This window comes from Schistocerca cancellata, chromosome 1 (assembly GCF_023864275.1).
Source record: "Schistocerca cancellata isolate TAMUIC-IGC-003103 chromosome 1, iqSchCanc2.1, whole genome shotgun sequence".
Classification (NCBI taxonomy): domain Eukaryota; kingdom Metazoa; phylum Arthropoda; class Insecta; order Orthoptera; family Acrididae; genus Schistocerca; species Schistocerca cancellata.
Genome location: NC_064626.1, coordinates 567,673,846 through 567,917,638, shown reverse-complemented (window position 1 = coordinate 567,917,638; position 243,793 = coordinate 567,673,846). Strand labels below are relative to the sequence as shown.

At 43.0% G+C, this 243,793-nt stretch overlaps 1 protein-coding gene across 1 annotated transcript; it reads right to left on the bottom strand.

The window, feature by feature from the left end:
• Positions 1-1,578: 1,578 nt before the first annotated feature.
• On the bottom strand, positions 1,579-235,529 carry LOC126181433 (midnolin-like). Its single transcript, XM_049924770.1, has 7 exons — positions 234,995-235,529; positions 234,638-234,725; positions 124,664-124,720; positions 35,441-35,893; positions 13,509-13,593; positions 10,121-10,519; positions 1,579-4,963 (listed from the first exon to the last, which is right to left on the bottom strand). Exons 1-7 carry the CDS (start codon positions 235,276-235,278, stop codon positions 4,698-4,700), a joined length of 1,632 nt encoding a protein of 543 aa, XP_049780727.1. The 5' UTR covers positions 235,279-235,529; the 3' UTR covers positions 1,579-4,697.
• Positions 235,530-243,793: the final 8,264 nt, after the last annotated feature.

Sequence of the window (243,793 nt, the reverse complement as noted above, 5' to 3'; positions counted from 1 at the left end):
GCACACTACATGCTGTATAGTAAATGGCAGAATTCAACATACTGCTGAGCCATATTCATATTTCATAACTAATAGAGGACCGTTTCTATGGCCGTTTAATTTCATTTGATTGTCTATGCATTTTAAATGAAAATTATGTAATTACAAATGGTTGGGATTCTAAAATGTATAAACTGAAATTTTATTACTCCCAGATAATAAAAGAAACAACTGCAAGGTTTCTCTTATACTTAGTAATTTCCATTTCTCTTCTTTGAAGTGCAACTTATCATTGTTAAAGCCAAGTCTTCTGTATCATTGGTTTCATTCACATAGTCCATATGTCCATTTAAAATAATTTTAATTTAGATAAGTGAGGTATGTATGTGTACCACACAACCATGTTTGAAGGAGGTGTGTTCCTTCAGTTACAATTAATAAAGCACACTTTTTTGTTTAAGTTGATCTTGGAAAAGTGGCATACTGCACTATGTGTAGCGAAAGTGTTTCGCTGAAAACTAATGTATTCAGTGTCATTCTTACAACATGACAAATTATGAAGACTACAGTCAACTCTTACCTTCCAAATGCCATGCCATACCATAGATAAGATTACCTCTAGTACACATATCCAAACTGCAATAGTTAATAATCGCACTTTTGTTCCATGGCTCCTACCTACTGCTCCATAAAAAACCAAGTTAGTGTTTACTGACTACACCACAATTCTGTTATTTTACAGTCATGTCATGTGTCATCAACATTAATTACTGTCCATTATTCCTCAATAGTAACTAACAGTTCCTAAGCTATCGGACTGTATGGAGCAAACTTATGTTTTATTTGGGTTGATGCAGAATGACTGATTCAGTCTGGTAGATGTGAAGAAAGTTTTATCCGAGAAGTGAGTTTTCCATAAATCAAGAGGACAATTATTGAATGTGTCATGTTAATGGAAGTATGGAAAGCATTTGTGGCATGCACATCATTCTGTTGTGATGAAAGGACACAGTTACTCTACTAATTATTAAAAATTATGTTAACTGACTGTTGTGTTAGCTCATAGTAAAATATTTCATCATTTCAAATTAAAAACTCAGGACACTTTAGTAATATTCCACAACACAGTATTTATTATTTAATTGGTTTTCAGCTGCTAGCTAATAATAAAAATTTAATTTGAAATGATAAAATATTTTACCATGAGTTAACACAAGTCAGTTAAACAAATTTTATTAATAATTCAACAGTTGAGGTATTAGCAGAGTAACTGTGTCCTATTATCACCACAGAATGATGTGCATGTCACAAATGCTTTCCACATTGACATTAACACAACATATTCAGTAATGTGTCATCTTGATTTATGGAAAACACACTTCTCAGATAAAACTTTTTCTGTACGTCTACCAGATGGAATCAGTCATTCGGCATTAACCCAAATAAAACATTTTTCCTTCCAAAATAATGTAAATATTTCACATCTATGACAAATGTCTCTTTCCAAGGGCATTAGTCTAGAAATTTAGATTTATAGTTTTCCATATAAATTTCAGAAGAATTTTAAGGAAGAATTGGTAAGAAAATAAAATAGAGAAGAAACCAGGAAGAACAAAATTTATTTACTCTAATCGACGTAAAGTGAAGAACAATTGCCTTGCAGTGTAAGTTATCTCCATAATTTATTATCGTAAAAATATGCCTTACTTCTACATGACCTTTGAACACAACATTGTCCAGTTTCCACTTCGGCACATATATCCTTTAACTGCTAAATGGGATTATATGGTTGATTTATTCCAGACTAAAAGAAATCACAGCACAATTCTCACAATTTCTTTCATTTTAATATGTGAACTGGTCACTGAACTTCATTCACAAATAATAGTAGCTATAATAATGTATGACATGAAAACGGCCAGTATCTCTCACTTTAAGCAACTAAAGTGATTTGTCGCTTTAACTGATTTATTTACAAAATTAAAGAAAATTATTTCCAGGAACTAAATGCCAATAACCATTACACTATTTGTTACCCTACTTGAACAACCATTCTTAAAATGCGATTGTGTATGAATTTGATTCCATGACTACAATGCTCTACAGATGTTAGATGTATTTCACTACAAGCTAGAGAAACCCAAGTAACGAGTGAAGAAAGCTTCCACTCATCTACACCAGAATTATTCTGAATTCCATACTAATATATATATATTTTTTTCTTACTATGCAGCTGTGAAGCAGTACTTTCATGATACATGAAAGCACATGCAGTTTTAAATTTTTAAAGAAACTTAAATTTATGGTGAAATTCAACTTAACTTTATCTATGATTTGACAAATCTACTGATTTACCTCTCTTCCTGATATTTATTGAGTAAGTCTGGAGGTAGACAATTTGAGTAAGACCACAGACTTTCTATTTAAGTCTGAGCAATGTTTGCAACTTTCTCAGAGAATATAGCAGGGGTACTGGTGTTATACATGTGAGAGTGTTCTTTGATTAATAACCTCTCCAACCTTTCCAGTAACTGATATTCCATGCATTACTACTTTCTTAAATCTTAACCACATTACCAGTCAAATTAAAAACAATTTGCCAGTGTAGAAGAGTAGTGTATTATAAATATTTAGACAAAGGCAAGCGAATTACAATTTGAACAGATAAAGCTCTCCTTTATATTGTTTACATAAAGCTTAGAGTGTACTGGGCTCCTGGTTTATATGTTGTTATATATCACACTTTAATGTACCTCTGTCAAACAGTCTTAACAGAAAAGCTTTCAGATTAAATAAATCTTTGTTGGTTTAAAAGTTCACCTTCCATAAGTATTTTTATTGAATTTCATCACAAAAATCTAGTTTCTTTTGTCTTGGTTGTATTCAACAAAGTGTTAAATTATTTAAGTTAAAACAAAGCATTTAGGACTGATTTGTACATCACTATCTTCATCTTAAAATGAAATTACATAAAACTAAAACAAATTTAACAACATAATGAATATATGTATCTCTCTCATACTAACTGTTTTACAATGCACGAGAAATATGAATGCAAAGTTAAAACATACATACAATGCAAGATACGACTGTTTGATACTAAATATATGTAAACATTCTACAGACATCTTCATCTTCAGAAATGCAATTACAGTAATATAATACATTACACTATACAGTATAATACATTGTTAATATATCTTGCTCCACTTTCTAAAACAAATTCACTGTAGTGAGTCACTCCACAAGAACTTTTGAACTAATTGGGACACAAACTAGTATTGATATGGAAAGTCACAGAATGCGGCTTCCACTAAACTATCGATGGGCTTGACATTCACAGAAACGAATAAACCTCCATTTTCTGAATCACTTTCTTCCCTTCACAAGGAAAAAAAAAAAAAAAAATAAAGTACTTTACATGAACTCTTGTTACAGGTTTTACACACACACACACACACACACACACACACACACACACACACACACACACACTGCCTCAATGCTTGAGCTTTCCTCAAGTTTTTGAAACAATGCTTTTAAGAGGGGCGCTTCGATCATGCAAATGATGATTTAAACATGCTTTACTATCCTCATTTTCACCCTGAAATGATGCCAACATTTTTTTCTTATTTTTAAATCTAAGGGATCTATTAGTGCAGTAGCATGGTCGTATTTCCTCTCATTGCTATTTTTTCCTCCACAAGTAATTTTACAGGATGTGAAGTTAATGCAAATCTTTTAATGGATGCAGCTATACATGCACACAAAATCCAAGCATTACAAAACATTTAATAATGCTTCAGTTCCATCCAGTACAACTCCCTCATTGCTGCCACAGGAACTGCGTATTTTCTTAAATGATTGTTACTCAAAAGACAGCTGTATCTCAAAGCAGATAGATTACACTACAGAAATATAACAACATTGTCCAGGAGCTAGAGAATTTCATACTGAATAACAGTTTTTCAAGCACTCAAACAGAAATGGATTTAAGCTCCAGATGCATAAACACCCAAGAAAAATTTACATAAACATTCTTTTTTATCAGCATTTATTCATTTAGTCATTTTTTAACCTCCAGGAGTTTTCACCGGAAAGAGCAAATCTAACATAACTTTTATTACACTAAAATGCATGGCCCATATAAAGTTATCTGCAAATACATACAAAGACATCGGCAAATAAAGAGGAAACTTATTTTTAAACTGATGTGCTTATTAAGTAAATGAGTAACTTCGGTCCTTCAAACTTCAGCAGCCCAACTCTGAGCTTTTAATAACAGAGGTAGAAATCTAAGAACACATTTATTAGGAAACTATCAGTAGGAATAGCAAATAAATATACATAATTCATTCTTGCACAGTACATAAAGTGTAGCCTTCTTGGAATAAATGAGAGGAAAACAACCTCACAGCACAGTTTTCATGTAACACACATTACATTACAAATCGCATCTTCCTACAAGTGAATGGTGTTTAAGTCTTAACTCTGAACAACAGGCTATCGAGTACTTTAAAAGCTTGCACATTGACGAGTGTTTCATTAATATCTACCAAAGAAATTACCGGAATACATAAAATTCTGTGGTATTGGCTGCAGCACAAGAAACACCAGAGTGACTGACCTCCAACTTTTGCAAGCTGGAGAGACTTTAGCTCCTCAGGTAGGCACCAGTGCCTGTCCCATTACACAGGAACACCTACAGTTGCTGCAGGTCAGGCTACTACAGGCTCAGGTGGCCCCACGTCTGCAGTAGTGGTACTCGGGGCACTCTGCTCTGCAGAATTTGTTGTATCCATCGGCTCGACACCTGACTGTGGGGCCAGCTGCTCAGACTTGGCAGACCACTGAGTTGTGTAGGGTGCGGCCCTAGCTTCGCGTCTGGCACGTCTGCGTGCTCGCCGTTCTTCCATGATCAGGCGCAAGTGTTCCATCTTGCCACGAGTCGCCTGGTTCTCTCGAGAAAGGTTTGCAGATTCGTCTGTAACAGTTGGAACAACATTATGAAATCACTTGTTTACTTTAGATTTCTAACACAGAAAGTTACATAATTTAAAGAAGACAATAAAATTAAGAATTATGCATTTTCACACACACACACACACACACACACACACACACACACACACACACACACACACACACACACACACACACTAAAATGTAAAGTAGTAAACCATTTTGGTATTCTTGATACATAATTATGTGAGGCATAGTTATCTACAGGTGACCCATTGCCCGTCATCACCTTGTGGAATTTCCATTATCAGGATACAACTTTTACCAAATTGAAAATTCACTATTTACTTTAAACTGTGCTTTATTAGCTGTTCTGTCTACAAGTAATTTTACAGGCTCCCACTCTAACCGTGCTTTTAAGTATTCAAACAACCAACTGCTTTACAAACGTCTACAGAAATGCCTCCCTTTAATTTTTCATCATTTTAAGATACATCACTGCACACTGACTCCTAGGAGCAATACACAAATTGCTTACTGCCTGGATGGGAAGAAGAACATTTAATGTCACCTAACACCCGCCAAGAAATAGCCCTAATCCATATTGGTATTTTTAGTTCATTCTGTGTAGCATTTGCACAACAAATATAATGATGTGCAATGAATCACTTTTACAATCACATAAAATATACACGAGTAATTCCTACCCACCACTTTTTAAATGTTACAAAAATAGAAATTATTCTACAAAATGAAAGGACTTGTCAAGGAGAAACTTTTGTCACTGTTTTCAAATTTTACTTTGTTGTCTATCAGACATTCTACATTGTGCAGCCAGAAAATAAGTTCCAGTCATGTACAGAGATCACAAGATTAGTTCAGCAGGAATGTGCAAGCACAGGAGCAGGTTGTGATATGTGGGAATAATGCAGTGCAGTTTTAGTCTTCTGACAGCAATGGTTACCACATAGTGCTAGGATAAAAAGGCTGCTGCAATACTGTCTCCCACCAACTGTGAGGTTATCAGATTTTTTTTGCTGGCTATTTGCTAAAGGACAAATCAATATTACTGGCCAAGATTGTAGTTGCTGACCAGCCCTGCTGACACCAGAATTGATGGAAAGGGTGTGGCATGCATTTTTACAGATCCACTGCTTAATAATTTCAGAACTCTCGTCAGTTACCCCAGATGTCTGTCAAGATGTTGCAACAAAACTGTCTCTCGGTGGCTCGCTTTTCATAAAGCGTGTGCAGGATAGGTGTCAAGGCAACTGACAAATGAACATACAACCACACATCTGGCTACAGCATTGACATTCCTGCAGCAGCATACAGAGGAAGATGGCATATTTCTAGACCATGTTGTCACTAGGTATGAAGCAAGGCAAGACATGTGGGATGTTGACAAAACACATTACACTTGGGCATGATAATGCCAGACTATACAACCAACGCTACACGAAATGTGTGATCAGTTTTGATGGGAACTCTTTGACCGTCCATCCTACAGCAATTCCTTCCCTCAAGTCCCTCATTTCTTCCCTCTAATGAAGCTTTTGCTGGCAAGAAAATATTCCCACGACAATGCTGGAATGCAGATTGAAGTGACTTCGTGGCTCCTGAAGCTAGTGGCAGACTCCTATGACATGAGAGCACAACTGATGGTGCACTGTTACGATATATGCCTTAACATTTGTGGTGTGATGTTGACAAGTAGCCACGGAACCTATGTAAATATTCCAATAAATATTTCATACTTAATGATATTTGGTTTCTTTGTCTGTCATCAGCACTTACTTAAGAATGCACATTGCGTATCAGTGTACGTGAGCAAAAAATTTGGTTGCAGCATTGTGTACCTATTTTTGTGCTAAAGACAACCTTAATGTGGAGCAATGAATATCTTTTTCTGGTATTGTGATTATGTACATCATTGTTTCTTTTGAAGAGCAGTGGATTATTTACATCCAACTCCATGAGGTAATAAATATATCAAGAAGCAGTAGTCAAAATGCACAACTCAAACTGTTGTCTGCGGATGATCATAGGTGATCGTCACATAATATTCTTACAGCATATTTTTAGGCAATGAGGACTGACTGCCTTTCTTAAAATTGAGTTATCCCAGAACACAATTCCATATGACATTGAATGGCAATATCCTAAATATGTTAATTTACTGATTTGTGCCTCCAACATTTGTAACGATTTGAAGACCAAATGTGGCTGAAGTAAGTTGTTTTAGGACTTCTGGAATGTGCTTTCTCCAATTTAAAGTCTTATCAGTACCTAAGAATGTTTAAGTTTCCACATTTATTTATTATTTCCTCACCACGTTTTACACTTTTCTTTGTTGTCGTACCTCTACCTTTAGATGGGAACACGCAAATTTGTATCTACAATTTAGGGATACCATTCACAGAACACCAGTGTATTGTCCTGTTAACATTATTTACCTTTTATCTGTTGTATGTATGCTTTGATTGATTACAATACTAGTGACATCGCAAAAAGAACTAATTCTGCTTATTGTACATTGGATGGAAAAAATAATAATAGCCTACGTAATATTGAGTCTTTGGAGGGGGGGGGGGGGGGGGTGGCGAATTTCTGTTTAGACAAATCTCTCCTCATTACACTTTTTAAATGATTAAATACAACTTTCTGCATGCTTTTGGTTAGGTATGAAATTGTCCATTGGTTGACTGTACCATCAATATCATAAACCTCAGTTTATCTAACAGGATAGTATGGTTCACACTATCCAATGCCATAGGTAAGTCATAGCCAATACAATTGCTATTTTGTTACGCAATCCTTGTGAAATTTCTCAAATAAGTATAAATAACATTGTCAGTAGAAAAACTCTTCTGAAATCCGAACTGTGATTACTGAGAGTATTTTTGCTTGGGAGGGGCACTAGAATACGTCACCTTCTCAAAAAGTTTGGAAAAATTATGTCAGTAGTGAAATACATAATAATTAATGAGATATTTTCTATCACCTTGCTTACAGGCAGGTTTAACAATGACATTTTTCAATCTCTGGAAAAATTTGTAGAGTAAGTGATTCATTACATACTTCAGATGAGACAGTGCTTATCATATGGAAAAGATTCTTTAGTACTCTGTCGGAAACACCGTCAAAACCATGTTAGCTTTTATTTTTGAGAGAATATATAATTTCCATAATTTCAGAGGGAGAAGTTAGTAATACATTCATGGGATTGAATTTTACAGGAGTTGCTCTTTTAATATACTGCTGTGATTTTGCTTTAACTTTCTGTCCCTTTATTTTGTACTAAATCTTTTATTCACAGTCCCTACCTGTGAATCCTCATTTGTAGCCCTTCCATTCAAGTGAATATATGTTATATTCTTTGGTCAGTTGTCCTGTCATTTCACTACATTGAATATAGCTTTAACTAGTTAGAATTACTGTTTTTTGGCAGTGTACATGGTCCTTAATTTTTTGTAATTTAGGTTAGTTTTTGTAGTGGGCTGGTACTACAGGATCTTCATTTGTTCTTGTGAACACATGCAAATTCCTTTTCTTTTCACAAGGTATTTTAATCCCTCTAGTTATCCATGCGTTGGTTGTTTTTCTAGATGGCTGTTTAATGTCCTTTCTGATTAGCTTATGTGGAAAGTTATTTTCACTTAATGATAGAAGTTTATCTTGGAATAAATTAAATTTTGTGTCAGTATTTGGTTAATTATAAATCTCATCCCATGTCATCTCTCAAAGTGTTTTTAAAAACATTGGTTCCAGATTCAACTAATTTTCCAAGAGAGGTGTTAATTCTATAAAGCATTATTTTGTTTATACTACATAACTGTGCATGAAGCCGAGACAGACAATTTGTTACTGGACATTTAGTTTTGTCCTTGCTTTGAGCTTCATCACAGGAAACATTATCGGTTAGGGGCTACCTTCTTTATCTACCTGTGGCAAAAAGGTATTTGTTGAGACCAAATCTTAGGATCCGAGGTTTCTAGATCATATTTCTTATCAGAATCATTTGGAAAATGTACATTGACATAATCACCAGGTATTAACTGCCTTCTGCTGTCCGACAGCTAGCACAGTAAGGAATCTTAAATTTCTATTAACAGTTCAGTATTTCTCAATGGGGCCTATATATTGTTATGATTAGAGGAACCATTTTTTTTATATTAATCACAAGCACATGCTTCTATGTGCTGATCACTACAAACTATTTGCCTCAATGTTTTTGAATTTTGTTCCATCTTAATACATGTAACAACTGTTTTTCCCTTCTAGTTCCTTATGAGTAATATGCTACAGTGCAATCTTTTGTACTTTTCTCACCCTGTTATGTGATGCCCAGACACACATCCTATGTGTGTCTTTCCACAGCTCCCAAATTTTCTAAACCGACAAGAAGCTCTTCTACCTTGTTAGTTCTCTAATATTCTGATGAAATAACTTAACCTTATTTTTCTGAGCATTCTGTATGACTCAGTTCTAGCTCAAAAAGAAAGGTCACTGGTGATGTTCCAAGGGTGAAAAATGTTTATTTGACCATTGCAATTGCAAATCCAGGTACCTTTGTTTTCTTAATGTGATAAAAGGAATAAGCAGCAGTCAGTCACCATGGCACGCACACGCGCTAGAGCAAAAGTATTGTTATTGGTTCTGTAACCACCAAATTTTAGTCACTTTTTGAATTGCCTTTTGCTGAATTCCATCTACTTCATCCTTCGAACAGACAACATCTCACTTTTTATGCATGACGGAAATGAAAGTCACAGTAACTAGCTAAATGTATTTCCATAATTATTACACTTTCTTCACAAACTTATTTTACATGGACAATTACTGTTGCTCCAGTATTACAATTTTATTTATGCAGAGCAGACTACCACATGCACAAAACCATGAATATGCAGTGCAGTTATATGTTATAACTACAGAAGAAAAAGATACTCTGCATTTAAAGTTAAAAGTGTGAGGCCAGCAAAATGGTATGTTAAGCCTATGTATTAAGAAAATTCCCATTGAAAATAATGACTATTTTGTCCTGTATATACAGCTGTAACTTTGCTCTTTCACATATTCCATGTGTGGCAAACAAACACTGCAATAACAGTAATATACTTTTAGTCATTCCATAGCATACAATAACTGAAAAAGTTATGCCCATGTTTTTATATACCTGATAAAGACTGGATAGCTGCTACATGTGGAACCTTGTTGGCTGTTGTTATTAGCTTTCCAGGCACTGGAGAAGCTCCTGCTCCTGCTGCTGCTGCAGCCACAGCTGAAGAAGATGCAACAGCTGCTGAGGTACTGGCATGTGATCCTGCAGCATGCTGCTGGTGCTGTTGATGGTGGTGTTGCTGCTGCTGGTGGTGGTGGTGATGATGGTGGTGGTGTTGCTGCTGCTGTTGTGGCTGCTGCTGCTGTTGCTGCTGCTGCTGTTGTTGTTGTGTACGACTTGCGTGTCGGCGGTACTGGGGGGTGGCACACAGCAGGTCATTTAAAATGTGAATTATAGTGCTGATGTCACGTTTCGGCCGTCCGAATCTATCTTGAAGTGCTGGATTCAGGGTACCTGTAATGACATTCCATAAAAATTTTTTTGGTACTTACAAATCCAGTTAAATACAAGATACACAAACATATCCTGTAAAAAACAGGGTGGTACATTCTGATAAATAATTTCAACTTTCACTATACTAACTTCAAAGATCTTACTTGATATGCATAATTTCAAAACACCTGAAATGATATAATTAAGATGACATGAAACCTCTGCCAAGATTTGCACTCTTGTGAGAACAGTTGTTAAACACTCAGAAGGGAAGAGGAAGAAAAAATTCACACATCAAGAAAGTATGTGGCTATTTCAGTCATTGCAGTATCAAGTCACATTTTCAAAGAACTTGGCAGTACAAGCTGCCTTTTCATTACAAAGTTTCATCTTCTAATTCGGATGCACACAATGATTCAGTTGGGATGGATGTCCAAATCATTTAATCCCCTCCTGAGGCTAATTCACCCACCAAGATTTTAATTGTTCAATATCCTGCATAGTGGCACTGGGATGGAGTTTACATCAGATTTGGCTCCACATGTTCTACCACAGAAAGATCTAGGGATCTTGCTGGCTGTAGATACCTCAACATCACACATACAGTTAACAGACCCACGTGTCATGTGTTGTGTATTCTCCTGCTGAAAAATGCAATCACAATACTGTTGCGTGGGACATAATACGAGGAGGCCGGATGTTTTATGTCAGGGTTCTCTTAATCACTACCAGACGTGAACTGAAGTCTTACACCCCATTGCTCCCCACACCATCACACTAAGATTAACATTTTGCCTCTCCAGACCTCTTCCCAGGTCACAGCCATACTCACTAATGATTTTCATCTGAGGTAGTACTGAACCACAACTCAACTGCCCGTGCACACGCCACCATTCAATAGTCCATGCTTCCCTGCCATGGCAGCTGTTAACGTTGTGATGTAAACACCAGTCTACACATTGGATGGTAATGCCCTACTCTAGATGCTGATTGTCTGCAACAATTGTGCAGGATGATGACACTGCAATGAGTCAATTACTTGTTCTCAGATGGCAGAGGTGGATGTGAACGGGTACGATGTGCTTGCAGCACAATATTGCGATTCTACCTTGTGTGTCAGATTTCCATACAGTCCACAAATAGACCACTGTCACATCAAAATGCCCCCACATATCTGGATATTGCAAAATTCGACCTGACAACTATATGAAAACCTGACAATAAGGTCCCTTTCAAACCCGGGTCAGGTGTTTAACTGTCAGACACAGAATGTTTACTCATGTGATTCAGCGACCACTCTACTTCTGACTCTGTACAAACTCCAGGCCCAGTAACAACACTAAATACGAGAGCACTCTGGTGGCTGCTATCATATAACCACAGCTCTATAATCGATGGTGTGTGCATGTTCAATGATACATTGACATCCAACCACGTCTTCAGGGGGGCTTCACTTTTTAATGCACTGTACTAGCTAGGCACAATTTTAAATCATGTGGGACATATTTCAATGGGGAAGTTATTTTTGGCTAGAAACTTAGGAAGTTTTAACAACTTCTCCCCATGTAACAAAATACAAAAATATGGGCAAAAAAGTGCCAGACCCTTTATTGAAAACAGCAATAACGAAAATTTAAAGTCATCTGAGCTTAAGGCAAATGGACTGTCATTAGATGACAAGATTTAGAACAGGTAATTCAGTGTGTCTCAAAACTCCACACCATAAATTTAGTCCACTCAAACAGACACACTTTTGTACAAATTTATTTATGTCTTATCCTCAGTTCTTATTTAACAGACATATGAATATGAAATTAACAGAAGATTACAAGAGCTTAATGGAAGTACATAAATGTACTTAAGCATTTATCAACTTGTTTCTTAGACAAAGTGATGGAGTTCAAGACTTAATTATCTCCAATGGGCAACTTACTCCAATGATGAGTGACCTCACAGAAACTCATGAAATAAATGTTTTTCTATAATTAACATTTTAATACAATAATATTTCATAACCAGTCATTTCATTTCATTTCAAACAAAACTCTAGGGTAAAGAAGCAGTCTCAGTATAGTGAAGCCCACCATCAAGACAATTGAGTGTTGTCTGTGTCCAAATGATTCAGCACGTTCATATTTTGTATCTAATGGCACTGTCAAGTGAAGAACAGGAGAGATTGGAGCTACTGCCTGAAATATTAATGTCTGCTTTGCAGCTCACACTTCACATCTGAGAATGCTCAAAATTTTGAAAGGAAACATTACGTTATTCATCTAAATTAAGACTTTCACATTTGAACATTGTAAAATTTATAATGAGCTGCACTTTGGATTGCTTATAAAATGAAGGATGGGCCTATCATGCCTGGCATATCTTAAGCCAGTGACCCTACATACTTAATCATCATATACAATACCGAAGAATCTGAACATTTACCAAGTGTGATGGTGAATTCACATGAATGCAGCTAACGGTCTACACCAGGAATTTACAATTCATTGCAAGAAGCAATTTCTTTGATACTGAAAGCTATAAGAATCTATGTGCTTAATGTACAGCAGATAACACAACCTAAATTTGTAGGAGTAACAGGAATGAGAACAGAAATTTTCGGAAAAACAACTTCCTAATAAACTTAACAAAAAAGGCAAATTTAATTGCAGGAATTTTACGTACTATTTAAAGTGACCACGACAATAAAACAGTGATATTGCAGGCATAAACTGGAATTTCAATAAGTGCTTTTTTGCCACAATTAATAGCTAATCCTGAGATATGTAGAAAAAATGCCATTATTCAAAATACCTCTGTGTGAGACTTTACGCATGAATGTGCTGCATATGTTTCTTTCTTAGTTTTTGTATCATTTTATTAACAATTCTTCTTCCTCCCTCCCCAGATGGAAAAAAATAAAATTAAGTGCAACACTAACAGCTCTGATGTACATAAGCTCCTACTTGAAAAATATTTTAACCACAGAAATGTGCATCACAGTGATTGCATTACTCACCAGAAAATGTGCCCGAGTACACTCCCTTGCCATGATGGTGCATGGATTCTATTATAGCGCCTTGTCTTCGTGCTCTTGCATTGTCCTGAAAATAGGGTGTTATATGTAAATAACCTGAAATTTCCCGTTTTGTCAACATGCAAATAATTATATTTATAATTAGTGATCTGTAGGCCTAATTAGTTCATATAATTAACCTTACAATTTATTACACAAGAAACAGTTAATCGAAAATAATGTTACAGCAGAATTGTTTATGCTTTAAGCTTCGAGATGAAACTTCATATGGGACTAAGATTGGAATCTGGCTAGACCTCTACCTTTATGAGGCAATGGCAAAGCTACCTACACTTACCTCTAGACTCAATCTTGCTGTTTTAATTTTCTGTACACTTTTTTATTCACCCTAATCCACAGAGGGTCTCTTTTATACTCTCCTGAGTTAGCAGTTCTAGCACAAAGTATAACACAGACAATGGCTTAACCACAGCCTGTGTGTTTTTCCATACTGAAGTTTCAATTCTGCAGCAGTCAAACTTGCTGCTAGCTTTAACCCAGATGTGGGTCACACCTCATAATCAATCTGGAAGGGTCTTACTAATAAAAGGAAAACGTCTGCACTCATGTCCTCATTTTGTATAGTTTTTACTCCTCACAGCTTTGGAACAGAATATACTTCACTGACGAGTGAAAGATTTATTGTAGTTCAATTTGTTTATGATTAGAGCACTAAAATGACAGGTTGACTTTCAATGTACATCTGATATGACACCAAAAACCTGTACATACAACATTTGGTTGTCAAATATTTATCAGTGAATGCTCAAATGTTCTTAATTTTTCTTTGCATTGTTAAGGCCCACACCACACAGGAAGAAAATCAAACTAAAAAATTTCACATCACTGTTCATATGCTTTTCTGCTACATTCAACATCAAGAAGAATCAAGCCACTAAATATCTACAGTACCAAAAATTTTTACTGAATGCCCACATATGAAGGGCACACCGAGTGTCATGGGCAGCCTATTGTCAACAACATTAATGTTTATTTGGTACATAAACTTAGCACATCAATGAAACTTACTGATTTTTCTGTCACTTTTTAATCTACTTCAGGTGATTAAAGACCAAGCTTTTGTATGACCAACATCTTAGATGTTGATTCCACAACTATGTATACATGTGTATGATGTTTACAATTAAAAGTCTTCCAACTCTTATTCTGTCTGCGACTGCTAATCTCAGGAAACTAATGTAGGGATTTTGACATGGTTTTCACTAATATATTGAATGATTAACAAGAAAGGTTTTTGTATATAATTTTACATTAAAGTTGAGGGTCAATTGCCCTCCATACACCAAGCATCTATCTTTCTTAGGCATTTCTGCATTTTATTTTGTATGCAAACACTCACAAAATCTCTAGATTATAATATTAATGCACAGTAGTTTCTGTCTCCAGTATGACAAACTTAGTTTGTGCCTGAAGTTATCAACATCTTACAGGTTTGTTGCAACCAGCTGCTAGTGTCGTAGTGTCACCACACCCACTTTGCAGAAAATTTGGAGTTAATAACTGTGGTTAAACTCAGTGGGCCAAAGCCCTAAAAATTGGGACAAAGAAAGGATGCAAATTTTCAGTCAGTGTACACCTACATTACGAATAAAATTTATACACTCGTACAACATTTCAGTGAATGTTCTGTTCTAACTTTAGGCTGGTAATAATAATAATAATAATAATAATAATAATAATAGTTGGGTTATGCGTGCACACTGGATTTTCTCGCCGCCAATGTCACTTTGAATACCCGCACAACACCAACTATCTGCAGAAACTACTACGCGCGTACAAGAGGAAAGAAAACAGATTTTCGGCGCTGAGGCCGCAAAATAAGTCTGGCATTCATACTAGCGTTGTTATAGTCCGAATGGATCAGGTTATAAAGCTCCGGACCAATGAATGGGCAAATACAACAATGCAGCACCGTAAGTCATTTCGAGTCCTGCTTCGGGACTAAGGTTCCTAAAAACCTTGACACTCTGGGAAAATCGGGATATCTGGCGCGCGCACACACACACACACACACACACACACACACACGTGGCGGCGCCCAGTGAGAGTGAAAGCCAGCCAGCGGGCTCGTCCGCCCATGTGACGGCCTGGCCTCGCAACACCGCCTTGCGACACCGCGGCAATGTCAGTCCGCCACAGCCGCAGGCGTTTCACTTTAACCCATTTACCCGTTTCGGTACAGCGCGCCGGCTCGCGTGCCGACCTTGATTGATCGCTTGCCGCGACATTTTGTGCTTTGATCTCTGGCGACTTGACTGTTCCTAGAGCCATCTGGTGGATAATACTGCGGTATGGGCAACGATGAAACGACAGCAGTGTTTCAGAGTACACCAGGGTTTCATTTACTTGTTTCGTGTGTCATTTGTACCATTAATCTTTACGTTGTGGAACGAGCCATTTTACATTCACGGTACACATACGTTGGTAAATACGACTACATGCTGATCATTTATAATTTTTTAAAATGCTGATGTGTATTACGTAACCACTACATTTTCTGATTACTATGGAACAGGAGTTGTCAAGAAGAAACTTTCAGTTTCTTTTCAAATTTATCTTTGTTGTGTGACTTATCATTCAATAAGTGCTCAAAAACTGATGGCATCATTGTGTGCTCTTTTTGTGCTAAAGACAAACCTTAACGTGGAATAATGAATGTCATTTGTTGTTCTGTTAGTCTAGTTGTGAATATCATTGTCCCTTCTGTGCTTCATTGGATTATTTACAACAAACTTCACGAGGGAGAAAATATGCTGTGAAGCATTATTCAAAATGTCTGAACTCCTTAAAAATATGCCTCCAATTTCATTGTGGATGACCACCACACATTCGTACAGCACGTTTTTGAGCAATGGACACCATCTTACTTACCCAGAACACTATCCCATATGACAGAAAGAAAACACGCAAATCTACTTAGTGATTTGTCTCTCGCCAAGATTTATAATGGTGCGGAGTGCAAATGAGAATAGACATGCTTTTTTCAGTTTAAATTCTCATCTATATGGACACCAAACATTTTTGAAGCATTTATCTTCATTATTCCCTTTCCACGTGTTAAAACATGCCGTCGGTGTAGTAGCTACCTTTATACATGTAGAACTCTATACGTTGCTTTTTGAAACATTTGCAGAAAACCAGTCAACAATACTTTTAAGAACATTATTTGCCATTCCTTTTGTTATATTTACGTTTGGATTGATTACTATACTCTTGCGATCCACAAAACAATTAAGGTATGCTTGTTTATTAGTCAAGCGGTATTTACGTCTACAAGAAATATTGGACCTGAGATTGACCTTGTCGACCCCAGAAATGACTTCTCCACAATCATGAGAATCTGCCGTGCTTGACTGATTGAATTATTAAATATAACTTCTTGCATTCTTATGGTTAGATTTGTCCATTGGTTAATTATTCCATCACTTCAACAAAACATTTTATCTGGGAGAATATTTCAGTTCACGCAGTAAAATGCCTTTGAGTCACAGAAATTCTTAACAACTTATTTTACGATTGTAAAAGTTTGCGAGTTAATCTGTGAACGGCAGTTTTGTAATTTCCCTGAAATCCAAATTGTGATTTACTGAGGATATTATTGTTGCTCAGGTCGGATGCTATTCTAGAATACATCACCTGCTCAAAAATTTTGGGAAATAACAGGAGTGAAAGGCATAAGTAGTGATCATCTGACATTTCCCTTATTACCTTTCTTACAGAGGAGTTTAACAACAGCATACTTCAATCTTCCTGCAAAAAATACTCTGTTATGCATTACAAATTTAAGGAAAGAGAAAGCTATTATATGGGACCAAGTCTTTGATACTCTGTTGGGAACACCATCAAATCCAGATGAGACTATTTGTAAAAAATATATTATTTTCTTAATATCAGAGGGACAGGTTATATTCGTATGAGCCAATTTTTCAACATACTGGTTTGTTTCTCCTCTTTAAAACTGAGTTTTATTGTTTATCGGACATGAGCTGCTATGTGTGCAATAAGAACCCAGCCACTGTAAATTCAGTGGAGAGAGAGAGAGAGAGAGAGAGAGAGAGAGAGAGCTAACTGGCTAGTACATCGGAAACTGGCGAGGAGAAAAAAAAATCTGAAGGAAATTCAAGAAAACCTGGGCAAAAATTTCCACTTGTTGAATCAGCGGCAGTTGTCTGCAAGCTAAGGTAATACCTGTGGCACAGCAAAGGAACCCGCTAGTATATGATTACCGGAATAGTAGTAAACATCTTGGAACATGTCAGATGTTATAATTATTTACGGGTAATACCAGGAAGCGACAAGAAAGTTTGAGAACTCTACTCCGGTTAGTCTTCTCATATCTTTACAAAATCCTGACTAAAATTGTAATAAACAACTTCACAAAAGAACTGGATTTATATCAACCTGCTGATCAGAACTATGGATCACATACAGACTATTCGCCTTCCTCTTTAAGTAAGAACTGAATATAACTCAGGATTTAGCTGGCCTTTATGGGTAATCTAAAAGCTTTCGCCTCCAAGATGATTTGGGCAAACAAGAAGGCTCTTGGGAATGCCAGGATAAAATCAATGCATATAAAGCTCCTGAAATACGTCTATCAATAGGCGAAAGTTAGAGTGGATTACGACGGTATCAGTAAGATCCTAAACGGCAAGGGTGTTTGCTAAGGTGACATCTCTCCAAACCAGTTCACCCTTGCACAGGAAAGAGTATTCAAATCTCTAACTGGAATAATAGTGCAATAAAAATAAATGGTTCGCACGAAATCTCTGCTGTTCGGCTATCATGATGAGGATCGTAAGTGAAGATCTGGAAGAAAGAAAGATTTTTATCCAACTAAAACTTGACTCTGCAAAGACTGGAAATGAACACCAATAAAACAAAAATACGAAGCCCAACCACTTATAACCGGAAACCGATCTATAGAAGTAGTTTATGAATATATCTACCTTAGCCACAAAACTATACTAATGCAAAACAACAACAAAAAAACCAAATGTCTCAGGACTGAGCTGGGCAGCATTCCAGTATCCAAGATTTATGCTGACCAACAAGGATGTCAAAAATAACCTGCAGGCCAAGGTCTATATCTGCATACTATCAGCTACAACCTACAGAATGTTAACTGACTAAGGTAGGAGTGTGTCAACTAAAGCGCTCGCAACAAGTCATGGCGCGACAGATGCCAGGAGCCAGCCTTGTCCTACGTGAGCGACCGACTTCTGGATACGCGACACAACAGACACAAACATCCATCGGGCGATAAGCTGGGGTGTCCTGCGTGCGAGCGACCATGTCGCGCTACAAGATGGCTGCTTAGAGCCAACCAACTGTTTCTATAAAATAGCACCCCTAAACTGGAATACTGTAGCTGGAGAGTAACGCTGCAAAATTAGATTTACTTAAGAAAATAAAGCGAAAAGGAATGCTGTGCATGAACTTTATAAAGGGAGGAATCTCCAAGGAGAATTTCATAAATAATATCAATTACGAAGATCAGACAAATTCTTCGAATATGCGTAAATGAGCAGAGGAGCATTCGACTATCTCATCAATAAATTAAATACTAATTTTTTTTACATGAGCAAGAACTGTTAACAGCCAATAAAAGCGGAAGAATGACTGACTACCCTAAATATACAGATAAATTACACAGATTAATAACGAATGCAAATATGTAGAGGTGGTGTAGAGTTAGCGTTTTAGCTCGTGAGTGCGAGCATCGGAAACATCCTGGATTTGATTCCGGGTTCTTATTATATTTTAGCTGACCCAGTTACAATTCTATATACTAATTTTTATGTATACTGTTTGCACTGCATCGCTAAGTACATTTTTAAGTTCTTGACAAGGAACTATCTTTAAGTGTACACACACCTATCTCAGTTTATCACACGTTAAATTCCCAATAAATTGCAATGAACTATCAACTTTTACAGATATCTGAAGTTGTAAACATAATTCATCAGCAGTCAGTGTTATGGCCAAGCGTTTCAATTAATCTAAATCGTCTGTAAAAGTAAAGCATACAAAATTTTTGAGAAGAAAGTCTAACGTTTTGTTTAATTATTTGTCAAAGTATGAAATAAAAAATATTAGGGAAACGTTTGGTGCACCTCATTTTCTGTTATGTTTTCGAGCATCATTCAAAGGCACATAGAATGTTTCTCTGATGATCTTTTTTCTTTTATACAAATCATTTCGTAAAATATTTTATTTCTTTCATTTTTATTTTCAAGTTTTATTCAGAAAGCATGATCTTACTGACTCCTCGTTGGTCTTCCTAACGTACTTGATTCGAAGGAAGCCTGTTTGGCATTTAAATACCGCACAAATGATTTCTTTATATGCAAAGCAGCTAGGACTTTAACAGATGAAATTTTTGACACTTCATTTACGTAGCTTGGCAGCAGCTTTTCGTGAAATATTTCAATTCTTCCTCAACTCATTAAGTTTTCGTTAACTACCTTGATTACTTTGAAGCAATTAAATATTTTCATGAAAAATTAGACCTCACGCTGGTCACTTCGATACCCTGTTTACCTATTTCTCTCCCTTTGTTTGGCTATGAAAATTCGGACGAAACCTCATGGTGTAAAACGCAGGGAGTCTTTTTCGTCTGCTCACGCGTTTACAAAAACGTATTGATTGTCATTCATATGACTAAATAGCCCCTTCTACGTGCTGTCATTTCCAAAAAATTGTTTCAATATCTCTAACCGTTTCAGATACGACGAATTTACGGTCACTTGATTCCCGAAGCGCAGGAAGGTTCGGACGCGCCACGAGCGACCCGTCCGCGGATATAACAACCAATATCTCAACTTTAAATACAATTTAGATACATTGGTTACATTTCATACGCAATAATGTATGGCCTTAAATGAACTACACGGAAATTCTACGCAATGTGATTTTACCTCTGCAAACTCTTAAAAATTTCGTGCAGCACCGTTACTATGACGAATAACGAAAGACGTTCAGACCTTTATCGTTTGAAGATATCAAGCTATAAGATGCTGAAGAATCAAATTTTTTCACCGAATAGTTTTCTTAAAATCGGGTAAGTATCTCATAGCTGCCGTCGAGTCTACTTTGCCGAGAAGACACGTGGCTGTCGCTTTCTGTCGCGCGTACTGCAGCGACAAGATTCAAACACGTTTGAATTCAAACGTCGCCAGTTGCAGCGGGAGACAGGCAGCGACACCGATGTCGCTCACGTAGGACACTTCCTGATCTATAACTGCGGTTGTATTTTATCGCCTGAAGCTGTCTGCCGCTTCTGTCGCTTACAGGACGCGGGCTTAGGGATAGGAAATGATCAGAGGACATTAGAAAGAGAAGAAAGTTAACAGACGTTTAGAATTTCAGACTGAAGTGGCAATGGGTCGGACACGTAACTCGATAAGATTACAGCAGATAGACCCCTAACATCGTTCACTGGAGACCAAGGGTCCACATGAGGCATTGACAGGCCCCAAAAGATATGGCTTATAAAGCTGGTGGCTGGAATACTATGGTACCATAAACTAAACTCCGCCCGAACAGACCATGAAGTCCCAACGGTGCCGATCGGCCGCCGTGTCATCCTCAGCCCACAGGCGACCCCGGATGCGGATATGAATGGTATGTGGTCAGCACACCTCGCTCCCGACATGCGTTTTACGACCCCGGAGCCGCTGCTTCTCTATCAAGTTTCTCGTCAGTTTGCCTCACACGGGCTGAGAACACTCCGCTTGCCGACAGCGCTCGGCAGACCGGATGGTCACTCATCCAAGTGTTGGCTCAGCCCGACAGTGCTTAACTTCGGTGATCCGACGGGAACCGGTGTTACCATTCCGGCAAGGCCGTTGACAACACTATAGTACCAATGGCATGAAGTCGAGGACAATGGAAACACATGGGAAAAGCCTATATCCAGCAACGATTGAGCTGGACTGAAGACGACGAAGCGATATGAAACGGGATAATGTGAAATAAGTATTTATGATGGTGACTGGCAGGATTATTTTTGGTGGATTTTTTGAAAGTGCAGCGCATTATTCGAAGGAGATTGTGCGACATTTATGCTGCATATCTCGCGAAAGGGATAATAAATAAATGACGGCGTGTACAAAGGCACATAGTGCCCAAATATTGCGGACGTCTTTGTTGCCCAGATGAACAGTAACACACATGTAACGTTTCTAGAAGCTTGACTGCCGAACATGATTTCTCTAGTGCAGAGGCAGTTAAAGCAAACTTATCATAATGCTTCCAAGAACATGCCATGCTGCGTACTATAATACAGACAACGTATTACGTTACGTGAACATTCCAGAAAAGAATCTGATCACTGGAGACATTCACATTTATATTTCTTTTCGTTGTGCAAAGACGTCCACAACACAGTCTTGTTCCAAAAAGACGAAGTGCAAAAAAAACAGCGTTTTGTTTTGCTCTCTTTGGTCACATTTTTTAGCATTTCTCTGAAACTCCATCTCTGCTGATTTAGGTATTTACAAACTTCATGTTACAATGTACTTTACTCAACGTAACATAAGAATGAGCCTTCAGCATGCCGCAGCAGCCATGTTAGCTGGAAAAAATTGTGCGTGTGCGTGTTTTGCTGGTGGGGTGGGAGGGGGGTCTCTAAGCTTCATTCCAACAGGTGGACGGAAGTATCAACCTGTGCCGCAGCAGGTAGTCGGGGCTGATGGTCACACACAGCTAAACAAACCGCCGTAGCACACAGAAACGCTGCCAGGTAGCTGGGACGACCGTGGCCCCTGCCCCATACCTGCAGCAGCACAAAAGCGAGGTAGCAGCCTTCAGGACGCACAATGCCATTCACCTCGCGACACCTACTGTGCTGTACCGCCCTCATCAGATACCGACTGCCACGACGCGGTATTTACGGTGCCTGCAGCCCACTGCCGCAGCTGATACTAACGAGGATCTATTCAGCGCAATCGGACATTCCTACGTGCATATGCAAGAAATACTGTGAAGTCTAAATTCGCTGAAAACGAATTCCTCGGTTCCAGCAGTCTTAGGTATACATCTATTACGCAATAGTGGTATCAGAATTGGTGCTGAACCGGAACTCTAACCCTAATTTCCTGCTTATCTCCCTGGACCGACCCAAACTTCCACAGGTCCCACCGTCTACATCCTACCGTAATTAGCACAGTTGTGAATTGTCAGCAGTGTGTCTTAAGACATGTATGAAAGTTAATACTGAAGATAAATAACAGACTACGAGCTGGACGAATTTTGCTATCTACACAGGGAGATGAGTGAAGGAAGATCATGCAAAGAAGAAACCTCATGCAAAGTTGTCTTTGGGTCAAATTTTCATTAGTATCTCTAAACTACGTACCTCCTGCTGAAAGGAAACCCAGCACGGAATCCTAAAATAAACGACGTAACGATTATAAGGGCTCTAACAAGATAACTGAGTATTCTTGAACGTCGCGATTCTGGGTATCATGCCTGAGAAAGCAGGCAGAAAAGCTACAAACGTGATTCACAAAATTGTAACCATTACAAGTAGGTAACTGCGGCTTCCATAGAAAATAATCTAAACATACCACTAGTGTATACTAACCGCTGTCACGTATGGTTCGAGTATCTGTGCTCAGATTGCAGCTTAGTAAGTCAGTTTTATAAGTTGGAATATTTCAACGAAGAATGTTAAGATTACTAACAGTGGCATTAGTAGGTGGCCAACTGTATGGGTTTTATTGCAGTTTCGTAGAGGAAGGTGGTGGTGGTGGTAGTAGTAGTATTTTTATTTTTTAGTAAGTACCAGGAATAGTTAATACATACATTATTAACCACAAAAATTTAAGTTGTACAGCCCGATTAGCTTCCCAGTAATAGGCTGTAATTGTTAAGAATAAATGTAGCGCTAAAGTAGTAGTAATTGTACGAGGCAAACAGTCAAAAAGTATAGACCTTGAGAACAGGAATATATTCAATGAAAGCTACGTTTGCAGCACAGCTTTATATGGGTGTAGGAAATAGACAATGGCGAAGAAACGGTAGGACGCCTTCGAAAGAGCTACTTTTTCAAGGAATAAATGAATATTCCGCAATGAGTCATTGCGAAAAAGTATTAAACCTCAGAGGATAGCTGGGCACATGGTGGACGTAAAGAATCGCAGAGCAGGCATATATGAGAGAGAAGAGAGAGAGAGAGAGAGAGAGAGAGAGAGAGAGAGAGAGAGAGAGAGAGAACAAATCGTGCACGAAGGACAGAACAGTGCTCTTTCCTGGCAGAACTGTCGCTTTTCCACCAATTTTGAAGCAGTCCAGGTTTTGTTGTTCTGCAATGGAGAGCGTACAATATACACGTGGACGCAGAATCTTAATCTCTCCGCGTAGAAGCGACACTATTTCTTGCCTAACTACAACACGGTAGCCGCAATCAACATCTTTCGCCGGCACAGTGACAGCTGCAGTTCGACATCCATTTTAGGTAGAGACCACGCGTGAGACGGGCGGGTAGAACTGGCTCATGTCCCCACATTAGTCTGCGCACGGGAACGGAGTTTTCTCCTTCCACTGGCCACACCCCGCCCGCTCCACCACTCTCGCCAACACTCAATATCGAACATACATGACAGTATGCCAGTTTTAAAGCATGGCCTCGCACACACGCGCTGGAAACGCCAGTACGTTGTTTAGTCTCTTCCACGACGAGGCTCACTTGCCATGTTTACTGCTGCGCCCAGCGACAGCGCTGATTTCGGAAACAGCAGTAGGTGGGAAAGATGTTAGCTCTAACTTTAAAGCAAGTTTCGAAATTAAGTGGGTTGCCCTGACCCACTTGGCTGAAGATGCGCCACGCAGTTAAACACAGATGTGCGATGGCAACGCACGTGGTAAATGTATGGCTAGGAAGTTACCACTGTCAACTATCACGGGTGCGGAAGTACGGGCCATTTTACGTGAACGCACTGTCTTGAAACATTACCGAACATAAAGCAGGAGCCTACATGAAACGGTTCCTGAATAAGCGACCGCTACTTTGATGCACCAGCAAGCCTGGGTTAGTAATTTGAACCTTTTGTATGAATGCTTCACTTAACCATTTATGCCTCAGCGAGACGCAGAGAAATAGCTTCACAAATTGAGCAAATAATGCTTTGATCCACCTCTAGTCTTTGTGCAAGCAGTTCTTCGGCTTGGCACTGGTAAGAGTTGTTGGATGTCGTCCTAATGGATATCAAGCTAAATTATGTCCAATTGGAGAGTTACAGCGTCAAAATTCTTTGCTGGTCGGAGGGCCCCGACTACTATGGTCCAAACGTTTCCAACTGGAGAGAGATACGGCAACCTTTCTGGCCAAGGTAGGTTTTGGGAAGCACGGAGACAAACATTAGAAACACTCGTCGTGTGCGTGCGGTCATTATCTTGCTGAAATGTAACCCAGGACGGCTTGCCATGGAGGGCAACAAAACGGGTCGCGGAATAACGTCGACTTAACGCTGTGCCGTAATGGTGCCGCGAATGACAACCACAGGGATTTTTCTTCGAAATGAAATAGCATCCCCAGACTTCTGGCGGTCGGGCCGTATGGCGAGCGACTATCAGGTTGGTATCCCACCACTGTCCGCGATATCTCCAGACACGTCTTCGCTAGTCGTTGGGGCTCTATTCGAAGCAAGACTAATCACTGAAGACACTTCTGCTCCAATCAATGAGATTCCAAGCCAGTCTTTAGTTCGTTCAGGATTGGTGGCTACAATTGTTCCTTAAGGGAATCAGCGTCTGCACGTTCTACGAAGCAAACTTCCTGGAAAATGAGGGAAGCTACCTTTTGCGCATCAGCAGTGGTCCACCTTCGGGACTGCCACGAAAATTCATGTTTATTTTCCACGGATCCACCGTCATCAGTGCGGCTGCATGACTGTCAGTTAATGACGGAAGCCCCGTACACTTAACCGTTGCGAATATGTGGATTACAATTTCCAGTTTGTCAGCCGTTTGACAGTATTATTCTTTCGACAAAATTTCTAGATAATTTTAATCAGAAGGTAAGTAGGTATGTCATCGAAAAGTAACATCGATACGATGCTGTCACTATAGATAAACTTATATTTCATACGTGAAATCTTTACTATCAATTAGACATGGGTGTGGTTGCTTGCTAGTTTATTTCTAAAAAAATAAAGTTCAAATGGTTCTGAGCACTATGGGACTTAACTTCTGAGGTCATTAGTCCCCTAGAACTTAGAAGTACTTAAACCTAACTAACCTACGGAACTCACTCTCTCACACACACACACACACACACACACACACACACACACACACGCACGCACGCACGCACGCACGCACGCCGGAGGCAGGATTCGAACCTGCGACCGTAGCGGTCGCGCCTTTCCAGACTGAAGCGCGTACAACCGCTCGGCCACAAAGGCCGGCGTTTATTTCCTTTAACATGAAAAATTCATTGAGGTGGCTTAGTTGTTGGGATATCGGACCTACCTTAGGTTGGGATGGCGATTTTAATCCCCATCTGGGCCTCTTATGTTTAGGTTTACCAACGTTTTCTAAACTCGCTGAAGGAAAAAAAATGCTATTATCCTTCGAAAAGAACACTGACAATTTCTCTCACCAATCCAAGCTTGCGTTCCGCGCCCTACGACGTTGACTGCAGGCTAAAAAAATTCTTCCTTTTAAACAGCGAATGGACCTTCCCGTTTCCTAGTCAGTTACTCAGAACGTCTTATTAGGCCAATTAATGGTATTTTAATTTAGTCTTTCAATCTACTACAAAATACTTTATTTCTTTGTCATGTGTTTCGCTAGTGTCAGCGTTTTTGTCTCATTTCTTACACACTGAAGTGTCGTCGACTCGCACATTTTTCATGTTTTCCTGCGTTTGGCACTGACTATTTGACATAGTTTCAATTTGAGCTGGACAATACTAACACTTCACGTAAAGAGCGGCGAATATTCCACTTTTAACACTGCAGTTCTCTCTAAGAAAAAAGAAAGTTGTGTGTGTAATGTTGCCAGCTTTTTAGACGAAAATGCAGCCAATGATGAAGTTCTACACGAAAACGACGATAGGCGTATTGTTGATTCACTTATCAGACGGATTTGGAACAAGTTTAATAACTATATAATTTAATTTCGTGTCGCTTAATGGCCTGGTTCAAGTCTTTCAATTGGACACCACTTCGGCAACTTAAATGTTCCTAACTTACACCCTTAAACCCACAGTTCAACGTGGAAACGGAACCACGTGTTTCTGGCGAATCTTCACATACATCACAGAGGTGAAAACAGACTAAAGAAACTTCCGTGGTTTGATAACGATTCGATCCTGCAACATTTCTAATTCCACGCGCGTTAGTACTATATTGCCAGGCCCAATTTAATAACTGAAGCAACTGCTGACAGTCACAGAAATTAAGAGATGAACGTGCGTTTAGTACTAGTTTATTCGGGCGGGGAATGCTTTAAAGACTATGAAAATTATTGTGACTACGTTGTATTGTATATTAAAGCGACAATATTCTTGTCATGTCTGCAGCCGGATCACACAATCTTTACAATATTTCAGCCAGCCACCTGGCCGCTATCTTAAGGTTTGTTACATCTCGCCTTTCAGTCTTTCAGTCTCAGTGTTCTCACCTGAAGATGGTGGCCAGGTGGACTGCTCAGATAATTTGGTCACGATCATTGTATGGTCCGGCAGCAGACCCGACCAGAGTATCACGAATAGTAGTTACTGCCTTTTGCGAGTGTAGAAAAAGTATTTAGACAACATGCGTTTTAAGTTGCTATTATGATCACGATCTTTTGCTTCCTACTTCGTTCTAAATAATATTTCACACACAGGTGCTCTGTTTTTAAGTGACTGCACTTCACTGACACTGGAAACTTTTTTAGCTTTCATGTTGGGTAGACACACTTCCACCTTGTGTACTTTGTTGCAACGTTGCAAGTGCATCTGCACAAGAAAAGCGCGCGTCAGTGAAGCGAAATGTCATAAAATTTGAGCACCTACGTATGGAAGAACATTAGCAAAGAAGCACGAGGTAAAACTCGGCAGTAATAATTTTAATTTACTACTGTTTAATAGTAGTAACGTAAAACACGGGAATTGCTTACTATCTTGACAGACTGATTTGTGACTAAACCAAATTATTGCAGTGACCACTGAAGATGCTCTGGAACAAAACGAAACGTTTATGGTCCAAATAAGGTCTAAATAAAACTGATTACCGTCGCGGAAGGCAGTATATTGTACAAAATGTGTTACTTGGGTAACTGCAACTGCAGAAAAATGAGACGCAAAAACAGGACAGGATAAAAAATTAATGTATTGTTCACTGGGTAGTCATGTTATGATTTTTCTGAAAAACTGTTTCATGTTTTCCCGGGCTGAACCGATAAGGGATGCCGGAAGAGACAAAGGCCTACTGCATTCTCTGTAGAATTATTGTATGGTTCGTTAACAGCTGAGTCGACTGAATGGTGGAAGCTATGGTATCCGCCGCAGAGACAGGCCGTACTTTAGAAACCAGCGGACCTTTTTTTGGTGGAGTGTCTGCAGCGCGCCCCCGCTCTCCGCTTTCTCGGCAGGAGAAAGCCGACGAGGCTTACTCTGCGACGCAAGGAAACTAACACGCCAGTCGCGGAAGACATTCTTGCCACCAACGCCTGGCCAATCGTGGGTTTCGCAAACCGAACTCAAAGCACTGTGTTCCAAGCAGGAAAGGTAACCTGGTAATCTTAAGGCTACCACGGAACTATCGGACCTACGCATATTTAGTTATCCAGCTGACAAAAACCTGTAGCCATTGAAGATACCGCGAATTAATATCCATTTACGGAACACATAGGTGACCTAACATGATGAAAGGTTGGTGGTAGTTCTTAGATGATGATTAACGCCGCCAAACTACACCACTGGACTGCATGGCAGAGAGTACTTCGATTGTATTCTGTTGTGGAGTTTCTTCGCAGACCATTCCTGTACGGAACGGGGGAGGACACACTCGTTATACGCCTCTGTGCGCAATATAATTAGTGGAATCTTGTTCTTGCTGTCCTTACGAGAGCTGTAAATATTCCTACCTGCTCACGTAATACTAGTTCTTTAAACTTTAGCGACATACTTGGCATTTACCTTCTTGCTTCTGCCAGATAAGGTTTCTCAGTAACGCTGCGACGCTCTTCCATGAGAGAAACTCGCTCCCGTTTTATGTATACGTTCTGTATTCCCCTGTTAGTCCTATGTGGATAATTTTAAATTACGCCTGACAGCAGGCATAGACCGAATGCAGAAATGCGTTCCTAGGATCTTTATAGATCGGTATATCCCACACGAAACTAATATAAATGCTCGGGGAAATTAGAATGAAATCTTTTGAAGATGGAAGTTTGTCATGAAATTTTCGATTAACACAGGGCGAGTACTATGCTGCTGCTTTTTACTCCTATCTACATCCGCACTCCACCATATGGATCATCGCAGAAGGTCCCTGTACCCTTACGCGAGATTTGTTATTGCAGCAGTAGAATTTTTATCCAGTCAGCTTCAAATGCCGATTCTCGAATTTTTTTCTCTAAGTGTTTCAAGGAAAGACCGTATTCTCTCCAGGGATTCCCATCACGCATCATCTCCCTAATACCCGTCTATGGAACCTACAATCAATCAATCTTGCAACATGCCTCTGAATTCCTTCGATTTTTCCTTTTATCCGACTTTTTATGGAACCCAAACACTCGAGCAGTACCCAAGAACGCGCCTCCTCTATAGATGACCTACAATTTCCTAAAATTTTCTCTATAAACAGAAGTTGAACATCCGCTTTCCCTACAAACAACTTTATGTGCTCGTGGACATCAGAGACTAAGGTGACAGGCAGTACGTGTTCATTGGCATAAAATTACATCATTAACCTCAAAGTTGTTTCTTGCACCAGTGCTGTGTACTAGGCACTGTCCTATTTGAGGTGGTATGCTGTGGCATTTCTCCGTCCGTTGAAATGGTTGACCTACGCTGTTACAGGGAATCTACACTACAACGTCGGCAACAGAAGAGAAAATTGCTAGTATTGTACTCAGAACACTTGGTCAGGCACTGCAGAGTGGCTCGCGAAGTAAAGATAATGTAGGCTACAGCGTGTTGCCTGGCGAACAAAAGTCGGTTGCAGATGCGACTTATCGGTTCGTCTCATTTTGCCTGCACATAAGGAAACAGAGGTAAGACGGTGGCAAAGGAAGTAAGAGGCCCGACCCCTGCGCAACGACAGGGAAAGCAGCGGGCTAGCGCCAGCGCCTCCTAATACACTTTCGCCGCGCAGGGAGCGGCGCCTATCGGCGGGCGATTTCTCACCCGGTGATAAGTACAGCAGCGCAGTGCGGCTTTCCAGAGCGCAGGCGGGGCCGCCTCCCCTGGAAAGCGGGACCGCGGCGGCCGCAGCTGCACGTGACCCGCCGCAGCCAGCACGCGCTCAACGCAACCGAGGAACTTTGGCAGCTATTGGGATGGTGCGTAAGTTCGTAAATTCAATAAACGGATAGAAAACAACATAGTTCAGATACCAATAATATGTTGTCCTTCACTATCTTACAACAGTCTGCCAACGCTGGGGACGCTTTTCGATTCCGCGACTGTAGAAATCACGGGTTTTGGAGCGAAGAACTCGTCGAGCCGTATTCGGATCGCACTTTCATCCAGAAAATAAGTTCCTTGAAGGTTGTTTCGATAGAGAGCGGGAACGATGAAAATCGGAGGACGCAAGATCAGGTGAACAGTGAGTGTGCGGAACGACTTTCCAACCTAACTCTTGTATAGTGTTTTTTGTCAGTGTAGCAGAATCGTGGGGTAGCATCAGTTCACACAGTCTTCCTTGTCGCCGTTCTTTGACTGCATCTGCAAGACGTCTCGGTAGCTGACAAAGTATCAGCAGTGATTGTCACACTTCGGGAAAACAGTTCGTAGTACACCACAATTATTATTCCACCAGATGTATAACATCCCTAATGGATGCGCGCAGGTCTTTTATATGGGGGTTGATTTGGTCTCAGACATTTCTTTTTCTGGTTTTTGCATAAAGACACCATTCCTCGCCACCAGTAACGATAGAAGATAGGAATGGTCTGTTGTTCACGAGCCAGCTGCCGACGAGCAAGCCGAGAAGCACATACGGCATTCCGCTGATTTTTGTGATTTTGGCTTAGACCGTACGGTACTCATAAACGCGATTTTTGAACCTTCCCATTGAGTGCAAGTGTCTCACGATGCTGAAATGGTCATAGTATATCACTTCTGTCAGTTCTCAAGTACCCTGACGTGGATCCGCGTGAATTAATGCATTTAAAGGATCTTCTTCAAATCCCAAACTACTTCCTGGACGTGTGGAGTCACGTCAAATCGATCCTTTCTAAAACGAGAAAAACAATTTTCTTGCCATGCTCTGTCCAGTGGCATTATCCCCCCCATACACAATGCAAATGTTCCTGGCTACCTCCGCTGCTGCCACCTTTCTATTTAACTCTAACAGAACATTTCGGAAACACTATTTTTCCACTTGGCACACCATTTTTTTAGCGTCCACAGCTCCACTTTCTCAAAATGACACTAAAACAGCAACACTGCACTACAAATAAAAAGTTACAATCGATAAATAAACCCATAGCTACCGCAATACCAAACTGTAAAACGAAAGCGCTACGAACTTATGCACCACACAATACATCTACATACATACTGATACTCTGAATCACTCAAGCGGTTATCAGGCGGTAGCCGGCACTGTGCCGTAATTTATTGGTTCCATGTGTGAATATCCAAGTTTTTCCACCTCTAAATCTCTATTTGTGCACTGTTTTCTTACTTCACTATCGTAATTCACAAAATATGCATTTACTGGGGCAGTCAGCACTTGTCTACTCCTGCTGTGTGGGAGGGTACGTTGCGTACCATTGTTAAGGTGCGTTCACACCTGTGCGCCTTGCGGCTGTTGCTTGTCCCACACTGAAGTAGATGAGCCTACTGTGAACACAGGTGTAAATGGCATAAGTCGCACGCAGCTACAAGAGTGCCTCTACTTGCGCGTGAGGCAAGCAGTCGCACGGCGGCTAGGCGGAAGGCGTACACGTGTAAACGCACCTGTACTTTCCCTTCTCCGGTTGCAATCGCGAATGGTCCGCAGGAAGAACGCTAGCTGGTAAGCCTCTGTGGGAGTTCAAATATATCTAATTTTACTTTCATGGTCTTTAAGCAAGACATTCGCAAAGGCATCAATATATTTGTTCAGCCTTCTAGGCATGTCTGATCTGATTTTTATTTATAAACCACATCAAGTTGCAGAATGCCTCTGAGCGTCTGCCACTGCAGGTGGGAGTGTCCATGACGATTCCGGGCTTACTAAATTAACGTATTCACGAACTTTCTGCTCGGTTTGGGATCTTCTCTTTCTTTCTATTAATGCTGTCTGGTACGGATCCCAAGCTGACGAGTAATATTAAAGCATTGGTCGAATGAGAACTTTGTAAGCTACCTGTTTGGTTCGTTGGACTAAACTTCCTGAGGATTCTTCCTATGAATGAGTACTCGTTGCATTTGACATCGCCCCGTACGCATACTTCACAAAATACTTAGGGATGTGACTGCTTCCAGTAATTTTTCTGTCGTCATGTAATCATACAACCGGCCTTTGTCTATTTATGCTTGATAGATTGTTTATGCAGACGGTCAACTGCCACAAACTGCGTCAGGCGTCTATCTTCTGCGGGTATTCCTGCACTTCGCTATATTTTTCTAGCATTGCTATTTCTACGGATGCATCATCATCATCATCATCATCATCATCATCATCATCATCATCATCATCATCATCATCTGACGTTATACACTACATTTCTATACATAATATGAGAAGTAATAGCCCTGTAACACTCCATTGGGACCACGCCCTAGATTATTTCTATACATTTTTCTCCTTTGAGAATGACATGCTGTGTTCTGTTTGCTAGAAACTTTTTAATCCAGTCACACAGTTGATGGTGTAGACTGAGTGGAAATAAAGTAGCAGGAAGGGTTTAGCGTCAAAATTAGTTGTTCTGTGTAGATCCTGCAATAAATCTACCTCGAAAATGTCGAGGAACATTGTGCATAATTCATATGATGTGAATTTTAAGTTCGTGTATGCAATGCGTGCAATAGAAAACGGAGAAAGGCTGCTCAATCAGTGTTCTAAGAATTATGATTATTACAGTGGAGGTATGGAGTGTGATGGAGCTCTAAAAATATTTCAGAGGTCGGTGCCTGTTTATAATGTTAGATATAGAAAGTACCTAGGCGATGGGGACTCTCAAGCTTTCAATAAAATTAACGAGTTCAATGTTTATGGTGATACCTTGGTAACAAAACTGGAATGTTTTGGACATGTGCAAAAGAGGATGGGTGCTACATTGAGAAAGCTACGAAAAGAAATGAAACTTGCTATCTGATGGAAAATATCTGTCTGGTCGAGGCAGATTGATAGAAACTGAAATAGATCACTTTAAGAGTTATTATGGACAGGCTATTAGACGAACTGCACCTCTGAATGATGTTACACCAATGAGAAAAGCTGTATGGGTCACCTACTTTCACGAGTTGTCCACAGATGACCACCCCATTCATGGACTTTGCCCTAAAGAAGCAGATTCTTGGTGTGGTTACCAAAAGCAAAAGAAAGTGGTCAAATATGCTTATGATGGTATTCTCTTCCTGAGCCTGTTATGAATGAAATAATACCAATTTCTAGAGACTAGAGTGTCCCTGTTTTACTTAGTAAATGTCTTCATGGGGGCACTCAGAATACAAATGAAAGTTTCAGACATTGCATATGGGAAAGATTACCAAGACCATGTTTCAGGAATGTACTGAGGCACAGTGTAATTAGACTCTAATCTTCATTCGCAATTTTCCCCACAAGGTGCATTTTTCAGAATTCAGATATAAATACTTCCTAAAGTTTATAAAGCATTGCCGTAATTTTTTTCTGTAACTTTTAGTTCGTACTTATGCCGTAGACCTAAGCTTTGTTACAGAATCAGCTAAATTATAGAAAAGTAACATAATTATGAAAAATTACAAAAATTAAAATGTAAGATGTGATTTTGTATCCTCCTCATATACATAATAGGTGGAATTAAATAGGTCTAGTACCTCGGTCATCATGTCGTGCATATCTGGTAAAAATTTGGTCTCCTTCAAATGTGTAACATTGGATCAAATGGTACCTCAACTTGAGGAAGCATTTGGAAATTAAATTACATAAATTTCTCTAATTTTTAATAACCCTAAGCATGTTCAAAAACATTCAAAATACTTCCAAATTTGTTTACAAAGTGTGCTGCATTATCGGATATCAACAAAAGATCTGTGAAACATACACATTATAAACAGTGCCTGAAAGATATAAGTGTTTATTTTTACATGCTATCGAGGCGGAAAAGTACCCTGTATCCTTAAGATCAGAAGACTTCTTAATTTTAACGAATTAATAGGATCACTGACAGCCGAGTCCATAGCTGGGAAATACTGAAACACAGTCGCTGGTTGGAATCTAGCTAGCAGCAACTTTTTCTAATATTTAAGTCAGCTGTCAACATAGAATCACGATAATTTAAGTGACATTTTATTTTTAATTATTAATCACACGAAGATCTTAGAATTCACAATTAAAATTTGCAACAAAATGCGAAGAAAAAAAAATGGCTCTGAGCACTATGGGACTTAACATCTATGGTCATCAGTCCCCTAGAACTTAGAACTACTTAAACCTAACTAACCTAAGGACATCACACAACACCCAGTCATCATTAGGCAGATAAAATCCCTGAACCCACCGGGACTCTAACCCGGGAACCCGGGCGTGGGAAGCGAGAACGCTACCGCAAGACTACGAGCTGCGGACTAAAAATGCGAAGCATCAAGTAGAAAATAAAATGCTTTTTGCATAGAAACTGTTCTGTACTGTTGAATATACCTTTTCGTTTAACACTACGGCATTTTGCGCGTCTGATAACGTGGTTTCGTACGACTAGCAACTAAAAAACTTTATTAAAAATGATTTCAGTATTTCGAGGGAGGTCTCGACGTCAACCGCAAATGGACACAGAAATATTACAAAGGTGAAAGTTTAAATTTGTGCCGAACCAGAACATTAACCCAGATTTCCCTCTTTACGTCAGCAGTCGCCTTAATGAATTCTGCTATCCGAGCATGCTTTCGGTCAGACTCTGCTTACAGATATACCATACAGGTGTGTTCTGTTTGACATGTCCAACGGAACAAACACCACATATGTAGTATAAAAATGACTTAATATTTGTTTAACATCACTTCTACTTGTTAGTAAGAACGTAATTTAAATGTAAGAAACATGCTGCTAGTAGCGAGATTCGGAAACGCACTCAGCTACCGACGACGATGTTGATACTTGACGTAAGTTTCGAACTTAACAGGGCTCGGAAATTAATCTTAGAAGGGTTATTTTCGAATTATTTTGTGAATTGTGTTTCACTGCTTTAAGACTTACTCCAGACAACGTCCGCAGCTCGTGGTCTGGAGTCCGTTTCTCTCTGCCTCGAGATGACGGTGTTGTGTGTCCAGCATTTCATCATCATTGACTCGCTAGTCGCCGAAGTGGCTTCAACTTTGCAAGGACTTGCAATACGGCGGCTGAACTCCCCCGCATGGGGCCTCACGGCCAACAAAGCTATACGATTATTTCATTTTTTCCAGACAACGACCTTCGGATTTTTTAAGTAGGATCACAAAGTTGCGTCAGTCCCCTGCGATGTGATAAGTACGGCCTACAGACAGACATGGCCAGCAGGCGACTTACCTCTGAGGACAGCTGCTTGAGCGTCTGCGTCAGATTGCGCGACGCCTCGGCAAGGGCTCGGGTGTCGAGCGTGGGTCTGGCGGCGGCCGCGGCAGCGGAGGCGGGTCCGGAGGCGGACGACGAGCTGTCGCACCGGCAGATCTCGGGGGCGGCGGCGGCGGACGACGACGGCGAGGGCGACGGTTTGCTAGCGGCGGCGGTGGAGGAGGAAGTGGAGGGGGCGTGAGAGTGGGCGTGCCGGGAGGCGGCGGGCGCGGGGGCGGCGCTGGAGGTGCTGGCGGCGGGAGCCGCCACCCGCGACGTGCTGCTCGCCCCCGACGTGGACGGCGACGCGCCGGAGCGCCGCCCGCCGCTCGGCGTCACCGTCGACAGCTGCAGCTGGATCAGCATCATGTGGTCGCCCAGGCGCATTGTCAGGTTCAGTGGCGCCTTGCCGGACAGGAAGTCGTTCACCTGCCAACAGACACCGCCTCACTTTTACCTCTGGCTGATTCTCTGCTCACGTTTCCGGGCGCAGAAATACATAGATGGGTGGTCGTGAGTTAAAATAATTTAACTGGCACTTCAATTCCCACGTAGCGTACGCTGTAGGTTCAGTGAAGTATATACTACGCGACACACGTTTAAACATGTCGCTTACTTGTAGGCTTTCTGCCGGTCGCGAACCTGGCACCACCAATTGCTGTACGCGATCACGCATCGGGGATAAATACAAGTCTCCAGCTTACCACAGGATTTCCCCTTTTGCCATAGCATAGATGGGAAGTTTCTTCGGTATGTATAATGATGTGCAAAATTTAAGTTTTGCTTGGCGTATGTACCCACAGGGAATACAAACGTCTCAAAAATGAGATCGACAGGAAGTGCAAAATGGCTAAGCAGGGATGGCTACAGGGCAAACTTAAAGATGTAGAGGCTTATCTCACTAGGGGTAAGATAGATACTGCCTACAGGAAAATTAAAGAGACCATTGGAGATAATGGAAACACTTGTATGAACATCAAGGGCTCAGATGGAAACCCAGTTCTAAGCACAGAAGGGAACGCAGAAAGGTGGAAGGAGTATATAGAGGGTCTATACAAGGGCGATGTGCTTGAGGACAATATTATGGAAATGGAAGAGGATGTAGATGAAGATGAAATGGGAGATACGATACTGCGTGAAGAGTTTGACAGAGCACTGAAAGACCTGAGTCGAAACAAGGCCCCCGGAGTAGACAACATTCCATTAGAACTACTGACGGCCTTGGGAGAGCCAGTCGTGACAAAACTCTACCATCTGGTGAGCAAGATGTATGAGACAGGCGAAATACCCTCAACACTTCAAGAAGAATATAATAATTCCAATCCCAAAGAAAGCAGGTGTTGACAGATGTGAAAATTACCGAACAATCAGTTTAATAATCCACAGCTGCAAAATACTAACACGAATTCTTTACAGACGAAAGGAAAAACTGGTAGAAGCCGACCTCGGGGAAGATCAGTTTGGATTCCGTAGAAATACTGGAACACGTGAGGCAATACTGACCTTACGACTTATCTTAGAAAAAAAGATTAATCAAAGGCAAACCTACGTTTCTAGCATTTGTAGACTTAGAGAAATGCTTTTGACAACGTTGATTGGAATACTCTCTTTCAAATTCTAAAGGTGGCAGGGGTAAAATACAGGGAGCGAAAGGCTATTTACAATTTGTACAGAAACCAGATGGCAGTAATAAGAGTCGAAAGGGAAGCAGTGGTTGGGAAGGGAGTGAGACAGGGTTGTAGCCTCTCCCCGATGCTATTAAATCTGTATACTGAGCAAGCAGTAAAGGAAAAAAAAAATTCGGAGTAGGTATTAAAATCCATGGAGAAGAAATTAAAACTTTGAGGTTCGCCGATGGCATTGTAATTCTGTCAGAGACAGCAAAGGACTTTGAAAAGCAGTTGAACGGAATGGATGGTGTCTTGAAAGGAGGATATAAGATGAACATCAACAAAAGCAAAACGAGGATAATGGAATGTAGTCGAATTAAGTCGGGTGATGCTGAGGGAATTAGATTAGGAAATGAGACACTTAAAGTAGTAAAGGAGTTTTGCTATTTGGGGAGCAAAATAACTGATGATGGTCGAAGTAGAGACGATATAAAATGTAGACTGGCAATGGCAAGGAAAGTGTTCCTGAAGAAGAGAAATTTGTTAACATCGAGTATAGATTTAAGTGTCAGGAAGACATTTCTGAAAGTATTCGTATGGAGTGTAGCCACGTATGGAAGTGAAACACGGACGGTAAATAGTTTGGACAAGAAGAAAATAGAAGCTTTCGAAATGTGGTGCTACAGAAGAATGCTGAAAATTACATGGGTAGATCACATAACTAATGAGGAAGTATTGAATAGGATTGGGGAGAAGTTTGTGGCACAACTTGACCAGAAGAAGGGATCGGTTGGTAGGAGATGTTCTGAGGCAACAAGGGATCACCAATTTAGTATTGGAGGGCAGCGCGGAGGGTAAAAATCGTAGGGGGAGACCAAGAGATGAATACACTAAGCAGATTCAAAAGGATGTAGGTTGCAGTAGGTACTGGGAGATGATGAAGCTTGCACAGGATAGAGTAGCTTGGAGAGCTGCATCAAACCAGTCTCAGGACTGAAAACCATAACCACAACAACAACAACAACAACAACAACATGTACCCACAGCCGTCCACGAGGGACGGGAAGTAGGGCCCGATCTCTTGTATGACGCAAAACTAACTTGTCGCAGTCAACGGAGCGTGACTAACAACCACCGAAACAAATCTTTCCTATCTGGTTCCTTGCGACTACTGCTGTCTAATGGCGCAATAGTTCCTCTGCGAAGCGTCGTTGCTGGATCTACGCCATCTACGCCGGGGCGTGCTTTAATTCTTCACTGTGCCGGTTTCAACAGAAACCGATCTGAAGCTATTTTCCCATATATTTCCCAATGTATAGATAATATGGAGTTCATTGCGCACGAAAGCGTCTACTGCAATCCCAAGTACTTCAAGAAGATAAGCGACAGCAAATGGTGACAAAATATCATTCTAGATTGCATATAGTGCACTCTGCAGCGGAGTGTGCGCTGATATGGAATTTCCTGGCAAATTAAAACTTTGCCTTCCTTGGATTCTAACTTTAGTCCTGTATCATTCGCCGGCAAGTGCTGTACTAACTGAGCTGCCTAAGCATAGCACACGATGCGCCCTAAGCTTCACTTCCGCTAGTACTTTTATCTGCTACCTTCCAAACTCTGAGCACTTGGCCCGAGAGGCAAAAGTCCCGAGTTCGAATCTCCGTCCGGCCCACAGTTTTAATCTACCAGCAAGTTTAATATGCAATCTGTCTGCTAGACGGAAGGTGTGTATTCGGAATAGCAATGAACTGTTGTCTGGTCCTTAACATACTAAACATGCCAGGTGCCTACATGCAAAGCCGTTAAGTCCACACTACTTGCAACCTTAGCTATTTTAGCCAGACCGGCAGTTTAAAAACTATTAAACTCGTTGCCCTCAATATCGAACTCTTCTGCAGCACCTCTATATTCCAGTGAATGATTGCGTTATTCAAGGGCAAACCGTTGGCTAATCTAGAACAGTTTCCAGAATTTAACTGTGTAGAAGTTGCTTGGGAAGTATTGCCAAGAGAGAGCGCCAGTACCTGCTTATCTCTGAAGGTGAGTCCTCGCGATGCCTTTTTCTGTTCAACTTTGCGCATGCATATCCAAGAACGCAACTGCTCCTGCGCTTTTATGCATGCATAATTTTCTCTAAATGGAAGCCATACTTAGAAACACCTTGCTTCTCGGGTTGGGCGGTAGTCTCTTGCGCTGTTTAGCAGACTACAGGCAACGAAGTTCATGTGTGTTTCGTTATGTAGTGTATTATGTGATTCTTTAATGTGATTTATGCGCTGTAATGTCTTTACTACGAAGTAAGTACGCCGAAATTTATAATGATTACAGACAAAGAAGTCATATAGATTACCGCCTCAAGGTCAGGACAGTGTACTTAACAATATTACATCAGACTGTACATCATTTGCAGACTAATAATTATAGCTACAAGTAATCATTTAAAAAATAATTAAAGATGACAACCTGAGCGTCAAGTATTAGGCAAAAAGTTTGCGACGATATGACTGTAAAGATTAAGACAAGTTTAAGTAGAAAAACAGAAGCGCTCTACAAATTTATGAAACATGCTAATGAAAACTGGACAAGGGCAAAATCTGATGTATAGTAACTTAATAACAACAATTGAGGAGCCTGATATCTGAACGACAGACAGTGAGATAGCTGCAACTCCTCAACAAACTACTACAAATTGAAACGAAGGTCATCGATATCACCAAAAAGAAAAAAGAAAAAATAAAATGCAGAATTTGTGAAACACACACACACACACACACACACACACACACACACACACACACACACACACACACACTTTTGCAAATGTTTCATAAAACGACAAATGACGTACTGAAATTCAATTAACCTCCACAGAACTAAATATCTGCCGCAAGTATTTCTCAATTTCTGTAATAATCACTGAAACGCTTTTTTTTTTTTAAATACGAAATAGCTCGCACTGGTATAGAAGTAGCCCGTTGCCATGTAACTAAATTTTCTTGCCAGCCTGATGGCTGCAGTTTCCGGAAGACAAAATATTAAATCTCGCTATGGTCTCCACAAATTTGCAAACAAAGCACTGACACCACTGTCTTTCTCGAACCTCTGCTATTTAGATATTGTTTTACCCATAGCCGCCTTTTTTTTATAACGCATGTTCATTATAAACGCAGCACAAATCGCTGACCAAAGAAATGCTGAAATCACGAGACACCGTATCGACACAAGATAACGCACGCATACATATGTTCTTTCTACTAACTTCTGTGCACCGAAAGGTAATCTCTGCGGTTGAACTCTTGACTGTACAGATTAGGCAACGCTCAAATGCCGAAGTATTTATTTCCGGTTGCCCATTACGTTCCTTATAATGTGTGCTGCTTTCACATTCTTGAAATTACACAGCTGTTACATGTAAGAGTCTAACATGTGTGTCGATATGGGTGTAAAATATGTACGTTTATGTGAGACGGTTGTGTGGCACATGGAACAATTTGGAGGGAGGGGGGGGGGGGGCGCAAGCTTAGCTCTTTCGTAATGCAATTGGATAAATCTTCGATAGTGTAAAGCTGTTACTTCGTTTCGTACTTCACATATTTTACACGGTATGTGTCTTACGTACATCACAACTTCTGACAATCTCTAAATTTTTGTTTTCAATTTAATAACTAAACAAACATAAATAACGCTAAATGCTTAACTTAATACAGCCAAACGTCTGTTTCGTCATGAATCTTCTGTGATATCACGTATCACCATAATCGTCTTTACGTAAGTTCTATGACGCCACGTAGACTATTGATTTTGAGCACATGCGTCTCAAGAATGGTTAAAACATTCCAACTACTTTTGTCACGCTGCCAACCATAATCTCACTGAAATGGATAAAAAGTGCAAGTACTGCGTTTTTTGTTAAAGACGTACAGGAGAGTAAGGTTGCGTTCGCGCGCACCCCTGGGAAACCAGTGGCACCCACGCTTGGTGACGTCACGCCGTGGGAGGTCGGCAACCTGGCAGCGGGACGGCGCTATTTCCGCTGGCCGCTAGCAGGCCACCACTCGGCGGCCCGCCCACGCTGCCTAAATTCCGCGCCCGCACAGCTGAGTGTTGCAAAAACTGCCTCTGTGCATTGTTAGAGACTGCCGCGCAACCCACAGCGCCCAGTCTGGAGCGACGGACTGCGAGAACTATGGCAATAGTTTTCAGCCGCGGTCTTTTTGGAGGCCTCCATAAAATGACGTAGGTTAACTACAGAAACCTGATCTTGGAGGCTGGACTGAGAGTTAGAGCTTAGTTCCTTCTAAATACAAGACCACACATTCCAAGAGACAACGTTACAGAACGACTTTAATAGTGGAGAAGGGTGGGGAGGAGGAGATAGAATGCTATTACCTAGAGTGGTTTAGAAGGCACTACTGAATCTACACAAGCTGTAACCGAAGCTGCTGGCTCGTGTATATATTTTAGTCTATTTCATTACTCCAGTTTGTTTTCAGTGGTTCTATATCGCTAGAATCGCGTGTTTTCTGTAGTGCCTGTGATGGTCAGAGAGTAATCGATACTTCAACCACTCTTCCAGTCGACGTTATTTATATTAATTTATGCACACAGCACATACTCAAAATGATTACGTGCCGAAGGGGTAGATAGTTAAATTACAGTATCATACGGTGTCCACTGGACTGAGGAAAAAGGATGGATAGGTGCTCATCGAACACCCAATAACCACCATCATTCTGATGATCTATTTGCTGATTGCATGTAGTGCAGATAAACGTCAAGAAACACAAACTTTTTATTGCAAGTTTTAAAGGAGGAACGCAAATTATAGTAAGAATAAAGTAATGTATAACCAGCGCTTAGAATAGAAATCAGGAATAGAAATTCGTAATAATGACCTGAAATTCATAGATTTATGATTTACCAACAATTAAACCGTATGGGAGTATAATAATGTGGTAATTATTCAAGTACGGCAAGAGCAGTTGGGGGTGGGGGGGGGGGAGGGAGGTTGTCTTCGACGAAGGCAGCCGATGCCAGAGGGACATAATAGAAAACACGGGAAAGCAAAGAAATGCGTCAGGGGACAATGGTGCAGACGACGTAATTAAGATTATTGCAGTGAGAATAACATGGAAGTGGGCGGCACAATTATCAGACGAATGAGAGCTGAAGAGATTAAGACGTTCTTGGCTGCACCCAGGGGATAATGGAAGAGCGAGAAACCGCCCTAACTGATGGTGGATAGATGTCCAGAAACATGCAGGGCCGAGACAGATGCAGAAGTATAGGGCCATCTTCACACAAGAGTAGTTCTTTTGAGTTAACGAGCATTTCGCTCTCATTGAAGTATATGGCCGAAAGGGTCAGCCTTCAGTTACTGTGAAACGAACCCTATCGTCCGGGACCATTTTCCACAAAGAGTGCAGATTCACCACGAGATGGTGCTGAATGAGGCCTAAGTGCTGTAGTGTGCGAGTGAGTCAGACGAGGGCCCACGTCATATGGAAACACCATAAAAGGTGTTTGTGGCCAGTATACGTAGCAGTGTTAAATGTGGCGGACCTAAGATCCGCCATAAAGGGAAACATGATACTATTTAATTCTGTAGTAATTCACCGAATGAAGCCACAGTAATTTTGATCTACCATCCTTGATAAATTTTCTTGGTGATACAAATAAAACTAACATTGGTAATATTTTAGGATTTACTGTTGAAGTGAAATTAACAAGTTATGTATAAAATCAGAACGCTATGATCGATCTTAACGATCGACATTTCATATAGAAGCGCATCATTAAATTGTCAAACTTTGTAAATATCACCTTTAACTTTAACAGATAGTAAATTTAAATTGTCATTATTTTCAGTTAAACATAAGATCATTTCCTCTACGCAAAACACATTGAACGATGACAGCATGACACCTTATTGAATCATTAGGTAATAAGATATTTGTTGAAGTTTAGTGCATAATAGTTACTTTTGTTCTTTATTTGTTTATCAGGAAGCACATGTGTGCAAGGCTCTTGGCCGTGGCATTCACAGCTAAGAAGGAAATTTTATTGGTTTTATGTAAAAAAATTTAACTTTTATTATGTAATGGATATTATTGTTACTTTATTCAGAACGTGAAAGCGGTGAAGCTGTAATTACTTGAATATGTTAAATAATGTAGAATAAGCTGTAGCCAATCAGATGGAAAGGGAACTGGCGTGGATGTTCGGCGCGCGGGAAACGCGGCCAGGGACGGGCAGGGGAGCAGTGCTGGTGGAGACGCGAAAATGGACGGTCAATCTTTAGGTAAGCTAAAAAGTGAAACGATTTTGAAAATTTCGCGTTGTGTGGTGTCGCAGGACTGTCTTGAGCGGTGAGCAGCCGTGCGCCTGATGCGAACTAACTTTTCGCGTGGTTAATGAGATGGAGTACTGAACTTTTAATTCGCGATGAGATTGTGAATGATCAAACTGTGTCAAACGGATATGCGCTCTAGTGTAAGAGTAATTCTAAATACGACCACTTTCGCTATTAGTTTGCTTTCTGAATAAACATTATGCTAACCAAATCGCAACTGTGTGGCCTACATCATTTATGGGTCGTTAATTTAGCTCCCGGTATTATTACTACTGTTACATGTTACATTAACGTTTTAAGTTCCATACAATTTCGCGAACTTGCAATCAGCCAGACAATTTAACCAAAGTGTCACAAGTGTAATTTAGGGCGTGTAATGCAACACGATGGGTTCAACCCCTTGACGAATTTGAGCCAAGACATTTTGACGAAGAGCAACTGCATGTCAGCCCTTTGGGATATCAGCTCGCTGTGTCAATTGGATGCTGTTAACGTACTTAGACGATGTCATACAAATGAAATAAACAATGAAAATTCTAAACAACATCCACTCTTATATAAAAAGATGAACACCTGAGGAAGGCTACAATCTTTGAGAATAGAAATACTGCTGAGATTAAGAGGAACAATTACATCCGAGCAAAAAGATTTATTCGGGAGACTGTCACAGAAATCTTAACGATAACTCTGCATACTTTCGAGTTCACGTTATTAATTCAGTGATACGCAGAACCTCTTACGTAGCTCAGTGATGAGAACGTCAAGAATGACCGAGTCATTCGGAGAGAAAATTTTTTGTATATACGATGTCCAGAACTTATTTTTAAATGCTCCCGCAACACTAAATTTGCCATTTATTTTCTGCTGAGTTTTGTTGTAAATACACTACTGGCCATTAAAACTTCTACACCACGAAGATGACGTGCTACAGACGCGAAATTTAACAGACACGAAGAAGATGCTGTGATATGCAAATGATTAGCTTTTCAGAGCATTCACACAAGGTTGGCGCCGGTGGCGACACCTACAACGTGCGGACATGAGTAAAGTTTCCAACCGATTTCTCATACACAAACAGCAGTTGACCAGTGTTACCTGGTGAAATGTCGTTGTGATGCCTCGTGTGAGGAGAAGAAATGCGTACCATCACGTTTCCGATTTTGATAAAGGTCGGATTGTAGCCTATCGCGATTGCGGTTTATCGTATCGCGACATCGCTGCTCGAGTTGGTCGAGATCCAATGACTGTTAGCACATTATGGAATCGGTGGGTTCAGGAAGGTAATACGGAACGCCGTGCTGGATCCCAACGGCCTCTTATCACTAGCAGTCGAGATGACAGGCATCTTATCCGCATAGCTATAACGGATCGTGCAGCCACGTCTCGATCCCTGAGTCAACACATGGGGGCGTTTGCAAGACAACAACCATCTGCACGAACAGTTCGACGTCGTTTGCAGCAGCATGGACTATCAGCTCGGAGACCATGGCTGTTGTTACCCTTGACGCTGCATCACAGACAGGAGCGCTTGCGATGGTGTACTCAACGACGAACCTCAGCGCACGAATGGCAAAACGTCATTTTTTCGGATGAATCCAGGTTCTGTTTACAGCATCATGATGGACGCAGCAGAGTTTGGCGACATCGCGGTGAACGCACATTGGAAGCGTGTATTCGTCATGGCCATACCGGCGTATCACCCGGCGTGATGTTATGGGGTGCCACTGGTTACAAGTCTGTCACTTTGAACAGTGGAAGTTACATTTCCGATCTGTTACGACCCGTGGCTCTACCCTCCATTCGATCCCTGCGAAACCTTACATTTCAGCAGGGTAATGCACGACCGCATGTTGCAGGTCCTGTACGGGCCTTGCTGGGTACAAAAAATGTTTGACTGCTGCCCTGGCCAGCACATTCTCCAGATCTCTCACCAACTGAAAACGTCTGGTCGATGGTGGCCGAGCAACTGGCTCGTCACAATACCCCAGTCACTACTCTTGATGAACTGTGGTATCGTGTTGAAGCTGCATGGGCAGCTGTACCTGTACACGCCATCCAAGCTCTGTTTGACTCAATCCCCAGGCGTATTGAGGCCATTACTACGGCCAAAGGTGGTTGTTCTGGGTACTGATTTCTTAGGATCTGTGCACCCAAATTGCTTGAAAATGTAATCACATGTCAGTTCTAGTATAATATATTTGTCCAATGAATACCCGTTTATCATCTGCATTTCTTCTTGGTGTATCAATTTTAATGGCCAGTAGTGTATGTTAACAGTTACACAAGTCAGTCAGTCGTCCGCTGGATGACGTCAGCAAGACTATATTCAGGTACAAGTGTACAAAGTATTTTGATGTGTCTTCAAGCTGTAGTATTTCGCTGCCTAGATTGAAGACAATGGAATAATAGCCTCGTTGTATTTTGTTTTGCCAATGTCACTAATTGGTATCATATTTTGCCACTAACACAAATTTGTGACTCCAAAGGCAAGCTTACTTATATGGTTTTATTTTACGGCAGCCTGATGGAAACAACTGAATACCTTCGCCTGCAGAACTGGCAAGAACTGTAGGGGCTACTTTAGTTTATCAGCGATCTATTGCTCAGTGTTTTACCACAGCACGCAAATTAATTTCCAATACACCTTTTCACAGATGCATAATAACTTTCGTATAGACTAAGTAAATTAATAGATCTAGAAAGCGACCTCAGCAAATCTTGACCACCACCACCACCACCACCACCACCACCACCACCACCACCACCACCACCACCACCACCCTTGACGTTACGTTATCTCAAAGTTGGTACCGGCAATCTCAAGCTAACCAGCAGCTGCACCATTCATCGTCGCCGCTCCCTGTGAACAGCGTTCATTGGGGACGACGTGAAGCAGACAGCACAAAGGCTCCCTATATGTCTGTCTACCGTGGGAGCGGTGTTGAAGCTACACAAACGTGGAAGGAAATTTCATTCTACCGCGCTGCGCCCTACGGATGGGACGAGGATGACGTCTGGTAAAAATGCTCGCGAACAAATTGGGAGCTACTGTGCTCAATTTTGAGGCACCATTTGATGGAACGATTCAGCAAAATCTATTACGCTGCAAGCGTTGTAAATATCTAAAGGTAAAAGCACTAAAATGTTTACTCACAGGAAGCACACAATTCGCTTATTACCTACCTAAGGCAGAGTACACCTATGGGTTAAATTGTTACGCAAGTAATGACAGACCGTGCGGGAGTTACGGTGACATTACCGAGACATTTGAGTACACGAAAAACTAAGTGAAATCTGCAAACGCTGAGTCACCATCTCGGACAGGAGAAACAGCCATTTTGTTCTAAATAGCATCTGTATATGCGCCGCGAAACGCTTAACTGTCTCCACCATACGACTCTTCGCTTACAGATCTCTAGCGGTAACATTCTAGCTCTGAGTACTGCCATGCACTTCAGACCGTAGTCAGTCCAAAGACTAGTTCGATGCAGAAAATCGATCATGTTCCATCACTGCACGATTGCGTAATTACTTCATCCTACACCTATTTGAATTCTATCACTATACTGAAGCCCTCTTCCTCCTGTACACTATTTATCCCCACTCCTCCCATTGTTTCCATGGGAACTTTGATACAACATGGTGAGTGCGATCAACCGACCCCTTTTTGTAGCCAATTTGTTCCACAAAGCTCTTCATTTACCCTTCACCATTAAGCTTTCACGCACAATCTAATACCTCGATCGGTTCTATCTACCTATGAACCTTTCAGTACAATCGTGTAGGAAAGCATTTCAAGGGCCGCCAGTGTCTTCTTACATGTACCTTCCTTATCGTTCACCATGTAATGCTACAAAATGACTATTTCTAGAAGAATAAAATTACAATGAAATCCAGACCATTAGCTGCTTACAGGCCTTGTTAAATATCAACGGGTACAGTTGAAATTGTGCGCCCCGACTGGGACTCGAACCAGCGATCTCCTACTTGGCAGACGCTCTATCCGATTGAGCCATCGAGGACACGAGGATAGTGCGACTGCAGGAACTTCTCTGGCACGCGCTCCGTGAGGCTCATATTTCCAACTTACTGTCCATACACATAATTTGTAGTGCCCCTGGCCACTATACTCATTACTCGCGGCAGTCAATCTAGCGATTCCAATAGAGTTTGAGCAATGTGAGTGCAGAAGATCATTGGCCAGTATACCTTATCTATATGAAGACGGTATCTGTTCTTTCGGATATCTTCATATATTTCCAGAAGTAGTTCTTAATACAGCAGAGCGTTGATTATCCGAAGTAATTGGGGAACATGGGTGTTCGGAAAACTGGTTTGTTCGGATAATCGAACTGTACATGTTTATTTGCCAAAAAGAAGTACTGTACAGTAAATTTATTCATAAAAACAGGCATCTCTTTTAGTATTACAAAGTAACATACAAAGGCAACTTCAGTAGGAATGTGGCACAGTTTATTAAATAAAAATATATACATATTACATACGCATTTTGCATGAACAACACACAGTATACAAAATGAACCTTTAAAAAATCTTTTATTTTGGCCTGTCTAAGCAAGCCTACACGCTTACGAGCTTACGTTTAAGCATCTTGTATCGTCAAGTTCACTTCTTCACGCGGCACCACACAAGTGGTCGTAACAGAGAACAGAAGGTGACTGCACCGTGAGAAGCTGCTCTTGGGGGCGCGGAGCGGCACGCCTCAACTCTAAGCTGGCGCAGCTGTTGCTGTGAACAGCTTTGTTACTGCCGCTACTGCTACTGCCAGTGCAAAGCCGACAGAAGTGTGCTGATTGCTGAAACACAGCGACTGGCGGCTTGGCCGGTCAGCAGCGCCTTGTGAAGGCCCCATTAGAAGCAATGTTCAGCCAGCGGTGGCCCAGTGCGGCGACTACTGTGGGAAACTTGGTTTGGGAGTGAGGGGGGATGATGGACGGTAGGGTGGGAGAGTAACAGGTGCGAGCGAGTACACAGTTCGCTTAAGCGGTCGTTCGGTTGACCGACGTTCGGATAATCGACGCTCTACTGTACTTAAATTTGTATTAGACATTTTTTGATTCAGCCATAGCGATTTACTTTGCTCGTTATATAGCTAAACTGTTCTACTTTCAGTGTTTCAGTACCTAATAGAGCTTTCTCAGATTTACTGTATTAAATCGACCACGTTCTCTTCTTTACTTTCGTTTATGTTTGTCGCAAATCTAGCCGACTATCCGTATCGTTCAGGTCATATAGTTAGTCCTTTGCTGTTTGACAAAATCACATTGTCATCATCGAGAAATCTTACTTTTTATTTCTTACCATTTGACTTCAATTCCCCAATTTCTCCATAGTTTCCTTTACATGTACAACAACATGCTCACAGGTCAGAGCCTTGTTTCACGTTGTTCTCAATCGGTGACTACCAGTTCTTTGACTCCTTACTGAAGACTAGTTGTTGACGGCTTGGGAATGTGAGATGTTGAGCAACGCTCTTTTCTGCGTTCGGTACACGTGACTAAGCTATCGACCTGGGGACGTGCGCTTGCAGTACACGCAGCAGCAGCACCGCCGGCGGCGGCCGGGTGGGGTCAAGGACCCACGCGCACAGCCCGCCGCTCAGCTCGATGGTGGGGGGAAGCAAGCCGACACTGTGCGTCTCGCCGCAGCGGCGGCGCCGAACCGCGCCGACAGCGTCCGAAGTCGGCCGAGCGGGTGGGTGGGTGGCACGGGACGCGACGGCCAGGCGGGCGGAACCAGTTGCTGCTAGCCCAGGAGCCAGGCGGACAGACAGTGGCCCACCGGCCCGCCGCATATCAAGGTCAACGACTGCCCGCCAGCCGTCAGCCACACTTCGCGTCCGTTTCCTTTGTTCGCAAGGCGTTCTTTCCTTTTGTATTCAGTGATACGTCTGACTGCCGAGCATATTTCCATCCGCAGTCTCTGGACCACCTATGTGCCTAGGTAGAAACGCTGGTTTCAGGGCCGAAACACTGCTGTTACATGCCTCACTACCACTTTGATCTGAGGACTTACGCAGCTGTTAGTACAGCTCCGCATGACGACATAGTAATAATTTGGGAATCTAAACTGGGAAATCTGTTTAGGAAAGCGATTTGCATGAACTTCAGTCACTGCTAATGTCAACAGGGCAACACTAAAAAAAACAGCCGGACCTATCTTAGACAAAGGTTCGCGTAATATACAGGCGATTTGATTACTAGGATACAAAAACCACTAGTGAGTAATTAAATTGGGTTACTGAAAACCAAGCCATGGCTAGTTTCGACGCGACATTTCATATGTACACATTTTATTTAATATTTACACTGCGATGCTGAAATGTCTGTAGTTCCGTAGTACCAGAAAGTTTTTAATTGGATCTTTAAAAACCGCAGATATTGCTGCAGTTATTACGCCTGGTAAATAGTGATACTCTTACAGACTTGTAAAAAAAAAATGGCAATACCGAAGCAGCACCAGTTATATTCTGAACTAATGGAGTAATTAGTAGTAGCTGTTTCTACTTTCAGAAAGGAATTACACGCGTTTTCTTTCGTCTTCGTGTTACTCTTCGACAATGTAACATTCTGTACAAATGATGGAGGTACGTTTTTGTTCCGTAAGATACCCGTTTGTCACAGGCTTTTTAAACGTACTTGCAGACTTCTCATATCTCAGCAGCTCAAGCAACTCGCTTCTGAATCAGCGAATACTACGGAGGTGGATAAGTTAACGTCCAAAAGAAGCATGGGAGTGCAGTGTGACGGTGCTCTCCCAGCTGCTACGTCACGCGCGCCTCCTGTCTGCCCCGCGCAGCCGTCGCCTGCTAATCAGCTGGGTCACGTTACAGCGGGTATGGACACGTGCCGGCTCCCTGCCCTTACGTCATCACCCCGCCCGTCGCCGCAATCGATATCTTTTCCTGATGCACGGGAAGTGCTGCCCGTGGTTTTAAAACACGTTTTAGCAAAATGCCATCTCTAACGTGAGTCTAAAGTTCTGTTGCCGGCGGCAGAGCGCGGGTAGTCTATCGGAAATTCAGAATATCAACTGTCCGCCAATGGAATGGCTATCAGAATACATGAAATGCCCGATAACCGCGAACTGACTACCACTGCTTACCTTTCAAAATTCGCACACCGTGTAGTTTTTATACCCCCCTCCCCTCAATTTCCTACTAATTACTAACCCACTAACACGCGAACCACTGGCGACACTGTTCTGCGACTCTGTAAACCAAGTTGGAACTCATTTAACACGTGATTAAGAAAGCTGTTCCAATGCGCATATGCCATGTTGAAGTAAAAAGTTACCCACTGTACACGGTCGTTGTAATCAAACTTTCTCAACTTGAGGGGACCCACATGATAAAGGAATGATTGTAGAAACTTTTGTAAGGATATGCGGAAAAGAAACAATGAATTAACCGTTCAAACACATTTTAATTTTCACGTGAGACGGTAAAATTTGTTACGTTCCAGGTTACAAACGTTGTCTAGTATGACGACCATCTAAATCCTCCACAGCCTCGAATCGCACTAAACATTACTTTCATACGCAGCACTTCTCGAAGGAATGTTCAGCTATCAGGCCACAGTTTGTGCAGTGCTCCAGGATCGCACATTGCGTCCAGCATTCTCGGCCATGGCAACAGTAACCGCTTGAACAATCAGAGCCAATTGGCCGTCGGCTCCTCGGAGGGGCTAGTCCCAAAGCGCCAGTTAATTCGGACTTCCAAATCCTGTTCTCCAACCCCGTTGCGGCAAGTGGACCTCTTCGTATTCCTTTAACGTGCCGATACTCGTTAGAAGCGGTAGCACTATTGCTGTTTTGATGAAACAGCTTTACGAATAAATCACTGCTTATCTAGCTCAGACCCGTGTTAACCTTCTGTAACTGCAATGGACACTTGCTTCTTTTAGCCGTACGTAGCTGTAGTAGTAAAGGCGAGTAACAGCAAGCCATCACACTAACAGAACGCTGGTTCTACAACGCACCGTCTCAACATGGTTCCTATAAAGTTGAGCACCGATATGGTAAATAGTTTTCCAGCTACACTAGCTCAAATAACTTAAGTCTGATAACCACCCTGTAACTGTAATTAGCTTGCAGCACTTCATATCTTAAACACACTGATCTGTTTCCCTTTGAACCGTGGTAGGTCCGTTCCAAATACTAGCTTCTGTGCCTTTTCCACGAGACTGACGTACACAACGCACCACTGCTTCTTGAGCAAGAAACCAAACTATCAGTTCAAGTCACTCTTGCAACAAAAATGTACTTTTGTTATTAGATCTCACACCAGCACACGGAACGTTCTTTCTCGACCGGAAGACACATTTGCCAAAATTATGCGTCTTTGAGCTGCCTCTTTGAAAGAAATCCAAAATTAAGATAAACCATTTTTCCATCTAGGTTATTTCTAAGTGTATTTAATGTGCGAACTGTAAGATGGAAAGGGTTGTGTAATTACTGGAAGTCAATTATAGCCACTGACTTGTTGCAATACACAATCCTGCAAAAACTATGAATATGAATTTCCTACTTAAACTTCAAGAAGTTAAGCAAATGTACTGTGTTAATTACGCGAGGGAAAACAATCTGGCGTATAAACTAAAATAGAGCAACGCCCTTAGACTGTTTGGAGTTTTTGCCGTTCCTCAAAGAATCAATGCGCTACCCTAGTTAACATTATGAGTACCAAGGTAACAGCCGTGGTATGCGTTAGATAGCCTAATGCGGACGCTTGGTCGCCACTGTCAACTCTCTGCGAAAGAAATCGCATTTTGCGACTGTTTAACGTACCAGTTTAAGGCCCATCTCTTCGCAATTTATGCAGTGGCGTTCTTGACGGATAAGATTACTTCTAGACGCTGCTTACGGAGCACAGGGAGTGGTGCTTACGTGGGATGGGGAGACGCAGCTGCGAGGGCAGGTGGTGTTCCAGCAGCATCTGCCGGGAACACGGGAATGCGTCTCCACCACCGGCCGCAGCAATCTAGCACAGCTCGCGCTTCCTAAGGAGCCGCACCAACTTACACGTTCACTTCCTCGCTCACGAAACAGCTGATGCGTGTAAAACACGGCGAAGAGTGGTATAACATCACGTCTAGTTACTGTCAGGCAACGATAACACATTACAGCATGGCAATTATTAACAATCCTCTAAAGCCACAAATCCCCTCCTGCATCTGCGTAGCCACCCCACTACTGAAAATTCCTAAGTGACTATTTCTATTTAAATAGAGTCGTCCAGCTTTTGGGGGTAAGATGTCCGACTAAATATAATGGCAAGTCCGGCTTTTCTATTTTTAGAACTAGCAACACTATCGGATTAATCTTGTATGAAGAAGGTAATTTTACACACACACACACACACACACACACACACACACACACACACACACACACACACACACCACACAGAGAGAGAGAGAGAGAGAGAGAGAGAGAAAAAGAACTACTTCCACTTCCTCGTTTAATGCGTAGTATCTTATTATTCAACGAAGCCCGAAGTCCGAAAATTGGATGGAATGGCTTCTAACAAAGCGCGGTACTTGACAGTTTGCTAAATGCGACTAGAGAAACCTAAAATAAGTTCGTATGTTTTATCACTCAATGTTGTCCCCAGATGAAATAATGATTTCAACACTAAAGTACTACTGGAGAAAAGTTCCACCTTATCCAAGACTGAAGTACGTATTTTTCACACTTTATGGGCTATATATTAAGCTTATTATCACTGACTTTACAGTTTGCCACATTAACCAAACATTTTTGCCTCGTTTCACGAAACAGTTTTTATACGATGCACACAGTTCCTTCATAAACAGGTAATCAAAGCAATACCCACAATACATAACAATGTCCTATCATTTCATTTCAGGAACTATTCTCTGGGAAAAACGTATGAAGATAGCTTCCAGCGCTGTAAAATGGATAGGTAACAGAAAAGCCACCTAGCATAAAATAAAAAATTTCCCCGATGGTTTTGCAAGCAAATAAATAAATAAATATACAGGAACCACAATATCCCGAAGATGTTTCTACATCTTTACTCCGCAAGCCACTAAAGAATGGCAGAGTGCTTCGAACGAAATTTTACCGATTTTCTTTTTTCTCTTACTGCATTCACTCTGTTCCTGTTACGGTCCAAGCACGTGATATCTTGCCTTATTCTCGTGATCCCCCGCGAGGTATATGGCGGTGGTCGCGGCCTTCGGGTGCACGTTCTCTAAATTTCATCTACTATTCTTCGCATGCCGTTTCTCTTAATTTATCGGCCAGCATTTGAAGAGAACTACGTCGCCTACTTGGCAATATTCTCCTGTTACGATTTTGAGGAGGAGTAGTTAAACGTCCCGTCGACAACAAGGTCATTAGAGACTGAGCACAAACTCTGATCAGGGAAGGACGGGGAAGGAAAGCGGCCGTGCCCTTCTGAAGGAACCCTCCCCACATTTGACTTAAACGATTTAAGGAAATCACGCAAAACCTGAACCAAGTCGGCCGGACACGGTTTGAACTGTCATCCTAGCGAATGCGAGTCCATTGTGTTAACCATTGCGCTACCCCGCTCAGGTCCTGTGGCAGACTGGTTCATCCTTGGGACCAGTTCACTTGTGGGACCAGTTCACTTGTGATCGCTCTTTTTTTGGGAACCGTTCATTTTTACTCGTTCACCGTTCATTTGTGCATGGTACATGGTTCTTACTAAAAACTTAAAATTAGTACCACATGTGACTGTATGATGGAAGGTGCGAAGAGGGAGCACTTGCCTTCCCCCTGAAGTACTGTGTTTTCATTCATTACAGAATTCTCACATACTTTAAATAACTTCGTGATTCTGCAAAACCTCTCGTTTAGCCAACTGTAGCGTTATGTGACTGATCGCAGTGAAATAATACAAGGTGGCGCACGAAAAACCGGCTCCGGTACAGACTGCTCGCCAATTACGCACGGTTTGTTGACCGCTACGAGCAGAATAGGTAAGCATGTAATAATTAGGCAGCAAATACGTAACAAATAAGCAAATGCAAACAACAACTTCGAAACAATAGGTGACGATTGCTGGGCGACACTGAGCAGTCCAGTACTCGGGCCGATTTTTCGTGCGACACCCTGTACCACTGAAGTAATACTGTAGAAGTTATATTCTCTTTACAAAATTTTGAGCCGGTTTTAGGTCGGTCTGCCTTCCATAACAAAGAACATGCTGTTTTACCTTGGATCAGAAAGGACGGAAAATGGCCATTCGTGTGAGGCGTGCCGACTTCCTTTGTATAATACAGGAAAAACTTGCCTTTTTGTAACTCATTTGTTGTTTATCGAAATGATTAAGTAAGCTGATATGCCTTTTCTTATCTGAAAAGATGTAATTCACACAACGTAATTTTTATGTAATTTACGTAATTACAAAATACATTTTAATTACCAATCGTGGACGCTGAATAAAATACGTAAAGAATCAGAAGTCCAGAGTTCAAGAAAGGTTTGAAAAAGATCTAGAACGGGCGTGCGCAGCGAATGAAACTAACAAATCCGATACTGAACGACAGGAGCAGTCGAAGTGGAACTGCGACGAGTGGCCACGCGAAGAAGGAAGAGTCCGGCAGAAGGGAGACCGAAGACAGACTGATATGGAAACGCGCTCGAGGCTGTACGAGACCGACCGTTTCCCGTTCCCGGGAACTAAGTAGAAAGCCGCGACCGAAGTTAAATTTGAAACACCGTTTCTTAGAATTCGTTCCTCGCTCCTTCCGTTCATCTTGTTGAACCATTCCTTTGGACCCGTTAGTTCGCAAACGACCCATTTAGTTAAGATCTTAGCAGCACATCAACTCATTCAATGTCTGCTATGATGCCTAACTTTACAGGAATTCCATACGTTGGAGCAGTACTCGAAATTTGTTGCAATAGCGTCTTTTATGATATTGCATTCGCAGATGCGCAACGACTTGGCAGAAGGCGCGTCTTCCATTTATTTCGTTTAGAGATTTTTTCGTATTCGTTCCACATCGCCATTTAGTACTACACTTCAATAGCAATTATACGATGTAACGTGCGCAATATGTACACCATTACTCTTTTAATCAGATACCGTGCTTTCTCTTGTTATAAGCATTCTCGTTCATTTACAAACATTTAACGAACGCTGTCTCCATTATACCTGGTAGGAATGTGTGTCTGCGTGAATACTACTACATCTACAGCCATACTCCGACTTCTGAACCGAGTGTCACTCAGACGGTTGCACAGGAGCAATACAGTTTTAATGTTTTAGAAGATCTGTAAAGATAACAAAAATGGGTTTCTGTGTATCCCAAAAAACTGTCATGAAGCGCCTTCTCCTGCATTCAGAGCATACAGAAGTACAATCCTCCTCCCCCTGACGTCAGTGGGTAAACGCAACGCGTAATTGGACGCCCCCGCGTACAATTCGGATACTACAATATCGGTGACGTAAGCAGCGGTGCAGAGGGAGACGGGTCGCCGGCTTAGGGATGCGGGTTGCCTGGCAACAGGCCGGCGCGCAGCGGCAACGCCGCCGCCGGCCCAAAGTCGTGGGAGTGTGCGGAGCTGGCAGCGCGGCTGCGGCTTTTGTGTCCCGCGCGAGCAGGTACACGGCTCTGCTTTTCACGGGGCCCTGGATCACAGCTGGGAACGCTGCATTCCTCGGCAGCCCTGTACAGCTGCATCAAGTTACCACAGCTCAATGCCCGCGCCGCGCAGCCTCTTAAGCACAAATCGACTGTAACATTCCAATTTGACCACTTACGTAATTGTAATTATTCCGCTGCTATGCGTCACACCATGTTACCGACACAGTACCCAACGTCATATCTGTAAATTATATTTTGAGCCTTAAGTGACGCAAACAGAATAGGAGTGTTGCGAAGCGGGGAAAACCAAGCTCACTTACAGACTGACAGAGGTAACAGCTGTCGTAATGAAAACTGATTACTGTATAAAACAAATTTAACTAAAGTGGGGCACATGCGACATTACTGACTAAAAATCTTTCATCGACACGCATCAAAAATATCAAGAGAATCTCATTACTCTGAGCCCCATCCACCGCGTTCGCAATACAAAAAATAAAACGCCACACAGTTTCTTTGATGCAGTGCAGCTTTCGGCATGTGGCCGAGTTAAAGAATTTAATTACACATAGTTTTTCTCATTTGAACCACTGATAAAAATGTTCCAAAGCCAGCGATAAAGTGACAACGAAGGCCGCTACGGAGAAGAAAAATTCAAAATACGCATCAAAGCAGCAATCACGTTACTGGTCGAAGCCCTTAGCTGGTATCTAGTTCTACTTGACCTGCTTCCCATAAGGAAATTCCTTAAGTAAAATTCACCTTCACCGACATACTCCAGAAGTTATTGTTGCCCTCTAATAACATTTGCATATACTGGGTGGACACGAGTTCGTCTACATTTCTGTAGTACCAGAATTTTAACTTCACTGATTATTTGGTACTGAAACCAAATCTCAGTGTATAACCCTTAACCCCTTTTACTGGGATAGTCTTGCAAATGTCAAGTTTCTATGTTTACAGTGAGAGGCATTGCCATCGGTGTATGTCATTTTGGTCCAGCGATATCGCTAGACGTCCATTTTTTTTATTTTCACCACAATCTTTTTCTCTACCAGCTTACGTACACAAACTGACAATGCACTCAATTCTGTGATGGCGGTGATGGTAGACAGCCAAGGGCAGAAAGTGGTTAACGTGAAACAGTATTTCAGTCCATTATACTATATGAATGCAGAAGTATTTTCCTTCTTAACAGAATCTTCCGTCGGTTCTTGGTAGAACAACATAATAATAAATGGAAAGCACCAGTTTGCTTTTGTTCTACAATATTACTTTTATTGCTGCTAACTGGGTTTCGGCTTACAAGGCCATCTTCAGATATTTACTGAGTATTATCACCAAAGAAGTTAAATGTTAGCAGACAACATTGGAAGAGAATTAACACATCTAGAGTGAAGTAGAAACATACAGTAAGTAACATCTTTGCAATGAAATAGTAAAAACTGAACAGCACATAAATAACAATGGAGTTGACAGGAAAACCTTTAGCACAAAATAGCAATAGCATGCCTACATAACTGTTTCTATTAATAAACACAACTAGTAAAATACCTGCTTCCCCATCCACTGTCTGTAAGAAATGGTGTACACTACCATTTCTAGGTCAGGTATCACACACTGTAGCCAAAGCACTGAAATCCTGCAAGTATAGGGTTTCCTATTGTGTCAGGAACACTACAGCCCAGTGTGTTTTTAATAGCAGAGACAAGATCCAGTTATTAGCCAACAGTGGGGTATACAAAATCACCTGTTCTGATTGTGACAAATTTTACATTGGTCAGTCAGGCAGAGACATATCAACTAGGCTGGCTGAACATGAACGCAGCTGGGGGTTGCAGAATCCAGACTCAGCATTTGCTAAGCATGTACTGAGTGAAGGTCACAACTACCAGCCAGTGTCCCATGTACTTCACTTAGTAAACAAAGGCCATAAACTCAACCTGCTGGAAGCCCTGGAAATTAACAAACATCTTGCTTACAGTCCAGATCTGATCCTAAATGACCAGACAACTCAACACTTCCCTCCTTCTAAACTTCATATAATCATCTTTGTTGTTCATTACTTCCCACACTCTTCCTGCATGTTCCCATTTTCCTGTATTCGTTAACTTGCTTTATTTGTTGCAGTTTTTTTTAATTGGTTGTGTATCTCTCCATGTTTCATACCTGTTGATGCAGCCTTGACTAGTACTAATTTTATCCTATTAGTTTTGTTTATTAATAGAAACAGTTATGTAGGCATGCTATTTTGTGCTAAAGGTTTTCCTGTCAACTCCATTGTTATTTATGTGCTGTTCAGTTTTTACTATTTCATTGCAAAGATGTTACTTACTGTATGTTTCTACTTCACTCTAGATGTGTTACTTCTCTTCCAATGTTGTCTGCTAACATTTAACTTCTTTGGTGATAATACTCAGTAAATGTCTGAAGATTGCCTTGTAAGCCGAAACCCAGCTAGCAATAAAAGTAATATTGTAGAACAAAAGCAAACTGGTGCTTTTCATTTATTATTATTGTCCTCATACCACTTGCACATCATGCCCTCCACTCACAGCATACTCAAAGCTTCAGTTTTCTGTCCCGCTTCTTTATATCCGCTTTGTATCATTTCAATCGTATTTTATCATAAACGATTATTAAAGCTACAATGAGTGCGAAGTGTGGTTATAAACGAAAAGAAGTAGTTAGACTTACAATTTTAAGATTTCTTTGAACTCTTAAACTAGGAACTTTTGTCGGCTTCATATGGTGAGTAACCATTAATAGCTAAAATTTTACGTGTAAACTTTTCAATATAATTGCTTTCGCATTTACACTTCACTCAATCATAGTATACATCACCATAATGTTTTGTTCCACAAAGAATGGTAGATTCGTGCCAGAATGTATCATAGAGCGCGAATTTCGCAGAAGCTGAACAGGACGACGATTGGGAAGTAAATGGAGCTCCCGTTTCCGAAGAAAACGGCCCCACATTCGCCAGAAATTTTGTAGGAAACTCTTGACAACTTCGTCTGGGTGAACGGGAATTTTAACTACGTAGGCAATAAAGCATTGAAATTTACGGAAGTGTTCCGTGAATCACTGAACAACCATGTCATATTTGTTAAACGGACAATTAGTGTTGCCCCTACGTTGCCCACAGATACCAGATTCGGGCATTCTCAGCTGTACTGTCAAGTCGTCGTCCAATAATGTCAACAGTTTCCTCTTGCCTCCGCGGGCATTCAGTGGATCGCCCCCCTCTATCGACATACGGTCCCACGGGGGGTGTGTTTGCCGAGTGACATCACCTCTCTAGATTTGCGATCTGATCACGCAGACCAAAGTGTCAATGGCAGTCGTCGAGGAAAAACCAATGATGAGCGAAATGTTCACTGGGAGGTGTCTGAAGCACGCTAAAACTGGAACAGTTTGACTGGTTGTCAAATCCTTCGATTCCAGGACCACCACAGATTTGCCGTTTTTGTATTTCGTCCTCAGTTGTTTGAGTTACGCTGTCTGCTCCTTACACGATGAATGAATCTTAGTTGTGCTATAGCGAGTTGGATTTTTGATACGGAAGGAATAAAGATTAGAGTTAAACGTTCCGACGCCGAAGAGGCCATTACAGACGGAGCAGGAGGAACCGCTCCGGCACTTCAGCGGTTTGCGAAAATAAAACCGAGGTGGCCGGGCGGGGATTTGATCGGCCGTCCACCCGAGTACCACAGCTTTGCCTATCTTCGTGATATTCGTGACTTTCCGGACATCGCAAGTCGGAATGTTATCAATGCTGCCATGACCTGCCTCGATAGATAGGGCGTTGCCCTGGGCAGCACCGTTCACAGATTTCTCAACCACTGGAAACTCGTAGTCATGGGTTTTCGAGGGTCTGACACTCAACCACTCGCCAACCAAAACGATTGATCAGATCTGGCATAGAGTTATTAGAGCTGAAGCAACCCGGAATGACGTACACGTTTATCATACAAGCTTACTTCCACTCTGCGCCCTGTCTGTTTACACACTGTTTCTGTCCAAGGTGGCACCTCTATGTACCACATTAATTTAAAATTTATAATGATGTATTCTTTCCATTTTACTGTAATGCACAGTAAGTAAAATTTCATTGCACGCTACCCTTTGTCGTGCTGCAATTTTAATGCACGGTGGTGCGCTCGCTGCCATTTTGTGTCTGTAGAGAAACATTTCAAGCGCGAAGCTCGCGCTAACTACCATTTGCTCACACAGGAAGCGTTGCACGGCAACGGTTCACGCCCCCATGGGAAAACGGCTTGTGGGTGAGAAAATCAGTTTCGCAGCTACGTTATTTTTGGCGCTGTAGCCAACAGAGATATGGATTCCCAGATCGCAGGCTTGCCTGTTGGCGGCTAGGAGCGCCACTGCAGGGGCGGCGGGCGCCTCGCCGTGGCGAAGCGTGGCGCTGGTCGATACAGGCAGGCCCTGCACACGCCCCAGCGTCGCACCGCCGCGCCGGCCGGCCGGCCACGGACCCGATGTCGACGCCAACAACGACACCCCGCACTATCGACCCACCTGTCACGCTTCACCATACCGCACCACATCCCACCACACCACACCCAGCACAGGTGACGCTGAAAACTCTTCTGTTCCATTGATTACTACCATCTGTGACAAGCCCAGTCCAAGTCTCTCCATATCAACATTTTAATGCTGCTAACCATTTTAATGCAACACGAGTAAGGGTAGCAAGTAAGGAAATTTTACATATTTTCATACAATACCACGGGAAGGAATACATGGTTAAATATATAGGTGGTTAAATATATAGGTGGTTAAATATATAGGTGGTTAAATATATAGGTGGTTAAATATATAGGTGGTTAAATATATAGGTGGTTAAATATATAGGTGGTTAAATATATAGGTGGTTAAATATATAGGTGGTTAAATATATAGGTGGTTAAATATATAGGTGGTTAAATATATAGGTGGTTAAATATATAGGTGGTTAAATATATAGGTGGTTAAATATATAGGTGGTTAAATATATAGGTGGTTAAATATATAGGTGGTTAAATATATAGGTGGTTAAATATATAGGTGGTTAAATATATAGGTGGTTAAATATATAGGTGGTTAAATATATAGGTGGTTAAATATATAGGTGGTTTGGGCACGTACAAGGTGCGACATACGGCACACAGCCACCTGCCCTGACAGTAATTCTGGTTCTAACCCGGCTGGGCGTCGAGGGTAACAGTTTGGACGACATCCCCGACATCCCCACGCTGCTTCCACTCTGACGAACGCAAACTGGCACCGTTCGTTCGTTCTCTGCGTCTCCACATAACACTAAAACGTTCATTGTACAACTGGGACTCTTGTGAAAGAACATAGCTCCACTACAGTGTATGGTTATGATATTGGGCGCTCTACCTGCGGCAGGCCCATACCAGCTGCCGTGACAAGGGAAACTAAGAACGGTCGAAGTGCCGACATCCTGTGGCGCTCCAGATGACTTAGGGTCTTTGTGGGCACCTGGCCCACTGCGAACAAGCCCATTTTCTGTCCAGAGGTGTGACGCGGATGTACGATCCCGCATGGCCGAAAGACCTATTTATCTGTCCTCTCGGGCGCTAGCCTCGCAATGCCTTTTCGTGTCCCTGCACGTCGCCTACGGCACCCTGTAATCGATGGATTTCACTTCCTCATGACAGTCGGTCTTTGACCTACGTGAACAGTAATACCACGGTACGGTACACCGCAGTTTCGATGCGCGGCAGACTTCCGCTGTCACTGGGACACGTGCTTGCCCTGAAATGCTGATCATTTGCGTAACCAACAATACAGGACACTTCTTGCTAATTTCGCTGATGTTGCATGCAGTCTTCATTCCGTTGCAATTTTAATGATCGAAAGTTCAAAGAAGAAACTAGATGTGTCATCTGCATAATCTATGCAAGGCGCCAGCCTATCGCATGAAATCCCGAATACAGTAGAACGTCGCTAATCCGACCTCGGATGTTCGGACACCCAACTTAATCCAACCATCCCGTTTTCTGATTTTCCCTGTACGGCCCACTGCTACCGTCAGGACTGGACTTACCGATGGCTCATTGTCGGCGACATGGATCAGCAGACAGTTAACAGGTGCGTCAGTTCGATCACATTTAGGATGAAATAATTTGTTTCAAACTATCAGTACGTGTTATAGTGCACAGATTTTTTATAAGTTAGGGACAATGTTTCCCTTACATATTGAAGTGCGTAAAACTACATTACGGCACAACTGAACGCAAACGTGTCATGCTGCGATTACAAGGGGACACTGAGCCCATTGACGTGAGTGAGTGGACCACTACAGCTGATGCTGACCGCACAATGGCAGCAGAATTAAATGACCAACTCATTGGCACTAACAGACGAAGAGAGTGATAAGACAGTGAACTTACGGCTCGAATGTCACACACAGCTACTGAAAATTTATTTGATATAGGCCTTTAATACCTCGAACGAAGCTTTAGGTCTACCCCAATAGGTATTTTGTGGATTAGGAAATCGCGGAACATAGCTACAAAAATCAAAACTGTCGTCTGGTAAGCAAAAGAACATTACAGACTTTTCGTCCTGCTAATAGCCAGAACACATGTTACCGTCTTATTTCTCTAGGTGCAAGTCAATTGCGTGTCACTGCAACACTGTAATAAGATGTATGCAGATGTTAAATTTCCACTCACAGTAACTATATATTACCATACGATACAACCGTCTTTTACAGTAAATGCGCTATTTTACATTACACTTTCGTGTAAAACTTTGTATGAATGTTTTCGCTTTGTTACTGTTTTAATGTGGAACAATATTTCAGATAGTATCTCCAGTTGGACATTAAAGTTATGCTGTACTATATAATGTTAGGGGTCAATAGAAGTGTTCCTCTGATAATACGATCCTTTTTGCGTATCGATCATGCTCCCAGTCCCTTAGCGGACGGATTAGCGAGGTTCTACTGTATTTACGAGGAATTTATGTACGTGAGGTCTGGAAGTTAAGGCATCTCCGTGTGGAAACACGACTGTGACGGACTGTGAAGTTTGCACTATTTACACTACATCATTGTCTCAGTCTTTTCAGTGTAATTTTACGACACTTCAAGCGATTGTTACAAAGCTTAAAAGTTACTTTTCCGTACTATTGCACAAGTTAGAGAGAAACTCTGCAGCAGTGTCCGGAAGCCATCTATGGAAAGATTGAAAGTGATTCATGATTGTAATGAAACCTCATATTATCCTCTATTGGCCGCTATAGATAAACTGCTTACCATCAATAGGACAGATTATCACAAAATCGCTACGCGGTCAGGGACAGGCTCCTCTCGCTCTTTGTCTGTTGCGACCATCGAAGAATCCGGTTGCGAAGGTGAGGCCACTTCTAAACGAAGCTCGCGTCACCGCTGCGGCAGTGAGTCTAAGAACGTGTTGGCGATGTAAGCCTCTCCATTAGCTCGGCATGGTTGGTTTTGCAGACTATGGTAAAAAAAGATAATTTCCGCAGAAGATCGAAAAGAAGAATCTTTTAGTATCTTTATGTATTTGGTTACATACAATGGGGGGCGCGCGCGCACACACACACACACACACACACACACACACACACACACACACACACACACACACACACACACACACACACACTGTTCTGCAAAACATTGTGTCCCCATAGAAACGCCGTTCGAACAAATGTTTCTCTAATGTCCAAACCTTTAGGTCCCCAGCATATTTTGCTGCATATTATCTTTACGGAATATTTAAAAAACACGGCCTCCGAATCTTCGTGTGTCAAATAGTGATCTGATGAATCTCTTAAAAAGCTTCATATTCCTGCTTTTTAAGAGCGATGGCAGCATTTCTTTTTACGTCAGCCGCTCTCATAAGACAACTAAAATTTACATGTGTCCTCGGTCAACAGCTGTTGTGTAATTATTGAACGTTGTTGTTGTTCCGGTAGTAGCTGTCAGAAGTATTAGTTGCAACTCCAATTAAGCATACTGGAAGCAAACATTGCCACCAAATGAAATATGTTGATATTAGATATGAAGTCACTCCAAGAGTTAATACTGAACAGAAGTAGTACTTACTTGGGATGTTAAAGCTCACTGTACGTCAAGTCGTGACATGCTGGAACTAATTTCCTGCAGACTGAACGAAAATACGTGCGGTGGCGTATACATTCATTCACTCACTCACTCAAAACCTTGTGAACACGAGCCATGTGACAAGTACAAGACCCGCATTCCACTTACATAAAAACTTCATCCATAATATGCGCAGAATCGAATCTTTCGTATAGCCCCACGTGATAGCTGGCTTTCAACAGTGGTAAAAAGACAGTGGCGTAAACACACACTGAGTAAGTGCAAAGAAACGTATGTTCACAGTAGACCAATGTGCTCGAAGAGTGTATAGCAACCTAAATTACAATTTTTACGTATTTGCATTTACACAGCTGGAATTAATGTTCCAACACAATGCTTTATATTTAATGCTAGCGTATTTCATTTGGTAACAGTGCGTCTTCAGTACACTGGAAAATTGCTATGTCGAAATTGCAATCTTAATAAATATTTTTAAGAGCCATAAGACGAATTCTTAGATTCGGAAATAAAATCTAGGTCAAGATTTTCGATTAACTGCAGCCGTCTTTAGTTAATTGACGGAGCTCAGTTCAGTTCTTATCCGTACCGTGCTGATTCGTACGTCTTCAATCAGGTAAACAAAAAATTCAGTAATTTAAATACCGTAAATAACGGTCTTGCTTCCGAGACGTCACAGATTTGCGTAAGAATGTATAATTCAAAGTCTGTTTTCTTTATTGTGGACATAGGAAGAAATTGCGTTTCATTGGCCAAGGAGTAATTACTTAAAATCAAATTCTATGTGCTGCATTCCCACGGTGAAATTTATGTAACATTCATTTCACTTGGGCTGATCGAGTTTCCCCAAGGAGCAGTTGTGCTTCGTTGCAGCCGGAAGTGTGCAGATACCAAATCTACTCGCGAATGGATAGACTTATATGGAACGCTGATGTCCAGTGAATACAAATTGATGCGTGTGTCAAGCAACTTACGGAATATTAAATCGGGGATAAAGGTCGAAATTATAGTATCTCCAACGTAGTTAATTAACACCGTTTCTTGCGCACCACATTGTTTGGAAGGCCAGTACGACGTGGGTATGTGCACAAGCTTATGACGCTTGGTAGGAAAACCACGGGTTCCATGTAAGTGAAAGTTTCAGTTTTGTCACAAGACAGTAGTTGTTACGACAACCTCGAAGCATTGGCCAACCCCCTTCCTTTCGCTTACCTCAAAACAGAATATACCATTCTTATTAATACATCCTTTCTCGACACACACAATGGCTGAAGTGACGTTTGCATAACAGCACATCGAGAAATGATCGGCGAATCTAAAGAGAATTTACGAATGTGATGGGAAGGTGAGTCCTTGTTCCAGAGTACTCAAGTCTCTGTGACTTTTGGAAGGCTGCTGATATTAGGTGGCCAGGTATCTCGCCACAAGGCTTCGACCCATTGGAGCTGCTTCCGCGAACAGTTACCAGGCCCGAGATTTGAGTCTTACACGACGAGGATAAGCAAATAACCCACGACTGAGATAGTGTATTAACGACGGCGGTGCAACGAGGCCACCGCTCCCTGTTGCCCACAGAAATTCCGCGAGAGTTTCGCCGCCAACGCACTACCCACCGAGAGGTAAATACGTAGGCTGAGGCGTGCGAGGCGGCATCCGGTGCGCTGTGGGCGAAGCACCTGCGCACCGCTCCAATTTCCGCTCATTCGTCCATACGCCTCCCGACCACGTTCCCTTTATGTAACTGATGGCCTCCAGTGTAGCTTTGCGCAACAAAGATGCTAGAGGAAGACAGCTGACACACCGGTTTCCGTTAGATCACCGAAGTAAGCAACGCCAGTCTGATGTGTAACGGGCTGCGTATGCCACTCGCCGTTGGCAATTTTCACTTTCCGTCTCCGGCCTGAAGTTCATAATCACCAGACTTTGTGCCAATGTTGTGATTTAACCTACAGCACGCACACGCACACAGAACGATATACGAGGAGGGAGGGGACGGGGGCGAAAAGTTCCTAGCCTAACAAAGAATGACAAATTTCATAATACTAGTTTATTTTTCAATGTAATACCCGTGTACATTAATAAACTTGCAGGCACGCTCAGATTACTTCTGCAAGCCATCCAAATAAAAAATGCCTCCCATTTCTAGTCCAACCAAGCGTTCACAGCATAAATTACTGCATCGTTGTCAAATAGTCTTCCTTTAAGGTCTATTTTAGGTTTGGGAAAAGAAAAGTCTGACGGGAGCCAAATCTGGAGAATACGGAGGATGACATAATTTGAACCTGCAGTCACGCAGTTTCCAGTGGTGTGAGGGCTTTGTGCGCCGGTGCGTTGCCGTGATGCTAAAGAACTCCGCACGCCATTTTCGGCGCCTTTTTTCCTTCATCTCTCTTCTCAAACGGCGCAAGAGGGTGCAACAGTATTATGCACTAATAGTTACGCCCTTTTGCAAGTAATCCATCACGATTACCCGTTCTGCATTCCAAAAGACCGGTGCCATAACCTTACCGGATGATTTTCGCACCCGGAATTTTTTGGGGTACGGGATGAAGGATGTTTCCATTGTTGTGATTGTAGTTTTGTGTCAGGATCAGAGTTGTGAACCCACACTTCATCCATTGCTACACACCAAGCAAGAAGGCCGTCTTCATCCGCTTCAAATTCGTGGACGATTTCTTCACAACACTGCACACCATCGCTGACCTGCTTTCAAGTTTTTTCGGGACCCATCGAGATGAAACTTTCAGCAGTCCCTAAATATCTACAACAATGTCATGAGCATGCCCAAGGGAGATTCCAAATGTGGTTTCAATGTGCTGCGACGTTGTTCAATGATCCTGTAAAATCTTGTCTAACTGTAGTCACTGTTTCATCAGTGGTAATGGTGACAAGCCTTAAGCTCCTTAGCGCCTCTTCCACACTCGTTCTTCCACGTTCGAAGTCCGATATCCAATTTTTCACTGTTGCATAAGACTGAGCACTGCCCTCAAGTGTATTCCACACGGTCTCCGCAATCTCCCTGGCCATCATTCCCTTCAAATGAAGATATTCAATCACAGCACAGTTCTTGCTTACACTACGGTGTGGAACACACCCTAGTGGCAAAACTAGGGAAGCTGGAGCCGCGAAATCTGAGTTGCATACCCACAAATAGTCACCATAAAAAGTAGGTGGTGTTTTCTGTGCGAGACATTACGGTAATTATCACGGGCTAAAAACTTCGGAGCACCCCCTCGTATTTGTTTGGGCCGACTCCAGCTACAAATTTCAAAAACCTGACTAAAAATAGTTATTAAGGTACGATTTGTAACTACAGTGTTTAATTCTACACAAACAAACATTAAGAAAGTGAAAGAATTGGTAAGTGACGGTTAAAGGAAAACCCTGCCGGTACCTAAGGTGATACATTTTTCCACGAGTGTTCTATTAGACTGAGGGAAAAATACCAGCCATACGAGACACTACAGTAACTATCTCGGGACAGAAATTTTTCGACCGCCCTTCCTATAAGACTTTACTTTCACACAGAAGAATTACTGAACTTAATTTCTGAGTGAGTTTCATTCGTTGATGGAGTTTCACAGGTTTTCAGCTGTGTTTCATTGACATCCTATTACTGGGTAACGCATTCAGCTGTTTTATTGATATTTAATTCACGTGATCGGTATTTCTTATTACAGAACTTGATAATTTACAAGCTTTTTGTGGCAGTAACTCAACCGAAAATAGGAAGTACATTATCGAAAACTTAACCGCATGGAACACACAGTTCTACAGCGAAGATTTTTTTCCGTCACTTATCACTTCTTTCAGCGAGAGAAATGCCGAGCTGCAATGTTAAACTGTAGGTCCTTTGTAACTATCCGGTTAATTCAGTTCAAAGCTCCGAGGGAGGCAACGGCATACCACCTCCAACAGGATCATTCCTAATACAGTACTGTGGTTTTCGAAACAGTTTTCTGATTAACGACTGCTTTATTTACTTACCAACGAAGGAACTTTCGTGCAAGCTAATGGCTTCAGTCAGCTCTGAGGTTCCGTTCTTCCAAAAAAGTCCACGTTCCCGATTCCGCAACACTTGCCGAGGAAAGCTAGTAAGAGATAATAGGTATAATACTACGCCTGGGGAAGTAATTTGATTGTCTACGTCTTTCGTATGGCACTCAGTAAGTTGGTTAATATGGCAGGTTCGCCTATTCGCGACTTCTGTAACACAACGGAAGCACTATCTCCGCCCCAGAGGGCGCTCCAACGAAGCAGCCAGTAACATTTAATGGTATTGGGAGCGAGGGAGGGGGGCGGGCTGAAAGAAAGCTTAATTCCCTAGAAACCGATCCTGCTACAGACAACAACCACAGAAAGACAACAGTGGTTAGGAATTGTTTTACAGGCTCTTTCGACATTTGCACTGATCTACGTACTGAGGCCCACATCCATAAAACTGCTACACAACTTGGTGCAAGCATAAAATATGCTACTCGTGTGTACGCAGGACGACCGCAAAAAACACTAAGTGTGGTTCTCATCGAGGCGATACGGGATGTTGCAACCAAAGCCGCGCTACGCGACGGTTATCCGTGCGACACTGTTCTTCCCTCATGAGCGATACGACAAGCAACAAGACACAGCAAGCGTACGGCATGTGGTGCATGGTCCAGCCTCGTCGCGGACAACATACAATTAAGTCCTTTCAGTATTAAAAACTTATTTCCACATGCAAGCTACATTTGGTAGACAGCACTGTATGACAAAGCATACCGAACAAACTGGCCAGCAATTACATTTTTTTACCCCGAACTTTTCAAAACGTGCGCTGCGTTTTTCTTAATTCTCAATTACCGGAACTATGGGCAACAGCGAAAAGAAAACCAGTACATTATTGCGGTATCCGCAACATTATATAAAAATCTGGCGAGCACGCGAATCGCAGAACAGTGCTTCTAAACTTTTTATGCAAGAAGTACAGTTTCACTGAGAAATTAACTACAGAGGCGGATGTGGCATTGCTTCGTCTACACGAAACAAATTTTTAGCCACATCAGATAACTAAATTTTCTTCCCCGCGTATCTAACGACACTGTTGCACTGAGTAAGCTGCACTCCCGTCGGGCGCTACGACAGACAATTGTTTGTGTTATCGCTGTCGTCGCAATATGAACCAGTACAGTTGTTTCAACTACGTTTCTAAGCGCTTCGCCGATGCTGGTTGCTTCTGTGTTGTATCGTAACCTCTACTGGATATCGCACCGCCTCAGTGAGAACCGCGCTAAAGTTTCGTGCCTACCCAACGAGAAGTGAGAAGCCAACAGCACAAGTTTTGATTGGAAGTGTAACACCGATTGAGCCATACTTTTAAGCAGATACTGTCGAGTATTCTTATTTATTGATTAACATGAAGTTGCTACTGGAAAAGCTTAGTGGCAGTGATTATATAAGTGTCGTTTGCTGACAACGCACAGCTTTGCACGGCTGTGAGTGTCCGTGCTGTAGGTTGCACCGGTATGTTTGCAGAGAGCGCCTCTGTTTTAAAAATTCGCAGTACCGCAGGGTGCGCCTCCAGACCGGCGGCCGCGGCCTCTCAAAAATAACACTGAGTGCCGGCCGGTGGGCGTGGCCTGGGCGTGCCGCGCTCCGTCACCGGAGGCGACGGTGAGTCAGGTGCGCTCGCCCATCACCTGACGGCGACCGACGCCCTTCCCTCTTGCACTCTCCCCTTTTCACATATACTTTCTACACTTCGTACATTAAACCAACGAAAATTTCTGCACTCTTCAGCTTTTGATCACTGCACAAGATTTACGGATGATACAGCTTAGTTTAGTGCGCGCGACCGTGTGTAGGGGGAGCGGGCGGGGGGCGCTCCTCCCATACGTGCACGACGCGGAAGACAGGAATGAAACAGGGTACTTCGAATTGAGGTATTACTACATGTTACTGTTTATCAACTCAACTGAAGTTGTTAGGAATGAAGACAAGAGAAAAAAAAAATTTACTGAAGATAACCAATCTAAGAGAGTGACTGAGAACATATTCAGACAATGTCATTGTTTAAAACTAGGCGCGTACGCGATGGTGGAAAGAACTGAACTCAAGGACAGGCCTTTGTGCTCGTATGTAATGTGAACCTAAATTCCGGTAAAATTTCGGAGGCTGATCAGGGATATTTTATGAGTATTTTCTGTAAACTACCAGCACGTGCGGTTGCTCATTACAGATTTTGTTTAATTTTTCACCCTCTTCCAATTTATGACGCATCTACACTGCATTGATAATATCTGCACAACTGTGTAAATGAAATCACTGCACAGCTGTGTCAGCCTTTAGGACATTCCCAGCCTCCTCCATGGATAGTGCAGGTGAAAGGACCGACTCCTCAATCTATCCTACCTTTTATTGCTTTTCGTAAGTCAAATTTTTTGTTTTATAATTTTCATACTTACAGTATGAAGTATATAGTTTTCTAAATTTAATACAGTTAACATTTACGCAAAGAAAGAGGACCAAAGATTCCATGGTGCCTCACGTCAACGTGGGTTGCATTTGCAACGGAGACCGCGGCCACACTTGCGTAGCTTGAAAGTTGCTCCGTGGGGGGCCTTTGTTTCCTGTTAAGTGGTCGAAATGGTGCACTACGGACTGCAAGAAACTCAGATGGCGGGCCCTAGTAGTCCATGTACAGCACGGAAAAAATGAAAATGTAATGCGAATGTTGCCTGCATGCGCTTTGCGCCTTGTTTAGAAAAACTTTATTCATTTATTCAGGAAACACTGTTGACGACAGTAATGCCCACTTTGCTCGTCGTCCACAAGCTTGCGTTCAGTACAGCTCGGTTGTGCCTCGGGTTGGTTTTCCGGCTGCGCTACTTTTAGGCCAACAGTAGCACTGCACAATGGATACATTTACTCGAATTTGGCCGATTTGTACATGATGCATGGATTCACCGAATGCAATGTAAAAAAACACAACGACACTAAGCTAGGCTCTCTCCTCGGCGACGCCAACCATATCTTAGCGCTTTTTCATCTGTAAAGGGTCATTTCATTACGCACTCTCGTGTGCAAAGCGTTTTCGTGATTGCGTATCATAGTCTTCTTTACTGTTTTGGGTGTTTTGACAAAGGTACCTCTGGGAACGAACTGAATACATTACATTACTGGTCTTCAACGAGCCATCGCGGACGACAGTTACCTGAAACCAAAACACCAAGGAAACATCACTGAACAACCTCCGAAGGGGAGAGGGTAGCTAACAAGCAGTGGAATGGAGAACTGAATTAAACCAACCTCGGAATTAATGAAACATTAACAAGCAAGTCAAAAGTAAGCACACCTCAATTCTAAATGGGAAGATATTTAATAGGCAAGTTGACAGATTTAGTTATCTGCGTACCTTAATTACAAAAAACAGGCGCCGCAAGTAAACCAGAAGTAAGATTACAACGCAAAAACATGCTTTCAGTGACAGAATGCGTCTACTAGTGTAGGAAGAGAAAAAATCGTGAAGGCGATCGTCTTGATTGTGCTCCCGTACGGCTGTGAAAGCTCGACAGTGTCGATAGAAAGAACCCGCTCAGTATAAATGCAACTGTGACTCTGGAGAAGGCTACCGATAGTCAACTACACAGAAAGAAAACCGATGAACATTTCTAAAGAGGAGACCCCAAAGTACCTATACAAATAAAGGTAAACGTTTGTGTATTTATGAAGCTAACAAGTTATGAACACACACTGAATGTAAAAGCTGGCAAAGAAAAACTGGGTGCAATCACGAAAGGAAATGGTGGAAGATGGACTGGAGGTAACGAAATTTCAAAAATTATAAAGAAATGAACAAGGCAGCACGAATCGAGGAGACTTGTTCGCTTGCCGCCTTAATTTACGACCCACCACGTAATTAAGGTGGGGTCATTATTGACCACTTAGCCGTTGCAATCGGTATATGGGCGCTGATATGGCTGAACCTCCACACCAGTTCCCGCATCCGATCGCACCGTTGCCCGTGTCCCGCCACGTGGAGGCGGGTCATAGTTGATCGTGTTGTGTCTCATTTTGTTTTCTTTTACTTGGTTACCTTTGTTTGCCGTTTTTCATTTTCTTTATGGCAGCTTTACCAAACCGTTTAACAAAAATTTACATGAAGTTTAAATTTTGAAAAAGAAATACAAAATATAGTTTAGAACGAAGACAGACTGATTGCAGGGGCAAAGAGTAGGCCTTGGACGCTTCTCATTTCTTTGATACAATGCGTGATGTAAACAGCTCAGAACACATTCTCCTGCAGCCGTTACCTACATATCTCCCGTTTCCTCTTTCTCCACCTACATGCACACGCCCCCTTTCCAAATTTGGTTATGCTCCTGAGAGGCGGTACAATGCAGGCCAGGCAATTGCGGCACGCATGTTCCGTGTGTGTTGCCTACAACTGAGTCGTTTAATCGGGAGAGGTGTGTGTGTGTGTGTGTGTGTGTGTGTGTGTGTGTGTGTGTGTGTGTGTGTGTAAGATAAGGATGAGCAAAATTGAAGTTCCTGAATCGCCCCTAAAATATCTTTCTCTGCTTAGAGACAATAATTCTGATGGTTTCCTTGTTTAAAATTGTTCTATCAATTTACTGGGGGCAGGTAATATGCAGATGCAGCATACCTAGTTCTAGACACTGCAGTTAGGTGACATCTCGTCGTCCCAGGATCAGCGAATTCAATAAGGTGGCTGGGAAGCGTCAGGTAAATTTTATCTCTAACAAAATGTTTTCACCATGACATGGTTTATTACCTGTAGCGTTTTGATGCTACGACTTTAAACAACACGCATATGCCTTTTATCGACTTTTGTACGGATACCAGAGCGACAGGCAATACTCATCGATTAGTTGGAATGGAAACTTTTTACTCAAGCATGATCCTTTCCTTTTTTAAGTGCAACCAGCACCTTTCTTGTAAATTTTAGCTGACATCTACTGTAGAAATTCTACGCTCAGGTAAACCATTTCTCGGAAATGGAAACCTTTTAACTGATGTGCCCGTAAGACGTAACACTACGGATGAACGCGTGGCGACAGACTACGGAGCATCTGGCATCTATGCGTTGCACGTATAAATCGCGTAAGAGACTCAGCAAATTTAAACGTAAGCTATAGTGCCCGCATCTGCCCTAGTTTGGCGTCGCACCACACAGCAGGCTGCTCTGTGCTGTTTTACAGGGAGCACAGGCCCCGTTACTAGCATCCGCCTGGCGCGGCCCGTGCGGCTGGGACGTTGCGTGGCGCGGGGGCCCGCTTTCGCCTGCGACCTCCTCGCGGCGCAGCACAGCGCGAGAGATCGCCCGTCCGCTTGCGAAATTAAGAAACGCTTGCGCCTCGCCTCCCTGTCTTGTCTGCTGGCGCCGGCCGAGTTTCCCCGGCCTCGCGCCTCTGCTATACCCGCTGTCGCTGCCAGCGCCCGAATTCTTACGCCCTCACAGCGCAGTCCGCCAGGTTACCTGCTGTGCTGCAGTCATAAGCTGGCGGTTCTTCCGACGGCGTGTTATATACGTTCATTATTTTGTGCAAAAGTGTCCAAAGGTTTGTTGGAAAGTCTACGTGCTCCAATTCTCAAATACTGGATGAAAAGAATCAGAATAATTTGCGCGCCGTAAGTTATTCGCCTAAATATATACGCAGTTTCTAACTTATAGCTTATTGCTATTCCTACAAAAACATGTATAGTACTTAGCAAGTACGTTGTCACAGCGTTTTCCCCGTTTAGCGACAGATGAGCCAGAAATTAGCATATATATATATATATATATATATATATATATATATATTATATATTTTCCTTGCCAACGCCCTTACCGCAGTAGTCACACCGGTTCCCGTCATATCACCAAAGTTGAGCTGTATCGGGCTGGGCTAGCAATCTGATGGATGACCAATCTGCTGAGCGCTGTTGGCGAGCGGGGTGCACTCAGCCCTTGTGAGGCAAACTGAGGAGCTACTTGATTGAGAAGTAGAGGCTCCGGTCTCGTAAACTGACATACGGCCGGAAGAGCGGCGTGTTGACCCATCCATATCCGCATCCAGTGACGCCTGTGGGCTAAGGATGGCACGGCGGCCGGCCGGTCCCCTCAGTACCGTTGGGCCTTAATGACCTGTTCGGACGGGGTTTAGTTTTTAGTTTTACTTAAGTAAAAAGTTGTTCCAATAAGCATATGTCATGCTGAAGTCAGACAGTATGGACCTGAAACCATTGCACAGGGTACTTTTAATTAAACTTTCGCTGTTTGAGAGCACCGTCCCCCGTGAAAAACGACCGATGGTGGGACTATGAAACTTAGTGGAAACATCTGTACGGAAATGCGGAAGACGATTAACGAATAACTATTGAAAAGAACATTTTAATTTCCACATGAAAGGGTAACATTCATTAAATGCGTACCATGTTTACGTTCCAGGTCACAAACGTTGCTCAATGTGACAACCATATTTCAGGACAGCGGGAAACCTCACTAGATGTTAGTCTACTGCAACCCAAAACAACGGTGGGCTATGGAATATTCAGTTGTCGTGACAGATCACGAAGTACTTCCACATTGCGTCCAGCATTCTCAGCCATGCCAACAGTAACGTCTCCAACAATCTGACGCTATTGGCCGTCCGCTTCTCCCTGGAGCATTCCCAAATCGCCAGTTAATTCGAACTTCCGAGTCATTTTCTCCAAATTTGGTGCGGAAGGAGGACCTCTCCGTATTTCTTTAAAGCGTTGATACTTGCGAAAAGCAACAGCAGTACTATTGTTGTATTGATAAAACGGCTCTACAAGTAAATCTCTCTTCACCTTACATAAACCCATGTAAAATGACTAGCTGTAATGCACACAGATACTTGTGTTCCATCCGTACAACGCCGTACCAGTACCGAATCTAACGGCAAGTTATGACGATAGCACTATTAACAATGCAAATCCTGCAACTCTCAATCTGATGATCATTCCTATGGAGTTACGCACCCATACGATAAATAGTTTGCCGTCTACGCTGGCTCAAAGAGCGGAAGTTCAATTATAACCACCCTGAACATTTCTGGACATAATTTTGCCATCTACTCCTCAGTCACAAACTCCCACCTTATGTGTAAGCTGTCTAAATGCGTCGTGCAAAATTAACGACACTGCAAATCATGATTAACCTAGTCTAACACTTTCTGCTGATGGACGTAAATTCGTACGGTGGGTTATAATCCATTCTTTCAGATTTGCACAGGCTAATACAGCTCCGAAGCACAGTTCTTACTTTTACATGACATCAGAGTAATGTTTCACAAATTTTAAAAATTAATGTAGCACACTCAAAAGCTCTGATTGACAAATATCGCCATCCTTGACTTAACCGATTGCAACAGCGTATTTGAACGTTTGCAGGTCTACTATTTAGCGTTAGTCTAACGGATGTGTTAAAGACTGGCATGTACATATGGCGACCAAACAAACTACTTGCAGATAGTTTTACAACTCATAAGAGACGCTTATATGGCTATACCATCAGCTTCTGTCCAACACTAATTCGTTGCTACCAGTTCCTCTAACTGGTCAAAACAATCGTCATAGTATTTCGTTTTTGGCGCATTAGATATACTTGCATCAACATTAAGTTAAATAGCCAACGATCAGCGTTCTTATTTTGTGACACTTTTGGCATCTAGACGAACTGTACGTTCGTGGCAAAATAAGCTTCCTGTAAGGCCGTGTGTGTGTGTGTGTGTGTGTGTGTGTGTGTGTGTGTGTGTGTGTGTGTGTGTGTGTGTGTGTGTGTAACAATGAAACTGTGCACCACTGGTCTCAGTGCAAGCAAGCAAGCAAGCAAGCAAATGCGGCAGCGACTTGAGACGTCTTTGCGAGAGAAACCAACCGCGGCGCGGCCGAGTACACTCTTTCTCCCGGGCAAATCAACGATGGCGCCCGCCACTGCTCTGTGTCCTCGTCACTTTCCCACTGACGCAGCCGCGAAAGTCTTACTTTCGCCGATTCGGTGCCTGCGAGCGTTTTCTTCAGCGCGCAGAATCACTGCTGTTCACTGAATTTCGAGCAAGCCGAGTTTTTTTGTTTCAATGAGCAATATTTTACTGATCTCTATCCATACAACTATGACTCTCGCATACCATTACAGGTTTTAACACATTCGCCACGGTGATCTTACATCCCTGATCTTACCAGCACTGTCTCAGTTTTGACGCTTTTTCTGTACCAACGAAAGAAGTTTTTCTTTGAACATTCTGAGTTGAAGCCACTCCATAACCTGAGCGGATGTGGTTCAATTTTTCATATTGATTTTAGTGCCGAATGTCTGCAACAGCTATCATTAGGGAACGAAGGCAAAAAATGTTAGATGTATCGGCGAATTAGGAGTTGCTAATAAACGAATTTTCTGGAAAGACTGCAAGGCACATCTGATACCGAAGTGGTATCTGTGAGGTAACGATCTCCTGTATGTTATTTCAACCATAATTTATAGCAGCAAACTTGCTTACGTTGTCAAAGGTATTCAGAGTTTTAATTTTACAACCCAGATAAAATGAAGTTAAGGATGATCTTCGAAAAAACAAATGAAGTTACATGATTTATCTGATGGTAGGTACATATCTACAGCCCCAGTAAACAATGACGTCTTCGCGCCATAATGCAGTAGCACGCTGCTAGACGTGCCATAACGAAATGATACCCCTTTGACAAAGTACGGGTGTCCTGTAGTAGTTGAGATTTCTGTATCTGAAATGGAACAATGATTTAACAGGCCATACTGAGTAGGTTGAGGTGCAGCACAACAATGCACCACGATGACTGACTGGGAGCGAAGGTGTTTCAGTGTGATCACATATGTATCACCAACCGTCATCGGGGAAGGTGACGCTCACTGGTTTTTGGACCGTCGTGGGGAGGTGCTAGACAAATTATGCTCTTAAGAGGCAAACCATCACAGCAGTGTACTATCGAAATCTCCGAACGAGGTTACGAAAGATTATCGAAAAGCAAAGCGGGAAGCTATCCAGGACAGTCTTACTGCTTTTTTTAGGCTATCATTTCCGTAAAACCCGCCCTCCCCTCCCATTCTAATGGGTCACCTACCAACCTCTCTTCCTCGAATGGAGGAAACCCTGATGGTCGCTAAGTCCGGACAGAGCCCCAATTCAGGTCTACAAACACTATTATACGGCACTGGTCCCTTACTTACCTTGCATTTATGGCTTATCCCTCGTCCAGCGGAAAGTGCCAAGCTCCTCTAAGAAAGGTCAGTAACTCCTCTATGTAACAGAGGTAAAAGAACGGATCCTTAAAATTTTAGACCAGCATACTTAATTTTGGTATGCTGTAGATTTCAACACACTCCGGGTTCTAACGTAATAAATTTCCTCGGGGCAAAAAAAGCTTCTGTCCACAAATAAGCAGGGATTTAAAAAACATCGCCCGTGCTAAACTGAGCTCACCCTTTTCTCCCATGGTATCCTGCGAGCAATGGACGAAAGGAAACAGGTAGCTTTTTTGTTTGTTTGGGGTTTATGGGCACTCGACTACTGAGGTCATTAGCGCCCAGTCACAATTGTTAGAACACATAGAATCTAATAAAACTCAAGGTGGGGGGGGGGGGACACCAGAAAGTTCTTACAAAGAGGCAGATAGAATAAGTGAAAGAGTTAGATGTCTTTGGACAATCCAGTCAAAGTAATGAAACGAAGAACACGAGCAGGCAGCTGCTCGAGCGTCATCCGCTAAAATATCCTGTAAAGTAGATGGCAGAGACAGGACAACACGAGATTGACTAAAACGGGGACACGACAATAAAACATGGCGCACTGTTAATGCATGACCACAAAGGCACTGCGGGGCTGGGTCACCGGAGAGCAGGTGGCGGTGGCTAAACCGGCAATGCCCAATCCGCAACCTGGTCAGAAGGACCTCTTCTCGCCGAGATGGTCGGGAGGAGGTTTGTCCATGCAGTTGGGAACGATTTTACTGCCCGGAGCTTGTTTCCTAGAAGTGAGGAACAAGTATCCCACCACAAGGACACAAGCCTCTTACAAACAACCCCAGTAACGTCAGATGACGGGACACAATGGAAGGCTGGCCGAGGCAGGAGGACTGCAGTCTTGGCTGCAGCATCAGCAGCTTCATTCCCAGGCACTCCTACATGGCCGGGAACCCACAGAAAGCTGACAGGAGAGCCATCCTCAGCGAAAGAATGGAGGGACTGCTGGATCCGTTGCACCAAGGGATGGACCGGATATGGAGCTCCAAGGCTCTGAAGAGCACTGAGTGAATCAGAGCAGAGTACATACGATGAATGGCAGTGGCGGCGGGCATACTGAACGGCCTGACGGAGAGCAAAAAGCTCGGCCGTAAAGCTGGAACATTGGTCGAGGAGCCGGTATTTAAAGGTGACGGCCCCGACGACAAAGGCACAGCCGACACCATCGTCAGTTTTGGAGCCATCAGTGTAAATAAAGGTGTGACTGGCAAGTCGGGCACGAAGTTGGACAAACCGTGAGCAATACACTGCAGCCGGAGTACCCTCCTTCGGGAGCGAGCTGAGGTCGAGATAAACATGAACCGGAGCCTGGAGCCAAGGTGGTGTCGGGCTCTCACCCTCTCTGCAGGTGGTAGGGAGGGCAAAATCCAATTGTCGAAGCAGGCGACGAAAGCGGACTCCAGGGGGCAGCAGGGCAGACACATACAACCCATACTGACGGTCGAGAGAATCGGCGAAGAAGGACTGACAAGAGGGGTGGGCGGGCATTGACAACAGCCGGCAGGCATACCGACAAAGCAGTACGTTGCGCCGGTAGGTCAATGGTAATTCGGCAGCTTCAGCATAAAGACTCTCGACGGGACTAGTGTAGAAAGCTCCGGTCGCAAGACGTAACCCCCTATGGTGGATGGAGTTGAGACGGCGTAAGAGGGATGGCCGAGCAGACGAGGCTCCCATAATCCAGCTTTGATCGGACTATGGACCGATACAAGCGAAGCAGGACAGTGCGATCCGCTCCCCAAGATGAACCACTAAGAACTCCGAGGACATTAAGGGAACGTGTACAACGAGCAGCCAAATAAGACACGTGCGGAGACCAACAAAGTTTCCTGTCCAGTGTGAGCCCTACAAACTTAGTTGTTTCCACGAATGGGAGAACAACGGGACCGAGATGTAAGGATGGCGGAAGGAACGCTTTATATCGCCAAAGTTGATGCAAACCGTCTTCTCTTCAGAGAACCGGAAGCCATTTGCCACACTCCATGAGTATAGGCTGTCTAGACAACGCTGAAGGCAGCGCTCCAGGAGGCATGTTCGCTGGGCGCTGCAGTAGATCGCGAAGTCATCGACAAAAAGAGAGCCTGAGACATTAGGTGGAATGCAAACCATAATTGGATTGATCGCTGTGGCAAAAAGGGCTACGCTCAAGACGGAGCCCTGAGGCACTCCGTTCTCCTGGAGGAAGATGTCGGACAATACGGAACCCACACGTACCCTAAACTTTCGATCTGTTAAAAAGGAATCAATAAAAAGGGGCAGGCGACCGCGTAGACCCCACCTGTGCATAGTGTGGAGGATACCTCCTCTCCAACAGGTATCATAAGCCTTCTCCAAATCGAAGAACACGGCGACCGTTTGGCGCTTTCGCAAAAAGTTGTTCATGATGAATGTCGACAAGGTCACAAGGTGGTCAACAACGGAGCGGCGGCGACGAAAGCCGCATTGAACATTGGTAAGTAGCCGTCGAGATTCAAGAATCCAAACTAACCGAGCGTTAACCATGCACTCCACCACCTTACAGACACAGCTTGTAAGAGAAATGGGAAGGTAACTAGAAGGAAGGTGTCTATCCTTCCCGGGTTTGGGTATAGGAACAACGACGGCGTCACGCCAACGCATGGGGACTTGACCTTCGGTCCAGACGCGATTGTAGGTACGAAGAAGGAAGCTTTTGCCTGCCGGAGAAAGGTGTGCCAGCATCTGAACGTGAATGGCATCTGGCCCCGGAGCAGAGGACTGGGACAGTGCAAGTGCACGTTCGAGTTCCCGCATAGTAAAGGGGGCATTATAATTTTCCAGATTCAGCGAGTGGAAGGAAGGTCGCCGAGCCTCTTCTGCCTCTTTCCTGGGAAGGAAGGCAGGGTGGTAATGGGCGGAGATTGAAACGCCCGCGAAAAAGCGGCCGAAGGCGTTTGAGATATCCACAGGATCAACAAGGACCTCATCACCTGAAGTCAGGCCACGTACCGAGGAGTGGGCCTTAATGCCCGACAGCCGGCGCAGGCCACCCCCAGACGACAGAGGGAGTAAAACTGTTAAAGGAGCTGGTAAAGGAGCTGGTAAAGGAGCTGGTAAAGGAGCTGGTAAAGGAGCTGGTAAAGGAGCTGGTAAAGGAGCTGGTAAAGGAGCTGGTAAAGGAGCTGGTAAAGGAGCTGGTAAAGGAGCTGGTAAAGGAGCTGGTAAAGGAGCTGGTAAAGGAGCTGGTAAAGGAGCTGGTAAAGGAGCTGGTAAAGGAGCTGGTAAAGGAGCTGGTAAAGGAGCTGGTAAAGGAGCTGGTAAAGGAGCTGGTAAAGGAGCTGGTAAAGGAGCTGGTAAAGGAGCTGGTAAAGGAGCTGGTAAAGGAGCTGGTAAAGGAGCTGGTAAAGGAGCTGGTAAAGGAGCTGGTAAAGGAGCTGGTAAAGGAGCTGGTAAAGGAGCTGGTAAAGGAGCTGGTAAAGGAGCTGGTAAAGGAGCTGGTAAAGGAGCTGGTAAAGGAGCTGGTAAAGGAGCTGGTAAAGGAGCTGGTAAAGGAGCTGGTAAAGGAGCTGGTAAAGGAGCTGGTAAAGGAGCTGGTAAAGGAGCTGGTAAAGGAGCTGGTAAAGGAGCTGGTAAAGGAGCTGGTAAAGGAGCTGGTAAAGGAGCTGGTAAAGGAGCTGGTAAAGGAGCTGGTAAAGGAGCTGGTAAAGGAGCTGGTAAAGGAGCTGGTAAAGGAGCTGGTAAAGGAGCTGGTAAAGGAGCTGGTAAAGGAGCTGGTAAAGGAGCTGGTAAAGGAGCTGGTAAAGGAGCTGGTAAAGGAGCTGGTAAAGGAGCTGGTAAAGGAGCTGGTAAAGGAGCTGGTAAAGGAGCTGGTAAAGGAGCTGGTAAAGGAGCTGGTAAAGGAGCTGGTAAAGGAGCTGGTAAAGGAGCTGGTAAAGGAGCTGGTAAAGGAGCTGGTAAAGGAGCTGGTAAAGGAGCTGGTAAAGGAGCTGGTAAAGGAGCTGGTAAAGGAGCTGGTAAAGGAGCTGGTAAAGGAGCTGGTAAAGGAGCTGGTGAAAGAGGCCCACAAAGCTTTTTTGCTGTCTTTGATGACTCTACGGCATTGCGCTCGGAGTCGTTTGTACCCAATACAATTCGCCAACGTAGGATGGCGGCGAAAGGTGCGTAAAGCACGTCGTCGAGCACGGATAGCGTCTCGACAAGCCTCATTCCACCAGGGGACGGAAACGCGACGTGAAGAAGAGGCAGTACGAGGAATGGAACGTTCGGCAGCATTGATGATAACAGCCGTGAGGTATTCGACCTGACTGTCACAACTGAGAAAATCGTGGTCCGGAAAGGTCGCCAGGGAGGAGTAAAGTCCCCAGTCAGCTTTCGGTATGTTCCAGCTCGAAGGACGTGGGGATGGGGTGTGGTGCAGGAGACGAACGACACAGGGGAAGTGGTCGCTCGAATAGGTGTCAGAAAGGACATACCACTCGAACCGACGGGCAAGAGTGGTAGAACAGATCGAGAGGTCCAAGTGGGGGTAGGTATGAGTAGAGTCCGAGAGGAAAGTCGGGGTGCCAGTATTGAGGCAGACAAGATCGATATGGTTGAAGACATCCGCCAAGAGGGAGCCTCTGACAGGATGCAGGAGAGCCCCAAAGGGGATGATGGGCACTGAAGTCCCAAAACAATGAAAACGGTGGAGGAAGCTGAACAATCAGGTGCATCATGTCAGCCCGACTAACTGCGGATGACGATGGAGTGTAGACTGTACAAACAGAAAAAGTAAAGGCAGAAAGAGTAATACGGACAGATATTGCTTGGAGTGGGGTGGTCAATGGGGTGGGATGGTAATAGACATCGTCCCGAACGAGCAACATGACCCCACCATGAGCTGGAATACCGTCCACAGGGGGGAGGTCAGACCGCTCCGAGGTATAGTGGGTAAAACCAATACTGTCAGTTGGGCGCAGCTTGGTTTCCTGGAGACCAAGGACGAGCGGACAGTGCCGGCGGAGGAGCAGTTTTAATTCCTCCCGATTAGATCGAATACCTCTTATGTTCCAATGTAACAAAGCCATCGCTAGTCAGAAAAGAGGGGGAACGAAACAGGTGAAGAGCTGGTCACCCCGACGGCCGCGGAGGGCCAGGTGTCGAGGGAACAACGCTACAACCGGCGTAGGAGGGGCAGCATCATTCGCCGACGAGAAGCCAGCTGAGCGCCTGGCAGCAGAGCGTCCCGGCGAAACTGAGGACGGCTGGGAGCAGCGACTCACGGATGGAGCGTCCGACGAAACGCGCCGGGGTGGAGAGGGGGATAAAGATTTCTTCTTGGAGGCCTTCTTGGAAGGCCGATGGGGCCTTCTTGGAAGGCCGATGGGGCCTTCTTGGAAGGCCGATGGGGCCTTCTTGGAAGGCCGATGGGGCCTTCTTGGAAGGCCGATGGGGCCTTCTTGGAAGGCCGATGGGGCCTTCTTGGAAGGCCGATGGGGCCTTCTTGGAAGGCCGATGGGGCCTTCTTGGAAGGCCGATGGGGCCTTCTTGGAAGGCCGATGGGGCCTTCTTGGAAGGCCGATGGGGCCTTCTTGGAAGGCCGATGGGGCCTTCTTGGAAGGCCGATGGGGCCCGGGGATGGTGGGCTGGACCCGAAGAAGGTCCTCACGCGCGGGGTCCGTTTTGGAACGCCGGACCTCGGAAGCCGGGGTCCGGAACGTTTCCCCGATGGACGCCAGAGAAGAGGATCGCTTCTCAGGCGGCGGAGGGGCAGGAGGAAGAAGGGTGGCCCCCGGGGCAGAGGGGGCAGGGGCCGCGAGGGAGGAGGATTGGGAAGGGAGGGATTTGGGAGGCGGAGGCATAGACCCCGGATGGGATGAGGAGGGGGAGGGGGGACAGGATAGGGGTGAGGATACTGTGGAAGGAGTGGACACGACTGAGGCAAACGAAGTTGTCAACGTCACGAGATGGAGGCGGTCATACTTCTTCCTGGCCTCAGAATAAGAGACGATCCAAAGTTTTTAATTCTTGAATCATCTTCTCCTCGTGATACGCGGGGCAACCTAAAGATCTAGGCGAGTGGATGCCAGGACAATTGACGCACCGAGGTGGTGGGGTGCATGTATGTTCCTCACGAAGAGGACGTCCGCAATCGCCACAAAGGGGCTCAGCCTCACACCGTGACGACATGTGCCCAAAGCGCAAACACCCGAAAGCAGCGCATAGGAGGCGGGACGTAAGGTCGCACGTCGCACCGGTAGCACATCACCTTTACCTTCTCCGGGAGAACGTCCCCCTCGAAGACGAGGATAAAGGCTCCGGTGTCGATGCAGGAGAACCAGAACCAGAGACAGTACCTTTCTTTTTAAAAGACTCTGCCGCAGAGCGACCTGATACATGTTGACATTTCATCTGCGAGACGTCCGCCCTGATACCACCCACTCTGACCAGGGGCTCTCCCCACGGGCGCCACCCAGCCTCAGCAAGGGCCACCTGGCAGGATGACCGTTGCCAGGAGTCCCGATGCCCCAAGGAGACTGGCATCTACTCCTTGGCCGACGTGGGGAGGGTGCAGCTCAGGTATCGGCAGTACAATCCCTGTGTTGTCAGGGGGCTACAACCTAGAGGGTACATGACGACCCCACCACAACGGGCTGGCTACCGTGCTGGATTTCGGGTGCCATGAAAAGTCCATGTTCATAGGTGCAGATGGGAACGCACTATGGGCGTAACTTGTGCAACCCATCAGGCGTTTTGGCCCAATTTGAGGAATAATGGGTGTGGTTACAACGCATTTACAATGCTGAGTGCCAAGGTCTTAGTGCACTGAGGACCAGTGATACACCACGTAAGGCGTCCTTCCCCAGAAGGCTTGTACTTCTGTAGGATTTTGAAAAAAAGAGGTCAAACCCCAAGGGGGACCATCACATGGAAGGCCGAAACGGTTGTAACTCCTTTTAGTCGCCTCTTACGACAGTCAGGAATACCTCGGGCCTATTCTTACCCCCGAACCCGCATGGGGGACAGGTAGATTCGATATACCTAGATTTCTGGAAAACGTTTGATACGGTGCGCCACTACACATTTACCTAAGGTATGGGCAATCGGATTAGGTTCCCAGATATTTGAGTGGCTCTAGGACTTTAAGTAATAGAACCCAGTATGTTATCGTTGACGGCCAGTGTTCATCAGAAAGTAGGGTATCCTGAGGAGTATCCCATGGTAGTGATACAGGACTACTCTCTGTATACGTAAATTATCTACCTTTCTTATTCTCTGTATACATAAATGCTAACGGGCGGGATGAGCAGATGGCTACTGGTGACGTGTGTACGGGAAGCTGTCCTTATTTGAGTGACTATAGAAGGAGACAGGATGAGTTGGACAGAATTTCTAATTGGTGTGATGAATGACAGCTAGCCCTAAATGTACGAAGGTAAAAGTTAATGCGTACGAGTAGGAAAATCCCATCTTATCACGTTCGAATATGGGATCATTAGGGTACAACATGACAGTCATATCTACTAAATATCATGGCGTAACGTTACAAAGAGATATGAAATTTAATGAACACGTCAGTTTGTTAGTAAGGAAGGCAAATACTAGGCTTTTCTTGGGAAAATTTTAGAAAGTATGGTTCATATGTAAAGGACCTGGCACACGGAACACTAATGTGACCCATTCTTGAGCACTGTTTCAGTGTTTGGGATCCTCACCAGATCAGATTAAAGGAAGACAACGGAGCAATTTAGATGCGTTCTGTTAAGATTACTTACCAGTAGGTTAGATCAACAAGCAAGTATCACAGAGATGTCTAACTCAAATGGGAATCCCTGGAGGAAAGATAATGTTCTTTTCGCAAAACAGTATTGGGAAAATTTTGAAAACCGGCATCTGAAGATGACTGCTTAACTATTGTACCACAGCCAACGTACATTTTGCTTAAGGACCACGATGGTAAGAGAATTTTGGGCTTATATTAAGGCATACAGTCGTTTGCCCTCGCTATATTTGCGAGTGGAAGAAGTGAGGACGTACACATACTCCCCTAGCCACCGTATGTTGCCTGACTGACGGTACCTTGTACCACTACCATTCACGTCCCCACTTGTTCCACTCGCAAATATAGCGAGGGCAAACGACTGTATGCCTTAATGTAAGCCCAAATTTCTACGTACGTACGTACGTACGTACGTATGTAGACGTTTACGTACACTGCGTGGCATTGAATGGTTGATTCAGTCTAGGATTGACACCGCCACCAAATCTCATAGTCACAGCTTCATTTTTTCCGATGTGATACATTATTTCTTTAGCTGTCAGACGATATGACGTCATGACAAGTCCGTGACAAACTACTATTACGACGAGTCACATCAAACATTTAGCTTCAAGAATAATGGCAGTTGTTACAACTTGCAAACCGCGAAACGAAGATAGCGCGTGGCCCCCACACGTTGCCGGGTGTAGCGTGATCAGTGTCGGCCGCACAGACGGCTATTAGGGCCTGGGAGTCTGGGCAAGGCCGAGCGCCGTTTCCGCTCTGCGAACTGGGCCCACCTATACCTTCTCCGACAGTGCTGCCTGCTGAAGAGCACCTACCGGACGACACACCTCCTCTCATCCCCAGCACAAGCATCATCAAATGACTGCACCGTTCATAAATAAATGGTTCCAGCGCTGCTTAAATCTTAATACGAAGCTGCTAATGAGTGCTCACAGCAAGAGTCCGAAAGCTGATGTTTGATTTCGGCAATTTGCAAGCAATTTTTTCTGTTAAACAACTACTGAGGTCGTATTTACTCATTTCAACTATGGATTTTCATCTGTAATAAGTGATTCATATACTGTAACCCTCCACGGGGTGTTTCTGGGAATTTAGCATCTTAAAACGTCATTTTAACGCTTTTTTCGTTGGACGTATTGGTACTGATTACCGGCGCATACAGTCACTAAATCATGTGTGCGTGTCAAGTTATATAATCATCTCTAAATAATGTGGAACCAATCAGCTTCTACAATATGTAGAAAGGAGGCTTGCCAGTTTCAGCACTGCGTGGAGATTTTACGCTATTACATCCGGAAAGACTTGTCTGAACCACACATTCTGCAACTCTGCGCGATCGTGACATCTGGTAAACCTATCAACAATGATTTCCTTGTGCACTTCACAGCCCAGTGCAACGTACAGATGCCCTTTTATTTTTAACACGCCGAGGCCACAAGCTAACGGCAGATAAGCTTTACAATCCTATGAATCATACTATTTCCACTTCCTGTAGCTTAGTGTGTACACAACTGTTCGTCTTAATGACAGGGTTTGGGCGGCATGCCAGTTCCCTTCCGCCACCATCATTTTCCTCTGTCAAGGTTGGCTGAGTTATACGGACCTAAAGAGACCGTGCATTCATTGTACATGAGGCGTGAAAGACGTCCAGATTTCTTATATTCCTTTTTCCGTGTTATTGTGGTACTCCAGGAGTACACAGGATGTGTGTGTTCCTGAAAAACATCTGAACACTCAGGTTTTTCAGTCAAATTTTACTATTTTATAGAATGCCTCTATATTGTACTGCAGAGCATTCTTTCCACGTAAGCTAGAACCCTGTCCCTTGTTTATTACTGCAACGAACCGACCAATTTAAAAACTCGTTTTCAGAAGGATAAGCTATCGCAATTCACTTTTACGAAAAGCAGCACTCTTTTATTATGCACTCATTTAGTTAACAAGGGTCATACAAGTGTACGTAACTGGAGCAAGAAGTAACTTGTATTAAAAGTATGTATGTGTTTCTAATGATCGGCTTGTTAATATCGAGGAGCAGAACATTTCTGAATGTACAAACAACAGTACCGTCCGAAGTCCATGCGCCTTACATTTTGCAAAGTACGCGTCCTGTGAACAGGTGATCAATGCCAGTTCGCAAGAACTGGGAAGAGGCACGCAACGCCACATCGCCCTGCCCAAGCGCTTCGATCTGTGGCCGCAGGCGTGCCAACCTGAAGCTCAAAATGACCTCGCTGCTTGCAAGGCAGTCTACTAAAACACTCCGGAATCTTCTGAAGTCATGTGCTTGTTGTAATAAAACCTTTCCTTCTGCTCAGATATGCGTAATTCCTTGGACCTCATATGGAGAATATCTGCACAGTAGAATCTGCACTGCCTTATTCGGGAACGGCTCATTCCTGTTCTATTTCTTATAAATACTATAAACACGTCAAATCCGTAAGAGCTAAAAATACAGCAAAAATATTGAGTGACATGGGCGGAAAAATAATGTCTTAAGGAGACCTGGAAAACCGAGATAAATAGGAAGTGATGTGCGATGCCAGTTACGACATCCGACTGCTGTGTGTATTCTGATTGACACTTGCTGCTCCTGTGCCTGGAAGCGGCAGACGCACCTTTGTCTTACGCACGGGGAATATGGTCAACTGCGTGACGCGTAATAACCGGAATAGGAAAGGGAATCTATGCGACGAACTGGACGCCAGTTATGTATCCAGTTCAAAGAGATCTGCCGTTTCTTAAAATGAGTGATACCGCCCGGTAGGGAACTACACAAATCTCAGCCATTTGTACGTCTTCTGACAGCAATAACCCCGTGACATTTGGCCTTTTGTGGAGCTTGTTAAGTAAACCTCGCGCAACTGTCCACAAAATATTTATAATCTATAAAGACTTCTCTTCTGAGCCTTGCTGCAGATATATCTTTGTTTTACACTGAGAAGCCTTTTTCACTACTTTTCTAACGTCTTCTAACCTTTGTTTAATACAAAAACTTAAGCAAAATATAAAACTGTTTTAATTGCAACGGGGACGATAAATAAAAAACTATAATAATGACTATCTGTCGCACTGGTTCTCGTTACTTGGATTAAATTCTTCACTGCACACAGATACGGATTTGCAGCAATTTTCGGGTGTATGAAATACACACCAGATTTTTCATTCAAACAAAAACTGGTCTTTTAGTCGGCTGAACAAAATGGAAATAGAGTTTAATTAGAAATAAAATATCTTAAATGCCCTTCAAACTGACGTATTGGGTTACAATGAAGAACGTTGGTAATGCATTACTAAAATTGAATAGGGGTGGCCCAGTATGCAATAAACACGACACAGAGCTTATCTTGCCATTCCAGTTTACCTCTGACTAGCTGGCCTTGAGGTGTCTACTCAGCCCGATATTAGCCAGCATGCTCTTATGAATATATGCCCAGTGGTATGTCACGTCGTAGTTATTCAACACTGAGTCGTTCATATTTAATTGAAGTCGCGTAATTTAAAATTTTTTATTGTATGTGAATGGAAGCTTTTCTTTTAGAGTAACTGGACAAGCTTAATGCCAAAAGTTTTCACCAGGGTAGAAAATGAATAAGCTACTACTGGAAAGCAAATAATAATGCTACTCCGGAGACCGAACTAGCTGGCTTCAATGGGAGAAAAACAAGAAGCGAAGCGAACAGGTCGTTCACCCCTGGCTGTTTTGCACGAGCTGGTGGACTGGTCCCCGAAGCTGTTTGCGAGGTCCCTTCGCAGGTATTGACCACTGGACAAACAACGTCCCAGCCCACCTGCCTGATGTCCAATGGCGTCAACAACGGCCACGCCTGGGAATTGCCCAGTGGGCAGGAAGTCTGTTCAAGTTACCTCTATTCTACGAATATGAAGAACTGGACTCTACAGCGTTTTACGTAAGTACCACCACAGCACCCAATCGAACATCCTTGTGTATTTAAGGACCATTCCCTTATGTTACTGATTACATACAGTAGTTGTATTTAGCCACAATAAATACAGGGTTATTACAAATGACTGAAGCGATTTCACAGCTCTACAATAACTTTATTAGTTGAGATATTTTCACAATGCTTCGCACACACATACAAAAACTCAAAAAGTTTTTTTTAGGCATTCACAAATGTTCGATATGTGCCCCTTTAGTGATTCGGCAGACATCAAGCCGATAATCAAGTCTATCACACTCGGCGCAGCATGTCCCCATCAATGAGTTCGAAAGCATCGTTGATGCGAGCTCGCAGTTGTGGCACGTTTCTTGGTAGGAGGTGGTTTAAACACTGAATCTTTCACATATCCCCACAGAAAGAAATCGCATAGGGTTATGTCGGGAGAGCGTGGAGGCCATGACATGAATTGCTGATCATGATCTCCACCACGACCGATCCATCGGTTTTCCAATCTCCTGTTCAAGAAATGCCGAACATCATGATGGAAGTGTGGTGGAGCACCATCCTGTTGAAAGATGAAGTCGGCGCTGTCGGTCTCCAGTTGTGGCATGAGCCAATTTTCCAGCATGTCCAGATACACGTGTCCGTACCGTTTTTTTTTTACGTAGAAGAAAAAGGGACCGTAAACTTTAAACCGTGAGATTGCACAAAACACGTTAACTTTTGGTGAATTGCGAATTTGCTGCACGAATGCGTGAGGATTCTCTACCGCCCAGATTCGCACATTGTGTCTGTTCACTTCACCGTTAAGAAAAAATGTTGTTTCATCACTGAAAACAAGTTTCGCACTGAACGCATCCTCTTCCATGAGCTGTTGCTACGGCGCCGAAAATTCAAAGCGTTTGACTTTGTCATCGGGTGTCAGGGCTTGTAGCAATTGTAAACGGTAAGGCTTCTGCTTTAGCCTTTTCCGTAAGATTTTCCAAACCGTCGGCTGTGGTACGTTTAGCTCCCTGCTTGCTTTATTCGTCGACTTCCGCGGGCTACTCGTGAAACTTGCCCGCACGCGTTCAACCGTTTCTTCGCTCACTGCAGGCCGACCCGTTGATTTCCCTTACAGACGCATCCAGAAGCTTTAAACTACGCATACCATCGCCGAATGGAGTTAGCAGTTGGTGGATCTTTGTTGAACTTTGTCCTGAAGTGTAGTTGCACTGTTATGACTGACTGATGTGAGTGCATTTGAAGCACGACATATGCTTTCTCGGCTCCTGTCGCCATTTTGTCTCACTGCGCTCTCGAGCGCTCTGGCGGCAGAAACCTGAAGTGCGGCTTCAGCCGAACAAAACTTCATGAGTTTTTCTACGTGTCTGTAGTGTGTCGTGACCATATGTCAATGAATGGAGCGACAGTGAATTTATGAAATCGCTTCAATCATTTGTGATAGCCCTGTATAAAATGTGTTGTCTATTTCTGTTAATGATTCACCAGCCCAAAACACGACAGCATCTGTCCATGTGTTACCGCACTGAAGCGCGTTTTGTTTGCCATGATTACTGTTGAAAGTATTATTTGTTCAACATTCACCAGTTCCTTACCTGCAGGAAACCTTTTAACTATTTTTGTCGCACAATGTGACATTGAGCAACTTGCTTAATCCTCCTACTGTCCCATGACCCACTGTCTAGCTCAAGAAAATAACTGCTTCTGGAAAAGTCTAGTATAGTGAAAACATTCGGTTGTAATGATACTAACGATAAGATACCTTCGATACATTAATTCAAAACAACTAATTTTGATCTGTTACGCCCACTGCCTAACAAAAAAAAGTAGTTCGATAGCTTGATAAATTTCGAGACAAATCGAATCCATCCGCATCGACACGAAGTCAAAATTTTGCTTAGATGATGCTTTGTTTACGGACTGGGCGAGCCACCAATTAGTATTTTTATACTCTGCCGTTCACACCACAGTGCGTAGCAATACTCCCACACTTACGCAAAAGGAGAAAAATGTGCGTATTTGCGCAGCTAGCAATATTTATGTACCCAGTTTCAAGGGTTAAGCAATAATATTCAGTCCTTCGAGAGACTGAAAAGCCCTATTCTTCGATTAAGAAATACTCGCGATATGCGAAAGATATTAAAAACTTCGTGACAACTAACACGTGCCAAGCAGTGCGCGTATGCTCAGCATCTAGTTAGTATGCAGCTCTACTTTAACTTTTCCATGTTCATATTTCTACAGTTTTATGCCATTAACTGTATGTTCTGTGTATGTAACAGATGTGTCATTTATTGTGGTACTTCTGTCATGTCCACTTCTCTCATACTCTTATTCTTTGAATGTATAAATGTTTATTCCTCTTATAAGGTTTAGTTAACGCACCACCAATATAGTGTTCCATTTCGCGTAAACTTCTTGCGCTATGAATATCATCAGGTACCTCTGCTGGTTTCGTGTCGTCAAGAGGGAGAGTGACTACTTCGTTTTAATGCTACCATAAATGCACGCACTGCCGTATTGACGAACGTTACCCACTGAAAATTATATGTTAAATAACCAGACATGAAATGGCTGGGTCTATACCCATGATGTGTTTGAAGAACCAGCGTCCTTGAAGACGCTGTCTGTCTTACGAAATGACCCTTGGTGGTGCGGATTCGTGGGTTATACGGTACTGCCTAGGGGTCGTTGTTCCCAGGGTAGATGATGTTAGTGGAGGCGGCGGGGATGATGTAAGTGTATGTTTGCGTATAAATTCATATGACTATCGCCTGAACTGGCGATGGATAGTAGTGATTGGTGCTCTCTGGTCAGGGTTTTCATGCCTTCCCAGAGAGTTGATGAGTTGGTTTGGTGATGCGTTAGATGATTCATAGAATTTTAATGATTTTTGTTTTATGAGATGATAGAATGAGGGCTGTCCCAACATTGCTCTGATCTCCTCATTGCTCGAGAATCACGGAGCGTCCGCAACGATTCGAAAGGATTTGTTTTGGATAATTTCCAACTGTTTGAGGTTGGTGTCTGCTGCCATGCTCCACGCTTCTGAACCGTAGAGCATGGCTGGCAGGATGATCGTTTTCCAAATTTTGAGTTTTGTCGGTACTGTGAGTCCCCTGCCTTTAAGGAGTGGATATAACAAAGAGCCGGGCGGAGCCCTTGTTTCTGACCTATCTGATGTGATGGGTGAATGTCAGATTCTTATCCAGTTTTAGCCCTAGGTAGTTAACTACTACTTTCCAGGGTAAGTACCTGGTCGTTGTGCGTGATGTTCACTATGGGGCGTTTGATTTTGTGGCTGAATAAGATAGTCTGGCATTTGTCTGCGTTCATCTTTATTTTCCACAGAGTGCACCACTTTGTCAAGGTGGCGTTGTAGGCGGTAGGCTAGATAGTTGATGTTTCTGCCACTGTGGTATAATGCAGTGTCATCTGCATATAGGGCAATGTTACCGCCCGGCTCCTTCGGCAGATCGTTGTTGTATAGTAGATATAGGAGGGGGCGAAGCACAGATCCCTGAGGGACACCCGCTTCTATTTGTTTTAGCTCGCTGTTTGCGCTATCTACTGTAGAATAGAATTTCCTTTCTACCAGGAACGAGTGGACTATTTTAAGCAGGTGAAGTGGGCAATTCATCTTCGACAGTTTGTCTAGTAGACCGCCATGCCAAACCCGGTCGAACGCATTTTCAATGTCCAGGAAAATGGCAGCTGTCCTATTACCCTGGCTCTTGTCTGTGCAGATGTGCTCCACCAGACGAATGGCTTCTTGTGTTGTGCTATGCCCAGCACGAAATCCAAATTATTCAGGGATAAGGATATTGTTGGCAGATAGGAATTGTAGGAGGGAGTTTTGGATGAGGATTTCAAGTAACTTAAGACAGGTGATTGAGCAGGGAGATAGGTCGATAGTTTTGAGGGAATAGGTGATCTTTATTTGGTTTCGGGATTGAAATTACTTTAGCAACCTTCCAGGTTGAAGGGAAATACTGTGCAGTAAGTCAATTATTTAGGATGGCAGTGAAATGGGAGATTGCTAGTTGGGGGAGGGCCTTAAGGAAGGGTGGTTTGATGTTGTCAGGACCAGGGGCTTTTGCGGTGCCAATTCGCCTGATGATAGCTGCAACTACACGCTCGCTGGTCAGTTCAAAGGTAGTGTCAGACCTGGCGCGAAGTCTGCGATGGAGGTGTCTTTCTACCCGATGTTCCAGGGCATCTGTTTCGTCCTCGTCGTCCTCTATGACATTCTCCTGGAATTGGAGCTCGAGGGTGAGACATGGCAGTCGCTTTGTCCTCCGGTGTGTTTACAACACAGCGTTGTGTGTACTCTGTTGTTGGGTACGTCCTGGTCTCCCTCGAATCTGAGTACCACATGGCTGTGATCGGAGTTTAGACTGTTGCAAGATTGATATTTTTTTAGCAGAAATATGTCAAGTATGTCTGGTCGACACCTTGAACCATATGGGAAATGAGTGGGCTTGTCTGGAGAGACGACCTGCACTGCCGGATGTTTATCAAGATATCTTAATAACCAATTTCCACTGGTGTTCGTGGTGCGGCAACCCCATGCCCTGTGCTTGGCGTTCAGGTCCCTCCAACTATTGTGTTGTGACTGCCGTTCAGAAGACCATCCAGGTCGCGGGGAAATAGTGTTGTGCTAGGCGGATGGTATACTGCCACCAGGTGTGTGGGGCGGTTGTTGAGAACAACTTCTACCGCTGTTGCCTCCGTGTTAATGAGTCTTGGTACAGGTACCTGGCGATGGCATATGCGCCGTTTTATTAGGATACCTGTACCGCCATCTTGTCTGTTAGGACGGTCCGTCCTAATGAGTTGCTAGTTGCGGACCTGAAAGGTGTCGTCTGGGGGTGAGATGTGCCTCACTGAGGAGAGCTACATAGATTCCATGTTCATTTAAGAACATCTCAAGTTCAAACCTGTTATGATAGATGCCATCTACATTCCAGATGGCGATGGTGATATGCTGCTTATCTTCATTTGCCATTAGAGAGCAGTGGTAAGATGGTGGAGAGTATTGTGATTGTAGTGATTAGGTCTGGGGCTGTTGCTATTTTGGTGCATAGCTGAGTTATGCCTTCAAGGAATGCAGGTGAAATGTGGGATTTTATGAACGCCCAAATCTTTGAGAGGAACTGGAGTGGCTGTTCCTGTTCGACCTGAACAGAACTTTCCTGTTGGTGGTGTTGGTGGTATCTGCTGGTGCAGCTGTGGCTTGGGCGGGCTCGGTGGGATTGGCTTGGGCTGGAATGGCCCTTGGTGGTTGTACATTTGTAGCCTTTGATTATGAAGGCAGTTGTGTTTTCTCTGCCCTTTCCGTTTCAGGTTCGGTTGGGGGTGGGTGTGGTTTGTGGGGGAGAGGGAACCTGTGGGGGTGGAGTTCTTTTTATGGGCAGAGTTACCTTGAGGGGCAATCGTTGAGTCTTTGGTTTAGGGGTATTTGGGGGGGGGAGAGGGGGAGGGGAGGAGGAGTGCGCCCAGTTTTCACAACCTCAGCTAAAGTTCTATTGCCAGTAGGGCTTTCTTCTTGGCGTGGTTGATGTTGAGGAGTGGGTGGTTGTGTACTCCGCTGGGGTTGGGCAGGGTTGGGAGGGTTTGCTGTTTCTGCTCTAGCAGGTGTTGGGGATGGTGGGGGGTTTACTTCTTTGGGTGGTGCTGGAGGGGGGTTGGAGTTTCTCAGTGGTGCCCTAGGAAGTGGTTCCTGCCTTCTGGGAGCTGATGCTCGCTGGCGCTCCCACGCCTGGACGATCTTCAGTCTTTCTGGGCAGCCCCTGAAGGAGGCCAGATGGTTGCCCCTACAGTTGGCACATATGGCCGGTTCTTCCCTTTTCTTTGTGCAGGCGCCATAAAGATGCGGTCCTGCACATTTAACGCACCTGGGGGCGAGTTCACATTGGTTTGCCCCATGTCGAAATCTCTGACATAGATAACATTGTGTGGGCCCGCTTGGTTTTTGGTATAATTCTATGGTCACTTTCATGTGTAGTAGTCTTTCTACTTTAAATGTTTTTCTTGCCTCCGTCGTGTTTAGTAGATTGACCTGGAAATTGGCTGTTTTTCTTCTTGGCGCTGATACTATGTTTCCAGAGTCATCGATTTCTGTTTGCGGCTTAGACATTTGAAATACGTCCTGTACCGGAAAGCCCTTCTCGATGAGTGCATTCTTTACGTCCTCTGGGGTCCAGTAGAGCGTCAGTCTTAACGACTGACCTTCAGTGTACTCTTCGGGTCGTCGTAAGTAAAGAATTCCAGATTACGTTTTCTGAATTCTTGTTTGAGGTATTGGAAATCCTCCGGGTTTGTAGCCTTATAAATAACTGTTTCGCCTGGACTATTTATTTATACAAATTGTTTCTGAAATATGATCAATGAAGGACTAGGCGCAAGTGAACATTCGCATTGTATGTTTGCTCTTTATTATGTTGTGTGTTGCATACAGGAAGTACCATTCACAGTTAGGAGTGCGGTTTTTTGTTTTAATAAAGCTGACAGGTCTAGATTGTTAAACACATGCTTTTACCTTGTGATCCAGTCACAGTTTATTACGAACAATGAGATAAGTTTTATAACGTGGAGTTGTCAGACTGAATACAGCTTTAATACGGACGTATGTGACCTCTGAAAATTTCGTGACATAACGAAACCATCCACTTTATATAGTTTATAACAAGACGCGTTTCGAATTTCCACTGAACAATATGCATAATACATTATACATTCATCAAAACGTTTTGTTCGATGGCGTTTTGAATACTGCAGTATATGTATGAAGTGCAGATTTATAGCTCCATCGTTACAGCGCAGCATTCGCCACGTGGTTGACTTGTGTGCTCATGAACATGATTAACGTTGGGCTGCACGAATGAAGACGTTCGTTGAGGAAGATTTGTTCTATGCCACTCGTATACAGTAATACACGCCAAAATTGGAGAATGGGAGCTACAAAATTAGGTGGTTTGCTGTCGAAGTCTTAGAGAGATTTTTTTTTGTTTCAAATGCTTAAGTTGTGTACGTTGCTCCATGAACGTAAACGGTAATGCATCTTCAACAGCGAGGGCTGTGATATGGAAGAGTGTGCGCCTTCACGATTTAAGACTAATTTTCTGAGTCATGTCAATTCACAACGCTAACAGAGCAATTAATTTTCAAATCTATACAGTGCAAGAAGCAACCGGGAATAATTACTTCCAAACTATATTTGTCACAGAGGACTATTGTTAATCAGACGAAAAAACATTTTGGGGTCAAACAAATATTCGTGTTTATTCGGTTACTCGACAACTGAAGACTACTCTTATCAGGAGGAGCTCCGTGAAGAAATACAGTAGTCAGATGTTTTTGTTGAGCTTTACTTGCGCCAAATTCGGCTTTCTGCTGATGTAATACTTTTATATTTTTGTCAGGTTTCAGTTCTTTCGATTGTGACTAACGAAACAGTGCTACAAGTTTCAGAATAAGAAGCAGCTGCAGCATCGTCGACAAGACTTCTTGATGAAGATAATGTAAAACATCTGCAGATGTGTGAAAATCCGAAACTCCTCTTGTCAGAAATAAAGCAACAGATATTTCAATCGCAGCCATAAAGCTCATCCACGATAATTTGGGAGAAACTTCTGAAATTCAAGATGAATCACAACACAGTGAGATCTACGGTGCATCTATATAACTAATTCTCTTAATGGGGCACCTGATCACGTAATAGCCTTTGAACGATACTAGCGAGTAAGAATACGGCGTACAGAAACCACTGCCAGGCAAGGGTTGTGAGGTGGGACCGTTGGTGGCGGGTTGCGGGCAGGAACCCGTTGCTGCGTGCAGGGGCTGCAGGAAGGGCGCCGAGCCCGGCGAGGCCCGGGGATCCCTGGAGTGCAGTGTGTGCCGGGGCGAGCCAGAGCAGGGCAGAGCGCCTGTTTACCTGCAGAGAAAGCCGCGCTGCCATAGAAAGCGGGCGTGGGAGAACGCCGGCCCAAGGGAGGCAATACAAGGGAATAGAAAAACTGTGCGCTGCCCTGTGACGTGAAGAAGAGACGTGCTACCTGACTTTATACCTGCAGGTAGCACACCACACCACGGCTGCAGCATACTTCCCCCCCCCCCCCCCCCCATATCCACTGGGCGCTAAAAAGGCTTCCCTTTTTATTCCTTACAAAAAACCTGTTTTTCCCCGTGTTTTATCCTGTTCTTCCTTGTGTTGCTTTGTATGTTCCGCACATTTGTATCTTACTACTGTAGAACGAAAACTGACAGTTACGCACCAATAGATGAATCAGATGTCATGTAATGCTCAAAATCTGACTCGTGCCTCCCTTCGTGTGCTTGCTGTGACGCTGGAGGAGAACCGAGAAGCCAATGCTTGTTTCTGAAGAGCAATTACGAGAGAAGCAGCGACAAAGCTACGAGCTATCCAGCACAGGATATCTTTTCTGCACTGGATGCAGAGCCACATCTGTGTACGGCAACGAATGCACCTCAGCAACTTGCACATACTTCAGTTTTCTGCACTCAAACTATTATCGACCGCATGAAGCGAAATCGACGGCCGAACTCTTACTTCTTCCTTACGACGGGTCTGAGGCAATACATGGTTTATCAACATTAATACGTTTCGATCAGAGCACATAGCTACACAGTATAAATGACTAAGTTAATTCCTGTACAAATTGCACTTATTTGATAGCTGAATAAGGTCTCGTGAATTTTGCGCGAAGTTTGTAATGTGTAACAAAGATAAAGAGCGAAAACACTAAACGAAGAACTACTCATTTCAATTACATTCTAGTTCATCACACTCGGTAAAAGGCCTTTTAATGCTTACAAAAGACTTCTACATTCCTTGGTTGTCTAACCCTTTCGCCGCCACTGGGATGTTTGTGTCCCACGTTAGGTTAACAGACACCCAGTGCGAATTTGCTGCATGTTACTGATATGTTTTTATGTACCACTGGTAAATGCAAGCTAGCTAACTAACTTGGACACCAAGGATTTTATATCTACGTTACCCTATTAACACACTGCTCCGCTCCATACCGTTGCATGGAATTGAGTTTGCGCCTGGCGATAGCTAACTCAACGAAGAGATTTGCAAGTGGAATGCTGCGCATCTTCCCACCAAATTCGTGTCAATGAACTGTCCGTACCTATTTACGTTTGTCGCTTTACAAACGCTGCTCATATTGAGCTACTTTCACGTGCATACAAGGTTAGGTTCCAGCAAATACCTACAGAAAAGACTGCGTAATTTATATTCCAATTTTGATGCCCAAATAAAATTGTTATCGTCGCATTTCCTAATTATGTCTTTCAGATCACTGATCTAGACTACATTCCATTACCCTTGTTTTACTTCTGATAATACTCATCTTAAAGCCTTTAAGACAGTCCATTCTATATCGTTATATTAGAGCTCTGCGTTCTGTTCAACAACTCATCCCCGTCCCTTGTCTCTCAGAATTATGTCATCGCGAAACCTCAGTGTGTATTATTCCTGACCAATTCCTTCTCAGAATTTTTCCTTCAGTTTCCCTTAGTGCTCGCACAATGTACAAATACATTAACAGCGGGGATAAGCTACAATCTTGTCTCATTCCTTCTCAACCACTGCTTCCTTTTTATATCAACTTTCATAATACAGTCCGGTTTCTGCCCAAGTTGCGAATAACCTTTCCCTCCCTTTAAAAAAATCCCTGATAGTAAACTTCTCAGAGTACTGCAGTAAACATTGTCAAAAGCTTTCTCTGAATCTAAAAATGCTATAAACGCAGATTTTCCTTTCTTCAATTTATCTTCTAAGATCAATAGGATCAGTACTGTCTCGCCGGTCTCTACATTTCTCTGGGACCCTAACTGATCTGAGGCTGGCTTCTGGCATTTTTCGCATTCTGTAAATAACTCTTGTATTTTGCAAGAACGACTTACTAATTTGATGTTTTGTATGTAACCAGTAATTTATGACGGTGATTGTAGATATTCCGAGGCAGTAAAAGGAATCGTGGCGGCCCTCATCAAACTATTCTGAAGGCTGATGGCCCGGAAAAGAGGAGAAGGTAGTCGATGAACACATTCTCCGTTTTTCATTATGTCATCTCAGAAGTAGTTTTATGATGACAGGTGAGACGCTTCAGCTGCAGCAGCTTTGAATGGCAAACTATTATAGTCTGACTAAAATTACTTGAAGGCTGACGTCTGTCACTTGCCGCTAGTGTTGCCACATGGACTGCCGTGCCACTGGTTATAGGCGACAAATACGGCACGTCACTTCACAAATGTTGTGTGTGTGTACCGCGGTACAATGTTTGAAGTGGCCGCCGCGAGGTATGTCGGAAATGCAAGAGGCTCCGTCGACAGCTGATTTTATGTGGCCAATGATCTAACAGCGACAGAGGACGCGTTTTCTAGCCCAGAATTCGAACTCTTGTCCTAATCTAACCACAACAACCTCGTTATGTGTAAATTCCGAAAAAGCAGTTGACCCCAATCTGCGGCAGAACTAAAATCACGACTGCTTTGTTGAAGGTGTTTAAGGCCATCTTCTACCAGCGAACAAAATACAGAAAAAATTCCAGAGCTGAAAGCAAACTAATTTCTCGCTGTCATTCGTTATCTGGGCCTATCGTCACACTGGTGTGCACGAGATGCCACGTTACCAACCGATGAGCAATCCTCGTTCCACTGTGTTGCAGATTATAGGCGACATGGCAGGTTCCAGACGAAAAGAAACCACAGTGATAGGAAGGAAAGTCCAAAGAAGAAAGCAAATACGATTGTGATGATGATGCGCCAAAGAACAAGAAACAAATAATCCATTTACACCTATTCACTGAATAAAAATAGCAATCTCTTCATTTGATTTAAAAATAAAATTCGCTAAAATTTACGAAAGTAGACCCTATAATCTTCTACACGTCAGGTAGATACGCTGCCCATTGCACTACGACACAATCTTGGATTAGTACGTATGAGTGTTGGCCCAGTCGCAACGCGTAAATGACTGTCAACAAAATCGGCTTCACGCAGCATCGTGTGAAACTTATCTAATATAAGCCGATCTCTGATTATAGTAACTGTAGATCCTGCAGTGTTTGGTTCGTATATATGGAACTTGGGAATTTCATATAGTGTGTGCGAGAGCGCGGGAGGGGGATGGAGGGGAATCGTTTGTGGTGGGGCCTGAACACATCTGGAGTGAAAGCCGCAACGGCGAATGGTTCAGGCGTTAAGTTGAGGGCACTGATTGGAGAAAAGTAGCTCCAAAACGGACTGTTTTAATCAACTTATTACTCTCACGATTGGAGTACACTGTGCTGCCACTTCACGCCGGACGCCGGCAGCGGCAGAGAATGCCCTGCTCTGCTCCGGAGGCAGGTGTCCGCTCGCAGATGACCCCGCATCTGCCTACCACGCCGCTACAACACCCGCCACCTCGGAAACTGACTACTTTATATTTCACAATCTACATTTTTACACGGTACAGTGTAGTACTCGCCAACAACAATTTAAGACTTGACATGCGAAACGCTTTAAGTGCCGAAACAGGATATTTGCGCTTTTTCCCCTGTAAAACGCTGAATATACCATCGCTAATACACTGAGGCGCCAAAGAAACTGGTATAGGCAAGCGGATTCAAATACAGAGACACGTAAACAGGCAAAATACGAAGTTGCGGTCGGCAACGCCTATGTAAGACAAGTGTGTGGCGCAGTTGTTAGATCGGTTACTGCTGCTACAATGGCAGGTTATTAAGATTCAAGTGAGTTTGAACGTGGTTTAGTCTGCGGACGAGCGATGGGACACAGCATCTCCGAGGCAGCGGGCAGGAGGGGATTCTCCCGTACGACCATTTCACGAATATGCCGATAACATCAGTAATCAGGTAAAACGCCAAATATCCGACATCGCTGCGGCAGGAAAAAGATCCTGTAAGTAAGGGACCAACGACGACTGAAAAGAATCGTTGAACGTGACTTAAGTGCTGCAGATTTCAATGCTGGCACATCGACAGGTGTCAGCGTGTGAACCAGTCAACATCATCGATGTCTGCTTTTGGAGCGCAAGGCCCACTCAGGTACCCTTGATGACTGCACGAGAAGGCTTTATGCCTCCTCTGGACCCGTCAACATCGACATTGGACTGTTTATGACTGGAAACATGTTGTCTGGTCGGACGAGTCTCGTTTCAGGTTGCGTCGAGCGGATGGACGTGTACGCGGATGGAGACGACCTCATGAATCCATGGATATTGCGTGTCAGCAGGGGGCTGTTCAAGCTGGTGAAGGCCCTATGACGATGTGGCGCGTGTGCAGTTTGAGTGATATAGGACTCTTGATACGTCTAGATAAGACAGACAGGTGATACGTACGTAAGCATCCTGTCGTATCACCGGCATCAATTTATGTCCATTGTGCATTCCGACGGGCTTGGGAAATTCTAGCATGACAATGCGACACCCCACACGTCCAGAATTGTTACAGAGCGGCTCCAGGAACATTCTTCCGAGTTTAAACAGTTCTGCTGGCCACCAAATTCTCCAGACACGAACATAATTGAGCGTATCTGGGATGCCTTGCAACGTGCTGTTCGGAAGATATCTCCACTACCTCGTGCTCTTACGGATTTATAGACAGCGCTGCAGAATTCATAGTATCAATTCCTTCCAGCATTACTTCAGACAACAGAGTCCATGCCACCTCGCGTTGCAGCAGTTGTGGGTGCCCGCAGGGGCTGTACACGATATTAGGCAGGTGTGCCACTTTCTTTGGTTCTTCAGTGTAAGATAGAATGGGGAAGTTCTGGAGAAGCTTCCTTGTACTTCAAAACACCTTACCTGCAGTCCGATTAAAACTATTTGATCGTTGACATTCACGCTTTGCAGCTGGTTTCCTTCAGACTGGTGAACGTCACGCCCGCACCGTTCGCCGTTACCAAGCTGATAATTAGTTCACTTCCAGTTTTTCGTCCGGCTTTAGTTCTTGACATGTTTAGATCTCGAATACAGGGTCAGGCCCTTTTCTGCTGCTGTATCTTCACACGAGGCGTTATTCAGCATTATTTATGCAGTTATTATAATCACAGAGATCGGCGTACAATAGGTAAGGTTCGCACAACGTTGCATGAAACTGAATTTTTGAAGGCTGTCAAACGTTGCGACTGGGACACGAGAATTATAAATACTTCTTGCACTGTATGGCATAGCGTAATGGTTAACGTATAAACCTTTGTATGTAGAAGGTTCGAATTTCATCAAATAGAAGAGTATTTGTTCTAAATCTAATCAAAATTCTATCATTTTTGTTCGATTGATTTGTTTAAATTTATTTGTATACTTTGCCGTGTCATTTTCATCATCGTACTGACTATTTGCTCCTATTTTTCGTCCTATTATTCTTTTTCTCGTTTTGAATCTGCTTGTGTCGCCTATAATCTATAATAGCCAGTAAGAGTTGCCGCACACTGTTGATCGCCGTTTTATCGGACACATTGCACATCGCGTGGTTCTGGTTAGGTTTTGTCATGTCATGAGTCTAAACTGGGGGTTCCAAAACCATCCGGCTGCTGCTGTTCAGTCACTTGTCACTTAAAATCAGCTGTCGACAAACCCTCTCCCATTTCCGTCATACCTCGTGGTGGCCACTTTCAACATTGCTTCCCGTTACACATTAACAGCCTTTGTGAAGTGAACCGCTTCATTTGTGTCTCGCCTCTAACCCAGTTGTAGCCGGTAGCGGGTTAGCAACACTGTAGCAGCAAGTGACAAACGTCAACTATCGAGTAATTTTAATCTGATTATAGCTGCAATGTTTAATTTCTTTTGTTCGTATCATGGGGAACGCTGAATGTTCCAAGCATGCCCGACCGCCACGGAAATACTTATAAGCTGTTCCTAGCTCTGTTTCCTGTAAGGGACAAGCAATAGTACTGTTTACTGCATTTATTGATCTTCGACGCTGTTCTTCTTTACGGTGCTTTACGATGTAAAGGAAACGCAAGAATAGAAACATTCGCATTGGCGTCAAACAGAGAACTGAGAATTGACAACGCTGCACAAAGTACCCTGCGCTACACAATGTAATGTGGATTGCAGGGTAGATATGTAGAAAGACTAATACTGAGGTAACAGTTCAAGGAGTACTACACTGCAGTGCCCACGTTTTTCTAATGTGCTTTGCAATTGCAGCGATCGACAGCCCATGAAGCGCGAGAATCATATTCGGATTTCAACTACGGCTTACTGGCACTGGTGACTAAGAAAATTTGTGCTATAGCGGGACTCTAAACCGGACTTAACGCTAGACGCAAGCCTTGACCACCTCTGCCATTCGATTAATTTCCACTTGTCGATATATAGTGCACCCAAAGTTTAGTCATATTCGCACATGCGAAAATGATCCCTTTAATTCAAAGAAAGCCATATGGATCAAAAGTACCGCTGGTTATTCAAAGAACCACAACGCGATAGAAATAAATCATTTGAATTTAACTGCGTATTGTACAGCGTAACGAAATAAAATAGTGTTATTTTGGAGAGCTAACTGCATGATCTTCCCATACTAGGAAATATTCCTCTTCAGTTTATCGACACAGTAAGTGCTAAAAATAAACATTAGCCGTGGTCGTTTTTGTTGACGAGAAATACCTCCAGTTTTATTTCGCGTTCTGTCTTTTACTACCGTATTATTCGTAACTTCTGTGCACTTTCACTCATTACTTGAAAGCGAAGCAAGGCATTTATATCTTTACCAAAACTGTCATTTTCTTTTAATTCTGAACTTTTTAAGCTGTAGCAACATTTTTCTGTCGAACGTTGCAAATGATGTAAACTTATCAATCTGCATTCCTTCGAATAAAATTTGTATGCGAATCTTGGTTTTCCTGTTTTCTTGCAATGTGACATTTTGTACTTTAGGATGTCCATTTTCAGTCTACAATTAAGTAATGTTCTCCAGTGTGGACTTACATATCCGGCACGTACCATAAATTACAGTGTGTGTTGTCTCAGTGCGAATGAACTGATTGTAATTAGTGCTAGTCTTCTCGGTACCACGCTGCCATCCTCCAGTTACTTATGTACTTTTACGACGTTTGGGTTCTGTAACAGCATGTACCGTCCTGAAGTTACCTCATACGGAAGAGTCAAAACCCTTTTACAATCTGTCGATCTAGAAAATGTTTGAAATAATCTGAAGAATACATATACACTATAAGAGAAATACCGCTGACAAGAGGTACCAGAATCTAGAGGAAGCAATGATAATGGAAAATCAAGAGGAGTGCTCCGAGCAAAATAGGTGCGTAAGGCAGGAATGCAGCCTCCCCGCTCAAATTCTCAAACTGTTCATCGTACAAGCAATGACTTCACAGCCGTGGCCCTTCCAGAGTCCACATGGCGGAGCGGAGACAATGCGGACACTAGCCTCAAGTATCAACATAGCCAGACTGGAAATCAATGCTAACAACACAAAAGAGAAAATGCTTTCTGTAGCATCTGCACAGAATCTCTTGTGCAAACTGGGGAATTGATATTTTGTGCTTATTGATACAAAATCATTTACTAATATCTAATTAATTTTCCTGGTCTTCTCGGCCGAGAGAAAGATTTTCGTTGTATTCATCTAACTTCTATATAATTCGTTTCTTACTTCCACTACGCAGGCCAACACATTTAGGACACACAGTGAAGCTATCTTTCGGAAATTATATATATGACGCAATAATATAGTTCAAATGTCTCCGCTATTCCTTCGCCATGTTTTATCACATAAGGCAATGTTTAAGCAGAAAAAGTGAAACAACAAACAATAGAAACTTAAAAACATTTTGCCCCGTTAGTACAACTCTTTGAGAACGATAAGCTAATCACGAAAACATACGTTGAAAACTACAAAAATCAATGCATTTCTTCCAATATCTAGCTAGAGCCGATTTTAGCCCTCTCCGAACGCTATGTGATTACAACACAGCCCTTTGTTTAACCAGAAAAACGCACAGCAAGGTATTTTAATTACATACCCACCTCTTCATATTAAAAACAAAATTTTAATCCTCACAGCGGTAACAGTATCGTATGTGCATGTCTTCTTCACGTCGGGAAATATTAGTATAATATGTGAATTGCAACATGGTTACGTCATCCATTTTTCTGCGGGAGTTTCGGATGAATTTATTGCAATAAAGATTATTCTGTAACATTTCAGGAGGGGTAGCGATGAACAACTCGTCTATGGCACGACAACGCATGTAAAAGTAATGTTGTCGTCCCAGGTACAACAAGGTAGTCTTGCACACGACAAACTTTAACAACCCACTGGCTTACTTCAACAATTCCATTTCCCGCAATTTATTAACATAAGCAACTGTTGAAGATAGTTCAGCTAAAAATCCTTTTATTTTGTTTATAAACATCTCCCCCTAAGGCTATGTTCCACGAGAAATTTTTAGCAGATCACAACTTCTAATATATCAGTAACGCAGTGCCATTAGAAACTATACCGAAGCTCAACAAACCGGAACTCGAGCAAACCAGATTCGTGATTGCTACATTAACCGAACCATTGTGTCACAGATCAGCTTCCTCCCGACAAGCAATTTTCTTACTCCCATCTTCCACAAATGAAGGACCATCCCGCACTACACGCACATTGTTCAACAGAAAGCAAGTTCTCGCATGCAGCTATTTTGAAAATTAAATGCAAATGGTATACAGTTTCAGTTCTCTGTTTGATCCTGCAGATAACTGGATTCAAACAGCATCAACACTCACTCATAACTGCGTTATCGAAACGTAATGCAGCCGAAGTATCACATTTTATTTCTAGCATCAATGAAGAAATATTACTTAGTGTAATGGATACCTATTTCTACAGGCAGGGTCACAGTACGCTGATGACAACATGTTTACAACAGCACCAATTTTACTCCAAATCGACATGACGGATCTAGTGCCGTCTGGTCACGTATTTGGGTAACACAGTTTGGATCCCTACAATTATTCCAGCACTTTCAACTGTATCAGCAGAATGATTATTTACGGTTACATCAACCAGTAGTTTAGGCCAAAATAGTTACGACATAATGTATGAGCTACATTGCCTTATATACGGAAACCTTAGTTGGAAATATCTCAGCAATCTTAAAAATGATCCGTATTGTGTTTAAAAATACAGCGTGGAACTTAACTTGTGGGGACTACTTTACACAACTAAATATTCAATGTAGTAAAAGCACTGCGTATGTTTTTCCCTCTCTACGATCACTGCGCGGTCGACTTAAATCGATTACCGCACGGCTGTGTGAAGCAAGCAGTCACCCAACTTTATTTCTATGCATGCAGTCCACAGTTTTATGGTTGAAGATTGTGAAACAGCAGCCTTCAAACAGGCTTCCAATGAAACTGGAGTAAATATATCAGACTTTTAACCTCTCTGATCACGGCAAGCTATTACTTTTCATTAGGTATGTTAATGACTAAATTTGCTGAACGAAGAACACACTTTCTTTTAGCCTACAGCCTACTGACGATGCTAAGGTGTCAGTTACATATCCGATGTACCAGCTGATATTAAGTACACCACAACGATATCAATTTTTCCCGCCGTTATTTCTGTTACCAATAAATGCGCTGTTCGTAGTCACGTAAAAAACAGTCTTACTACACATGAGATAACTACCCCTTTTCTTTGACCTCAATTTATGTTAGTTGACCCAATTTTAATTAAATTCGGGCTACAGCTGTGTATGACTTACGTTTCCTAATTCAACTCCACAGCTGTGGTGTCAGCGAGGACGAATGCCGGGTTCGATTTCCGGCCGGATCGGAGATTTTCTCCGCTCGGGGCCTAGGTGTGTTATTCCATTCCAATCGACACAATTCGCCGAGGCAGCATAAACTAGAAAGCCATCAAGCGTCCCTAGCTGACGGTATGCCCTGGCCTAGTTACATGCACTTTATTTACATTTCTTGACCTGCGCCGATTACGTAATAAATAAGTCCCCCTCTTACGAAATAAAAAGGGCAAGTTGCTGTGAATTCTGAGCTCTTATCACTTTTGGCACGTGTATAGTCCATCAGCAGTCCTACGAACCTCTTGTGTACAGATTTCTGGTTACACACACACACACACACACACACACACACACACACACACACACGAGAGAGAGAGAGAGAGAGAGACAACATGTCTGTTATATATCCTATGGGCACCTTGAGGCTCTGAACATGCTATCTTATTTTGTCGATAAGTTTTTGATGGTCAATCTACTCGCCGTTTTTACAGTTTTACCAAAAATCAAAATTCTGTACCTAAGCCTCTATTAAAAAATACTGCGCTGATTTGGAAGTTAACAGGAGACTTCTGGTGTTTTATTTAAAGAATGGAGTCCTAGAATGAAACAAACCGAATTGTGTCACTTTATGCACTAAATGGCACTAGTTGAAATTTTCTTTTCGCCAGTTAACACTTCTTGTTGTGGTCCTCAGTCCTGAGACTGGTTTGGTGCAGCTCTCCATGCTACTCTATCCTGTGCAAGCTGCTTTATCTCTGAGTAACTACTGCAACCTACATCCTTCTGAATCTTTAGTGTATTCATCCCTTTGTCTCCCTCTACGATTTTTACCCTCCACGCTGCCCTCCAATACTAAATTGGCGATCCTTTGATGGCTCAGAACATGTCCTGCCAACCGATCCCTTCTAGTCAAGTTGTGCCACAAATTTCTCCCAAATTCTATTCAATACCTCATTAGTTATGTGATCTACCCATTTGTCGTCAGCATTCTTCTGTAGCACCACATTTCGAAAGATTCTCTTCTCTTCTTGTCGAAACTATTTATCGTTCATGTTTCAGTTCCATGTGTACACTCCATACAAATACTTTCAGAAAAGACTTCCTGACAAATCTGTACCCAATGTTAAATTTCTGTTCAGAAGCGCTTTCCTTGCCATTGCTAGTCTACATTTTATATCCTCTCTACTTCGATCATCAGTTATTTTGCTCCCCAAATAGCAAAATTCATCTACTACTTTGTCATTTTCTCACATGCACACAAAAAAACAGGTCATAATTAACTACAAAGTAATAAATGACAGATTTGGCAACATACAGTTTTAGCCAAGAAACAGATCTGTAGCGACAAGGGAACTCCAGTTGCTGTGTTACATTGAATTTAGCATCTTTAGTCCGAATTTGGTTCTCTGTTCACAACGTGATCCACCTCTCCTTGCATCGAGCTGCAAGCTCTTCTGGTTGTCGGGGATCCAGTGGCGTTGCGTTTTTTTCCATCTCTGAAGTCAAGAAGAGGCTTGTTGCCCAGTGTGCAGAAGATCCAACATAACTGACTGTACTTCGGCCGTGGGGAGCAGCTGGTCGATTGCGATGCATCGCGCGAGTGCCGTGCGGAAGTGTAGAGTTCGGCTCTTAGCGATTCCCTTCTAATTGGTGGAGGTACGATGCCAGCCGGGAAATGGTATTCCTCAGTTGGGGTTAACCATGGGCAACCAGTTAAGCGCCGCCACTAAACGCTGTGTAGCGGTGTCTACAGTTTGTGTAGACTCCAATTAGATCTACCCACTCTTTAATTTTCGTAGCTCCATGAAATGTCTAAAAAGTACCAGGGTTTTACTGCCTTAGTTGGGCCGCAACGGAAATGCGGAAACACGTTCGCAAGAGGCCTGAGAAACTGCGAGAGGCTGCGAGCGAAGGGCTTTCGGGAGGATCGGCTCCGCGCGACATTTGCCCGTTACGTGACAGCTCGCCCATTGTGCCAGATACTGATCGATAGCCCGCCTTTCGGGGCGGCGTTTTCCAAGGATTCCGCGTCTTTTGCCCGGCGACAGCACGTGCAGCTCCCGGCGGTTACCTAACGGCGGGAACCGGCCGCACTCTGACGCATTGCCACACGGCAGAGCGGAGAGCGAACAATGGGCCTTGGGAAATACTTATCGCTCCTGCTGCCCGACAGGCACCCGGCAAACGTCATTAAATGCCACAGCGCCGTCCGGCGGACAGACCAGCGTCCGCAAGACGACCAATTTTGTAACAGGGCGGTCCTCAAGATTTCCACTGCTTTATCAGCAGTCATCAAGAACTCCCACAAACAGCTGATTACGAAGTGGGCTAACGTTTTTAGAATCTTTTACGACGAGGGTAATATCCATCTCCCAGATTCGAATTTTTAATACTTACGCAGTTAAGCAGCAACTGACACCTACAGCTCATTTTATAAAGGAAAAGTCGACCTGCACTGAAGCAGCCTTTAAGTCGCTACATAACAAAATTAATGAAGTAACCTAGCGATAAACATTCCAAAGCTGCTTAAAGCATTTACAAGAGAACTCTCCGACGCCGGTGTCACAGAGCAATACGCTTATGTAATGTGCGAGACCTCGAGGGTGTGCTAATGTATCACTGCCGCAGAGTTTTTTGATTCGCTAAATTTAGCCGTTTTTGTTGTGGTTTTCAATCTGAAGATGGTATGACCCAGTCTCCACGTCAGTATCTTGTGCATGCCTTTATCTCTGATTACGTACTGCAATGTACCTTCATTTGAACCAGCTTACTGTTTTATTTATTTCAGTCTCTCTTTAAGCTCCGCACACGCACTTTCCCTCCAAGTACTAAATTTACTATTCCTTAATGTCTGAATGATTCTTACAACAGTTTCCTCCTCCTAGTCAAGTTGTGCCACATTTTTTTCCTCCACAATTCTATTCAGTACCTCAATAACTATTGATCTAACCGTCTAGTTTTCGGCATTCTTCTCTAGCCCCATAATCAAGAGCTTTTCTTTTGTCTCAACTGTCATCAGACTGTGTCAACAAGGATAGCATATAAAACTATAGCTGCTGTCTGGTTAAAAAATGTATGAACTGGCAGCATAGGAACATGCCGCGCGACCTACTTCATCCAGCAGTCTTCCTGTTTACGATTTGTTCCTGAAGAAATGGTCAATATTCGGGGATATGACGCCAACAATTTCTGAAGCAAAAGTCTAATGAACATAAATTAGGAACTATCAGCGCTACTACTACTACTACTACTACTACTACTACTACTACTCTGCGAACGAATCTGTTCTACTGTAAGTTTTTTACTTTCCATATTTTCGGAGGTAGTGTGGACCAAAACAAGAAAAAATTGTCTAGTAAATATGGACTTTAAAATGCATACCTGAAGAGCTACGAGCACTTGTTCTGTGAAAAAGATGTGGTTCACAGTTGCGAAGATAAACAGCTACTCATAGTTCCAAGAAATGCATTTTTGAGCCCACGTTTACAAGACATTTTTGCTTCGAATGGTTGTTGCTGTCATATCCCTGAATAATGACAATTCCTGCGGGGTCACCCTGTTTAATTGAATACTATTACAAGAACTAGCTACTAAACTATCCATTTCTAAGGAACGGTATCTTACCTTCTGTTAAAGGAGCACTGCAGGCTTTGACAACACGAAAGGCGCCATCTTCGCTCTGTGCAACATTCACCCGTAAAATCTGTATACTTTGTTTAATACTTCAGAGTTACGCCACTTAGGTAAATTTGTGCTAATATCGCTGCTTATTTTGTCGAATAACTCATTTCGTCTCGAGGCTAAATGGACCCCGTTTTAGACATTACATCACCATGATGAAATACGAAGTGGTAAAAGGGAATCTGATCCGAGCCTTCAGTGGCTACCGACCCAGGGAAGCTAATCACTAGACCACGTACGCACTGTTACTGATAAGTCCTGGCTTTGCTCTCAGGCATTAGACTGCAGTTCAATAATAGCGTAGGCACAAGGAAACGTGAGCGATGCATACCAACACTCAATACCTTATGTGATTAACTTAAAACCCGGAGCGATCTACATCGGAAGATAGCCTTTAACAAACTACGATCTCTATCTTCATCACTAGGGCTACTGCAGAGCAACGAGGATTAATGAAGGCCAGGGTAGCTGTCATGTTTTACCGTATAAAAAGGGAAAGGTTAAGAATGGAAAGGTACAATTCTGTTCAATGAAAAACCTCTGTACGATTAATAGCGACCATGTGGATGTGTGAAGGTAATTTTACGCACAGCTGGCAGCCGAGCCTGTATGAGTTCTGACGTTAAAGAACCAGTCCACCTCCGCGTCAATTTATTCTGCATAGGCAGATCTTACCCCTGAGCAGCTATCAAATACACTTTCCAGTTTCAGTCTCTTTATCCTTCAAGCTGTTTCCGGGTAGTAACCTTTACAGTTTCATCGTCGAGAATCGTCTGCGCTCTAAGTTGTCTCTCTACAGAACTATCTGCGGACTACTACGAATGTGCCAGGTAACAACTGCTGAATCTAACTCTCTTGCAGTTACGAGTGCACATTTAACGTCAGATCGCGTTGCTAACTCAAGTTCATTTAACCATCTGTCGTCATTTGTTAAGAGACAGTAAAACTAATGTGTCACTTTCACAGACCATGAGGGCTATCCCGAAAAGTACCCGGCCTAATACAAGAGAAATACGGTGGGTAAATTACATCTTTAATTTTAGACTGTTTTCCTTAAATTCTACACACTTTCAGTTATGTTCAATAGCTTTGATACCGTGTTATAGGGAGAACCGTGGAGCTCCGCAACGTATCCATCAACGGCAGACTCCATCTCTATTTTTGGCAAATCTTACCACCAAGATATTTCTTCTAGTCTGAAAACTAGAATCAATCAGGGTGATGCTAAATATTAAGCAATTCAAACTTTAACTCATCGATTTTGACCATGGCAATAACGGATGTGTGAACTTGCATCGTTCTCATGAAAAAAGTCAATGCACCCGCTTTAGTTTATTTCACTCAAACGCTGCCATAAATTCGCATAGCGCTCGCCATTGACTGCTTTCCCTTTCTGGACAATCAATGGAATTCCTTGCAAACGTATCCAGGAAAGTGCCACCATGACCTTGCCTGCTGATGGCTCTATCTTCGCCTCTTTTGAGCCTGATTCTCCCTTTTCAGTACGCTGTGTTTACTTTTTTCGTCTCAGGTGCGAAATGGACACATATTTCATCCACGGTTATGAGTCTACGCATAAACTATTGCGGCGAAACGTCGCCAAACACTCGACCGAAACATCTCACGACGCTGTTTGTTCCACTGCGAGTAAACACCGGACCTTTCTTCGACACAGCTTTCGCATGTCGAAATTTTCAGTCAGTACGCGATGTTCAGCGCATTTTAAATATTTACGATGTCTGCTAGCTCGCGGAGTCTACGTTCGTCCATTATCATTCTGTGGATTTTCGTAACAGTTTCCGGCGTGGTCACCTAGTTTGGTCCATCACTGTGATATTCGTCTTGGCAGCTCGTATGCCCTCGCTTAAACTCTCAATATTTTACTGCTGTAAACGAATGAGCAGACTCTCCAGAGTAGAATCTAGCTCAGTTTTAGTATTAGTATTAGTTGGACTGAAACATTTCATTTGGAAGTGTTGTACATATGATCCGTTTCATTCTTTACGACGTCGCTGAGAAGGTTCACTATTTGTGGCTGCCGAACTAACATTAAACAACGTAGCATCGACAAACTTCAAACTTAACCTTTATAAAGTTGGTATTTTCTACCAGTTACTTGTTTGAAAGCAGCAACCGCTGTCTATACGTCAGTTCGGTTAATTTTGAGAGAGCCCTGTTAATTTGGATCGGACACCATGCAGTAAGACGCGATATGTGATCTTCGCCGAGACAGAACGTGCAACGTCTTTCAGTGATCTATTTTCATCTTGGCAGACGCTGAAGACATTTTCCTTCCCAAATACAGTGAAATTGGAAGCTGTTTATTGTAAACCATCAATGAAACAGTTACCTATTAAGAGCACTGAAGGTGCTTTGAAACAATCTTTGATGAGAATATCCCATTACGCTCGGCAGGAATCTTTGGAAAGCGTTCACGAAATGATTCTCGGTGATCGTCGAATGAAAATGCGCCAACTAGGGAAGGCGGAAGGTACGTCGCGGGGAACGCCACGTAATATTTCATACTATCAGCTGACGACGAAAAAAAAAACGTCTGCCCGATGGGTGCTGGTATTGCTAACCAGACAACACCAACACGCTGTGCTTCGAGTAATTTGATGTTTGAACGACGATTTACATTCTGTTATCACCACTGATGCGACCTAGATTCACTATACCGCTGAAACCTAGCAACAAACAAACCGGGTTGGTGCTGGCGAATATATTCCACAGAAAGCGGAAACTTTTAGTATGCGATGGACAACATATATTTTCCAGGAAAAAGGAAAACTAGCATCAGGCAATACTACGATCGGTCACTTCGTCAAAAAATGTATGAAAACATTGCCCAATTTGCGAAAATTTCTTTTGGTGAGTCTTAAGTTGCTCATATCATTAGATGCAGAAAAAATGCTGTATTTTGTAACACTAAAGTTAACCTGAATGACGGTGTAACATTGTACCAAAATTAAAAAATTAAAATTTACTCTAACAGGGCATAATATTAGTGTACACTTTCATTTTCTCTACCACTTAGTTATAAACGTGAATTGTTCCAACGTCTGCTGCGATACATAATTCCTGCTTTGTGTTCAGTACTTTCAAAAAATGAAATTGATACGGAGTGTGACAGTTGACTAATGCATTGAAGTACAGGTGCAGTTCCGGTTATTGGTCATTCATCCCCTCACACAGACAACGAAACACCACCACTTCACGCAATTACAGAGTCAAGTTTGGGGTCGCTGAGAGGTGACAGCAATCTGACACACAACTGTCGACAGGAAGTGGTCCGAAAAGTGCAATCTTAAAAAGTGGTTGCCAGGGGAGGGGGGGGGGGGGGGGGGGGGCGCTGTGGCAATTTAATGCGCCTTTACTGTAGCTAGGCTTTTGGGGCTCAACGTACCAATATTAGTAGGATCAGGTATGTAGTCCTAAGTGCCGCCCTACGATGTGAGTATTGGCCCTTCAGCAAGGAATGTTTTATGGCTTAGCCTCTTGTGGTCTCTGGAACCGGTACCGGTGAAACGTGCGGCACACAGACACAGGAAGCGCGGCGCGCAGCTTTCCGTCACGGCCGCGGGCGGCCTCGTTTTTGCGGGTTCGTCCCGTGACGCGCAACCTTCCGGATGGACTCGCTTCTGCATCTACCGGGTGGCGGCAGCGGCTACGCTGTCACTGTCGGCAGTCTGTCACAAAGAATCCGAGACTGCCACAGGGGCAAGTGGCCCAACAGAGGCGTCCCGTGCTTCCCCGCACCTACTCCTTTACCGCTCCGTGAAAAACTGCATAGTATACTGCGTATTCGGTTCATTGCGAACGAAAGAGCATCGTTTGACCAATCGTTTGATTATGCTCCATGCAAGTGTAAGCGACGACCTTGCGTGAAGTGGGTCTCCCCTGCGTCACTGAAACAGTGCTTCATAATCTATCACTTGTAATAAAATTTTGGATTGTCTCCAACGCTCTCTGAATCAAAACTTTTCAGTGGGCGGAGGCCGTCTATTAACCATTTAATACGTTTAGGTTACACCAGGAAACCCTCTGATTCTTTAAAGAACAGAATTCCCATGTATGCATTTCTTACTGTCAAACTTCTAACATAAGTTTATACTTGTTAGTGTGTGCATGATTTTTTAAATCCTCTCTCCATTAAGTTAAATTCTGAAAACTTAATTTTTGTTGGCTCTGAAAGCAAAATTGGCAACCTACAGCTGGAACCGGATTTCGGGTAATATGGATCGCTCGTAATGTGCCCATGAAGAAACCCAAACCGTATTTTGCACAGCTGAAACCACTTTTCAACAGTTAAGACAGACTTTTGCCCTGATACGTAGACTTCGTTCCCTCCACAACGACATCGTAGTAATTGGTTAACAACGAAAGTTGGGTGAAGTGACACTGCAGCAAACCCATTTAAACATGACAGCGGCGACCAAATTACATGGTATACAAGTGTCTGAAGGCTGTAACAACCGGCGTTATTTGACAAATATAAAAAATGCACCAAAAACGACGGCGATTTCATTAATCATGCTGCAGTGTCTAAACATACTTTCATAGCAGCAAGCTACAATACGCATCGCATGAAATATGACAAGTCTTTAACAACTGATATTATAATAAATCTCACCAAAGCGTTTTAGATAGATCCTCGATATGCGGTTTCAAACAAATTCACGTCATGTTCGCTAGGACATAAAAACCACCAAATAGATGCAGACGTCTGACACGGTAAATTTTTTCCTTTAACGCTTCGGGATGTAGTGGATCGTGGAATTCCAAGCTCTAACATCAGCGCCTCGCATCCAAGAACTTTTTCACGTACCGCGACACACAATATACGCGGGTTGTTTTAAAAGGTAGCTTCACTCAGGTTTTTTATGGACACTTCACATCGCTAGTGTAAGATCTCTTTTTGGCTCTCTTTTAACAGAAATTTAGGAGTCTTACTGTAACATTGGCACCTACGCAAGGTGACATCGCAATAAACAGTCGCCTATTACAGTTGCGTTAGTTCGAAAGTGCCTACGGTCGAGATCTGCGAAATGTGAAGGGTATCAAAGGACGGCATGAAAATGTGACGAGTTAAGAAACTATAAACCTTGAGTGAGTCCGACGCTGTTGAGACCGTGCGTACGCATTTCAATGCAGTCTGCGGAAATCGATGCGTCGTGTTTCCAGAGAAACAGGCATAACTCGGCGCACTGTGGTCAAGATTTCACACAAACAGCTGCATTTCCAAGCATTCAACATGCAGGTCCTGCATGTCTCTCCGGGCAGTGATAGCCCAGACTGCTACGAACATTCTGGAATGACGGACTTTCGGAGAACCCATATATGGTGATATAGCAGATACGAGAGTCTGCAAGTGAATGTTTAGCGTGACTTAATGCACAACAATTACTGGACCGTTCTTTTTCACTAATCATCTGTAGTGTTACAACAAGATAGTGTTCCGCCACACAGTGTTATTTATTAGTCATTCTTAGCTGAAACCTTTACGGGCAGATGGGCCAGTACAAACGGTTCAACGTTCACATAACCCATCTTGACTAATCAGCGGAAGACTTATGCTCACCCTGTATGTTTCCGATAGTCTTTCAGTTACAGGACACCCAAGGGAAGAAACTACCCACGTCGGTGGCTATTATGTGGCTTTCCCGAACAAGTACGTCTACGCGTGCCGAAGTTTTCTGAGCTGCGGTAATCACGACGGTCGGCCAGTGTAGCTGGAACGAGAATGTGACTGCAGACCTGCGTAGCTGGTGCATCTCGCGAACCGCGACCTGAGCGAGGCGGAATGCGGGTACAGGGCAGAGTGGTCCGGTGACCGCGTTAGACGGGCAGGCTAGCTGGGCTCACGTAACTGTACGGCCCGCGCTGACCCGCTTCTGCCGGATGCGAGTAGGGCCGCTTGCTGCCGGCAGGTGCAGTGCGGTGCGGGCTCACAGCGCATCCCACACTTCAGAAGCATCCCGGGAAACGCCTTACACGATCTCGTCCAAATTGTATCGTGCGGAGATTTTTCTTCAGGAATGCCTTTAAAATCTATCGCCATCATAAATTGAGATACTGACGCAAACAATTCAGATAATACGGTTGCTCAAAGGTTCAAAGAAAACTTGAGTGATTTCAAACACGTACCCGACTCATATGGTTATAGTTGGTGGTGACTATTTACCCTTGATATGCTGGCGAAAATACATGTTTAATTTCGGAGGTACGCATAAAACAACCGAAATTGTGCTAAACACATTCTCTGAAAATTATTTCGAGCAGTTCATGAGCCCACGCGAATAGTAACACTTTACTTCTTAGCAACAAATAATCCTGAGTTGTTAACTAGCATCAAAACCGATACAGCGATTAGTGAACACATGGTTGTCGTAGTGAGATTGAATAATGTAACCCCCCAAACCCCCAAAAATAAATGAATAAATACCTATTCAAAAAAGTGTATAAAAATTCACTTGACGCCTTCCCGAGAGAATCTCCACTCCTTTCAATTTAATATGTAAGTGTAGACAAAATGTGGCTTGAATTCGAAGAAATAGTATCGGCAGAAATTGAGATTTATACCAAATTAAACGACGGAGCTAATCCTCCTCGGTACACAAAACGGGTCAGAACACTGCTTCAGAGACAACGAAACAAGCATGTCTAATTTAAACAGACGCAAAATCCCCGAGACTGGCTATCTTTTACAGAAGCTCTAAATTTAGCGTGGACTTCAATGCGAGATGCTATTAACTGTTTCCACCAACGAAACAGTTTCGAAATCTGGCATAAAATCCAAAGACATTCTGGCCATATGTGAATTATGTTAGCGGCAAGGAACAATCCATGCCTCCTGTGTGCGATAGCACTGGAGATACTATCTAAGACAGTGCTGCCAAAGCAGAGTTACTAAACACAGCCTTCCGAAATACCTTCACAAAAGACGACTAAGTATATATTCCAGAATTCGAATAAACAGGAGTAACGTAGAAGTAAATATCCTCGGAGTAGTGAAGCAACTTAAATCACTTAATAAAACCAAGTCTTCTGGTCCAGACTGTCTACCAATTAGGTTCCTTTCAGAGTATGCTGATGCATTAGCTCCATACTTGACAATCATACACAACCGTTCGTACGACGAACGATCCGTACCCAAAGACTGGAAAGTTGCACAGGTCACACCAATATTCAAGACAGGTAAGAGTAATCCACTTAATTACGTAATTATTAACGTCGAATGCAGCAGGATTTTTGAACTTTTAATGTATTCGAACATTAGGAAGAAAGCGGTTCTATTCATACACAGTCAACATGGGTTTAGAGAACATCGTTCCTGTGGAACACAACTAGCTCTTTATTTACATGAAGTGTTGAGTGCTATTGACAAGGGACTTCAGATCGATTCCGTATTTCTGGACTTCCCGAATACTTTTGACACTGTACCACACAAGCGGCTTATAGTGAAATTGCATGCTTACGGAATATAGTCTCAGTTATATGATTGGATTTGTGATTTCCTGTCAGAGGTCACAGTTCGTAGTAATTGACGGGAGTCATCGAGTAAAACGCAAGTGATTTCTGGCGTTCTCCAGGTACTATCATAGGCCTTTGCTGTTCCCTTTCTACATAAACGATTTGGGAGACGATGTGATCAGCCCTCTTAGGTTGTTTGCAGATGACGCAGTCGTTTATTGGCTAATAAAGTTAACAGAAGATCAAAAACTGCAAAACTATTTAGAAAAGGCATCTGTATGGTGCGAAAATTAGCAGTTGACCCTAAATAACGAAACGTTTAAGGTAATCCACATGAGTGGTAAAAGGAATCCGTTAAACTTCGGTTACACGATGAATCAGTCAAATGTAAAGGCTGTAAATTCAACTAAATAACTAGGAATTACAATTACGAACAACTTAAATTGGAACGAACACACAGAAAATGTTATGATAGAGAATTGTGAAGAGTAATCAGCAATTCAACTTCACTTGCGACGCATTTTGGAGGCACCGACTATTCCGCAATCACAGTCAAATGGTGAAAAATATCCCAGACAGTACTAATCTACAAGATCGAAAAGGAACACACAGGTGTAATTGAGAACTAACAGGATGACAATGAACATATAGGTTTAAGGAACTTGAGACATACCTCTGCCCTGAAACACTCATACGTAACTTTTTTTATTAAAGCAGATGAACATGGGTCGAATTCCATGATAAAGTGTGGCTCCCTTCCCCTTGTAGGATTTACTGGGGCAGGTTAAGAAACGAAGATGGAAAAACTTTAAAAAGAGGGCTCAACATTCCTACTGAGGGCTCCCAGCCAATCTTGCCATGCCAACTGTATAATATATACACTGACTTGATTCGGAATACCAGAAAATAATGTGGAGTAATGAAATTTTGGAAATGCAGTTGTCTATGTAACATATTTATGTGATTAACATTCCAAGATCACAGATTAATGCAACCGCGAGACTAGCTATTGCAAATGTGAAATACTGGTACATTAATAAGCCGGGTAACCACCAGAAGTTTACATTAAACATGCAAACGCGCACGCATTGCGTTGTACGCATGCCGTATGTCAATTTCTCGGGTGCAGTTCCATGTCTGTAGCAGTGTCCATAGTCAATGCTGTTTGTGGATGACAGTCTTCGCGCGGCGACGTCGCATCATATACTCGGTTGGAAACTAATGGTGATCGAGCAGGCCATAGAACATGTACAACGTACATGTAGGATTACAACAGCATTGCGTCGACAAGCGTTATGCTGATTATGAAACATCCCTGCGAAGCTGTTCATGGATGGCAGCACAACAGCTCCAATCGCCAGACTGACCAAATTGGCAGTCAGGGTGCGTGGGAAAACCGAGGGTGTGGTGCTGCTACACGAAACCGTGAATTATAGGTCCACTGTGTACAGCACACAGACAGGTTGGTTGCACGTTCACAAACTTGCCTCGCCCTAACCAACACGGCCATCACTGGCACCAAAGCACAAGCAGCTTCCTAGAGGAAACATGACAGAACGACAGAACTACACACTGCCGTCCAATGAGGTCTCGCTACACACCACTTTAACACGCAAATGGCGGTGGTTTGGGGGCAGTGGTATGCATGCAACATGGCGTCTGATTCGGAGCTGTCAAAGTAACCGACGTGCAACATTTCATTGTGTCACTGTGGTCACACTGTTCTTCAAATTGTTTCTGCAGATGCAGTACGATGAGGCAAAGCAATACTCTCAACACTGGTGTCTTCCATTTCCGTAGTGCCACGTTCCCGTCCGGAGCCCTTAAATTCAGTGACTAGACGTTTTTTATTTAATTTCTAGTTTAATCAAAAGGACAATCTGCCTTAAAAACATGTTTCAGTTTAATGCAAGATATCAGCAATCTGTGTTTTAGACATAGATTCGTATCGGGCACGTGCTTTGAAGAAACAGTTTTATTCCAGAACGAAATTACAGCGCATGCGCACAAACAACAACCAAATAAGACCAGTAAACTACCGTACGTGTAATAAGTTACAGCAGACTGGGCGGCAGGTCGGTATCAAGTCGTCTCAGCTGATTAAAAAAGAGATCAAAATCTCTGGAAACAGCCGGAAGGCCATGAGCAGGATGGAAGCTGTCGGAACGAGAATAATCATATATCTAAGTTAGTCCCGCGACGACGAAACCAAGCGCTAATGGGTGGAAAGCTTTAAAAATTCTTCCTTATGACGCTATGCGTCACACGAGATACTCAGACAACCTACAAGCGAAAACTCTTGATACCTGGAGTAACATTGGTCATCAGGTAAGTGTACCGGCGTTCGATTGCGTACTGCTGTACTACAAACTACTTCCAGTGTTGCGGTAAGGCAAGCGCTGGAGAGACAGAACAGTCTCCCGAAGCTATCAGTCTGAATTCTATTACAGTAACTACTTGTGACCTGAAAATGGGCAGACGCTAACGTCATGACAAATGACGCAAATGCGCTGAAGTCAGTTCCTTGTCAATGATCATAAGCAGAAAGTGGAATGAGAAGCTGTCTAAACCGACACTTTGTGAATAATATTTAAGAAAGTCCACATTACTGCAAGAACAATTTCGTGTTCATACCTAAATATTTTCACCACAGATTTAACAGTTTGGGCATTTATTATTGTTGCATGCCACAGTTGAATTGTGGATCGGTTGCTAGACACGCTAGACAAATTTTTAGCCATTGCGTGCATTGCTAATATTTTTGTAATTACCTGTGTCTTTCTCTTACTAATCCACAGTTGTAGCAAATACAAATTTCCTAACATGGTTTGAAAGTTTACTTCAAACCACATTGCATTACTACAGCTGTCACTTGAGAATAAAGGAACAAAATATTTTTGCAAGCTGGTGACACGGGACGAACTGTCTAAATTCCGGCGTGATTAAACCAGTTTTACATATTCTGCTCCTCTCTTGATCGGCCAGTTATTGCTGGTCTACCGCCCATATCGATACCTAGACCGGAACGGCTGAACACTACTTATATCGGGAACACCTTTTTCACACGTGTTCCAAGAAGAAAAACACGATCTCCAAGCGAGGTGCAACGAGCCAGGCACTTATGGAGGTGTTTGCAGGAGAACCTGTGGACCTGGATGACCTTACGAATGTCTTTGTAAGGGTTGTCGGCCTCGCTCCTATCCACGAAACAAGGTTGAAAAGTAACTCTCACTCCACTACTCTGATCCCTGTAGCACAGACTGTTAGGAACCACGGATACTATCACTGGGCAGGAAGACAGAACTCCACTTGCCGCTTCAGCTTACTAACACACAGGTGTTTCACGAGACGACCTTTAAGACGGCAACGGTTCAGAAATATGACTGTCACAAAAATAAACACTTTTGTTTCCACGGAACGAGAACAGTTTTAGTTTTGTCTAACAGCGGCACGGTGCAACGTCACTGGAAGTTTATCATTGGACTTACCCACTCGTCTGCTAATCGCAACCCACATTAAAGTGCTATCGCCAGATAAGACCTCGCACTATTTACAAAGCCAATGGTCAGATTAGTTCCCCCGACACAATGGGAAATTCGTTCGGCGAACGTGTTACCCACGTAACTCCAGCAACAGCCCTCCACTACTTTGAATCCTCATGAGGCCTATGACCAATACAGGGAAACCCAGCTCATCAAGTACCGCAAATAAAGTGAACACCGCAGTTAGGCGCGGTCTGTCAGGTTTTCGAAAATGTCGTTTGAGACTAAAGTACCACTTAAATCCAGCTGTTTTCGTGTTGCCCTTTGTGTACGCTCCGGAGGCTCGGAATCTAAGGTGACAGTTGTCACATATTTCCGAACTTTTTTGAACGAGAAGTTTAGAGAAAAATTTAACCGATCGTATTTTATTGTGACAGAGCGGTTCTTTTCTTCTGAGTGAGCAGTTAAAGGCGGCGCTATTTGGACTAATTCTCGCTTGTCACGGTCGAGCAGACGACTAGGCGCAATTTGTCCTTTTCCTGTCTGGAGCGGATGGTTACATTTTTCCACCAATCGCGTAAAGTGTGTCTTAGTATAAATACAGAATGCAACCTGACTACTGGAGCCTGGTCCAACTAGGTTCGCTTGCAAACAAATTTACGTATGTTTAAAGCTTTCCCGGAACAAATTTACGTATGTCTGAACGGAAGACAGCGCTTTCCGAAAGAAAATTACTATCGACACAAGGAGTTGACGATTGAGTACCACGACCGTATTGTGCTCCTGAGGATGACGGGCTGAAACGTCACTATTTCGTGAGTGAAATGAATTACAGCAACTATCATTTGAAGATAACAGTGCGAATGTTTCAGATATGCTTACAACCTTCATTATAATACATTTTAAGGACAATTTAAGATTGTACCACGGCACTCTAGCCAACAATTGTGTATCACGATCTGTCGACTGAACCATTACACATTTCTGAGCCTGACTCGAACTTCCACTTTCGCTGACAATAACATAGGAACGTTATCAGATAGCCTAATGCTGAAGTTGCCTGGTCGCGATAAACAGGAAAACTACAGATACCAAGATTACTGCTATTTGTATTTGATGTGATAAATAGCAGCTTGCTTTATATGTGGAAAAATTGAAGTTAACGCAGATGAGCAAGACAAATGTCGTCTTCAAGAATACCTAATTAACGGTGTACTGGTTGACACCGTCACGACAAATATGTACGCGAAACGTTGCGGAGCGACATGAAACGAGTGCGTTAAAGTCCACTGTAGGGAAGGCGAATAATCTACTTCCATTTACTGGAGGAAATTAAGAAGGCGTACCTCTTTTGTAAAGAAGACTACGTACAGAAGATATGAGCGACTCTTTCTCGCGTGTTTATGATTCCAGCTGGCTGGTTTAAAGACAGACATCGTAGCAATACATATGCGGACTGTTACCGCTGCGTTCGATCAGCTCAGTAGTATTATGGAGATCGTTCGTCAACGGAAATGCGAATATCTAGAGGAGAAACTACTTTGTCAAACAACGTTGATAAAATGTAGAGGACCAGCATTTTTGACAGGCTGGAGGAAATATGGGCAACTTAAGTATCACGTAAGGGCTGGGAAGACAAAGAAAATTTTAGGGCTCTTACAGTTTCCCCCAAGCTCCATTTGCAAGGGGAACAGGTAACGGAATGAATGGCAAACAGCCCTCTGCCATGCACCCTATGGTGACCCGCGGAATATGTTTGTAGAAGAAGAAATGCTGGTTCGAGCCACGGTGTGGCAGATTTTCGGTTGTCTCAACGTGTACAACTTCGGGAGTTTGTTGGCATCTGCAAAACAGAGGAACCTATCACAAGCCCACCTAGATGGACACCATTCTTTGTTACTTTGGGATGGAGATGCAGTCTGATAAGAGCTCCCACTTTCCGATGTCAGTCCTTTGTAGTCTATGCTACAGTAATTTACAAACATTACTACAATAGAAATAGATAAAAGTGAAATAGATAAAAGTGAGAGTATTATGCCCGTGCCTTTTGATAGTGTAGTTGTGATCGTTTTCATACAGTGTTGCGGCTCATTGAGCGCCAACGACGTTGCTGGATGGGCAGATGCCTCTTTTCAGACCGTGGTGCTTCCTGCTAGCTGATTGTAGTAGTGTACAAGAGACGTACTTGGCGAAGCTTAATCAGTTCTAGCAAAACTTCCAAAAAGCTATTTGTATGTGACTTTCGACCAATGAACCTTTGAAATAATACACCGTTTTGCCGTAAAGATTTTCTGCGTAAGGTGTAAATAATGAGTTCGGAGCAGTGGATTGACAAAGTGAAGCGGTCATGAATTGTAAGGTTGTTTCAACACTTTAGTGCTTTATTGGGAATGGTCCTGCTGGAGGTAGTGTATCATTAACTTCCTCCGTCATTTGACTGATCCAAAAAGTACAAGGCAGACCTATAGCTCAATGTGGACAACCTATCACGGTGAGAATCGGCATTTTTCACATTAACGAACTTTTGAGAGGCGAAAGAAATGATCTGAGTAACGTCTTAGGATTGACAGGGCCTGAATCCTTCACATCCTTCACTTGTCTGGCGCTTTACCACTGAGTCAACGAGTATGCCTGGTGGCAGTACCAATCGCCCAGTCGAATGGTCGGATCTCATGTTTTTCCTGAATGCATCCAGTCCGCTATATGGCATTTATGATCCATGTTTTCGCAGTGAATCAAATGCAGTCTCTCCGACCAAAGAGGCTGGCGATCCCTGTCAAGACTGTTTCAAAAACCGTACTCTGTTACCTGTAGACGCTTCCTGGTCAAACGTGGCCATTTGCTCCCGCTCCGGGCGAGCGAATTCCAGCTACAGGCGCTCGTCTCCGAGTCGATGCGAACGACCGTTCAACAGATCCTACCATCATAGCATAGCGCCGTAAACTAAGGCTGGGTTAAAATGATCGTGTTCATTGCCGCGCTGAACTCCCAGAGCGACGCTTTCTGGGCCTGGATTGCACTTTTCATATTAAAAGCGGAGGTAATGGAAGGCGGACTGGGGATGTTGGAGGTCGCGTAATGAGAAGCGCGGAGAGGGGCAGGCGAGGAGAGAGGCCCTTCCGAACACTACTCCGGGCGCTGAAAGGCCGAGAACAATGGTCCGGCTGGGCTTACCTGTGAATCGTTGAGGCTCTCCAGGGCCTGCATCACGCTCTGCTCCGGCCGCTGCGCCTGCAACACAAGAAAAAACACATCAGTGGCATAACATGACTGAAGGCAAGTAATCAGTAATTTTTTACTAAGTATGATAAACAGTTGATTTTTCATTAAAATCTGCGAGCTATAAAGAACACTACTCAAACAACGCGATGAACGTTGTAGAAAGTGCACCAGGCAGGCGATTAAAAATGGATCCATTTTATTCCACATATCTGCATCCACTAACGCGTCTCAGAATATTTTGACGAACTCAATTTACAGGGATAATATTTCCTGAATATTTTAGTGTCCTCAGAAATGTATTGTTCGTTTTAGGACAGGCTTTTGGTATATCTTCATGTGACTGTTTCGCTACTTGCTACAAGGTGTTGAAAAGTATTCCGTATCTTGAGAGGTGGTAGTGAAGACCAAAATGAGAATACTCCCAGTAAAAATGGGATCTTAAATGCATACCTTAAGAGCTATGAGGGCTTTTTCATCTTCGCCACCGTGAAGATTTCTCCCGTATGCCCTCTGCTATAACGAACGACCTACAGAATGCAGTAAACAAATGGGGATAATTCCTCTGTTATTGTCCATGCATAGAGCACACAGTAACCCTAATTACAGTTCTGCGTAACTGTAACGCATACAGTAGTTCTACAGAACGGGGCAAATGGAAGTGTTCCAGGGAACAGTACTAAACTGACTACAGCAGTTATTCTTATTTGTTTACTGCAGTCTATGTCGTTTGCAACAGCCAATAGTTCCTCAGTAGTAAAGATGAATAAGCCCTCAGTCTCTGCAACGCATTTCCCAAGATCTTTCGGAGCACTCTACATATTCCTTTATCTCCTTTGTCGATGAAAATTCGTTTATAAGAAGAAAGACTATGACAAAAAACCAGTACAGATTTACAGGGGATTAATTTCACATAAGGAAGAGAATTGAACACACGGGTGGGGTAGTATCAATCTACCTGAGCAAAATAAATATCTTACGTGATGAGAAGATTATGAATGACTTAACTATCTTTCTGTCTAACTCTTACTCCATTGAAACGTACCTTTAGAGAAATTTAAAATTTTAATTTCGCTTATTAGGGTTGTATTAATCTTCGGGTATCTATTACAAAATAGGTTTGCCTGGTCATCCTCCGCAGGAAGTATAGAAATATTTGTTTTGCAAATACAAACGCCGTTTGATGCTGCCACTTCCTTTATTTTTCCCCATAAGCGTTTCGCCTTTTTGTTCTAGCTGACTACTTATAACAAGAAAAAGGCGAAACACTTCTGAGACAAAATAAGTTAAGTGGCAACAGGAAATGGTTTTATTTACGAAACAAGTATTAATGAAACCCTATTTAATAATGTTAAGTAATTTCGTTCTCTTACACTTAACATCCGCATCTTTTACTTAACTCACTGACTCATCACAGACACCCATCAACAGGAACCATTAAGTATGATTCACATTAAAGCTGTTTTTCTTTCTGCTTTAGGGCCCGAAACAGCTGCCGTACGTGCTCGTGTCACCTTTAAATGGCCCATTGTTGCATGAAGTTAAAATCGGGTAACACTCAGGGCGTAATCGACTGGAGAAGAGGGATCTCAAAATTATCGCTGTCCCTTTGAGGATGATGCTCAAACGGTTGAAAATTAAATTTCCTCCTCCATATTACTACGACGAATAGAAAGTAAAACGCTATCTACAGCTCGTGCTGTATGTGCTAAAATATGTTTTAGACGGTAAACGTAACTACTTTAAGGTAACTCAACATTGTTCCAATGCACTCTCACCATTTGATCACCATAAACGGTGATTTTTAAAAAATGCCCACAACACTGATTACACATGTCACCCTGTCATCAATTAAGACCGGCATGGCTAGTTTCAGCAGAGTGTTGCCAGCTTCAGGTTCTTACGTAAGAAGTTTATATTTAATTCACAGTAGCCAGACACACACTAGAAGTAATAGGGAAACTCGCTGCAACGAGAACCACGCAGGTTGCGTCACGTTATATAATGTCGTCCATAAGGATTATTGTAAATCGCTATAAAGAATTCGTCTCGGCAGCAAGCTGCTGAAACCTACCGCGCCAACAAGTCACAGTTACGAACATCTTACGCTGAACGTTTGGTATATAGCCGTTTATGAGAATTTCACTACATAAGATACAGCCCTATTTTCAAATGGAAAGGAAGAATCTTTTTTACCAAAGCGAAAGCAGCGCTCACATTAGCTCTTCCCGGTTTCAGCGTTAAAAACAATTCTGAGAACCTGCATGCTCATCACTCAAACCACGAAATTATTCTTTCAATACATGTTACAAAACGAACATTCACTTATGAAGAAACACTATTTAGCACGGAACTAGCGCTACATGTTGCGATGAATGAATGCCGTTTTTCGGTGTATAATCCTTGTTTGAAGGAACTATGAAGATTTGTTTTCCTTTGCTGTTGACTACTGGTGTCACGATAATTTACAATTTTCAACATCTTAATTTTCTGGCGCATCTGCGATTGTTGCACTCTGTGCTAATTAGTATGTTTAAAGATTTTTGTACTTTTATGATTTGCTGCTCACGAGATCAATCACTTCCGTGCATCCAAAACGTGACAACTAAAACTTATTTTGCTATTTTATGTACATGTGTTATTCAGCGTTGCCGAAAGACGTTCGCCCCACAACACTTTATACCGAGAGTAACGTGAACACTCAGATGTTAAATGAAATCTTGCTGTCAGTTTTTTTGTTTTTTTTGTTTTTAAGAGTGCAGCTTCTGTCGTTATAAACAAAAATATCTCAGCACCCAAGAAGGAATTGTGCGACATCAACGAAAGTTGGTACACCGCCCCTACTTCTGAAACATAATTTCTACTAAAATTTCGCGCAAGTCGCATAAGAGTGGGGTTAGTTGGGCCGGTATGACAATGCAAATCAGGTTTGTTTAAAATACATGCTATAACGGTCTTGAGCGTTAGTTGCTTTTGATATTGCATGTGGTGAGTTTCTGTTAGTCATGAACGTTTTTGAGGCGACAAAGACGCCATCATGAACAGCTCACCGAGCCCGAACGAAGTTGAGTAATAGAGCTACGAAAAGCTGAATAAGTGTTTATCCTGCAACGCTGCAGACAGACTTTGCAGGAATATAGCGGCCGTACAGCATTGCTGGCAGCAGTGATCAAGAGAATGAACGGTCGCAAGAAGACAGACAGCTACGTGGACTGTTACGAATCTTACTTCCAGGGCAGCTCCGAGCAAGAGCTCACTGGTGTCTTGTTTTTATGAAAGCTGGTTCTGTCTTTGTGCCAGTGATGGCGGTGTTTTGGTTAGGAGGCGACCAGCTGGGGGCCTGCAACCAATCTGTCTGCTTGCTAGACGTACTGGACCTACACCTCGAGTTATGGTCTGGTGTGGTGTGGTGTGCGATTTCGTATAAAAGGAGCACACTCGTTATCCCACGCACCGTGACTGCAAATCTAAGTCAATTTAATGATTCGACCTGTTGTGCTGCTATTCACGAACAGCATTCCAAGGGCTGTTTTCCAACAGCATAACGCTTCCTCAAACATCATTGTTTTAACCCAACATGTACAGTGTTGACATGTTGCCTTGGTCTGCTCGATCACCGGATCGTTCTCCAATCTAGCACATTTGGGACATCATCGGAACACTCTTGTGCCATCCAGAAACAGCACTGACCGTTCCCGTATTGACCGACCAAGTGCCACAGGATGTGAACTCTATCCCACACACTGACATCCGGCAGCTGTACACAAGTGCATGCACGTCTGCATGCTTGCTATCAGCTTTCTGGCAGTTACATCAGTTATTAACCTACTAGTATTGGCTTATCTCATGCTTACATTAACCTGTGATCTTGCGGTTACCTACACGGAAGTATTCCTGAAATGAAATTACTGCACAATTTTGGTCTACGATTTCTTTTTCGTCAGCGTGTATTTGATGTTTGCCTGCCCCGTTCTGAAACCAGAAGTGGTATGTTAGTATAAATGGGGCACCCGATTTCACTACTGATGCAATATATATATGTCCACATAATTCTGACTTAATGATTAGTGAAGTTATGGGTGTGTAAATAAGACATTTCTTAACTTTAGAGCGCAAAGCAGACACCAAACGTCACTAAAACCGCTTTGCGTTAGAATCTAGGGTGGCTCATGCAGTGAAACTGCTGAATGTCTTTGCCCAGTGCAACCAAATTAGATTCAAATACATAAACTTAATTACCTTTAAAGTATAGTGAACTAGATTTGTAAGTTACATTGGTTAATAAGTTGCTAGTGTGTTTCTTCTTAACTTGAAGGAAAGATTTAATTTCACAAAGCACAGGAATCTTACTTTGCAGTAAATAAAACCATTCCATTACAGAATCCATTTTCTGTTTATATTGGTGGTTGTAATGCAAAGTTATAATTATGATATATTTATCTTTGTTAAAAACAGTAAAATGAAGAATCTACGTATCTAGAATGAAACTGAGTACAGTAAAAATTTGTTAGTGAGACAGAGAGGCTTAGCTGAAGTTATTCAATTATATGATGAATGAAATACTTATAAATGATTTTCATAAAATGGGTTCCTCAAAGAAGCGTCAGTTTGGTACAGACACTGCGAAAATCATACATTTGGTAGCAGGATTTTAATAGAGAATGCTGCCTGCCTCCTTTCTCATTTGAAATTTTGAGGTTATAAAGTATCGCTAAAGGCTGTGCTAACTACTTGTTTCAAATAAAGCTGCTATTTCAGTCGATATATCGTGAGCTGTATCTCAGTACTAGCTTTTTCATGCTCAGGATAGCACTAACTACTACTTTTTTGGAGAAAACTTGTGTTTTTCACATTCCATACTTCGTATATGAACACTTGGGCTGATTCGACTAAAGGAAACAAACGTATCAGAATTCCATAGATTGTCGTCCCAAGACTGCGCGTTCGGGTGATTAGGTCGGTTGCATTGTCACCGCGCACGCAGTGGCGTACTGATTTGAGAAAATCGTGGCCAATGTCCGTCGTCGGTGGAATCCACCGAGATCTGTGGCACTGTGACCGCAGCCTAAAACGTTGGTTGTTCAGATTACGCGCGTTCACTATGCGATCCGAATGGGGCTTGTTAGCGCCACTACGCCGCTAACAGGGCGCGCCCGCGTCACCAGACGCAGTGACGTCTGCGCGATAAGATGCGGCGGTGGCCGCAGAGAGAGAGAGAGAGAGAGAGAGAGAGAGAGGAGTGGGGGGGGAGGAGGGGGATGGCGCACATCCGCCGCTTGCCCCATGCTCGCTGCCCGCTTTCCAGCTTATGTAAGGTGAAAACGAACGAACGCACGCCCGCCGCCTCATCTACCCTCTGCCACTCGCTCACCTCTAGCGTTTGGGCAAGCACTCTGCGAAACGCGCACCAATGCTTCTACTGCCAACCATCTTAAATTCGCTAGCTCAGCATTGAGATTTCAATGACAGTGCAGTCGGCTCACCAACTCCCTGCATACTAGAAATTACCATCCAACTGGAAAGTTAAAGATAATTCTGAAACTAGGGCAGCCACAACTGAAGTAGTTACACATAACTGATTGACAAAAATCACATAGTGTAAGAAGTGTTTACATAAAGGTGTTACGCTATTAAAATATAGACCTAAATGAGAACTCCAATTGTCCGCTGTAGCCGTATTTAAATCGATTGAAGACTAACCGATTTCTCAACTTTTAAGTTGCATAGTCTGGTTTACATCAATGCTGTCATACGGTATAGGGAATTACAGAATGTTGGAGAGCAACAGTTTACATGGCTGGGCAAAGTTCTCAGACTTCCTCTAAGGACAAAACTCATCAATGATGAGGGTTTACGAAGGGCATCTCTGTTGCATTACAGACTCCCACAGGAACATTTTTACCGGTAAAGTGACGACAGTTTGTGAGTTTAAAACAGTTTATGAGTTTATCAATGAGGAAGGATGAGAACTATACCTAGTCACGCCAACTGTTACTCTGCGGCATTCTGTAAGAACTCGTTACAACATATGACGTAGTTTTATATGAGAAGATCCAACTTTTAATAAGTTTCGAAACCGGTTGTTTTGAGTTGGAATCTGCTTGAAAAAATAAAATACATACACACAGCAAAATACATACACAACTGAAAAACATCAAGCGCAACACAAAAAATAGTTGCCAACACTACACACAAAAACCACACCTGTTAATCACCAAATGGAAAGTGAAATATGCGATGTGACAAATGTTGAAAGAACGCCTGAAACTGGCCAGCTGGAGCATGAAAACTAACATACATCTATAGGACCACACCCATGTGTTAATAGCGCTGGAAATCTTAACACCGAACGATACATTCACAATACGGATCTTGTGGTACCAAAGTTGCTTTTAACTTAAAAAGCAAGAGAAAAACCAAAATGTAATATAACAGCATATTATATCTATCACATAATACGTTTATTGTACGTCTAAAAAGAAACTTACTTCAGGCCACTGATGATGCTTCCCAAATAAAAGAAGCGAAACCCATATGCCAATAAACTGCCTTCATTTAGTTCCATAGACTGTACATACCTCCACGAACCTCTTACACTGTATGATTAGTCAATCTACCTACAACTGAAAAGGATTAAACACGTCAGATTTAGTCATTTTAATGACGATGGACTAGCGTGGGGCTCAATCTACATCACCACTATGCTAGCCACCTTGCAGTGTGTGGTGGATACTTTGCGTACTAGTCTTTTTCCTTCTTTCCTGTTCCACCTAAAGAGGTAGTACTTCTGTGTTCGAATGGTGCTCAAGATACCTTCTAGTATTTTCCATTTTTCTGCAGCTCTTCGTCACACGGTAAGACGTATCTCTGGCAGTTCAAATGCAGTCTACCTGCCCAAACGCCGCAGAAGTGCATGGAATCTAACCTAAAGGACAAAGAAAGGTTCCATTTGAAGATACGTATTGCGTAAATTGTCTAGCCTTACGTATGTTGAAACTGTCAGATCTAAACTGTGCTGGAATGGAACTCAAACCTGGAATCTCTCCCTTTCGCTGGCAAATTCTCTACGGACTGTTATCGATGCGTGACTCACTGCTAACTCCATGGAAGTTCATGTGGATACGTTACGGGACTAGCACTACTGGGAGATACGATGTCTCACAAATTGCTTTGTGACAGCCTAGAGATTGTTTCTAGAAAGATTTGCGTACAATCCGCGGCAGATTAATTCAGCCCGTTACGCCACATTTCTTCCTACACCGACGTACAATGCTCGCTGTTTCATAACAGTTGATCGAAAACACCAGTATTTCCAGATTCTGTTGCGTTCATTGAATATCTTCATGTGATGCGCACGTCACTGTACAGCGGTTGGTGGACATACTGTCTATCTTGTCAATACTATATTTCCTGTAAGATTGCACTCGCGTACTGAGCAAGGCAGAAGTAATTGTCTACATGGCTCTGTACGTTACTGCATCATCTCGCACCATGTGAATGCTTTGCCTAACCCAAGTGCACACAAGTTTCTGAAAGTGACTTCTCAACCGAAACTGAGCAATAATGGAAACAAGGAATATTTTGAAGCACGTAATGTGGCAATATGTTTTATGGGGGTTATGGGGCTAAAAAGCGAGGTCAACAGTCTCGCAATTCAAAAATTACTTGCTTAAGATGGAGATGTCCACTATTAGTGGGCGGATCCAGTCAGAATCAAACTATAAAGCGAGGAGGCTAAAACACAGAACGCATAAAAGGGTAGGCCAAATCTAAAAACTGGAAAAACAGGGGGATAAAGGAGCGGTCTTTGCAATGGGGAATGGTCTTCGGGTCCCAGAATCAGAACACTGGAAAAGTGTCGCCAACCACAACCATCCTGCCCCTGCTCCAGGAGCGAAGTAGAACCTTATAACTGAAAATTAAACCACTCACGTTGAAAAATTCAGACAATTTCTACTGCCTTGACTTTTTGGTTAAGCCGTAACCGACGGAACCTTTTGTCGTTTCCTGGTCACCCCGTTTGTGCTAGCTGTGTTTCGCTTTTAGAAACAAGTTTCCACTTACAAGGAAAAAGGGTTCTATGCCGGTGACAGTGACCGGCTGTCGTTTCCCTAATCATTCTAAATGGTGGCGGTTTCCAGTCTGTTGCAGAGAGAGCGTTAAGTCCTGCCATAAGGCAGCACCTTACAGAATCTCTAATCGGGAGCAGGAAATGGCCAATGAGGATGCCTACATTGTGCTCCTGATTCTGATTGAAGCTGTGTCGAGTTCGCTAAGGGTAGATGTCAGCCGACAGCCGTTATGGGGTTGAAGTAGAAGTCGTGAGCCATCTGGGTGCGGAATTAATTTGAACGCAATCCATCATTTCGGAATTGTGGAGCTGGTAATCCATCGTGCTTAAGTGATTACTTTTCCTGCAAGGAAAGCTTACAAAACATTCAGAAGTGCGCTCCCGGGCGCGGGCGTCATACCTCTGGTCTGGCACATTCCTGTTTCTCGACTAGTGTAAAATAGTGACTTGTTCGCTAAAAGTAAGGCCTGAGAACTGAGCGTGGAGGCATTAGCTAGATGGAGGTGGTGTTGGCTGCAAGTGGCGCACTTAGTCTGGTATTAATTGATACCAATAAATTTCATTTGCTACCGTGAAAATCTCAGCTTGGTGGTTGAATGAGCGTTTCACGTGTTCTAATTCAACTGCGTGTGTTTCGTTACGTTAATTACTGACGGCACCTGCTGATAGGCGGCTGAATGTTGTGTACTTGATTGTGAAGTATCCTTGTCAAACTTTACTAGGTATGTGAAATATTTGACCTTTATGATGCCCTTTTTACACGTTTTGCAGAAATTTCGATAGATACAATATTTAACAAGATGGCGGACATTGTGTTCCTGATTTGCCGCGCATGTCTGGCCAAAGTTATGGTTTACCTCACTATCTCGCATTTCCATAACAAGCGAAACTGCGAGCATGGATAAAGGCAGAATAGTAGGTAAAGGTTCTTGAGTCCTTCCCAGCCTTGTACTACGCAGGCCGAGTTATTTCTTAAACACACCGGACAGCAGAAGAGGCAGTCCAATAAGACTTTCTGAAACAGACGAAGTGTGTGTTCCACGTTGTGGTATTTTCATATACTGTCAGTAGAAGATCAAGAGCAGAAATTTTCGCATACTCTAATTCTTCAAAGTGAGAGCAAAGTAACCCAGTTATTAAAAGTTTAACTATCCATTTGGAGAAAGTTTATGTACTCTTTAGTTTCCGAATGTAATATTTCCTTCAGCAGATTTTCCTGAGTACATTTCTCAAATTGAACTATTTCCTAGAACAGGGTCTTTTCTTTTACACACATCCAAATCGAATGCATAAAATGCTTAGTCTGCCTTGGCAGCTATTCCCATTGGTGTCAAAATACTCAGACATCAAGACCATATGCTTCATGTGAGGTGAAACTGAAAAATTTAACTGAAAAATTTTTTGGTATATGTGGGGCCTTGTTTCACAAAACTGCGGATACAGATTAGCGGATTTGACGAGCAAGTTTGATCGCGAACTGGCTCATGTAGTTGTGAACGTGTTACAGTACAGCGGTTAGATCTCTCCCTCTTTCATGGTAGTAGTTTGATACCTGCATGACGTTTGTCTTTGGGCTTGGGTGTAGTCTAACCCTGTCTCTCACGCAAAGTGATGCTGGCGCCCTTTTTATACTGATTTGTTGAAATCATGGTACAGACAACCCGGGTTAGCCAATAAACGTTTTCAATTAAACCCGCTGAGCAGTACGCCTCGTGGTTTGTCCCACGCGACGCACACCGCTCAGAGCGGATTCTGGCCGCGACCTGACATTGCAATTTCACGCGAAGTCAGGTAAGCATCGAGAGCGGACGAAAGGAACATTTAAACCTTTAGTGGGTGAAAACCTTGCGAACGGCGCAGATATTTTTGATGTTTCCAGTCCTGTTGTTTCTCAGAGTCCCGACAAGTCGAGAGAGAACGCGAGGTGGTACTCTTACGCCGGTGCAGCACTCTCACATGCGAGCTATTCGCAGAGCTCACGTCTCGCGGAAAGGTGAGAGGGCGGTCCGGCACCGTGTCGGTCCCAGCCGGCGTCCCCGCTCTCGGGTTTCGGAACAAGACACCACAGCCCAGCCAGCACGGCTGGCGCGTTGCCGCTCGCATGTGAACTGCCCGGCCCGCTGAGAACAGCCGACAGTCACCGGATCCCTCCGCCGGCGACAGACTACCCACGCGAAGCACCTGCTATTCCGGGTACAGCCGCGACCAAGTGCCAGACACGAACCGTGTCCGAATGTGGCCGAGGACGGACTTGGCGACGGCGGCGCCCCATGCTACCAGGGTTGACGGAAAAGTAATGCCTTCACCTTCGTAACTCTTCAACAGTTGGCAGCATTGGTATGCACCAGGTACTGGCTTGTTCCGTAGCGTCCTTTCTACAGTTCCAGTTGGCGGGAAGCCTTTACACTATTTTAACAACAAAACGGTTCAGTGCTAAGTATGGAACCGTGCGCAGACGGTCGGTCAATGCGATTTAAGCAACGTGCAGTCATTGAATTCTTGACGGAAGTTGTCACCCCACAGGAGACTTAAGAGGATGAAAGCAGTTTATGGTGAATGTGTTGAAGTGAGTACTGTGCGTCGTTGGGCGAGTAAGTTTAATTGAGGCGGAAACATCTGATCTACGTGACAGAGTTGGACGTGCTGTGACAGCAACCACCGAGTTTCACAAGCAAAATGTTGACAGATTGATTCAGGACGATCGTCTTATTACTCAGAAATTACAAGCACAATCGGCATTTGACAAGAGCGTGTGGGTCACATTATTGCTCTGCTATCGGAAGATCTGTGCTCTATGGGTACCCCGGATGCTGACTCCTGAAATGAAAGCACCGTCTGGCTTGCATCTGTTCCTGATAATGAAAGACCATCTGCGGTGACATGTTTCTGATGAAGACGTTGTTAGAACTTTGAGACTGTGGTTGCGGAAACAGTGTCTTACTTCTTCCGTGACGGCTTCAGGAAACTTCATCGTTGGCAGAAATTTATCCAATTGGCTGGGGATTATGTGAAAAGTGAATACTGGTAATTAAAGATCACATTCTACGGATTATTTCTGCGTTTGATTTATTAAAATATTCCCATCCAAACCCAGTTAACGAATGTGGAGGCATTACTTGCCATTGAAACCCCCTTACATCCGATTCGGCGATGCTTCCCTCAATAGACTCTTTTCTCAACAGGTTTGTTTATATATTTGCTATCACTGTCTTCATAGTCGTGGCCTTCCAAAAACCATTTATAATGGATGAAGTCAGATCATTTTTCTTTTGCTTTCATTTGTGGTCTTCGGAAATGATTCCCTCATCCAGCCTGTGATACATCATATATGACCCATCCCATCGCACACCCATATACACCCAGGACTGTTTCCAAGGTTGTAAACATACTAATTTTATCGTATGTTCAGCCGCTAAAACTTACAAGAGTATGTGCGTTTGTACAATGATACATCAAGCGATGTGAGTAGCTTTTTCTTCTTCCTTTAAAGCAGTTGTCTACAAAACAGCTAATACTGTAGGAAATTTAAACTTCCCGGCAGACAAACTGTGTGCCAGTCCGAGACTACCTCAGGGCTTTTGCCTTTCGCGGGCAAGTGCTCTACCGACTGAGCTACCCATGACCCGTCCTCACAGTTTTACTTCCGCTAGTACCTATGTACCTATCTCCTACCTCTGACACTTCTACTGTAGGAAATTAATTGTTGCGTGGCGTTGCAGCAGCTAACCGAAAATTATGTGGTCGATTTTCTAACAACTTCGGGAATTCGGCCAGGTAATATTTACAGAGACCGCCAATATTTCGGCGGGAGCGATTGTCAAGGCACAAGCAGGCAGTGCCTTGGAAACGGCGGGGTGTATTCCCGCCAAAATACCGGCAGTATATGTAAATATTACCTGGCTGAATTTCAGTAAGTTGTTTGAAAATTGTATACGCCAGAAAAAACACTGATCTCTGTGTGATCGTTGTCCTCCGCGCCACGACCCCATACTGATGAGGAGGTAATTAGTTTTTGCCGTGAGTGGGTGCAGTCCGAACCGCCCGTAGTTAAAGCGGAGGCCTAACACGGCGATCAGGAACTTTGTGGTATATACTAAAGGGGTACCAATGTCGTGCATGCATTCTTGGTACTATTGCTCCATTGGTACGACAGGCGCCAGTTATTGTTTCGCAATTCTCTTATCTGCCGCCGCATGTCTTGCAGAAGGTTCCCTGTAAGGGAAATGTTCGGCTGTTCCGAGGTGGATGTCACTTAGCGAGAGCGTGGACAGTTTCACTGCCCCTCATACGAGGGTGTCCGTTTACTCTTAGCGTACTGATTTTTGTTACGGGGCTATAGTTCTGGTATGCCGTCTGATCTCTTACATCTATTAATTATCGGTATTATTCACAACGTATTTCCGTACGAGCAGAAATATAGACATCTCTCCGAATGAGACTAAGTCGTCAGCCTGTTCTAAGTACCTCTTAAATGTCTGTGAGCTCTGCTGGAAGTACCAAGGCTTCCAGAGAGTCTTAATTTGTCATGGAGCGTGTCAGTTCGTCGTCGTCTGTGCTTTTTCATCTGTAGTACGTGATCATCGGTGTAGAGACGATGCTCATATTCCCGTCCAGTTCACAGTTGCGGCCTCTTATTAGGTTCCATTTAAGGCTCGAACACAGAAGCATGTAACAGCCGTGGTTGCAGCGAGATCGCGGCATCAGATCTCTTCAGTTCATACACGGCGCCATCGCAGCGATAAATGCGCAGCAATACTAGATTGGAAGCCAACTAGCAGGCACGTAGGCAGAACAAAGCAGGCAGTGTTTGCTGATTTCGTTTATGACTACATTAAGAAGCTCAAAAGCAGGTTGAAACTGGTTAAACTCGGCTGGTGAAAGGAGCGTTCGTGTTTCTGTTCACAGATTTAAGAGGAAAGTCAGTTCTTTATTTTCGAAAGTGTGCCAGTACTCCGAACTACAGAACTGTAATCATTCATCAAACGCAAAGATTATGCAATAAGCCTTTCAATACTGCACGATCTAATTTTGTCATGTGACTGTACACCGGAGCTTTCTTCTCCTGCAAGAGACTGTTCTTGAACAACAGTATGAACTATGTCCGAACATATGTAGAGTATGCATTTGGAATTCTAACGAATAAATGGGTAATATTTCAAAGACGTAACACTTAAGCCTAAGATTACAATTAGCATTTTTAAATGTTGCTGTGTCCACTAACGATGATGTCCCAAAGATGGTTTCAGTTTTGCAGAACCTTTTAAGGATACAGGGGTTGTGCAATCTGGATCATGAAATCTCCAACCCAAGGTAGTGGTTCACTGAATAGAACTAAAATTTTCCGTGATTACATCACAGACAATGATGTAAAGTGTCACAGCAGGACAAATGTATCCAAAACTGCTTGGTAACAGTAGTAGACAACGCTGATCAATTTGGTCCCGACTGTTATGAGTAATTTATATCGTTAATTAAATGCGTAATTATATATTTCGTAGCTGCAACAGAGTGAAGTATCTATTACACTGAAGTTTTGAACGGAATTTAAACTGCTGCTATTGACGTAAGATGTACTCAGCTGAAAGAGGACTCCAGGCAGCATAAAATTTGCTGATTAGCGCTATTTCAAATTTTGAATGGGCACATTCACGAAAAACCGCTACCACTAGAATACGAACACTGAACACTTCAACAATGATTCCTCCATTGTGTTTTCTCATGATCCGCTTTCGTAGCAAAACCCTTGACCTTACCATCCACAAATTTTACAGAATGTAACTGTTTTAATCCTATCGTAATACTGATTGAGAAATGTCACACATTGGGAGTACCGCTTCACCTCTGCACTAAGTCCAAACCGGCTGGATCCATGGCGGCTGACAGCAGCCGTTACCAGAGTTAACAACTCTGCCCGATTCAACTGCGACTGCTACTTCGCCGAGATCGTCGAGTTGCAGCAATGGATGCCGAGCACAGTTCTCCAGACGCAATATCGCGGCGAGTTCGCAGTGTCACCGCTGCAGTGTGCTCGGCTCCATTGTTTCACATGAATTACCGGAACGCGCGAGAAAACTACGACGCGAGCTCGTGATACGAAGTCACTCGTGTGCATCGAGCCTATTTTGTATCCTTGCGAATGTAAATCTGTTGTATTCCTGTGATTATCCAGAAACAGCGATGACGTTGAACTGTTGCAATTCGGTGAGTGATAAAACGTGACGAAAGATAGCAGCCACTAGTCGCTCACTTGCTAACGCAGGTGCCGGGCGAGTTGCGTGACTGCGGCAGATGTGTGGCGCCACGTGGTACATCCCGCTCGCTATTCCTGTCAGGCGGCGCACCCACGCGGCCGCCCAGCTTATCGCTAACAGGCGGCTCTTGTCACGTTGGCCGTTCTTCCTGGCGCCGCTAACGCTTACCCCGTTTCCCCTCTTACACTCCGCGTGCAGCTTTGAGGGCATCGGGGTGATTTAGGTATATTGCCCTGAAGCTTCGTCACCAACAACAGCGTTACAGAGTAACTATACGTTACGAGAAGAACGTTAAGGTACGTGTGCCGTTTGTTGGTACGCGGGTCAGCAAGAAAGTAGGTCTATGACCAAAGTAGAAGCCATGATCTCTCGAGAAAGCTACCACTTCACGATTAATTTGTCACTCTTTTATACAATTGTCATCTTCGTCTAGTTCTTTTCCACACTGAAACAAGACCTATGCGTTAGAAGTCAGTCCTGCTTTGTGCGCCGCTGACGCACAATGTTTTTCAAGGTATCCGCATCTTCTAAGCGATTTCCCGACGAATTACCTTGAGATGCAAGTCCGATGGTGTGAGGTCAGGGCTGAACGTTGGATGGCGTAGCACGTCATAACCTATCTTTATACAGTTTCACCAGTGGTGAAGTGTATAACATTGTATTGTAGTATAAAAGAAAATCCTCTGCAGTAGTTTTTAAGTATTGTGTGGGCCTTATCCAGTCGCACTGTAGTCAGACTGTTCGTTACACTTCTTGGAAACACTATACGGAAATTTGTATTTTTTACACAATGCAGAATTTAAAAAATTTGAGAACTAAAACACAGCAAAATTAAGTTTATTTTTATTTTACACATTACTACAATACCGGCGCTTCTCCATTCTCAGATCATCATCATCATCATCATCATCATCATCATCATCATCATCATCATCATCATCATCATCATCATCATCATCATCATCATCATCATCATCATCATCATCATCATCATCATCATCATCATCATCATCATCATCATCATCATCATCATCATATCATCATCATCCTCCTCCTCTAGAGATTCGCAACAGAACCGTGTGGAAAAACATTTCAGTTACGAGAAATTTTATCTGGACTGAACTTATTTCTGTCTACGATGCTCATGTCTCGGAAACATGTTTTCTCCGATACTTTCCAGAATCTGTTGCAGTCCAGATAGCTGGAACATAATGTTGAGTTTTCTAGTTCTTTAGTTAGCGGCTTCCGTTTTCTCCATTGAAGACATCTTGCCGTTCTTACCGAAGTAGTACGCATCACCTGTCACATTACTTTGTTTCCTTCTACGAATTACTATTGTGATCACTGAATACTCAGGATCATTATCAATGTCAAATTCTTTGAGGATTCACTGAGGCATTCTTGAAAAAACACATCAGTCTCGCACAGAAAACGTTGCATAGAAGGTCTAGTTTTCCTCGCCACGAAGAAACGGTAACGTTAAACAAAAATGCGACGCCCAAAAATTGTGGCACGTGTAGCTCGACATCCAATTGGAAGGTACACAGAAAAGTCTACTTCACCTCACAGGGGGTGTGATGATCACCGGACAAAAAACTTCGGCGGTTTGGGAGACCAACTATAGTAGTCAGGGGGTTAAATCTTCGCTGGAACTTTAATGTAGCGGCTGTGTAGGAGAGCCCTATTAATCGTCGGACGTGGAAGTGACGACGTTCACGTAATATGAACACAGTCAATGCGCACGCATTACCGTCACTCAGTAAACTGCCAACCCTCAGGTGAAGCGTTTCGTCAGACACTAGCTGGGTGACCGGGCGTTAGCGACACGGTAGGTGGTTCCCTGGCTGCTGCGATCGGTGTGACGCCGCTTCTGGGGAGAGGCTCGTGCGTCACCGCGTTCCGGCAGGCTGCGCCGCACTCCCACGTGCTGGGCCGTGACTCAGGGGCGCCCGCCTGGCTTCCTGCGCGGTTTAGCCCGCTACACACTCGCTCGCTGGCAGCGTGCCAATCACACCGACTCTGAAGCTGCTCTTCCGATCTGTCAATGCATAAAGAGCCCCACGTCGAAAGTTCGCGTTCACAGCGTACAGATGATGCAAGAGGGCGGACAGGTATATCTGATGCATCGTCCGGACTGTGTTCAACAGCGTATCACTGTATTGAAACTTGTGCGATCGAGATAGGTACGGAAGAACTGCAGTGTTCACCAGATTTCATGGCTGCTTACATTAGAAGTTATGAGTGAAAGAAAGCGACAGTTACCATTACAGAAGTTGCGTTTAACATGGAAAGGTAATTTTACGCAGAGATTGTAATTTGACTGAGAAACCGTCAGCCTCCCACATCTTCGGGCCAAACGGACAGCTCAGGGGTACTTCATATTTTCACTTTAAAGAAAGTAACCTGAAAATTGTATGGAATTAGTGTACCGCTTCCGATTCAGGAATCCGAAATGTCTGCAGCGAAGCTTTTCTGGTCTTCAGATTGTTTAGTCCCGTCGTCCCGAATTGCGTATACTGTGTTTACACTTTCGGACCGTCTAATAACAAACTAATGAATGAATGAATGAATTTTGTGCTATACGCGTTTCGCGTTTGTTCTTTGCAAGGCATCTTCAGTGGACTGGAATATGTGCATATATCTGCTTTATTATGTAGTTCATATTTGGGACATTGTATACGTATGTAATGAACAGTTACGGCAGTTTGCTTTTCTATGATTTGAAGTTGTACTTACAGGTTTCGTGAATGTTGTTGTAAACGTGTTTTTGTTCCATTGTTAGTGCTGCTGTTCTTACAACTGACATGAGAGAATTTGTTCAGAGTCAAGAGCACTAGGAACTATACAGTATTAGATCTTACGTTTTGATTGGTGCTGCCAATTGTAGAAGGTTGGTGGCAAGTACTGTTTTTTATATCCGATATGTTTACAAGTGCGCGTGTAAAATACTTCTTTCGGTATGATTCGGTTAAGGTATATTGCTTTACTTATTAAAGTAATTATTTATGTGTTTTGATGTTACTACCTGTACAAATATGTTTTTATCCTATTTCTTCTTTTTTATCATACGTTTGTTCTCAGCCATGGCTTTCTGGATGCGTTAGTTTTCCCCATTCTAGTTTTTCCTTAGCTGGGAAAATGAAGCTCGCAACCAATACAAGAATGAAACAGATCTAAATACTGGGAAACTGATTTTAATAGCAACAGCAGCAGCACATAGGATTGGCTGCCTGAAGTCTTCCTGTTCCTGCCGGTTAGAAGTACAGGGTCCAGCAATCAAGTGCTTTGAGAACGAAGGAGAGAGTACACATTTTACTTGGGTGATTTTAAACGGGCGTGTTGGGCGTGGCTGAAGCAGGTGTCATTAGGGAGACGAGTGGTAAAGAGGAAGCTTGTTTTGTAGTAAGTGTTTGGCGTGGATAGTTAGCTTTCTTTTCTGAGGTCGATGGACACAGAATCGCTTGAGCATTTTTCAAAGTAAAGGTGGTTATAAATAAGCAGTACCAATTATGTCATTGACTCAAATCGTTAATGAATACCTATAAAACTAAATATCTTTCGTCATAGTAAAAATAATGTTCAAAGGAAATTGCTTTTCATGCTGTAGTTTAGTTTGTCGCTAATGTTGTGAGGGGAGAGAGAGAGAGAGAGAGAGAGAGAGAGAGAGAGAGAGAGAGGAAGAGAGAGGAAGGAAAACTGCTGTATCCTGTAAGGCAAACTTTTTCACTGAAGAAAGAGTAACAATAGTCATAATATAAATGTTACGAACACTGAGCTGCCACATTTCGCCGTTACGTATCTTTTTCGTTTCTCAGTGACACCGACTTCTGTGGAAGTTACTGACACTACACCGATTACGAAATGAATGCTTTTAGCAAATGGCATATGGTTAACAACTTGCATTCGTGTCCCATACAGTTTAACATAATATTGTTCCTTTTTTCGAACTCTGGAAAGCCTTTAACATTTACGATAAAATCATTGTTTCCGAGTCGTGAACGGCGAAATCTAAATTCATTGATTGATCGCTTACGGCAAGTCATAAGCAGTAGCTAAGTACGAAGTGACATTCTCAACATAACGCACTAGCTTACGAGGGGCGCAATACAATATTATTAAGTATCATATTTGCATAATATTGCATAAGTAATACGAGTTAAACGTTCGGAAACTCCGCCGCAAATTTAAAGACTGATGTACAAATGAGCAGTTGTGTTTGAAAGAAGGCAAGGCGTGCAAAGTACACTAGTTAGCTACACAAATAGTCGCCTGCAGCAGGGGCGGGCAGATACTGCAGCTGAGGAACTTATCTCGAGATACGCGCAGTGAGTGCTCAAGGGAACAAAGATAGTGACACGCGCTGAGGGCACGTTGCAGTGAAAATGTAGCTCACCATAGCACAGAAAGTGGAACAAGTGCCCCAGCACCTGCTGATACGGAATCGCTGCCTTAACTCCGGTTTGATTTGTCACGTGTAGGTACGTGCGTCTATTTAGCACTGAGATACTTCTAAGGCCAGGGATATCTGAGTAAATGACAGGTGGCTGGAAATGAAGTGCTTAGCTGCGATGCTTTCTTCCTATGTATCACGTTCTTATCTGTAAGCAGTTCCTCGGCTATTCACAATGTGTGATCCATATACTACGCTCACTGCCAAGATAACGCACACTGCCACACTAAAAGTAGTTGTAGAAGATGTAGGGTATTTAAAGAGTTGGTAATTTATTTGCGATCGTAAAATTAGCTTTGTACACATGCTTTACGCGAATGATCCTTCGACGTTCAATTCTCATGAAATAAAGTTCTATTATCGCTGAGTATCGTTTAGGATACTTTGTACACTATGTTGCAAGACTTCGAACAGCGAAAGCAACCTGGTCCATATGCCAAAATCCACGAACTAACACACACACACACACACACACACACACACACACACACACACACACACACACACAATAGAAGTTAGTCTAACATATACTTCGTTAGGTTGGAAACATAGGTAAACATACCAAAGAAGATGGAGTCGCCATATTTACGTTGTGAAAACTGTACGACGAAATAGTTTTATCGAGTGACAAAAGAACAACAGTCCACCACAAAAAAGAGCGAGAAACAGTGAACAATGCGTGGAAGACGAGAACACACCGATGTGATTATATAAGTGATAAACGTGGTGGTACGACCTCCAGACCAGATGTGAGGAACAGATCAGCATATCGTTATGTAATTATTTTTTACAAAAAATCGAAAGTGAACTGTTTAATAATATAAAACTAACAAAACTGTATCGTTATAGATCCCAATGATGATGCCTTAGAACAGGAGAAGGCGAAACGCGTATGGGATAAATGAAGTAACTAGCAGCAGGAAAAGACAGTTTTATTTACAAAACAAGTATTTATGTGCTTGCTGCGGTGGATAGCCACACAAACTTGTTATTTAAATTATTGCAGCTGCCTGGGGACAGTTCAGCTTCAGAGTATTGGCATTAAGCGCCACCTGCAGAGATGTTTGAACAGTGGAAACGCGATTCTCTTCCTATGCAACATTATCAAACTGAACGATTTACTTATCGGTCCCATATTGGGCAGTCAATGATCTACCACCATCAAAATTCTGTTCCTTTACTGGAAAACCTATTATGTATTACTGTAAGTTTTCAGGTCAAAAATTAAGCAGAGATAACCTACATCCCTATAGTAGGTAGGCTACGAGATATTTCAGAATTACTTGTAAATCAAATTTAAAATAATGCGTCAATCGGCGGAGAAAATAAAAGCATATCGTTTTCTGGGATATTATTTCGACACAAAGAAGCATGAAAGGAGGAGTTTTTCACACTTCTTGCTAGAGCGCACTTAGTTTTCGATTGATACGAACTATGAGCGAAGCTCCTTATGGCAATAAGCTTTGCAGTGTAGCTCTGACCTCTGACAAAGTTCGAACAGTTACTGAGCGACAGTTTCCAGTAATTATAACGCTACGCTTCATTAATGATGGAATCTGCTTTTAGAATGGCTCCCTCCTTGCTTGCTAACTGCACGCTAATTCAACTTTCTAGCGTGGCACCCGAAAACTTATTCTGCGTTGTGAAAGATTTTGAACAGCAATGCTGGTTTCTGCTCTTTCCGACAATAATTAGCTGCTACAGAGAAACACTGTCTTCTGGCAAGATGAGGCCTGGGTTTCTATATGCATTTTTCATGGATTAATTCAAGTACGGCTGGAAACTATTTTAAACTTCTTGGTGCCGAGACGTGCTGTTCCTTTCAGACTGCATAGAGCTCTTACTTTAATACACAGTCAGCGTTCAGTGATGACAAATACTACTACTAAACTCATTTTGTTAGTAACATTACCGGATTTGTTGAGAGTGACGTATCCCCCGCTCTGCGTAGAGCAGCCATAACATTACTTTCCGTTGGCCAGCCTGCAGCTGCCCATTCAGATGGCTCGCAGCCGTTGCCAAGCAACGCGCCGGGGGCTTCGTGCAGCCCTCCTTGCTTGCTAGCCCCAGTGTACGGACTCATTTACTTGCGAGTAGCCCTTCGCTGCCTAGCAACGCTCTTGCCGTTTCACAACACCGAACTGCTCCCTACTTAGCCAAGGCTACGGCAAGTTCATAGCAGGGCAGCTCTTGTACTGCCACGAAAAAGGAGGGAGGGTGTAGAGGATATCACACGCGACGCGACGGTGGCAATCATTAAAACGAAGACGACGTTCATTGCGACGAAATTTTTTCACGGAAAATCTATCATCAACTTTCTCCTCCGAATGGAGTATTTTGTTGACTCCCACATTCATAAGAAGAAATGACCATGGTAATAAAGTAAGAAAGCGGAGTTCACACGGAAACATTTATTCGTTTCTCCGACGTGCTATTTGCGAGTGGAGAAATAGAGAAGTAGACGAAGTCGTTCGATGAATCTTCTGCCAAGCACTTGATTGTGAGACTGACAGGCGGGAAGAAATACTTCAGTTCATATACATCTACACAACTACCTTCCACTTCACACTTTCGTTGTCATTAGTACCTGAGTCATACAGATTGTTCTTTCTGGAATACGGCCACTAAAGGAACTAATGAAGGACGTTTGTCCAGTAATATAGAATACGTAACACTTTAATTCATTTCTTTTATGTGAAAAAGGAAATAATTAGGATGAAAAACGAAGATGCAAAGACATGACATAGTACTCAGAAATGCAAATCTCGAGATGTTCTAATCTGCCGTATAGTTAATGTGTCTTAGCATTTCATTGACTAGTTCTCACTAATAGCTTCAAGACGTAATTTTATTGATTTCGTCCCCATCTATTCATTATTTTCATTTCAATGCACGATATGAAAATTCTCAACTGTCACTACATGCTTAGCGCAATAACGTTTTTATAGCCAGTCCAAAGTTTCGGAAGGTGCGCCGTCCAAAGGAAAAACCTATCAGACGCAATTTAACCAGACTGGCAACAAGAAATCGAAGCTATGTGGACAGACACTTCCATGCCCCACACAGTGGAGAAGGTGAAGAGCTCCAGAAATAGCAGCAACTTGTGATGGGTATTTGGTTGCATTGTGACATGGCTCGTGTTTGCTGAATTGTTCCCATGTGACATTTGCACAGGACGCAGCAGAAGTGCCAAAATCACATGGCGCTCGGGGCTAAAAATTTCTTGGTGAAAATAACTACTTCCACTCTCACCTGAGACCAATAACGAGATTCGATATTTTAAAGGAGCTCACGATTCTTCTCAAGCAATTACCAATTTAATTACTTCCAACAACATTTGTTTCTGTCATTGAAGATTACGTATCGACGAGATGCAATTCTTGTCTGTTACTGGTTTGTGGTAACAGTCTCCGTAGGAGTTTATGTTAAGTTTGAGAAAGTTTTAATTGCCTCTGAAACAAGCAGTTTTGTTTATTTGCAGCTACGCGTCTGCTGTCCGGATACACACCGATGTCCCCGCGCACAGTATCTTAGCACGCCGCCAGACTATCCAAGACGAAATGATTGATCATTCATTAAGTTGAGATGTACTGACCCATTTTATATTGGATAGTCTAGCGGCGAGCTGCGGAGTATCTATGTGGATCGGGACTGCAGACGTGTCGCTGCAAATAACGCTAATTACTAACTATTTTTTCGAGACCGTAATGATTACCCTTGTTATACAGTACCGGCGGAGGTCGTCGTCGGAAAGATTCGTAATTTGAGCTGGACACGGATGCAGCATGATTATCCTTTTGGAAAGAACGTACCCTTTTAGTACTGACTGCGTAATTTACAGGAAACTAAGCAAAGCTAAACCAGATGGGCTCGGTCCGCATTCTTTGCCTTCGAGCCTCCCGATCGTAAATTTCCCGTGTTAATCACTCTGTCAAGTCCTCTAGAGTCTTTTCAAAATCAAGCATATCAAGCTCTTTACCACTATCTGAAGAACATTACTTCAATTCTTCTACCTCAACGCTGGGGAACTACTATCGCGCAACGATTCGACTATGGTCAGACGATTCTTATCTCTGGAGCAATTATAAATAATTATATTTTCAACACAAGCACTGATGGACTAGTGGAAACGCATCTGTAATCCACAATGCTGCCCTATTTTCCTTAAAATGCTTTGGTCAATGATTTGCCGGATTTCGAAAGTTTCCCCGAGTGAAATTCCTTATTATTTCCCTAATTTCCAGACAAGTTTTGGAATTTTTCCCTGACAAATTGCGATCTCAAGCGCAAGTTAAGACGTAAGTTGACAATGTGTTTGCAGCTACGGTACAAGAAACAATGCAAACGAGAAGAACTTGCAAGCAGATGGCGTTTCCTGATGTAAGTGAAAGTCTAAAATATTATCAACACATTTGGAAATGCAATGCTTTAGATGGAGAAAGGGCTTTAAAGAGTGTTTCATTAAGACAACTGATTTTATTTCGGTAAAACGAAACATTTGATGACAAGAATACGCACTTCCTTGTAGCCGCACGACAAATCAAATACCTTCACTGATCTCAGAAATAATCTCAAAATAGCAGGCTCTTGAAAGACGTTTATAAGGCGGGAAAGAAAGCTGCGTAAACCAACACTGTAGATGACCACCAATAAAATGTTGGTTCTATGTTTTCGTTATTGTCGGTTATTACCCACTGTGTTATATCTATTATTAGAGGTGTGATTTTTCTTTCGAAAAAATCAAAGAACATAGTGTACAAACTGCCAAAGACAATTTTTCCTTCTTATCGTTCATGCTTTCTAACACAAACTACTTTTCAAATGCCAAAATGTACTAGAACGAACAAAATGTCTATGAAACGCCACACTGTACAACATACTTGCGGTGACAGTCTTAATTCCTGCCTGCTGAGGAGCACCGCAGTCCTGGATCTATGGATAAACCAAGAAAATCCGCTGAATTACGCCACACAAACAGAACCTGCCTGTGGGCAGATGGGTAAGACTGGATCCAACGGGCAGGGCCTTCACATTAGTGGGAACCAAATGGTTTGAGATCGGCAGGCATCATCTATTACAAATAACCCTAGAAACGGCCCGCGGTTTTGACCCGTCGCGGAAATCCACTCGTGGGCCAGCAATTCACAGGTTAAAGACAGAATGTCGATGAAATGAGACCACGGTGATCAATTCATGCAACAGCGAACTTTTCAAATACTCAGAATAAATAATGAGGGTAAGTAGCAACTCACTGTAAATGTGTTTGCTGAGCAACAGTCAAGCACGTAGAAAAAAAATCACGCTCTCCCAACTAAATTTTCTGTCATAGCTTTTGTCAGGGAACGAGAGGGCACACACATTCACACTGTGACAACTCATGCACACACTACCGTCATCTCCGGCCACTGCGTCTGCAGTCTCTCAGAATCAGACCCAAACAAACCACTCCTATGCCTCCCTGCCTCTCGTCAGTAGCTGCTATGTTAGCGGCAAGAAGTGGTGGCAGCACTGAGGAGGGGGAGGGGGTGGCAGGAAGGAGAGAACCAGTAGTGGGGGAGTAGGGAATAGGCGAACGTACTCAGTTGCACCCAGCCAGTGACGATGCTTGACATGAGTAAACAAACCATGTCATCTAGTGAGGCAAAAAACGAGATTTCATTTTTTTTTTCAAATTCCCTGATATTTCCATAATATCCCTGAGAAGTTTCGTAAGTTAGCCAGGTAGATACCAAAGTGTCTTTCAAAATCAACACTAGAAAATGTTAAATTGTTTTCATTATTCGAACCTGAAGAAACTTATCTCCTGTGTCAATTTCGTAATAGCAATGACAACCTAGAGGCAAAGAATATTTATGCTCTGCGGCAATGTTCTTCGACAATTTTCTAGCGAACGGGGGTTTTATTCTTAGTGAGAAAGAAGTTTGTTAGTGTTATCTGGCCGTCTTCAGGCGTATGTGTTTGTTTAAACCGAAACACTCAAGTTTTGTTCCGCACTGACCTTCGCCGCTCTCCGTCAGAAGTTACGGAAGGACACTTCATACATTATAAACTTTGTCATTGGTTGCTACAGGTGAACTACAAAATTCCGTCGGTAAATTGCCTGAAGCAAAGGCACTTTCTGCTGCCGTAGTGAGCACTGCGAATTTGCATATATTGAGGCTGTTTGAATCGAGCAACCTTAATTTTAGACCATCTCTGTAGGCTTTTGTAAAAACGTATCCAACGATTTCAACGAAACGAGTGTTTTTTTATTTTAGAAAGGGTGAGTTCTCTTAATGCTTAAGACAAACGACCATGTCAACATATTACAGCAAAACCGCAGTTGTTTTCTTCTCTTCGCGCACTGACAGTGTTGCCTAATGCGAAATGTCCTTAGATAAGAATCTATTTTGATAGCTAACCGGCTCGTAATTACTCGAAAATTATTCAATCTCTCACATTTGTGTCTGCCGTAGTGTCAATTATCCCGTTCATTTCAGGTACTTTCTCTGTCTTGACACCTTTCATTCTACAGGAAGAATAGGCTGTTGGAATAAAGACCCACTGTATAGTTATGCGACCTGGTAGTGGCCACAGTGAGTCCCAAATTGGAATATCTACGAGGGGATTTGAGTTCTGGTTTTATGTATCGTTGTGAGCAAATTATCCTTGGTTGCAAGACAAAAACCGGAAGACGGTACCCATCTTTAATTACGGGGCAATACGAGGTGCGTATGGGGGAAGATATGGCTTCGCTATGCTCTACTTGTGTGTACTGATCTCTTCCAGATGTTCAGTCCGAGTTTCAGCTCTGTACAGCCATCACGAGATTTTTAAGAGCGCCACCAGTGAAGTTATGTTTTTGTGTGTTATGAAACTGGAACACAGGAATTTAGAACAACGGTGTGTTAATTTTTGGGGACCTTTGATAAGTTTAAACAGGTCTGTAGGGGACATTCCTTATCAAGAGCACAAGTTTTTCACTCGCACTATTTTTTCGGAGTCCGAGAACACGTTCAAGACTAACCTCGCTCAGGAAGACCAACCTCAAAAGCCAACGAAAACGTGGAACGCTCGCGTGCTCTTATGACATCGCACCGGCGTCTAACAGTAAGGATGATTGGTGCTCATGTCATACAGCCTGTTGCATCACGGAATTTACTGCAAAAGGCATTCCTGTTTTTCTACAGCCCGTATTCACCTGATCTGAGTCCTCGTGACTTTGTCAAAAAATAAGTCACTTGAATTGACATCATTTTGGGACTCTGGATAACATTCAAAAGAGTAACCGGCATTTTAAAGTCCCTACCAGTTGAAGCCTTTCAGCACCACTACAGTGACGGAACGACTCCGCCGGTGTATAGCTGCAGCAGCCGTTGTGCGCAGAGTAATGTCTATCAGTGGCCATAAGTGGCCATAAGTGTCCAGTGCACCTGCGGACCAGTCGTCTGCAGCCAGTGTGGTACTCGCCGGTCGCGGCACGTGATCGCACCGCCGCGGCCACAGAGGAAGTGGGCCAATCAAGGCGGCCGAGGCAAATTGCCCGCGCCGAACCGGCCTTGGGAGCCGGCGAACTGGACAGCCAAGCCAGCCTGTGGGAGAGCAGGGCCCACGCCACAGCTGCTGCGCCCACCACTCGCCACGATTGCTGCCGTCACTGCCTCATTCCTTTGCAGTCTTCCCGCAGATACCTTTTACACAATGCCGCGGTGTCCAAACTGAAGACGGCAACGATGTATCTGATACATCCATCTCGAGGGCTAATATTCATATTAGCTGAAGCTCTGTCTACTGGCCCTCTCGCGCCATTCAGTAGCGATCGGCCATCATGTCATCCGTTGCTAATGGCGTCATCAGGTGGGGGTATGACGTCACTACACCGCGCTACTAGCAGTCAGCTTGCCAGGCCCGGAGCTGCTACTTATCACTAAAGGAACTGCTCCACTGGCATGAGGCTGTGTGCACACGAAGTGCTATGGAGGTGAAATCGTTTATAGCTGGAAACTCAAAAGCGCTGCCAGGTGCCAGGAATTTCGTTAATCATCTTAATAGCTAGCCGTTACGGCCGAGCGGTTCTAGGCGCTTTAGTCCGGAATCGCGCTGCTGCTACGGTCCTAGGTTCGAATCCTGCCTCGGGCATGGATGTGTGTGATGTCCTTAGGTTTAAGTAGTTTTAAGTTCTAGGGGACTGATGACCTCAGACGTGAAGTCCCATAGTGCTTAGTCATTTGAAGTCTAAATATCACGTGGCGGCAGAGAGCGCCGCAACCCCAGTGTTGGTCCTATAGTCACCTCATTCTCTGTTTATAGGAAATTCCTGGTGCGTCCTTTCCAAAGTATTGCACGAGTGCCGACTGTCGCTGCACGAATTGTGTCGTTAGTGGTATTGCCATCAGGAGTAGGTGCTCATACAAGAGAATCAGTGTGCACTATTGTTGCAGACAGTCAATATGGGTCTGGACGAGGCGAGCATGACTTTACTCTTAAAGCTGTTTAAAAAAAGGAATGGTTCTGTTGCCCTTCGCGAGTACCTACGCATTAAAGGGAAATGGAGGTCCTCTTTCCGCACCGGGTTTGGAAGTTCGAATTAACTGGGGATCTGGGAGCTGCTTCTGGGATAGGCCGACGGCCAGTTGCGCCACACGATGTTGGCGATATTACAGTTGCCATGGCTGCGAATGTTGGATGCAGTGTACGATCTTCACTCTGTGCACGAGCTGTGTCACGACAGCTGAACATTCCATGGTGTACCGTTCGGCAAGTGCTGCGATCAGTTGTGAAACGGTACCCGTACAGTTTCGTGGATGCAAATGGTCGTCACTTCGAGCAACGTTGCTAACAAGAAACTTCAACAAGGTACGCAGTAAACAAATTTTACCCTCTTATCTGGAAATTAAAATCTTTTAACAGTTTACTCGTTAGTTTTCTCCCGCATGTCCTTACAAATGTTTCCTAAACGTTTCATCGTTCTACAATCACTCGTTTGTAACGGGAGCCCTGAAGTAGCGAAACTTTATCACCACAATCTGAAGTAATGAAGAGTGTTGAAACGGTATCATCGTGAAAAAGGTATTTTCAATTACTTAAGTGAAACCCTATACAAGTTGCCGAGAAGGCTAGGAAAAAAAAGAGTGATCTCGTCAATTACATAAGAAAGACGTACACTTATCCAGAGTAAAATAATCTAGCACTAACTAAAGCTCAGCAGCGGCAGACAAAGAACAGATAATGAGCTCTGATGCAAAATCAGTATCTCATGCATAATCAGCAAGCTGTAGCAAGCGAAATAATGTGGCGATTGCATTTTAAGAGTTAACGTCTGAATTTCTGTGATAAGCACTTTGAGAACTAACTATGGTTACACAGTGCGCTATATCTGAGGTTTGGAACACTTGTGCGCTCTTGCTGAGATAAGCAGAGTTTCCCATGTAGCATACAGGCGGACAATGTTTCCGTCTTGCAGCTTAAAGATTGATCGGTAATTTAACTGAGGTCTAGATTACTTGAAATGTGACAGTTTGGTTGTGACCTTAAACCTGCTTATGTGGAAACAAGAGTGTGACTTATCTTGCACTCTACAGCAGTGTCACTACACACATCTTTAGACCTTTTTTACCTAACCGAATATTTCTGTGGACAGAGGTGCAGAAAATTTATTAAAATCATTGCCGCTGCTGGCCTTACATTGGGCACCTTCAGAATCCATCTGGCCTAAGCGACATATCGAGAACGAAGTGTCCACGACAAGAGTTCTCATTGTTTTTATTGGCAGAAAAACATGTATAATGTGTGTAAATTTCTAGGTATATCTGTAGGGTTAATTCGAAGTAAGAATGCAGGTATTGGGTAATACCCCATCCGCCTTAGGATCAGACGAAAAAATTCAAGGACTCCGTAGTGTCCACTGCAATCTGCATCTCAGATTCCGCCGAGGCAGTCTAAGATACGCTCTTACGCAATTTCTCTGCGGCAGGTGCCTGCTTCCACGTACTGCTTAGCGCCAATTCAATGTATGGTTTTAAGTTAATTAAAAGCTTTTTCATTTCCAGTCATTTGATAATCGAGACCCAGCAGCCTCAAGTTTCGGCTAGAAAGCGCGGCTGTTAAACAATATATTGCGCTTAGCCCTAAGGCTGTGTTCGGCAACAGCAGACATTTTACATCTATATGATTCAGTTACAGTGAGTTACCTTCTTGAGTGACAAATTGGCAGTTACTGTCGAAAGCTTGGGGGAGGGGGGGGGGCAGAGGAGAAACAAATATAATAAGCTAATTCGGAAGGATGTAGGTTGCAACAGTTATTCGGAAATGAGGCGGATTGCGCAGTATAGAGTAGCATGGAGAGCCGCATGAACCAAGCAACAACTCGACAACTGCATCGAGAACAGTTTACTATACGAAGAAGCCCGTTGTGAAACTTTGTGGTTAGATGAATAATTTGTTTCACAACAGGAAACATCACAAATCTTGTTTGCAATGTACTGTCTGAACTTCAGTTCCTATGGTAACTGTCTCCCCTCAATCTTAGAAAGACCTGTCGTGTGACAATTTTAAGCTCTGCTTAGGATGGCATGTACATCTTCCACAACCGCAATTTTGTGATCCAGGAGACTGCTCGCACAGTAACCATAGTATTTGATTTCTTTCACCATAGGTAAAATCCACATGAAAGTGGATGTAGCCCTAAATGAAATTGGAAGGCTAAATACTGGGTGTCTAACGACTGTTACAACCTGTACTGATTGGCAGGCATTGATCCTCCTGAAACGTGGTTAAGTAGCCGAAAATAGCGGAACGAAAGAAGTCTACGAAAATTAGCTACATACACTGCACGAGTACACTGAAGACATAGGTTCAAGTCTACGAATCATCTTGCAGTCAACCTCTCCACTAAATACAGCAGCGATTAGGCCAGAGAAAAATTGTAGGCAGCCGAAACAAGTGGTCTCCATACAGCGATAAAGCCAGCAGGATGCCTTCCAGCTTTACAGACCATATGGGGATTATGGAGCCGTTTACGAACAAGCACTGGCAAATTTATGAACCACCTAATGAAATGAGGGTACTTACAGTGGTCACCACAGTGTGAGTGTGGATACTTACAGCCAACGATACATCTTTTCACGTTGCCTCATCCTTGCAACGAAGATTTGTTCTTCGCACAAGCAAATGCTGTAGTAGTTGCTCGTTTCTGGGCAATAAATGTATCAGTTTTGTATGTTTGTATACATATGAAGTTGGCGCACTACCTTGGGAGATTCGAGGATGAGCCAGGCCTGGGTCGAATCCGCGCGTCCGACCGTGGCTGGTTGGTACACTGACCACCTTGAGTGTGTGTTTTGCGGTTTCCTACGCTCGTTCACGCAAATGCTGGGGTTGTTCCAAATTTCCGCCCAAGATACGATATACTAATCGCTGAAATACAAATTTTTTTACACGATTCATGAACGACACGACTTCCCTCTCTTAAGGTCACTCCCGACCGCGGCAACACAGAGGAGCTTCCGGCCGCTTCCGTAAGTAACAGTAAATTCGACAAACCTTGATTAGAGCGGAAGTCTTACTATCTTCACGTTCCTTTAGCGATATAGAGCCCGAAGCAATTCATTTGTTGACTCTTCTAGTAACGTACGCTCTCTAAAATTACAGTATGCAGAAAGTCTTGTGCAACTTCTGCCACTGGGGTTGCCTGAGCATCACCGTCACGCTTTCGTGCTTGCTATTTGGATTTGTAACTAAACTCGCTGCTCTTTTTCGGCTCATCTCTATTACCTTTAACAGTCCTACGCCGTACGGATCCCATACGGGTGACCAATATTTTATGTACTGATCGAACGAAGGTTTTGTAACCTACCTCCTTTGTTGACGGACAACATTATCCGAGTATTCTTCCAATGAATCTCGGTCCTTTCATCTGCCTTCTTACCATGAATTTTATGTAGACGTTCCACTTCAACTGTCTCCCTACTAGTCTGAGGTCTCTTACTGATGTGACTCCTGTGATTGTTCTGCAATCGTGTAATGATACAATAACTCTTCTTTCTGTCGGGTGTGTGTGTATACAATACGTTACATTTGTTTATGCTCAGGGTCTATTGTCACTTCCTGCAGCAAGCGCCCATCCTCCAGACTATACAGGATTTACGCTAAGAAAACCTCTCTCTGAACAGCTGTGTGTCGATCGGGATCCCCGCCCATCAGACCATACTGTAGTGCTGCCGAAGACTTAGCAGAACAGCGAGTGTAATGGTTGGCTTTCCAGCAGGTGAGCCCACCTGCGCCGCGGACATGAGTGAACAGTGTAGGGCTTGGTTTCTTCTCGCATAAAAGAAATGAGCGCTGAGTAGGGGGGCTGGGAGAGGGGAGCTGGTGTATTGGCAGGCACGACAGCGCCGACTCGCAGGAAGCACGGCACAGCGCGGCGCAGCACGCCGCTATTTACAATGCGGCACGAATAGCGATGAGCAGCTCGCCTAGCCTGGCTTCCCCTCGGCGCCACCAGCCCGCGTCGCGTCGCAATCCACCGCTCCCTCCCCCTCTTGTGCCTCTTCCCCCTCCACACCCGCAAATCGATACCCAACATTTGGCAACGCCGCCACGTACCGCGACACGGCAGCTCACGCTCCGCAGGCCGGGCGTTCTCTCTCTCTCTCTCTCTCTCTCTCTCTCTCTCTCTCTGACTGTACGTTCTTGCAATCTTATCTACTTTACCTCGGCCCACACAGACTTAACGAGCGCTGACTCATTACACGACTCCCACGCTGCTCCAATCAGGTGGTTTCTTACTCACCGAACAGTAGGGCAGTGATTTAGACACTGCCCATTCGAAAAGAGTGGGCAAAGCCACCCCAGTCAAATTTTTCAAGAGTTTCCCTAGCTGTGGCATTGTACCTTCGATTGCGGCTTCATGCTTTTGCGCTCCATGTACGAAACGCTACTATTTTTACCATGTGTTTTTCATTTACTGTTTTCGGTGAAATTCCTTGTTTCTCGCGTCCTTAACAAGCGCCACGTTTCGGAAAAGTGAGCCAATATGCGTGGTTTGCCAAGAAATTATTGCCACACGTGAAATCTTCAGCAGTGTCATCGACCTTTCTTTCCCGAAGACATATTCGTATAGAAATGTAGCTGTGCAAACCTGCTATCGCGCAATGCTCGAGGTGTTCTGGATTTTGTGTTTTCGAATGCTTCCTGGATCGGTATCATCCAAGGGAATGTATCAAATCTTTCTGAAGAGGAAAATAAGAATAACGAATTGACGTAAGAATGAAATGAGAATGAGAATTTAAAAATATTTTAAACTCTGAAAACACCTTACACGGAATATAATCAATGACACTTTCACTGAAACCCACTTAATTTTACAATTAATTTAACGCCTTTTTATTCCATAGCTTGATAAACATTCGTGTAGTAACCTACGGACATGCGTAGATAAATGAAAACATAGAAGTCCAGCTTCGAAAACGGGACTTAACAGTGAAGGGTCACGACGATAGGGATTACGCTACCACCTGCGCTCAGCTCATCGTTCGCTAAAATGCATCTAAATTACGTTGAAAACCGAGATTCTTTCCAGAAACGGCCGACTATAGGTACGTCGATATTTGTGTTCGCTATTCTGGCACTTCTCACAGAGCGAAGTTTTGCTAAATAGGGTTATGTCGCTTTCCGTTTTATCCTCGTGGAGTATCATGACCGGCAAGGTCCGTAATCTTGCTGAACAGCTTTTTTAAACCTACATAAATGAACTGCATATCCATATAAGAATCATTGCTTGCTTCAATATGTTAGAACTTTTGGCACGACTACAGCATCATCAGATTTGCTTACTGTGTTTAAACCTTAATCCGGCCATGTAGGACTGATGGCACCTGTGTGTTTATGACATAAAAATAAATTTTAACACTTATCTGCGGCTGCTGTCTAACTTAAAATATCAATGTTCATCATATCGCGGGCACAGCGGCAGAAGTAAATTTTTGATTTTTCCTTCAGAGTTATCCCAAAAACCCGCTTCAGAACATACATTTACGTTTACCCAACTGAAGATGAGGTGGAAAACCTCGAAGCTCACGGCTGATGTTTAATATTTAGTTAACTGCTGTCGCTACGTTCTCACTTTCAAGACGCGGGAGGGCGATAAAACCCTCTTTAAATGTTCCTGTTCGCCAGTCTACACGATAAACTCAGTAGCCAAGACTGCAAGGATTCCTAGCGCATTTACTGCCCACAATTTACCTTTTGATTGATTTCCCAGTAATTTTTCTGACAGAGAAAGAATACTAGACCCGAACATATGAAGTGACCTAAAATGGAGCAACTGTTTTCGCACTGACCTCTGTTCCCACGGACACTTCAACCAATGTCCGTCAAAATTACACTGCCGAGGCCTGCCACGACTACTAGCTATTGGATTAGCTAACTGCATCTCGTGCGTGCCACGTGTCGCCGGAACCGCGCCTGCTGTGACGTCATGGGACGAGGGCCGGTGTCCGTGGCAGGAAGAGAGTGGTGCGCCCGTCGCGTTTGCGTCAGCCGCGCTTCCGGCGGAAGCTCCGACAGACGTGACGTCCCAGCACAGCGTCAGCTTTGTTTAAAGAACCGAAACTCTGCTTAAACTGTTAAGTCACTTCTTTCGAGTCTGAATAATAAGTAAATACCAAGGTACCATACAGTGAGTGATTTCACTCTAAACAACTAGATACCTGGCAGCCTAGGCCACAAACACGTAGAGACTTCTCACGCCCCTCTCTGCCACGTTATAGTTTCGAAAGAATGTCCAAGTCACGTGACAGATGCAAACAACCGAGTTTGTCATTACACAGCCTACTGTAGTTTCATGTATCGCTCAAATCAGACATTGACTTTAACAATTTAATGCCTTTTGTATTAGTATTGCACATGTAGTACAGTAACCCTAGTGTTTTCGAAATACCGATTGCATTAGCGTATATTTTTCTTATCTTGATTTTTTCGCTGTCTGCACTAGAGCTGGGATATCTGGCAGCAAAATATCTGAATACCGCGATATGTTAATCGCCATTTGTCGAACATTTATCGGAACCATTGACATTTTATGGCTATATAATCGCACAGTATCATCACTATCGTCGTCGTCGCGAAAAAACGCTTATATTAAAATCTTGGAAACATAAGGTTGGTTTTGCAGTTTTAATACGTCGAAGTTCTTACGGAAATCTTGACAAGTCAGTTTTACACTTTCGTCATCTCTCACTTTAAAGTATGGTTGTCAAATATTGGAAATATGAAAGCTAAAAGAAAGACTTAAGACACTTGAGACATTTCTCCGGAACTGGCAGTATATTTACGAATTCAACTTCTGGATGGTTAGGAAGTAACTCTTACTAGCTGCAAATAACAGTTTCAGTCTATCAGATAGCTAAAAATTATTAATCTGTTTTAGCGACTTCAGTTCCATCGGAAGAACAATTTTCAAAAGCTGGAGTGATTTCTGCTCAAAGAACTAGATTAAAAGCAGACCACGCTAAGAAAAATTGTTTTAAGTTCTTTAAAAAAGATTTTGAACTGAATCATTTACATCTGTATTTCGAGCGATTTCTTATTTTTCACAACTTGTTTAACTATTTTCTTAGATTTTTCCACAAGTAAAATTATGTACAACTAAATTTGTTTTTCCTTATTTTTGATTAGTTCATAAAACCCTCTTAACTAACACGTGCCGCTGTAATTAACCTGTATTTTAGAACAATTTCTGGTACGGGTATGTATTTTTTATTTGATATATTTAACCAATATCGAGATTTAGTATGGCGATGTTTGATTACGTCAAATATCTGTATTATCTTTCCATGCCTCATCTCTAATCTTTATTGTATTTAGCATTTTGGATAAAAATCTGACATTATGGATTGTAAGGGATGGAATGTTTTACAGAAGCGTAATAGAACTAGTCACACGTTGTTGAGCAATCGTCAGAAAACTACAGGCAGTCCCAACTTCTTTGGACCTCTGTTCTTGTGGAAGCGGGAAACTAAATGTCAGTGCAACAGAACGAAGAATTCACTGACCTCTAACTCTGAAACGTTGCCTTGGCAGGTCTGCCTCTTTCTACGAACGTCAAACTGTTATCCTTGCACCTGGCCGAACTTTAAAACGATAACCATTGCATTAATACTGGTAATTTCTGATAAACTGTACTATATATAGTCTAGGAGGAAATTTTTCTTTAATCAGATATTAACGCTCTATTTTCTCTAAATCTTCGTCATTCATCGAGTTTTAAATCGAAGGATGAACATACGGTGAAACTTCAAAACATGTGCTGCAATTTTTTGTTTTCTTAAAACAGCTTTACCTGTGGCACGAAATATTACTTGATTCAACTTATCTTTCGATGCAAAAGGATGCTGCACAAGTAATAAATAAACTGTTACTGAAAATACATTTACGATCGAATCTTAACCTATCTACAGTGAAGGCTAGTATGTTAAACAGTAATAGATCTAGAAGAACAGTTTAATTTCTATGCACGAAACCGTACGCGAATTTCCCTCCTAGAGGGAAACATTGAGACTTCAGCTGCAACAATAGCGATCTGCAGTTCATAACTTCCAAGCTGCAGCACTAAGTGGTCTGACATTTAGTTTGATTTGAGAATTTCACTTTCATTAGGAGGAGATTACTGTGTGCGTCCCTTTTCGTGCCATCTCGCATTGAAGTGGGAATCCAATTTGCCGACAAATAGTCGGGAATTATACTTTGCAGACGGCACTGGTATTCGCTAACGGTTGCCCCATTATTTTATGAACATTACTGCTTTCAGTCTGAATGTGTAAGGTAGTTTGAAGCTGCTAACGATCACGAGCAAACCAAATTAAGCTACTTTTAGAACGAGAAGACTTCGTAAAAAAATTATGCCCTGTACGGATTTTATATTTACGCTGGTGACACTACCACGTTTTATACAGCGTTATTAGTCGTCTCATCCTCACCGGCAACCGAAGATTATTTGCACGAAACCACAGCATTCCCGATGTTAAGATAGCTATCGCACGTTCAAAATTCGGGACGATATTCGCTAACGATGTTGATAAGTATGAGATTGTGGGTCCCCTTTATAAACACTTTCACTTTCCCTAACTCGTCTCAGCGATATATCGTTATCAGTGTGTTTTTGTTCTAATACGTGCAGAAATTAACATCGTTACAAATTACGAAAAACGCTGTTACATGTTTACTATTTGATTCTAGATTGAATAATTTTATCTTTTTGCTTTAGAGCAATCGCATGATTGCTATATTTGTTGCCTTTTTCGGCACCCAGAATGTTACCAGCAAACACGTGGGTGGCTGTTAGTAACAAATATGGAATGTTGCTTTTACGAACGTTAGTGGTAATTGCCATAGGAAGTCTGCGGTAGTGTTGACAATTTTAGTGAGCACTACTTTGGTACGTAATGTCACGTATTTGCGTCTGTTGGTTGGCTTTTGGTTGCTATCAAAATGGAGAAATGCGTACTTTCACCTCGGGAATAACTCATGTATAACGCCACCTTGTTGTGGACATATGCCAGATGCATTGCGTATCGCGAGAAAATTTTCGATCTTTGTAGTGGGAACTGACGACCTCTGTTCTTTACATAGGCCTCTGAGGTACGAGATGGTAATGGTTTTCTTCTGACGTTAATTCCCGGTGGAAATCTTGCTTCACGATGTGCAGATCAGTTTGGATGTCAATATTTGTGGAGCTGCGCTTTTCATTTATTGTTCTGCGAAAGTGGAATGCATGTCGTCACTTTAAGAGTTCTCATTTGCTATTTGTACCTTGTTCCGAAGTTCCTGCTTGTTTGTCCTTATTTAGATGGAAGGAAGTTGCATACGAGTTGGAATATTTCTAAATGCTGAATTTGTCAGTTCTCTCATCTTAGTGTTTTTTGAATTTTTGGTTCTGACTATTAATGATATCCCTTGTTTAACACAATATTTCCAAGTCAATGTATTTTATTGTATGTTAGTGTTCCATTTTCTTCCTGATGTGTGATCTGTTGTGTTGCCTGCCTATGTTTTACAGACCATATGGTTGGGTACTTGGATGGGGACGACTTTCTTTACCTTTGACTTCCACGTATCAGGACAAGTGTGTCAGTTTGAACCCTTTGTTACAACATATTGTTTAATCTGTTCCTATATGCGATCCAAAAAAATGTTGGCTGATGTTTTACTGACTGGGAACCTCCTGAGTAGCCCTTTTTGTTTCTGTTGAAACAAAAATTTCGCTCGGTAATTGGCCTTAGGATGAATTTTCCTTGCTTTCCATTTGTTGTATGATGCTTATCGCTTTTCATGCGGAAATGTACATTGATGTAATGCCGTAAGGTTCTAGTGTGGTTTATGGATGCTGATATTCTTAATTTTTCTCTATTATGTCTTTTTAGGCGTTTTGTGTTTGTGTGTGGGTTTTCTGTAGGAATGCGTGCAAATGTGCCTGAAATTTACCACCGGTCTGAATCGAATATTAGGCTTTTGGATTTTTGGGAGGCTAGTTAAGACTAGACTTTAGAATTCTTCCATTTAACTATTAGTGTATGCATAAATGTGTGCGATGGTTTTTAAGATTCATAATGCGCGAGCGCGCGCGCGTGCGTGCGTTTGTGCATGTGGTCACAGGTTAGCTTAGTTATATAGACAAAACCACAGGCCTATAACTGACGGCAGTATTTTGTAACATTTTATCACATTTCTAGAGACAGAGCTTTGAGAAAAAAACCAGCTCGTTCTATACATACATACATACCATACATACATACATACTCTGCAACACTATAAATAGTTTCCTGTTTCGCTTTCTCACCGAGAGGGAAAAAACTACTTCCCATATCCCTCTGTCCAAGCCTTAATTTAGCTTATTGGTCCTTAAACCAAACATATGGTGCCAACAGTATAAATGTTCTGTCAACTTTAAATGCCAATTACCTATATTTTCTCAACAGTGTTCTGTGAGAAGGACCATATCTCCCTTTCAAGGATTTGCATTTCAGTCAGAATATTGTAATTCCAACATCGTTCGATCCCAACGGTAAGACGTCTAGCGCCACGGCTTGTTATCTGCTTTTATGTCTTACTAAAATCTGACCTAGAGGGATTAAAAACACTAACTGCAATCATGAAATGGGTCGCACTGCTCTTGTGTATGTGGTCTCCTTTATAGATTAGCTACCTTCCTAAAACTCTCCCTATGAACCAGAGTCTACCATTTGCTGTCCCTACGATTGTACTTAACGTTCTCGTTGCTTTTCACATCGCTTTGAAATATAATGCCTAGACATTTAACTGAAGTGGCTGTTAAACTGCATACTACTTCTGCTGCTATATTGTAACACATTGTTTTTCCTACCGACCTGTATTTCTCTAGAGCAAGCTGCCGTTCATCACAATAATTATGTTGTTTAAGTTACCTTGTATCCTCTAACAGTCACTCAATGGCGACACTTTCACGTACACACCATCAGCAAATAGCCGCAGATTGCGGCTCACCCTGCCTTTATTTACAGTGTATGGGAAATAACATTACTCTTGTCACACTTCCCTAGAGTAACCCTGACGGTACGCTTGTCTAACTCTTCGTAGAGAACAACGTATTGGATTCTGTTAGTCCAAGTCACTCTTACCTGGTAACCTATTCCTACGCTCATGCTTCCGTTAATCTGCAGTGTGGCACCGTATGAAACACTTGCCAGAAATCTGAGAATACCGACCTCGGCAGCACCAGCTACGTTTTTTAAATCCATGATCTGTGGACAAACTATTGTTTCAAAGAAATTAATTATATTCGATCGAACGATATACTCAAAAATTCGGCAACCAACCGATGACAACGATGTTTTCAGTGCCATGGGATAAGGAATTTGCGATTTCATTTCAGAAGTTTAGTGGTATTTATCGAGATTTCCGTGTAGCTGAATGTTCAGATAAGTAATAAAGGAAAGAAAATAATGTAGTGAACCGTTTTAAATGACTTATTGGCTTCATGACTGTTAAACAATTCTGGTAGTAAAAAAAAATCACAAAAACTGCTCCAAACATTTCTGCATCAGAACATGTTTTGATATTAGTGTGCCACAAGGAAAAAAAGAAGCCAAAAATTCTGGTTGTGTCCAAAATGAAATTTAGCTCTCCGTATGCCTAACCGTTTCTAAGCAAAAAAATTCTCAAATTACGAGTAAGGCCGGTGCGCAGAAGTTTTCGTTCGGAATCAAAACATGATTGAGTAAACCATTTTCTGCATCTACTAATTTTAAAATTCCATAATACGATTGTTTTGAATAAAATGTGAAAACATGGCTTATCTAATCAGTTACAGAGCTACGATTTCCGAAAAATCTTATTTAACCATCAGTTCATGTGTCCCAACCGGGATGACAGAGCATATTCGAAAGTGCCAAACACACTTGGGCCCTCTCGCCGCTTATTGACGTTTGTCTATTTGACCCCCTAGTACCCATCTCGGACTTTTGTTATTTTCAGAGGTGGAAATAGCTTACACTTACACAGATTTCGGCGAATATCCCTCTGACGGGAACAACTTAAACACATTACGCGGTATCAGACCGAGGGTCTGTGGGCCTGCGCAATTTAGGAGAGAGGGACGTCACGGTCTGACATCAGACCGTCAATGACGTCACTACTGCGACGCAACGACGCGTCGCTTGGCAGCAGGTAACTGCCTTAAGGGGGCAAGTGGTGGTGGCGGCTGGGGGGTGGGGGAGGGGGAGGAGGAGGAGGAGGCGGCGGCGGCGAGTGGAGGGGAAGCGAACAGTGACAGCCATGACACCAATCAGCAGGCCGCCAAACGCCCAGTTTCCTCCGAGTTAGCATTAATTCCCAGTGGTTCACGTTTGGTAATCACGCCAGTGACCGGCCGAAAGGCTTGACGTTTCAATGCGTACGTTCTTAGTGTAAAGTGTTTGTGGTACAGCTATTCATAACCAGAATGTTGGTTTGATCACTGCAGTGTTTTACTTAGCTCTGTTCTGTTGCACATTTAATACCCTTGCCTTCCTCATATATGCTACACGACTTACCTAGCCAGTAGAACGACACCTACAGTTCATCGTTGACTGCAAAACGTCTTGGCAATACAAGAAGTGATTAGTGGCAAAAAATTCTAGGCTCTGCTTAGGATAGAAACTCTGACCTCGGGTATTCATTAAGATAATTATCAGCAAAACCTCTGAATGGAAGTAACAATACATGCTTTCTCTGCAGTTTATAGGAGTTTCATACATTCTTACTATTATTCTGTAAGTAGACAGAGGCTATACATAAAAAATGGTTCAAATGGCTCTAAACACTATGGAACTTAACATCTGAGGTCATCAATCCCCTTAAACTTAGAACTAATTAACCTAAGGACATCACACACATCCATGCCTGATGCAGGATTAGCACCTGCGACCGCAGCAGCAGCGTGGTTCCAGGCCGAAGCGCCTAAAACCGCTCGGCCACAGGGCCGGCACAGGCTATACTGACAGGCTTAGCCCATTTAGAGGTGCAGTTACGACCGAGCAGAAAACGCCAGATAGTTATGAAGACCCCCTTAAGACGATATCTCTGCATTTTTCGCCAGTTAATCCGTTCTCGAAGACTTCCGAAATTCCGTAATCTACGACAGCCATTGGAATACGTTGCATATAATACCACTTTTGTAGTTCCTTTGAAAGGCTCGAGTGTCCGCTCAATTGTCTGCTTTCCCAGACGTTTCTGACCATACGAAAGTCATGTCGCTACTAGGAGAGAGTTCTGGATCCGAAATTTAGCGCCTGCCGGATTCAAGTTTCTGAAGCTTAATACATTCTTTGCAGTATGGACGATTGAGTCGTCTCGTGTTATGGAGCGTGGGTAGTATGTGGGAGAGAAGGGGGAGCGCTGACCATTAGCACTTAGTACATTCTTATGATGCTGTTATTCACCGTTCAAAATGGCTCTGATACACCCGTAGTTCTGGCCTACCGGCTACCGCCACGACTCCTGGAAAGTATACACACGACAGTCCACACTTACGTGTTAGACGAGCGGCTATTCTGTTGAGATTTAATTTGAGCTTAGATGAAATACGAATTAAACATTTGCATGTTAACTGTATGAGCACTGACAACTTTCAGGCTTACATTGTGATTTTCGCTCATTCCAACTTTGGTTAGTTAATGAACATAATTTTAGACATAATAATAGTCAGTTAATGAAAAAAATCGAAGCCTGAGTATCATTAGCCGGATTGTGAGTAGTCTTTTCTAGACGACTATCAGATCAGTTTTGTCACTTCAGCAAGATATCGAGAGCAACTGCAGTTACGGTAAATATCCTAAAATGCGTTTAAAATGTTCATGTTTGCATTGAAATCTTTCAGCCCTACAACCGGAACTTCCACTATATATGCCCCAACATGTCAGGACCGTCACCGTTATGAACCTTCTTGTCCAGGCATCACGGAAGACCCAATTTCGTCCCGATTTTGCAAAATGTTGCTGGCTCGAGTACTGAAGTAACACCACCTGTCAGCTCAACAGGTGAATTAAGCCTCAGCTTTTTATGTTAATGCAGACAAGGTCGTCTCTCAGATGGCGTTGCATGTCCAGTACTGACGATGCAAACACCTACATCTAGCGCCATAATTCGAGAAAATACCAGACTTATGTATTAGTACGGAGTTTGAACTATTTAAACGGCGCCTCTCGGAAGAACCGGGAAGTCCCCATTTTAATAACAACCTGATGCGACGATTCTTTCTGAGCATTCACTTAATTTTTCTGCAGTGAAACTTGGCTCTGATTGAAAAATATAAGAAGCGCGGAGAAGAAAAATCTCAATTGAAATATATTAACAGGCACTTAAAGATGTCTGAATGAACCTAAGATTGCCAGTTTTATTTCCGTGCAAAGCAAGATGAATTGGAACAAGTTAAAAGCTGAGAACCCTGACCAAGGAAATTTATTTATGTTTTAGGAAGAGAGAATTGCTTTCTATACCACAGCATTTGATATCTTAGAGAAACTGGCTGTTTCTTTAAATAAATATCAAGTATTTGATTGGATGACGCTACCTGAAATCCCAGATTGGGTGGTGATTGGAAGCTATTATATACCTGACTAATAATGGAGTCAAGATTTCAGGAGAAAATTCTTTTTGTCAGGAATGTATCTGAATGGCTGCTTAGAAACTAATCGTGACTCTGAAGAATGGAAGTCTTAAGAATCCGTGGAAGTGGATTTACTTTCAGGAAACCGAAAATCCTGAACGCAAATGCAGACTGCTAAAAATCACGCGACGATTTGTTTTCTATTCCAGCACAAAATGCCACTGTTGGCCCAGTGAACCGATTCAAGAAATCTACTGTTGCCAGGGACTGAGCAATCTTACAGCTCTAGTTTAAATTTTAGTTAAGCTGACTTTTATAAATACGTAAATAGGGAAAGACTTTCTGAAAAAGGTGAAATCTTCCGAAAAGAAAATTGTGTAACAGCTACTTCTGTCGCAACAAGTTAAATGCAATTGCGTTCAAAAATAGAAAGTAATTATATTAAAGATTGTTTTATTTCTACGCCCCCATCTAAGTGTGCCGACGAAGTCTACCTGGATATGGCATCCCTATACACAGGGTACGCTTTTTCCTTTCCCCAGACTGTGCCGTACATTTTTGCGGGGACTTGTTTAACGCAGAACTGAAATTAAACTTATGTTTGCCAATTTGTGAATCGGCAGAATTGTCGAAGTACAGATAAACGGCAGAGGAAACTTCGATGATGTGGAATGTCTTAATGACCACATTGGCACGTTTTGGATAAGCCAGTATGCGAGCGAACCTTACACTTGACTGCTAAGCAAATAATCGGAATGGAAGTTTTAATTAAACCGTTAAGAGTTAAGTTGGTACACAATATAACGAAAGATAGAGCTTTCACTATCTGCGGAGCCAGGCTGTCAATGTTGCAACCGTGGTATTCTAATACCATTGACAACTGCAATATGACTGAAAATATATCCCGACTTGCGTGTTTCGGGCAAATATTTTTCACGTACTCTGTACACCGAGACAGACTGTCCGGGTGACCAAACGAATCCTCAAACTACTCGATTCACTTACCTTCACTACCTTAGACTTCAAAGTGTATGCTGCATGCTTCAGCGTTCACTTGTTGGTTCGCAGTTTTCTTAACTACTTTGTGACCTTTACAACTTCCGTTAGAGGTAGTGCATACTATGTAAAATCATACATACGGTAGCCTAAGTACAAGGTATAAGCCCCCAAACAGTTTTCATGAGCCAATATATACTTCTAATATAAGAAGTTTACCGAATGTGCCGAATTACCACACTTTAATTACGTTAATCTATTACTCGTGCCTTCGTTTGTAACAGACGGACCTGCAGTTTAACGTGGACTATTTAACCACGCTGCAACGTGGCAGTTTTTACGCACACTAACCATTAGCAGAGATGCACTAGCATTTGCTGTGTCTTCCAACCGCTATAGACCGTAACTATGAAGCACGTAAAGTACGACAAACTGGGTGAAAATACACGAAAATGCTCAAGGGAAACCATTTCGCCGAACACCGCAGAATCTCAATTAGTCTTATAATTAGGCACAAGGACACAGCATTCTAGTACATGAGAACTAAAAATAAATCGAATCTGTGATACGAATTCACTTGGTGAATCACTATCAAATATTGTCCTTCCAGGCAAAAAATACCTATCATAGTGAATTTTATCGTAGGAACGAAGTAGTATGTTTGCTCAGATACGGTACCTAGGAACAATCTGACCGGCGTGGTATTTCACTTTCTATGCGAAATGAGACTTTGCCGCGATAGCCTGTAACAAATGATGGTGCCATTCGGCGCCGGATACAGCCGGTTCTGAAAGCTGCTTCAGTGCCGCCAATGAAATAGGATCTGTTTTCCCAAGGCTGCTTTCGTGCCTCCCTCTACGTCGAGAAGCAGCCACCGCAGTACCTGCTGCTTAGCGGTGCCGCAATCTTTCGAGACAGCTAACTTGTCCTCTGCACTTCACGTATTTTGAATCGGCCCAAGTAACTATCAGAAGTTCTAATTCCCTACATGATTAAAAAGTCAGGGGTTGGAACCAAACGTATTCACAGTCTTTGGTTTGGTTGTAGATCTGAAACCAGTTCGTTTAATGATCTGTTAAAGATTACTACTAAGATTTCTGATTACGTCCATAAGGATCTGCACAAATTTGTGAGGTATTTGCGCCTGTCCCTTATCTAAAGGGTAATTCTGTCATCAGTATATTTTTGTGGCGATCCCACCAATGTCTTAAGTGGTGCAAAATTGTAGTCACCGATATGATCACGTTTGATACTGTTCCGTAATTCTACACAAAATGCTCGCAAAGTTACCTCGTTTAGAGTCGTGATGCCGAACTACTGTGAAACGTTTTATCGGCAGTATTTTACGCGTGGATCCCTGGGAATGTGCCATCTGACAAATGCGTACAGCAAGTGACTGCTTTCCCGTTTTCGTAGGGAACAGTCCTAATATTTCCTCCAAAGAAACGCAAGCATCTCAATGCATTTTCACCGCATTACAACTCTGAATAATTAATACGTTTCTCTCTTCCGTATTCTACCTTTGCATTGAACAGGTTTGCTCGCTATTGGGCGCTTACATTTATGCTGGATAATTACCAAATGCTAACTGGTTACTGATACTTTTAATCGGTAACTAAAGAATAGAAATCGAGTTCGTGTAAAATTTTTATTTCTGTTCTTTAGGAAGTACGATATACCAATTTAAGGCGCACTACAGAGGACCTCATCAACCAGGCTACTCACTCTTAGAAACCCAACGCTATCAAGACACGGTCCTGTAGTAAATTTTAGATCCGATGAGACAGTGATCTGGATTTCCAACAAGGGGCGGATTTTTATCAATGACAAATTTTTATTAATGACTTAGGCGAAACTTTATCCTGTAGCTGAGACTATGCGAAACAACGTGCCCTCTTCTAGCAGCGGTACACCGTAGGTCATTGGGGGAGCGAAGGGTTCCCAATGGTTGGAAAAAAGCACAGGTTATTCCAGTTTTCAAGAAGCGTAGTGTAATATACGCACAGAACCGTGAGACCTGTAGCTATGACGTCTGTCAGTTTTGGACTTTTTGCCTATGTTTTACGTTCGCGTCTTCTGACAAAATCATCTTTGTAGGAATCAACATGGGTCCCGGAAAAAATTAAGAAACAAGATCGTGTGAAACCCAGCTGCAGATACTGGCGCCCACGCAGATGGGTTTCTTGACTTCCGCAAGACATTCGATACAGTTCCTCACTGCCGCCTAAACAAAATAGAAGCCCGCAGACGTGACTGACAATGCGCACATGCCAACGTAGCATGTTTATAGTTTCATTACATTTCACTGAAATCATCGAAAGTTCCATTAGGAATTTCACGGACGGTGCAGAGAAGTAGCAACGCTAGAAAATTTTAGCGAACTGCAGGAAGCTCTGCAGAGGACCGACGCTTGGCGCAGGGACTGGCAATGTACCTTCAACGTAAATATAACGTGTTGCATATACATAGACGTTTTACTGTATGATTACACGATTGCAAAACAATCAGTGGAAGCAGCTACTTCCATAACACATCTAGGAAGGTGTGGGTGTGTGTGTGTGTGTGTGTGTGTGTGTGTGTGTGTGTGTGTGTGTGGAGAATGGCAACTAATAGCAGGGAAGGCAGTTGCCAGGCATTCATTGGAAGATCCTCCGGAAATTTAGTCCGTCAATGAAGGAGGTAACTTACGAAACTTTCGAGCAGTACGGGAACACTGCTTGTCAGGAAGGTATCCGTACCAGATAGATTTGATATAAAGGGGGAGATCCAAAGAGCAGCGCGTATCTTCACACTTTCATACGCTGGAAGACGTTATGAGGGTCACCAAACTCCAGCGGCAAACGATGCAAGAGGTTTTGCATCACAGCATGGTACAGTGTTTAATGTCCGTTAGTGAACGTTCCTGGAAGTCAAAAAATACCGCACCCTCCTAAGTGTATCTCGAGGAAAGACCATGAAGACAAAAATCAGAGATTGGAGCCCACGTGGAGGCTTACCGGCAATCTTATCTAGCTAACCATTCGCGAATGGAACATTGAAGGTAGTGCCAATGGTGTACACAAAGTACCCTCCGTCACACACCTCACACTGGCTTGCGAATTATAGATGTAAAGTAGATGTTCAATTTCACACTTTCCCAGACACAAAGCAAACTATTTTATCGTGCACTGCACAAGTCTAGATTCAGTCAAGTCCCTTCTAGACCGTACGCACCCCCTACTGCGGCGCAAAACTGTTTTCGTGTTACGTTCGGAGGTCGGCGCAGCAAAGCCCTCTGAAAGACAGGAGATGGGGTGGCTGGCTGGGCTATTCTGGGCCCTCTATTCTTGACGACTATTCCCGTCCTTTTGAGTGCTACGAGGAAGCAGTGCAGGTATCTGTGCTGAGCGACAGTATCTTTTCAGTCTTTTTCCATTCACTGTCCCTCCAGCGTTTCTCAGGCGATGCGGCAGCACAATGACGAGCCACGTATCTCTGAGAACCCGCTAAGGCTCCAACGTTGCAAAATGATCGGAAGGACGCGGATAAGAGGCCAGTATGGAATATAACCCCAAGAGTAACAGTAACCATAAATCCTTAATTACATGCGGGTATGACGGGAGTGCGAGACGGTAAGTGCCTATAGATCGAAACCAGGAAGAGTATTACGATGAAAAAGTCATAGGTAACCTGTCTAAAGAACGTATCAAATGCACCGGCTAGGCAAGAGTAAGCGGGCCAGTATGCAGCCAGCCACCAGAAGTATCTCGTCCTGCGCCTATACCTGTACAGGAAAGCCCATTTGGCAGATTCTTAGGCTTTTTGTTAAATCTGATGGTGTCCATGATGTATCGACAGCAAAATATATTTTCATTATACTGAGATTTCGATGTATCGAAGTAAGTGATTCAAACACTACTTAAAATTTGGTAATGGAGAGACGGATGGGGGTAAGCATGTTAGCGGGAGAGAAGACTACTCCAGATCATGTTCATACAAACGTGTGAGGTGCCGTAGTTACAGATTAGCAGATTTTTCGGAGTATAGGGTAGGTTGGAGAGATGCGTCAAACCAGAGCGACTACCAAACGACAAAACTATTTCTATTGGATTAAAAATATTTGGTAGTGCATATTCAAGGCTGTAATACACAACATCCAGTAAAGCAGTATCACAATTAGAACTGCCAAATTCTGCATCTTTGTAACCACAGTGTCCGTAATTGCAAGCAGCCAACATATTCAGCTGTTAGAATCTAAACAGTAATGTTACATTCACGTGGGCTTCCATGACAGCCGAGCACTACACGAACTTCACTGGAAATCTGCATCCCTTCAATGCTGTACGTCTCCGCTGAATATCAGGGCCAGAATCAGGCTACAGTGGTTGGAGGAGCATGGTGAACTGTCTTTGCCACCCAATTCGCCTGAAGTGAATCGGCGCGAACTCATTTGGAGCGGTACAGGCCGCCAGCTTCGCGCGCACAAACCGCAGGCTCGTAATTTTCGAACTTTCGGACACTTATAGATGGTGTCTTGAGGAACAGATCGAGTATCTTCGGAAACTTCATCCAACGACGCTACAGGGCGTCCAACTTAAAGGCGCCGGCCCTGCCACTATGCTACCCATTCGGCAGAAAATGTGACTGTACGCTGACGGACCGGAGGCGGAACGTCTCGCAATATTTGCTATTCAGCGATCGCGGCCGATTGCCCCGATCACCAATGGAGATAGCCGCTCCATAAAAAAGCCTTGAATGTGATGCTCACTTAGTAGATGCCTGTTTAGGACAAGGGTTTAGGTTTATTATTTCCGGAACCATCTCGAAGCTCCAATATTTTTTCGGTATACAGCAGAAAAATAACCTATGCGGCATAAAACTTACCCCAGTAAATTGATACGAAGTTTTGCAGCAAAGAAATTTGAAGAATGAGCGGTCTTTAAGGGAAGAAAAATATTTCGGAATGGAACCAAAAACTACGTGGGCCTTTACCGTTTCATTCAGAGCAGAAAACTGGACTACAACCAACACAAGGTTTACTGACGATGCAGAGTGCCCCTAGATCAGATATGAAGATAATGCGACTCATCTCACCTTTCCTTCTTGCAATTTTCTGTGTGATTACTAATTTTCTTTCATCCTCTCCCGGGAAAACAGGGAGGGCCCCAGTGAGAACTAGTAAGTGGCATATTTCAGTAGGATAGTATTTATGAAACTAATGACAAACTACTTTTCATTACGCACTATATAAATCTTTACCACCACAGTGGTTCACTAAGAATGTTCCTGTGGGATGTGATACGGCTTTGCCTCCCTCCGACGTTACAACTGTCTTACCCAGCAACTTCGAGGGGACCTACATTGTTACCAAACTACTTCAAAAAAATTTTTTCACGTTAACGAATAGCGCAAGAGATGAAAACGATCCTGAGACATGTGGATCCGTAGTCCGCTACTTTGACAGCCCCGTATGCGTTTGCATTTAGTACGTTCACGAAAATGTGTTTCTGGTTACCGACACATAACTGCCCCCTCTGGGTGTCCCGCAGCTGCTCACGAGCCCATGCCTACACAGGCAAGTAGGGGGAGGGGGGCTGGATTTTCCCACGTGTACACGGGCCTCTAACTTGGTCGTGGAAACGGTTCCGCAGGCTGGCAACAGGCAGGCGGGCAAAAGCGAACCGTTGGCCAACGGCACCGCCAACGGCGACGCAGGCGCAGACAGTCTAGAAAAGCGAAGACGAGGAGACGAGCCGACACGGTGGGCGGTGCGGGTAATGGACGGGGACGGGAGCTCGTGCTACAACGGGCGCTGGTCCGCCTTAACGGGAGAGCCTTTGCCGTTAGCCCTGCTATGTCAGCTCATTGATCCTCCGCCCCCTCTTTCCGAACATAGAAGATTTAGGCCCCATTCGGGAACCCTACTTCCACAGTTTTCACTATTTTTGCACGACGCGTTTGGCAGCACGCTTCCATCACCATCTGGACTACAGTTACTAGTACATAACCTGAAGCGTGGTGATTATTCACTGGACGTGAAGTGGTTATCTAAATTTAACCTCTACATCAAGAAATATTTCATTTTTCAGTTTTCCTTAGTTGCTTCAAAATTCATGGGAGTATGTTCCGTCATTGCAACTAAATGAAAGGTAGGTTGTTTTTGCCATGCACGTCACGCTTTCATTTACGAAGCTTCAACAGTGGCCTGTAATAAATGTTTTTATATCCGTAAGAAATTCATTACGTAGTAGTGTCAGATACATTTCTGTGTTATCTTTTCAGAGTAGAAATAACTTTTGTAGCCCTAGTTTCGTGAGGTTAACTTAATTGGTATTTACGATATCCAATGTTGCTAGCACATGTGACTGGTTTTGAAGAAGTGTTCAAGCATTCCTCATAGTCCACATAGCCGATTTCCGGCGTTTTTCACCCACATTTACTACAACACTTCTCTTGCATTTTTCATGTTGCTGCCCCTGATTAGGCAACAGATAACTTGAAACTATGACAGTGCACCATGAACCGGGTTACCCATTTAGTAATATATACTTTTTGGTACAATATACCCTCCCGCTACACGGTTTCAGACGCCGATTACGTCATTTTCATGGTGTATGATCACCAAACCCCCTGAGCACTGGGAGTACGTAAAAGACGATAATGCTGCGTGCGCGTGTGAATCCCCTGCCGGTGCCTCGAATGCAGCAGGTACGGCGCCACCGGCTGGCATATCTGCTGAGGCGAGCAGCAGGCGCTGTGTGGTGAGATGTGGCAACGCCGCGGCGCCGTCCCGTGCCGCCCGCCTGGAACGCAGCACTGTTTTGGCGACGCCGTCTGAGCCGCGTAAACACTCGCCACTACTCAATGACCACCCTCGTCTGCACTTCCGCAACTACTGCAATAATTATACCCCTTTCTACTGTAATTTGACGTATCTTGTTTAACAAGGGGGAAAAAGAACACCGCGGAATTTCCACCAACAAAAATAATTTTGCGTGTTTAACACAAGCTCTGCCCGACCTAGTCCATTTTTGGGCCTGCCTTAAATCTTGAGGAATCTGCGGGAATTTAGGACCCATCGCGTCAAACGTCGAACCTGAACAATGGACCAACTTTAGGTATTGCCACACACAAATTTATGAGCAGGCGGGAAATAATCCTGGATCTGTAAGGTTTAAAATTCTTGGCCACATGTGGGGAATTTCACCGATTACGTTCTTAACAGGATGTGTAGGACTCCTAAAATTTCAACTTAACAGGAAGACGCAACTCCCAACCTTTCTCCAGAAAATTTGGTTTGAAAATGTAAGCATGCTTTTATTTTTATATGGTCCCTCGTATTCATTTAGTCCGCAGCCGAGTGAGTAAGCTCTAAGCTTCGTAAGCTTGTGATCTTTGTATAGACTATCACTTATTTTCTTATTGCCATGTAATTCTAACTAACATGTATAGTGAACTTCCAAATTGTTTAATGAACGAAAACTTCTCACAATGATAAATCAAGTTTGTTTTGCAATGAATAGACGCATGGCAAGAACGATGCAGATAGAAGAATCAGGCGTTTATCACATGTGCTGTATGTCGTAGCAATTATGGTTTCTCTTGTTTCTGCTATCAGTATCTTAATTCGTGCAGTTCTCTTTAGGTTACACATTATACTCGTCAAAATGTATATGAAACAAAAACACTGATTTGATTGCAACTTCTTGAGTACTATCCTTATTTTTAGACACTACCAATTTTTTATCCTTTGAAGATAAAGAGTATGAAAATAGTGAATGTCAGTGAGAATGAAAAATACCTAAGTACTGGCAGTAAGATTCGATCCAGAGACTTCATACGGTCGGCTGCCGATCTCTCTAACGGTAGCAGTAATACAATCTATACGAATTAGCCTAAAACTTTTGAAGTATTTTTCGAAATCGGTTTTGGGTTGAGTTTTCCTGTCAACATATGTTTACCAGTACCGTTTCCTATATAGTTAGCCTTCAGAACTATTACACTTTACTGCTAGTCTTAGCTTCAACGAGACCTACCTGTATCTCAACGCTAATGATACTTACACCCAAACTTAAAGTTCGGTTGAAGAGTGGCTACTTTTGTTATTGTAGTGATAAATTACATTGCTTTTTAAGTACCGAATCAGATTTTTTATATTACTCGAATATCAGAGTTTTCCTGTCGTTTCGTATTTTGAATGTTATTTTGGTGCCTGCATAGTTCTGTTATTGCTAAGTTTCGTAAAACTGTCCACAGTTTACGAGAAAATCGTCGAAGCATTGCCCCAACTGGTGCAACCATCCGTGAATGTGACGAATTTGTTCAGTGTGCATATAATTAAAAATAGAGATTCCGTCCACAGTTATTTAAAGTGTGGTACCGACATCCAGCACCGCAGAGAATACTCTTGTGGAAAAAATGCAGTCAGAATCATCATAATACGTCAAATTATACTGGCAGTACTTACATAGAGATGGGAGTGTTAACATGTGAGGAAGGAATGTAAGATGGCGTAAATCTACTACAGTAAGTTTTATGAATGACTGGTCTACTCCCTAGCGTGTGTTACCTTCTATGTGATCAATCTTAGTGTGGCTTATACGTGGACTGCATGTTTTCCCAGTCATCGAAAATATCGGCTTTTCGACTTAGAGACTTTGCACGAAACATTCTGCACGGCTTTTACCGAAGAGCGCGACAGTATCGTCTCATTTCCCCTTGTCGCCATTATATTCGGCCACAGTACGCGGAAAAGTTGATACCCCTATCAATTCGTTCGAATTTCTTGAATTTTCGCGTCGTGATAATTACGCTGGATTTATTATGGAGGAAGCATAAAACACTTTGGTCGTTTTGAACCATGGACCGTACTACTGAAAGTCTACGTCGAGCGCGGTGAGTTCTAAGTGCCGCTGAACGCTCAGCAACGATGCGACTTCTGCAACGTCCACGATACGTGTGCCCCAACATGCACGCGATCGCAGCGCGCTCCAGTGGTAGCAGGCGGCTATATCTGGCTCGCAAATCACTTCACGAAACCGATGGGCGTCAAATTCCTATGTTAGCTCTATTCAATCGCACATTTTCTGCCTTGTCCGGACTGTAGTCAGTGGTCTGTCTGTAGTATACATAAGTTTCAGTATATCTAAGCGGAAAGTACCTTGCCCCGTCAGTAACGGCATATTACAAAATTCCATTCTGACCTTACCGTGAAGCCCTAACGACGTTCTTACTTTATCATTTTTCCTGTTCAGTGGCAGAATCCTTACAACTTGTGAAATACTGAACTCAAAAGAAGGGCGACATCTTCCTGCAAGTAAAGTAGTGCAAGCTGTGTTGAAGGTAAAGCCAGTCCAACAAAATCCCACCTCCGAAATAACGCACTTTTACAAGAATAATAGAGCATACTTATTTTAAACAAGTATCTGAACCCATTAGTAAACGCGTCCGTTAGTAAAACGTATTTGGATCCAGTGGGACGCGAACAATCAACAGATGACAATTCTTGCAAATTCTTTGACATTACTGATTACGGTACACCGACCGTAAATGTTCGTTTGACCATACTTTGTATGGTACTATCTCCTGAAGCCTTTAACCGTAGATGTGGTACTGACAATTATAGCAAACTAACAATAACAATTGCTTTAATGGATCCTGTATCTGCAGATGCCTTCTAGTGACATACTATCACAATACCGAAGTTACAGAAATTATTTAATCACGAATACATTTCTAGTCATTTTATCACTAAGACTTCCAGTTAACGACGGGTTTTCGAGAGATCCTCGATTTGCTGTTTGTCACAAACGGCTTGTATACACATGAACTTCAAATGAAAGCCAATCGGCGCCTCGCGACTACTGAAGACATGCGGCGTGTATGTGACGTAGGAAGCGTTCTGCCATCTCATTGGTCTACGTTCAAATGCATGTTCAAATTATCTTGTGTAAATTGAAGGTGGCGGAGGAGAAAGGCAAGGGACTATTGATGTCAGCTGCATCGGAACTATACGGAATCGGCGACGACGAGTGGAATTGTTTACCTGATGGATTCGAACCCCGTATCTACTCGGCAGTTGGAGTAACCACTGCACCACACGGACATGGTGTGTATAGTATGCGCTTGGACCGTTTCAGCACGCCTCTTGACCGACCCACATTCCACCTGGCGCCACCTACCCATGTCCTCTATGCTCGCTACCTTGAGATTCCCGCAGGAGGTCGGACGTAACTTTGCATTCGCACTGAAGATGGGGGATTCACTGCTCATCGATGTTAATTACATTAACGCATGGTATCTGTTCATATAATTCAGAATATCTGAGACACTTGATATTGCTCTGCACATTCGGAGTCTTTCCTAACATGCCATTCCACTATGTGGTCAGAAACTCCGCAGTCTCAACGCTCGAATGCACGATGTGTGCAGACGTCTTCAGGCTCTGCGCCACAAGTCTCATCAATTTGTTATCCTGTTCCGTAACTGAAATTTAGCATTCACACTGTGGAGTTTGGTTTGATTACTGGTGTAGGCACCAATTTGACCTGACACGCCTGTCAATGTAATAGCGTCACATGAAAATATATTAATCAGAATGTAGACACCACACGATTGTTTAAATATAAACATTTTTATTACAATGTATCACAGATTCTATCAATACAAATGGGACGTGTGACCGTATAATTCACTTGTAGCCAATATTCACGGCAGACCAATGGCGTTTATGCATGCGAGTAGCCTTTAAGTCTATCATTGTGCAGTAGTTTTGGTCACGATGGGTGGAAGTGGGCGGCAAAAATTGCAATACTATCGTAATGAAAACTTCGCGCTGCCAACATATTGCGTGGTGTAATCTGTCTAGAATTTACAGGTATCTTCAGCGCGGTGTCAAATGTCTTCAAACATTCAATACAACATTACAAGATCTTCGGAAAACAGATCAATGGGAGGGGTTTTTATTGCTATTGTCAGCAGACTGTCGGCAAACATTACTGGTTATTACCAAATCAACAATGGCACAATATAAACGGAGATTTAAAGAGTAATATTTTGGGATAAGGTAGAAAAGTGATCTTTGAAAGAAACTTGCGTGCAGTGCTGGCAGAAGGTCCAAAAGCTCCCACATTTGTCGAAAATTTATTGTAAATGGTAGCTCCCCTCTTGTTCCTTACTCTCTTAAGTTTATTTGAACAATTATGAAATGTGGTATAAGCCGACGAACAAGTTATTGGTAAATAGTATCCATCAATTTAACTGAACTACCTAAATAAATAGTGAGCGAACAATTTCAACACCAAGGGATGACTTAGTGCAACAAATAAATCAGCAAACACAGAAGATGATTCCAGGAGCACAAACAATACATAAATCTATGAGACAATAACGGATATAGGAAAGTCAACTTTCCATTCGAATTTTTAATCTAATTAAATCCATCCAGTTGCATCTGCATGCCCTGAAACTGAATTGCCAATAATATACGTACAGGTACAAGATTCTGCGTCAAACAACTACTTCACAATAATATAGAAGCAATACTTTTCACTTTTTGACAAAAAGGAATCGCAGTGATCTCTACTCATGCTATTTTTTAAGAAACAAATTCCTTTGAAATCAGCTTACGACAAACAACAAGACTCGGCGCCAAGCATTTTGACTACTGCCGAGTTAATGTAAAGGAACCCCGTTTCTGACACGGTCAGCTCCACGTTGCGTTTCCACGTGTCTGACAAGCAGAAAATGTGTGTGCCGACAGTCAAATATAGTACCTAAACATGTAATATAAATATTTTAATGTAAGATTTGTCCAAATAAAAAACAACGCAAAATTCTTCACTGCAGTTTTTTGTCCATTATATTTATGAGACAAAACAAAAAGCTCAGCGAAGCTGCTCATCTAGTATAAAATATTTTAAGTTGAAACGTTGGTCTGATGTCTTCAGTCCAGACACTGGTTTGATGCAGCTCTCCACACTATTCTATGCAAAAGCCTCTTCACCTACTAATAACTACTGCAACCTACATCCTTCTGAATTTGTTTAGGGTATTCATCTCAGTCTCTTACGATTTTTACTTCCGCGTCTCTCTCCAATACTAAACTGGTGATCCCTTGATGCCTCAGAACGTGTCCTTCCAACCGATACCTTCTAGTCACGTTGGGCCACAAATTCCTCTTCTCCCCAGTTCTATTCAGTACCTCATTAGTTACGTGATCAACCCATCTAATCCTTAGCATTCTTCTGTCTTAACACATTTCGAAAGCTATTGTCTTCTTGGCTATACTGTTTACAGATGCGCAAACGAGCCGCCATTTGTTGCAGTATGACGTTGCGTTTGTTACAATAAGTTGTCCTGAAATATGAAACTTCATTAGTATCCCTCTAATTGGATTCAAATTAGACCCAGCTACCACGCCTTCCGCAACGTTGGGGATTTGGTACATGCAGTAATGGGGTTCAAGTACATAACGCTGCTGACGCAGAACGACCTCTAACGCGCCAATATGGTGCAACGTGGATAGGTCGCACAGAGCCTTTACCTTTGCCTCCAAGGCCACCTGACCTCAATCTTCTCGAGTTTTCGATCTAGAGTCCTCAAACGTGAAGTGTACATTACTACGTGATGAGGCTGAAGGACTGGGGTAGCAAATTGTGATCTTGTGAAGACGTAAGAGAGAACCCGCAGGTACTTGGAACGCCTCCTAACTCACTGCAGACAGTTCAACACTGCATCGAAATACGGTGACAAAAAGCACCACCTATAACAGATATGACGAGACTAAAAACTTGCTGAGGCAGTGTTAGTTCTTGCTAAGGTGAGCCTCGGGTGAAATTTGAACCCAGTTAGACTATAATAGTCTAAATTAGAATGAGGTCGATACTTCATGGTGAAGTCAGTGGCGACAAACTCTCATTCGAAACTGATTCACAGACGGCTCGTTTGCGGATGCTAATACATATCTGCTTCTATTATCGTGTACCTTCACCCCGTCCGTTTTCAATATTTATGAAAAAACTGTGTAGACGTTTCACGATACTCTTAGGCTGTATCGTTGGGCCTTAAACCGGGCCTGGGTGCCTGCGAAACTCAGTGTAAGCTTCCTGCACTGAACCGAACTTTTCTAAACCATACTTTAATGGTCTTCCAATCGGAGAGAGCTGCTGTGGCAGCCGGAACAGTAGAGCCTCGCTCCACCGGCTGTGCCGCGTGTAAACACTGCCAGCCGACGTGTGCCGTTTGCATCAGCTCAGCGCCCTGCGTCAAAGGCTCTGCTGCGGCAGGCAGGCCACACACGTGCCGGCTGTTCGCCGCCCGCTGACCTTCGCCGAGGGACACAGCCGTCGGCGCCCGCGCAAGAAAAAACTACCCAAGCATCACACAAGTGCCCGCTACCCACCGCCAGTTTCCGCAAACTTCGAAAGGCCGCACTTCCGCCACCAGTATTTATCGGCGTGATTTCATGCAAGATCACTGCCTTAACTCCCTTATTAGCACTTTACCATACGCATGATTCGCCACCTTAACCCTTTCACTATCGTTGAATAGTATGTACCACGATAAGTTATCAGTGGCCCATTGGTAAAGAGACGCCTCCAATTGTTTACAAAATTCTTGTAACTACAGCATGCATTTGTAAGTTGTGATCAACCATATGCTCCGCATTGCCGCATCAAATTAGTTCGCGCACCGGACGGTTCGTTATCAACGAAATTCACCCAAGTACTGACCTTTGTCGCGACACAAATTGTGCCCATATTTAACACCTGTAATGTGAGTTAGAAACTGAGGTACACTGTTCATTGACGTTAGTGTCTTTTCTGTACGTCTTTGTCATTGTGCAGTAGTCTTCTGAAAGCCCGGAAGTACTCTCTTAACACCTGCCTGCACCGGAAAACCATACATGAATGTTTTTCACCTGAAGAAAAATTGCAGTGAATGGGTAACCCTGTGTGTGTATGTAACCACTAGATTACGAATCTGAAGAGCTTAGGCCGAACCTCAGTCGGGCTAAGGATTTGTTTTGTCATTAACTGCTTTTACCTGCGGCATGATATGTTAATGTGAACAATGCTGAGTTACGACTGTGGTTCGGTGTCCTGACTCACCTGTACGTGTTCTTTAAACTGGCTGGGTAAGCCAGTACAAGAAGTCTGAGGAAACCAACTGTGTACGACCTCCAAATGAGCCATGCCTAGTAAAGCACTGCTGTACAAACCTTCAGACTGAAAGCTGTTGACTTCACAACAGGATGTGACATTAAGAGTACATCAACTACGAATTCAATAGTTATCAAGTTACCTGCTCTTAAAGGAATAAACGTCTTATCAATGACACTTTACGTTCTTTTATGAAGTCAAATAGAATGAGGGCCTTTTTTACTACGTACTGTATGTGGAACTTACCGGAGGCGAAGCACAAGCTCATTTTAAAAAGTACGGGGAAAACAACCTTTCGCCATCAAGATACTACTCTCGATTCACGATAACCAGCAAAACCATCGGTACTGTGTGTATCAAAACCAAAGCAATGGAATTTTATCTCTAGTCTCGATTATAAGATTAACATATTCATTCGGAGATTAACCTGAAGTTTTGAAAGATCCTGATTTTTATTTACACAAAGCGGAAAAATTTGTAAGTGAAAGGGAACCTATACTTTTAATAGCTTTGTCAAATTTTTTTCAGTTACTATTTAGGTTCGGAGCTACTTGGCAAGAAACGTACGAAGGCATATATGAAAATCTACTGTAGCAGTACTCCGCAGCGTGCAAAAGTTTGTTAAACTTTTTGCTGTGCACCGAGTTGGGAGTAAAAACAGCAGGAATGTCATTGTATACTATATCAAATGTATGTTACGTACGTATGAAACTTGTATAGTGTTAAATTTATGTGGATCTCTGTGGCTTGCAGACTGTCGTGCGTACGTTATCAGAGCTGTCTAGCGTTAAATGGGATCACTTCTTGGCCGTATTCGACACTACTGCCGCTCGACAAAAACATAACTTCACAGTCGTCGCCTTTAAGGAAAGCCTTTCTTGTAACCATTACCAAAAATGCCTCTGCAATGGCACGAGTTGTCCAATACATGAAGAAGGGCATATAAGAAAGAATGAAATTTCAAAATGGGATGGATAGTCACAGGAAAAGTTTTATTGGATACCAAATAGAGTGCGCCCGCATTACAACACGGAAAAACAGGTACCCAATTTTTGTAAAACTACCCCTAAGCGCTGAATTTGCGATCAAATTTTCACACCATGTCTGTTTAATTGGCATTAAGTTTCTGTAAATACCAAACATTTAAGTGTCCAATTAGATAAACCGCTTTGAGATACCTCAATGGACATCCATAGCCTATCACTAGATTAAAAAATGCTAAAAAATGCATTTTTGTGGAATACTTTCAATGGGAAGAAAATTACTGAATCGTTTTCGTGAACACGCTGGTACTTCCTGTGCGTAAGCTAACCCTATCAACCAGACACCTGCAGCAGCTAACGAGGCCCCGTTTAACGGTTGGCAGTCCAGCGACAGCTGGTCATGAAATACTTTGCGACACGAGCTCGGCGCGCTTTCCGCCATAGTTTCACTTCCTGCCTCCACATGTCCGCTCGGTGCTCCCTAACCGTCGCGCTCTCTAAAGGACTTCGCTCTACTCTTTCAATGGTTCCGTGTACGCCACAGTAGATAGCTCACGAGAGACCGTGACAATGCTTTCCCCAATCTATCTGAAAGCCTTCGATCGAAAGTTGGCTGAGTGGGTAAGTACCACGCTACAAATCCAAATTTCTAGGATTCAAACCTAATTCCATCTGCAAGTTTTCACTTATTTGTGTCTCTGCCAATTATTAGTTCATCCTACAATAGGATCGAGAAAGTCTGGTTACGGCAGTACCTCCAGTAGAACTATGCCTTGTACTGTGGTATTCGAACCAATCTTCAAGTTGATAAAAACTAATTTTTTTTTCAGCATCATTCTGCGCTAAATTAAACAGGACTAATTTATAATTTTAATCTTTATCATTGTGGCCGTTTCGATAAGCAATACTTATCACCTTCGGAAGAAAAATTATTTGCGAGAAAACTCAACATTCGTATCCATCGTAGATTCAGAGTTTTTGAATCACCGTCCACAGCTGCTAGTGTGAAAAATCTCTTGCAGCTGGTAACGATCCTTTTGTCTTTTACAGCCCCAGTACCGCGGAAAATGACCGCAGACGTACATGCGAGGGCCTCATGTGGACGGCCTGCCTACCTTCAGTACAGAATGTGCGACCGGCAGCCGCCGCACCGACCGTGCAGCACTTAAATACTGCAGCCGACCTGGTTTGGGGCGAGCACGGCTATTTGCGTCCGCGTGGCCTCTATGAAGCCGCTAACTGCAGTGACCTTTCGGACGGTCTCATTTGTACGGCGCTTTCTTCTGTCTCTTTAGTAATTCGCGGCGATCATGATTTAATTTATCGCACTGTATTGCGAGCATTGGGGGGTGCTTTTTCACCAGTATGTCTCACTTAGGAAAACTAAAACGAGGGCTACTGTTCAATACATCAAATATCTGTATTTACATTTGGACTATAACTTGGCTTTACATATGCTTCCAAACGTGATCAGGCCTGATACGAATTTCTTGTGAATTCGTATTAATGAAGCAAGGACATTTCCATAAACCTCTGCAAACTCTTACCTTTATTCACAGCGCTATCAGCACACTTCTTACTAGCGGGTATGTTTAAGTATATCCAGCCCATTAACCTGCCAATTTCTTAAGCAAAATATGCAATCGACAAATCAACTGCAATCGTGAAAACATTTATCAATCATGTCTTAAAAACCTTAAAAAATTACGTGGTATTTCTTACCACTCATTATGTAAATGAACTCTGGATCAATTAGAAATGACAGAATGCATGTTTTTACTGAGACGTATTTACTTGCATCTCCCTTCTAGATAAATATTTCTCTACTAGAAATAACGAGGGCAATAACGTTAAGCGCTAAACTTCGATAGTTGGCGCTAGTAACACTGCTTTCCCACCGAATTTTCCAGTTAACGAAGTTTTTATTTTCGAAATTATGTTGTTGCTCGTGTCACATCCTGCTAGGACTCAATAACATGACATTCCCAACAGATTAAGTCGGAAAAATATGTTTTGGTGCCAGTAAGAATGCCAAGGAGCACTTTCACGTTTGACGATGTGCAAAGACTTCTCAGTTTACCTTTACGTCTTGGTCCACACAAATATTTTAATAAATGAAGAAGCCGCTATGTCAGTTGTGTATTGTGAGCTCCCATTGACTTACATATTTTAATATAATTTTTGACACGGTTCGGTTTAATTCGACAATATGACTGCTTGAGCACAATGTTCAAATGTTATGTTTACTACACTTTCGATCTATTTTTTCATAGAAATCTAGCACTTGCCATATGCATAACCATTTATTAGCAACATCATTGTTCGAATCTTATTTCAGCGCACACCGAGGATACAATGCATTCCTGTCTAACTCCCTTCTCAACTACTGTTTGCCTTTGGTGAGAATTGTACTCTGGTTTCTGTACAAGTTGTAAATAACCTTTCGCTCCGTGTGTGTTGTCCTTGCTGCCTTAGGAATTTGAAATAGTCCACCGAACACAGTCAAACGCTTTCTCTGTTTTCCACAAATGCTATAAACTTAAGTTTACCCTTCTTTAACCGTAAATACCAAGTAGTCAGTGTCAGTATTGCCTCTAACATTTCTCCTGAACCCAAACTGATCATCTCCGAGGTTCAGTAAGTAATTTGCATAATTTTGAAACCGGAACTCAAAAACTGGTGGATCCGCAGTACTGACATTTCACGCCTAAATTACTTGGTTTCATGTTGTTCTTTCGGCGTGTTTGTGAGCTACAGAAAAATTCCGATAGTTTTTCGTATCACCATTATCTTTAAGTCCTCTGATTCTCGGAATTATTAGAGCAATATGGAAGAAACTGGTGCAACACGTGCGAAGTTTTAGTACACGGTGCCGGTGGGAAGGGAGCCCTCAAGTCGTCCTCACACGGGACCTGCGTCGCATCGCAAGACACGACAGGCGTGGTCTCCGCCGTCGATCCTGCACGCTCTTACAGTATCTGCTAAACTCAGAACTTGTTCCGCAGTGTTATCTGCGACCGCAGCGCTCTCTAGTGCCAGTTTGCTGCATCTGACGCACCAATAAGTTCATGAAAATGGGCGCGCGTAAAATAATTGCTTTAACTATTAGAGATCGTCTAAGAAGACCGGGGCAAATAGCGAAGCAAATGCTGGACTCACCGACGGCTTGCACAACGGACTGCTTGTAGAGCAACACTACATATGCACCACGCATATATCTGATATACATGCTAGTAAAGGTTATTCAGTAACTCCGTATCTCAGCAGGCTGAAGTACGTCATAGGTTTGAAGATGAAGATTCGTAGTTTCATTTGAGTAAGAGGAATTTTGAAAGTTATTCACTATCACAAAGTTGCTTACGGGCAAGATGTGAGTCAATTCATAGCACCAAGATAGAGGTATGTATATTTTACACAGTTTCAAAGTAAACCACTACATTATGACAGTTGTCTTAAAGCTACAGGTATACAATGGGTAAAGGCTGTAACTATGGCGTTTGATATTTAACTATGGCAAATTGTACCAAAAACAACGCACTTTTTATAAATTACCGTTTTACCTCAGCACGGAACTTATGCTTTCATAGATGCAAGTAAACAAAATGCATCAAATACAGAAAGCTTTAACTACCGAAATGTAGTTTCCTCATTTTATTGTGCCTCTCAAGACGCATTTTCGAGAGAATGTGCTGGTCCTTTGAAACATATTCATACCACGTACACTACAATATCAAAACCACAAAATACTGTAAGACATATGGCGTTTCAAGTTGTGCTTGCGACGTAGATCCGATGCTTCATCTCACTGGCTGTGTTCCTATCCACGTGGCACAATATCACACAGCAAATTATACCCTTCACGCTTCGCAATGCAGTGTAACGAAGAATTCCACACTGAAGTAACCACCACCTCGCTCACGAATGTTTTCAGGTCCCGTGAGATGACAACTTTAAAGTGTTGTCACAAAGATCGTGCTGTTTGACGTCAACGTTGAGCGTGCCAAGTGCGACGAGATGCTAATCGCTCAGAAGCGATGCGACCTGTGCATACGGATCGTGTTCTCAACGCGAGACACGAGAGCGCAGCGCTCTCAAGACGCAGTTACCGGCTGTATGCAGCTCGCACACCAGACTTACGAAATGGACGGGCATCAAATTCTTACGTTAGCTATATTAAGCACATTTGCTCACTCATCCATATGCCAGTCATGTTCTGTCTGTAGTATACATAAAACTTCAGTATATATATATATATATATATGGCGAAAGGGGAAGTATCGCGTCCAATCAATAAGGGCATCGGCTTATAAACGTTATATTACGAATAGTGCGACACTAATTTTCAACAGTTTCCACGTAAAAAAAATTATCAAACCCAGTCTTATTTTATCTCTGTTGCTGTACAGAACTTTAAGAACATATTAAGCAGGCAACACAAGGAAGAGCAAAATATCGTAATGGAAGTAGCGAAAAGTGCCAGATCAAGGGAATCCACTCCTCAGAAACAGCGCACTTATATTTGCAAAACAACGAATATTACAGAATATTCTTTTCTGAAACTAATATTGGTCAACGTTCAAATTCATATTCAGAATATCTTTCACGCTAAATATTGCTTTGCACGGTCAACGTTCGAATTCACGCTCCGTGTGCCGACGGCCTTAGGCGTGGTGCGACAAGCTGAGCGGACGGGCCGTGCAGGAGGCGTGTGTGTGCGCGACTGTGGGCGCCGGCGACGGGATCGATCTAGGCGAGGCGAGACGGACTGGCTAGGGCACGCCCTGGGCCGCGCCCACGTCCAGCCCGGCCACCGTCTGTCGCAGCCACTCTGCCGCACTACGTGTACCTCAAAGTGATCGAATTGTCGAGAACGCGAGGGCGGTAATGTCGGCAGTTCGACACTGCCAACGTACACGAAATGACTGCGGTGGCAACAGCATTGCATTTTAGTTCTAGCCCAGTTCACCTGTCGCCCGCATTTATATTTTTGGAATGTAGACTGCGGCGACAGTGCTCTACAAATATGACGTATGGTCTAAGTCAGGATGAAATATGACGAAATGAGTTGGCGAAGACAAGGAATGTGATGGTATGGTGCGTATATTACGAAACCTGGTTTACATCAGACACACTGTTGACGGCACAGTCAAATCAGGTCATTATTCCCATAGAAATGATTTTGAAGTATGTTTAAGAGAATGTAGCGTCAATGTGCATTAAAATACAAGAAAAGCGTAAGGTGAAACATTTATAAAGTATTACAATTAGAACATCAGAGCACCATGACATGCTTATTAATGAGATTATTAAAGATGCAGAACGTGACAGCTAACAGAATAGGACAAAAATCTCAGTTACCAGAATTACCTTACACCCAAACCTCCAGATGTCTTACACTGAAATCGGTACCAAACGTTGTGTGACGACAGAATAAGAAAACATCTATTTAGTTGTGCTGTGTGCTGTCGTCCAGTAGATATGTGGTGAGATGGTTTATGATCAGATCGTCGTACTACAGGTCCCGAGTTCTAAACCCAATGATTGCGTTTTAACAGTTTTGCGTGAAGTTTTTATACGGGAGAACATTTTGACATGTAACAAGACGTTTCGGAATTTGTAGCAGTGTCCTCTTGGCAGCCTGATTTCGCTTCGTTCGCTTAAATTAGCAAACCTATAGAGTACATTTGTATAGATAGTATTATCTACACGAATGTCCTCTATAGGTTTGCTACTTTCAGCTAAGAAAGCGAAGTCAGACTGCCAAAAGAACATTGCTACAAACTCAGAAACCTTTTACATGTCAAAAATATTCTTCCATATCTGTTTCACTCGTAAACTTAAATAAATCGCCGTCAGCGAGTTTCGAACTTTGAACATTTAGTAAGACGCTCTGGCGCTGTGGCAGCTCATCTACAACACATCTTTACAGTCGTGCCTCACATGTACACTTTTCTTGTACTCTGTAGTTCTGGCGTTACTTTTAATTACCATTTACACATGTTGCACTGAACGAGAGCACACAGCACGAATTCAATAGGTGTTTTGGTTGATACTCTTATCGACACACGACGTTTGGTACCGATCTGAGTATCTGACGTATGGAGGTTTGGATGTAAGCCACTTTTCTTTAGATCCATTCATAAGTAATACCATTAAAGCTGTAACCGTACCGTACAGCTTCTCATGACTTACCAATGGTTTTACACAACTACAGTTCATAAACTGCTATAATACTACACAACTAGTGTTACTAGGCTCACAGTAACCTCGAGGTAAGCCGACAGCACATTTATTTTTCGTTCTTAAAAAATGGTTCAAATGGCTCTGAGCACTATGGGACTTAACATCTGAGTTCACCAGTGCCCTAGAACTTAGAACTACTTAAACCTAACTAACCTAAGGACATCACACACATCCATGCCCGAGGCAGGATTCGAACCTGCGACCGTAGCAGTTGTGCGGTTCCAGACTGTAGCGCCTTTAACCGCTCTGCCACTTCGGCCGGCCTTTTAGTTCTTAGATGAAAGTGATTTGTGTAGCAGCGTTTCAGAAGGCTTACGATTTTTGAAGTTTCATTTCTCCTGGTGTCATCGTTGCTACACGTGACTAATCCCGTTAACTTAACATAATTAATTGTTACAATACTCTACTCTTGGCAAACTGCCGCAAGGCAAACTGCCAGTGTGCGGCTTCTTGCCATCACCTATGCCAACAAAACCAGATCTTTTGCCGTTAAAACCTACTACTTATTCTGATCGCGAACGGTCAAAGTACAGCCTCGCAGTGTTATCGCACGTTGGAACACCCCCTTCTTAGTAGCACTTAGTTGCTGCGGACCACTTGTCTTGACACTCGAGTGGCCACGTTGCCAAGTCTATCTTTGAGGTCCTACACGGGCTTCCTATCACACTGCCTCGAGGCCAGCGGCGAACAGCTGGTTTGCCTGTTGGCAGTTGAGCAAACAGCCAGCAAGGTCACCGTGCGCGCGGCTGGACACTTAGCAGGCGAGTCGAAGCTTTCTAAACAGGGAGCCCAGCCCTCAGCTAGAACGTCTCCGAGGCGGTTCGCGGAAACGCCCACGGATCCGATGCGAAGCAAAGCCGCGCGTGTTGGCTGCCGGCGGGCTATTCGTGGCGCCCCGTATTTATGGATTCGGCGGCTGCCTCCTCCTCCCCCGCGCGGCTACGATGAACGAGGCCCGTCGGCTCCCAGCAGTTGCCAGAAATACTCCGGTAAACACGCCACCCTAGCACCACGCGCATCGTGTCAATGAAGTGCCCGCATGTTCGAGACAAATCTTAGCTGCATATCGCCCATAAAATAATACGCCAGGTCATCGATAACGAGATTGTTACGGTGCCTTCACGATAATCTTAATCCACGATTTTCCAAACCTTTTTGTTGCCTAAGTTTCGTATTGGTTTGATACAGCTCTCCACATTTACCTTGTGGAAGCCTCTTCATCTCCTCTTAACTTCACTAGGTATTTCTTTCTAGTCTTCACTGCAACGTTTCATTGGACTTTAGGCAAATACTTGCTGAAAGGACTTCCTACCAAATAAATTCATACTCGTAATTATAGCTTTTCTTTTTCAGAAATTTCTTTCTAGTACCTGCCTGCCACTGTACAACGGCTAAGTATAACAGCCACCGGAGTGGTTTAGTGTTGATCGTGTTTAGCGTTTTTACCAGGCCTGGTAGGATGAATAAGTTGCGTGTGAAGCGTGACATGTTTGAGTGATCACTGAAGGCCACAGGCGCCTCGTACTCGTGCGAGACCGTTATCAGCATCTGACAGGGGTCTTATCGTGGGTCCACGTTTATGCGGTTGGTCGATTGTGCACCGGTCACATCTTAACACCTTCACATCTTCTCATGCCATTCGAAAAGTCACAGACACCCTCCAACATTCTGCACCATAGGCCGAAGACCAACAGCAACCGAACTAGGCAATTACCTGCCCATCCGCAGGCTGGCGTCAACACAACAGAAATGGGTGTGTTTGAAATGGTGCCCTGACTGGGACGGACGGACTTCTGTAGAATGGTGTCACACTGTTCACCTCTGAAGGTTCCTTCTGCAGTAACTCTGATGGCCTTCGTCTGTGAGTATAGAGGCGACCTGGATATGTCTCTTCCATCGCTTTCGATAGGTACAGTCGTATTACAGAGAAAGGAGCCTACGACCACTGCAGTGCCAGAAGTTATCCCATAATCTGAACACAACACGCTTCATACTAACACATGCAAAGTTTAAACCTTCGCAACGCGTTGTGGATATGAACAGACTGGTAACAGCAAACTGTTTCATTCGTTATTACTCCAGGTGTGAGTGTGAGGGGCCCATCGGTTATGTCTTCAGGCCGCGGAACTGATAGCACAACGGTACATCATCACGGTCGTCTTGCGTCCTCCATTTTTACCTCATGTTACAATATCGTGGCGCCATTTTTCCAACAGGACAATGCTCCACATACGACACGTGTCTATGAGCTGTCCGCCTGCAGTTTAGGTACATCTGTGGGCAGCAAGATCCGCTAATCTGTGACCGATGGAACGTATATGGGAACAGCTCACAAGTCAACTCCATCTCAATGTCAGTATCCACGCTATCTAAGACCACATGCAACAGCTGTGGACCGGCTTGCCTCTGAAGATGCTAGGTCAGATTTATGACGCGCTTCCCAACCGAGTAAGTGCTCTATTCCAGGCCAGAGGGGGTGTACCTTCATTCTGATAACTAGGCTCGTACTATGATACGAATATCATTAACATAAGAATATCATGTAGTGTTCAAAGTGATAGAATTTAAACAAATATGAACGAAATTCTTTTCTTTGTTGGGATTGAAATTCTAATGGCTACACTTAAGCTACCACAAGCCAACATGTACTTGAGTAGGCTACTTGATCTTGATTTAGCTATTACTGAATGCTAGTTTATGTACAAAAGAACCTCTGCAAAGGAAGTACCAAACCACCGCAAAAGAAGTACCAAAGTGTAACAGACTGTTCCCAATGAACTTCAGACAATTTGTCTAATGTACTGATAAATTGTTCATGACAGAAGTTCCTCACAACTCTCCAAAGAAATAACCTTGGATCAACACGGCATCTGCGACAGTTCAGCAGAAGATGAAGATCAAACCCATAAGAATAAAAGTTGTTTCCATACCGAGGAAGCATACTCTAAGACCGGACTGATTATCTTCCCCAATACTTAGAGGGAAAAAATGCTTCTGAATGTCGCTTTGAAGGTTGCAATGCCCTCACATGAACCTTGTGCAAGAAGTGTAATAATTATTTGTGACAAAAAATTGTTTGGCAAAATTACATAAACAAAAACTTTTAGTATGTTTCTCAATGTATTATTTATTTACTGGTTAAGACCTGAAGTCCAAATGGGTATCAAATATTTTGAGACTGTACAAAAAATAAAAACAATGTAATCCTGAATGTAAGTTGAAGACTAAAAAATTACACTGAAAACCATTTTCCTCGCTTATTTTATCTTCGGGCCTCAATATGTTAATCCGACTGCTCTAGTACCTTTTATACTTTTCTTTATATTTATCTGAAACTTTTCAAGACAATACCGATTTCGTTAAACTAAGTCGCCGTCTCTGCGAACTACAGACTCACTGGACTAATAGAAAGGTTTTTACTTCCTCTTCCCCCCCCCCCCCCCAATTATATTTCCCTCTCCAAATTTCATCTGTCTGTGCAGAGACAGAATAACGCGAGAAGTACAGCTTTCTCTCATTGTTAATTGCTGCCTCCCATGTCCCCTGTAAAGAACTGATGCTACCCCTGTAACTGAAGTCAAAGCTACTGAGTTTTTTCCGATATCATGCGGCTTCCTGCGTCGATAGAGCCAAGTTGTGCTGTCTATGTTAAGAAGTTAATTCGAAGCATTCTATGTCAGTACGCCCTAAGTCCTACTGCAACGAACGAAGTAAGCTAATTTTTAAGACACCACTTAGTTGCAGGCAACTTTCAGTTTGAAACCGCTTCCTTCCGATGTTCTGTGATTATGTTCTCTGCAATATAGAAATATATAGAAATTAGTAAACTTAGAAATAAGGAAAAAAATACGGACTGGCATTTCAGCCAGCTAATGTAGCTCTGATTTAAGTGTTGTTACGCTGATCTTTGCCAAGTTGCAGGGAACAAGGGCTAGCAGGTGTGTGTGTGTGTGTGTGTGTGTGTGTGTGTGTGTGTGTGTGTGTGTGCGCGCGCGCGCGCGCGCGCGCGCGCGCTCGCTACGTCAGAGACCATGTTTGTCAGGTTTGTTTCCTCATTTACGACACTTGGTCTCAGTTTCTGGTGGCAACTGTCTGCAGCCAACACTCGAGCTACCATTGCTTCATAATAGCTATTCGTAGCATACCATGTCCGTGCTCCACTACACAGGCGCTCCTGACCTTGTCCCACAAAGACTGACTCCAATAATCAGTGGAACCCTCAAAATAATTCTTAACAACCGTATTATGTCGTGAGTTCTGCAGTATTTTACGGCTAGCATGCACGAGTTCTAGTTCAATTAAATCGGGAGACCACTCCGTGGAATGTCACGGAGGGCATTTGTGGACTGAAGTCGGCGCAGGAGTCTGATAAAAAGTGTTCTGCGACGCCGAGTTTAGTCGAGCTGTGGCTGATGTCACCACAAGTTCAGCAGACGTCTCAGTCATACTCTTCTCCAGCGAATACTGATGATCCGACGGACAGTAGTGTTAACGGCATGACGCCTTCTTTGACAACGTTAGAAGCTTGTCTGTGAAACGCAATTAAGAGTTAAGACTAGTGTTTTATCAACAAGTTTTTGGGCTGCTCCTTCAGCAGTGTTATTAACAATTCATCTGGCGCGAGTCCGTCTAGTTTTACTGCGTCAAGAGAACATTGACTATAGCTAGGATTACTCCATCATTACGACAAATTAAGTGATACAAATCACATCTTCCGCACAACAAACGTCGCATGAACGTCACAACCCAGATGCTTAAATTTATCCAAGACGCTTCAACCAAGGCAACGAAGCCTTCATAAATGACACCCTTGTCTGTTCCACGCAACTAAGAATGTGATTCGCAACTTATCTTCAAAGTACTGCCAACTTCTACTTCCTATATGGTTTACAACGTGTTTTTACACACAACTGCGTCGCCTTCTGCCAAAGCTATGTGATGTTTCCTGATACCACCAAAGCACACTTCTTGTTTTGCATATGTTCACGTGCAAGGCGCTAATGTATCGCTGTTACATACTTGCGGCAGCTAAGTTCAGTCCGTCAGTATTCTGATGCACTAACTGTCAAGCCTTCAACCTAACCTCTCCCCCCCAACCCCACACACCTTTAATATAAGATGTAAAAGTTATAAAACTGCTTTTAAAATTCCATTCATCAGATGTGTATACGAAAAAGTAATCTAGGGTTTAAGTTGGCGTCCAACTGGTCAGCAGAGAACGGGTACCAGCTTAGATACGAGGAGGACCTAGAAGGAAAACGGCTGTGTCCTTTTCTAGGGAGCCATCGCGGGGTAGGCCTCAGCGATTTAGGGGGACAACCTCAATCCGTATGGCCCAAACGGCGATTCGAGCCTCCCTTCAGTGCTCTTACCGCTGCACTATTTTGCTAGGTATGTGCGTACACGCCACTTTTTAACGTACTGAATTTGACTTCTGCTACGAAGCCACTTAGGTAAATCACGTTTTCGACGCGTAACTTGTGTCCCGTCTACACGAATACGAATGGCGCTGAAATATTACAACTACCTAATGTCTCCAGTAACGCAAGACTTCACAACGTGAGACTACAGGACATTTGCGTCCGAGTCTCCGCAGCAACACGTTGCGCAGTGCCCGTGGCTCTGCTAAAACTGTTAGTACTCCAGAGCTAAGTGATTTACCTCTGCCAGCTACCGCACAGCTCAGGGAGAAAATGATCCAGGGCCAGTTTGAGCCAGTACCTCTGACACGTGCTTCGCACGAAACAGGGCACGAACAGAAAGTGACCGACTGTTTACACTGTATTAGTATCGATGCGATAATCAGTCGTTTCTTCTATTTTCCTCGTACATAACGATCACAGCTACATACCATGCTACAAAATCACTATGTTCGACGAACAGCCAACAAGTATTCTAGTTTTCACTGCTTTTAGGAACAACTGACATTAACAAATAATGAAGACGAAATTTTCACACTTAGGCTGTTTACTTATAAAGACAGTTACGTAAGATTCTATTTACACCCATCTGTTTACGTGAAGGACGGTGCCATGCACATCATTACAGCAGCGAACTCTGAAGTACAGTGAGATGGCTTGGCAAACCAATTCTGTAAATAAAAACAAGTCTTAATAAACATACTGTAGGAGGAAACATGTCACCTCCCGAACGCGAGTACTTTTTGTTCTACCACTGCAACACATTCCTTTTGCTGGAAGTTGTCATTACATGCGTGCTACTTTCCTATTTTCATAACCGATATTCTCCTCTGAATACTGTCTTTCTGCTCAGATACACAAATCTGCTCCTTTAAATAATGAAGCGGCATTTTCAACGAAACTAGCCCCTACACAATAACGCACGAGCACAGTTTTACATACTACATGGTTCATATTACCGTGGTCATTTAAGTCTCAGCACTGCGAGTTACCTACTTTTATTCCGTTTAATTGCGCCTGTTAGCACCCTTGCCTTAGCAACTTTAATTTGATTGAGCCTATTTTACGGATTTTGAATCATTTGAAACCATGGTTATTTATCAACAGAATATTTACATTCTTGTTAATGAAAGAGGAAGGTCTACCAAATAATGAGGACCAATGACGAGAAATGTATATACCACGCTACCGCTGAGGAAAAACTGCATACATTGGTGTAGGGTCACATCGCCACGTCAGATCAAGAAACATGTCGAACTCATCCAGATGAGTTACTACTATATTTTTGGGGGGCGCTTACAGGAATCAAATTTATGGACGTGAAAGGACGATCAAGTCTTAAGCCTATTGCGAGACATTTGCTAATACAAATAGTTGCCAGAGATCAAATTGGACTTACGTACGTACGTTCTACAGCACGGCTTAAAACTACAGTCACTTCCAGATCGTCATGAACATGAAAAGTGGCTTCCCTCTCAATGCTTTGATGAATTTCATGATGCTCCCATGCGTTTGGCTGTGACCTCAGGACGCAGACTTATGTCTATTCGTTTGGAGAAACCCCTAAATCTGAACCGCGATTTTAGAGAAAGGTACCGAAACGTTTTAAATTTTACAACATATCCACTTTTAACTACTGTAATTTTATTTATTGTCTAGGTAATAGTACTCTCTGAATAGCTTTCGTATGTCGTCTCCAGAGTTCCAGACGGGCAGGCCTAGACGAGCGTTCCTCATCAAGACGTATCTTCATTACGAAATCTTATCAGAAAGAAGTTTGTGGCCGACTGGGCGCGGTTCTGAAAGATTTGCTACGTGCGCCCACTTAACCGTCGTGACGTCAAAGTTGACGAAGGCGTTCCAGAAATAGAAAACCGATAGGTGAGGCAAGACGGCGTGCCCTTTGAGGGCAAGCGGCAGGACGACACGGACGACGCGACGACGCACGGCCGTCAACGATAATTGTTGCACACTCGTGCCAACCTGACTCAGCAGGTCGGGCAAGGACGCAGTGGGCTTTACAAAACAGCCGTCGGAAAGTTCCTGACGGGGCGCCTCTTCAGTATGCGGTCTGACTATTTACCTCTTCGTACCACTGCGAAATGCATTCCTACATTCTGTAAAGCCCGACAGCACTTTCATCCTGGATCATTCGTGTGGATAGGCTAACTTTCGTTGTTGAATCCCTCCTCGTTGTGTCTAGGTACAATGTTAAACTTCCAGGGCAGGGCATAGCCCTTAGCGAAAGCCGAAACAAAGTGAGAGATTTGATGACACTTCACGCAAAATAAGAACGGCCGAAATGTTCTGATATTGATAAAACTGTCACCTGAAGCAATACCGCTTTGAAAATCAAGTATTAAAAAGCACAATGTCACTAATTTATGTACGAGGAATGTCTCTTAAGTATAGCTCAACATACTAATTATTAAAGAAATATTGTCGCCGGAAGTGAAAATGGGTATTTAGCATTGTTTCTGATAGTCAAAAAATCAAACTACTCATTCAAAAATCTAAACGGCAGCGCCCCTATTACATTTGATTTCAAGTGCCTCACGAGGGCAACCATTTGTAGAGTGCCACACTTCCACACTTTATTGAAGTTTTCGTCTTGTGTACTCTTCTCGTGCTAGACTATTACAACTATGTTCCACTTACGCTCGCCTTCCAATGCATTATGGCAATCTAACGAGACATGGTTTAACTGCAAAACTATTTGCAACTATGTCTACATATACTTCTTTACTCTGCAAGTGCATGGAAGAGTGTACCGCCCCATTTGCACCAGTTATTAGAGTTTTTCTGCTTCATTTATATATAAACTGCCGAAAGAATGACTGCTTAAGTGACTGTGCGTGCTTATATATATTTGTCTAACCTCTTTTTCGCGATCTCCAAGGGAGTCATATGTAAGGGATTGTATATTCCTAGACTCGTCGCTTAAAGTTTATTCTAGAAACTTTTTAACTAGGCTCTCTAAGGATTGTTTGCGCCTGTAATTTTCAGCTGGTCTTTGAGCAGCTTCATGGTATTCTCTCATTGTAATACCGACGTTAGTCTCACATGCAAACATGTTACACAACTGCACTTTAGGTTCGTATCAGTTGTATTTAGCAATATAGTTTTCGTTGCCTTCTACTTCATGACAATGTGTAGGTGGAGGAGCTATTCCTATCAAGGTTAAGGTGTGCTTTGAAACAACCCCCCCCCCCCCCCCTCTCTCTCTCTCTCTCTCTCTCTCTCTCTCTCTCTCTCTCTCTCTCCCTCCAACACTTCACCGTGCCGATGTAAACGTCAGACACTGGATATCATTAGCGTGAAACTTGTGATCGGAAAATGCATATTCGTATCCTCCCAACACGCAAGTGTGACGTCAAGTAAGGCTTGCAAGATATGAGAGAGAGAGAGAGAGAGAGAGAGAGAGAGAGACCCCGTCGGCGATGAGGTCATCAGTGACTATGAGCAAAGTGATTAGTGTAGGATAAGGACGGTAGCCCGTGTAGCCCTCTGAACGTGGGCCGGGCATTTGCGTTACGCGATTTAGGGAAACTTTGTACTTTTAACTGCCGCTTCGCTCGGTTTGCGAATTCGGCCTGCGCGGACAGGTTTCCCGTTCTGTTCGGCGAGCGTGCGCAGGTTTGTGAGTTCCGTGAGGCTGGCCGCGTCCCAGATGCAGCTAACGGTCCGCGCGTCGGTGCCCCACTGTCCCAGACACCGCCATCCGCCTCTCCTGTCCGTCCAGTACATCAGTACGTCTACTCTACACTCTCCGACACCACCACGACAACAACAAGACTCTACGAAGATGACAATCCGCCCGTTACAATTCCGGTTTCCTCCACGGATTATGGAGATCACCGCTACTCAATGACACAGTTATGGCGTTATGTCCAAGTTAAGGAGCTTGGCGACATCTACGGTATCTAGTAGATACAGAGAAAGCTACCGACAACGTTCACTTAAACATTGTGAAAAAATTATCGGGATAAATTGCTGGGAGAGAAAGGTAACCTACAACTTCTACAGGAACCAGACTGCAGGACTAAGAGTGACACTAGAAAGGGAGTGGGTGGGGAGGGCGCGTCAGCAACAGAGGATTGTCACAGTTAATTCTCAATATGGTGCAAGAAGAAAAAACTGAGCAGCTGGGGGATTAGAAATAAATTCTGATATTAGATGCTGGAAGTATCTGACAAAAATACCTGACTACAGCAGAAGCGAAGGGTATAAAATGTGGTCCTGGTGGAGGTTCGAGTCCTCCCTCGGGCGTGTGTGTGTGTGTGTGTGTGTGTGTGTGTGTGTGTGTGTGTGTGTGTGTGTGTGTGTGTGTGTGTGTGTGTCCTTAGGATAATTACGGTTAAGTAGTGTGTAAGCTTAGAAACTGATGACCTTAGCAGTTAAGCCCCATAAGATTTCACACACATTTGAACATTTTTTTTGTATAAAATGTAGACCGGCATTAGATATAACACTGCTTTTGAGGAAATGTCAGTATCAAACAAATTTGATATGTTGGAAACTTCTTAATTTATGTGTAGCTTAATATGAACAGTGAAAGTGGCTATAAACCGTATCGGCAGAGAGCGCAGAAACTTCTGAAATGGAGCATGTCTTGCATCCCAGCATGAATTTTACTAAACGAGCATTATACACGAAATTTAAAAAATTTAGTTCCTGTCATTTTCTCATTCAATAACACCTATTTTACCACAACATGGTATATTAAGGCACAATTTTAGTGAACTTCTGGCTGAGGATACGTGCTAACCGTCTTTTCAAGTAAAAGGACTCCTATTTCAAGTTTCGGCTGATCGTAGTATAGAATCCGCCACTTTCATCTTTGACAATCGCGTGAAAAAAGCAAATTTTCGTTATCTGGAGTCCATGTAAAGTTATGTCCTCCCGTAAGTGGCTCGCCAAGTCAGTTCGAAGTACGAGGAGAAAGCAAGAAGGGCATGGGACCTCAAAGACTACGCCTATAAAGCACTATCGTGTTCCACACTTATGTCTCAATAGTTCTATGCTGCCCAACAGAACACACACACACACACACACACACACACACACACACACACACACACACACACACGCGTGCGTGCGTGTGAGAGAGAGAGAGAGAGAGAGAGAGAGAGAGAGAGAGAGAGAGAGAGAGAGACAAGAATTTCCAGCTTCCTTATACAGGGCCGCGCATGTCACTTCCTGCAAGTGAATAGAAGATACACAAGAAGTGTGTGCTTCCGACAACAATTATGTTATCTGCAGAAACGCCTCCGAGCTGCTGACGTCAGCTGACTGCCTCGCTGCCGTGCCGGCTTTACACCTGCCTACAGACGGCGGGCACCGCTGCTGCCAGACAAATTACGTCATAGCCAATGGATTTCTCTACACAGGGTCTTTCACGCTTTGTGCGGCGCTCGTAATTATTCGACTTTGGTAACTGGTCGAGCCTTTATAGACGCGGCACCGAAGCTTCACACTTGCCTCCGAATGTCGTTATATTTAGCAGGTAAATTTTTACTTTCAAAAACAGTATTCAGCACAAACGGTAAGCAGTATATCTGCTAGTTTCATCAATACACTGTATCTGAACAGATTTGTCTGATTCACCCCATACTGCTAAGTAGCTTGTGTTTGAAATGGCATCAAAACATTCGTTCCAACGGAGAAACGAATAGTTGCAGTATGCCACCATGTCATGTAACTCAACCATCTCCTTGCAGACGGTCTGCATGATGTTAGACAGTCCAACAGGAGTTTCTCTTTAAATATGCATTTCGTCTTTATTATTACATGCATCCAACATACGTCAGGCAACAATTTTGATTGTTCATTTCGATAGTAGCAGTAACATCTCTGCAACAACCATTCCGTTACTTTTTCATGTTTTCTGAGTTTTCAGTTTAACTTTCAAATCAAATTTACCGTATCTCTGCAAGGTTTTATTTTGTATACGGTCATTAGAAACTACTTTAACTTTTCTAGTCATCCAAAAGACTTCGGAATTACTACATTTTAATTTTTTATGGTTGGTTACAAAATCGGTCTTTAGTCATACTCTATATTCTAACTGATTTAATTTTCTTGTGAAACCTTGATACAGAGCGTTAAACAAGTATTTCGAGTTTCACAAAATTCCATTTTTACACAGACACGACCAAGAGCTGTACAGTTTGGAAAGCTGAAATTATCTGATGAAAATAGTAAACAGAAACAAAAATTCAAAACTAATGTTAGGAGGAAGCCACTTTGGTTATTTTGATGGTGAAACTAGATGTTATTTAAGAACGGTTATTCCGTCCACACGCCGTAATCTTTAGCTCTTCGGATATTAAATCCACGATAAGTGTATCTGGACGCTGGCTGCTTCTAGGAGTTCAGTGACCCCACAGAATTTTTATCACAGAAACGTCTGTGACTGTATGAGGTTAAAGGTACTGATTCCAACATTCCGCGAGAAACTGTTAGTATGTATGAGAGCGACGATTTTCCGTGCGTCTTTCTGCTCACTTCTAAGTGGGACTTACCAGGATACTTGCTCCACAATGAGTAGTCGTTATAAGCAGCGAAGGCGGGCTACTACGGATACTAAGGACTGACGTCAAACAACTGCCGTAATTGGCTTTTCCGTAATGGGGAAATAATGATACCGGCTACTTGCGCCAGGGAGCAGGTAACATCTCTACTCTCAATATGACTCGTTTCACCGATGTAAAGCCATCGGCACACGGACCGTGTTGTCGAACGTTAACATTGAGCGTCTCAAGTTCAACATGCTGCTGGACGCTCAGGAACGATGCGACTTATGCATACGGTACGTGGGCCCCAACGTGGTATACGCGATCGCAACGCACTCCAGCGGCAGTTTAGGGATGTTTCTAGTTCGTAAATCACACTTTACTCAACGGGCGCGCGTAAAATTCCCACGTTAGCTCCATTAAAACGCACATTTCTTCCATCGTCCACGAAAAGGAAAGTATCATGTCCAATCAATAAGGACAGAGGCTTATAAAAGTTCCATTACAAACAGAGCGGTACAAATTTGCAATAGTTCTCCACGTAAGATGAATATTTCATCATTCCCACATTTTAGTAAAACCCCAAGGTCAGTCTTACTTGATCACTGTTCCCACCCAGTAGCAGAATCTTTGCAACATGTGAATTACGAAGCGTAAAGGAAGAAGAAGCAAAATATCTTTATACAAGTAGCGCAAACTGTCCTTTAGATTAAGCCAATCGAACAAAGTCACCCCTCAAAAAAAATGTGAAATTGTATTTTTTGTTGTCTTCAGTCCTGAGACTGGTTTGATGCAGCTCTCCATGCTACTCTATCCTGTGCAAGCTGCTTCATCTCCCAGTACAAACTGCAGCCTACATCCTCCTGAATCCGCTTAGTGTATTCATCTCTGTCTCTCTACGATTTTTACCCTCCACGCTGCCCTCTAATACTAAATTGGTAATCCCTCCATGTCTCAGAACATGTCCTACCAACCGATCCCTTCTTCTAGTCAAGTTGTGCCACAAGCTCCTCTTCTCCCCAATTCTATTCAATACCTCATTAGTTATGTGATCTACCCATCTAATCTTCAGCATTCTTCTGTAGCACAACATTTCTAAAGCTTCAATTCTCTCCTTGTCTAAGCTATTTATCGTCCACGTTTCACTTCCATACATGGCTACACTCCATACAACCACTTTCAGAAATGAATTTCTAACACTTAAATCTATACTCTATGTAAACAAATTTCTCTTTTTCAGAAACGCTTTCCTTGCCATTGCCAGTCTAAATTTTATATCCTCTACTTCGACCATCAGTTATTTTGCTCCCCAAATAGCAAAACTCCTTTACTACCTTAAGTGTCTCATTTCCTAATCTAATTCCTCAGCATCACCCGACTTAATTCGACTACATTCCATTATCCTCGTTTTGCTTTTGTTGATGTTCATCTTATATCCTCCTTTCAAGACACTGTCCATTCTGTTGAACTGCTCCTCCAAGTCCTTTGCTGTCTGACAGAATTACAATGTCATCGGCAAACCTCTAAGTTTTTATTTCTTCTCCATGGATTTTATTACCTACTCCGAATTTTTCTTTTGTTTCCTTTACTGCTTGCTCAACATACAGATTGAACAACATCGGGGAGAGGCTACAACCCTGTCTCACTCCCTTCCCAACCACTGCTTCCCTTTCATGTCCCTCGACTCATCATTGCCATCTGGTTTCTATACAAATTGTAAATAGCCTTTCGCTCCCTGTATTTTACCCCTGCCACCTTCAGAATTTGAAAGAGTATTCCAGTCAACATTGTCAAAAGTTTTCTCTAAGTCTACAAATGGTAGAAACGTAGGTTTGCCCTTAATCTTTCTTCCAAGTTATTGCCTCACGTGTTCCAACATTTCTACGGAATCCAGACTGATCTTCCCCGAGGTCGGCTTCTACCAGTTTTCCCATTCGTCTGTAAAGAATTCGCGTTAGAACTTTGCAGCCGTGACTTATTAAACTGATAGTTCGGTAATTTTCACATCTGTCAACACCTGCTTTCTTTGGGTTTGGAATTATTATATTCTTCTTGAAGTCTGAGGGTATTTCGCCTGTCTCATACATCTTGCTCACCAGATGGTAGAGTTTTGTCAGGACTGGCTCTCCCAAGGCTGTCAGTAGTTCTAATGGAATGTTGTCTACTCCGGGGGCCTTGTTTCGACCCAGGTCTTTCAGTGCTCTGTCAAACTCTTCACGCAGCATTATATCTCCCAATTCATCTTCATCTACATCCTCTTCCATTTCCATAATATTGTCCTCAAGTACATCACCCTTGTATAGACCCTCTATATACTCCGTCCACCTTTCTGCTTTCCCTTCTTTGCTTAGAACTGGGTTTCCATCAAAGCTCTTGATATTCATGCAAGTGGTTCTCCTTTCTCCAAAGGTCTCTTTAATTTTCCTGTAGGCTGTATCTATCTTACCCCTAGTGAGATAACCCTCTACATCCTTACATTTGCCCTATAGCCATCCCTGCTTAGCCATTTTGCACTTCCTGTCGATCTCATTTTTGTGACGTTTGTATGCCTTTTTGCCTGCTTCATTTACTGCATTTTTGTATTTTCTCCTTTCATCAATTAAATTCAGTATTTCTTCTGTTACCCAAGGCTTTCTACAAGCCCTCGTCTTTTTACCTATTTGATCCTGTGCTGCCTTCACTATTTCATCCCTCAAAGCTACCCGTTCTTCTACTGTATTTCTTTCCCTCATTCTTGTCAATTGTTCCTTTATGCTCTCCCTGAATCACTGTACAACCTCTGGTTCTTTCAGTTTATCCAGGTCCCATCTCCTTAAATTCCCACCTTTTTACAGTTTCTGCAGTTTTAATCTACAGTTCATAACCAATAGATTGCGGTCAGAGTCCTCATCTGCCCCTGGAAATTTCCTACAATTTAAAACCTGGTTCCTAAATCTGTCTTACCATTATATAATCTATCTGATACCTACTAATATCTCCAGGGTTCTTCCATGTATACAACCTTCTTTCATGATTCTTAAACCAAGTGTTAGCTATGATTAAGTTATGCTATGCACAAAACTCTAGCAGGCGGCTTCCTCTCATTTCTTAGCCCCAAGCCATATTCACCTATTATGTTTCCTTCTCTCCTTTTCCTACTCTTGAATTCCAGTCACCCATGACTATTAAATTTTCGTCTCCCTTGACTACCCGAATAATTCCTTTATCTCACTATACATTTCATCAATTTCTTCGTCATCTGCAGAGCTAGTTGGCATATAAACTTTTACTACTGTGGTAGGCATGGGCTTCGTGTCTATCTTGGCCACAATAATGCGTTCACTATGCTGTTTGTAGTAGCTTACCCGCATTCCTATTTTCCTATTCATTATTAAACCTACTCCTACATTACCCCTATTTGATTTTGTATTTATGACCCTGTATTCACCTAACAAGAAGTCTTGTCCCTCCTGCTACCGAACCTCACTAATTCCCACTATATTTAACTGTAACCTATCCATTTCCATTTTTAAATTTTCTAACCTACCTGCCCGATTAAGGGATCTGACATTCCACGCTCCGATCCATAGAACGCCAGTTTTCTTTCTCCTGATAACGACGTCCTCTTGAGTAGTTCCCGCCCGGAGATCCGAATTGGGGACTATTTTACCTCCGGAATATTTTGCCCAAGAGGACGCCATCATTTAATCATACAGTAAAGCTGCATGCCCTCGGGAAAAATTACGGCTGTAGTTTCCCCTTGCTTTCAGCCGTTCGCAGTACCAGAACAGCAAGGCCATTTTGGTTAGTGTTACAAGGCCAGATCAGTCTATCATCCAGACTGTTGCCCCTGCAACTACTGAAAAGGCTGCTGCCCTCTTCAGGAACCACAAGTTTGTCTGGCCTATCAACGGATACCCCTCCGTTGTGGTTGCACCTACGGTACGGCTATCTGTATCGTTTAGGCACGCAAGCCTCCACACCAACGGCAAGGTCCATGGTTCATGGGCGGGGGGAACTGTATTTACATAACATCAAATATTATACTCTATACTTATATTAAACTAATAATTAAGTATCAGAACCAAATAAAGACGCGAATGTTAGGAAAAAAATTGATTGTGTCAGGACGCGAACCAGCGCCCCAACAAAAAAACTCAATGGGACAGGGACGCTATTCAATACGCTAAACCAACATGACATCTTTCGTATCTAATCATAGTGTCTTACCGCTTGCTAAAAACCTTAATGTAGATATGTTGCTAACAAATTTAATTATAAGAAATTGTACCATCTTGAGTGTGTAGCTACCTTCAAATAGCCTACTCTCATTATACGCAAGTTACAATAATTCTTTTGCCACGAATATGATGTTTCTCATTTTATTGGAACGAATCACACAGTTAACAACGGGTTTTGCAGTGATTTTCAATTTGCTGGTGCTCTGAACGGCATATATACATATAGGCTTGAAATGAATGCCAATATGGCGCCTCACAACTTTGTATTGAAGGGAGACGGCGTGCTTGTGACGTAGGCGGCGTTGTGCCATCTCACTGGTCAACGCTCTGACGCACGCTCAGAATATCTGACATGCCAGATATTGCTCTGCACGTTCGGAAAGACTCCCGAGCGTGCTATTCCATACTGTGACGTCAGAAACTCGGCACGCTCAACGCTCGGATGCACGGTCCGTGTGCCGAGCTTAAGGAATAACTCGCAGCAAATAAAGACCACTGCCGGGACTCCAAGTGTATCAGTACTGTTCCGAATGTTTGACATACTCAGACTCCAATCTTCCACTGGTATGCGTTGTTTGCGGTCTGTTGTAGCTAAGGGGCTGTTCCTAAGTGATAGTAGTGCTGATCTTTGGTGGAGACAATTACCGTGTCAAATATACGTCTTAATTTGAGTATCAAATTTCTTAGAATGTAGTACATTTGGAGCACGGTGGTATATAGTAACGAGACCGGGGGGAGCGGGGGATGGGGGGATGGGTGTTTGAAACGGAACAGAGAAGAATCTACACGTTTGAGACGTGGTGTTACAGAAGAATGTTAAATTGGGTGGACTGGTAAGGTTGATAATGAGTGGGTTCTCTGGAGAATCGGCGAAGATAGAAATATATGGGGAACACGAAAACGGACAGGATGGTAGCACATCTATTAACATCAGAGAATAACTTCCACTATGCTAGAGGGAGCTGTAGAAGAAGAGATTGGAATATATCCAGCAAATAATTGAGACCGTAGGTTGCAATCTCTACTTTGAGATGAAAAGGTTGGCACAGAGGAGGAATTCGCGGCGGACCGCATCAAAAGCATTCAGATGGATGACTAATAAATATTCGGTAGCAGAGAGTAAGATCGCACTAGGAAAAAACTGTCGCCAGGTCTGCGCAACGCGTCTATCTTCCATTGGAAGGTCAAGTGACCATACTGAGAGGAACACATCAGGAGGCGGGAGCGGATATGACAATTCTTCCTACGTAGCGAAGCCATATTTTGAGACTAGTTCCGGTTACCAATGTTACAGCGTGTGCACGTGAAGGCTGGTGGTGGAACGACGCGCAGTGGCAAGAAGCACTGTACCATGTGACGTTCTACATCTTCCAGCCAATAGTATCACTCTGCCGCGTCTTCCTTTAGCAAGCACATCGGGGTGCGTGCAGAACTCGCAGCGTTTACTTTCATGATGAGGTAGGCATGGTGAGGTTACTGAGCTACTAGTGTTCATTACGGATGACTAAGCAAACACGATAAGTACTTCGTCAATGAGCGATAGCGATAGTTTTCCGAGCATTCAAATCCTACTAATCAGAAGCAGGAACGATCGTATGTTTTAACACTCATCCCTGTGTTGCCAATTACCAGGGTAGGCAGGACTGGAGCGTGAGACGTGGGGCAGAGGGCACACAGGCGACGATGCGCAGGAAGCATCGCACTGCCGGCTTCTAAGGTGGGCCTTACTATAACGATTAGAGAAGGAAGGAATATTCGAATTGAAAGTTCTTTGGTTATTAGCGAAGAGACCCCAACTCTTATTGGGGAAGAAAACATGCGGATTCTTTCTAAAATGACCGTCCTGGCAGGAGTAGTAAAGGCTTCGACTGCCGCGATAACGAGAAACTGGACAAAGCGCTATACGAAACGTGTAGGCTTACTATAGGTTGCCTGAAACCTCCGTCACTTAACTACCAACTCGCTGGCATATCGCTACCGGGTATTTGCCTAGAACTATCTGCCAGCGCGGCGGGAACGAATCACGCTTATCAGGAGAAGCCTCCCCTACTTAGTCACATTCAACCAGCCGCAATGTTGAGGTCAAGAAGACATTTCCTCGAGACCGCTTCAGTCTTGCAAACAGCAGCAGTTAAAGCAAGTGAACAATATTGTGGGTCTAGATTTTAGATTAACTGACTGGCCTTCCTCTTCGGAAACCCACCTGGGCGAGAACAGAATGTGATCGTGTTGATATCACTCAACCGTCTTGCTCCTGGTGTAAGGAGACCCAAGACTAAGATTCAGAAATTGCACTTTCCTGCGGTATATCACAAATGGGAAATGGAGAACCACAGACCATGGAGCACCTATAGAATTTTAACTATATCCTGCATCTCCCACAGAATAAGATCTGCTTGCGACACTACGCAAATGAAGTTGCAAGATTTTTGTAGAGTGTTGGTAGCCTGATAATTATTTGTCATTTGTCCGATGCATTAATTACCGTTTGTTCTATTGTTTTATGAGTAATAAAAGTCGAGGCAATTCTAACTAGCTAGTCAGAACATTCCTATAATCGTTTTCTACAATGACGTGACAAAAGCTGTGGGCTGGCGATATGCACATATAGAAGACAGAAGTATGCTTACACAAGGTATAAAATGGCAGTGCAGTGGCGCAGCTATCATTTGCACTTAGGTGATTCATGTGAAAATGTTTCCGATGTGATTACGGCCGCACCATGGAAATTAACAGGCTTTCAACACAGATTGATAATTTGAACTAGATGCACGAGACGTTCCATTTCGAAAGCCGTTAGGAAATTCAATATCCCGAGCTCCATGGTATGAAGAGTATTGAGAATACCAAATTACAGGCATTACCTCTCTCAATTACGGAGGACGCAGTGGCCGACGGCCTCTACTTAACGATCGAGAGCCGCAGCGTTTGCGTGGTGGTGTCAGTACAACAGACAAGCAACATTGCGTGAAATAACCGAAGAGACCAACATGGGACCTACGCCGAATTTATCTGTTAGGACAATGCGGCGAAATCTGGCGTTACCGGGCTGTGGCAGCAGACGACCTACATAACTATCTTTGCTAACAGTACGACATCGTCTGTAGCGCCTCTTCTGGGCTCGTGACAATATCGGTTGGACCTTAAAACAAATGGAAAACCGTGATCTAGTCAGGTGAGTATTCAAGCTGGTAAGACCTAATGGTAGAGTCCGAGTGTGCCGCAAACTCCACGAAGCCACGGATAAAATTTGTACGGATTACAATGCGCCATGTGACCTACTACAATTGTTCGCGACTAGTTTGAAGAACATTCAAGACAATTCGACTAAATGATTTGGCCATCCATCAAACGTTATGTCACATAACGTAGAGGTGAGTTCGTGCACAAAATCCTGCACCGGTAACACTGACGCTATTATGGACGGCTAGAGGTAACATAGCTCAGCATTGATGCAGGGGGCTTTCAAAGACTTAAGTCCTTGCCATGCCGAGTTGTTGCACTTTGCTGGGCAAAAGAAGGTCCGACACGATATAAGAACGTATCCCATACTTCTTGCCTGAGAAGTGTCTCACGACCCCCAATAAATGTACGGGCGGTTGTTCGGTTACATGACGATCGAAGCCTTTTGTGTCGCCGAAAATGAGAAGTTTGTTGGACGGTTTATGCAGATGAAGTCTGACACTAAGGTGCAATGGCAATTCTAGACGGGGGAGGAGCCCTCACAGCATTCGGCACTTTACATCGAAATAATCATGGGTGTCCAGGGACAAAAGCTGCCACAGGATGCAGCCTGATAGCTTTCCTGTCTGACGAAGACCCATAAAATTCTTGTTTCTGCTACAGACGTGACCCGCGGCCGCTGATCCCCGTTATCAGCATGGCATGGGTTCTGCAGCAGTTTACAGTCGTCAGTTTATACGGTACTGGGAATGGCCGGGGTCGTCGAGGCATAGAGGCGGCGCCCTGCATTATACATGAGCCACTGGCCAGCGTCAATAGCTCCCACACGCTCACCGCCACCCTTACGGCCTACGCGACTCTGGATCCGTCCTACGGCCACGAGGCGTAGCGCGCTCCTTCGTTTTGTATGGCTGTAACACAGACGGGGAAAAATGGTACATACCCTATGTGAGATACATCAACAACACCTGTACCAGAGCAGTTTCATCAATGATTCAGGCTCTGAAATTTGATTGTGTAAAACCAACGTTTTCGGTGATTTGAACTTGATATTCGACGTCTAGGTGGCGATCCTGAATTTCCTTCCAAATCAAAAAACTTTCATCTACGATGAATCAATAGACACCTACACGTTTCAGTAATGTAATCGCCTAGAACTCAACCAGAAATCTCAAATAGCATCCCAGAATGGGCCGAAACCTGTCTCGACATTACGTCCCCTAAAGTTCATGTTTAACTTCGTAAATTAAGCAACAATTACTGCTCAGACTCCGCTCCACTGCTTCCCAGCCTGTCAGTTACACCACGTACATTACGTAATTGTGGAATAGATCGCCAGCGACTTGTACTAACGAGAGGACTGGCGCAAACTGACTGGGTGGTTAACATCCCTCAGTTTTGATAAAATAATGAAGTACAGCTTTAGACAAGGTGACATCTAGAGATGGAACAAACCACTTCATAATTCGTAGCCTACTGAAGTTGAGTCAGATTTGGCGAACCCTAGGAGACTACTAGATGTAAAGTGTAAGAAATCTTCAGAAGTTCAGTACGTAATAGGCTGTTCCAGTATCTACTTTTTAGACTTTACTGCTATCTGTCCAAGGTAAGTTACAAATATCTTAATTACGGAAAGGAAGTATTGTGTCATGTGAAATTTTTACTAACGTATCCACTTTTTTCCACCCTTTCCGTAGCAGATATCTGCATCTGCCTGAATAAAATTTTATTTTACGGATATCTTTGGCGTTGTGGTAGAAAACAGGACTTAACGACATTCGCGATGCACCTCATCGCGTGATTCAACTTATACCAGCAACGCAAGTTAATTTTTTCATTCTCATAGAACAGGTTCATGGCGTTGCTCCGGAGAGGGTAAACATTTTCACGCTCTTGCAGTAACGCTCCTGATTCAGCAAATAGCGACGATGTTCGCTTCGCTTAGTGCGGAACTGTGTTATATCCAGATTTGTTGTCGCGCGACGCCGCGGCTGGGGGCAGCACTGTGGGGTGCAACGGACTACAGGCACGCCTGGAGGGGGCGTAGCTATGGAGGGGGGGAGGCTGACGGCGATAACGGCCCACGGACCGTTAACGGCTGCAGCGGGATAGTTCGGCCCTCGACCTCGCCTGTTTCACCATGTGAACTTCTGTTGGAATACGCATCACAGACCTGTTAGATGCTTTCCTGCTACCTACATGGGAATTATTTATATGGTAACATTTGCGATACGAAAACTAAATATTTCTCGCCAGTACTGTTATGGTGGCGATTTTCTGCATTCCAAAATTAGGGAAATGAAAATGAAACCAACTCTCTAATCAACTTTATCGTTAATATTTCAAGGCGAACACACGAAGCTGAATTAGGACTTTACACTGATTGTACTCCAGATCAACAGTCAGGACTTAAACTGTTTCATCAAGGATTGACTGTACTCCATTAGTATCATTTCATTACGAGAAGCTAACGCCAATCTACGCTAGCAGGTAATACTTCGTTAGGAAACAATTACTGCGTATGACGACGTCCGCCCCACACAACAAAAAATGAAACTTCTTGGCAGATTAAAAAATTGTGAAGGTCCGATACTAACTCGGGACGTTTGCTTTCGCGGGCAAGTGAAGTTTGGAAGCTACGAGTCGAGGTACTGGCAGGATTGAAGCTGTGAGGACGGGTCATGAGACGTGCTTGGGTAGCTCAGTTTGTAGAGCACTTGCCCCCAAAAAGCAAATGTCCTTATTTCGAGTCTCGGTCCGGCACACAGTTTTGATCATCCAGGAAGTTTCCTATCAGCGCACACTCCGCTGCGGAGCGAAAATTCATTCTGGACCGAAAAAAGTTAGTCAAAAACTTCATTACTGTAAACAACCACACTGTTCAAAAACTCAGAGCACGCTGTTCGAAAATTACTGAGACTTGCAGCGCTACACTCAAACACGAAAATATATTTCCGTAAATATTAGTTACATATTAGAAATATATCGACATACGCTGTTTCTAATTGCGAAATTAAGAATGTGGCCGGATGTTCCGCCTTTATCTACTTTTGCCTTTCTGAATTCTACGATATTCGAACTGATCAAATGCCATTGAGGTGGGGAGCACCGGAGTTTGTAATCATCTGCTTATGTCTACCGAGGTGTGTATGTTGTACCAGGTCACTTTCGGTGATTTTTGGAAAGCAGGTGACGCTTTCTGACTGTCTTCGTACTGGTATTTGTCTACCTATGCCGTCCGTAAAGCGCGCCACCTTGTATGCTGCTGCCAGCTGGCTTAGCCGCGCGTAAGGTGGGCTCGCCACTGTCACAGCTTATTCTAGGCGACAAACTAAGCTTACAACAAGGGCGAACGAACTTCGCAGTAGTGCAGTCATCTTAATTTGTTTGCAAATGCTTTCCGAAAGACCCAGTAGAAGAAAGACAGAACACACTGACTGTAGTAGACCGTCACAGTGGTTAGCTTACCTACTATTAATTTTCTGCGACACAGTCAGGCGCATTTCACAATACAGTAACCGGTTTAGACCAGCTAGCTAATCGGTTACGGTGTTGTGAAATGCTCACGTGATTCGTTAATAATTAAGTGAACCGAAGTTATCAATCTCCATGGACAGTGTCATTTTATCAACTGTGGTTACGTTGCTGGATACGGCGGGGTTGTAGGGTTCGATTCCTGGTAACCATCTCAAATTATTTCCCCCACGCCTAAGGAAGTCAAACCACGTATAGTTATTCCCATAAGGGCAAATGATACGCTGATAAGTGACCAGTGAAGCACATGCAACCAGAAGAGCATTACTTCTTCCCCACAACGATTCATCGCAAATGAATTCGGTAGCTTTGCGCTAATCACCAGACCATTATCGATCTTAATCATCTTAATCATCTTTTGGATGAAGTAGCTCTTATTTGCAAGATGTCCCTGTTTGTTACGAAGACTGGAATATCGCGTAAGCCTTAATTTGTGGATAATCTGACTATACAGCGCAACGGTTAAGACTATAGTCATATTCGGTTTTCGTCACTGACATCGGCCTGCAGTAGGTAAATGTTAAGCGACATTGAGTAAAACCTAACTTTAAGGCAAAAATAATATTTGCAGCTGTTTCTATAGTTAAATAAAACTAAGTACATATTCTCGATCTTTTCCGTAGCACAGCCATAACGTCTGTGTTTTAAAAGTATGCAGGTTCGAAAATGGCTAGAAACTTTACTTTTTCTAAATCTTTAGCAAAGTGTTATTTTCAATTTAATTGGTTTAATTCTGTTTTTAAAAAATTTCTTTACATCATTTTCATCATCGTATTGACTATCTGTTATTTTTATTCCTATCATTCTTTTGGAATCTGCTCGTGTCGCCTGTAACCAATAGAGTTCCAAGCAGGGCTGGTCATCGTTCGGTATGACGTCAGCTCGCATAGCACAAGGAAGAAGTTACAGTTCGCTTTTGGCGCTGAGTATTTGTTCTGTCTTCAGTTTGCTCGTACAGGTCAGCATTAATCGTCGTGAGCAAAGCGAGTGTGATTAATAGTTCTGCCGCACATTACTGATCGCCGTTTTTCTCTGATGCAGTGCACGTCAAGAGTTCTGTGGTTAGGTTAGGTAGGACAAGAGTAAGAAACTTCTTGACTACAAAACGCGTTGTCTGCCGTAGTTCAGTCATTGTTCATACAAAATCAGCTGTGGACAGTGCATCTCGCGTTCCCACCATACCTGGTGGAAGGAGCTTAAAACACTGCTCCGTGTTACATGGTAAGCATTTCAGCACTAAGTGACCCGCCATGTTTGCCTGTAGTCTTTACCCGAGCGATAGCCGATGTGGCAGCACTGTAGGGCCATATGACATACGTTAACTACCAAGTAATTTTACATGAACTATAGAGCTCTGTCCTTCATAAACAGAGCCAACACGATGGCGCCGGACCACACCTTGTGAGCGTCATCTACAATTAGCCGTGACGGCAACGGCTCGACATGGCGGGCCCTAGATTAGACGCAACCCCGCTATCTGCAGCACGTGGCCGCAAAGCTACTGCGCAGTGGCCTAGCTGGCTCAGCCGCAGTGCTACGCACGGGTACGTCCCACGCTGATTCATTCTCATCACTGCATTTCGGTTCACTGTCTCACTTCCAACAAAGTAGCGTGCGGTGTTGTGCGGACTTGAGAGGTGGAAGAGTGCATCACTCCTTCGCCATTCCGCTAAAAACAAGTGATTGTTCTACTCTCAACGTATGTTAATGCAGAAGTGCCATTATCAATTGGGTTTGGCACTTTTTCCATAATACGAAATTTTCCTTGGTACGACAAACACTTCCCTTAAGCAATTAGTCCCATCAAACAGCAACAAGAGAATGTGGTTGGGTCTGCGATCTACCTCAATACAAAAACCGTACACTACTGCAGTGCATGACAGACTGTACTCCTTACCAATATTTTTCCCTACTCCTTTCCGTTATTGGGCGAAAGAAGAAAACGACTGCCTGCATGTGTGCCTGCACACTCTTACCTGTTCTTTTCATCATGTTTACGCGAAATGCACGATGCTGGCAGCAGGACAGGGGCACTGACTATTCAGGTTCAATACTCTTAACAACGTGAAACAAAAGTTTTGTCGCCCTAGCGTTTTGCATGCTATTTGCTTTGTAAGTGCTGTGCCCTTTCCCCAGAATTCTTCCAACATATCGAACTGTTTAATTCGTCTTCACTAACAATAGTCATACTAAATCGTCCTAATTAATTTATTAGTGTTACTCCTAATACTTACACACTGAAACAAGCTTAAGTATTTCGCCATTAACCCGATAATGTGGCCGTCCGTGTTACATGCATTATGACACAGTTAACCACATTTGATGAGCGTTACCATCAATTCCACTAAGTGAAATTGGGGGCACGTCTTTCCTGCAGTTCCTTTCGATTGCTGAACCATTGAGGGCATTAGCGTTCATATTTAAGTATCTTTAGGCACCCCCCTCCCCCCAAAAAAAAACACATAGAAGCTGCTGTTTGTAATTTAGTGTTCCTTGCGGTTCTACACGGCACTATTATGAGCCATATTGTCTCAAGTACTATGTGGTTGTTTTTAAAGCACAATAGTGCGTGCGCAAACTTAAGCTGCTGCCGAATCTCTTCAAAATCATACCTAACGTTTGCGCAAAGTGAGATGCACGCGAAACAGCAATGAAACAACAGAAGTATAAAGTTTCGTAATTACCTTACGTACTATCAAGGACCATGCCTTCCGAAAAAATGGCTGACAGTAACTATTTCCCTTTCTGGCCGGCGCGTTACTACTCTATGCTGTTCTATCTCTTTGGGCACCGCCGATTTTACGTTTGTTTCTACAAGACATTTGCCGTCCAGTATTACGTACTGTAACCTGTTAGTCATACCACGTATTTGCGAAAATACTCCATATGATCGACCACCGCCTTTCGGAAATTAAGGGAACAGAACCGACGTGTTCACCTGGGTCGTATTTGCAATATGTCTAGTTTGAATGTACCCATCTGAGCTTCACACCAATTTATTTTTCCGGAATCCGTGCTGACAGAAGTTTGTTTTACTGCAACCGACAGGTGAAGCTGCACTGGTTTGTAATTATGCATCATAAGTCTTACGCTTTTTGTCTGTCCTGTCACCACTAAAGCCATGGAGAACACTGTACACCATTCTCAGTATTTGAAATTACGTTGGCTAATGTCTTCAGCCAAGTCATAAATGGGTGCTCAACATCTGTACAGGCGAAGAAAAGCGACAGCAACTCTGTCAGAGAAAACGTGGGCGTCTTTAGTTTGGAGGTTTCCGTATGGTTCGTGATAAAGCAAAGACAAAAGATTTGAGATTAAACACTCAGTTCTTTTTGCAAGTCGATACATGGCAATTTATCACACTTTCAGGAAGTTTAAGTTCAGCTTTCGCCGGAAAATTTTCCATAGTGAGGCTACGCACAGTACGAACGATACGATTTGTGACGTCATGAATAATGTAATACCTGCATTCATAACGTCCAAGAGTCTGCATTTGCAAACCTTGGGCCGCCCAAGTTTGATTTATTGTTCTACTGTAATGTTAAGCAAATTTATTCTAATATTTCTTCTCGCTACACAGTTTTTATAGAAGAATTTTGTTGCCGGGTGCATCAAACAGCGGCATTGCTGGCAACTAAAAATGTCATTCCTTAATGACTAAATTGAACTAACGGCTGCAATATAAAATTTGCATAATCAAATTTTCTATCTTAACACGTTAGTAACCCAAAAGGTAAAGCTGGATGCACACATTCAAACAGCTCAACTTTTCCATCCGTCCCTCAGACTGCAACAGTACACTTAGGTCAAAGATCAGCACGAGGTCTTTGAGGACAACTACACAAACGTGCAATCTGAACTTCCCGTTCGTAACACCAGTGTAGTCTACAGTTAAGGTAACACACTGATTTTTGCCAGACTGACCACCATTATTTTCAATACAGGTTACCTTACCCATCTCTTCTGCATTTAACTGGCTTTCAATCAATTGTGAACGACCTTTACTTGGCCTACAATTTTGTGCGAGCCACATTTTATGAAAATTTTCTTACACTGTATCCTATGGTAGGCCAATACTTCAATATCCTAACATTTCCTGTTGCCGAGGGTATCTATCCCTGAGTGCGCTGTGTCTCCATTTTTGTCGCTTGTACGCTTTACGTTTGATCTCTAAGTGAACAATTCATATCCCCTTTGTTTAATGTACTCCAGTCTGTATCTTTCTCTGTAATTTCTGTCTTTTGCTCCTCCCTCTATTCTTTTCGATAAACCATCATGTCGGATTATGTGGTTTATCAGCTGAGCCCTTTCCAGGTGTTTCACAAAGTTCTTGCTATAATGAAAGCTTCCTCGTTACGCAATAAATTTCTCTCCAGCTGATTTTGATTATTCTTCTGTAACACCATATTTAGAATGCAGCAAATATCCTCCCCTCTCTCCTATTGTCCACGCTTCGATGCCTTTTGTTTCAATTCTCCACACCTAGGTCTAACATTTGTTTCCTCACCTCAAGGCTTATGTTATTTTTGTAGTGAATATGTTTTCCTTATGAGAAGCATTCTTGGCATGGACAATTTTGCCTCCTATCTCCTTGTAGCTTCTTCCCTCACTATTTTTCTTGGCAGGTAATTTAACTTCATTTCTCGTTTTTTTAGATTTTTTATTGCAGACTATAATCTTTGTTTTGCATCTTGGCATATGGAATTCCTCCTCCCTTATTTTACGCATTATGTCCAGGATTTTTAGCAGGTATGCTTTACTGTCAGTAATTAATGTTATATCGACAAATTGCAGCATGTAAACTCCTGGAAATTGAAATAAGAACACCGTGAATTCACTGTCCCAGGAAGGGGAAACTTTATTGACACATTCCTGGGGTCAGATACATCACATGATCACACTGACAGAACCACAGGCACATAGACACAGGCAACAGAGCATGCACAATGTCGGCACTAGTACAGTGTATATCCACCTTTCGCAGCAATGCAGGCTGCTATTCTCCCATGGAGACGGTCGTAGAGATGCTGGATGTAGTCCTGTGGAACGGCTTGCCATGCCATTTCCACCTGGCGCCTCAGTTGGACCAGCGTTCGTGCTGGACGTGCAGACCGCGTGAAACGACGCTTCATCCAGTCCCAAACATGCTCAATGGGGGACAGATCCGGAGATCTTGCTGGCCAGGGTAGTTGACTTACACCTTCTAGAGCACGTTGGGTGGCACGGGATACATGCGGACGTGCATTGTCCTGTTGGAACAGCAAGTTCCCTTGCCGGTCTAGGAATGGTAGAACGATGGGTTCGATGACGGTTTGGATGTACCGTGCACTATTCAGTGTCCCCTCGACGATCACCAGTGGTGTACGGCCAGTGTAGGAGATCGCTCCCCACACCATGATGCCGGGTGTTGGCCCTGTGTGCCTCGGTCGTATGCAGTCCTGATTGTGGCGCTCACCTGCACGGCGCCAAACACGCATACGACCATCATTGGCACCAAGGCAGAAGCGACTCTCATCGCTGAAGACGACACGTCTCCATTCGTCCCTCCATTCACGCCTGTCGCGACACCACTGGAGGCGGGCTGCACGATGTTGGGGCGTGAGCGGAAGGCGGCCTAACGGTGTGCGGGACCGTAGCCCAGCTTCATGGAGACGGTTGCGAATGGTCCTCGCCGATACCCCAGGAGCAACAGTGTCCCTAATTTGCTGGGAAGTGGCGGTGCGGTCCCCTACGGCACTGCGTAGGCTCCTACGGTCTTGGCGTGCATCCGTGCGTCGCTGCGGTCCGGTCCCAGGTCGACGGGCACGTGCACCTTCCGCCGACCACTGGCGACAACATCGATGTACTGTGGAGACCTCACGCCCCACGTGTTGAGCAATTCGGCGGTACATCCACCCGGCCTCCCGCATGCCCACTTTACGCCCTCGCTCAAAGTCCGTCAACTGCACATACGGTTCACGTCCACGCTGTCGCGGCATGCTACCAGTGTTAAAGACTGCGATGGAGCTCCGTATGCCACGGCAAACTGGCTGACACTGACGGCGGCGGTGCACAAATGCTACGCAGCTAGCGCCATTCGACGGCCAACACCGCGGTTCCTGGTGTGTCCGCTGTGCCGTGCGTGTGATCATTGCTTGTACAGCCCTCTCGCAGTGTCCGGAGCAAGTATGGTGGGTCTGACACACCGGTGTCAATGTGTTCTTTTTTCCATTTCCAGGAGTGTATTTCAGCTCCATGAATTGTTACATTTATCTACTACTCTCACCCTGTGAACTGCCTTCTGTATGTACGGATTAGATAACTCTGGGAATAGGGAGCAAGTTTGCCGTACGCCTTCTGAATGCCGATTCTTCTTTATTAACACAACGAACTCCGATTTGCCGTATGTAGGAATTACATATAAGTCTTCTCTCTGAAGCTGATTCCAGATTGGCGAAAGATACTTAATAATACATTCCAGTTAGTATTAAATGTTTTCTCAATATCTACAAATTTACTCTTGCCCTTATGCAGCTGTTTTTCGCTTGCCTCAGTGATAACATTGCTTCTCTCGTTCTTATGCTTTATCTAGGTCAACAGATAATTGTCCCCCTGTTTTTCCATTCTTCCGGGAACAATTCTGGCGACTATTTCCTATGCATGGCACAAAACGCAGGAGCAGAGAAATGACCAACTGGATCCAGGGAGTGGACGGGAAAGTGCTGGAGCAGAGCAGAGGCGAGGTGAGGCAAGGCGGTCGTCAGCGGAGATAACTGCCTTTGTTGTGAGAATGGGTGACGACGCGAGGCGTGGGCGCGCCGCGGAGAACAAAGGCGGCCGACTGAGGCGCCCTACCTGGCCTCCCACGTGGCAGGGGGAGGCGGGGGGGGGGGGGGCCGGCGGCGGCTGCGGCGGCGTGACGCACTGCATTCCTCTGGCCCACCGCACAGTCTTATCCCGGAGATTAGCCCCAGTGCCGTATTGGGACGGCAATCTTCTCCCTTGCACGGTACTGCGCCTCAATTACAATATCAAGGCCGAAACGGCTAACCACTGTCGCTCCCATGCCTACCCTGGGCGCTGAGCACCACAAATCGTTGAAAAATCGTTCTCAGTTAGCTAAAGCGAGTTCACAACGTTTCACGGTGCACTTCTCGAGTTTAGTAGCAGCATGACAAGCTAAGTTGGGCAGGTCATTGATCTGGGGAAATTTACACACCCGCCGGCTCTATGATCGCTTTAACTATGCTGGGAACAATAATCTATCGAAAGCTGTTGCATTGGATTCAGGTCCGGACTGGGCAGGACATCCATTTCAGGAATGTTATGGTCCATAAACCATTGCCTCTAAGATGATGCTAGACGACCTGACGCATTCTCGTGCTGTTGTCTTCGAGCTGTTCCTCTACTGCACGCAACGCCGTACAATGTGTTCATAGCTTTCAAGATTTTAGCGTTTTCTTGAGTGCAATAGGGGGGTGGGGGGGCTTGACAACCACCCATACCGTACCGTACCACCACTACCTCAGTACTTCTGTTAACACTATGGCAGTAACGCTCTTCGGTCATTCGCCAAACCCAAACACTGCCATCGCTTTGCCACATCGTGCGGCGTGATTGGACGCTCCTAATGTCTCGTTTCCAGTCACGTCGCTCTGCGCACTTCAAGCACGGGAAACCAATTACACCACTTTACTGCAAGGTCATCCCATCCATTGGCTACACAGAACGTACATTATTTCACAAGAACACATTATTCGTAAAATTATTAACAATCTACATGGTATCTGAACTAGGCGGACTGCTGGTATCGCTATCTCGAGTGACTTTTCCCTTACTTCATGCTATTTTTCAACCGCACTCCGAAATGTTCGACGGTCCTTGCCTTATTACCTGAGGCCTGGTCTTTGTTTAGCTGACAGTTCCCGGGCAGCAGATACTATATGTAATTCCTATTGCGACTTTACTACTAGTAAACTTACTTCAGTAAATTCTTGTCGATATGCGGCATATTTACGTTTCCCTGCACAGTTTCTTGAACGTACTCTTACACCTCTTAAGTTTACTTAGTGTCCATGGAATACTTTAGTATTAATACGAGGTAGGACGAAACGTATGTTATTACGCGCGGCAAATGTTGCAATTGGTATTCTACTTCTGCATATATGTTCAGTAGATCATTACACCACTTTATTGCCAAGTCATCCCATCCATAGGCTAAACAAAAACCGTACACTATTTCACAAGCAAAAATTGTTCCTAATATCAATAATAATCTATACACGAAGAAATTTAAATGACGTGAATAACTTAAGACCGCCTGCATGAGAACTTTCATGTTAGCATAAATGGAAACCACGAACTTCGTAACAAGCTGATGAGTTTTTGAAAATGAACGACGACTAATTGGAATTTTACGAAACTATCACCATAAGAACTGCGCAGAGATCTGAACATGTTTATAATGGAAATATCAACTATACAGTGTGTGGTTGAGGGCTGTTTATCTACCAATATTAGCAAACTCACTGGAAAGGTTACTCGCATATGACTTTAGGGGAACATTGATATGCTCAGTCTGCAGTGTAATCTTTTTCTTACAATTACTTTTATGAGGAGACTATACCGTAGCAGCTTTAGGGGGAATCTTTTGAACCATGCCGGCCGAATTGGCTGAGCGGTTCTGGGCGCTTCAGTCTGGAACCGCGAGACCGCTACGGTCGCAGGTTCGAATCCTCCCTCGCGCATGGATGTCTGTGCTGTCCTTAGATTAGTTAGGTTTAAGTAGTTCTAAGTTCTAGGGGACTGATAACCTCAGATGTTAAGTCCCATAGTGCTTAGAGCCATATGAACCTTTATTTTTTAACTATGGTTGCGTAAGACACCGAAGTCGGGCCTGGACTACCACTACCAACTGAAGCGAACAGTTTTGCTATAGCCCTGTCAAATGCAGTATGTATTTGTACTTCAATTTGCTTTGCGTTGTGGATTGCTTGTTTTATTCTTATTTTGAAACCAGTGAAGAAACTAACCCTGGTGTATAAAGGGATTTGAATGCGGTCTCGTTACAACAGAAGTAATCAGCGTGCCCTATGACCGTTATTTCAGTTCCGCTTTCGTGGAAGCACAGACCGCGGACTTACCTGGTACGATCCTACTGTTCGATATTTGCTGTCGTGGCTCCTTCATAATGTCTCTAAAAGCTGGGGCAGCACTCAATTGCTCGCACTGGTATCTTGCATCACTTTGCAGATGAAGTTTACACGAACTTAATAAGCCCAAAAAATCTGCCTTCCATCTCCCTTCCGTACAACCGATTTCATATTCCCGTTTTCTACAATATTTAATACTTTCTGTAGATATTTGAACTATAACATGAGCCTCAGGTTTACGACTTGTGTTTCTCCTTGCTGAGATTATTTTACATTTATCCACATTAAAATTAGCTGCTGATAGGTGCATCCAGCAGAAATAATTTGCAGTCTTTCCGATCTCTTTAGGCTCACCCAGTGATGATATTATGCTGTAGACGCGTATCACCGACAAGCATTCAGATAGTATTGCCGAACCTACCTGATAATCATCCATGCATGGCCGGCATTACTTTCGTTGATGTTGAAAATTCGCCGTCTTAACGTACTGGACACTACTAGTTACAAATTAATCAGCGTACATTTAAAGAAACGTATTTTAACCTTTATGTTGGTAAGACTATTTAAAAGCAGAACTAATGTACTAACTTATCTGTTGTGTCGTGATGGTTGTTGCTCAGCAGAATATGTGTGTACACCAAACGTGCATATGCTATGGATTTGTTTATGCATAACTTCTCTGGTACCAATCACGATTTTCTTTCATTCGTATTTTAAACTGTGCGTTTTAGAATATGATTCCCATTTTCAAGTCTTTCTGTATACTACGCCATTTTTCATTAGTTTTCATTGTAAGGATCTGCTTTGTTCTGTTGATTTTATTGCACTATATATAGAAACGCAATTTTATTATCTCTCTAAATATAGTTAATGGCGTAATTTGGAGCCACTTACACTTATGGTACACTTCTGCAGTCTATTTCCTGTACACAGCATACATAGATAATTACAAACTCACATAAACAGTTACAAAAATGTTTTTAGGTGTAGTCAGAATGTACGTCTTCCATGCCTTGGTACAGAAGGCATTCATCTTCATCTGGGTCATGATTTGCTTCCGTCTATTTACAGTGGTGCTTATTTCTATGTGCTACTAGTTTTCAGAAACATTACGTCAACCGGGCTCTTGGGTGGCCTGACCTAGATTCAACCAGTCATGTCTCCCCAAGTGGCTTCATAGTTTTCACGTACACTGCCTGCGCCTGCTACCCACTGGAATTTCTGATGTTTCTTATAACCATCCAACTATTGCGGTTCTAGCAATTCGAACGTCATCTGAATGTGAGAAGACTATGTTAGTGAACCAATGTTAGATAAGTTACATGTATAGAAATGAGGATGCGAGTGTGTGAGAGACCCTGTAATAAAGATCTAACAGCTAATGCGGCACGCAAAAACTTCACAAGATTTTCTTAAGTTTACAATATTTTATCGGTACTATTATTGAAGTATACTGTAAGCATTACAAGAAATTCACGGATTCACTTTAAAGTTTTCCATTACTAGATATAATCAAATCGTAATCCAAACTTAATATCCTCTGTACAACGGCATTTCATACTCTGTAAGACCTATAACATTATCTTTTAAGTGCATCTGAAAAGATCGTTGCAATTGTTTATTGCAATTGTTTATTTAAGTTTGTTATCCTCGATGTACACTGTGCACAGAAAATTGTGATGTTTAACATGTGAGACTTTGCACAAATGAACCATAAGAAAACTAAGTACAAGTTTTACCAAATTTCAGCAGTAACTATATGTAAAGATTAACTCAAAAGTTACGGGTTTTCCATTTATGAAGTATTGACAGCATAGTAAAGCAGCCTTTCATACTTCAAAGCCAATTCGAAAAACGGCACAGTACACAAAAAACGCATTTTAGCATGGGAATCATTTCCCGAAACGCGTCGTGTAAAATACAAAGGAAAGAAAATCTTGGCTGGTAGCAGAAAAGTTAATTTATGAATAAACCCACTGTTTTCACAGTCAAGCTTTCACAAATTTTTTCTAATAGAGCTTGGTGCTTGCGTGATTTGTAACAGTAAATATCGGAATTTATCGTGTTTCATATTATGGTTCGGCGATCCACAGCTCACAATTCATGAAAACAGCGGTTATCTGGAGACTGGCTCAACGTGTCAACCTAAATCTTTAATTTGCAAGATACAGGTACAACTTGCAACAACAAGCTGTACTTCATTGGCGTTTCTTTTCTGACCCCATGTCCATTTTTATAGAGCAGCTTCTTTTCCTCTGGGCTAGAATCCAGCATTAAGCGGATCTTACCTATGTATCGTCATGTAATTCCGAGCATCCGTTCTTTCACAGTAGTTTTAGTCCGAAGTCCTTTTTCATCACTTTCGACTGATAGTAGCCGCGTGCTAAAAGCTTGCACACTACACAATGGGCTGTACGCTAAGCACATTTGCTGCTGTTTTGCCGCCCACACTTGTTGCTACCTACGACTTAATATTTCACCAATGGGAAAACGATCTTATCCACAGCAGTCATAAGCTCTGTTTTGAACAAAACAGGGGTAAATTTTCGTCAGAAGCGGAGAGATAAGTTCCGTCTTTATTTTGAAACCATCTGCTATTAAATGGTGTGCTGGTACGACAATTGTAGTTTTCCATTAAAATTGTAATGCTTACTTTATTATTCCACTCTCGGTTGCTCTTTGTGGCATACGCGAACGGTTGTTCACCTTGTGCCCGCTCCACCCTGAAAGGCAGGCGCAGTCGCTTTCCCACGGTCGACACCTGGCTGGAAAGAAGGCGCGGGGCGGTCCGTGACCCGCCAGCCCTGCGCCCAACCTCCGGGCCCCTACCGCAGGTAGCAACGCCACAGCCCATCACACAGACAAACAACGCCTACCAAAAAGTTTCTCACCATCTTGGATCCAGTAGCCCGACTGGACCACTAAACAAAAATTTATGCACACTGACTTCAATCGTCACAATTACTATTTCCGCATTCTACAATTTGTTTTCTGTCTACCCAAACACGTATGCGCAGCTGTGTATCAAGACAGCGTCATCTACACTGGGTTATTTTTTCCACAAAAAATATACGTATTCATAGCTTATTTTCTATTTAAGACTGTCTTATAGCTTACCTGAGTCTAAATCGTTCAGATGGAATTTTACAGACTGGCTTGCTTTTATTCGTTTTCACAGTTACTCAGCGTGTTACCTGCATAGTAATCCGAAGAATTCAAGGATGTGGTTTAAAGCTTACGATTGTATTCAAAATTACAGGTAACCAATCAAGATAAAGGTGTATCGTAATAGAAATTAAAATGGCAACATCAATATGATTCGATAAAAAGAGTTTATATACATCCACTTTGCCCAAAGAGATACATTTGATATTTTTTGGCAGAAACAGTGATGCATGTTTCGTCCTTTTTCTATCGTATTTTACAATTGATGTATTTTCTTCGCTGGCTGTAATTCTGTTCACTGTTCATCGCAACGTTCTCAGTCACAGAGAAGCATATAGCTTCGCCGCTCACTTGTTCGTCGTTTTGTTTTTCTCCAGCGTGCCGTCATTTTAACTGTGAGCGGTGACAGTAACAGACTCTTTGAATATGGAGCTGTAAGTTTTTTACTAAATCTTTTTTCTGTGTATGAAAACGAGATTTCAGACAGAAAAACGCACAGAACATACCACTGGTACCTTTGCGAAAGCATTAAAAATATTCCGATTACTTTGCATATGACAAAAACGCATGAAAACAAAGCTACCTCCACCTTCACAACTAGCGCAAGCTTCAGACGAGGAAAATGGGGAAATGTGCACATCATGTACTTTTAAGGCCAAAGATACGATAGCACGTCACAATATAATGTATACCAGCAACACTTGCACTAGTGTCAGGGATACAAGCCGTTGTTAGTCACCCTACCAGTAAAACCCCAGCCCGATTCTGCACACAACGCAATACTTTTAGCTTCAAACTCCTGACTGCTTCAAACTCCTGACTGCTTCAGAAATGAGAAATATCAGACGTTTGATTAGATTAATTTTGGTTGGTAATTATATGAAATATTGAAAATCAAATCTGCAGCCCCTGTAAGCCGCTAGACAACCTACAACTGAGACCGTACAACATGAATCATGAACCGGACTTTAGCTGCTAAGAGATGATTCATCCATTCCCACCACTAGGGCCTTCGAACTGCCTTGGCCTTCTCATTACATTTTTCAGTAAACACTAATTTCATGAAGCGAATGGCACATTTCAGCAATACCTACATATCGAGATACACTGCGGCAATAACGCCAATAATTACACCGCTAAACAATACATGCTTTCAGCAAGCTTTGTGAAGAATGTGAAATTTTAGACACATTGCCTTCTTATTTCCCATGCCTAGTCTGAATGGACGAATAACGACGAAAGTTACGAGAACTTTTCAATAAAGAATGATCGCAATTATTTTGATGGTCAATTTCTCGCGCTAAAATTTATTATATTCTGTTAGCTTAATGTGCAACAAAGACGCCATAGTAGTTTCACTGTTTGGTCTCCTGGTTCCCGCTTGTGAGTGGCAGGCAAGGTCAGGGGTTCTGTATCGCCTACCGCTGCAATGGAGGTTACATGTGAGGAACAATATGCGGCACTGAAATTATGCTTTCGTCTCAACAAATCTTCAGCTGAGGCCTATACACTGTTACAAGATGCCTATGGAGAGTTCTTCCCTACATCACAGCTCGAAGATGGTTTAAAATGTTTAAAGAGCTGAGAATTTCAAAGGAAGGTGGACACTGTTCCAGTTACTGCTGTTACGGAAGAAAACAACTGCTGTCACAGAGAGGATCGACTAATTTCCTGACTTTCTTAAATACTGAACATTTCATTTCATTGGGTGACACCCGCACGTTGTTGCTAAAAATTACACATGGCACTTGTTGTGCGCCATAGGTTCCAAGACTGTTAGATTCCCGAACAAAAGGACATTCGCGTGCAATGCAGTTAAAGCTGACTTTAGACGAAGATTCGGAGTTTCTTTCAAATGTAATCACTGATGATTAAACTTTGCTCCATCATTTTGATCCTGAGAGCAAACAGCAGAGCTCAGAGTGGAAGTCTCCATCATCAACTCCCAAAAAAGCACAAGTGGTTGCTTCTGCTGGGAAAGTTATGGTCATCTCATTCCTTGATATTCATGGAATGGTTTATCAGCACGTTGTACCTGCACACACAACTGGAAAATACTATAGGGATATCCTGAAAAGCATTTCAAGTCCATATCAGGCGCAAAATACCACATTTTCGTGAAGCAGGCTGGATGCTGCACCACGATAATGCGCGGCAGCATATTGTCAATGTTGTTGCTGCTGAATGTCTTCCAAAAACCAACGTGAAGAGCATCCTCACCCTCATTAAGCCCCATGTTATATTCTCTAAAATGAAGAAAAGCCTTCGTGGGAGGCATTATCAAACATCAGAAGCAGTGGTGAAGGCTGCAGAGGAGATTTTGAAGGACCTCTCAAAAAATGGTTGCCAGCATGTATTTGAAGACTGGCAGAAACTCTGGCGCAAGTGCATCGCATTCATGGGAGAATACTACGAGAAGGACCATCAAATTATGAGCATGAGAAAAGGTATGCTGTCAAAAAAATATATATATTTGAACAGACCTCTTACAACTAACTAATTTTTCGCGGACTAAATAGACAAAGTATAAATCAGATACTGATCGACATTCGTCCCATACTTAGCAGCTGCCCACTTAGTAGCTTGTTAATGTAACTGTGCTGAGGTGCACGTTTTAACTAATTCGCTACCTCTTAACTCTTCACCACAGTATCTACACTACATCAAACTTATGCGGACACTCCTACTAAAGCGGTATTAACCACCAGTTTAAACGATGGCAAGGTTTTAATGCGTTGCCACTAAAGTAAAGTCCAAAACGTGAAGACAACCAAAAAGTCGCGAACAAACACGCGGTAACGGCAAAGGTAGGAGAAGCACTACGTCCAGTAACTACACACACCTGAGACTCAAAGCATGCTGAAATGGGGGCGAGCTTTGTGTTGTCAGTAGAAAAGCAATAACAGCAGCACATCTCGGTCAGGAGAGCTCAGTTACTCCTAACGTGGACTAGTAACTGGCCGTCACTTGAGTAACAAACCCATCAGGAACATTTCAGTTCTTTACAGCTGTCCAAGTCGATTGCTCGTGCGATTTAACTGAAGTGGTGACTCAGAGCAACCATAGTTAAACCAAGATTAGGCAGTTGCGTACTGAACACTGCAGTGCAGTCGTATAGTGAAACTGCAGCTCATCACCGACACATTTATGTAGCCAATGGTAAATAACGCTTCAGATGTAAAGAGCGTCGCCAATGGCAGCGAATGGCTGGAAAGACTATTTGAAATGAATACACGTTACACTCTGTGGCAATCTGAAGGATGTGTTTGCAGAATGCCTGGAGAACTTTACTTACCATTGCATTAATGAAGTACGGAAGATGTGGATGTTACGGTATGGGAGTGATTTTCGTGGTTAGGGTGTAGTCCGCTCACGGCGCTTAAGAAAACGTTAACTGCGACATATCACAGCATTGCTTATGCGAACCTGTCAGGCACAGTTTCAGGACGACGATTGTTGGTAGAAGCATCACAAAGCGCTGTGTCAAAGCATCTGCGAAGCAATGGCTTGTAGACAGTAACATTCCTGATATGAACTTGTTTGCCCAGAATTACGACCCGAATCTAACGGAACACCTTTGGACTGAGCTCTAATTCGTTCCAGACCCCAAGCCTGCAATAAATACCACTACCTTCTACGCTTTTGTATGTTTAAAAATGGGCTGAGAATTCTTTCAGACATCCAGTACATCACAGAAAGTGTCCCCCGCAGAGCTATAGCCGTGGAAGGTAAACGGACATATATCTATATTAATGTCTAATATGGTTTAAGGAGATTGTATCCCCTGACAGTGAGGTTTCTATAATAAGGGAGGTACAGAATGCATTACCTCGCAAGGATGATGAAATCTACCTGTGTTGCACACTAAGCGCTTCACTGTGTGGCAACTTTAAGCAAACGCGGACGAATGATATCCAGCTATAATGACTGGAGGAAACGAATTCAATCAGAGGTGAAAATATCACAACCCAGAGAAGCCACCGATAAGTCGTACGCAGCATATGCTATTCACGAAGCCGTGTTGCTGGCGGGCAGAAAGAAATGAAATGCCCCGGAAGGCAAGAGACCGGGAGGGGAGGGGGCGCTGCAGCAGGATGTCGCGCTGGCGGCCACAGTCGACCGGCCGGCGCGACGGTCGATAGCCGTTGACGTCACGACCAGCCGGCCCGCCGCAGCAGCCGGCCGCCGCCGCCACGGCGACCAAGGTCAGCCGGCCGCGCTAGCAGCCTCTCCAGCGCGTCGTTGCGACGCGCGAGAAAGGCTCCCTGGACGCCTACAGTCTCGACTAGGCACTTCACTACCTCCAATTCCAATAAAAATATTTCAGTGTTCACTGGCCCAATGCTTTAATCTCCTCTAGCGGCGTTTTTAATGTGGGCACTATTATGCTGCACTGAGGTAAGTACACGTTACATGGTCTGTCACCAGGTAACTGGCTGGGGTAGTCAAAAAATTAGAGGAATGCAACGGCATTCCACCTCCATTAGGACCATGCCTAGTAAGCCACTGGTGTTCATACCGACCTTAGGATTTATTTCTGCATTACCTTGTTATATCCACTACCTCCAATACATAAATAATAAATCTAAAAAAACATGGCGCGTTCTCATACATGGAGCTTCTCAATTCATCAGAAGTTGAACTCAGCACAGTAAAGGTATATACGCAAGCAACCACCTACCAATAACTCACTGAAGAATTCGAACATTAAGTGGGATTGTATCCGCGTAGACAAAAATCCCACTACGTCACAAAAGAAATTCAGGTACGGGATACCGAAGCAGCAGAAAAACCATTTACCCACCAGAAAGGATGGTTTACACTGTCAGCAATTCAGTGAAATAAGTTATTTAGAAGCTCTACTTCGCGGCCAGCAATTCAGTGAAATAAGTTATTTAGAAGCTCTACTTCGCGGCCAAGTAGCGAATAAGTAAACGCGCATTCACAGACCTGGTTGGCAGTCATGTGTCCACTGTTGTCGCATGTGCGCTGCAACAAGATTCGGTATACCGGAAGAGGTGTAAGAAGAGATTGAAACTGAGAAGAGACAGCGGAACGAAGACTGTTCACACGGGTCCAGTGAAGCTCATAGGCAAGTGAGCTGGGCTGGCGGAAGCCACTTCACTCGCTACGATTATTCGATCGTGCCGATCAAACAATTTTACTCACAATTTTACTAGACGTCGTTCAGAAACGTTAGTTACTACCTCATTTGACATAACTAAATTACGGCCTAGTGTGAACCAGCCTATAGTTTTTTTTACATTCGTCACTGACAAGGTTAACAGCAGTTAAATTTGAGGACAATTTGTGCTACCAAGTTCACAACGTTCTTACCTTACACCGTAGAAAATAGATCTTAAAGCTTTCTTTTTACATATACCAACAACCGATCATGTCAGCATTAGGATATTAACTAAAAACTTTGTTATACTTTCGAGTCCTACAGTATCTTAAGCCACTAAGATTTAGTGCAAACAAGACAGTTTAGTGCAGTTTGAATTCATTTACCCATTGTTTGAGTCCATTAGACAAAACAATGGTAATTCGTGGCTTAGTTTGCTAAAAGATTCTTCAGTTGCTTCAATGTGATATCAAACGGTAATTGGTAGTCTTGTGGTATGATGCACTTCCCAAGTCATTCGCTAGGTAGCGATATTTATAGCACAAGCTCAATGTATTTAAATTTGCGTTAGTATTACTTAAGCTTTCTGCTCAATTTTGTAGCTTGCTGTGTCGTACAACAGTACTTTTTTTTAAATTGCTTACATTTGCTTTAATGCCCTCTTAGCCATGTGATACATGCTTCTATAGTCTACAAATTTTTATTATAATTGATAATCCTCGTGTAGTTTTAATTACATATCGTAGATTTTCAGGACAAATGGCAGTTCTTACGTTTGTTTCCGCTTATATTCTCAAATTTCGTGTGAAAAGGCAGAGTGTTTCAGTGTCACTGTGTGTTAGGCGAGTTCGTGGACGGGTAATTAACGTATGGTCCTCAGTCAAAAGACTTGTTTGATGGGGCTCTCCAAACTAGCCTACCTTGTGCAAGCCTCTGAGCCAAATGAAACTTTAGCAGCTACATTGAAAGCTCGAACTTTCCTGTCAATGCTAAAAGATTCTGTTCGTTTCTTATTTCTGTCGAGAATCTCTCAATTCAGGCCTCTGTGAGACTGAATCGGTTCCTGGGGTGTTTACCTGACTATACGGTATCTCATGTAATGTAAATGGATGGTGAAGATACGGACACTCCTACGGCTAAGAGACAGCGTGTTTATTTCAAGTGTGTGTTGGTTGATTTGGAGGAGGGAACTAAACAGCAAGGTCATCTATCTATTTCAACTGTGATTAATAAAAAACCTTTTACTTTGGTACATATTTTTAACGAGCGCGTGATCCGTTTACACTACATAACATGAAATATGTTCCAGCGGTAGCAGAACGACAGCTATTCTACGATCTTCTCGGAACGCCAGACTTTTCCGCAGTCAATGACCAGTACGTCACGCAAGTCCTGCTATTGAACTGTAAACTGATGTAATTACTGTGCCGATAAAAGCGAGAATGACGTGTCAGCATGCATCGAAGCATTGTGAGAATGCAACGTCTTCATTTCGCAGAAAAGGCAACGTACTGCACTTCGGTTCAACGCCACTGCTGGTTTATAGACACCTGTGAAAAAAATGTGTCTACCGAGTTACGAGAACCAGTACCTTTACTATTACCAATGCGAAAAATGTCCCTATGTGTATATGGTTTATATGCTGCACAATATTTTCCAGTTGCTGGCTTACATATTTTATATATATTTAAAAGCGATATAAGTGGCTGTAGCCAACATATCTAGACGATGAGTCAGAAGGATTAAAGAATTAACTACAGAATGAATCTTTCGAAATAAATGTGTTCTGACAGACCCCTTTCTCAATGCAACTCAAACATCAGTCTTAGTGTGACGAAAAACTAAGAGCCCTTTTATCAGAAAACCATCTACACCATCCAACTACTGCAGTATAGCTCATGTCAACTACGATCCCAAAGCAGAATACAATGGGTTCGCCTCAAGCAATCAACCGTCGAAAATGGGACACCAGCTAGAACATTACAAATTAGATGCAAGGTACCCAGTGTTTGGAGTGTGTACTTGGTACTTCATCTTTGAAATTAAAGTCCCGAAGTTTGTGTTGGGACAGCAACCAGCCATAAATTTAGTTTCAGTTCCTTTATTCAAAGGGTATCGTCACCGGTTTCGAATCTGTGATTCATCCTAAGACGGCTTACACGCTTACTTTATGACATGTGTTTTTTACAGATTAATTGTCCTAAAATGTAAATACAAAACTATAAACACGCCACACACACATGGTTGCGTTACAGATTTTCGTTGCATGTGACGTGAAATGTCCGTTTGGTGTGTGTATTCATAACATTCGTCCAACAGATGTGAATACATTACCACTGCATTATTATTGTAGCACAAAGTCCTGAAGTGACTTTGTAACGTACAACAACGCGCTGGCAATTTTCAGTGGGTATATTGAAGGTCCCTACCGAAAGTAAATCGTGACACCAAAGATAGCAGTTTCAAAACTTTTTTGGTAATATTTTGGTTACAAACACTTTAACTCATTAGTTAAATTAATACTGGGAGGCCTATAGTAACATAATGCTCCCTTAAATAACGTTGGCAAAGTTGCAACAGCTTTACTCATTGGCCACGAAGTAGTCGCGTCTCAATAGCTTTTGAACAGTAATTCCGTCAGATTATGTGAAGTTAGTCGAATAACTAGCTTATGAACTATGAGGTTTGTTGTCGCATGATCTCATTTTTCATGTTCAGGTGGGGTGAAAATTGCCACTGTAGAATGGTAGCCGCGAATGTTCTGACTTTCAGTGATTTTGAACGAGGTAACATTAGTATGTCTGTCTGTCCCGATAACTAACCCGTAACATCAAAGTCTTGGTGAAACGCAAACTTTCCGAAACACTGCCGAACTATACGGTTACGACATACTTCCTTCGTGCGTTACAAGTCTCAACATAGCCGTCGCGGCAGATTGAAAATCTTCCTCAATCGCACAGCTAAAGTGCCTCGTTAATTGTTGCAGAGGCCGAAACCTATGGTAGCTACAGTACACCTCCCATTTCAAGGCTGCGTTACAAGCATAATCAACAGACCATATACAGTAGGCCCATAACTATAGTTACCGCATCGTGTAGTATATTTCCAACAGCAATTAATTGCTGCACGCTTTCCTGAATTTCGTGGAAATATTCACGGGAAATAATCAAGGGGAGCTGCCCCTCCCCATTCCCTCGAGGGAATATTCAAAACGCTAGCTTTCTGCCCAGTCTCAAAATTAACTAGCCATTAACTACGAAATTAACAAGAGTTACCCGTCTTAACTGTTACGGATGTGCTCTAGGTAATGATCCCACACTTCTCACATATGACTGCGAGCACGATACAAAGTATTTGTTCTTTGACTTTATCCTCTGGTAAATCTTAGCAATAGGCTCTAGTGAGATTCCACTAGTGTTACATTTCATTTCAGGATGCACGTTGTCCTAACGGAAGGCCAAGAATTTTAACTCGCAACCTATCATTTTAGCTGGTTAAGACTGGTGCGATACCAAAAATATAGCCGTGTCTTTTTTAAGCGTACCGATGTGTTAGTACCGTGCACGAGGGCTTCGGTATCGGTCTATTACAAGTTTACTGAGATTTCAGTCCCCGTTGCACTGTGTTCCTGAACAACTATTTTCGGTTCGTACATTATCTGAAGGGTTTCATGCCTTACCAGTTTTGACCCAGGGTGCCACATTTGTGAAACCTTGTTTAGGACCCCATCGTTTAGTCACAAAAGTAGTATTTATCATAGGTATATTCTTGAGGTTAACACAATGTGACTGCGTTTTTATTTGGGCTGATGAAGTAATAATCAACGTAGTATTTCTTAGATTTTGTTGCAAACGCCGAGTCCGCTTGTTCTTTGTTTCATTGATAGTGGAGAGCTGTAATAATGCCGGTATAGGATTTCTTCTATTTGGAATCATTGGCTCTTCTCTGAAAGTGAAACTTAGCAATGTTACCACCTGTACTGAGGATATGTTACGAGACCTTACACAGCAAACTGTACACTGATGTATTAGCGACTGTCTTAAGTGTGGCCTCTATTTGTGATGCCCTGGATTATACTACTATAAGTGTCCAATGTTTTATATCTAAACCGCTGAAACAAATTTGCTCCACAGCTTTGAACGTATATCCCGCCGCCCAACTAAAGTTTTCATACACTGCCACACTACCAGGTAAGTGTCTTGAGGCCCCTTACAGCCTATTACAAGCCCTTTTCCGCTACCGAAATGTGGAGTGTCACAGTATTGTACGAGATCCTTTGCCTGTTTGACGGCTTTACAACAGTTCAACGTCCCGTTCACATTTACGTGTGGACCACATGCTTTTATTTGGATAAGGAAATCGGCAGCATTCTGTTAGAAGGAATTACTCTTATGTCTCTTAAAAGATTTAGGGAATTCGCAATAAGCCAGAACCTGGGTGGTCTGCGGGAATTTCCTCCCGAATGAGAGTCCACTGTCTTAACCAATGCTCCACCACAAGCATGTATCCAGATTCGATACGAAGTTCAAAGATGGCTCACTATTCAGCAAGCATCTCACATGTTATCTGCGAAACAAAGTTAAATAGTTAATGAGTGAATCCGACGTACATTCATCTCGCCATCTACAGCCTTTTGTTAATCTACTTGAGCTGTCCCTGTTGGTCTTTAGTGCTTTGTCAGCTTTTTCGGCAGAGTGTTTTCCTGCTCAGGAAACTTTAGGACGAGGCAATTTTCTTCTATTCTATGAATAACAGACTTATTGAAGAAATAGAAATATAACAGTACGGGATCTGACTTCCGTTTCTAATTATCCGTGAAACTGCTAAAACCATGGTTATACGAGTGAGCAGGACGACGGCTGTAATCCCATTTCTTCTAATACATCAATTTGCATGTGGCGAACCGAAGTCTTGACAATACACCTAGGAACACAAGCGCCAAGCTTCTGGAGGCTACATCTGAGAGTAACCTACTGATAGAAGTAGCTTGGTAAACAGTGGTGAGATGGGCCCTGCCAGGGTGTGGCCAAGGCAGCGGGCACCAAGCCGACCTCCCCTGCGGACCCCAGAGCACGACGCCAAGCTCCCGGGACAGGGAGATGCCCGCCGGGTGAGGGGGCGGTGGAGAGGGGGGGCGCTCAGCTTCTGCTCGGCGGACAGCCAGAGCGTAGCAACAAAGCCACGCAACAAGCGGCAACAGTGCACGGGGACTATCACCAAAAAGATCCCCGAGCATGTGAAGCCGAGAAACCACGATTTCAAACGACCTGCAAAATCTATCTAGCCGGGATAGCTTAGCAATCCAAGGAAGAACAGTAAGAAAGGCGACAAGATACACAAACGTTCACAATTTGTCCGCTACCCCCAAAATGTGTAATGCTGAAGTATGACTGTTCTACTCACCAGTAAACCAGTCTCGACACTGGGTAATAAGGTTAGTCTGCTACCGTCCACAAGCTGGTTTTCTTGCAAAGTTCCTTCGCGCAGTTGCCTATAACAGAAAGGCTGTATCAGCACGCTCTAATGAGGTTCACAAGAAGTAACAACGTGCAGCTATTCTAAAAGGTCGCCCTCTCCGAAACCATGACGTCCCTAATTCTAAACTAAGGCGCCCTGAATCTTAGAGAAAATACATTGTCCCTTATATTAAATGAACAACGCTTGGCCTATTCATTAGTTCCCCGTACCACTTCTCATACCAAGCAAACGCCACGTAGCCTACGCCGGGATGTTGCATATTTAATAAGACAGCTGTCTCACCTGTCCCTGTGTAACAGGCATATGCGCTCCTTGGGCACTTTCAGCTTTTTCGAAATCAGTTTTTTCAGTGTCTCAACTGTGTCCGTCTTCGAAGCCTGCAAATCGAACTGCCCGCCCGTCGTCGGGGTGACCCTGACGGTCAGGCTTGATGACGACGACGAGGAAGACGCAGACGCCGACGCGGCGCAGCCACACCCCGGGTGCGGCGAGGTTGCCGTAGTCGCAGCAGCCTCCGGCTTCGCTGCTTCCGACGTTCCACCGCTGCTCGCACTGCCACTATCCATTGTCTGCGTGTGTCTGCGCGCACTCACGCACGAAGGAGCACACGCACACACTCTTTACTAGCCGTGGATAGCTTACTTATTTACTGCCTCGGCGCACAATTTTCCAGCAAGTGTCCGGTAGAAAAACTCAAAATTATCACAAAATAAACGTAAAAAAAAAAAGTAACCGCACTAACTACACTACTCCCTAGGACTTGTACCGCACCCCACCACCTTCCGTCCGCGACTGAGGCACGATCCAGTCTCGTATCCCTCCCACCGTCCGTGGTGGAGAGAGGCGCGACTGTGGCGCTGCAGTCGTCGCTCCGTTCACTTGTTCAGTAACAACTGTGCGCTCTAGCGTCATGCAAGCGAACGTACATCCTACCCAAATATGAAAACTTTAATGCTTACACGACTTTGATATAAATCTGTTAAGAAACCTAAATCGTAAATAAAAATGGATTTTGTGCCCGTAAAAGTTATCAGCAGGAAAATAACTCCACTAAAACGTTCGACGAAGCATGCGAGAACGTCAGGGATAGCTCAAGTAATTCATGCAAAACTCAGTAGATGGCGGGCTCAACGCCGTAAGTATTCGCTCATTAAATATTTAACTTTATTTTTTACAAAATAAGATTTTACTGCATATTTTGCAAAGAGACGAAGTTAAAGTTATAAAGGACAATGTTGGATGATAAGCGAAGTGTTTCTACTGAGTGAAACTGTGATAAACTAATGCGTTCTTGATAGCAGTAGATCTCCAATTCTGCTATAAATATCAGCCTCTACAAACGTTGATCAACACGACAATTTTGCTTTTTTAATTTTCTCAAGAAAGGGTTAATTTTAATTAATTAACCCACATACAAGTAATATAAACATAGGTTATACTTTAGATGTGGGTTGTTGCTGTAGTCCCCCATTTAGATTCTTGGGTGGGGACAGTTAGAAATTTTAAAAAGGGAAATGGATAGGTTAAAGTTAGATATAGTGGGAATTAGTGGAGGTACAAGACTTCTGGTCAAGTGACTACAGGGTTATAAACACAAAATCAAATAGGGGTAATGCAGGAGTATGTTTAATAATGAATAGGAGTGCGGGTACGCTACTACAAAGTTTATATGCCGACTAGCTCTGCAGATGACGAAGAAATGTATGATGAAAGCAAAGAAATTATTAAGATAGTGAAGGGAGACGAAAATTTAATAGTCATGGGTGACTGGAATTCGTCAGTACGAAAAGGGACAGAAGGAAACGTAGTAGGTGAATATGCATTGGGGCTAAGAAATGAAAGACGAAGCCATCTGGTAGAATTTTGCACAGAGCACAAGTTAATTATAGCTAACACTTGGTTCAAGAATCATAAACGAAGGTTGTATACATGGAAGAAGCCTGGAGATACTGACAGGTTGCAGATAGATTATATAATGGTAAGACACAGATTTAGGAACCAGGTTTTAAATTGTAAGACATTTACAGGGGCAGATGTGGACTCTGACCACAATCTATCGGTTATGAACTGTAGATTAAAACTGAAGAAACTGCAAAAAGGTGGGAATTTAAGGAGATGGGACCTGGATAAACTGAAAGAACCAGAGGTTGTACAGAGTTTCAGGGAGAGCATAAGGGAACAATTGACAAGAATGGGGAAAGAAATACAGTAGAAGAAGAACGGGTAGCTTTGAGGGATGAAGTAGTGAAGGCAGCAGAGGATCAAGTAGGTAAAAAGACCAGGGCTAGTAGAAATCCTTGGGTAACAGAAGAGATACTGAATTTAATTGATGAAAGGAGAAAATACAAAAATGCAGTAAATGAAGCGGGCAAAAAGGGATACAAACGTCTCAAAAATGAAATCGACAGGAAGTGCAAAATGGCTAAGCAGGGATGGCTAGAGGACAAATGTAAGGATGTAGAGGCTTATCTCACTAGGGGTGATATAGATACTACCTACAGGAAAATTAAAGAGACCTTTGCAAAAAATAGAACCACTTGTATGAATATCAAGAGCTCAGATGGAAACCCAGTTGTAAGCAAAGAAGGGAAAGCAGAAAGGTGGAAGGAGTATATAGAGGATCTATACAAGGGCGATGTACTTGAGGACAATATTATGGAAATGGAAGAGGATGTAGATGAAGATGAATTGGGAGATATAATACTGCGTGAAGAGTTTGACAGAGCACTGAAAGACCTGAGTCGCAACAAAGCTCCGGGAGTAGACAACATTCCATTAGAACTACTGATAGCCTTGGGAGAGCCAGTCCTGACAAAACTCTACCGCCTGTGAGCAAGATGTATGAGACAGGCGAAATACCCTCAGACTTCAAGAAGAATATAATAATTCCAATCCGAAAGAAAGCAGGTGTTGACAGATGTGAAAATTACCGAACTATCAGTTTAATAAGTCACGGCTGCAAATTACTAACACGAATTCTTTACAGACGAATGCAAAAACTAGTGGAAGCCGACCTCTGGGAAGATCAGTTTGGATTCCGTAGAAATATTGGAACCTCGTGAGGCAATAACTGACCCTACGACTTATCTTAGAAGCTAGATTAAGGAAAGACAAACCTACGTTTCTCGTATTTGTAGACTTAGAGAAAGCTTTTGACAATGTTGACTGGAATACTCTCTTTCAAATTCTGAAGGTGGCAGGGGTAAAATACAGGGAGCGAAAAGCTATTTACAATTTGTACAGAAACCAGATGGCAGTTATAAGAGTCGAGGGACATGAAAGGGAAGCAGTGGTTGGGAAGGGAGTGAGACAGGGTTGTAGCCTCTCCCCGATGTTATTCAATCTCTATATTGAGCAAGCAGTGAAGGAAACAAAAGAAAAATTCGGAGTAGGTAATAAAATCCATGGAGAAGAAATAAAAACTTTGAGGTTCGCCGATGACATTGTAATTCTGTCAGAGGCAGCGAAGGACTTGGAAGAGCAGTTGAACGGAATTGACAGTGCCTTGCAAGGAGAGTGAAAGATGAACATCAACAAAAGCAAAACGAGGATAATTGAATGTAGTCGAATTAAGTCGGGTGATGCTGAGGGAATTAGATTAGGAAATGAGACACTTAAAGTAGAAATGACTTTTGCTCTTTGGGGAGCAAAATAACTGATGATGGTCGAAGTAGAGAGGATATAAAATGTAGACTGGCAATGGTAAGTAAAGCGTTTCTAAGGAAAAGACATTTGTTAACATCGAGTACTGATTTAAATGTCAAGAAGTCGCGTCTGAAAGTATTTGTATGGAGTGTAGCCATGTATGGAAGTGAAACATGAACGATAAATAGTTTGGACAAGAAGGGAATAGAAGCTTTCGAAATGTGGTGCTACAGAAGAATGCTTAAGATTAGATGGATAGATCACATAACTAATGAGGAAGTACTGAATAGTATTGGGGAGAAGTTTGTGGCACAACTTGACTAGAAGAAGGGATCGGTTGGTAGGACATGTTCTGAGGCATCAAGGTATTACCAATTTAGTATTGGAGGGCAGCGTGGAGGGTAAAAATCGTAGAGGAAGACCAAGAGATGAATATACTAAGCAGATTCAGAAGGATGTAGGCTGCAGTAGGTACTGGGAGATGAAGAAGCTTGTACAGGATAGATTAGCATGGAGGGCTGCATCAAACCAGTCTCAGGACTGAAGACCACAACAACAACAACATCTTCATAATTGTAATAGGTGTCGTATAGTACCTTTGTCACGCGGGAAGAGTTGAATCTGGATATGGATTCACGCGCAGTATCTTCATATTTGTAATAGGTGTCGTATAATACTTTGTCACGAGGGGAGAATTGAATCTGAAGGAGTGTAGAAGAGCTCGTCAGATGCTAGCGGTATTGGGTGATGGATCAAAGACAGTTCCAGCATGTTTTGAAGACGTGCAGTCCCTGCCCTTGCATTATTTGCAGGTGTGACAATGAGAACTGCTGATCCACCCTCTCGGCACGTGCACACACGTTCGGACATCTGCACGGGCCTCGCTCAGCCAAGTCTGTGTGTTGTCGGCGAGCAGACGGCTGACGCTCTACTCCAGAAGTTGGTGCCCTAACACTGGCTACCTATTGCTGCATGTGAAATTTATTAATTTTTTCTTCAGACTTGGGAGGAGGTATCTATCACCAATCTCGAGAGAACTGATGTTATTTTGCGCACTCCACGCAAAGGAGGAAAGTATTTTGCCATGTGGTAAACAAGCGGAACTTTCCTATCTACCGCGATATACGAGTAGTTGCAGACTTTTGCAATGGATTGACGTAATTTTTTTTAACCCAATGACTTACTAATGTCTTTCCCCATAATGAACCGTATATACGCTACTTAAATTTACAAAAATCAGCATATTTTGTCTTACACACTTTTCTCAAAATTATGTAAGTTCGTGAAAGGAATTCTTTATAAATCTACTCTTACTGTTTACTGAAGTGATGAGGAATGAAGATAATGTTTTAGAAGTTTTTCTGGATGTGGCCGAAAAAATACAGGCATATGCAACGCCACTAGACATTTCTCACACTCACTCATGTCGTGTACCACTTTTCTTCTTCTTTGCAGAATACACAATTTCTAGTGGGTACTTTCTTGATGGCATTTGGGGGTGGGGAGTAAACCTAACAAAACCTGAAAACTATTGCTTATAACTCGCAGGATATCGAAAGAAAGCGAGTGTGTTATATACCACTAAATAATCGATTTCACAGCTTTCCAGTGGAATATGTCAGGTCGTCTATTAATAGAGAAGAAGAAACACTGGTCAGCCTGTCTCACAGCCGGCAAGGTAATACGGATTTGAAACCTGCGGCCTCCTGTCAGCCGGCTGTACAAGGCAATGGGTTAATGATCGTTTAGAGCTCCTGAAATGTGAATGAGTGTGTTTTTGTAATAAGATAAGTGAAGAACTTACACTTTAATATTTATACGAGAATGTGCTTTTTCATAAGCCTTCGACCTGATTGATCCTCAGTTCCTCGTACAATAAACCAGTGCTTCAGTATTCTGTCGCAACTGCAACTCCATTAGGATGTTAGCGACGTGACGTGTAAACTCCACTTTGTTTTGTCAAAAAAAGCAAATTTTAGCATGGCAACCAGAGAACTGTATGTAACACTCGAAATTCGCTACTGATGAATGAGTGGTTTTCAAGTGACAAAATAGGGCATCCATAGAGATGACTGAAATGTTCCTAGACATTATCCCAACTGTGGACCAAAGTGTTACAAAAACAAACAACACTGGCATACAAAGGAGTACCCTAAAAATACGCAAATACCGTTTCCTGATGTACGCAAAAATCGGTCATAATATAGGTCTATCGTAAGTAACAGCAACGTCTTTTGTAACGAACTGTGGTTAGATGCAGAAAGCAAGCCAGATGAAAAATATATTTTATTACAGACCACTGATGGTGCTTTATCTTAACAAAAATAAACGCATCTGGTGACAAAGACATACATTTTGTTGCAGCTGCGAAGTTGGATTTAAAATACCTTCAATAATTTCAGAAATATCTCAGAAAGGTGTAGGTCAATTTAAAGAATCGTAAAAGGGGGGTGGGGGCGATGACGAGTTGTATAAACCAACACTACAGGGAGCACCAGTAAATGTTCATTACTGTAGATATTATCCATAATTGTGTTAATACATTATTTAAAGGTATTAAGAATTGTGCATTACAAAGGCTCAAAACAGCCGGCGACTGCCACAATTTTCTTCCTAGCATCGTCCATATTTTCTCTCTAATTGTGTAAGATGTACACTACTTTCAGAACAAAACGCTCATAAAAGGCCGTACTGAGCAACTTAACTTGCGGTAAGACACAGTCGCGACTCCTGAAATTCGTCTCCCGTGGCCTCTGGCCTGTCGAGCATTTGCAGCAGTACTACATCCGCGGATAAATCACGAAAACCTACCGATTTGCCCCCACACATGAACGGACCCAACCTGTGGGCAGATCGGCGAGTTGGATCCGACGGCTGGAGACTGCCCGTTAGTGGGAAACGACGGGCTTCACATCGCTGGCCAGATCCGTGAGAGATCCGGTCAGTGGTGGAAATCCGCTCGTGTGTGGCCAGCTATCGCAGTGTTCTGGCGGTACGACCAATTTCAACCAAATTGATCAACGCGGAAGTAGAAGACGAAAAGTTCATCACAATCGATATGTCCTTGCGCATAGCCAGATGATTATATCTGTGGAGCTCCAATGCAGCTTAACAGAAAACGTCATGAAGTAAGAAAACCCAGGGAATGAGTGTAGACTCGTGGGAGGATAAACTAGTCACACGGTAAGTACACAGCTCAATATCGAAAAAATTTAGGTTCAGATTGCGAGTAGCACTGCTGGTAACCAAGGAACAAAAGTAACAAAAATGGTTCAAATGGCTCTAAGCACTATGGGACTTAACATCTGAGGTCATCAGTCCTCTAGACATAGAACTACTTAAACCTAACTAACCTAAGGGCATCACACACATCCATGACCGAGGCATGATTCGAACCAGCGACTGTAGCAGCAGCGCGGTTCCTGACTGAAGAGCCGGCACAAAAGTAGCAGAAAGATATGCAAATATGTCAGTAAGAAAAAAGCAAATGGATGTTCACTGCTGCGGGAAGAAAGAGCATTTATATTTGCTGAATTGTGAGAAATGACAAAGGGCATTGAACATGATAAAAATTGTGAGTAACAAAATATTTGCAATTTAGTTCTTTGGAAATGTTGTCTTTGTGAGATTTGTAGTATTTACTTGAACGATATGACAACACTCTCGAATCTGCCGCTGGCAGCTCATATATCTGAACAGTTAATCACTGTTGATGCACTTCAAGCCACCTCGCCCCAATTTGTCAGAGGGAGTATATGAGAGCTCCACTCATTTTTGGGCAGACTCGAACCCGGCAACTTTAAGTGCCCACAAGAAGGGTACTGTGAAAGGGTCAGTTACTCCTACGTTCGTACTTGGCATCTCTGTAGGCAGGTAGCTGGACGGCCTGATCCCTAGCTATGAGTCACCTGGGGTGGCTTTCTGGTGTACCGAAATTCTCACCCAGTGAAATTTGCAGCCAGAAAAGACAGAGGAAAGGTCCTCTAATCTCTCCATCCGATCTCCGCCCGGCAGGTAGGAGAGCCGAAGGCCTTATTTTACGACAATCTGTGGCCGCAATACTGTTGCCAGCAACATTGCTGCAATGCATCAGTACCCAGGCCATATCCGTCTCAGTTTTTGTCTGTAGGTGTTTGCCTTTCACTTTTAGCCTCGATTCCTCTTCCTCCACCGATAGTGCTTCTGTGTCAAGTCGCGTGAAACAGCATTATTTCGGTTTTGGAGATTAGGTTCGTCTAATGATTTACACGAACAGAATACAGAAACAGCTACAGGTATGTAAAATTGGGCAAACGAGACTACCAACGAGAAATCCATAACGTGATAAAAACATCTGCAACCAGAGCGAAAGAAACAGAAAGTAATGTATACGAAGAGCAAACTCTGAAAACGGACGTTCTCACCGCTATCGCTTTAGATTTGCAGTACCGAACAGAAATTTTATTCTGCATCGGTTATTAAGACGCCTGAACGTTTTAGACGCTTCATCACCCGCTTTAAATGGGCATCAATTTGCCAAATGTTATTATTTTATTGCGATGGTTCTATACATTACTTTGCACGCCATATAACTCTGGTCTACTACTTTAATAAATTCTTTAAGACCTTCCACCAAAGCATTGCAAATGCCTTCTACCAACAAGCATATGGATGAGAAATGAACTTCAAAGAAATAAAATTTTTCAGTGTGTCGCGTCTGGCAGCTCAAAAATGTGGAAGACATTTTTAAACATTTACAACAAAGTTCCTAATTAATTACTTAATGTTGGCTGACTAGTTTCGGACTTCGCACATTTTCACAAGCCGCTTCTTACACAGAACAAAATCTGTTACGAGTGGATGCGTTGATTGTAGATGATAAAGGTATCACAAATAATATGGTTCATATGGTAACTATTTATGCATTTTGTATGCAGGATGTGTTTGGTGTGGACTGTTCTATTTAAGACACCTCACTTGAATGTATCTCAGACCTGCGTTCGAAGATGTCACAATTGTATTTAAAGCTTACTGTACCGTGTTATTTCAGTCATTACCCAGTATGATGTGATCTACGTGACAATGATATTTTATATACAGTGGAGAATTTGTTCTCATTGGATTATACTGGCTTATTTATTGCAGGCATTATCACAATTTTGACAGAAACACACTCGACACAAACATCATTTATAAAGTAGTCGAAACATGCCGATATAACTATTCTGGCAGTTAAAGAAACGAATGCAACGAATGTAATAAAGCCCACGTCGGGCACACGGGCGTTAAAGGGAAACTGGACGTGAAATGACTGAAATTTTCGAAAACATATTTTTGTCACCACCTGAAAGACAAATTTCTCCCGTTTCAAAAAATATATTTTTTATCTACTTTTCAGATGTGGATTTGGTCTTAAACGCTATTTGAACAAATGTCTGCGAACCAGCCACGCTCATG

Excerpts from the sequence above, each read along its gene's own strand:
- LOC126181433 (XM_049924770.1), bottom strand. The coding sequence starts at position 235,278 with ATGGATAGTGGCAGTGCGAGCAGCGGTGGAACGTCGGAAGCAGCGAAG. Across the intron at positions 35,894-124,663 it reads AGAGCCTCAACGATTCACAG|GTGAACGACTTCCTGTCCGG; the intron begins GTAAGCCCAGCC and ends GTCTGTTGGCAG. Across the intron at positions 4,964-10,120 it reads AGCTATCCAGTCTTTATCAG|ACGAATCTGCAAACCTTTCT; the intron begins GTATATAAAAAC and ends CAACTGTTACAG.